Source organism: Myxocyprinus asiaticus, chromosome 42, assembly GCF_019703515.2.
Source record: "Myxocyprinus asiaticus isolate MX2 ecotype Aquarium Trade chromosome 42, UBuf_Myxa_2, whole genome shotgun sequence".
Taxonomy (NCBI): Eukaryota; Metazoa; Chordata; class Actinopteri; order Cypriniformes; family Catostomidae; genus Myxocyprinus; species Myxocyprinus asiaticus.
In genome coordinates, this window is record NC_059385.1 from 4,676,890 (window position 1) to 4,965,247 (window position 288,358).

The 288,358-nt window shown below is 37.4% G+C and overlaps 12 protein-coding genes and 1 pseudogene across 41 annotated transcripts in view; 5 read left to right on the forward strand and 8 right to left on the reverse strand.

The window, feature by feature from the left end:
- The first annotated feature begins 7,864 nt into the window (after positions 1-7,864).
- On the forward strand, positions 7,865-24,309 carry LOC127432583 (poly(ADP-ribose) glycohydrolase-like). Its single transcript, XM_051683860.1, has 16 exons — positions 7,865-7,952; positions 12,809-13,087; positions 13,207-13,293; positions 13,635-13,754; positions 13,843-13,914; positions 14,004-14,090; positions 16,000-16,160; positions 16,278-16,393; positions 16,536-16,608; positions 16,695-16,770; positions 17,297-17,444; positions 19,350-19,428; positions 19,849-19,957; positions 22,408-22,516; positions 22,636-22,764; positions 24,163-24,309. Exons 2-16 carry the CDS (start codon positions 12,809-12,811, stop codon positions 24,276-24,278), a joined length of 1,761 nt encoding a protein of 586 aa, XP_051539820.1. The 5' UTR covers positions 7,865-7,952; the 3' UTR covers positions 24,279-24,309.
- Positions 24,310-27,696: 3,387 nt separating this feature from the next.
- Positions 27,697-63,894, reverse strand: LOC127432257 (2-oxoglutarate dehydrogenase complex component E1-like; annotated as a pseudogene).
- A 754-nt stretch (positions 63,895-64,648) lies between these two features.
- Positions 64,649-148,667, reverse strand: LOC127432576 (calcium/calmodulin-dependent protein kinase type II subunit beta-like). Of its 15 annotated transcripts, XM_051683834.1 has the most exons (25): positions 148,439-148,667; positions 138,720-138,814; positions 129,439-129,498; positions 129,060-129,114; positions 128,043-128,108; positions 125,733-125,805; positions 115,219-115,321; positions 113,948-114,031; positions 111,993-112,087; positions 111,764-111,886; positions 111,229-111,312; positions 111,080-111,122; positions 106,968-107,057; positions 99,654-99,691; positions 89,924-89,956; positions 86,171-86,239; positions 83,792-83,836; positions 81,829-81,877; positions 79,913-79,993; positions 78,174-78,293; positions 74,984-75,133; positions 73,086-73,161; positions 71,423-71,517; positions 71,061-71,295; positions 64,649-70,409 (listed from the first exon to the last, which is right to left on the reverse strand). In XM_051683834.1, exons 1-24 carry the CDS (start codon positions 148,498-148,500, stop codon positions 71,063-71,065), a joined length of 2,022 nt encoding a protein of 673 aa, XP_051539794.1. In that variant the 5' UTR covers positions 148,501-148,667; the 3' UTR covers positions 64,649-70,409; positions 71,061-71,062. The 15 variants fall into 15 exon arrangements, with proteins under 15 accessions (XP_051539794.1, XP_051539797.1, XP_051539796.1 ...); XM_051683837.1 differs by lacking the exons at positions 74,984-75,133; positions 78,174-78,293; positions 79,913-79,993; positions 89,924-89,956; positions 125,733-125,805 and adding an exon at positions 117,546-117,618 and having other exon boundaries at positions 99,654-99,688; XM_051683836.1 differs by lacking the exons at positions 74,984-75,133; positions 78,174-78,293; positions 79,913-79,993; positions 89,924-89,956; positions 125,733-125,805 and adding an exon at positions 117,546-117,618.
- Positions 148,668-159,176: 10,509 nt separating this feature from the next.
- LOC127432602 (nudC domain-containing protein 3-like) lies at positions 159,177-166,376 on the reverse strand. 2 transcript variants are annotated; one of them, XM_051683896.1, is made up of 6 exons: positions 166,022-166,376; positions 163,221-163,525; positions 162,132-162,264; positions 161,890-162,033; positions 161,492-161,680; positions 159,177-159,934 (listed from the first exon to the last, which is right to left on the reverse strand). In XM_051683896.1, exons 1-6 carry the CDS (start codon positions 166,217-166,219, stop codon positions 159,824-159,826), a joined length of 1,080 nt encoding a protein of 359 aa, XP_051539856.1. In that variant the 5' UTR covers positions 166,220-166,376; the 3' UTR covers positions 159,177-159,823. The 2 variants fall into 2 exon arrangements, with proteins under 2 accessions (XP_051539856.1, XP_051539858.1); XM_051683898.1 differs by lacking the exon at positions 166,022-166,376 and adding an exon at positions 165,857-165,966.
- Positions 166,377-167,669: 1,293 nt separating this feature from the next.
- Positions 167,670-169,417, forward strand: mrps24 (mitochondrial ribosomal protein S24). Its single transcript, XM_051683943.1, has 4 exons — positions 167,670-167,767; positions 167,979-168,047; positions 168,130-168,241; positions 168,899-169,417. The coding sequence occupies exons 1-4, from the start codon at positions 167,729-167,731 to the stop codon at positions 169,180-169,182; spliced, it is 504 nt and encodes a 167-aa protein (XP_051539903.1). The 5' UTR covers positions 167,670-167,728; the 3' UTR covers positions 169,183-169,417.
- Positions 169,418-169,556: 139 nt separating this feature from the next.
- gnsb (glucosamine (N-acetyl)-6-sulfatase (Sanfilippo disease IIID), b) lies at positions 169,557-198,680 on the reverse strand. The gene is made up of 13 exons (XM_051683862.1): positions 198,409-198,680; positions 196,458-196,517; positions 190,317-190,520; positions 183,810-183,875; positions 183,358-183,456; positions 177,749-177,916; positions 173,811-173,893; positions 173,610-173,728; positions 173,415-173,518; positions 172,866-172,967; positions 170,735-170,845; positions 170,556-170,663; positions 169,557-170,415 (listed from the first exon to the last, which is right to left on the reverse strand). The coding sequence occupies exons 1-13, from the start codon at positions 198,571-198,573 to the stop codon at positions 170,266-170,268; spliced, it is 1,539 nt and encodes a 512-aa protein (XP_051539822.1). The 5' UTR covers positions 198,574-198,680; the 3' UTR covers positions 169,557-170,265.
- Positions 198,681-201,233: 2,553 nt separating this feature from the next.
- On the forward strand, positions 201,234-209,413 carry polm (polymerase (DNA directed), mu). Its single transcript, XM_051683865.1, has 11 exons — positions 201,234-201,827; positions 202,289-202,466; positions 203,399-203,497; positions 203,635-203,805; positions 203,886-203,957; positions 204,726-204,846; positions 205,747-205,879; positions 205,979-206,081; positions 206,270-206,533; positions 207,465-207,548; positions 207,827-209,413. The coding sequence occupies exons 1-11, from the start codon at positions 201,655-201,657 to the stop codon at positions 207,911-207,913; spliced, it is 1,485 nt and encodes a 494-aa protein (XP_051539825.1). The 5' UTR covers positions 201,234-201,654; the 3' UTR covers positions 207,914-209,413.
- Positions 209,414-221,870: 12,457 nt separating this feature from the next.
- ved (ventrally expressed dharma/bozozok antagonist) lies at positions 221,871-224,082 on the forward strand. The gene is made up of 3 exons (XM_051683169.1): positions 221,871-222,132; positions 222,600-222,850; positions 223,726-224,082. Exons 1-3 carry the CDS (start codon positions 221,871-221,873, stop codon positions 224,080-224,082), a joined length of 870 nt encoding a protein of 289 aa, XP_051539129.1.
- Positions 224,083-226,412: 2,330 nt separating this feature from the next.
- On the reverse strand, positions 226,413-228,480 carry LOC127432633 (histone H2A.V-like). The gene is made up of 5 exons (XM_051683949.1): positions 228,368-228,480; positions 227,766-227,843; positions 227,571-227,684; positions 227,153-227,282; positions 226,413-226,792 (listed from the first exon to the last, which is right to left on the reverse strand). The coding sequence occupies exons 1-5, from the start codon at positions 228,368-228,370 to the stop codon at positions 226,731-226,733; spliced, it is 387 nt and encodes a 128-aa protein (XP_051539909.1). The 5' UTR covers positions 228,371-228,480; the 3' UTR covers positions 226,413-226,730.
- Positions 228,481-231,259: 2,779 nt separating this feature from the next.
- Positions 231,260-237,062, forward strand: LOC127432613 (transcriptional activator protein Pur-beta-like). Its single transcript, XM_051683916.1, has one exon. The coding sequence runs from the start codon at positions 231,606-231,608 to the stop codon at positions 232,503-232,505; it is 900 nt and encodes a 299-aa protein (XP_051539876.1). The 5' UTR covers positions 231,260-231,605; the 3' UTR covers positions 232,506-237,062.
- A 4,858-nt stretch (positions 237,063-241,920) lies between these two features.
- il1b (interleukin 1, beta) lies at positions 241,921-246,831 on the reverse strand. Of its 4 annotated transcripts, none has more exons than XM_051683912.1 (7): positions 246,813-246,831; positions 244,947-244,991; positions 244,693-244,771; positions 244,396-244,576; positions 243,697-243,873; positions 242,633-242,775; positions 241,921-242,523 (listed from the first exon to the last, which is right to left on the reverse strand). In XM_051683912.1, the coding sequence occupies exons 2-7, from the start codon at positions 244,985-244,987 to the stop codon at positions 242,305-242,307; spliced, it is 840 nt and encodes a 279-aa protein (XP_051539872.1). In that variant the 5' UTR covers positions 244,988-244,991; positions 246,813-246,831; the 3' UTR covers positions 241,921-242,304. The 4 variants fall into 4 exon arrangements, with proteins under 4 accessions (XP_051539872.1, XP_051539869.1, XP_051539870.1 ...); XM_051683909.1 differs by lacking the exon at positions 246,813-246,831 and adding an exon at positions 246,428-246,522; XM_051683910.1 differs by lacking the exon at positions 246,813-246,831 and adding an exon at positions 246,432-246,478.
- A 4,390-nt stretch (positions 246,832-251,221) lies between these two features.
- Positions 251,222-269,173, reverse strand: LOC127432572 (metal transporter CNNM3-like). Of its 11 annotated transcripts, none has more exons than XR_007895769.1 (10): positions 267,320-269,173; positions 264,656-264,799; positions 264,403-264,561; positions 263,231-263,400; positions 260,192-260,288; positions 259,235-259,365; positions 256,518-256,644; positions 256,156-256,220; positions 255,099-255,329; positions 251,222-253,856 (listed from the first exon to the last, which is right to left on the reverse strand). XR_007895769.1 is itself a non-coding variant. In XM_051683826.1 (10 exons), exons 1-8 carry the CDS (start codon positions 268,701-268,703, stop codon positions 256,171-256,173), a joined length of 2,262 nt encoding a protein of 753 aa, XP_051539786.1. In that variant the 5' UTR covers positions 268,704-269,173; the 3' UTR covers positions 251,222-253,856; positions 255,922-255,940; positions 256,156-256,170. The 11 variants fall into 11 exon arrangements, 5 of the variants coding, with proteins under 5 accessions (XP_051539786.1, XP_051539787.1, XP_051539784.1 ...); XR_007895770.1 differs by lacking the exon at positions 255,099-255,329 and adding an exon at positions 255,922-255,940 and having other exon boundaries at positions 256,125-256,220; positions 267,320-269,172; XR_007895767.1 differs by having other exon boundaries at positions 255,099-255,326; positions 255,922-256,220; positions 267,320-269,171.
- A 2,523-nt stretch (positions 269,174-271,696) lies between these two features.
- The window catches only part of LOC127432638 (metal transporter CNNM4-like), a 29,563-nt gene continuing 12,901 nt past the window's right edge, over positions 271,697-288,358 (reverse strand). Inside the window, exons 7-10 of one of the 2 annotated variants that reach the window (XM_051683957.1) lie at positions 281,645-281,664; positions 279,964-279,982; positions 278,816-278,991; positions 271,697-276,738 (exon numbers count right to left, since the gene is read on the reverse strand). In XM_051683957.1, coding sequence (XP_051539917.1) covers positions 276,298-276,738; positions 278,816-278,991; positions 279,964-279,982; positions 281,645-281,664 — 656 coding nt within the window. In that variant the 3' untranslated portion in view covers positions 271,697-276,297. Of the gene's footprint in view, positions 276,739-278,815; positions 278,992-279,963; positions 279,983-281,644; positions 281,665-285,533; positions 285,606-288,358 lie in introns of both variants that reach the window. The other variant, XM_051683955.1, reaches the window with a different exon arrangement.

Sequence of the window (288,358 nt, forward strand, 5' to 3'; positions counted from 1 at the left end):
AAATAGTTCTTACACAACTTGTACATTATATTCCAAATCTTCTGAAGCCACACAATAGCTTTGCTTGAGGAACAGAATGGAATTTAGGGCGTTATTCACTGATAATCTTAGCTGCAGCTCTCAAATCTCATTCTCAATTCTGCATAATCAAAATGCCGCGTCATGTTTGGTTATGGCCCATACGGAAACAAAAATGTTTGAATCTCACATGACTGCGAATGTGACTTGAGAGTTCTGGTGAAGGGTAAATCCCAAAGCATCCATCCATTTATACATGCACACTAGCTAATGCGTGCAGAGCAGGAGACATACATTTCGGCATCAGCAGTGTATGCGAGCACTGTACTGTTTTGCAACCGTGCTATGTATGCATCGTCATAGTCTGAATTGTTTGAACTACTTAGTGGGTCCACAAGGTAGCAGAACTCACAGTTGGGCCATTGCTTTCACAAAGTTGTACAAGAAGATGACATAAATGCTCGTGAACAACAGGAAACAAAGGTGGAACCAACAACAGAGCATGTGTGAGGAGGTCAGGAGATACCTGTATTTGTATAACTTGAGTCTATAAAGACATCTTTATGGGTCTAAAGTCCTGAAGAGACATAGTCCAGTATGCCATAGCGGTCACAGCGCTCATGCGTCAACCGCCTATATACACGCGGACAGTAAAATGGAGTTTATATTGAAGGCTAGATTGTTTGACTGTATGCATATGCTACGCTAGCTAAGTATTTTCTGTCTGTTCCTCACACAAAGTTATCGTATGGTTTCAGAAGACTTGGAATATAGAGCATAAATTGCATGGAGTACTTTTATGATGCAGCTGTGGTCACTATGAACTGTTGCTGTATGGAAAAGAGCTGCATATATATTCTTCAAACATTCTCCTTTTGTGCAGCACAGAAAAATAACAGCAAACAGGTTTGGAAGGACATAAAGGCGAGTAAACAAGGCCAGAATTTTCATTTCTTGGTTAACTATTTCTTTAATAACACAGGTTCCTTTGACAGTTCTAATGTTAAAACACAAAGATCCTCATGAAAAGAGTCTTTATTAGTTTGTGTTTGCATGTCAGTTTGAAGTGCCTGTATCACTGCATGCGGCCAGTGCAGCAAGGAGGGGAGGATAAGTTAGACTTGCTCAGTGGCTCCCTGTTGCCCTGGAAACAGGTGCTGAGATTCTTTTGCCTTTTTTCATCTTTCTCTTCGCTATCGATGTCAATGCCACCTCCCACAGCTACCCCTCCCCCACAACCTGCAGCACCCCCTCCCTCCTCTCCTCATCTACTGCAGTCATTTAACAATGTCACAGGCTAGAAAAACCAACCCCCCATTTGTGCACGCACTCTCGAGCCACATTGCCCACTGTATCAGGGTCAAACAGCACAGCGTTATCGACCCTTATGAACGCTGTCAAAATGTGCATACTCTTTTTGGCGCCGCGTGGAGTTGCCGCGTCAATCTGACCGCTAGCTAACCTCCGCACAGCCGCCCTGGCAGATTGTGAGGTAGCATGCCACTGCCAGCTCTGCCCGTCTTTGTGTTCCTATTGGATGAGCAAAAAGGACACAGACAAAGAGTAATGTGACTGCTGAAAAAGATGTCCCCTCCCCATCCCAGATGCAATGTAGTTGACAAATCCGAAGCAATGTCCTGGTGTTTCACTCGCAATGCAGCTGTGCTGTTCTTAAGAAACCGTAAAATTAAAGCACATCTTATGTAATGTGCATGCTTCCAGGGATCGTTTGATTTCATTTTCTGGCCTTTTTAAGTCAACATTGTTGTTTAGCAGGGCGCTCGCTGCATTCCATTGCAGTGACTTCTGCCTGGCCTGAAGAGGAACATTCCTGGGAAGTGGCTGACCGACAATAACAGTCGGCAGCAAAAAGGGGGCAGGTTCCGTTCGAAAAAGAGCTGTTCTTTCCACCCCTTGTTCTCTCTGACACCACAGTACTGAAACACCAAAAACAAGAATGTGATGAGGAGCAGGGCGTGGCAGGGCCGTGAGGGTGCACGGCCAGCGCTGAATCTCGTAATCAGCAGGAGAGAGAGATTAAGGGGAGCCGGAGACGCAGGTTCGAGAGAGAGAGAGAGAGAGAGAGAGAGACACGCAGCTGTTGTGTGTGTTATTATATTATGTTGTTTGAAGTTCAGTTATGTCATTAAAGTTATGTTTACTGTTCTGCCAGTTCCCGCCTCCTCCTTGCTCATCCTTTACCTGTTACATTGGTGCCGAAACCCAGGAGGGAAGAGGGATGCGCTGTCATGGAGTCCTCGCTGCTGCCATCCACCAGGGGAGGAGCTGCGGCCGTCTGCAGGGGGACGGAGGAGTTGCTGCCGGCTGCCGACGGAGGAACCGCTTCCATCCGCCAGGAAGGGGAGGAGCCGTTCCATCCACCAGGGGTCGGAGGACTTGCTGCCGTCCACCCGGGGAGGAGCGGCTGTCGTCTGCCAGAGGGTGGAGAAGTGGCTGAAGATCAGGCTACGGTGTGTCCGGGGACCGGCGAGCAAGTTTTTCTCTCTCTCTCCTCTCTCTCTCCGTGTCCCTCCCGCTCACCCTTTTCCTCTCCCTCCCCTCTTTTACCAAGTAATTTGGGCAAATTAGCTTCAAACAAGGTGACTTTAGCCAAAAGCTGAGTAGTTTGATTCCCTGAAAACAAAAGGAAATGTTAGGATTGACAGCTCCTGTCACTGTTCACTTTCACTGTATAGTGAGAAAAACAAAATGAGAGTGAATGGTGACTGAGGCTAACATTTTGCCCAACATCTTGTGTTCCACAAAATAAAAAAGCAATGTTTGTTGAGTAAATGATGACATCTTTTTTTTCTTTTTTTGGTGAATGACAAATCTATGAAAAAGAAATTACGATTAAAAAAAAAGTGCTGTCAGTAGATTAAAACTACTTATTGATTAAAATGACAAATAATCATGATTAATCTCATGATTTTGATTTTTAATGTGTGCAAGATCTATAAATTTATTTGGATGACACAGAAGAATTTGTGCTACTTGATGAGTCGATTGTTCTTTATTTAAAAGTGACTTTGATAATAAAATTGTATCAATCATAATGAGTGTCAAGGAACGCATTTCTTGTTTGCCATTGATAAGGAGTTACTTAAGCCTTATTTATGGGACTGTATGTTACATAAGACCAAAAACATTAGAAAACACTGATTTAGAATAGTGATTCTTAACTGGTCGGTCACATCTGATGAGTCTCGGATAGAAGAGAAAAATCAATGCAACTAACTAACAATAAAATCAAGCATTGTTGGGAAAGCTAAATAAATAGGCTTATAAATGTTTAAAAGAGAGGAGAAAACACTTTGTATATATTTTGTTGTTTACGTCAAAGTGTGCCCAATCACACATAGCGTGTCATTGGTAATATTGCTAATTCTAATGCAATATTTGGCCGACTGTTTGTTCCAGGTCCTCACATAAAACCAGGTGTGATCCACTGATTTAGAACACTTCAAACAAAAAATATTCATGAAACTCAGGTTTTCCCTTTTTAAAAATAGAGTGTAAAACCAAACTACTGACATGCTTTGAGAGACTTCACACTTGTTGTTGAACCATACTGCACAATATTTATTGTTACAAGCCCATCCATCAAACAAACATCGTCACATTAGAAATGTAGAGTCACCCAAGGCACCGTGTGTTGTATAAAACTGGTGGATCATAAGCAGTTCCATAACTCAGACAGACATTAACAGCCACATCAGCGACAGCGGCAGCGATTGATGAGAACGTTCTGTCTGTCTTAATCACTCCACGGCCCTCTTAATTAGGATGAAAACAGAACTAGCTTGACGAAAGTGTGTCAATCAAGATACTATATACACTGAAAACTACATATTTTGTCCTTAAGTAAAATATATTTAATTAAATATATCAACCCAGAACCTTAGCGGTGCTAATGCTAGCACCCTGCTCTACCAGGTGAGCTACTGAAATTACATGATCACCTAATAATATCTATCTGAATGCAAATAAATCCTTTAGTGTAACTACTCTATAAATGTATATCTCATTATTTTAAAATATATTATAAAACATGGAGAAATAGTCATACTCAGGTTGGTGAATCAACCAAAGTTTGAAGTAATAGGGCCATTGATGGTGTAAGTAGATAATGGGATCTCAGCACAACCGGCCAATCATGTGATGGGTCAGACAGTGAACAGGAAAAGAAAAAGCCCTCAGGAAAGGACCAATCATCTGACTCAAACAGAGAGAGCTTTTCACATTCAAAGAGAGCTGTAGTGCCTCATTGCCTGAGGTGAATGTGTGTCTGTGGCGTCCTGCTGATGGGGTCGGCACCAGTAAGCACAGGTTTGCAGAAAAGATTATGCAGGCCGAACTATGACACAAACACTGGGCAGTGGTAACAAGTTGCAGTTTAGTGAAAACATCTAAAATGGCTTTTAAAAAACAACGTCAAGACAGTCGTAGCAGAAATATACCAACAGGAAGACAGTTTAATCAGATCTGTTTTATGGACGTTTAAATCAGATGAAGTCTATCATTTAAACATAATTACCCTTAAATGTATAGTTAATTTTAATAACAACTGAATTTAAATGTGAATAACTTAATTTAAAGGGATATTTCACCCAAAAATGAAAAATCTTACATCATTTACTCACCCTCATGTCACCCTCTGTTGGTCCATTCAGTGCTGGTGAATGGTAGCCAAAACTTTGATGCTCCAAAAAGGACATAAAGGCAGCATAATTGTAATCCATGAGACCCCACTGATTTAATCCATGCCTTCTGAAACAATATGATAGGTGTGGGTGAGAAAAAGATAAATATTCTTTTATCTAAAAAGTCCTAAAAAAAAGTACTTTTTTACTAAAAATTCTCCTCTCTGCCCAGTAGGTGGTGATATGCACGAAGAATGCGAATCACCAAAAACAGAAGTAGAAAAATGTGAAAGTGAAAGTGGAGATTTCTAGAAATAAAAGTACTTAAAAATTGATCTGTTTCTCACCTATACCTATCATATCACATATGAAGTCATGAATTTAACCACTGGAGTTGTATGGATTACTTTTATACTGCCTTTATAGGCTTTTTGGACTTTCAAAGACTTTCAAAGCCACCATTCACTTGCATTGAATAGACCTACAGAGTGGAGACATTCTTCATAAAAACCTTCATTTGTGTTCTGCAGAAGAGAGAAAGTCATACACATCTAGGATGGCATGAGTAAATGATGAGAGAATTAAAATTTTTGGGTGTACTATCTCTTTAAGTACCAAGCGTTTTTTTTTTTTTTTTTTTTTTTTTTAGAAACGTAAATGAATGAGAAGTGTGGAGTGTGGCGACATCTGCTGGTTAACTTAAAGAACGACAACAGTCACGAAAGGTGAGAGAAACCCATCTATTAACCAAATTAAGAAATAAGTTTTAATGTTTTCAAGGAGTCTACAAAAAATAACTAGATCATACTCTTTAATATAACTTAAATTATGGCAAGCCTTACATTTACATTTATGCATTTGGCAGACGCTTTTATCCAAAGCGACTTACTTATTACAGGGACAATACCCCCGGAGCAACCTGGAGTTAAGCGCCTTGCTCAAGGACACAATGGTGATGACTGTGGGGATCGAACCAGCAACCTTCTGATTACCAGTTATGTGCTTTATCCCACTATGCCATATAGAAATGCCATATATGTTTGGACTTTGAATTAAGTGAAGTGAGAACTATTTATTTTTTATGAATTTTGGACAATATTAGTTAATATTTTGGGGTTTTGCTGGGCTTCCATTTTTCAGGGGTTCTCAATCTGACTAGGCCTCTAACATACAGGCCAGCTGGGTCTGAACTGCAACACATCTATCAGGTACATCATGGTAAGACATTATGCCTCCTAAACATACTTAAACAATACCATCTGAGGATGATGCAGTGGTTACAATGAGTGTACTCTCTCAGTTATCGGAACAGCAAAGATCATTTTATAGAGAGATAATCCTGCAAAAACAAGAAAACTTCAAATGCTTTGTCCAGCTGATATTGGATGGAACCAACAATAGATTGGATGGAGTGATCAGAGATGTTCAAGATGTAAAGACCAGCTTGGAATTCACACAAGGGAAGGTGGAAGGATTGATGACTGGGCACATCATGCTTGAGTTAAAGATAAAGCAGTTTGAAAAGGACATTAATAAATCTAAGGAGGAACTGGATGGAATGTTTACCAAACTGGACTATACTGAAAACCAGACTTGGAGGACTAATGTTGTAGTGGATGGGATTGCTGATGAGAATGAGGAAAATTGGGTGGAATCAGAGATTAAAGTTCAGCAAATTCTTACAAGAAATTTAGGACTAGATGGCTCAGAAATTGAAATCGAACGTGCCCATAGGATCGGCAAGTATCAGGAGGGGGGTAAGCCCAGAAAAATTGTTGTTAAACTTTTGCGCTTCAAAAACAGACAAATTATCTTATCCTCAGCCAAGAAGCTGAAGGGTACAAACATTTATATCAATTAAGATTTTTCTGAAGCTTTGCTGTTGAAGAGGGAGCTGTTGCCAAAATTAAGAGCTGCCCAGGACAGGGGTGATAGAGCCATCTTAAAGTATGACAAATTAGTTATCATGCCCAGGAATGGAGATACTTAAACATCTACCTAGATAGAACATTATGAACTCTGGTTTAACTGTTTCTATTGCTTCAAATATCTTTTTTTGTCTTTTAAAGTTTTGCTTACTGTTTTTTATGAGCCAGATCAACACTATATCATCTCTTAGACAAGTTTACCAGGAAAAGGTTTAACTATTGCTCATTTAAACACATGTAGTCTTAGGAATAAAATTCATGGTTTAATGTTATATTTAATGTAGTTTAGTTAATGTTTACTGCATTATTTTAATTTCACATGTGTTTCCCTGATGGTGTTTAGTGTTTGTGTGAGTGACACTGAGCACTGTCTCTACATGTTTATTGATCATTGCTCCTGGAAGAACTACTATTGATGAACTTCATGTCATCATGTGCTCTTCTGTAATTTCTATGGTGATTAACAATCCCTTATAAAGTAAAAAGCAGATTTTTACAGTTTATGTTTTTATTTTATTTTTCTTGCTGTAAATTTAACAGGATTGTTTTTTTTTTACAGTGCCATCGTGGTCATGTAAATTACAACAGTTTTAAACAGTAAAATCTACAGGTTGTTCTGTACATAATTATTCTGGCAACCACAGCTGCGTTTTTCTTTTTCTGATTTTCTTTTTTTTTTTTTTTTACAGTGCATGTTATTTTTACTGTGTAATTTTTGCGTGGACCCCAGGAAGACTAGCAACCACTTCTGGAAGCTAATGAGGATCTGAATAAAGAATAAAAACTATGGCAATATGCACTGATTATGTATTCCATAAATGTCCATAGTCATTTCGACACATTGTATTCAAACTGTTCGAAAACCAAAATGTGTAATCATTACAAATGAAATGCATTTCATCTAAAACACTGTGGGATGTACAAACAATTGTTCGAAATGGAATTTGTTGTATTTAAATACTTCACAATATGCTTACTATGTTGACTATCAGTGAAGTGCCTCGAAAGCAAGCTTGTGTTTGTTGCCTTATTTACAGAAAATAAAACTAAAACATTAGATAAAACAGAGCCCACATGATTTACAAATCTGATGGTTACAGTGACAGAAGTTGACAGATGAACTACTATACACCTTTGTCATGGAGTTGACCTGGAAACTCAAAGCTAGTGACAAAACTGATGTAAATATATGCGGTAGAGATGCATCTGATTACCTGCATTTCCTCATAGTTCATAACCTGCAGTTGTTCTCGAGAACTGCCCACAAGCTGCAAGCTTCATTTGTGCATTATCACTTTTGTTCTCAGCTCAGATTAGTCACAGCCAAGGAACCTCAACATTGTAAACTACTGCAACTGAACAAGTGAGTACATTGTTTCTGTATATTCTCAGTGTTGGGCAAGCTACTCATAAAAAGTAGCAAGCTAAGCTACAAACTACTCAACAGAAAAATTAGTTAAGCTAAAACTACACTTCAGATAAAGTAGCAAGTTACACTACAAGCTACACACCTTCATATTTTTTTCAACTGCAGATGCATGGAGCATACCGTCATAGAGTATCTAAAAGACTTATTCACATGTTTATCAAAGCCTTGGTACAGTACAGTGGTGTAGCAATCATTTCAAAAGTGAGGGGGACATAATGTTTAGTGCAAGACAAATATATATATATATATTTAGGGCTGTCAATCGTTTACAAATTTTTATCTAATGAATTATGTGATTAACCAGTGAATTTTAACTTTTGCATTTACACATTTGCTGTATGAAAGACACAGCATAAACACATATGCCCCGTGAAAAAGTGGAAGGGCGAACTTCGTTTTCATTCACTATTTATACATTTTATTTTTAAGATTAAGACTACCACCTCTATAAACCGATAGCCATTTAAACATAATTTCCTTTGCACATTCCTGTATAAAAAAACTCTGCGTACATACAGTATACTATTCATCTATACACTTAAACTTGCAAGGCAAGTTTATTTATGTAGCATTTCATACACAATGGCAATTCAAAGTGCTTTACATCTCATGAAGAGTTAAAACTGCCCCATTGAACAATAATTAATGTGCAATACACAGCTTAGTCTATTTATATTTATCCAACATACCCTACCTCTTCTGCCAATATATTCCCTTGCTTCTGTATATAACAGATTTGTATTTGTATATTGTACATACATGTATATATATATATATATATATATATTGTCCTATTGTGTATTTCTATATATACTTTATTTTCTATTCACTTTTTAATTTTCTTCTATTTTTTTTATTTTATTGTTATCTCTGTCTTGTTGCAGTATTGACAAAAGCAAAATGATTCAGTGAAATCAATAAATGCAGCACAATGCTCAGTCAGAAAATGCACAGCTAAACAGAAGTGTTTTCAGTCTGGATTTAAATGTGGCTACTGCTGGAGAACACCTGACCTCTTCTGGAAGCTGGTTCCAGCTGCGGGTGGGATAATAACTAAACGCTGTCTCACCTTGTTTTGAGTGAACCATCTTTATGTCTAACTGACTTGATCCTAATGATCTGAGAGGTCTGTTAGGTTTATATTCAACAAGCATATCTGAAATGTATTTAGGTCCTAGGCTATTGAGTGATTTATAAACGAGTAATAGTACTTTAAAATCAATTCTAAATGAAACTGGAAGCCAGTGTAAAGACATGAGGACTGGAGTAATATGCTCAGATTTTTTGGTTTGGATAAGAATCCTGGCAGTGGCATTCTGAATGAGCTGCAGGCGTCTAATGGTCTTTTTGGGAAGGCCGGTTAGGAGTCCATTGCAGTAGTCTACCCTACTGGTGATGAATGCATGAACAAATTTCTCTAGGTCTTGACTGGACACAAAACATCTAATTCTGGCTATATTTTTTAGATGATAGTAGGCTGATTTAGTTATTGCTTTGATGTGACTACTGAAACTAAGGTCTGACTCCAAAATGTCACCAAGATTTGTTACTTACTTGATTTTTTTGTCTTTAGGCCCTTAGGAGCCCTTAGGAGTCGAGGTATGTGTTCACCTTGGGAATTTCACCTTTGTTGCCAAATACAATGACCTCTGTCTTGTCATTGTTTAACTGAAGGAAGTTTTGGCACATCCAACTTTTAATATCATCAATGCGCTGTCACAGAGAGTCTAAGGTGCTGTAGTCATTTGGCGATAGGGCTAGATAGATCTGGGTATCGTCTGCATAGCTATGGTATGCATTTTGGTTCTTTTTCATAATTTGGCCTAGTGGGAGCATATACAGGTTGAACAGGAGTGGTGCAAGAATTGAGCCTTGTGGGACTCCGCACGTCATGGATGTCCACTCAGATTCATAGTTGCCTATGTTTACATATGGCACTTTTCCTCTGCACGTTACGGTTCGACTCGACTCTGCTTGCTTTACTTTTCTGAGCTTGCTTTTCCACTTCAGTTTAGTGCCGCCTCAATGTGAGTGGGATTACAGGCTGATCGTCATAGTTGCGCCACCTCTACTGCCGTGACAACATCTTAAACGCGACACAAACATTACTGACCATAAACAATAACACGACCGCTAGCTGTTAGCTACTAGCTCATTGTGTGGCATAAAGCAGTTGTTGCATGGTGATTTTACACAAGAGTAACAGTTAAATTGGCCTGGTTGTTTTAGAAGCAAGCTTTTCAGTAGCTGGTCAACTAAATAAAGTGAAGCTTTCAAGCAGAATATAGAGTCAACTTAACAAAATGTACCATCCTCCATTGTGGATTCCAACAACGCCTAGTCCAGGGCACCCACCCTCCCATTGCTCGCCGGTCTATTGCCATAGATAGCATCCATTTGGTCAAACCACTTCCACTTCTGTTTGAACCTCTCCAGCTGTTGTGGTTCTGTAGTCACTTTTAAGTTTTTTTCACTTTTCCCTACACTGTTGGTAGGACCGTTGGTAGCCGTGTGCGGCCAACAGCTGAGACACTTCCTGAAAGACTTTCTCGTTTCGCGTCGTTTCATTCATCGCTAAAGAGAGGAATATCTGCACCTCGTTTATTGACCACGGCGTGGTTTTGCGCACAGCCATTTCTTTTTACAATTCGAAAGTCACGTGAACAAATGATATTGCTGTCGCTGTTGCTAACTTTAAAACTAGCGGGTTGATGTCCCGTGTCGCAAATCCAGTGATGCTGGTAGTGACGATTCTCTCTGACCAATCAGTGATCTGCAGGGTTTTGACGTCACATTTAGTATTGGCTCGGCTCGCTTGGAAATTCAACCGAGGTGGTACTAAAAAAAGTATCCGGTACCAGGTACTATCCACAGTGGAAAACCCCAAAAAAGCAAGCAGAGTCGAGTCGAGTCGAACTGTACCGTGCAGTGGAAAAGTCCTAATAGTAACCCCTACCTTCTAGATATGACCTGAACCAGATGACGACCGTCCCAGAGAGCCTACCCAGTTTTCCAATCTGTCTAGGAGAATATTGTGGTCAAAAGCAGCACTGAGATCTAATAATACCAGTGTAACCAGTCCTGCTCGACCCACTCCAAACGGGATTCGAACCGGCGTCTCCGGCATGGGAGGCAGGCAGGCACGCTAACGAGGAGACGTAAAGCTACAGTCTCTAGCATCAGTCGCTAGTGTGCCTCTTGAGGCCAGGGGAGTGAGGTTCACACAATGCACAGCTACCTACCAGCTGGCTACTATTACCCCAGCACTGATATTTTGCCTGAATCAATATTTAGCCGAATATCATTTAGGATCTTTATGAACGCTGTGAATCTCTGTGCTAGACACAGAATTACAAGATATATCATCAGAGGCCAAATTTCGTGTGTGTGTGTGTGTGTGTGTACACATGGTACTTTGATATACAATTACCATATTTATGTACCATTCTGTATTTGCATGGTGCTTCAAATTACTTCAAAGAATACCATGTTACTACCATGGAAAACTGATATATGATTACAATATTCATATACTATTGCATTTATAGCCTACCACTGTATTAACATAGTGTGTACAGGTAATGGTACATGTCCAAAAAACATGGTAATGCCATGGTACTTTTTATGTGTTTTCGTATAGGCTAATAAGTGTTTTGATACTCTTTTGGTTGGAAAATGTATTTACCTGCAGAAGTCGTTTACAAGCTGCAAACGTGCTGAACTTTATAAAGACCTTCTTCATCACTGGCAAACGATATGACGCATTCGCAGGTGTCGTTTCCATCTGCTGTGTTTTAAATACTCCGTGAGCTTATTGGCAATTGAGAGCGCGCACAAATGATTCAGCAGCGCGCGCGCAAGCTTTCTGAGTCATTTAGATTGAATCGCGAACCGATTCAGACTGCTTTCCTATTACGTGTGACCAATTCATTTGAAAGAACCGACTCAGATAAGCGATTCATTTGTGTATCGGACATCTTTAGTTTTTATTCAAAACTAGCGATAGTAAACACCGGGTATGTGATGTAGCGGTGTAGCTATTCTCAACGCTACGCCGCTTCCTAGTCAAAAGTATGCTTAGCTACTGAAAAGCTACTTGATTTAAAAAGTAGCGAAGCTACAACCTCGTTACTCAGAAATGTAGTTAAGCTAATAGCTTCGCTATTTGCAGTGAAGCTACTGCCCATCACTGCATATTCTGTTTTAAAAGTATCATTTGTGTGACTTTGGAAAAGTTAAATTCACGTCAGGTTTAAAACCAGCGCAATGTTAGTTTATGGATATAAAAAGAAAGTTCCTAAAACGTTAGGAATTGGTTATGAAAAAAGTACTAAATGCCAGACACTATTACCCGCTCAAAAAACAAACAAACAAACAAACAAATACCATGTTAATCAGTGCCTGTCAAAATACTAAGACAAAAATAAATAAAATCGTAACAAATTTAGAATGTTAGTTTAAGGTTATAAAAAGAACGCTCCTAAAATGTCAGGAATTGGTTGCCAAAAAAGAACTAAACGGGAGATATTAATTTTAGGGGAATGTATTTTTTGTAACAATGGAATTTTGGGAGGAATGGTTACCATGGTAAGATTTTGTAAGTGTATTTCATCTTAATGCTTGATGGCATTGCTTGTGGAAGGGGCCCACTTTCCTTATTCACTGGGGCCTGGACAGATTTTTGATATGTCATCGGTTCCTGTTAGTGATGCAATTCTGTAAATACCTGTTTTAAAATTGTGTCTGTAAATATACCTGTTTCTGATGTTTTCATTTTATTTTGACCTTAGATGTCTTGCAACAACAGCGATCAGATGAAGGAAATTCTCAACTCCCTGACAGATAACAGTGAAAAAGCTGAACAATCACCAAAAGAAGGGCCTTCAAAATGGTGGTTACAAAGTGAGTCTGGAGACGAATGGACCTCACATAGTGAGTCTGGAAGAGCAGAGCATGTAAGACACCAGAGGGACATGCATTGCCTGTGGTCACACAACAAAATGCCAGACTGCTTAAAGGGTCAGCCAACCCACCTATCAAACAGCCCAGGACAAACAATACTGATAGACGTAAGACTCATGTAACTAAGTTATTGTATTCCAAACCTTTCTTATAATTTGTGCAATGAATGAATGTTCATTTGGTGCGTCTTTGGGTTAAATTTCATGTTATTCACTTGTCCGAGCAGACAAGTTGTTTCCAAGCTGGTCTTATGGCCCCTTACCAAAGGCCTCACGTTTGGGATGCCTTCCATGTGAAGTTACCACATTTGTATGTAAGTATAACTGTCCAGAAACCACTTTTATGAATTCTCTTTTGCACTTCATGTTTTCATAAATGTCTTGGGCTGTGGCACTAGAAGAGCCATAGAAATGGTCGACTCCCAGGCCAGTGCACTGACTACTGAACTGTGGAGAAGACTGAGATGCACCCTTGGTCTTTGTTTTTTATTTGTAGTTCTATTAGTTGCACGAAGAGGTCATGAAAAGTTCTATGCAAAAAACAAACAAAACAATCATTCTTATTGCTGACATCACTTGTTTATTCCTTTCTGTCTGAGAGCTTTACTGAACATTTAGGTTGTAAATATAGAGTATTAATCATTATTTCCCATAGCAACCCCCTGCTGCCCACCATAGTTCTCGTAAGACTCACCATGCACAATCCTCTCGCTGGCAAGTTACTCAAACAGCGTTGAACAGTCTCAGAGGCAATTTCTCTGTTGGGGATATTCAGGTAATGTAACCAAAAAAGCAGTTACATTTACAACAATTGAGCTGGTCAATGATAGTCTGACCTGACATCTGTCTTTGTCTTTTTGTAGACCGCAATAATGGCATACAATTCCAGCTATAGTAGAACCTGGACTTTCGAAGCACTTCAGTATTACGGTCAGGTTAGTGAATCGTTTTACATACCACAAAACAGGACAATGGCGGTGTTAAAATCGTTGGTTAACAGATTTGTTTATCAATTACTCCACAGAAAGTGCACTCAGTGGACAGTTGTCTAAATACGGTGATCCCTAAAATGGCTAAACTAGCTCTAGATTTACCTGATCTCATTCAGCAGGTATGTTACATTTTGGTAGCCCAGACTTTGGCTCTGTTAATTAATCAGCCAAATTAATTAATTAAAAATATTAATTCTTTTAATTGGGCTTGTTGCAATACATTTTAGGAATCAGCATAATTTTACTGCCAAGCTTTACGAACAGCCTTGGCATCAAGATGTGCCTGTGATGCTTTAAAAATGTTGCCTAAGCAGGCAGCTTAGTAGGTTTTTGAAAAGAGCAATTATTATTGAAGTATTATTTGTTATGTTTCAAAGTTTATACAAATAATTATTGTATTAATATATGTATAAACTATATATTTATTTCAGCTTACCCCTGTACTTTGGAACTGCCCCAACTTTATCCAGTTTTTAACTCTCTCTGTCTTTTAGTCAAAAAGTTTTGATATTTGTGTTATTTATATTTATTCTGCTGTATCTCCTTTTCTGTTTTTTATTTATTTATTTATTTATTTTTGTCTTATTTATATTTTAAGACATGTTGGTCAACACTCTATTGTTTTTAATCGTGCTTTATAAATAAATTGACAAATCTATTTAAACGAATACAAATGTAAAATATACGAAACATTTTATTTAAATTTAGGTAACACTTGGGTATAAAACGGGTTTGAGCCATTGCCACAGTTGCTGACAGGTTATAAATTGCTAGCTGCAATTCCAGCATTACTGAGGTGATATTTGCAGTGAAATCGTGAAATGTATCTTCACATATTAAGTGTACATTGCCAGTATATCGAACCGTTTATATGTATTTTCATAAAACCCTGCAGATGCAGTCCAGACATTAGAAAATGTTTAGATCGGGAAATGAACTTGGGTTACGGATGTGATAAAAATGTTAGAAAAACGTGAGTTTTTGAGAGACCAGAAATAATACTAGCCACACGATAAAGAGGGGTCGGCACTCCAAAGAACATGTAGGCCTAATATTACTTTTTGTTCACATTAATGTGGAAAAATCAGCATGACAATTGTAAAAGCAGCACTTCCAGTAAGTAGATGTTGAGGGAAATCTCTTTAAAATCTGCAAACGTTGACCTCTGAGACATTGGTGTGATATCCATTAATGGAGCATTATGGATTGACAGCATCAATATGAGATGAGACATTGTTTGTCATATATCAATCCAAATCGCCAAGCTTGTCAAAATGATCCTTTCCCAAATGTTGACAATAGATTTTATAACTTCTGAGTTCTGTTTGGGTGGTTTTGTGCTGATCAACAATAGCTAAGTGTTTGTTAAAAATTATTGGTAACACTTTACAATCAGGTTCTATTTGTTAACATTAGTTAATGCATTGGGTATCATGAAATAAACGTTTTTTTTTTTTTTACAGCATGTATTAATCTTTGTTAATGTAGGTTAATAAATATAGACATTTTCATTGTTAGTTCAAGTTAGGTCCTAGTGCATTAACTAATGTTAACATATACAGCATTTGATTAAACTATATACTGTATATATATATATATATATATATATATATATATATATATATATATATATATATTAGTATGTATGTATGTATGTATGTATGTATGTTTAAATCAATATTAACCAAGATTAATAAATTCGCTGTCTCCTACTTGGCTCGGTAAATTTTCCTGCTTTTTTGTGCTTAGCTGATCACATGCCTTTAAATGCAAATGTTAACAAATGGAACTTTATTATAAAGTCTTACCGAAATTTATTAATAAGAAATATAAGAATGTCCCACTGAACCAATGGGTGTAATAAACACAGAGAACTACTATAGACAAACCAAATACATTTAGATTAAATTTATATATATTTATTACTTTTGCATTGCTGTTTTGAACTTTTCAGGCTCTTTCTTAAAAGTATACTCTATTTGTTGTAAATTGTATTTCTTAATCTGTTTGTTCACTCTCTGTGTCTAGCCCATCCCACTTCTGCGACAGCAACAGAACTGGGCCATAACTCTGTCTCAGCAACAGATATCCTGTCTGTTAGCCAATGCCTTCTTCTGCACTTTCCCTCACAGGAACAACACTAAGCACGGTTCAGAATACGCCAGTTTCCCGACCATTAATTTTAGCAGGTTAGACTGAAACCGCCGTATACATATTTTTCAATTTGAGCTGGAAATCTTGAAGGTACTGGTTGTATCTTTGTTAATTTTTATATCATTTTTTTTTTTTTTTTTTTTTTGCCATAGCCTGTTTTGTAACCAGACGAGAGACCTAGGGAAATCAGCCCAAAAGGCACAGAAACTGAGAGCCATATTCCATTACTTCAACATGGTGACAAGGGACAGCTCCGATGTACTCCCAGGTACTGAGAATCTATCTTAATGCATTGCATTACAACTAGGACAGACTTTAAAAAAGACAGAAGAACATATTATAATCACTGTTCCAGAGAAACCGGCCAGCATTCCAAACGTGTAACAATTCATTTTCAACTCCTTGAACAGAAACAAAACCAGATGGACTGGTTACGTTTGAAAGGATTAGCATTCCACCACCTCAGCTCCCTGACTGGAAGAAGTAAGTTGCATTAGTTGCATGGTACATAGACTAAAGCAAGCCAAATATTAGTAAACATGCTTCTTAATGATTGTGTTTGACTTTAGTCAGAAGAAGACCCTAAAGCACTTGCAAATCTCTTCAAAAGGGTTAATTGAGAAAGAGGGGACAGGCATGCTACAGGTCAGTTTCGTCCAAACATAAGGACGCTTTACTGTGGCCTTGTTTCGCACAGTCCTGTTATTTGAACGTGGCTCACTTGGTTAGTTTTGGATACGTTTCAGGGTGGCTTGGCATAAAACAAGACTTTCCGTTCTTTGAGGCCAGCTTAAAGTCAACAGGAAATCAAAATTGACCCCATTTACTTTTTAAAAACAACCAATGAAATCAAAATTGGAGTTTTGTGGCTTTTAGTCCATGTCTGTTTGCTTAAAGCTCATCTATATGCCAGTGTTCACTTAAAAGTTGACACAATTTACTTTTAGTAGATGTACACATTCGAAATGTACAGTCTTTCTTTTATGGGAAGATGGCCCAAAGCTTTTTTAACAGAGCAATATATCCAACTTCTCATCAACCTGCTAACTGGTTGGCAGTTTGATATCCAAGGTTTTTGACAAGCCAAACCAAATTTATCCAACAAGTAAGCCAGACTCGAAAGGGCAAGACCTAGATTCTTTAATAACCTACAACATCTTGTGCTGGACAGGTTGACTTTGCGTGTAAATTCATTGGTGGTGGAGTGCTGGGATCAGGACTGGTTCAGGAAGAGATCCTCTTCCTCATGAATCCTGAGCTTATTGTGGCCAGACTTTTCACAGAGCAACTGGCTGATAACGAATGCCTTAAGATCACAGGTACAGCCCAGGCAATTAGAAAACACAAGGTATAGTTCATCCAAAAATGAAAATTCTGTCCTCGTCTTCTTATCCTCATGTTGTATTCCACCCCAACATGGAACAAAGTGTCCAGGGGCCAGATTCACGAAAATCTTCTTAAGAAATAATAATAATAATAATAAACATCAGTAAAAAAAAAAAAAGGGCCAAATGAAACCCAAAATTAGAACAGACTAATGCTGTTAATTATTCATGAGACTTTCCAACAAGTGTTTAAACAGTACTGTCTCTTTAAGACTACAGGCAGTTTTGTTTGGTAGAGCATATATTAACAAGTATGGAGTTTTACAGGTTCTCTACTAGAATCCCTATTAGTTTCATTTTTGTTGTTTTTGATCAACAACTAACTGTAAAGTACAGAAAAGAAAATCGACCATTTTACACAGCCATAATGCCTCATACATTTATATTTATAGGTAAAAAAAAAAAAGCAAAATTCTATTATTTTTACATTACCCCTGCTGAGAATCACAGAATTAGAAAACGTTTGTAAGAATGTATATAGCTATAAACATTAACAGCAAAAGAAAGAAAAGAAAGGATAAGAACATTCTTAAGAAGTCTTTTCAGCAATACGAAATATTTTTTGAAGGTGAGAATATGGTTTTCCTTAAATCGAATGTGGATGGTGACTATGGTTTTCAAGGTCCAAAGAGGACAATGGTGTCATAAAAGTGGTCCATACGACTTATGAGCTATATTCCAAGTCATCCAAAGCAATAAAATATCTTTCTGTCAGGAATGGATTGAAGTACGTATTAACCTAAAATCTTGCAAGTACTGCTTCTACTGCTACTTTGATGTAACTATCAGAAATTATATACATATAGATACTGTATATTATAGATAACAGCCTAAAAAAAGCAATCGTATCATACTTTATGTATCTGCAAAGATTTTGTTTTCTTTAGACATTATATGCAGCGCATAAACTAGGGCATCAGTGAACTGAAGGCACATCTCAATGTGCTGCATCAGGTACCTGCTGTGTAGATAGCTGAATTATAATGAGACCAGTCTAGTTTGGACACATTGAAAAGCAATGTATCCAGTATCTACAGTGTATAATGCACATTCAAATGAGAACTTACATTTGTAACACAACAATGATTTGGTGTCCAAGACCCAGAATAGGTTTCCATCTATACAGGCTATGTACGTCCGGTACTGGAGCATGCAGTCCCTGTATGGCACAGTTCTTTGACTGTAGACATGGGCCAAAAGACTGGAAGGTGCGCAAAAACGGGCTTGTAAAATCATTCTTGGTCAGAGGTATTCAGGGTACCCAGAGGCTCTCTGCACCCTCAGACTGGCCACTCTGGTAGAGAGACGCACTCAACTGTGTCTTGGCTTTGCAAGAAAGCTGTTTAAGTCCAACTTCAGTGACTGGCTACCCCCCCTCAGGGAGGAGCTCACAGGTCACCAGACAAGGACTTCAAATAAAATGACCATCCACAGATGTCGAACTTAGAATTTAGTCTGTGATATGAGATACTAGATCTTAAATTAGCTAATTCAAATTTTACATTTTGGTTGATTTAAAATGATTTAGTCTATTTTAAATTTTAAGTCTACTTAGTATTAATGTCCCATTGTAACAGCATAATAATTCAGTGTTTTTAATGGCAACTGTCTTTATGAACCTGTAATAATGCTGAAAGGTCAAAACAATAGTGTTTTACGTGACATGAGGGTGAGTACATGATGAAAGAGTTTTTATTTTTGGGTGAACTATCACAGATGTGTCTTTATCTCAAACTTATGATGTTAATGGTTGTATATACAGTATGTTTGAACACTTTTATATGTTTTGAATATATGATATGAAACACTTTCATAGTTTCATCCTTAATATCTCATCAGGGTCCCAGGTGTACAGCATTTATTCCGGCTACAGCAAAACCTTTGAGTGGATGGGTCCATACCATGATAAAACCAAGCGGTAAATATCTATGACAAATTTATATATTAAAGGCTGACATTGTAGAATTGTTTCACTAGCATAATAGAACTTTGTGAGTGTACAGTAGATGTCATACTTAATTTGATGCAAATGAGAACTAGGCTGTGTGAGAAAAGTGCAACACATTTAAGATGACTTGGTGTCAATTAGTTTAGCCAGCGAAACATTTTTAAACAAATTAAGTATGGCTATTTCCCTGAATCATGTATTTGTGAAGAATTTCCAAAGAAAAACCTTTTTTGTAATTCAGTCGTTCTTTGCTGTTGGCTTTTTATCATCTTGTATTTTAAGGACCAGTAACTCAAAGCATCACTTGGTCTCATAAAAAGACATTAGAGTTTTACAGCTATAAGTAAATGAATGTAAAATATTGGAACATTCATTGTTCTTCATTCACAGAGATCAATGGAAAAGACGTTATCGGCAGATAGTTGCCATCGATGCTCTGCACTTCAGAAACCCAAAGGAGCAGTACACCAAACAGAACATACAACGAGAACTCAACAAGGTCTGAATGTTTTATTTTTGGCAGACCTTAAAGGGATAGTTCACTCAAACATGAAAATTCTGTCATCATTATCTCACCCTCATGTTGTTCCAAACTATATGACTTTCTTTCTTCCATGGAACACAAAAGGAGATGTCAGGCAGGATGTTAGCCTCAGTCACCATTCACTTTTATTGTACTGTATGGCAACTTGATGTATGCAGTGAAATTTAACGGAGACTGAGGCTAACAATACATCTCATTTTGTGTTCTGAATTAAAGTCATACAGGTTTGGAATACCAGAATATCAGTACTATATATTGAGATTATAAATACATATATACAGTATATATTATTTTTTTTTTTTTTGTGATTTCTCCCCAATCTGGAATGCCCAATTCTAATTCTATGTCCTCGTGGTGGCGTAGTGATTCGCCTCAATCTGGATGGCGGAGGATAAATCTCAGTTGCCTCTGTGTCCAAGACAGTCAATCTGCGCATTTTATCACGTGGTTTGTTGAGCACATTACCGCAGAGACATAGTGCATAGGCTTAACGCACAACTCACCACGTGCCCCACCGAGAGTGAACCACATTATAGCGACCACGAGGAGGTTATCCCATGTGACTCTACCCTCCCTAGCAACCAGGCCAATTTGGTTGCTTAGGAGACCTGGCTGGAGTCACTCAGCATGCCCTGGATTCGAACTCGTGACTCCAGGGGTGGTAGTCAGCATCTTTACTCGCTGAGCTACCCAGGCCCCCTATATTATTATTGAGATTAAACAGTGCATCTGGAAAGTATTCACAGCGCTTCACTTTTTCCACATTTTGTTATGTTACAGCCTTATTCCAAAATGGATTAAATTCATTATTTTCCTCAAAATTCTACAAACAATACCCCATAATGACAACATGAGAGAAGTTTGTTTGAAATCTTTGCAAATTTATTAAAAATATAAAATGAAAAACAAATAAAAAAAATAAATAAAAAAAAAAATCACATGTACATAAGTGTTCACAGCCTTTGCCATGACACTCAAAATTGAGCTCAGGTGCATTCTGTTTCCACTGATCATCCTTGAGATGTTTCTACAACTTGATTGGAGTCCACCTGTGGTAAATTCAGTTGATTGGACATGATTTGGAAAGGCACACACCCGTCTATATAAGGTCCCACAGTTAACAGTGCACAAACCAAGCCATGAAGTCCAAGGAATTGCCTGTAGACCTCAGAGACAGGATTGTATCGAGGTACAGATCTGGGGAACGGTACAGACAAATGTCTGCAGCATTGAAGGTCCCAATGAGCACAGTGGCCTCCATCATCCGTAAATGGAAGAAGTTTGGAACCACCAGGACTCTTCCTAGAGCTGGCCGTCCGGCCAAACTGAGCAATCGGGGGAGAAGGGCCTTAGTCAGGGAGGTGACCAAGAACCCGATGGTCACTCTGACAGAGCTCCAGCGTTTCTCTGTGGAGAGAGGAGAACCTTCCAGAAGAACAACCATCTCTGCAGCACTCCACCAATCAGGCCTGTATGGTAGAGTGGCCAGACGGAAGCCACTCCTCAGTAAAAGGCACATGACAGCCTGCCTGGAGTTTGCCAAAAGGCACCTGAAGGACTCGCAGACCTTGAGAAACAAAGATTGAACTCTTTGGCCTGAATGGCAAGCGTCATGTCTGGAGGAAACCAGGCACCGCTCATCACCTGGCCAATACCATCCCTACAGTGAAGCATGGTGGTGGCAGCATCATGCTGTGGGGATGTTTTTCAGCGGCAGGAACTGGGAGACTAGTCAGGATCGAAGGAAAGATGAATGCAGCAATGTACAGAGACATCCTTGATGAAAACCTGCTCCAGAGCGCTCTGGACCTCAGACTGGGTCGAAGGTTCATCTTCCAACAGGACAACGACCCTAAGCACACAGCCAAGATAACAAAGGAGTGGCTACGGGACAACTCTGTGAATGTCCTCGAGTGGCCCAGCCAGAGCCCAGACTTGAACCCGATTGAACATCTCTGGAGAGATCTGAAAATGTCTGTGCACCGACGCTCCCCATCCAACCTGATGGAGCTTGAGAGGTCCTGCAAAGAAGAACGGGAGAAACTGCCCAAAAATAGGTGTGCCAAGCTTGTAGCATCATACTCAAAAAGACTTGAGGCTGTAATTGGTGCCAAAGGTGCTTCAACAAAGTATTGAGCAAAGGCTGTGAATACTTATGTACATGTGTTTTTTTTTTTTTTCGTTTTTTATTTTTAATAAATTTGCAAAGATTTCAAACAAACTTCTTTCACGTTGTCATTATGGGGTATTGTTTGTAGAATTGAGGAAAATAATGAATTTAATCCATTTTGGAATAAGGCTGTAACATAAAATGTGGAAAAAGTGAAGCGCTGTGAATACTTTCCGGATGCACTGTAGACTGGAACAGGCTGCTCTATGTTGCTAATACTGTTTGTCTCTAAAAGGCTTATGTGGGATTCAAGGAAGACCCGAAAATCGATCCAGAAAACCTACCAGCCATCGCAACAGGAAACTGGGGCTGTGGCGCCTTCAATGGTGACCCCAAACTCAAAGGTAATCAACACAAACACACATCCTGTTTAATATGGAAGAACTGTTAGGGCTCTATGACCGCTAATAATAAATACATAAAACAGAATGTCTAATTATTAATTTGTCTTCATCTTTAACAGCTCTCATCCAGTTGATGGCTGCCGCTGTGGCTAAGAGAGACATGGCATACTTCACCTTTGGCAATGACAAGCTGGCCAGTGAAGTGCAAAAAATGCATCATCTACTGGTCAAGAGAAACGTAACCGTGGGTATGTACATTCACCAATTGCAAAAGGAACTGTCAGGCTTATACTTTGATGTCAATTTGTAAGCCAGCATGGAAGCCTTATCGCCATGGGTTCTCTGTGGAACTTCCTTTTATTTTATTTTTTTTATTGCATTTTGCTATTTATGAGTAAAGTAAGGTCTGTCATTAACAGTTAATTGTACTTTAATTTTGTTCTAAGGACTACAACAGTTGTTTGATTCATCAAGCACGTAAACTCACATCCTTATGGTAGTTTTTATAAGCTACGTTATCTTTGCACATTGTAGGTGCATGCGCTTGGCGTTAATTGTGCTAAAAGAGTATCATAAAGCAGTCGTAGTGTGCCGAATGCATCCTTATGAGCTTGCAGTCAATAAAGTATACTTTGTAAGGCCGAGCGCTTGATTCTGTGCGACACGAAACAGCACAAAAAAAAAAAAAAAAGATCAGTTACAACATTTAAACCGACTACCTAATATTGTGTAGGTCCCCTCGTGCCGCCAAAACAGCACCAACCCGCATCTCAGAATAGCATTCTGAGATGATATTCTTCTCACCACAATTGTACAGAGCGGGTTATCTGAGTTACCGTAGACTTTGTCAGTTCGAACCAGTCTGGCAATTCTCTGCTGACCTCTCTCATCAACAAGGCAAAAAAACAAAAAACATCCAGTGAGCAGCAGTTCTTTGGACGGAAATGCCTTGTTGATGAGAGAGGTCAACAGAGAATGGCCAGAATGGTTTGAACTGACAAAGTCTACGGTAACTCGGATAACCACTCTGTACAATTGTGGTGAGAAGAATATAATATCAGAATGTTATTCTGAGATGCGGGTTATTATATTCTTCTCACCACAATTGTACAGAGTGGTTATCCGAGTTACCGTAGACTTTGTCAGTTCAAACCATTCTGGCCATTCTCTGTTGACCTCTCTCATCAACAAGGCATTTCCGTCCAAAGAACTGCCGCTCACTGAATGTTTTTTGTTTTTTTGCCTTGTTGATGAGAGAGGTCAGCAGAGAATGGCCAGATTGGTTTGAACTGACAAAGTCTACGGTAACTCAGATAACCACTCTGTACAATTGTGGTGAGAAGAATACAATATCAGAATGTTATTCTGAGATGCGGGTTGGTGCTGTTTTGGCGGCACGAGGGGGACCTACACAATATTAGGCAGGTGGTTTTAATGTTGTGGCTGATCGGTATATGTATACCATAACCTTTAAAATCTCAGATTATTTTATTCTCAAGTCAAAAACTGCCATTAGGACTACAAACGGACAAAACAGCATGTCAATCCAAAGTACTAAGTTTAAAACAGTAACATTTTTACTGGTTACAGGAACACTACAGTTGTAGGTATAAAGCATTATCTTATTGTTTCCACTCTCTGAACAGATAAACTGTATCAGATACTTAAAGACTACTGTGGACACTACGCTCGAGAACATCACGCAAAAGACCTGTACAGATACATCAGCGAAAAGATTGGGTCCAAGCATAGCCTACTGTAAACCTGGTTACTAAAACCAATATGGACTGTCCATACAAAATCTTCTGCACCTTCAAATGAGAAGCTGCTTGGGATGATGTAAGAATGTATCAGATCTTTTACGGATTGTAATCATGAAGTGAAGTTACTTAATCTACTATATGAAATTGTTTTTTTGGGCCAAAGGTGTCATTTAAATTTTCTCACTTAAAATGTTTTATATCCATATGGAGGATTCATATTTTTCAAAGACCTGTGTAAGATTTGATAAAAGGACATATCACATGTTCTTGTTTATTTTCTTCCAGCAAAATGCATTCTTTTGATGTTCAAGGTGGAGTGTGTATTTTTTCACAGCAGAGAAAACTATGTAATTTCATTCAAGTTGATTTCACCAAAAAGGGTGGCTCTCTGGTGCTCTCAAACCATTATTCTGTTTGTTTGAGCAACTTGATCCGACTGACACAGCAATGTTGACTTAAAATATTTAGGGTTAGTTCACCCAAAAATTAAAATTCTCTCATTTACTCATCTTCATGCCATCCCAGATGTGTATGACTTTCTTTCTTCTGCTGAATACAGTCGAAGATTTTAAGTATTTCAGAGCTCTTTAGGTCCATACAATGTAAGTGAATGGGTGCCAAATTTTTGAAGCTCCAAAATCCACATACAGGCAAAATAAGTGTTCCAGATGATTCTGGTAGTGAAATACATATATTCTGTAGTGATTTGACAGGAGTGGGTGAGAAACAGATTGATATTTTTTTTTATTTTATTTTTTTATAAATTCTCCTCCCTGCTCAGTCAATTTCCACTTTACTTACACTTTCTCATTCTCCTTTTGTTTTGGGGGATTCACATCCTTCATGCATATCGCCCCCTAATGGGCAGGGCAGAGAATTTGACAAACTTAATATTGATCTGTTTCTCACCCACACCAATCATATGTCTGAACTCATGAATTTAACCACTGGAGTGATATGGATTACTTATATGCTCCCTTTGTGTGGATTTTTGGAGTTTCAAAATTTTGGCACCCATTCACTTGCATTGTGCGTACCCACAGAGCTGAAATATTCTTCTAAATATCTTAATTTGTGTTCTGCAGAAGACAGAAAGTCATACACATCTTGGATAGCATGGGGTGAATAAATGAGAATTTTTATTTTTGGGTGAACTATCCCTTTAACCAAGCGTGCGTTTAGGGCTGGACTGTCAGTTTATAAAGCGATGGAAGACGGGGGGCATGTTTGGAAACAATAACATTTGCAGTTCCTTTTGGTGATGATAGTGATGCAAAAATGACACACTTCAGCTTTAAAATTGTGGTGCATCAAGTATTCATATAAACAAGGATAAAGATTGAAACTCATGTTTTTGAATGAAGTTTAACAACAGATTGGAATAAACAATGCTAAGAAAATAAATCCTTTTAAGTCCTGGAGAGATTATTTTAGCTTGTGGTTAAATCTCCACATCTTTGTTTAAATATAAGACAGAATTGTTTCAGCATGCAGTCCTTGAAGTCATCTTCTGAAGTTCATGATAATTTGGTATGAAGTGTTGAGACAGCAGAAGAAGGGGTTGAAGAAAAAGAACAGGGAAGAGAGAATGGGGTGCTTCTAATTTTCTCTCGTTCACTTAAATGATTAGGAGGGGAACTGGTAGACTTGTATTTTTAAATTATTGCAAGAGGAACATATTGATCCATGCATGGTCCTCAAACATTCTCATGCTACGAAGTCTTTATGCCCCATTTCAGAGACATCTAAGTCCCCTCTGTTTAGGCATTGTGCAAGCGTTTGTTGCTTTTTTTGTTGGTGATTTTTGTGAGTACTTGGTGGTAGTATTGAGAATAGACCTCTAGTTCAGGCAGTGCGTCACTTTAACAATACAAGTTTACCCCAAAAAATTACAACTCTTATAATTAGTTCACCTTCATGATTTCACAAACATGTATGACTTTCACACCACCACCCAGTCACGGTTCACTTTCATTAAATGGAAGAAAGGTGACTGGAGGCTAACATTCTACCTAACGTCTCCTTTTGTGTTACAGTGCAAAGCAAACTTGTACTTTGGTCTTTGTCATATATTGTGGTGATACCTAGCTGTCGGCTTGCCCTCTAATGTTAACAGTGGAGTTGAGTTTTTCCTGAAAAACAAAAGGACGAGGGATGGAATTATGGTGAATGGGATGGATGGGGCAGGGGCAGTTAAGATGGGCCCCGAAAAGGCACCCAGGTTGATGGCTGTGTCCAGGAAGAGCTCCAGCTCTTGTTCCCTGTGGCGGGGGCAGCAGCAGGTTCTCGGCCGGCGTACCTGAGAACACCACACGTGTCAAGCACGAGTGATGATTCGGTACAACCCCTCACAAACCCCTGGGTGTCGTTCAGGGTGAATCTCACAAAAACGTTCAGATGTTTTACATCTGAGTTTTTGTAATTCCCCTAATCCTCGTGGCGATTATAATGGTGATTCTCATTGTTATAAGTCACTTTATGCTGTTTTAAAAACAAATCATTGTATCATTTTCACAGTGTGGTAGACATTTGCATCTGACCGCCTCCACAACACATCAACCCCTACTTTACCTTATCGCCTCCATAGCCCCGCCCAGTAGCGGTGAGCAGTTAGATAGCAAGGGAGCAGGTCAGTCAAGAGCAGAGAGCCAATCAGAACAGTGGGTGTTTACTGTCAAGTCTTAAAAGGAGAAGCAGCACCAAAACAGAGCGTTTCTTGACAGAGGGTCAGAATGAGGGTGAAATTTTTATTTTTAATTTTTGCAAAAAACGATTACTAACATCACAAGTGAACCTGAAGCAACATATTAAAATAATAATAAAAAGTAATGTCATGACTCTTTTTATCCCTTAAATGGTGTAAGGACAACAGTGTTTTCGTTTACATGACAACATGAAAGCTGTGATGGAAAATCAGGGTTATTCCACCAAATGATGATTTCTGAACTCTTCCCAAGTTAAAACATTAGTATTGTGTTGTTTAAAAATGAATATGAACTTGTTTTCTTTGCATTATTCGAGGTCTGAAAACACTGCATCTTTTGTTATTTTGACCAGTTGTCATTTTCTGTAAATAAATGCTCTAAAAACAATATTTTTATTGGGAGAATTGTCAGTACTTTCTAGAATAAAACTAAAATGTTCATTTTACTTAAACACATACCTATAAATAGTAAATCCAGAGAAATTGATCATTTTGCAGTGGTCTCTTAATTTTTCTAGAGCTGAATATATATATATATTGCATTACAGTAATGAGAATTGGGAGCAAAATGTTCTTAACTGCATGAAAATAATGTCACAATACAAAAACATTTAGTCGTAAAATAAGCTTTGAATTTGGAGTGAAATTTGACCTAGACATGTTCTTGACAGGTTTTGTGAAATGAACCCAACAAATGAATCCAAAGTAATGAGTTACCAAACGGGACGGCTGTTGTTGTGGGTTCTGCAGATGCATGGCTTGACGTAGTCATAGTAGCCTTAATTCTTATGTTCTTCCTGACACCACAGCAGATGAGCCTGTGGATACTTCTCTGTCTCTGCCTCTGCCTTCACCAGGTCAAATGGGAACGGAGAGAGCTGGACAATAATACACAGTCAAAAAAAAGCTTGTACTACAACAGTATGAACACAGTGTGAATAGTATGCAGAGGTTAGTAAATCATAACAGAGGTTATTCACAGAGAAGTCCTACAGGTACAGTAGTGAAAACAGACATTTAATTTTAAGGATCAGAGAGAGAGGTTGGAAAATATTATGAATGTTTGGGTGCAAGAAGCCTCAACTGACATAAGTGGAATCCAGGGGGACAAATGCTACAAAGATGTTGAATATGGTTCATATTGTAAACATACAGTAGTGAAAGTGACTGAGTGTGTGTGTGTGTGTGTGTGTGTGTGTGTGTGTGTATATACCGGCTCAATGCGGCTGATGGCCACTGTGTCTCCCATGCCCCTGGTCTTTCGCTCTTTGGTTAGGTCATAATAAACCTTCCCTGTGCAGAAGACGAGGTGCTTCACTCCCGCTGAATTCTGGGATGCACTTCCTTCCTCTGGGATCAAATGTCTGAAGTGTGCGCCTAATCAAACCCAAACACACAAGACCATTAATATTAACTTCACCTTTTGTTTGTTTTAGTCCCAATCCATGGCCTAATTATTTTAATGCATTGAAAGCCATCACCTGGTAACATTTCGTCAAAACTTGACTTGGCCTCAGGGTGCCGTAACAGCGATTTAGGCGTGAATATAATAAGCTAGAGCAAGTAGACAGAAAAACGATCAAGTTTTAGCTTAGAAAAGTTAGCTTACTATTGTTTCTTTAATAACTTTTTGACCAATAAATTTCCATAACCTCTCCAGCTGTTAGTGATTACTGAATAAGGATTTTTAAATATGGATTCAGACAGATGCGCTAATTACTCTGATTCGTTGAAAAAAGCAGCTCAAAACAATTAGCTCACAAATTGATCACTATGCCTTGCAAGTTTTACACACTCTACACAAGAGTAATATGTATATTCACTATAAAAATGTTCATGACTTTTCCATGACAGTTTCACAACTTTAAATTCCCTGATATTTAAATGTTCTTCCATGACCATGGGACCCCTGTACAGATTATGTTGTATGTTTAGTATAGTTCCTTACAGGCTTTCTGAAGGGTAGAAGGATCTGCCTTCTCAGAACATGGTAGTTTGCAGGAGTGGAGCAGTTCACCACAATCCAGTTGCAGTCATACAGCTGCCGAACGGCAAAGTCTTCTGTGATTTTCTGTGACAAACAAAACCGTATTAAGCGTTGTATTAGTGGCAGGAACAATATTGATAGTCATAACAGTGCTCGGTTCAAATGTACATTTCAAAAGGCAGCAGATATTACCGGGAAAACATCAGGGTCGTCGTTGCACATTTGCAAGAATCTCTCTGGATGGGCAGATGAGTGCTCTGGGCCCTTGAAACATCAGCAGGCAAGAGGTTAAAAAGGGAACTGATGGAACAATGGAAGCACAGAGGTGGATCAAGGAAGATATAACCTCACCATGCCCTCCATGCCGTGAGGCAGCAATAGCACAATGCCATTCTGTCTGACCCACTTGGCTTGGCCGGGGGAGATGAACTGGTCGATGATACACTGGGCTGTGTTATGGAAGTCTCCAAACTGAGCTTCCCACAGCACTAGAGCATTATGACTGGCCATGGCAAAGCCCAACTCAAAACCTGCATTCACAAAAAGAGACGCAGACATGAGGACGTGCTTGTTCTGTGTCCAGTAGTCCCATGTAGCCTGACTTTTGATTATTGGCATTAAGCCTGGTTCACTTTGCAGCTTTATTGTGGACAAGAACTGTCTACTTGCACAGGAAGGGTTTGCTTGACGACATGTAAAAACAAACTATGGTTGGTCACTTTACATGTCATTTAGGGCTGGGTGATATCAAACGTTCACGATATAAAATCGCAATGATTTTAATGTGCTTTTTTTTGGCTAATAAAGTTTCATAAAGCACATCAGTAGACTAATTTCATGATCCTTCAGGGCTGCACAATTAATCAAAATAACACCAATATGGCGACATGGTAATATGGGATTATTAAACTGCAAAATGCTGCAATTACAGACAGATAAACATGGTCATGTGCTCTTCAGAATAAACCTGTGACATGCTGTTCTCTAGGCTCATGGGCCCCATTTTTTTTTTTTTTTTTTTTTTTTTGTGCTTTTAGAGCAGTTGACATGCATCGTGAAAGAAAAGTACTGCATGTTCAAGCATTCGCACAATTCCACACATTAGTTACCTCTACATGATATTATACAAATCTACAAACAGGGCACAGTATTACAGAAAAGGAGATTACTGCGTTTCAACAGATGAGGAACATGTAAAATGTCACACACTGACACTGCACTTTCAGTGTCAAAATAAAAGCCCCAGGTGAAGTAGAAGTAAATAGGACAGAAAATCTATTAAATTGTATATAAAACAAATCTAATCCTCAAAACAAATATAATTCAGTATTATATAATAATAAACTTGTCTGGGCCCACAGTAATATTTTAGTATAGTGCAATGTTCAATTATGTTTCAAAACAATACATTTTTGCACACCTTGTTCATTCACAATTTTAGTAAAAATATGTTAAGGTAAATAATGTTTTTTTTATTAAGCTACTATGTATCATTATATATAAAATATCAATATAAATGTGCATATCAATAGCGGTGTTTACATGCACTCATTTACGTCAATTTGAATACATTCAATTAGATTGCAGATTCAGAATGTACCGTTTATATGTCCCCTAAACTTTGCAGTACAAATATTCGTTTACACGTGCATTACATACAAAGAGCGTCAGTCGTTGCATTCTGAAGAACTGGAGAAAAGGCTGAGAAAGCGAGAATGGCACCAAAGTCTGTAATTGGCGTTATTGCTTTGAGATATCTAATAAATATGCCAGAAAAGCTTTCTTCTTGTGTTACACACTCTACTTGGCAAACCAAGAATTAGAAGCAGTGTCTAATACCCTGTCTGGCTTAACCATATATTTGCCTCATGCCCATTCCTCCTCCTACAAATCCGCAGACATCTTTGCTCTGGATATGAGTACAAAGTAAAGACAGGTTTGTGTTGTCCCTTGTTGCCCTTAAAAAGGAGTTTACAGATGTGAAATAGAAACAAAATAATATGGACTTTAAGCAAAAGCTGGGGACAGGGCACTATGCAATAATGGCAGAACGGAGCATTTAATAATTAATCAAATAAAAATAGTATTTAAAACAGCAAGAGAAGAAATAGAAATAACTGTCAGAAGAAGAGTTTCTCTTGTACGATATAAATAGCCTATGTCTAAAACCTAGATATTATTATTAATAGGCTATCTATATTTTTGAGGTTTATTCAAAGCCTATAACCGAACGCGTGTAATAAATGTAACGAGTTTTGGGGAGGATGTTTAGGCAATTAACGGTGTTCCCTTTGCATAATATTTTGTAAAACGTATTCTAACATTTACTTTCCTAATCTGTCACGTACAATCGACAGTCACTATGGCAAAGAAATGCTTTCGAAATTATGGTTACGACTTCAGGAGTGAGGGAAGTCACGTACACGCAATGGAACACAGAACGCCGTATAGAACGCCACACCTGCTGCTTAAAGTCCCTATTATGAATGACACACGTTCTTTTTTGCTGTATGTGATGGCATTAAAGAACATGTGCTCTGCAGAATATTCAGTGCGATTGCTTTGTATAAATTAGGTTCCCATGATGAGTATCATTAATGAACATATACAAACGCACTACTGCTTTGCGCTTGAGCGCAAGGTACACTATTTTGGAATCCGATTGAGAAAGTAGTTGGATACAAACGTTTACATGGCTAATATTTTTCTTTTAAACAGATTTTAGATTTACACCACCCCTTTCAATCGGATGGAAATTTCATTCGGATCCAGCTCAATCAGATCATATTTGTGTTTACATTAAATCTTTTCAGTAGGATTGTGCTGTCAGTCACATGGATTATTTGGTTGCATGTAAATGTGGCTAATGAAAATTATTAAGTCACATTCTCCCTTGTTTTAGGCTGAAAAAAGTAGATATAATTTTTGTAGCCATATCGTCCAGCCCTAATGCAATTTAGGTTCCACAATAATAGACCGGCAGCTAAGTGCCTTTATACAACTCTTAAATTTAGTGTAAAGTTTGAGTGATAGATACTCAAACTCAGGGACGTGCAGACATTTTGGGGGGCAGGGGCTTAAGTGGAAAAAGCGCACTTCTCATAATACTATAACAGAATACTGAATTGCCACACACACGGTGACAAGGACTTAGTTTCACATTTGAGGGAGGGCTGTCTGTATCATGTAAAGATCTATCAGCATACAACAAACTAATAGAATGGATCGTTATTAGATGAGGAGCCTACGATCAAAATTATGAAGTTACTGTTTAAGGCAGGTGTAGTGGTTGATTTTTAGATTTTGGTCTATTTTGCTTCCATGTCTTTTATTCTAATGGAAAGAAAACTTCCAAAATACACATTTAGATGGTGTTTGTTTTAAGCCTACTACCCTCCGTCTGTTTGCATCTGTAGATTTCTTCTAAATTAACCAAAACAAGCTAATCTGCATATTTAAACATAACATTTCAGGGGAAAAGACTCTTGATGTAAGTCATTAACTGGGGAAGTTCTGTGGTGATATGCTTTAGTTATTTTGTTTATCCTATTCACCTGCAGTGCCTTGTCAAATGTATGCAAATTAGCGCATTTTAATTAGGTAACACCTAATTTGCATATCAATGTGGCGATTGTGATGACATTATTAGACACAAATTTTACTGTATTCACCTGTAGTGTCTCCATTAAGTACAGTACATTAGCCTGTATGGCCATGATATATTGCCTTGGCTAAACTTTAGCTAACTTATTACATTAGCTAGTAGCTCATGAGTCATGCATGTTAGCAAGACACAAGTTAACTATATTTGTCTTTTGCCAAATTAGCTGTAAAGTCGAGGCGCTGGTAGCTTAGTCTTTTGTTCATCACCACTCACCTCCACACAAGCCAAGAAAAACACAACTGGGATAGGAGCTGGGAGGGGCTGCTGCCTGCCTGTCTGATGTGCACTGCACTGCTGCGCGGAGGGAGGGTATCGGAACGCGACAAAGTCTCATCTCCCGACCTGATATTTTGATTTTATTCAATAAATATATTTGTTTGACAGGGAAGCTGTGCACAAACAGGAATATATACACATTTATAAAAATAAAAATAAAAACAACACCCCCCCCCAGAAAAAAGGGCACTCTCTCGAGAAAGAAAAAGGGTAGGTGCTCAAGCCCCCTTTGATGTCTGTGTGCACGTGCCTGCTCAAACTTGTGACTATTTCTTCAGAAGCACCCATAACATCAACTAACATGAACAACTTTGTGTAGACTGATTAAAACCTGACTCCTAGAGGTGGCCTGTGTAGCTCAGCAAGTATTTTTATTTTCCTCCCCAATTTGGAATGCCCAATTCCCAATGCGCTCTAAGTCCTCGTGGTGGTGTAGTGACTCGCCTCAATCCGGGTGGCGGAGGAAGAATCCCAGTTGCCTCTGCGTCTGAGACAGTCAATCCGCACATCTTATCACGTGGCTTGAGCACGTTACCGTGGAGACATAGCGCATGTGGAGGCTTCACGCCATTCTCCGCAGCATCCACGCACAACTCACCACGCGCCCCACCGAGCACTTTACTCGCTGATCTACCCAGGCCCCCCCCGGAGTATTGACGCCGACTACCACCCCGAGTTCTAATCCAGGGGGTGCTGAGTGACTCCAGCCAGGTCTACCAAGCAACCAAATTGGCCCAGTTGCTGGGGAGGGTAGAGTCATATGAGGTAACCTCCGGGTGGTCGCGATTATTGGTTCTCGCTCTCAGTGGGGCGCATGGTAAGTTGTGCGTGGACCACGGAGAGTAGCCTGAGCCTCCACATGCAGAGTCTCCGTGGTGTTATGCACAGCGAGCCACGTGATAAGATGCGGCAATTGACAGTCTCGGAAGCGGAGGCAACTGAGACTTGTCCTCAGCCACCCAGATTGAGGCGAGTAACCACGCCGCCACGAGGACCTACTAAGTAGTGGGAATTGGGCATTCCAAATTGGGACAAATTAAAAAAAAAAAAAAAAAAAAAAAAAAAAAACCCTAGAAGTAGCACCAGCCATTCAGAATGGAACTGTCAATTTCAGCCAGTTCTTAGTTGCACAATATGCATCAGACGGTCAGTGAACGCATGGTATGCAGTCCATGGTTGTGACCTCTGAGGTTGAGACTATGTGGCCAGTGAGAAAGTACAGAGAGCACTGCCTTATTTAAGCATTTTATTTTTACTCTTAGCACTCATGTACCACAGTTGCCCTTAGAGGATAAGCAATCTATCTACAGGAGTCTGCAGTTGCGTGTATGTTTATTTCATTGTTTTACTTTGTTGAAGAGTGGTATTCATTGCTAGACTTGTGCTGTTTGTTTACTGTCTTGAACTCGCTTCGCTTAAACATAGGTTGGTGTGTGCGCGCTATATTGTTGACTTGTCCCAGGTTATTCACTGCTAGATTGAGCGTTGGTTGTCCAGTGTGTGTAAAACTATCGTGGTTTTTAGTGTTTATAAACAGTGCTTCACTTGTTTTAGGGTATTATTGATTGCTAAAGTGCAGCATAATTTATTTGCGGTGCACAGAAGTCACCTCGCGCGATCCTTAGTTTCTGTTGACCACGTGACTAGCTTTGTTATGCTAAGTAGCATTAAGGCGTGTCCTACTTTTTTTCATTGAATGGCTTATCGCGAATATATTTGACTTGAATGCTGATCCGGAAGCGGCAGCGGAAGTGGTAGCCCTCGTGTAAAGCCCTCCTCGTGTGAAGATGTACTTGGGTAAAGACCAGTGAGTCGACATGTGCAAGTCCACCGAGCAAGGACACCGACAAGGCACCACTCACCATAGCACTTATGTATCTTGTTATCGTGTCTTTTCTTATTTTCCTTATATATATATATATACACACACACACACTAACATGTCTACTTCATGAATAATACATGCCTTCAAGCACATCCTTGTTATCGGTTACAGACCGTTTACACGATATCGATGCAAGACCAAATGCAACCCACACAACCAACGGCCACTTTGCACCTCACCACCTGCTCCGCTCTCTTTATCAGTGGGACTCTGGAACTGCCAGTCAGCGGTGAACAAAGCTGACTTCATTCCAGCCTTTGCCACGCAGTCCACCCTCAGCATCCTGGCACTGACAGAAACATGGATACGTCCAGAGGATACAGCAACACCTGCTGCTCTCTCCAACAACTTCTCCTCTCACACCCCTCGACACACCGGTAGGGGTGGGGGAACAGGTTTGCTCATTCATAACAACTGGACATTTTCACCACACTCTTCACTATGTAACAATACTAGTTTTGAATTCCATGCTATTACTACAATGCAACCCATAAAAATACATGTTGTCATCTATCGCCCTCCAGGTCAGCTGACAAACTTTGAGTTGGATGTCCTGCTATCCTCCTTGCCGGAGGATGGTAGGCCACTTGTAGTTCTTGGTGATTTCAACATACACCAAGACAAGCCCCAGGCCACTGTACTGAATACTCTCCTGGCCTCATTTGACTTGGAAAAACTACACACCACAGCAACTCACAGATCGGGCAACCAGCTGGACCTCATCTTTACACGTAACTGTACCAACTCAAATATTCTTGTTACTCCTTTACATGTCTCTGATCACTGCTTTGTTCAATTAAACATGACCCTCCCATCTACATTAAAACGGACTCCACCTTTGGTTTCCTTTCGCCGTAACCTACGTTCCCTCTCACCTTTCCACTGCTGTCTCTACCTCTCTTCCTACACAAAATGTATTTGCCACGCTTAAATGTAAACACTGCCACAGACACACTAAGCTCTACTTTAACAACCTGTCTAGACAACATCTGTCCTATCTCCTCTAGGCCAGCACGTGCTACTCCACCCAGCCCCTGGCTGTCTGACGTCCTTCGTGAACATCGGACTGACCTCAGGCAGCTGAGAGGAGATGGCGGAAATCTAAAGATCCAGCAGATCTAGACAAATCAGTCCCTGCTTGCAACTTTTTCAGATAACGTTAAATCTGCAAAAACCTCCTATTACCAGAACAAGATCAACAGCACCACAGACACTCGCAGCTTGTTTAGAACATTCAACACACTTCTCTGCCCTCCCCCTGCCTGACACAATCACTGACAGCAGATGTCTTCGCCGCATTTTTTACTAATAAGGTTACAACCATCCAGCAATACATTCTCAGCATCACACCCTGTCAAACACCTGTCTCCTGTATGCAACTCTTCTGTTGCCATGTTCTCTCCTCTGACTGACACCGAGGGCTCTAAACTCCTCCTCTCCAACCACCCCACCACCTGTTCCCTTGACCCCATTCCTTCTCACCTTCTCCACGCTATTTCTCCGTCCATCCTACCTGCACACACATGTAATTAACACATCTCTACTTACAGGCACTTTTCCCACTACATTTAAGCAGGCTCGAGTAACCCCGCTGCTGAAGAAACCCGCACTTAATCCCACACAAATAGAACACTACAGACCAGTCTCTCTCATCCCATTCATGGCAAAAACACTTGAAAGGGCAGTTTTCAATCAAATCTCTGCTTATCTCTCACAGAACAAGCTGCTGGATGACAATCAGTCAGGCTTCAAAAGCGGACACTCCACCGATACTGCCCTACTGTCTGTCACCGATTCACTGAGACGGGCGAAAGCTGAATCCAGATCATCAGTCCTGATTCTGCTGGACCTTTCTGCAGCCTTTGACACAGTCAACCATCAGATCTCAAATCAAATCACTTTGTCACACAGCCATATACACAAGTGCAATGGTGTGTGAAATTCTTGGGTGCAGTTCCAATCAACATAGCAGTCGTGACAGTGATGAGACATATACCAATTTACAATAACATCAAATTAACACAACACAATTTAAACATCTGTTATACACATAATTACACTCAACAGTATACAAATAATAACATACACTGTACAGTATACAATACGCACTATATAGATACACGTTATTCAATAAAAATAAAAATATATTAGATAGAATGTACAGTATTGTACTGTATTGACATTCAGGCCTTACTCTCTACCCTCTCCTCGCTGGGCATCACAGGAACTGTGCTTGACTGGTTTAATTCCCATCTCTCAGGTAGGTCCTTCAAGGTAGCCTGGAGAGGTGAGGTATCCAAGCCACATCAGCTACTTACTGGGGTACCTCAGGGATCAGTGCTTGGGCCACTTCTCTTCTCTGTTTACACAACATCACTGGGACCCATCATTCAGGCACATGGTTTCTCTTACCACTGCTACGCTGATGACATGCAAATCTACTTGTCTTTCCAGCCCAACGACACCACAGTGACTGCTCGAATTTCTGCCTGCCTGGTGGACATCTTGGCCTGGATGGAGCACCACCTGCAACTCAACCCAGCCAAGACTGAACTCCTTGTCTTTCCAGCCAACCCTGCGGTTGAACACAACATCACCGTGCAGCTGGGTGCAACTATAGTAACGCCTTCCAAATCGGTCAGAAATCTAGGGGTAACCATCGACAGACTAAATTTCACAGACCACATCTCAAAGACTGCAAGATCATGTAGATTTACACTCTACAATATCAGGAAGATAAGACCCTTCCCCTCTGAACATGCCACACAACTGCTTGTCCAGTCACTTGTCATAACTAGACTAGACTACTGATACGCTCTCATTGCAGGCCTCCCGGCATGTACAATTAGACCCCTGCAAATGATCCAGAATGCAGCAGCAAGTCTGGGTCTTTAATGAACCAAAGAGAGCACATGTTACACCACTCCTTGTCTCTCTCCACTGGCTGCAGGTTGATGCACGTATCAAATTCAAGGCTCTGATGCTGGCATACAGAACAGTCACTGGGTCTGATCCAGCATACCTAAAATCATTTATGCAGAGCTACGCGCCCACTAGAAGCCTGCGGTCGGCTAAGGAACGTCGCCTTGTTGTATCAACACAAAGAGGCACCAAAACACTTTCCCGGACTTTCAGCTTCATCGTACCACATTGGTGGAATGACCTTCCTAACTCCATCCGTGAAGCTGACTCACTCTGTCTTCAAAAAACGACTAAAAACACATCTTTTCCATGAGCACTTAACCAGTCATTTAAAAAAAAATAAAAAATTCCTGTTGCACTTTCTGTTTTGAATACTATTATGATGCTAGTGCTACTTTGTAATACAGCACTTTTCATACCACTGTCACTGTGTTAGTGTATGGGCGGGTGGTGTGGGTCAGGTCTTGCTTGAAACACACACACACACACACACACACACACACACACACACACACACACACACACACACACACACACACACACACACACACACGCGCGTTCCCATTGGCCTTCATTGTTTTTATATTGAGCTAATAATTGTTTGTACTTGTAATTACTGAGAAAACTTGTGTTCACGTTCGTGAGTGAGCATGTGTGGGTGGGGGTTGCTGTGCGAGCACATATGTGGGTGTGTGCGCGTGAGCAATGATGAGTAAGTGTACTTATGAATAACATTTTGAACTGTTCTACCATTTTACAGCTTTCTCAAATGTCTTCACATGAAGTGAGTCAAATTGACCCGTAAGTACTTCTTAGAATTTTTTTTTACAGCTTTATGAAATACATGAAATAAAAAAAAATAATTACATTTTCTGTCCATCTCCATGGAGGGTGTCATGAAGCTTCAGGCCGAATTAAGTTAATGTCAATCAGTGTTAAGTTAAAATGGGTCAAACTGACCCATAGGTGCATTCAAGGGTTAAAAAGACATGGATAAATGAATACCCACCTAGAACCCCACATTCAGATAGGGAGCTGTTGCACACAGTGTAAGGAGCCTGGTTTGGATCTATGTAGTTCATGGGAATGCAAGTCCTTTTGTCTGCATTCTGATCATGCAGCATGTGGTGGCGATGACTGAAGAGAACACAAGCCAGCAGAAATATGAATAACACAAACTTTAAAAAGACAATTAAAAAACAAAAAAAACAAAGACTTAAGTTGTTTCCAAATCAAGTTTAATCATGTTCCTGGTCTTACCTTAAGGTGCCTCTCTCCACGTCCTGACCACTGAGACGCACATGAATGCCTTCCTTTAGAAGAGAGCCAAAGGCCATGTATTCTCCCAGAGCCCAGTCCACTGAGCAGTTTTGCACCATCCCTGCCCTGCCCTTCAGAATATGAGTGAGACCTTAGAGGAAGAGTGGGACAGATTGAGTTGGTGCTTAAGGAAAGATGCTGATGTAAACCAGAGAGTTTAGGGAGGAAAACTGCCACACATTGGAAAAAAAAAATTCTAAGCAATGCTCAACTTAGTGGCTGTAGGAAAGGAATTCTCTATTCTACTCACTATTTGATAAAACAGCCAGACAACTCTAAGCCTTGACTTTATGGCTTATTTAACGGATTTGAAATGAGCAAACTTATATCACATTTTTGTTGATATTTATTCTGATTTCCCACATCATTCACAACTAGTAAGCTTGGCAAACAGTTTTGGAGATCTTATTCTAAACTGGTGGCTGTACTTGACTGGAAATAGTTGCCCAGAGCATTGCCAAGATGGTTGCAAGTGGACTGACTTGCTTAATGCCCGAGGACTTGTATGTTTTTGTGCAGACAGGTGAATAAAAAATGAACCTCCATGGATAGTGAAATCCTCCACAGGCAAAAGTTCTTACATTAAATAATAAAATGCGTTTAGCAAATGTTTTGCAGAGACAGGTGTTCAAAACACGTTTACACATTTTGATTATCATAACGATAGCATTGCAGCGTCATATATCAGTTTGGTTGCTACGAGACGTCTCTGACAACAATGTACCCCTCGAAATCACAACATAATCTCAATTAAAAATAAGCTCCCTCTTTGACACATTTGTGTTTAGTTGTCAGGTAATTGTCACTGAATTTCGAATTAAGTGAAAAGTCACATCATGCATGATCACAATCGATCATCGTTTTCATGATCGATCATTGCGGTCATGTCCGAGTACCCGAGTATTCGTGCCCATCTCTAAGATTTAAATGACCTGTTTAAAGTGTAAATACTCTGCAGATGGAAATGAGTGGGAGACACACTTGGTTGTTGACCACCACATGCACAGTGCCGCGAGTGCTGTAGGATGGCAGGTCACTCAAATGGAAGGTCTCATAGACGATGCCCTGACCTGCGAAGACTGCATCTCCATGCAACAGGATGGACATCACCTACAGAGACAAGGCCAGTCAGAACACTATCCCCATACTGACACCATGTCAATCATTTACTGTTTTCTGACCACAGAAGACAAATTGCAAATTATCAATCTTCCTTAAAAAAAAATAAATAAAAAAAATTAGTTAATTTTTGTCCAATGGTCTTGTGAATGAGGATGCCCCATCCCCTTCTCTCATCATTTACTCACCCTCATGCCATCCCAGATGTGTATAACTTTCTTCAGTAGAACACAAATGAAGATTTTTCGAAAATTAACTCGACTCTGTAGGTCCATACAATGCAAGTGAATGGTGATCAGACCTTTGTAGCTCCAAAAATCACATTAAGAGTGTTTAAATCCATGTCTTCGGACGTGATATAATAGGTGTGGGAGAAAAACAGATCAAAATTTAAGTCCTTTTTTCCCCCACTCTAAATCTCCACATTAACTTTCACTTCCAGATGTGAAAGTGAAACTAAACAGGCACTACATGTGATTTTCAGATGTAAAAGTGAAGACAGAGTTAAAAAAAAAAAAAAAATAATTACATTGATCAGTTTCTCACCCACACCTATTATAGTTTCTGAAGATATGGATTTAACCACTGGAGTCATATGGATTACTTCTATGTTTCCTTTATTTGATTTTTGGAGCTATAAAAAAGGTCTGATCACCATTCACTTGCATTGTGAGAACCTACAGAGTTGAGATCATTTTCTAAAAATCTTTGTGTTCTGCTGAAGAAAGTCAGTCATACACATCTGGGACGGCATGAGGGTGAGTAAATGATGAGAATTTAAATTTTTGGGTGAACCATCCCTTTAATCCAACTTGTCATTTACTAGCAATAGCAAGTAGCAAATCCTTTGTGATGTAAACCAAAGGCTGTTGGCTATTTGAAAAAGACAGACAAGCCTTCGATATGTCCCACCCCAACAGAATGTCAACACAAAAGAATATTGCGTGTGTAAAGCCATTTCATGGGGTCTTTAAGACTGTGAGGTCAGTACACACACCCTGTTGCCATCAGAGTCACCACAGTAGAACTGCTCGTCTTTGGTCTTGCCCTGCACTACAGGGTCCACTGCCTCCAGGTGTGAGGGGTTGGCCATCAGAGACAGGGTAATGTGGCGGCCGGTGACCTGGTTGACGCGTCGGTGGTACATACCCAAAATGATACTTCGCAATCACCGAAGCCCTAAGAGGAAAAAGAGAAAAATGAAACATGAATAGGACTGGAATGTCAGCATTCAAGATTCCAGAATGACTGTTGAGAGGGACATTACATAAGCTCGGGTGAAGTAAAGATGTTTTCATTTTCCCAGAAATGGGGGAGGACACAGGAAACATTTTTCTCTTTCGCAGAAAACAAGTTACCAGGGACTGTTTACAGAGCTAATTATGTAATCCGTAATTAAAAGTATGACACATTCCTTATATCACTGTACAAGTATTTACAGATTTGCCTCATGTAGTCAAATATTCCCACTTTAAAGAGAAATTGACTATGGTTTATAGGACAAGTATATGACTGCACTATGATTTTTTAACTATTTCTTGCGTTTCCGTAATAATGCTCATGTAATGACTGTCTGGAACTTATCTGCAACAAATTCTCAGACAATTATTTGCTTTAATATAAATGCACTTACAATTAGTGGTGCACCAATGTTTTTTTTTTTTTTTTAAATGGCCAATGCTAATACCGATATCTAGAGAGCAGGATGACAGACATAGCTGGTGTATTCATGGTACAATTTAATGACACTAAATAAGACTGTAGGGCTTTACTGGTTGTTTAGATCAGTGTTACTATCAGAAATAATTAATTATTTCTGTAGTTATTAATCAATATTTAAGTTAATTAATTGGATCTAACTCATTAAAACCTCATATGGGACTCCAGTAAATGTAGTGTTCTACGTTTAGGAGCAAGTTTGGTTATTAGCAATAATGAATAATTATCAAAGATAATTATTAATTATTAAAATCAATAGAACATTGAGAATCAATGTTAGCTTTTTTTTAATCCTTTAAAATCAACACCTATCAAAGATAATCGTTAATTGTTAACATGGATGAAACATTAAAATTAACACTAGCTCAAATTCAATCAAAGATAATTATCAAAAATCAATAGAATAAGGGTTAACATTGACGGGGCACCACCCTGAAATCAGGGACTAATAACCGAATATTAAAACAGTCTCAATATTAGATCGTTTTCTTAGGAAAATCGACATCCGAAGAATATCGATTTTCGGGAAAAAAAACAATGAATGAAGGTTTGAATCCGAGCACTGACATCCCGTCAGCATGACACAGGCGTATGCTAAACAAACCAAAACACTTCTCTTTGTAATATAAACGAAGTTTATTTATGCAGTAATATAAATTAATAATTAATACAATGCAGTCAATAAACTTCCGACTTACAACTACAAACTAAACAGTGATATGATTAGATATGGAAATAAAATAATCCTATAACACATAAGGTGTGTGTGACAGTGTGTGTGTGTCAGTGTGGTTAGTGAGAGAGAGAGAGATGATTAAGTGACGGCCCGAAAGCTGATTTCGCGATAGCTGGAGATAAAGCAGCCGTGTTTATCACTCAGAGACGCGGTTTTATGAGCGGGGCTCGTAAAAGTCCCTTGTTATTTGACTCTTTAATGGATGAACTCAGTTGCTGTCTCACCCGCGATGGCGAAAATGCACAACAGTCCAATTTGGTTGGACCACAATACAGCAAAACAATATTTATACTCCGTATTCGGTGAACTAAGTCGCTGGAAGCCACTTTGGAAGCATTTCAGAATTATTTGAAGTCCTGATGATGTCATGTTTGAGGGATGTTCTGTTGTGTGCCTCATCCAATAGGAGTTGAGAGCTCGATCCTTTAGAGGGCAAGGCTTCATGGATCTGTAGTCTGTTTTGGACTCCCTTTGTTTGATTTTGGCACGATTTTTATCAGTACAACATCTGACTTAAAAGGAGGGGGCTTGAGGAATGTTTTTTATGACTGTTAGGCCTGCCTTTGTCTTCTATCTGAATACATGAGGCCCAACAAGACTTACAAAATATTTGCTTAATTCACAAAATAAATATTTGAAAGTGCACATTTTTTGCTATCCAATGTCAGTTGCCAGGGTCAGCTGATAATGAATCTTAAAATGGTCAAGCATCGGCTGAATATTCAGCCTGGTCGATATATGTCACTAATAACAATCCAAAGATGTAACTTTGTTACAGACATGGCAGATGTAATTTCTAAGGACAGGCCACTTAAAAGTCCAGTTAGAAACTAAATGGAATTGCATCAGTCACACATCAACTCAAAAAAAAATGCAACTAATAATTCTTAATCTAATTCTTAGAAATATTGAGCTGAGGCCTTGGGCCTGAGTAGGCAGCAAGTCAGGTTTAAAGGGTGTGTGAAAAGCATATTTTGTGTGTAAACTCAGATCTTTGCTTTGGAATCAGTTTAGGAAGTTGAACTGGGAAACAGATGGATTTGTTGCTTGAGAGAACTTCACCTCATCAGCAGCTTCCAGCTTGGAATCGAACTGGCAGAAGATCTGCTCCAGCTCCTAACGGATGACATTAACAAGCACATTCAGACGACCTCTGTTGGAAAATTACAATTCAGACAAATAATTCAGTTCCAATCGCCCCATATGTAGCTTGACGTATTCACCTCAACTAAATACATCATTCAGCATAGCCACAATAGTCGCAACTTACAAACTGAGCAGTGCTGCAGTACCACTCTACCTGTGTGGCATGCCCATGATGACGCTCTCCACTCCAATCTCACTGGATTTGTCATTGATGGTTTTTAGTGCAGGAATGAGACTCGCACCCCTCCGGTTCAAAACGTTTCTCTGATGACCACTTCCTCTGGAGGAACTCCTCAAATCTGACGGAAAATATAACATTACAAGAAAACTGACAATGTTCCCAAACATTCCTATACATGCGCTGTATAAAGATACACCAAACTCTAACCTTAATACAAACGAAAACCTCAATGTAAATGCAAAAAAAAACAGTGCATCTCTATGATCACCTTCCCACCAAGTCCGAAATATTATACTGCAATTGTGTTGCTTTTGTGTTCAGAAGTTGTTCAGATTTTTTTTTTTAATCGTTTGAATGCCAAGCAGTCTGAACTTTTACAGCGCATGTTAATAATTCAGCATTAGACTCCGGCTGAATTGTTTTGGTGCAAAACATGCACTTTGTGTTGTTTAATCGCATCATTGGGAGTAGCTCTTAAGGGATAGACCTGGTTGCGCGAACCATAGGGGCCAGAAGCGTCATCTTCTCATCCAGTGTAAACTGCATCACTTCAGGCTTCTCAAACTTCTGCCTGATCCACTGGCACTGCTCCAGATCACTGATGAACATGAACTCTACACCGATGTGCTGACAGTATGCCATCTGTTTAGTGCAGCAAGAGAGACGTCATGCAAGACACACTACAAACCTTTTGAATTTAGATCTCATTTTAAATCAAAGTGAAAAACAAAAACGTGGTGTATTCAAGTAGCACTCAAGAGCTTGTGGGTAGGTACCTCTAAACACCGGATGATTTCCCTGAGTGGAAGGGCACTCTCACTGTCCCCAATATAGGTTGTCGTGGGAAGCCGGAACACTTTATCCAGATCCGTCTCTTCCAGGCCATAGAAGCCTGACAGCAGACATGCAAACACATGAATGGATGGGGGAGGGGGGGGGGGGGGGGGAAAGAGGAGAAAGGGCAGCCAGGACAGAACACCACCACAGATCCAACCAACACATGCACACACAAAAGAAAGACTTACATTAGAGGAAGTATGGATGAAGTGTAGTGTGGAACAAATTTCTTTGATTTAAAAAGGCTTAAGAACAAATAAAAGGAAATAACTACAGAGAACATAAGAAAGGGCTTGGACAACACCAGTGTTAGTGAAAGAAAATGGACGGGTTAAAAGGAGAAAAAAAGTCATAAGGGTAAAATCTTTTCCCAGCCCAGTTCGCCGTTACAGGGAGAATGCATGCAAGTAAGAGGATACAGATGGCATAAAATGTTTTAAAGAATTAATGTCCTAAAATGTTTTTTGAAAACTGATTTTATTTATTTATTTAATGTAAAATGCATTTTTTTTGCCAAATATCACAAATTAAAATCGCAAACAAAAAAACAACAACAAAAAAACATGATTTTATTTTTTGTCTATATTTGTAGTGTGGGCATAGTGTCCAGCTGTTCTTAGCTGAAGCTATGAACTATGACCTCAAACAGCGTTCGTACAGATGCTTCAAAGTTAAATTCAAGGACTTTAAGCACATTTTTATTTGTTTAAGGACTATGCTCGAGAGGTCATTAAAACAAATTCTTAATTCAAAATTTTAAATACAAATATTTTAACCATTCAGTTCATTTATTTTTATAACACACCACTTATAACAAGTACATCTCAATGTGCATCTTTAACTATACATTCTCACAGTAACAATTCTTGGTTCATTCATGATGAAATTGATGTGCAGTTGTAATGTGCTTCCTTAAAACGCACTTCGCTTTCCAACAAAAGTGAATAACTGGGTCCGTAAGCACGTAGTCCATATGGACTACGTGCTATGTTTCATGTTTTCAAAAGTCACACCAGATTTATGTGAGGAACTGACCAAAATTGCAAATGGGTTACTCAATTTTGACTTTGCAACTTACAAAATATTGAAATTTTCAATTTAGTTCTGTTTTTGCCTATAAACACTGAGGGTAAACCTTTTGTAACATGTTGACATTCATTTTTATTCATAAAAGGACAACTTGGCTGTTGTTCTTTACATTTTTCACGAACGAAGCATGTTAACACTAACAAGGGTTAAATGGGTTACAACACCAAATATTTGTGTGAAAATATTAATGTGAATTAATAACTTAACATGCTGGGAAAAATCACTATGCTTATTTAAGCAGCCTCTGAATAAGACCTTTGTTTGTACATCTAAAAACATAAAGAAAAAAGGTTTTAACATTGATAACACCAATGCCATGAAATCAAACACTTTTAAATTATTTATAATAGTTTTGCTTCTTGGCACACTTGTTCGACCTTGCACTAATGCTTTTATTAAGGAGTACAAAATACACAAATAACTTTACATGTCATAGAAGTGGTGCACCAGAAGAAGGGGACAAGGATTTCAGGCAATTAACAATTTCAAATATATAAAAAAAAAAAAAAAAAGAAATTTGCAAAACGAGTCAAGCCATTTCATATCATTAAAGGTTAAGTTATAAAATTATTACAAAAAAAAAATTGCTAAAGTCAAGGGACGTGACTGTCAACATATTTTGATATTGACCCAAATGTTGTCAGAAATAACCTATTTTGAGAGACACAAAGCTTTTACACAAAGGGGGAGCTAGACGGCTCACAAAACTGAATCCTCCATTGATCTGCGTTCAAATCATTCAAAACATTTTGGAGTAAATTGTAATTAAAACTGATAGTTGCAAGGTTTTATACTTTGCAAATTCACCACATCAGTATCTATAAATATTTAAATCCTCCAGTAACAATTGATTGTGATTGGCCGATTCTGAACAGCACTGCCAAAAGAAACAGGTGTCACGTGACAGCGCGGTCTATGCGCTGCCTGCTTCGTCATGTTTTTCAGAAAATACATAAATACCGTTTCATTTATTAAATGATCTAATCAGCGTATTTTAAGACTTTCTATAATTCAAGAATTTTAAGCACCTCTTGGTAAAAATTGCTTTTTAAGGGTTTTCCAGGACAAAATTTGAAAAAGCCAAAGTACTTCAAGCACCTTGTATGAACCTTGCTCAAAATGGGTGCGCTGTAACACTGTTTTTATTTACACTGTGTACATGGAGTTCTTCCAGTTGTGTACAGGCTACACCAGCATACATAAATATACCTAAACAATGCAAGAATGATAATACGTTCCTGCAACGCCAGTAAAACAAGTTTCTAAAGATAAATGGAATGGAAAAAAAAAAAAATAAAAATAAAAAAATAAAAACACACAACCCACCACCGGAAAGAAAACACTAGATCACCAAGAATGGTTACACTACAAAAGAAAAGAGCAAAAGTCATGAGTACTTTTAAAAGACTTTGTAAGTGCTGTATTTTGTTTATGTAGTAAAGCGGTGTATTAGTCTCTGATTTGGTGTATACACTCGGTGCCTAAATAAATCAATGCTTTCAATTAATGTTCAGTCACATGAAAAAGAAACAGCCCACCTCTCTTCAACAAGCTGCACAACTTGAGGGATCATTCTTATCCATAGCACAAAGTGCACAACGAGTTTAAGTGCATTAAGTTTAAAGGAATATTCAGGGTTCAATACAAGTTAAGCTCAAATCAACAGCATTTCTGGCATAATGTTGAGAACCACAAGAGTATTTAGACTTTTCTTTAAAAAAAGCAAAAATCTGGGTTACACCGAGGCACTTACAACGAAAGTAAATAGGGCTAATACTTAAAACATGAAAACACTCACTGTTTCAAATGTGTAGCCGCAAGACATAAACAATGTGCGATTTAACGTGATAGTGTCATAAAATCACTTTCTAACCTTTTCTGTGTAAGGTTACATGTAATTAAACATTGCCATGCCGATGTAACACCATAAACTCTAAACGACATTAGATCAATGATTTTACCCACTTTACAGCTCAAATAATACACAAGTTTTAACACTAGAATTAGAGTGAGTGTTCACATTTCTGCCTTTAAACCCTCCAAAATGGGCCAAATTCACTTCCATTGTAAATGCCTCTATTTTTTCTTTTTTTAAACAGGGAAAAGTTGCATATATTTTTGTGGTAATCAACATTATGCCACAAATGCTGCCGATTCAGTTTAACTTGCACTGAACCCAGATTATTCCTTTAATACTACGGGTTAGGATTTGCTGAAATCCCTAACCCCAAGTATGAGCAATAGTGATGTTTGCCTTAGTAGGCACCACAAACTATACCATTACCAACTGTAAACAGTTTGGAGAATCTGTCACCATGTCACAGCCTCAGAAAGCACGGAGGCTAAAAACTGCCATTCCAAGAGGATGAGGACTTAGTCCCATTACATAAGAAACAGACCCTGGGCAAGGTTAATGAGGGGAAACTGCCACACATATGCTAGCTGGGACTCCTCTAAGGAGCAGAACGGCACAGAGTTACATAAACACATTTCTAATAGAAGATGGAAGTATAACTTCAATAAATTACACTCAAATGTCTCTTATTCGAGACATGTGGTCTCGAATAAAAACAGTTCGGAAACACAGAATGTAACACTGCATGCTCAAGTGTTCAGTTACTGACAGCCATTGTTGTACTACATCTAGGGACAATCTTTTGATATGCAAATGTGGGGAAAAAAAAATTGTGTTTAACATTTTAACTATGCAGCACTCTACATTTGTTTAATCGCTGCTCCCAGATGGGATATATAATTATGTATATTTTTTAGATTATTTGACTAGTTTTTGTTCTAAGTTGCTGGAGCAGAACACTGTAATGGACTGTAATCAGATAAACCTCACAATGCTGGTTCAAGCCGTTCATGTGTCAAGAAATGTAATAAGCTAAATTATGTGCTTGTATGGGGCAAGCGGATGGTTAACATTACTCAAATAGTAGTCAAACCACAATTTCTCTCAGTATGCTAAATATGTGTGTGTGGCTCAAGTCTTGCTAAAGGTGTCTAATCATTGCTGTTGAATTCCATGAAAAGAAAACTCCACAAAGTCTATGCATAATACAATGAGAAATAAAGCAACTGCATTCAGAATGGCAAAGAGCGTACGCATTACTAGAGCAATGAAAGAGCAACTGTGAAAGGATCTGAAAGATCACAGGTGATCTGCAGAGAAGAGAAACTATAACGTGACACTACATGACAAATGAGCAACTGAACACTCCTGAAGTCTAATGTAGAATATACCACAGTATGAGGAAACATCATTTACAAAGTCAGAGGCCTTGATGTGTGCTGATAGGGTGCAAATTGTTCCAAAACTAAACATTTTTAGGTGTCACAGTAGTGTTCCTGATGTTCCAAATAGTAGGGAGCAAAATTATGCTTCCTTGAAGAGATCATTTTGGCAAAAAAAAAAAAAAATAATAATTCTAAAATATCTGTGTGCTAATTTGATATTCCATATCTTAACCTTACCTGGTAGGCACAGATGAGGGATAGAACAGCCAGATGGTCTTCCACTAGTTTTTCCACCCTCCAACCAGTGCCTGGGCATGAGGCAGTCCTGACAGACTCATCCCCAGTGGAGGGGGGCTCTGGTAGGTGGTACCAGGGGGAGCACCTGAGTTAGCATTATGGAAGATGTCCCAAGACTGTGAGGAGAGGAGCAAAAACGTAACTGTCAAGCACAAAAACATATTCGGTGTTCTAAAAATTAAATACATTAATTCACCTACTTAAGAGGCAACAATCCCTGTATTTGTTTGGAAATATAAAAACTTGCCTAGAAATACATAGTTTCTGTGATGAGACAGGAGAGGAATGAGGATCTAAATGCAGCCTTTTTAATAAAATAAAGGTAAACCAGGTAACTCAGAACATAATGAAACAAAACATAGGGAACAAAGCAGAGCAGAATACAGATGAAGACTGACAAGGAAACCAGGGGAAAACAGGGGCTTAAATACACAAGGGAACAAGGAACACCTGGGGAAACAATAAGGGGAAAACCAATCATGAAAAACTACAAAGGACTACAAAACTAACAGGAAACAGGGAACTAAACCAGAATTCCTAAAAAAAAAAAAAAAGAAGAAAAAAAAAAAAGGGGAATATGTGACAGAGCCCCTCTTTTAAGGAGCGGATTCCAGACGCTCCAAAAAACAAAAACAAATTGTCCATGGGGTGTGGTGGAAAACAGGTAGTTCAAGGGGGTACAAGGGGCAAGGGGAGCAGAGGAACAAGGCAAAGCATGGAGGCTTGAAACCAAGGCGGAGCCATAAGGATGTAGAGCCAGGGCGACGCTGCAGGCTCGGAGGACCAAGTAGACCAGAGCAGATCAGGCGGATGGCCAGGAGACCAAGGAGATGACCTCAAGGTGGGGACTGGGTCAGGAGGCCTGCGAGGCGGACGCAGAGCTGAGACAGGGTCAGGAGGCCTGCGAGGCGGATGCAGGGCCTAGACAGGGTCAGGAGGCCTGCGAGGCGGACGCAGGAGTCTCTGGGGGAGTGGGCAGAGCCGCAGGAGGAATAGTCTCAGGGCGGAGCCGTGGAAGACTCTGGGGCGGAGCCTTGGAAGACTCGAGACAAAGAGTCCTGCATAAATGGGAAATGACCTCCATGTTCGCGAACATGGGAAAAGACTCGGGAATGACCTCCGTGGGCGTGAGCGTAGGCGGAGACTCGGGAATGAACTCCGTGGTCGTGAGCGTGGGCGGAGACTCGGGAACGACCTCCATGGTCGTGAACATGGGAGGAGACTTGGGAACGGAAACTTTTCTTCTCTTCCTCCTCCTCTGGATGGCTGAAGTTGGCGACGCTGGCTCTGGGACGGACGAGGCTGGCAACTCGTTGGCCGTGGCAGGCGTGTGCGTTGGGTCGTTGACCGTGGCAGGCGTGGGTGCAGACAATTTTTGAGGTAGGGTCTTCATGGTCCTACACACCGACATCAGAGGCAGATCATTCAACTTGAAGACAGGGGCCGTGGACGCAGGTTTTGGCCCGGGGTTCCCACCATAATCCACTGTATAAGGGGAACCACTAAGTTCCAGAGCCTTCTCCACATAAATCGCTGAGCGTCCAGTGAGGATCAGCCAGTGGCATGAGTTCCCACAGTGCACTATTCAGACCGGCCCAGAAGAAAACCACCAGAGAGCGGTCTGAATAGTGCACTACATTTGCCAGCTCTAAAAACTCATGGGCGTGATCCTCAACTGGACAGTCCCCTTGCAGAAGGAGCAGAATCCTGACGGCCGCTAGATCCATTTCTTGGTCAGTCTTTCTGTGACGAGACAGGAGAAGAATGAGGATCTAAATGCAGCCTTTTTAATAAAATAAAGGTAAACCAGGTAACTCAGAACATAATGAAACAAAACACAGGGAACAAAGAAGAGCATAATACAGATGAAGACTGACAAAGAAACCAGGGGAAAACAAGGGAACGAGGAACACCTGGTGAAACAATCAGGGGAAAACCAATCATGAAAAGAAACTACAAAGGACTACAAAACTAACAGGAAACAGGAACAGGGAACTAAATCATAATTTCAACATAAAAGTCAAGACAAAAAACAGGGAATATGTGACAGTTTCAATGTGAGTTTTAGAGATTTTTCCAATATTTGCCTATGGGGGAATTATGGGGGAAAATCAGTTTGATTCTGTGGAATTCCACTCTTCCACTGGCAGCTCACTTTGTGAATGACAGCCATTGGAATTTTGTGTTTATTCTGATAAAATGAAACAGACATTCCGTGTGGGCCTAGGCCACATCTATACATATCTGTTTTTTTATTTTATTTTAAAAAGTCAGTTTTTTCAGTTTCCTAACGTCAACGTTTTCCAAAGTATGCAGTAATGGAGAGCATTTTCAAAAGTTTGGATGAGAGGCTTAAACGTAGCTAAATTTAAGGGAGAGTTCACCTAAAAAACAAAATGCTCTCATCATTTTCTCACCCTCATGTCATCCCAGATGTGTATGTCTTTCTTCTGCAGAACACAAATGAAAATTTTAAAATATTTCAGCTTTGTAGGTCCATACAATGCAGCATAAAAGGCAGCATAAAAGTAATTCATACAACTCCAGTGGTTTAAGCCATGTCGTCTGAAACACTCAAATTGGTTTTGGGTGATAACAGACCAAAATATAACTCCTTTTTCACTCTAAATCTTGACATCAGCTGTTTCTAGGTACTACCATGATTTCAAGATAGATTATACTTCCTAGTGCTATCTAGCGCTCTGCACTCAAGCGCTAGGGTGTGTAATCAAGCTTGAAATCAAGATCGTGCCTAGAAAATGCAATGGCATATTGCAGTTACATTTTGGTCTGGTCTCACCCAAAACCATTTAGAGCAATTCAGAAGACATTGCTTAAACCACTGGAGTCTTATGGATTACTTTTATGTGCTTTTTTGGAGCTTTAAAGCTTTGGTCACCATTCACTTCTATTGATATGAGACCTACAGAGCTGAGATATTCTTCTAAAAAATTTTGTTTGTGTTCAGCAGAAGAAAGTCATACACATCTGGGATGGCATGAGGGTGAGTAAATGATGAGAGACTTTTCATTTTTGGGTGAACTATCCCTTTAATGCATTTTCAGAAAAAAAAACGTATTCGTGTCAACGTGGCCCTGGTCAAGGGTAGGCCTTTTTGGCATTTTCTGTGCTGATTTCATTGGACAAAGTGCAGATGGGAACTGTGCAGGAGCCAAATTACAGTACTCTACTGATCCAAGTAGCAAAACTCCACTTCATAAGCTGTGATGTTCAATTGCATAACCGAAGAATGCAGATGTTGCGTTCGGTTCACACCAGAACATGACACAGGGATGAAGAGCAGGTTGGATCCTAGACTGTGTCTGACTGACCTTGTTCGGTGAGTTATGTAGGTAAGTAAGCGAGCTTACTTACCTACATACTGGGTTATTCTGATTCAATGACACGTCACCTCATGCTAGACTGATAATGTCTAATAGGCTTTCCTGCTTTGAGGAGCTAAAGAGCTCAGTGTGTTAAATTGAGAGAGCTAGTGCTATATCATCTCACAGCAGGGCACATGAGGGTAGGGCTGGGGGATATATCGAATATTCACAATATTATCTCGATGATTGTAGTGTGCTTTTTATTCAGCCACTAAGTTTCCTAAACATTGCGACATTAGACAATTTTAATGATCTTTCAGGGCATAAAAATCTCAGCATTGTCATATGCAGGTTTGAGGAGTAACGGAATATATGTAACGGGATTACGTATTTAAAATACAAAATATAAGTAACTGTATTCCACTACAGTTACAATTTAAATCATTGGTAATTAGAATACAGTTACATTCAAAAAGTATTTTGATTACTGAAGAGATTACTTTGCATTTTATTGTCATTTGTTTCATTTAATATTTAGTCCTTTCACATGGAAAACATTTATACATATAAATGATGTGATCAAAGTGCATTTGAACAGCGGTGAAACACTTTCTTATGATGTGTTACATTCATACGAGCCGACAGAGAAGTAAGTTTGAAGTAAGTTTGGAGCAGGAGAAATAGAAATAAACCTTTTGTAAATTGTCAGCTTTACGCTAAGCTAAAATGCTTTTTCTAGCCATTTTACATGCACATGTTACCAGACACGATCATATTTTTTTATCAAGAAAATTCACGTTGGATCATAATTTCATTTTTTCTAGTAAGACCTGATATTAGGGCAAAAATCATATTCCTGATAATAATTTTTGTATTGTTTTCCTGTAAAAATATCTAAAAATCCTTAAAACAAGATCAGTTTGATTAATCTTGTTTTAGAAACAACACTGCATAAGATATTTAGGTTTTTCAGAGAATGTATTTTTAACATGTGTATTTTGTCTTACTGTACTGACAGAGTTTTTATAGTCAAAACAAGTGAAAAAATCTACCAGTGCTGAAGAAGTAATCCAAAGTATTTAGATTACGTTACTGACCTTGAGTAATCTAACGAAATATGTTACAAATGACATTTTACAGCATGTATTCTGTAATCTGTAGTGGAATACATTTCAGAAGTAACCCTCCCAACCCTGTTCATATGTGATTATTAAACAGCAAAAGGCTGCGATTTAATTCAATGAATACATGGTCTATGTGAACAAGTGTTGCGCTATTCTTTTCAGATGGTCCCTTATCACACCTGCAACAGTATTAGGACATTTTAGCACAATGTGTGGACCTTTTAGACTTTTTACCTGCATTAGGCAACATTTACAAAGAATTTCAATGTTAAATTAACGATCTTGAATGATTTCGCCGTGACACCATCTGACCAGCTTAAAATACGGGACAAATCGTGTCCCATATCGAATCAATACTTTTCATCTGTAAAAACGAGATGATCCCGTATTTTACGGGACAGGTGGCAACCCTAATTCAGGGCTCGACATTAAGCATTGTCATGTGCTTGTCCTCCGGACAAGTAAATTGGTCATTCACTTGTCCGAGTAAAAAAGTTACTTGTCTGGAGAGAAAAAAGGACATTTATGTTACATGCTCAAGTAACATGTCAAAGTTTCTGTTGTATGTTTCCTAAAATTACGACCGATGCCCAACCTATGCAATCAACTCAATTCTCTGCCACAGAAATGTAAACTGCACTGGGTAGGGGAAGAGGCTATTGTCATATGGTAATTATTTTATGTCACGTATGGTAGTCAAATAAAGAAAAGCCTCCATCGCCACCATTAACCATTAAACCATCATGATTTGTGAATCAGAGCAACTGTTGATCCTGATCCTAAAGTTTTGATTCTGTCTGATAGAACACGGACTTCTGAGGAAGATATTAGATGCAGAAAACGCTGGATTTTCATGAGGTTCGTGAATTACATCTGTTTAAACGAGATATCTGCATATTTGCAAACAGTATATAATAGAAGTTTTATTGATATTTGCCTTTTATCATTAGAAAAGAAAGTTAAAGGTGACAGAGAACTGCTGAGGAGAGGCTTATAGAATATGTGCTTTAGAGGTAAATCAGTGAGCATTTCACAGGATGCTGAATCTGCTGAAGTTGTGTGAGGCTGGTTTATTACATCTGTTTAAACGAGATATGCGCATATTTGCAAATGGTATATATGATATTAGTTTTATTGATATTTGCATTTTTATCATTTGACAAGACAGTTAAAAGTTACAGGGGACTGTAGAGGAGAGAGAGGGAGAATGAAACAGGTGAGCACTTTAACATTATGAGCTCAAACGTGTCTGCTCTGATAGGCGGACCGTTTAAATGACAATGTGTTGCACACCCGTCTATTATTATAGTAACACGATGCACATAACAACAAAATGAACCGTGAATGGTCATTTACATGTCTCAGTTTACATGTCTCAATTTGGTGCATAACGGGGGACTTTCAACTTTAAACAAGCCTGAAATACACCAGGGACTCTTATTTTGAAATGACAGAGACTTGACTAACTTACAATGCTTTATATGAAAGCATTTACCAAATTACGCTTTTTATAGGAAATAGGAAAAGAAGAAACTATCGGCACAGATTTTTGCCGATAACCGATAGTTCCAAAATGCAACTATCGACACAGATTAATCGGTAAAACCGATATATTGGTCTACCTCTACTGTGAAATGTTTATTCTTGTCTTATTTTATTCAGTTGGTATGTAGGAGTTGATAACAGTTTGCTTAATAATATCATTCCATATCTGGATAATTGCAGCAATATCATAGAGGATACATTTCCTCCTCTGTGTTATTACATTATATTAGTTTTGTACAGTATGTTAACATAATAGCCAAAATACTTGGACATATGTGAATGAGAATAAACCTGAAATAGGAATGTGGTTCAGTCACAATGCACATTATGTAGTTTAGAGATGATTTAGAGACATTTAGAATGTTACAAATGGCTATTTCAATTTTTTTATCCCCCTTTTTCTCCCCAATTTGTAATGCCCAATTCCCAATGCCCTCTAAGTCCTCATGGTGGTGTAGTGACTCGCCTCAATCCAGGTGGCGGAGGAGGAATCTCAGTTGTCTCTGCGTCTGAGACTGTCAACCCGCACATTTTATCATGTGGCTTGTTGAGTGAATTACCGCGGAGACATAGCACGTGTGGAGGCTTCACGCCACCCACCGCGGCATCCACGAACAACTCACCAAACGTGCCACTGAGAGCAAGAACCACATTATAGCAACCACGAGGAGGTTACCCCGTGTGACCTTACCCTCCTTGGGGGGGGGATTTTTCCCCTTTTTCACCCAATTTGGAATGCCCAATTCCCAGTGCGCTTTTTTAAGTCCTCGTGGTCGCGTAGTGATTCGCCTCAATCCAGGTGGAGGAGGATGAATCCCAGTTGCCTCCGCATCTGAGACCATCAACCTGCGCATCTTATCATGTGGCTTGTTGAGCGCGTTGCCACGGAGACATAGCACGTGTGGAGGCTTCACGACATCCACCGCGGCATCCGCGCCCAACTCGCCACGCGCCCCACTGAGAACGAACCACAGTATAGCGACCACAAGGAGGTTACCCCATGTGACTCTACCCTCCCTAGCAACTGGGCCAATTTGGTTGCTTAGGAGACCTGGCTGGAGTCACTCAGCACACCCTGGGATTCGAACTAGCGAACTCCAGGGGTGGTAGCCAGCGTCTTTTACCACTGAGCTACCCAGGCCCCCAAATGTTGTATTCTTTAAATTTTCTGTTTGTCCAAGAATCCTCTTGCAGCAAAGCAGGTCTTTGGCATTTAGAAGCTGTTAGTTTAGGACCTGTGAGGAGTCTGTTTCTCAAACAAGAGACTGTGATTTACTTGTCTTTTTGTTGCGCATCTGACCATCCACTTCCCTGTCTATCCTGGTTAGAGATTCTTTTTCCAAAACAGTAACGCATGGAATAGCCTTCATCTCTCTAAAACAATAAACTTTAGGAGAAAATAGAATTTCAGGAGAAATGTGTTTCTTTTTGCCTATTTTTAAAACCAAAATCTGACTTGCAAGTGTAAAGTAACTTGTAAGAACTCAATACCTCAGCAATTGGGGAAAAAACCCACTGTACTGTGATTTCCACATGGTAATTTTCAATTGTTCTAATAATAAGAAAATTTTCTTGAGAACCAAATTAGCACTTTAGAATGCTTTTGTAAGGAATATGTGACGCAGTATATGTTTGCCTTCATGAGTAAAGAAAAAATTTAATAAATACCACTTAAAACAATTATTTCAAACCATAATAATCATTTGCAATTAATGCAGTATTTTTGATCAATTATCAATTATCCTTGGTGAAAGGAAGCATCAATTTCTTTCAAGAACAAAAATTTCTTTGTGTTCTAAAAACAGAAGCGTATATACTATAAATAATATAATTTTCATAAAGTAACTTGTACCACGAATGGGCGCCTCGGTGTGGAGCTCTCCAATTCTTTTGTTGTTTTTGTTTGTTTGTCCTGTGTTTAGTAATTTGTTTCCAATCAGTTTTACCAGGGACGAACTGCTGAACATTCGGCAGCACATACCAGACAATCTTTTCCCGGTTTTGGACTATTGAGACGTTTTGCTGGACATTTTAGTCAGAGGCGCAGCTCTGTTGTAAAAGCACACTATGAGACGCAAGCAAGGGAGACGAATTGGCACACTGATCAAGCTCCGACAGCATGGCTTTCGAACAGTGCTGCCGAGTATTCATCTAGTGAATCTCCGTTCTCTCCCTAACAAAATGGACAAACTACATCTCCTCACCTGTACAAACAAGGACTTTTCAAACTCTGCTGCCTTGTGCTTCACAGAAACCTGGCTGAGTGAAGCCATTCCGACAGCACATTACATGCCCCACCAGAGACAGAAATATACTGGATCACTGCTACACAACATTAAAGGATGCATATCGCTCTGTCCCTAGAGCAGTTTTGGGACTCTCTGATCACTGTCTGGTTCATCATCTTAAACCTACAGGCAGAAACTAAAATCAGCTAAGCCTGTAGTAAAGACTGTAAAATGATGGACCAATGAAGCAGAGCTGGAACTACAAGCCTGCTTTGACTGCACTGATTGGAGTGTTTTTGAAGCTGCAGACACCAATCTGGACGAGCTCACAGATACTGTAACATCATATATCAGTTTCTGGTAGGATATGTGCATTCTTACTAGGACTTATTTAATGTTCAACAATGACAAACCATGGTTAACAGCAATACTCAGACAGCTTTGTCATGCCAAAGAGGATGCTAACAGAAGCGGGAATACAATCTTGTATAATAAGGCCAAAAACACACTGGCTAAGGAAATTAAAGTGGCTAAAAGATGCTACTCTGAGAAGCTGAAAAACACGTTTTCAGCTAACGACCCTGCATCAGTGTGGAGAGGCCTGAAAGACATTACTAACCTCAAGACACCATCCCCCAACACTGTAGGGAATTAACAGCTGGCTGACGACCTGAATGTGTTTTACTATAAATTTAAAAAGTCCAGTCTCACACCCCACACCCACTCTGACCTGCACATCACACAAACACCAACACCTCCAGCAACCACCCTCCCATCAGTACTTCTACTAAGGGTGGTGGCGATATGACCAAAATCTTATATCATGATATGAGTAATTTTAGATTACGATAATGATATATATTGCGATATAGTAATTGTTTTTCTGGAAAACCAATAAAAATCGGTTAAGATAATAAATAACTATATTGTAATGCCTATAATATATAGTATATATATTTTATCTTTATTTAGAACTTGACAAACAATGTTAAAAATAAAATAAACATTCAGTTTTAAATCAACCTTACCATATACTCAATTTCACATTAGGCCACATTTCAGTCTATGTTGTTGATCAGATTTATTATAAACTTTCCTTAAGAAACTGAAGATTCAAAGCAAAAGTAACAAAGAAAATATTACATAATTTTAGTAAAAAACACAAAATTAAAAGAACACGTCTTGCAGAAAATAAATATAAAATCTATTTATAAACATTTCTTGCGAAATTTAAAAACAAAAAAAATGATTTAAAAAAGATGGAATTAATGCGGAGCGCATCTTTTGGCTTTCATAATAATCTTTAGTGTGCTTCATTTTAAGACTTTAAAACAGATTGTTTGTATTACCACAAGTGATTATCGTCGCGTGACAGTTTGCAGATTAATTTTTTCTAATCTGTGTCATCTTTTGTGACCCAGATGTTGTACCTGTTTTAGTAGCAAGCTCCCCTTCATTTTCGTCACTCTTCTTTTGATCACATCAGCAAAAATTCATCAAATGATGGAGACGTACAGATGTGATGTAAAGTGCACCTCGGCATGCTAAAGAGATGATTCAGTGATGCTGTCCCGGCAGTGTGTCAGTCAGATCACGATGGACTTCTGCCTCCTCCGTTCTAGAGCGCTCAGATCTGGCCCGCAAAATCAGAATTGCAAATAAGCAGCCACGAGTTTGTGGGCGCGTTTGTGCCGTTGCCTGATCTGCATAATTATTTTAGTGAATCTGGTGTTAAACCAGCGTGCGCAAATAATCGGCGAATTCATCCCCCCCCTCAAGCCTGGTTTCAGTTTCAGGTGAAGCATGCCCACTGATAGATATGGTCACACTGTGCACATGGATATTTACATATTGCGATATACACGATATAGCAAAATCTCTGTCAACTGACACTTTATATCGTCGCCATGACATATATCACCATATCGCCCAGCCCTAACTTCTACTTGTAGCCTACTCAAGTAAATTATTTCTTCAGTAAAAGAAATCTTTCCACCACTGGTAATAAGTGACACAGGCCTAGCCTATCACAAATGTAACCGCTTATTTATTCGCTATTTACGTTTTAATCAGTCTGCTTGTCTGGTCGGGTAAGGCTGCAACTAACGATCATTTTGATAATCGATTATTAGAACAATTATTCGACTATTCTGCGATTATTGCAACGATTAATCATTAGCTCTTAACCGATTATTCAGCTTGTGCCCTGACTTAAAAGGTTGTATTAAAGTTGCTTACTAACAATAAAGAGGACAAAATCATCTTTTAAAAATACCTCTAACTGACATTCACTGATTAAAGGGAAAAAAATACTTTTTATTAAGTTTAATTCAGTAAAGAATTTCACTTGTTATCAAGTGTTTTGTCTTGTTTTCCATTTAAAATTGTCTAAAAATCTGTAAAACAAGATACATTTACTTGAGAAGCAACATATAAGATATTTAGACTTGCTTTAAGAGAATGTATCTTAAATATAAGTGTATTTTGTATATGTGTATTTTTTCACTTGGTTATACTTCTGCGAGTGCAGTAAAGACAAAATATACTTATATTCAAGATCTATTCTCTAAAAGCAAGTCTAAATATCTTATATGCTGCTTCTCAAGTGAACGCATCTTTTTTTAAAGGATTTTTAGATATTTTAAAATATTTGTATTTTTAATATTATTTTCAACATTCTCAGATATTTTTTTTTTCTTCTGCAGTATAGCTGCTAAAGTAAATGTACGTTGTTTTAAAGGAGTTTTAGATATTTATATTGGAAAACAAGCCAAAAGAAAAACAAAATCAAAACGTATCTTTTTGCAGTGTATAATGGGGCGAAGACTACCCTCTCTCACCTTTCTGTTCACTTCAATCCATCTTTAACTCACAAAAAAACTAACTATCTCTTATTAATAAAACTGCGTATTGCCAATTTTCTTCACGATCAGAAATGGACAGTGACATACAGTATATTATGATTCAATAAGTCGCGAGCCATCACGTTATAATCTAGCTGTATTAAGCGTGCGTGCTTGAGGGATGAGCGTCCCGTGACAGAGTGTACATCAGCCGGGTGCAGTTTCAATCTCTCCCCCTTAGATTGGGACACTTCGTGCAACTCAGAGGCGCTGACCGTATAGAGAAATGCCAGTTTCGGAGTTTGTAATTATTTACATGATCTGCATCTGTATTATTTGAACTTTAATAAAGATATAACGCATTAAATATAACTGCATTAAAGATGTAATGCCAGGGTATTTCCTTTAAAGTCGCTCAACACGCAAGTTTTGCTTCAGTGGAGCAGCAGCTAAAGCTGCACTTATTCCACAACGAGTGTGCTCCTGTATTTACTTATTTTGTATTTTTTCATTATAATTCCCTCATACTTTGCGATCTACATCACCTGAAGCTGTGAAAGTTTAGAGTGCATCTGGACTGTGAGCTGTGTAATTCTTCCTCTCCTCAGTCACGCACGAGATGCAGTGCTGCTCTCGCACGCCATCATTAGAGTTTAATGTGATCTCATGTTATGTTAAATGAGATCAAACGACTATTTGACAATGGACATTTTTGTCGACAATTTTTTATTGTTGATGTTGTCGATAACGTCGACTAATCGTTTCAGCCCTACGGTCGGGCAAGTAAAATGCTCTTTCACTTGCCCTGGACAAGCGTTAAGGTCGAGCCCTGCCTAATTGTATCATAATAAAATTCAACTGGGCTCTGAAAAGTGAGTAAACTTGTAGTTTTTGCACACCCCGTTCATCCCAAAAAAAATTTGTTTTAAAAATTGTATTACTGTATTGCTGTAATGGTGCATCTAAATGAAAATGATTAAATATCATTCTTTCTTGTGTTCATTTATTGAAAAACTGTGGAAAACATGCCTTATTTTTAGATTTTTATTTCATGCATTACAAATTTTTAGTATACTTGGCTACAATGGCTGTTTGATTTTAATGATTGTTCCTCTGATTACAAAAACAAAACAAAAATGTTTTTTAATGCCATTTCAGAACAAATACATAATTATCGAGATATACTGTATATTGAATATTGACAATAAGCTGAAAAATAAAACTAGATATAATTTGGCAGACAAATCGACTCCCCTACATGAGGTGAGTCTGTATTGTAGTGTGTGTACTAGTAAAAACTGCTTGACACCTGCTAAAGTCACTGAAGACTTCATTTGCTCAAATAATACTCACAGGCAAAATCCTTTGAACTGTTTTAAAAACAAAGCCAAATGAAAATTTGATGTTGCTTTCTCCCTTTGCTATGTGCTTATTTTACAGTGTGCCATAACATTTTCACTGAACTTCTGTAATGTACTTCTGTCTACAATCCAAAACATTTGCAGAAGTGTGCATTTGGGTTTAGTGAGCCACTTGTGTAGTAGTACCAGCTGTGGCATGAATTCTTAGATTATAACTTTGTTTCACGTTAGGCTCACGTGAACCACTTCACTGAGTCACTTATTCTTAATGTCACATGAACAGTCACTTCCTCACTAGCTCATGGAAGGTCTGTCTAAAAGGTTTATAAGTTATCATTAAAAATCAGTTCCCCAATGGAAAAAATGAATGGGATTTTTACTTCCGGACCCAGACTGTTGCATTCTGCAGCAGGATTACTCCATAAAATCAGCAGGATTACTCCACAAAATCAGGGTCTCTTTCCTCTCGCAGAGAGCCAACATCTTACCTTGTGCACACTCTTGGGGTTCTCCAGCCATGCATAGTACATCTCCTCCACAACGTCCTTAGTGCCCCTGGGGCCGCTGCTGTCCTCTGCTGTGAGAAAATTTGAGCGTTCTGAGAGGCTGTGAGTGGCCGTAGTCGTGCAGCGCAAGTCCTTAAGCAATGCATCGCAGTTCGTAAAACAGCCCCACCGCCTCTCCAAAGCAGTCACGAGAAATCAAACTCCTCTGCAGCACTGAATCCAATAGGCCCCGGAGATATCCCTTAATTATAAGTGGTTGTGCTCCTACTCCTTCCTTCCAGGCCTGTTTGTTTTAAGTCCTGCCTGATCCAGGAAGCTCAAGGAACCACCAACATGTATGAAACAAATAAAGCATGTCATTAAATCAAAGAATAAAAAAGACATTGTGGCAACAGTAAATGTTAGAAATAAATAGCTTGAACACTAGGAATAGGTCTTTACAGCTGTCTTGTCAGTACTCACACAATAGAACCATCAGAAAGGTTGATACTCTTAAGAAATTGTCCTTTTGTAAGGACTTTAAGAAGCATGCATAAAGACTTTAAACCCTGCAGCCGTCAAAATTCTGTCCAAAGCTCAAAACAGCAGGCATATCTGCAATGGGGGCACAAAGCCCAGTGGTTACAGATTTGGTTGAAGGTTCAACCAGCAAGGGCTGATTCATGAACTGTCTTTCACCATTGTGTTCTTGAACAATATACTTAGCCCAGGATACTCCAGAAAGACTGAAACCACAGTAAGTGCACTGTAAGTCACTTTTAATAAAGTGTCAGATAAAGCTACAAAATAGTGCAATAGTCTAGGTTTTGGCTGCTCAACTAGGGTTGCCAATTTTGAAGTTTTAAAATAAGGGACACTTTAATTGGGGGTGGGGGACCTAACCACATCCTCCACAGTTTTAGCAATAAATGTGTTGAGTTAATATGCGTTAGTAATAAAAATGTTATATCCTTTCTTATATGCTAAAATGAGAACTTTCCTGACCCATGACTTACAAAAAATAAAAAATAAAAAAATAAAAAAATACATCATTTATATGTTAAAAATATATTTATTTTAAAATTAATTTGTCGTCTTTATCTTATTTATGAATATATTTTGGATGGTTTATACATTTTTATTTTTTAAATAATTTTTATTTATTTTATTTGTTTATTTTATTCCTTCACCTGTACTTGTCTTTATGATTGTATTCATGCATTGTTTGATCTTATTGAACATTTATATAGAAAAAACTCCACAGTTTTACCACCATTTGTGGACTTTTCAGACGGTCCCTTACCACACCCTCCACAGTATTAGCACGTTTTAGCACAATGTGTGGACTTTTTAGACTGTCCTTTACCCACCATAGGCAAATTTTCCAACTTATATAAATGTAAAAATAAAAAAAATAAAAATCCACATCATGGTAAACCCATTTCAGTGTCAGAATGCTTTAAGACGCGTGACATCAAAATGTATAAAAGCTGATGAAAATTTGTCTTAAAAAGAAATAATTACGCAAACATGTTCAAGAATGATGAATTGTTGACTGTTCTGGTGTAGCTGCTGCTATTGAAAACAAGATTCTACTTACCAAATGTACAAAAGTATTAGCTAAAATAAATAAATAAATAAATAAAATACATACAATTCACTGACGGAAACATAAAACTTTGAAAGCTTGCAAAACAAACATAAAAGCGATAAAAATGGATACAAATACTTACTCTCATGTCACATGGTTGTGTTCAGTGTAATTAAATGTTATAAAATTAAAAGTGATAGAGTGAGGTATTGAGGGCTGTCCCGCGGCGGCTCGTAATCTGATAAACGAGTCACTCGTTTCTAGGCAGCGCGAGCAGAAGTTTCGATTCCAAAAAGAATCGACTCCCCAATTCCGAGCCGTTGGGAATCGAGAATCAACTCGAAACGTTGGAATCGACTCCAAAGCTGAAGTCGATTCCTTTCGGGGAAACCGGTAGATATTTTGGACTGTGTTTCTGTTTATTTCCTCGACCACTGAACTACTACACATTTCAGAAGCCTAACAATCAATGGAAACATGTAAATGCTTCAAACTGTGGCAACCAATTATTTGTACTAAGTTTATACACCACAGGTACTGCTGAATACTGGCGGATCATTTTCACTGACTGTGACGACAACACTCAAAAGTATACAAGACTTTGGCACTGTTGAGAAATAAATTCACGTGCTGTTTTCTCTTATCAGCTTTCAGCACCAGTGCAGATAAGTCAGCAGAGGATTTCACTTTGTCGTAATGTTAGATGTTCATTTGGACAGAAATAAAATGAGCTATAGAATCACATTGGTTTTGACCTAGTCATTTTATTTATAACATCTTAGTACATTTCCTATAGAACACATATAGAGAAAAGAGGGATAGCACATTGGAAGAACAGATATGAATATTCATGAAGTGTAAAGAGAAACAAAATAATTATGATAATCAAATTTTTCCATATCTGAATAAAACCCACATAATCTCATTGCAGGATCTGAGATTATATACAAAAATAAAATAAAAACTCTACAAAGTTGGAAGGCTCATCTTCAGAGAAATGTAAAGTAGGCTAATCAAATTTAGGCAAAAGATACATTGGGAGAAAATGTGCATACTACAAATAATAGCTATTGGCTTGATGTTGTAATGTAGGGGCATCATGTGTCACTAATAGAGAAACAACACTGATTCACTTTCACAATTGTGTGCACACTCAAACACACTCAGACGCACACATAAGAATTCAATTATTGGCCTGATGTGATTTCATCACTCATTATTGTAACAGTTTTATCCTACAGGCCATTGCTCAGAGAATGATACAGTTAATATCAGGGGAGAACCACTGTTTTGTGGTAATTCAGAGTACAGTATAAACATAAGTATATGACTTGCTTAGGTTTAATTAATCAATCTATGAATGACAATTTGTTAGTGCATGTCTTTTAAGAAGATTGCATTTCCATTTAAGCAAAACAGTGAGCGGCAACACTCATTGCAAGCGCATCTTAACTTTTTACTTTGTTGAATTCTTGGAGATCTTGTGATATTATGCTTACTTGAACTGGAACAGTAACTTTTGTGTATGGTAAAGAGGGCCCTCTATTGGGACATTCCTCTGTTCAGTATTTGAGCAAAGCACAACATTGGCAATCGATCACATTGAGTTACTGCGCATATTAGCAAGAGGTATTTACATTGAAAACAGACATCATTTGAGGTCCCTTTTGTAGACTGGCAGCCAAAGCATCCATTCCGTAATAAAAAGGCATGCAGAATGTGATCTAGTGTGACTGCGATAGACTCTCGCTAATAAACACATTTTTCATTATTTCACATTTCATATGGGCACAACAAACACTGCTCAAACAACAACAAATGCTATTACAAAAGCATGCCAAACAATCATAATAATTATACTTTTTACCATGATAGTCATTATCATTAATAGTCATTGTCATCATCATCCTTTTTAGACAAAAATAGTTATATGCACGTACAAAGCTCAGAAAATAGATAGTCACCAGCATTCAGTAAAAAATAAACAGAATGAAACAAAAATGACCAAAGTGTATTATTGTAAAGTTGAAGTTCATGCAAAAAATTCGCCACCTATAATCAGTTAACACTATGTAGCAGTAGTTTTACAAGGTATCTGTGTTGATATGTTGTACTTTTCAGTTATTAATCGCAATACTAAACACACATATAAGAAAGAAACAACAACACCGGTTTTTCAACATGCAGTTTGGGGGGGTACCATTTACATCAAGTTTCTCCTGCGACAGAAACTCTGGGTTTATTAAAGCAAACTACAAAAATAAAGTCACATTTCAGAAAACGTGAACGGCAAAACAAAACACAAACCGCTGACCAATGAATAGCCTCCACAAAGGCCAAGTGACATGCAAGGCAGAGGTCCATATTCGTTAGGATGGTTTTCTGAGAAAAATCCTTTTTTTTTTTTTTCTTTTTTCTTTTTTCTTTTGTTGTCAAAAACAGTACCAGTTGTAAGGAAGCCCCCTAGTCAAGCCATTTACCCTTCTTCTGACTAAAGGGATAGTTCACTCCAAAAATTCAAATTATGTTATCATTCACTTTCCTTAGATGGATAGTTCACCCCAAAATAAAAAATACAAATCTCTCATCATTTACTCAACCTCATGCCATCCCAGATGTGCATGACTTTCTTTCTTCTGCATAACACAAAAAGATGTTTAGTAGAATATCGCAGCTCTGTAGGTTCATACAATGCAAGTGAATGGTGACCAACATTTTGAACCTCAAAAAAGCACATAAAACAGTATGAAAGTAAACCACACAACTCAAGTGTTTTAATCCATGCCTTCTAAATTGATCCCACTGGTTTTGGGTGAGAGCAGACCAAAATAAAACTCCTATTTCACTATAAATCGTAACATCAACAGTCTTCTTGGCGATCATAATTTCAAGCTTGATTACACTTCCAAGAGCCATTTAACGCTCTGTGCATGCGTCAAGCACTAGGAAGTGTAATCGAGCTTGAAATCATGATCGTGCTTAGATTGGATTGCTTCAGAAGACATGGATTAAACCACTGGAGTATTATGGATTACTTTTATGTTGCCTTTGGGTGCTTTTTGAAACTTCAAAGTTTTGGTCACCATTCATTTGCATTGTATGAACCTACAGAGCTGAGATATTCTTCAAAAAAATTTAGTTTGTGTTCTGAAGAAGACAGAAACGCACATCTGGGATGGCATGAGGGTGCGTAAATGATAAGAGAACTTTCATTTTTGGGTAAATTATTTCTTTAAGTTGTTGTTCCAAACCCGTATGAATTTTCTTTCTTCTGTGGAACACAAAATGAGATTAAAGCAGAATGACAGCCTTAGTTACTGTTACAACCCCCTCAGGTGGTCAGGCTCATATAGGGGGAGGAGGAGGTATAACCTATGCTGGTTGGTTATGAGACAGTCAAAGTAGTGGTGGAAGTTCTGATTTCCAGCCAGAAAGTGTGTGTGAATGTATGAAAGGGTCCAACTAAAATTCAGGAGTCTTTCAAAAACAAAATGGAAGACTCGTCAATACAGGGCTTGAGAAGAGCTAAGAGTGCCAATCACAAATTTTACTTAGCAAGAGATCAAACATCTCTCCTCCAATCACCAGCCCACTGAATTAACAACAGAAAATAAAGGAAACAAAACTTCCCAAAATAGCAAAGGCAGCAGCCTTCCATTCCTCTTTTTTTTTCTTAAATACAAATTATCCAGTCCCCAAGAAAACAAAAACATCTCTTTTTCTCTCTTTTCATTCTTTCTCTTTTTACACACACTCACTTATTTTCACAATCACTTTATAATCATAAGATTTCAGTCAAACTAATACATAACATTTTCTCCAACACTCAAACTCTCCTTCCTTTCCATTCCATGGAAAGCCACAAACTGAAGGTTCATATAGGCCTGCTAGTAACCTCCAACACCTTTGAGCACCAATTAACCCAATCCACTCTATTCAGCCCAACAGTTACTATCCACACCAGAAGAGGGAGCGAGAGAGATTTAAAATAAATAAAACAATTACACACTGCATACTACACAAGGATTTAACAGTTACCATTCACTTCCATTGTATGGAAAAAAATAGGCGATGAAAGGAAATGGTGACTGAGGCTAACATACTACTAAACATCTCATTTTGTGTTCCCTGAAAGAAAGAAAGTCTTTAGGGTTTGGAAAAACATGAGGGTGAGTAAATGATGACAGAATTTTCATTTTTAGTTGAACTGTCCCTTTAAGTGTAAAGTACACAAATACAAAACCGATAACAACAGCAACAACAAAAACATCTGCTGATCCTTTAAATCTGCTGTAAATACTTGCTAAAAGACGACTGTGCGTTATGGCTTTCAACACTTATATAGTGACTATGCTTTCACATTCAGGATTTCAGTGCCATTGTTTTGTAACACATACATGCATGCATGCATACACGCATACACACACACACACACACACTCGTGCTAAGAATGCATTAAAATTACACAAAGACAACTAACCCTCTTAAACCACATAAATAACATACAAAAAAGGTTAAAAACCCGCATATTCAGATAAACAAGAAAAACAATGAATGAGAGCTGTAGGCGCCTGAGTCAAGGTGAAATACAATATTCCTGTGACAAAATTAGAAACATGTTAAAATTCTCCCAAACTTCTGTACGAGTCTCAATTAAGATAATTCACAAGGTGCTGATCACCGTGGTAACCAGAATGGCTATTTAAATCTCACTGTTCCTTGCGAACACACTTGGCCAGCACACAGCAATACATTCCCTACTGCTTTTGAATAAGGGCTCTTATAAATCAACAAAACTTGCAATATTCTCTTTCATAACTCTCATATTCTCAGGCCTACAATATCCTGAATAAAAATACCATTTCACTGATTACAGAAAGTAACCTGATAATTATATTCCTAGGATGAATATAAACACATGGTTAAATTTCACAAACAAAAATTATGTCAAGGTCACATTTCACTTCAAAAATAAAACAGAAATTGATAAATAAAAAATTATTAATATTAAAAAAAAATGTGAATTATGTATTATTATAATTATTATTAATACTACTACTAACAATAATAAATTATTATTATTATTTTGCATAAGACATTTTTTTGCATAAAGAATTTAGGGCCATTAAATTTTTTTCTTCATAATTCATGCATTATTTTAATGACAAAATACCCCCCACAAAATTCCAAATGTTTTATTATTTTTTTAAATTCCCATATATTTTATTTCAACTCGAAGTTAAAATATTACCCAGACATATTCTTGACAGGTTTTGTGAGATTCACCCCCAAATCCCTACAATCCTTCTCACAGACCATTAATTCAGAAACTTTTGACGAAAAATCTTTGATGGACAAACAAGACCAGATCAGCAATGATCGTCAGTACAGACACATCCATTGCTGGTCACCACAGAGTCACTGAACTGGATTATTATAGCCTAATAAATTAGATTATGCTCTGGTTTAGAGAGAGAGAGAGCTCAGTTTCATGGAAGTTTAATTTGGCAACCTGCAGATTAAACAGAATGAGGCAAATCTCAGTGATTTGATGATATCAGCTGCCTCACAGAGCTCTCATAGGAAAACACATAATTAAAGTTAATGATGACCATGAAGTGATTTAAAGACAGCACCTTGATAATACAAACACTGATCATGGTAACAGAAAGTCTGGTCACCACATACAGTATTTGGTTTAGAGACATTAACTTTAAGATTGAATCTTAAAACCGTTGCGGCGGCCAAAGGTTAAGTCATGTGATTAGTGACCTAACTTTAACCTGTACAGTGCTGCCAAAATAAACGTACTCAACAACAACAAAAAAAGAAGAAAAAAATTAAATCAATAATACTCATAATTCATGCTTTAAAAAAAGAGAGAAACCAAACCAAACCAAAAATGTGTTTTGAACGAATGTTACCACCAACATCAGTAATTTTGACCATCAAATATACAATCTCAATAGAACAACAGCAATACTTAGAATCCTGACAGAAGTAATAACCATAATAATAGTAGTAACAATAAGAATAAATTCAATAATCATAATAATATTTTATTACAACATGATCTACTTTGGAGGCAGAGGGCCAGTGACGGGATTGTGGGAAAAAAGGCATTCGTGCAGGTTATAGAAGTGGTTATAACATAAGGTTATTACTCTGGACGGGAACCTGAAGTCTATGAATGCTCTCGATGATTGATGCAGTCTTGGCATAAAGGTGATCGGTTGTAAAAGGGTTTTGGATGTGTGTGTAGCATGCTCGGTTGTGTCGGAGTCAGAATGGAAGGGGTTGTCTGGATGCGTTATCGAGAGCAGCTCAGCAGGTAGAGTAATGACTGTTGGTTTGCATGCAAGGGAGGACAGCTGTGTCCAGAGTTGGAAGGCTGGAGATTTCAGAGCGCTCTTACGCTGGACCCCCGCTGCCATCCTATTAGTCCTCCCTGTCCTTTACCTCCGTAAGGTGCGCTCACATCTAAAATATACATTGCAGGGCCACTCTGAAATACAAAAAAACACAGTGATACTTTTTTTTGGGGGTTATAACATCTCGTCGTAAATACACTATATGGCCAAAAGTTTGTGGACACCCCCTTCTAATTAATGAATTTGGTTACTCCATTAAATCCAGTAAAGAATTATATTACTTTATGTAATGGTTTGGGCTTTGTGTGCTTCCAAATTTGTGGCAACTGTTTGGGGATAGCCTTTTTCTGTTCCAGCATGACAATGCCCCTGTGAACAAAGTGAGGTCCATACAGAAATGGTTTACTGTGTCTGGCGTGGAAGAAATTGACTGGCCTGCACAAAGCCCAGACCTGAACCCCACTGATCACTTTTGGGGTGAACTGGAACAGCAACTGTAAGTCAGGCCCCATCGACCAACATCAGTTCCTGACCTCACTGATAGCCTTGTGTCTGAATGAGAGCAAATCCCTGCAGCCATGTTACTACATACAGTATAGTGGAAAGCCTTCCCAGAAGAGTGGAAGCTGTTATTACAGCAAAGGGGGAAATCAAATGTTCATCAGGCACATATGGTGTCCACAAACTTTTGGCCATATAGTGTAAGTGCAACCCAGCAAGTTTAGCGCTTTAAAGGGATCCTTCACTGAAAAATGAAAACAAATGAAACAAATCCAGATCCACACCTTCACTGGAGAGGGGCGGCTGGCGCACCAGAGCAGTGAAAGTGAACGTTATGCCATTTGGTGTCACGGCGATGCCACACGCGGGTCTCCTCTGATTGGCTGCTGCGCGGCCGGCCCTGCGCATCCATGAACTGGGTGAGGCGTATGTATGCAATGCAGGCAGCATCTTCTCCGATAAGGTGCACGTGAGGGTTCAGGATGGTGGTGTGGATGGGTTTACTGTTCTTTGAAAGCACTGTAAAGAAGCATACATGTACAGAGAAAGCTGGCACTGGCATTTCGAGTGATGTCAAGCCCCTTGGATTAGACAGGAATGATTCGGTGTCTACTGATTATAGCCATTTCTGCTTGAACACACTTACAGTTTTCAAAGTAGAATCGATGGAAGTCCATTCCCTCAACCAAGTTCCCCAAAGCCTCGGGTTCAAAGGAGGTCAGTCCAGGGTCACAGATTTTCCTGTAACAACAAGCACGTTTGTTTGCTGTCGGTTGCCATGACTGAATGTAGGCAGTGCTCATTTTTTACAGTTTTTTATTTTAGACTTAATGTTTGTCTTTTGACAAAAAAGTCCTATAAATTTAGTCAGTAGTTCATCATGTCATATACATTAATTTAATAAATGGCATATAATTTTAGTCAACAAAATTAACATTTTAATTGAAAATAATGTGCAAAAAGCACAAACTTCATTTAAAAATATTTTGAAAAATGCATAAACTAAACTACAATTATTTAAACATGTATTAAACGTCTTAAATTTGAACATGTTTAAGGTTAAACAACATGAGAAAACAGTCCTGGAAACCTGAGCTCCTGAAGTAACAGCAAATAATGAATATACTAAAGTATTAGTTACTTTTTAGAAGTTACTCTCTTGTGAATTCATCACATTGAGACAATTTCCAATATAGCATTGTTTACAAAAACGGCGTATTCACAACGCAAATTACGCATTCTGACTAGCGCGTAACCTGTTCATCTGATCATTTGCTTCATTGTCTGTGCAGATATACTGTAAGTTGTTATATTAAGTTTATGCTGTGGATATAGCTGATTAATCTCATTCTCACATGTACAAAATATAGGATATGTTTGATTGATGTAATTAACCCATTAGTAATGTTCATTGTACAGGTGTTCAGCGTAGAAATCCCCAACATGATATGACCGGGTTATTAAAATCAATTCTTTCAGGATGTTTCTTTGTTAAAGGGATAGCTCTCTCATCATTTACTCACCCTAATGCCATCCCAGCTGTGTATGACTTTCTTTCTTCTGCTGAACACAAAGAATTTTAGAAGAATATTTCAGCTCTGTATGCCCATTGAATGCAAGTGAATGATGACCAAAACTTTAAAGCTGCAAAAATCACATAATGGCAGCATAAAAGTAATCCATACCACACTAGTGGTTAAATCCATATCTTCTGAAGTGATATAATAGGTGCGTGTGAAAACAGATCAATAATACTGAAGTCCTTTTTTTTTACTATAAATCGCCACTTTCACATTCTTCTTTTTTTTTGTTTTAGCGATTCACATTCTTTGTGCATATCGCCACCTACTAGGCAGGGAGGACAATTATCGTAAAAAGGACTTAAATATTGATCTGTTTCTTACCCACACCTATCATATCACTTGAATTGAATGGACCAACAGAGCTGAGATATTCTTCTAAAAATCTTCATTTGTGTTCAGCAGAAGAAAGAAAGTCATACACATCTGGGATGCCACGAGGGTGAGTAAATGATGAAAGAATTTTCATTTTTGGGTGAATTAACCCTTGGGTGAACTAATAAATATATAAGTAGTGTTTGTGCACTGTTAATATCTTGCAGTATTTGTTTCTTGTCATAATTTCAACAGTGTGTTTTAATTCAAACCGCTTGATAATCGTCACATCGTTTTATCATTGACAAAAAAAAAAAAAACAACTCCAACAATGAACATTTTCATCAGTAAATTTGTTGACGAATTTAACACCGAATGTAGGGCATATTTATAAGAAAGCAGACAGTGACTTACGCATAGGCCTCAAAGTCCCCATTGTTGATGGCTTCTATCAGCTGTTCTGTGATCTTGATGATTTCCTGCTTGCGTGCTGTATGGAAATACACCGACACACGCAAACACACACACAATTCAAGATAAATAATTCCACCTCGGTCTCACCATTTTTCTCAAACAAAAATGTAAAACCACTTTTAAGAAATAGTTCAAAAAGGTAAAATTCTCTAATCATTTACTCCTTGTTCCATGGAACACAAAATGGAATATTTTAAAAGGATTTTATGAACTCTTCCCTACAGACCTTCTTCACGCTAGCGCCATCTTTGATTTATAGACATACCATCTCTTCAATGGCACAAATGGCATAAAGCTGTATAAAGCTCCTAGATCACATCTGATTTACCACAACTCATGTTGTCTGGAGTTCTTTGTATACTGAATGTTCTTGGACAGATATTTAAGCAATGTTTTGTCCACAGAACGATCCAAAAACACTTTAAACTGCAATACAGCCCACTGAAGAGACTTTCCTTGTATGTCACCAAGACAAATTCCTTGTATGTGTAAGCATATTTGGCAATAAAGCTCACTCTGATTCTCTGTAAGTCTATCCCTCACAGCTTCATTGTCATTCCCATTAAAAAGATATAAGGTATATAAGTGAATAAGGTCTATTCAATGAAAAGAGCAGTGACTGGAACTGTCAAGTTCCAAAAAAAGTGTTAGTACAATTTTGTACATACAGTACAAAGTAGGCCGTACAAAATAGCGCATGCGCTATATTCCAAGTCAACAAATTCGCTTTATTCTGTTATAGTTCTTAGTGCAATTAATAATATAAAAAAATAATTCATTTAAAACCCTATTGTGTCGAGATATTGTTCTGAAACATAGGCAGAGGTCAGCGAGGGCACATGACCTAAGGTTTAGGACACTACCTCAGCTGTGGACTTACCTGGTTTCTCAGTCATGGTCTTCAGTCTAGACTTTCATCCATTCTTCCTAAAATCTCTGACTAAACTGAAGTTGTATCTCTCTCCTGATGAAGTTTGTACCTTCACCTGCCTACTTGTAAATGCACATATGCTCACAAAAACAATCGTTCTTTATCTAATCTCCGTGCAGCTGAAGTATGTGACATTTAACAATGCCTTAAGTCTGAATGAACTGCCCCTGCAATTTCTGCAACTTTCCTCCTCCTTGTCTTCTTCCGTCTTTTCCCTGTTAACTGCATGGACCTCGCTGGGTGGTTGGAGCTATTCCTGCCTCCTCAGATCAGGCTTACTCCCTGTTTCTTTCTCTCACTCTCGCTCTCCCTCCCTTCACAGCTTCCTGCTCCAGTTTAGAGGAGCTTAGTGGCCTAAACACGTCCTTCAGGTTCTCCTTGTCAATGTGACACCACAGGCCTGATCTAGTATCTCTGACTGTGGTATCAGCTGCGATGAACCTGACACACTTCCTACTGCAACTTCACTGTTAACCAACGGATATGTATAGAAGTACGACCAGTGAAGTATGCCAGTGCCAGTTCTATCAAAACATGGTTATGCTGTGTTCTTATCTGGAAAAACACAGTTTCTGCTGCTATTTTCGAGCATCATAACAGTTGGCTGACGAGAATATACCGAGATATTGCTTTGAGGGAAGTCTCAGCCTCAGATGGCACACCCACAGACTGTTAAAGCCAACATGAAATGCCATTCACAACCCATCTTACTTCCGTTTTATATGAAGTATCAGATTTACCCGCCCCTATACCTCAAGTAAAAAATGGTTACTTTACATGCCAGTCAAATGGCCCCTTACTATCAAAGTAGGCAGTTTTTGGCAAGATATGTTGTAATGTGGACCAGACTTTGTGTGGAAAGTTAAAATTCTCACACACACACACACACTCAACAGGCTGTACTCACTCTGCACAGACACAGAGGGGCCGGAGGGAGGTGGGGTTGGGGGGGAGGAGTGCTGGGGAGGGGGGGCAGAGGATCGAAAGGATGTCGACTCAGCCTGAGGTTGTGGGGCAGGTACTCGGCCCACACTGCTCACCAGATCTGTGAACCGGGCTGCGCGGATCAGGTAAGTGAGGATTATACCATCATGAATGAGACAAAGAAATGGAGAACATGTAAAGAGATGAACAGAAAACTGATGACAACAACATCAGACAAATGACTATGAAATAACAAGATGCAGGGGAAAGTTGTGTCTGACCGAAGGGGATTTGCATCAATAACAAGAGGACTTGATCAATGCTGGGCCAATAGTCAGTGCATGAGCAGGGTCCAAAATTAACACTCGCCAAATGCCAGTAAAAATGAGTAATTGGCTTTGGTAAGCAGTGTTGGGGAGTAACTAGCTAAAAGTAGTGATGCTACTAATTTAATTATATTTTTCAGTAGTGTGACAGTAGTTTGGCTATGTTGAAAATAGTGTAGTTTTTCCAGTAACGAGCTTTATTTTCCAACGAGTAGTGCTCTAGCGTCACAAAACACTACATTTGTCACATTGTGTTGCAAACATGGCAATGGAGCCAAAGGAGTAATCAAATGCGCTCGCCTAAGCCGTGCTCTCTCTCACTCATAAGGGTGGGAAAACCAAATCATTAAGTGAATCGGTTCCTTCGTACCATTCATGCTAATGAACTGGTTAAAATAAACGATTCACTTACATTTAGCATAAGGATCTCCAATTTATTTTAGTGAGTCAGTTTGTTCGGAAGGTTTATGTAAATAAACTAGTTCACATAAATGATTCACTGATTCACTTGAGCCCTGCACAGCCTTAAAGGTGCACTCAGTAATTTGTTTCCTCATTACAAAAGTTGTACTCCTAAAGAAATGAATTGTAATTTTGAAACATCCTGTATGCATAAAATCATGACCACTCACATGAGATGAAGACTCCAATCATAACATTAACCTTATACAAGCTGTTTTGTTCTAGATGGAAAGGATCCCCTAATGGGGGCTGCCATATTAGAATTACATGATCAGCCAAATACTACATGCGTAATTTAAGTAACTGCCCCGTTATTGGACACTTTCACTCTTGGATTAATTGAATCATGACTCACTGTGAAAATATAATTTTTACAATGGCCTCTTTAACTGAAAACATACATAATTCATACACAATTTTATGCAATTTCAATAAATGAAGCTGCATCAAAACAAACAAACAAACAAATAATAATAATGAACTTTCACTTGTTAGGTTTACAGAATTACTCAAAAAATGCATGTAACCAAGTGAACCTAATTTAACTGAGTTGTTTCAATGATTTTTTTTTTTACTTGAATCCATTTGTGTTTGGACAACATGAATATTTTTTGTTTGGTTAACTGAAATTGGGTAGGGGATTTCTAGTTCCCAGCATACTCGGTACGGGACTCAAAGTGTTATTTTGTGTTTTTGTGCAAGGTGAAGATAAAGGGGGATACTTGTTAGTGTATAATGTTTTGTTATGTTGAGATTTAGAAGAGTTTCTGTTATGCTGGAGTTTTTGGGGTTTACCATTACGGTGAAGAGTGAAGCTTGAGTTTAGGATGAGAACAGGTAAATGAGATACATGATATGTATTGCTCTCTTCATTGAGCGGTTGCTGTGCTAACCACAGCATAGCCACCAAGCTGCACTATTTAGTGCTTTACCCAAGCATTTAGCATGCTCACATTCAATGTCACTAGCTAGTACATAAAGGAATAAAAGAGATTAATTTGAGTTACTTTGACATGTCTAATTTTGTTGGGTTTACACAATTCAATTAGGTTCCCTCCAAAGTATTTGAGTTAAGTTTACATAGTAATTATAAGTAAAGGAAACTCATTTCAAACACATGGAATCACTCTAAACAACTGCAATCAAGTTCAGTTCATTTTTTTATTTTATTTTTTTTTGAGTGAAGGTGTCCAAGGTTACGCAATCGAAGAAGTCACTTTAAAGGTGCACTCAGTAACTTTATTTTAAGCAAAATATTTAGTTAACTGTTGCTGATTATCACTATATTGACTATTTAAAATAGTTTGTTTTCTAGTTTTATTAGTGTATATTAAGTATACATTTATGCTCACTTTAATGTTGTCACCCAATTTGTGTAACCCTTATGAAAATTAACCATGGTTTTACTAAAGTAATATTGAAGTGACCATGACTATAGTAACCATGGTTAATTTTGTGGTTACAATGGTTTCATTATGGTTAAACTATGGTCAATGTAGTAAAACCATGGTTAATTTTTGTTAGGGAATGTCACCCTAATTAATTACATAACACTTCTGAACGTCTGACTGAGGAATTTATAAATCATCCAACTGCCATATACAGTATCGGAAATATTATCTTTTTCAAATAGCTTCAATGTAGCAAGCTACCTTTTGTTAATAGCTTGTAGTGTAGCTAACTACTTTTTTAAAAGAGCAGCTTGACTGCAGTTCAACTACTTTAGTTATGAGTAGCTTCAAGCTTTTAGCCTGGATATCTGCAGTTTCAAATTAGCTCCCCCAATACTGATGTCAACCAGCGCAATTTCACAGCTGACTTCTGAATTCATACACACTCTAAATGATCATTTTAAATGTAGTTATTACTCACAAAATGTTGGAAAGAAATAAAAACAGTCTGCTAGAGAAAAACTCAGTGAGAGTTTTCCAACAACTTTGACCTCTTTGTACCTCTTTCCAATCAAAACCAAAAGTCTAGCAAGGAAGACAAACTATTTTAAATCGTAAGTACAGAACTCAATCGAACAAAAATTTGAGGAATAAAATCACAAGGAGTTTTAATGTTTTGAGAGACTGTTTAGTACACGCTGTGACTGTCGAGTTAAAAACAGCTAAATAATGAAATTTACATAAGGACAAAATAATGAAAACTGTAATTTGATTGATAGAGTTTAACCCTTCCAATGTCTTGCACAACTTTGCAGACCCTTTTAAAAAGGAGTCAAAATTACCAAAAAAAAAAAAAAGAAAAAGGAAAAGAAATAAAAAGGTTAAGATACAAAAGATTTATGGCTGGTACTTTTTCCACTAGCCATTGGTGAGTGAGGCAAAAAGTTACATTTAGACCCTGTGCACAAAAGTCTGCAGGGGGCGCTGTACTCACTTTGTATGACAGGGGTGTGTGGAGGAGAGGGGGTAGAGAGGGCAGCTGCTTCTCTTTCAGGCATGGCTGAAGGTCCCGAGCCCCTGCGTGCACAGCCCAGGATGTCGGTCAGCTTGGTGGCTGGATACACATGGGGGAAAGGGTAATGATGATCAATGGTAAGGGGGAACATGATGGTGAAGATTCCAATGAAACTCATGCGTTTCAAGTGGAGAGTTGATGGCTTTGCGTGCAGGTAAGTTGCCTGAATGCATGCCACTCCAATTCCTGCCATGGGGGGCAGCACATACAACAGCAGGGAGTGTATCACCATTAGACTACTAGAGCATGAAGGAAATATTAAGATTCCAAATAGATAGTCTATGCTCTTTGAATGGCATGGTGATGAAATCCCTTTACTGCTGCACTTAAAGGTGCAGTATGTAAGACTCAGAAACCCTTGTTATTAATGACACCTGTGGCCGTTAAGTAAACTGTTGCTCGTGCTCGTGCACACACTCCATAGGGACGCGAGCATCGGCCAAAACAATGACGTAATGTACAAAGAGACTGAATGTGATCCACCGGCATCATGCTGACAGATGAGGTAGCATAATTAAAATTACACAGTTATGATTGTTTTACTACAAACTTTGTGACTAAACTAAAACTACTTATCAGCTAACATTCATACTGATACACACATACAGCTACAGACTACTGAACTCTTCCAGTTTACTGCTGCACTGCACTGTTATGTTGCACTATTGTATGTTTTGTATGTCATATGTTGTACTACGAAGAAGAAACCAGCATATTTGCTTAAATTTATCCTGTATACCTGACTTTTAGTATAAAGACAAGATTGTTGAAATTATTTGAAAGTTACGAAGCAAGGTAGCTTGCAATTCGTCAGCGTTAGCAGGCAAGATCAAGTTAGCTAAAATTATACAGATCAATCCTTATGGCACTATATTTCCCATGCTTTGCAGTTCTGTAAGCTTACCTGTCCAATAAGAAGAACACCAATTCAGGGTCAGTTTGATCCCCAAAACCGGTTTTGATCCCCAAAACCGAACAAAGGTCCCTCCAGGAACCAAATACCCTGCCGATGTTCACTCTAGTTTTCGCTCGATCACGATCACGCTTAGCCAGACAGGATTCAGTAGATACATTTATTTATTTATTTATTTATTTTGGCTTACTCAGAGTTTGTGTTGTGCTGGGAACCGGATGTTTGCTGGATTCCATCTCTAAGATAACGTTACCTAGTGTTGCAGACTGTCTGTTGTCGCTGTTGAATAGCGGAAGAGAAGCTGTTACTGAGGAAAGGCTCTCGGGAGCGCGCATAAACGTCACATCCTTTGGATTTTCCCAGCAAAAGCGACCCACTCCCTTCACATGAAAATCAGTCTACGGGCTTTAATAGGCAACCTAGGAAATCCGGGAAGGTCTCATTTTTTAAGTTGCGTTACAAGCCGTTCACACATTGGCAAAAAAACAGTTACCAATTGTGAGCTTTAACAACTACACCACGCCATTAATTAAGTATAGAGAATCAAACAGCACCTGAGGGAGTGGCATTTGACCTTAAGCTGTCTTAAACATCTCTGTGTTTTCATATCTATGAGCTGCTAGAGGAGGATAAATGTTGCAAGAAGCTGCGTTCACAGGGGTTTGTTGAAGTTAATATGGGCTGATAGATGCTGTGCAAACCAGACAGGCCAAACCAAACAAGTGCAGATAATTCTTAGACTTACAGAAGATGGCGGGTGCGGAGCCCGGAGGTGATTGGCTGACTTCAGAGGGGGCTTTAATTGAACCACTATCTAGGCTTTTACCTATTGAATGGGAAGGAGAAGGTGGGGAGAAATTGAAAAGATAAAACTGAGAAACGAGGGCAGAGAACAGATATCAGAAGTGGGCGTTGGGGAGAGGAAAGATAGAACAGTCATGCTATTTAATGATATGACTGCAACCTATTATAAAGGTCAAGCAATTTACAGGAAGTGCAACAAATAGCCCCGGCCACTTTTGGTACACCACCAATCAGAATATAACATAACTACACAATGAACAAAATCGTGCAAGGTGAACTTACATTTACTCATGTGGATTAAACACACTCACGCGCACACACGCACACAACCCTAGCCCACATATCTCACGTTTCTCGTTCCAAGAGATAAAAATAAATTCAAGGTGGCCTCGCAGCGTTCCCAAATGTGTCTCCCAGAAGAGCTGCATCTCAGAGAGTAGGATTAAGAGAACACTTCTTCTGGAACTTACGAACTCAAAGGGACTCTTGAGATCTTTAAGTCTTTTCTTTCAGTTTGAACCTCAGGGTTATGTCGTAACAATTATAGAGGACGCAACACTATCAAAGAAATCTAAAATGAAACATGTTTGACTTGTTTTGTTTTCCATTTGAACAATGAAATAAAAATTATTTAGAATAATATGGAAAATAATTTGCATCATCTGCCTTCAATAGAGTGCAACAGTCTGGTTCCAGAAGTAAAAAAAATCCCATTCATTTTCTCCACAGGGGAATTGATCTTATAAACATTTAAAGACAGACATACCATAAGCTCCAAGGTTGTTCATCGATGGTACATGCTTCTGTTAAAGCCATCAGTCTGCGTTACTTCAACTTCATTTTAAAAAATCGTGTTTAGTAGGGGAATTTGTGCTGAATAACTACACTACTCATGATCCTGTTGAGAAAGATCCACCAATCAGAGTATCTGGCAAGCAACGTGTGTCAAAAGAGCTCTGCAGCGACCACCCACTCACAAACTACCTCCATATACTGTTTGAATGTTTTGCAATAAACGTTTTAATATAATTATAATCAACAGCTTTAAATCATTAGTTTTACATTATCCAGTCACGTCATTCACATTGCTTTATGGGATTGTAGTTCATTCCCTCATGAAAGATGTTAATACACAGCCTTGTACATTCGTCGTTTTGTCCAGTTTTCAAACACTTTATTGATTCAAATTAAAGTCTGTAATATTGTGATTCACCTCGGAGCTGGTTGATTTGGATTTTAATAAATCTCTATTGGAAAAAAATAGGAAATAGGAAAAATACTTCCAGAACAAAGATGGCTGAAAAAGTGGGCGCTCTATCGTGTGGCCGTAAAGGCAGCGTTCGAATTCCAATGCGCGATTTTCTACACTTTACTTTTTTAACATACTGTATAGATAGATATTAGTTAGACCCATATGTGTGGGTTTTATTGTGGGCATAAATACTAAGGCCACGTTAACACTTATCCATTTTCAGTTTTCTAATATCATCATTTTCGAAAGTGTGCGGTAACGGAGAGTGTTTTCAAAATGCTCCATTTTCGTTGGAGGAAAACACTGTTCTACTGTGGATGAAAGGCATAAACTTGGCTAAATAAATGCGCTTTCAATTGAAAACGTGTTAGTTTGGACGTGGCCCAAGACACCTGCTTATCAGTGTATCAGTACAGATATTTCGATATTTCCAATAACGAATTTCGCCCACTGATAGCGTTGTGTGCCCACATTGTGTGTGTTGTTTTAGCACCCGATTCAGGAACTAAGCATTATCCGGTGCTTCTGGCAGACAGAAAATTTTGCAACAAATTAACCACAATTAACTTTGCAGCAAATAAACAGTTATTCAGAATGCCACTCACCTTTGACATCTTCATCCTCAATTGTGGTGTTGCTGCTGTCCGAAGATTCCTGTGGAACAGACAAATACAATCACTCACTGATCTCAAATCTATGTTCACACATATACACCAAACAACAAAACATGTGTGACAGTCACAGACTAACTGCGATAAAGCACAACCAATATCAACGCTGAAATGAATGGGATAATCATCACCTCTAATGAAGTACATAATTCACTTCTAGTAAAAGACAACATCAATAGCAGTGTACAAAAGTGGTTCTCAACTGGTGGGATCAGATGTAGATCAAAAATGGATCACAGATCTGTTCTGATAGGGTCGAGGACTGCAAAGAAAATACGATGCTGAATGCAAATAATAAAATGCAACTAACAATATGATCTTGCTTAGTTGGTATATCAAAATGAATAGGCTTATAAACTTTTAAGAAGGAGGAGAAAAGACTTCCAAATTCTTTTGTTGGTGACGACAATGTCTGTGCATCCAACCAAACGCTAAACCATGGTATTTTGCCGCAAATTCATCTGTTACTTAGTAATATGCATCATACTGACACAATGTTTGGTGCAGAGTTTGTTCTATGTGTTAGCCAACTAAAGAACACTTGTGCTGTTGTTTACGGGTTTTCAAAATGGTCAATTTTCCTATTCAACCTATTTTGGTTAATCATTTTTCAGACTGTTGGGCCTATGCAATTCATGGTAATATTAATATATTTTCATTTTTTCAATTTTGGTACTGTGTTGAGTCACCACCTGTGGTCCAATGTAAAATCTGGGTCCTGAAGCAAAACCAGTTGAGAACCACAGATATAAATGGTTTGATATATTTGGATCCTTCCTAGCCATACTGTATATGTAGGTTTAATCTCAGGCTGGTTCTCCCATCAGCCTCCCAGCTACATTTAATATTGCTCCACTATGCTCTGTTGTGCATCTCCACTTGAGTTTCCCAGATAGCAGCATTGAGTACACAGCTGCAGCCACTGTGAACCCTCCCGTCTGCATATGCATGTAACCACCCACACACAGTAAACACATTTAATAGCTTGCATTTAACTTCTGACATATAATAAATGCAGAAGCTTTAGGAGTGAGACCCTCTAGTGTTATGGGTCCCAAAGGAGGGGGAATCCATCGAATCCAGTCCGTGTAGTGTCCCAAACCAACTCCTCTCGCAAAATAGTACAGTGTCTCTTATCAATAAAAAGTGGCAAAAAAACAAACAAAAAAAACTAAAAAACATTATAAATAAGCAAATGAATCAACTGCATCCTTAACCCTATAACGCCATGTGTATCAAATATGATTTTGGCTCCTTTTTCACTCTCTGTTCAAGCTGAAAACCAATAAACATATGGTATGTTTCACTTGTTTATGGCTACATCTAGTGGTTATTTATGAAAAAATGTAATTTCAATGTTTATATCGATCTATTTAAAATGGCGGCGGACTTGCGCGAAAAGTTAATCTTATGTTGGGATAAATGACAGCTAATTTTAATAAAGTAAAAGTAATAGTAATGATTATATTGTTACTGATATTTTAAATGAGTATTTTCTGAATATAAGCAACTTGTGCTTGGATAATTTTTTTTATATTATTTTATTGAAAAAGCCAGTTGAAATGATCAAATATGATACAACAGGCTTTTGAGGTATCTCTCAATCACCATTACATTACATTAATGCCCACCAAAAAAAAAAAAAAAAAAAAAAAAGTCACAGAGCTTTGAAAATTCTGACATATACTTTTTATAAGATATATTTAAAGCGTGAACATCCCGATTCACCCAACTTGGGTAACAAGCTCTTTTCTCATACACAAGCAGTCACAAAACCAAAACAATCTCGTCTACATCACACAACACAGGAACTGGCAACAGAAGCAGAGAACAGAAGAGAGGTGGAGGATGAAAGAAAGGATGGGGAGGAGGGAAGAGGGGGTGGGGAAGGATGTACCTTGATCCCATCCACTGGATTATGGATAACAGTGGTCTGAGGCTCCTAAAGAGAGAGAGAGAAAGAAGAAGAGAAGGAGAAAGCGAGAGAAAAGAGGAGCAAAATGAGATGGAGGTGAGATATGGTATGAATAAAACAAGATTGTGTTAGCAGAACAAGAAAAGAGAGAGAGATGGAGTTAAAGAGGAAGTTGATGGAGGTTATTAGTTGGAGGTGGCGCTCTGGTTAAAGGCAGAGGACATCCGAAGCTCAAAGCCAAAGATCTGAAGCCAGTCCAGAGATGTGATTGCATCTAATTCCAGTGCAAAACACTGTAGAACTGATGAGGAGTTTGTGAAATTAACAACTTTGAACGTTTTTGAATATTCAGTTCAGCCAAAAAAATTTTTTTTTTTTATCTGTCATCATTTACTCACCCTCTTGTTGTTCCAAACCCATTCTTTTATTTCATGGAACACAACAGGACAATGTCAGTTTCAGTCACCATTCACTTTCATTGTATGGAAAAAAGATGCAATGAAAGTGAATGGTGACTGAGACTAACATTCTGCTTAGCTACTTTTGAGTTCCACAAAGGAAAGAAAGACATACAGGTTTGGAACAACATGACGGAAACATGACAATTATGACAGAATTTCATTTTTGGCAGAACTAACACTTTAATACTAAGTGTATAAATCTCAATAGAAAGTAAAACACTGTTTTCTGTTGTAATTCGGTGTAAAACAAACTTGAGAATTTGCAGAGTAATTTGTCTCAAAAAAGAAGTATAAACTATATCTCATGAGAAGGGCTGGTATTTCTTGAATTTAAAGTGATAGTTCACCCGAAAATGAAAACTCTCTGATCATTTACTCACCCTCATGCCATCCCAGATGTGTGACTTTCTTTTTTCTGCTGAACACAAACAAAGATTTTTAAAAGAGTATCTCAGCTCTGTAGGTCCATACAATGAACGTGAATGGTGACCAGAACACAGAATTTCCAGAAAGGACATAAAGGCAGCATAAAAGTAATCCATATGACTCCAGTGGTTAAATCCATGTCTTCAGAAGAGATATGATAAATGTGGGTGAGAAACAGATCTATATTTAAGTCCTTTTTTATTATAAATCTCCACCTTTGACCAGCCCTAACCAGTAGATGGCTGAATGTGAAAGTAAAAGTCACTTCCACACCGGAATGTGGAAACGATTTATAGTAAAAAAGGACTTAAATATTGATCTGTTTCTCACCCACACCTATCATATCACTTCTGAAGATATGGATTAATACACTGGAGTCGTATGGATTTCTTTTATGCTGCCTTTATGTGCTTTTTGGAACTTCTGAGTTCTGGTCACCATTCACTTGCATTGTATGGACCAACAGAGCTGAGATATTCTTCTAAAAATCTTCATTTGTGTTCTACAGAAGAAAGGAAGTCAAAGTCATACACATCTGGGATGGCATGGGGGTGAGTAAATGATGAAAGAATTTTCATTTTGGGGTGAACTGTCCCTTTAAAGCCTATGCGTGTGAAGATCTTTTAACAGTCAAACAGATTATGCTTTTGTTAGATTGATGCTTAGATTAATGGACATGTACAGCCTTTTCACATTACAACACTTTCAAACTAAAGAGTTTTGCTTTTTAAACACAATAAACTATTCAATGTTGAAAGCCTATCATTACAGCAATTTATTTGGTTAAAAAAATATTGAAATTGTGACAATAGAGGCTCACAATATATCAAACAAAAACAGAATTTTAACAAACAATATGAGTACATTTGTCTAGGTAATATTATTTTTCTATATATTAAATATGATTCAATACTGTCTAACTGAAACAGAATAAACAAACAACAGAAGCACATCATTACTTCAGACTTCAAAGCTTTAGGTTAATTGAAAAGAGTGTCAGTTAACAAGCAAAAATGAACAAACACTTACAGACAAGTATATTTAACGAACAGTCAAATGATTGCTACATAATGAGAGTTGTTCAAAATGTAAACAAACCCTTAAAGTTTGTTTAATCTGCTGTTGATCAAAAGAGAACCATGAAAAACGCAAACATCCAAACATCATTCATGCACAAATGCACAAAAATGGTAACATTTATGAAAACATGAAGCTTACAACAAGCGACTAAAATTAATGATAACTGAATAATAAGATAATTCTTTTTTTTTGGATATGTTAAAATGACAATGATGAAGATAGCGTGTGCGAGCGTCGTTCACAAACACACAACGTCAACAGCAGGTGGTCTTAGACGGGCCAGACGCTTACACAGACAGACATATGTGAGACAGCTGATGGAAGCCAAAGCGACAGACAAGTCGGATGAAAAGATGGATCGAGAGAGGACAGAGAGGAATAAGGAGGTAAATACCAGCGCAGGAGAAGGGACGGTGCCTTTGGGACTGGTTACTATGCTGTTTTTCGTACTGTTTGACTGTGGCTGTGCAGAACACAAAACAGGGTGTTAAAGGGAATCAGTGGATGTTTTAGGGGTGAGAAGATGACAAAAAGAGAGCAATAAATGGGGGTAATAATGTGTTCACAGTGAGAGAGAAAAAGTTGTTTGAGGTTAACAAGGGTTACAATGAGCTGATACATCAATTGTCAAAGAATTTGAACATTTTCAGAAATGCCCCAGGTTCAATTCAAGTTAAGCTCAATCGACAGCATTTGTGGAATAATATTATTAGCAATAAATAATATTTTAAACTTTTCCCTTTATTTTAAAAAAAAAGAAGAATCAAAAATCACTGTTACAATAAGGCACTTACAATGGAAGTGAATGGGGCCAGTCCATAAACATTGAAATACGCACTGGTACAAAATTATAGCCACAAGAAGTAAACGTTATGCATGTTAACATGTTTTTAGTGTGACAAAATTAGGGATTTACCAGCATTTACCAGATTACAGGGTTTGTCTGCATTACGTCATCATGACAACGAAGTTGCAATATTGGATATAACTTAACACAAATAAGGTTAGTAAGCAATTTATCACACTAAAATCATGTTAACATGTATAATGTTTAAGTCAAGTGGCTATACTTTTGTAACAATGTATTTTAATGTTTATCGATTGGCCCAATTCACTTCCATTGTACGTGCCTCAATGTAACCCAGAGTTTTTTTTAAATTATTATTATTTTTTTATGAGGGATGTCTCAAAAGTATTTTTTGTGGTAATCAACATTATGCCACAAATGCTGTTGATTGAGCTTAAAGGGAGAGTTCACCCAAAAACTTTAAATCAGTCATTGTTTACTCACCCCTGTGTTGTTATAACCCAATATGACTTGCTTACTTTTTCTTAACACAAAAGAGAAATTATGAAAAAAATGTTGTGCTCAGTGATGTCATACAATGGCAGTTTATGGCGACCATCTCTTCAAGCTTCAAAAGGACTCAAAAGTATAATTCAGAAGTCTAATAAATTATTCTATGAGACTCATGATTGTAATGAAAGCATACGATAAGTAGTTCAAGCGAAAGCGCATTTATATCTAAAAACAGGTCTGCCACAGTGATACTAAAGAACAGAGCACAGCTGCAAACAAACCAGAGAACCGAACTAACAAAACATGTCTGAAGAGTTTGAAGTCCGGGAATATATGCATTTCTATGCCCAGCCTTATTTTTTTTTAACCAGAACATTCAATCAAACAGAGATGGAGTAGACGGGAATGTTTGTCACCTGTTCTCCATTCTGAATCTCCGCCTGAAGAGAGCGATACCTCAGCGAAACATTAGTTAGGTGTGACATTCTTGGCCAAAATCTAGTTGTTTTTAACCAGCTCATGAGATGCTGGCTTCAATATACTGTTATGAGAAAGTTTTTGGACCGGTGCAATCACAGCGGGCGGGGTTACCCAGCGCGATGATGCCGAAAATAGAAACTAAGTGAATGACAGAATGTACCGTCGCTCGTCACGGATAGTTAGGATAAAAATTCTGATGATTAAAACATACCTTTCATCACGTGTCGTTTGCCGTCATGTTAGGAAACAGTGTGACTGTGGCTGCCTTCTGCCTCCTCTGTCTATGGCTGCGTCCGAAAACTGGAAAATGCTGCCTTCGAAGGCTGTATACAGAGGTAGGATGAAAACAAGGTGCTCTTCAAACTGTCCTGAGACCAGCTGCCTTAAGAGTTCCATTCATTCATAAACGCTGTCAGTTAAGCTGTTAACTGATTAAGTTTTCAGATGCAGCCTATCTCTCTCAGTTTGATTGAGTACTCCAGCTAAAATAAATAAATAAATAAGGCTGGGCATAGAAATGCATCTATTCTTGGACTACAAACTCTTCAGACATGTTTTCTAAGTTCAGTTCTCTGGAGTGTGTGCAGCTGTGTTCTGTTCTGTTCTTAAGGATCGCTGTCATGGACTGTTTTTAGATAAACGAAACGCGTTTTCGCCTGAACGCCCCATTTTGCCAGCAGGCTGCGTGAACTATTGGTCTCGTGCAGTCTCATGAATGTGCAGAGGAGAGCAACGGTCCATCAACAGTTTCACTAGTACATTAGATTTCGGTTTGTTTCTCACCAAACATTATTGTATGCTTTCATTACAATCACAAGTCTCATGGAATAATTTATTAGACTTCTGACTTATACTTTTGTGTCCTTTTGAAGCTTGAAAATCTGGTCGCCATAAACTGCCATTGTATGACATCACTGAGCACAAATTTGTTTCACAATTTCTCCCTTTGTGTTAAGAAAAAGAAAGAAAGTCAAATGGGGTTATAACAACACAGAGGTGAGTAAACAAAGACTGAATTGTAATTTTTGGGTGAACTAACCCTTTAACTTGTATTGAACTGGAACATTCCTTTAATAAAGTACAGGACATTTTAAAAGAAAATTAAAATCATCATTACATATCAACCTTGCTGTAACATTACCATGATCGAAAAGCCAGCAAAACCAGAATCTGATCCTAGCAGCTGGTTTTGCATGGCTTTAGCTGGTCCAAGCTGGTCATTTATGATCATTATTACACAACAGGCCCTGGAATACTTGATTCTGATTGGTCAATCATTGCATTCTGCAGCCAAATATTTTTGTATCATGACTGCTAAACCGTATAATTGACTGATGTCTTGGGCAACATTTTCTAGTTTTATGTCTTTCGTATCACCCCAAGGTCTCGTTCTTCTAACATAATCAAATAATTTAAACTCAAATCAGTATTTCATGTCCATCCACTGTATTTAATTGGCAAGTAGCTGTGTAATACACAGTATAATGTACAATCAGCTGATCATTATCGCAAAATAAACCATACATAAAAATAAGTCAAATCATCCTGTCTGGGTTTATTTTGCGATAATGACCAGCTGAATATTCGATTACTTACTTAGCTTGTCCAAGCTGGTCTAGATGATTGATCAGTAGGATTTCTAGTTGGTGGTGGAGAGGTCAACCTGACAGACCATTGATGTCAAGCCAATTAGAACAATTAGACCACCGTGGACCAACAAAAAAACACCTTAAGCTACTATAATGTTTTTTTCCAGCATGGTGAAAGAACAAAATGTCAATTAAAAAAGCAAACAGTCAAGAAAATCTATGCTTGGTCCGTTGTTTTCTAAGAGAAAAATGTCAAAGGAAAGCAAAACTGGAATCTATTTCCATGGTATCCACTAAATCCATTTGAAGCTACAGGAAACACAGTTACAGACAAGAGTAGACAAACACACAGACGCAAAAGAAGCAACATTGAATGCCAAGGACAAGAAGCACAAAAGACATTTAACTTTAGATTGCATCCACCACAATCTTTGCTGAAACCAACAATCAAACAAACAAACACAACAACGGTCCAAATTTACTACAACCCTACACAATACCAATAAATTTGACCCAAATGCACTAGGGCAGTCCCACAATCCCGGAAAGTTCCTACATGTGCACAGTCATTTAATGACCTTTTAAATCAAACGCTTGACATATGAGCATGAGAACAATCAATATAGATCATTAAAAAAGGAAAAGTAGATTTTTTTGGCATTGTGCTTTCAATGACATAAAAGCCCAACAGGATGAGCAAATGAATGAATGGATAAACAAGAGTGAAATGAGAAAGGGATGGAGGGATAAAGAGATTAAGATTAAACATCATTCTCACCATGTACTGAACGGTGGAGCTCGATTTCCGTTTCTGGGTGTGGGGGAGTGATGGAAGGATGCAAGATTAAATGAAAGCGTTAAAACATGTTATGGATGAATCTGGATATGAGATGAGCATTAATCACACAGAAACTGACAGACATATGAAAGGTGGAAAAAACAAGGAAGTTTGAGAAAATGTGGGCATGGGTTTTGGCATGAGAGTGATGTGCAGGTTTTAATGTGTCAAGAAAGTTACAAATGATAGCATACAGCTGAAAAGGCAAACGTATTTAAATTCAGTTTTTTATGTAGTTATTTGCTGTTATTAAATTACACTACATATATTGGGATTATTTCGGCAATTCTGCTCTTTAGAAATTGGCATCAGCCATTAAAAAACCTGTATTGGTCAACTAGTCATGGCTCTGTTTTCTAAGAGTATATTACATTATTTTTCATGTACAGTGTTAGGCAGCAGCATCACAACAAGTTGAAAGCTATTAGCAAAATCTTTCAATAGCAAGGTGGCAGTGCCGCTATTGTTTAAATCGTGTCCGCTGCAAAAATCTATTTTCTTTCGGAGTATTTTGCCTTATTTTTCAGTAAAAATATCTAAACATTTTAAAACAAGAAAAAAAAAATAACTTAAAAAGCACAATAACATAAGATAATAAGGGCCCGATTTTTTGCTTTAAGTTATACACGGAAAGTCAGTTGGCATGGCCATGAAGTTCTGATATTTTTGTGCAAGCATGTGCTAAGTCTAGTCGCAAGTGGGTTTGGTGAAATTGCGCCTGCAAAGCGCTAATGGGCTGGGTCAAGTGCAATTTAATTCTGAGGTTCTTCTCCGGTTAGTGAACCGTCTGCGTCCTATAGAGTCCATTCCCTCAAACACCAGTGATATAAACAAAGACAGCACATTAATAAAAAACTGGTTGTGTAAATGGACAGTATGCAATGAATTTGAAAAACAGAAATATGGACTTATGTTCTTTTGTGTATTAACTGCGTCCTTGTTAAATGTCAGGCATATTTCTATGACAGTGACATTTTATACGTATGGAAAATGTGGTTCAGGATTTGGATGTAGGCTCCATTAAAATTACAGAGAATGTAAGTATTATTAATCATATTGATCAAGTGACACAAATCATGGCTAGTATTAAAAGTGATTGAATCGGAGTTCCAGGTTAGGCTTTGGATCGAGGGATTTTTTAAATTTTTTTATGGCTCCAACATTGATTGTCAGGGACATTATTTGATGTTCCACTATATTTTCAGAATTTGGACATGGACTTTATTACCACCTGCTGGTGGAATCTCTAAACTGCAAATGTAGGAATTTAATTTAGACTTTGCGCTGAAACAGACATGCTTCTCAAACGTTTTAGCGCAATGACCAATTTCTCATAAAAATAGCAAATTGCGCTTTGCGCAAATTCATTGACATACAATACAGCCACAGTTTGCGTGCATACACCCACAGATAGTGCAGACACTTCAACCCACTTGTGCTTTGCGCTGGCACGAAAATTACACTTAGAATTAGCACTCTCATGAAAATTGGATAAGACTTAGCGCACGGTCATAGCGCACAGAGCTGCACTTAGCATGGTCTCAAAAGTAGAGCCCAATGTCTTGTTTTCAGAGAAACCTAATTTTGTGGGATTTATGCTTAAAGCAAATAATGATAATAATAATAATAATTTGCCAATGGGGTAAAAAAAAAAAAAAAAAAAAAAATGATTTTTTATTTTTTATTTTTTTTACCCTATTGGTAAATAGTTATTTATTTTCATTAACATTAACGTTACTACATTTTTTGTAGATTTCTCTGAAAACAAGATGAAATGTCTTGTCATTTTGCTTCTGGAGTAAACTGATCTTGTTTTAAGAATGTATAGATATTTTTTACTGGAAAACAATACAAAAACTTTTTTTTTTTTGTTGCAGTGTTCCAAGTGAAGCTGTTTTAGTTGTGTAGCTTTATAAAACTCAATTTCAGAGGTCAGTGGACATTCGGGGCTTAGCCCAGACCTCTGTGGATATGGGCCATACTTTGATGAATTATCGGAATATAATACACTTTATAATAAACATTTTAATACATCTATAAGGTGTAATTTATATAGTAAACTAAAAAAGTCTCACTAACTTTTGTCTCAGCCTTAGATATGCTAAGGGTTGCCACTTTTGATCATGGATCACCGATCACGGCCCTTAACCACATCCTCCACAGTTTTAGCAATAAATGCCTTGAGTTAATACACGTTATTAATAAACAATTGTATATCCTTTCTTATATGCTGAAATTAGAACTTTCCTGACCCATGACTTATAAAAGTCATTTTTTTAAAAATATATTTACTTTTATCTTTTCGATTATTTGTCTCCTTTATCTTATTTATGTATACATTTTGGTTGGTTTATACGTATTTTTTTTTTCTTCCTTCACCTGTACTTGTATTTATGACTCAGTGATTGTATTCATACATTGTTTGATCTTACTGAAGATTTATATAGAAAAAAGATCCACAGTTTTAGCACCATTTGTGGACTTTTCGGACGGTCCTTTACCCACCATAGTCACATTTTCCAACTTATATCAATGTTAAATTAGCGATATGGAACGATTTCACAGTAACGGCATCTGGCCAGCTTAAATACGGGACAAATCGCATCCTGTATTGATTCAATACGGGATGCATAATTTTATCTTTAAATACGGGATGATCCCGTATTTTACGGGATGGGTGGCAACCCTAAACGCTCGAAGGTCAGAAATTGCATGCTTTTAACACCTATACTTCAAAACGCGATTTAAAGAAAACACTATGTTGTCCCTTTCGGCTTTCTGTAGTTTGACAAATATTGTATATGGCTGTATACAGTTTTCATTGATTCGTCGGGTGCTTAAGTTAATTTACAAGAAAGCAGGTTGTAAATACACTAAATACGTAGATACCAGAGATTAAAAATTATAGCAAGATCTGCAAAAGTTTACTAGTGTCACAGTGTGTCTCTGTTATGTTCAAAGGAGTCTTATTTTGATATAGTTTGCCATGTTGCACTGCCCTCATCATCTGTTCCGCATCTTCATCACCTGTTCTCCATTCCCTCATCATCACCTGTTTGTATAAATACCCTCTAGTTTTTTCCTTCTTGGTCAGTTCTTGTTTGTTGTTACATGTGTTCATGTTTATTTTGTATCACTATCATCATCTTCATTAAAAGCCTGCGATTAGATCCATCGCCTCCCGTCTCATCTCAGCTACAAAATGTGACAGAAGAACTGACCAAATATGAATCTAGTGGCTGTCAGAATTCTTCTCCTTACGCAAGGGGACCGTCCAGTTGAGGATCACGTCCGTGAGTTTCTTGAACTGGCTAATTTGTGCACTATGATGACCATGCCCTGGTGATTTTCTTCAGAGCCGGTCTAAATAGTGCACTAAAGGTTCTCCCAAGTCACCGTCTCGACCATCGCCCCCGGTGACTTCCCAGGCAAGGGGATCTGTCGACCCTCCAACTCCGCCTTGGCCCTCCAATCCCTCATCTTCACCTCGGCTCTACGTCCCCAATGGTCTCAACCATGGTCCTCCAGCCTATCGGCGTCACTGGGGTCCCTCCTACCCCCAACTCCGCCTTGGTCCATCGGTCACCTGGCTCCGCCATGGCTTTCCAATCCTCCGGCTATGCCTCGGCTCTACGATCCTTCATCTCCCCAGCTCCACCATGGTCCTTCGAGCCTTTGACTGCTCTTTGGGCACTAAGACCTCCAGTTCCACCCCTCAAGCCTCTCACGGCTCTGCCTTCCATGGCTCTGCCCCTCGAGCCTCTCACGGCTCCATCTTCCTCGGCTCCGCCTGCCTTCATTGAGCCTCCCTTGGCTCCGCCTGCATTCGTCGAGCCTCCCTCGGCTCTGCCTGCCTTCGTCAAGCCTCCCTTGGCTCCGCCTGCCTTCACGTTTATTTTGTATCACTATCATCATATTCATTAAAAGCCTGCGATTAGATCCATCGCCTCCCGTCTCATCTCAGCTACAAAATGTGACAACTAGGTTTATTGCATTGTGTGTTAAAAGTTTAGCTAAAAACGCAAATGTCCTGGCGTGTGACTTTAAAGTTAGCAAATTCCTCGAGTACATCTGTATATATTACTCCTTTTTTTCAGGGATATATATCTAAATATTTGGTCCTTACTGCATCTGGATGGACCAACTCAACACAGTTTCCAAGACACACAGCCGCAATCGCAGCCGCAAGCTCTCTTGCATGCGCACACAAAGGCTACATGAGAGCTGGAAAGCAGCTGCCGACAAGACAGCGTGAGGGTACTGAACTGAGTCTGTATTTGGTGTTATCAATACCGTAGAAAGACAGGAATCATCAATTTTTATATATTACCCTAACATTAAAATGTAATGTTAAATTTCATATCAACTTGATACCTAAGCACTGGTACTTCTGACATCACTACAAAAAGATGATCAAAACATTCGGGGCTTACGGAAAACATTCGTGCCCTGGTAGCCCAGCCCTGGAGCTGCCCATGGTGTCAAATATTCTCCAGTACCTCATTAGAATAAGAACTAGCGATGTCCAATTCTCAAATCGCTTATTTGAGTTGGTTGGTTTTGTTGAACTGGATGAATTTACTTCATGCCTGCAAGTGCATGGGGGGTATCGGTTATCGGTCCAAAGAGAATATGGCAATCACAATTTTGAGAAACTATGCAAGTAGCACCCCCTATACAACAGATGATAGCTTAGCTTGCTAAATATTTGATTACATTTTGATCTTCGATATTTGGCTTTTAAGTTCAAAAATCCTCGACCACTAAGACCCACTGCTCTGAAATGTCAACATAATCTATATTAATGACCTATTTTCATTTATTAATTTTCCTTTTCTCTTTACTGTCCCTTTATTTCACCCATTATTTGTTTTCAACCGATAAGTTGACCGTTAACTACTGCCTTATGTTTGTGAGTGTCCCTCAGGCTTAAACCATGGTTGTTCGTTAGTTTTCTCACAACTCATTTTTCCATGAAGAACTGCTTGATACAGCACTATGAAAGGCAAGACTGTGAGAAAATGAGAGCATGGAAAAAAAGAGAGAAATGTCAGAATGAAGGAGTGTGAGAGCCAGTTGCTAAGCAATGAGTGAGGTGCTGTGGAAGTGTCTATTTTGGTCTCCTCGTTCCCTGGGCTCCGACCGCCAGCTATTCCTGGATCGAGAGCTTCATTCCCCACTGAGATGGCCCATCCTCCTCTGGATCGGGATGGAGAGATATCATGGAGGGAGATCGAGGGGTAGGAGGAGAGAATGTGGAATGATTGGCCATGAGAGCGGGAAAAGTGGCTCATTACCGCAGCTGACAATCAAAGGGCCGATGAAAGCTCGCACCTGCCTGAGCAGCTGATGAGAGCTCCAGAAACAGAACGTTCCTTTTGCAGGTGCCCTGGGGGCAGCTTTTCAGCAAATCTGTGCAGGAGACGCACTCTGTAGTAGGAAGAGCACACAGCTGAATACTGCAATAAGAACACATGGCATTTTCCAAACAGCATTTTTTCACCCTTGAAGGGCACTTTGAGAAGGGGATGCCACTCGAAGGGTTGTTCCAAACAAAAGTAAGAAAGTAAATTTTTTTACAAAGGGCCCTGTCACAAGACTTTTAGTGATGGCTATATTCCAACTGTAATGTCATGCTCCCTTCATAGTGCCCACATCAAGAGCTCTGTCTTTCGTAGTGAGTAGGGCATAGGGATGATCACTTTCGATTGGAATTCGCTCACAGTCTGACCAAAGTGCTGACGGTGGACAGCACGCAATGCTGATTCAGACACAACCATAGACAGACACGGAGAGGCCAGAGAGAAACTGAGTGAGGGAGACTGAATATATGGATGCACGATATGTGGTGACCGAATCAGTATTAGACAATACAAGTGCCTTTTTAGTATCATATCCGAATAGGCCAATATTGGAAGCCGACAATATCCAATAATAGGGGTATTGTTTCACAAATCTATGCCAGGTTTCAAAAGTACTAAACCTTCCATCTTTTTTACTGTACATTATAATGTTTTGATGGCCGATTTCAAACATAAGCATGTAAAATTTTAGCTTGGAGCTTTAGTTAGTGGCCATAATAATAACAGTTTGTTATTAGTATCGGGCAAAATTACTATTCTTGTGCATCCTTAATGAAAATAAGCAATATAGAATATTAATTGCCCATCATAACGGTTAATGGCCATAGCATAAATATTGATTATCGTATCGGCCAAAATTCCTATATTGGTGCATCCTTTATAAAACATGTACAGCCACAACATAAAAACTGGTTATCAGTATTGGCCAGAATTCCTATATCTGTGAATTCTTAATAGAAAATAAGAGATACGTACAATTTTTGCAGCCATTACAGTATATCAATTAACAGCCATAACATAAAAATTGATTATCGGTAAAATGACCAAAATTCCCATATTAATACACCACTCATCGAAAATAAAAGATATAGAATATTTATCAACTATCATAATGCTTAACAGCCATGATATAAAAATCGATTGTTGTATCGGCCAAAATTCCAATAATGGTGCATCCTTAATAAATAAAAAAGACATAGAATATTTTTTGGCTTGCATATCTTTTAACAGCCACGTCATTAAAATTGGTTACATGTATTGGTCAAAATTCCCATATTGGTATATCATTAATGGAAAATAAGATATAAAGAATATTTATCGGCCATCATAACTGTTCCCTGCAAAAACATACAGTAAAAATTGTTTATCTGTACTGACCAAAATTCCCATTTTGGTACATCATTAGCAGAAAATAGGAGCTATAGAGTATTTATTGGCCATCATAGCAGTTAACGGTCAAAACGTAAAAATAAATGATCATATCGGCCAAAATTCCCATATTGGTGCATCCCTAATAGAATAAAAAGAAATATAGATGAACAAAAGCAAGAAAGAAGAAAAGAAGTTTAAGAGTGCCTGGGTAGCTAAAGTTTAAGTAAGATTACCAAACTATGACCCATAACGCATTGTTAAAAATGAAACGTAATCTTTGAGATACTTCAGCCGAAATGTCCTCAATTATTCAGGGCTAAACATTACAGAAACACAGCAATGGTAGAGAAAGCACTGGCAGGAATTCCTCGGAATGCTTTTTCACAACAGCCTCATAAAAACTGCACGCTAAAAAACTACATAAGGTATGATTAATGATCCGAACGAGGCCGGGCCGACTGGAGAGGATTATTCTCTAGATTATACTCCTCATCCAATCCCTTACAGAGGGCAGTCTGTGTTTCATTTCTAATTCAGCGGTGCGATGGAGGTGAAAGCCGATCTTTATACTCTGTCTGAGAAGATTATACGTTATCAAACAAACCTTCAAGTGCACTCTCTCTAACAGCTCATTACAGATCGGAGATCAACATCTGTGCGCATTCTCTCCATGAAAGACCTGCAGATCTGTGATCAACCATCTTGTGACTTATAGGCCAAGTATAGGAATGCTTGGAATTGAAATGGAAATGGAGGCGCCACCCTAGCATGAGTACTACGATTGGGGCATGTCAGACGGTGACTGAAGCATAATGGTTAGATGATAAAGGTTTAATGACATTTAGAAAGATCAGGGTCGAATGCACAAGCTCACACTGGTTTTAGCTGCCACCCCAAAAGCCCTAATATATTATCATACAGATGACACATACACTCACTGTCTAAATGAGGACTTAACATAGAATTATATTGTTTTTTTATAAGATTATTTATAATAACTAACCCAAACCCAAGCCCTACCCCTTTTTTTTTTGCATTTTTAGATACTGTATATGGTTTATGAATATTTGTCCAAATGAGGACTACCAATATATCCCAAAAGGGAGGTTTTGTCACATTTAGTTCACTCCACTGTGGCCAATTTTGGCCCCAAAGTATAGCTGAGTAAACCAAAACACACAGAGACTGCCAAATGGACAGAACATAGAGACAGAGGCTGCAAACGCAAACACACAGATCTGCTCCAACATCAGCTTTACAGATCACGGACATATAGCGTGTGCCAAATAAAAATTTACACTAAAAAAAGAAAAGTAACTTTCAGGAATGCCTGCTCTGCAGGAAACTGAGCTAGGCAAGCATTGCAAACATAATTTTCCTAATAAGTATTTTTGTCTTGTTCTCCAGTAAACATCCTGAACATATCCAAACACACTGGCAGCCAAAAGTTTGGAATAATGTACAGATTTTGCTCATTTGGAAAGAAATTTGTACTTTTTTCACCAAAGTAGCATTCAACTGATCACAATGTATAGTCAGGACATTAATAATAACGTGAAAAATTACTAATACAATCTGAATTTTTTTTTTTTTACAGAACTTCTTAAACTACTTCAAAGAGTTCTCATCAAAAAATCCTCCATGTGCAGCAATGACAGCTTTGCAGATCCTTGTTATTCTAGCTGTCAGTTTGTCCAGATACTCAGGTGACATTTCACCCCACACTTCCTGTAGCACTTGCCATAGATGTGGCTGTCTTGTCGGGCACTTCTCACACACCTTACAGTCTAGCTGATCCCACAAAAGCTCAATGGGGTTAAGATCCATAACACTCTTTTCCAATTATCTGTTGTCCAATGTCTGTGTTTCTTTGCCCACTCGAACCTTTTCTTTTTGTTTTTCTGTTTCAAAAGTGGCTTTTTCTGTGCAATTCTTCCCATAAGGCCTGCACCCCTGAGTCTTCTCTTTACTGTTGTACATTAAACTGGTGTTGAGCGGGTAGAATTCAATGAAGCTGTCAGCTGAGGACATGTGAGGTGTCTATTTCTCAAACTAGAGACTCTGATGTACTTATCCTCTTGTTTAGTTGTACATCTGGTCTTCCACATCTCTTTCTGTCCTTGTTAGAGTCAGTTGTCCTTTGTCTTTGAAGACTGCAGTGTACACCTTTGTATGAAATCTTCAGTTTTTTGGCAATTTCAAGCATTGTATAGCCTTCATTCCTCAAAACAATGATTGACTGATGAGTTTCTAGAGAACGCTGTTTCTTTTTTGCCATTTTTGACCTAATATTGACCTTAAGACATGCCAGTCTATTGCATACTGTGGCAACTCAAAAACAAACACAAAGACAATGTTAAGCTTCATTTAATGAACCAAATAGCTTTCAGCTGTGTTTGATATAATGGCAAGTGATTTTCTAGTACCAAATGATCAATTTATCATGATTACTCAAGGATAAGGTGTTGGAGTGATGGCTGCTGTCTAGATTTGATCAAAAATGACATTTTTCAAATAGTGATGGTGCTGTTTTTTACATCAGTAATGTTCTGACTATACTTTGTGATCAGTTGAATGCCACTTTGGTGAATTAAAGTATTAACTTCCTTCCGAAACAGCAAAATCTGTACATTCTTCCAAACTTTTGGCCGCCAGTGTACATAAAACAAGATAAATGTACTTAAGAAGCAAAATTGCTTTAGATATTAAGACTTCAGAGAACATATCTTGAACAATATGACAGTGGTGATAAGAAAAATAAACTTAATTCAAGATCTATTCTCTGTAATTTTTCTCAAGTAAGTTTATCTCATTTTAAGGATGTTTAGATATTTTTACTGGAAAACCAGACAAAAAATACTGTTTACAAAAGTCAAACAAGGATAGAAAAAGGAATAAAAAAGAAGGAAGGAGAGGTATGGAGGAGGAGGTCTTACCTTGACATCGGCTTTCTTGTTGAGCAGACTCTTGGCTGCTGTAGACAAGGAGAGAGGAAGGGTAAACATCAGCATACTCGGACCAGAGCACCAGTCAATATTACCGTGCGCTTATGGTGCTCTCCAAACATGTCCCATAGCCAGGCAAATCCCCCCGTCCCACATTTAGAGGATTAAAGCCGTTTAAAACACTACATGTGGAATGCACGCACTGTACACACACACATCACACACAAAAGTGTGTTGTGTGTATAAGGATGCATACAATGCGGCTGAGCAGAATTCTTTAGAATCCCATACAGGAGTGAGGGGTTAGGGACAGCCTTAGTGCATGCAGATGTGTCTATATGCATAGATGCACATAGACTCTTGTTTTTTAATCACAGTGGGGACTTTCCATTGACTTCTATTGTTTTATACAAAGCTAATGATATTTTCTACAGCCAAAATAAACCTAACCATCATGTAAATCTTTTTGCATTCTTTGATTTTCATAAAAACATTCTTTGGGATGTTTATTATGCCGTTTTCCACCCAAATAAAGAACCATTGGCTGGCGCTCACCATGTACACTGCAAAAAAATAATTTCCTAACAAGTATTTTTGTCTTGTTTTCCTGGGGAAATCTGGGAAAATGTAAACTTTCTTAAAACAATATAATTGTACTTGAGAAGCAAAATGACATAAGATATTTTGTCTTGTTTTCAGAGAAACCTAACAAAATGTACTAATGTTTATGCTTATACAATGAAAAAATACTTTTGCAAATGGGGTAAGAACATTTTTTAAATTAAAGGGAAAACAAGTTTATTTTTCTTACCCCATTGGCAAATATTTGTTTTTCTTTTTTCTTGTTTTAAGCATAAACCACACTAAATGTTATTAGATTTCTCTGAAAACAAGTTTTAATTTCTTATGCCATTCTTCTTCTCAAGCAGTTTTAAGGATAGAAAATAAGACAAAAATACTCAGTAAGAAAATGCTTTTTTGCAGTGTAGGTGATTTCAAGTTTCACTATCTTTGTGCAGTGCAAAAAATAACTTTCTTACTCAGTATTTTTGACTTGTTTTCCAGTAATAATATCAAAAAAATCCTTAAAACAGGACAAATGAGAAGCAAAATATAAAGTCTTGTTTTCATATAAATCTATTTGCCAGTGGAGTAAGAAAAATTTAAGCCATGAGATTGACCATGGAAGTCTTGCTGGTTAAAGGGATAGTTCACCCAAAAATGAAAATTCTGCCATCATTTATTTGGCCTAATGTCATTCCAAACCTGCATCTTTTTCCCCATATAATAAAACTGAATAGCGACTGAGGCTGACATTCTGCCTAACATCCATTTTTGTGTTCTACAGAAGAAAGGAATCCATATGAAAGGGTTAAGAATGACATGAGGGTGAACTGTCCATTTAACTATTGAAGAAGATAGGTGGAGACACCAGCATCCAAAACACAACATCTGATGCTGGTGTCTTTTTCAGTATGAACTTCTTTTTATCTTTGAGGACATCCCCAGATGTCCCCAAAGTACAGTGAAGTAAATCCACAAACAAACACTGCAGTAAAAGTGTGATATGCTGAGATGCTCAGTTCATGAGGAAGCAAGCACCTGTTACTGTGAAACGCTACATTGTCCTCACAAGTGAGCATGTTGAAGCATTGTCAAAGTGAATAAAGAGCTTTAAAGATGCCAGCTGCAGATTCCTACTATACTTAAATTAAATCAAATGAAACTGAGCCATCTGCAAATCCGATTTGATCTTTGAATTGTTCACATCTGCACTGCCATGACAACATAAGAGATATTCTACATTTCTACAGCACTTAAACCTTTTGACTTATAATCCGTGCAGATATAGAGAAGGTGTTGCGTGAAGGGGGCTAGAAAGAGAGAAGAGAGAGAATCTTACCTTGACACAAATTTTAGAGGCAGAGAGGAATGGAGAGAGGGAGAGATCAAGAAAGAACAGATTCAGAGAGAGAGAGAGATAACCGGAGGTTCATCTGGAGGACAAGGGTAGGGGGTTCAAATGTGTGCAAGTTTTGTGATTTCAAACTTAACTTGCATATAAGACAAAAGACTTTGGTTTTATCTTCTGGTTTTTGTCTATGGCATGTCACATTAATGTTTCAATTCCATTTCTCCATGGCATCATTGTAGAGACACCTAGGGGGTGTAACAAACTTGATTCACCAAAAACAACAAACACAAAGACAAAATGCTGTAAAGAGGTTTTCACTGAGGTGGGTATCTGTGGGAGAAGAGATTAAAAAAAAAAAAAGATACAAATGAAACAATTTACACTGGGAAGTACTTTAAAATTGGGAAGAGTTGCACTATTGACCATTTCAAGGACTGTTTGTTGGTGACGTCAAGCGACATCACAGTTCCGTGAATATTTCCTGCTTGTCAAAACAGAGACTATTTAGCAGAGACTGGCCACTTCTATTAAAACGAATGGGAGAACGGTCAACATAAAAAAATACAGCCTCATCACTGCTGCCTTTAAACGCCGAGCGGACCTCTCCTCGGGAGACCGATCTATACCTGCTGGCGTCTTTGCGGGTCCAGGAACGGAGCAGAGAGGGTCCGGTGTGAGTTAGATGTGTCGCCGGACCCGTACCCCGGAACCCCTGCGCGAGTTAGATGCGACACCATTGATTGGAGCACGCATTGCGGCCGGGCCGCTCGAGTGAAGCCAGTGTCCCATGCGCCTCGGACCAATAACATTTTATGGCTTATTTGATATTTGCTCTTTTATCATAATCTTGACCAACCATTTTGTAGATTTCGGTCTTTCCCAATTCAAGCAGACAGGAGCTGCACTGTCATGATGCTTGTTTACATAGAAAAATACTTGCCCACACTGCCCAAGAGCATTTCAAAAATGGCAACCGGGTGGACTGACTTACCTTGAAAAAGAGACTTTGTTAAAAGGATCTGGAAATACGTTTGGACCGTTCTAATTCAACAGGGTTTTTTTTACATTCTTGAAATGGTCTATAGGTAAAAACCATGCAGTTCAACCAAACTAAATTCAAAACATGCAACTGTGTTAAAATGATTACCACCAAACAAATCTTTTCAAATTACACACACATTAATGACACAATTCTTCTGAACAAAGTACTATATTTTGCTTCTAACAGACAATTTATACACAATTAAGCACAATTTATACATTTATGGCGTGTTCACACTAGATGAATGACCCTAGAATTAGGTGCTTAATAATTAAAGGACATTAAACCCCCTTTCCTGAACACTTTAAGACACATGCAGTCAGATCAGATCAGGCCACGTTCTCCTGCATCACATGACATGTGTGTGCTCTCATGCAACATTCAGTCACCGGTAAGCAGGCAAGACAGAGAGAGAGAAGAATGACCTAAAATCAGAAAGCCAAGGGAAGAAAGACAGAGAAGGAGAGACAGAACACAACCGATGAATGATATACTGTATCTGTGGATGGATGGAGCAAACAGATGAGTAGAGGAGAGAGAGAGTGAGTGGGTAATGTGTGATGAACGCAGAAATGAATATAAGGAGAGGATGAAGAAGAAAAGAGAGGAAGAGGTAGATAGAAAGAGAAAGAGAGGTAGAGATAGAGGGACACTGCTGGAAAATCCAGCTTAAACCAGCGTATGATGGTAGCTGGTTTTACATCCTCAGCCTCTGGGATGTCTTTAAAATGGTGCATATTCCACAACATATTGTCAAATCGGTTGAAATCGCCCATTTCAATCTGACTGGCTGCCTTTATGCAATTTTCGGGAATCAGGGTGCCCTGGTTTTTATCAGCCCACCAGAAAAGTTAGAAAAAGAAATAGTGACTGGATTTGCCAAAGTTGCAGGGTTAGTGGCATAAAATCTTTGACAGATATTTAGAGTTTTCTTTGAGGCACTTAGTAGCAAGTAAACAATATGTTATTGTGCTATCATTGGTTTCTGATATACTCGCACCTAAACGTCATTGAAAACAAAGCGAACTGTGGATGTTCGCTTTACAGTCTTATTCTATCTAATTAGATGCTTATGTAACCGTGCTAGGTGCAGCGACCATGCGTCTAATTCTAAATACAATTTTCGTGCCAGCGCAAAGCAAAATTGGCCATGGGTGGGAGTGCATTTGCGCTATCTGTGGGTGTATGCGTGCAAACTGTGGGTGTATTTTATGTCAATGAAGTGCCGCAAAGTGCTACTTGCTCATTTCCTGATAAATAGGTCATTGTGCCAAGACATTTCAGGAGCATGTCTGTTTTCAGTGCAAAGTCTACTTAAACTCAGTTCCTGCATTTCAATTTGGATTCCACCAGCAGGCGGTAATAAAGTTATTTGTCTTTGTTTATATCGCTGGTATTTGACAAGGAATGGACTATGGGTGTAACGGTGTATCGTGGCACAATACATTATGGTTCAAAAATATACATATTTGATTCTTTTACAAGTGTCTATATCCAATTAGCGCGATGTCCTACGCATACGTAATGTGGTCATTCACATGGAAATCACTTCATGCACACAATGAGCTTTAAAATGCTATTACTAGCTGAATCTGTGAGAAATGAAAGTGAAATCATGTAAGCAAATGTAATACAGAGAGCGGGAGAGAAGCGCCTTTTTAGGCAGGAGGGATCTGATGTCCGTCTGATGCGCGAGAGTGATCTGCTCTGACTGCACAAGAGAAAATTAAAGTTTACAGAGGTTTAATGATAGTGCCATATTAATCTACTATATATAATGCTGAATATGTATAAAACGCTATGCTATGTCAAATGTCATGTCTGATTTGATTTCATTAGTACATTTCAGTAGGGTTTTAAGAATGGACATTATTTAACTGGATAAGCATGAACTTCCATTAAATATATATTTTTGAAAAGGATATTTAGATGTAATCAGAGACAACATTATTTTTTTTTTAAATATAGCTTTAATTTAAAATATTTAAATGTATGTAATCAGTGACAGTGTGTTAGCAGCATATGTATCTAACTTAATTCTATATTTTCAGTAAGCAGAATTATTAGCTAATATTTCCATTTGGTGTCACTGTCACCATTGCTCTGTTCTGGTCTGATTTTTAATCCCAGTACATCTCTAATGGAGCATATAGCACTTTTAATAACAGTGCTTTCAACTTTCAATCTTAACTTTTCTTGATTCAGGCTTAGTTTAAAGAATCGTAAACTGAACTGTGAGTTCAGTATCGTGAACCGAACCGAATCGTGAGATAAGTGAACCATTACACCCATAGAATGGACTAATAGGACACAGATGGTTCAACAACTGAAGAAGAACCTCAGAATGAAATTGCACTTGACCCAGCCCATTAGCGCTTTGTGCACGCAATTTTACCAAACCCACTTGCGCCTAGACTTAGCGCATGCTTGCACGAAAATAGCTTCATGGCCATGCACACTGACTTTGCGTGTATGACATATCGCTTAGCGTTAGCGCTCTTAAAATAGGGCCCAAAGAGTGGACCAGGCTTCATGCTGACAGTCAAAGGCCCCGTTTACATCTGGTATTAAGATCCGTATTGGGCGATCCGTTTGAAACGGGATGACGCTAAAGACAGGTGTAAATGGGTTCAGAAACGTTTTGAGATTTTGTCCATATCAACCACCTTTGGAGGTGATCGAAAGTGGTTGAAAACGCTTGTGACCACATTGGGCTCGTTGTACCACCTACTCACCCGTCAATCAACCACTGCGCTAAAACATTTCCATTCAGTTTTGAAAGGAAATTACTGTCTGATTGGAAAATAAAAAAATAAGAAAGCAAATACATATACATGCACAAGAACTTAACAGAAATTCAGTGTGCCTGATATCAACATGCATCAACACAGATGAGAAGCACGCACATCTGAAGCTTAGTTAATACAGGTACTATTCTAAAATTACAGAATTCTGTAGAGAATAGCAGAGAATAGAAAAAAAAATTCTGCGCTTTCTTTTTCTTCTTTTACACTTTATTATCATGCAGTAATACACTAACGTAGTGACTGATGTATGTCGCCATGAAATCAGAGACCCTCCCCTCGAACACAAGTGGTCACAGGAGATGCATTTAAGCGACCAGGTGTAAACAGCGATGTGTCTCACCTGACCACTTGTGATCAGATTGCCCATAACGCATCTTAATCCCAGGTGTAATCTGGGCCAAAGCTTTTCATTTAGGGTCATTAGCTGGTCCAAGCTAATGGCCGGTGAGGGCAAGACTGTCCTGGTAGACCCTCTTGGTCAAGGTGGTAAGAACAGGTAGACCACCTAGGACCAGCAAGCAACCAGCTACCGTGTTCCAAAAATCAGCTTGACCACCTTAAACTGGTATGACCAATTTTTTCCAGCAGGGGAGAGAAAGGCTACGTTTACACCTGGTATTAAGATGCGTTTTGATGATTTGATCACAAGTGGTCAGCATTAAATACAGGTGTAAACGGGGTGGAAAATCTTTTTTTGGATCGGATGAGAAAAACCACATACGAAGGTGGTCAAAAAAGCATTTGACCACATCACATTTGAGGTGGACAGCAGTGAAGCATCACCCCTCGCCTGTCAATCAACCGCTGCGTTAAAACAAGAGTTTAAAAAAGCACATAACCATCTGGTCGGAAAATTGGAAAAATCAAATACATAAAACAGCATGAGACCTTCAGCGATCCTCTTCAGTGTGTCTGATTTCAACATGCAGGGACACAGATGAGAAACACGAACACCTGAAGTATAACTGAATAATAATGAATAATAAATAATAGAGAATTCTGCTTGAAATGTTGCGTTTGTGCTTAGATTAAATTTCAACTGCATTTGGGAGAAACAGCACACCGGTTTTATTAGCGCTTTCTTTGTCTTTTATGACTTTTTTGCTGTTTATTATCATGCAGTAACACTGATATAATGACTGATGTATGTCATCATGAAATCGATCACAAGTGTTCACAGGAGATGCATTTAAGCAACCAGGTGTAAACAGCGATGTGTCTTGCTTGACCACATGTGATCGGATTGGCCGAGATGCATCTTAACACCAGGTGTATATGGGGTCAAAAGGAGAGAAGTTTTGTGACTTATGGTGACTGCAAAAGAGGTTTAGATGGGAAGGAAGAGAAATGGAAAATGAAGAAAGAGATAGCTTAAAATTAGCCAACGCCGTCCACAATGCAGAGATTGAGAGTGCTGTAACCGTGGCATGCTCCAAGCTCCATGCTGAACATGAATCATGACGTATGGGAGAGAGATAAGTGGAGAAGATGTACGGATGATGGGATGCGAGCTCCAATGTGAAGTGAAGGGGCGGGGCTACCTTGTTCCACCAGACTGGTGGTGGTACCGGCCGCGGCGGCTGCGGCGATGGCTGCGGAGACGGTGGCGGGTGCTGTTGTCTGCCTGCCCACTGTCATACACACACAGACACACACATATGCCAATCATGTCATAGACATTGAGGGGGGAATTCACTAAGAATGAAATGTGAGTATTTCCATTTCTGGCTGAATTTTCCCTAATAGTTACTGGTTAAGATGTAAGTTTTGTGCTGAAATGAAGTGCGTAAAAGTGGTGCAACCATTTAGTGGATTCGTCACTGAGAGAGAGAAATGAGAAGGCAGAGAGGAAGAAGAAAAGTGTGTTAGCAAGGAGAGAGTTTGCCGGAACACACACTTTTGTCTGCAACCAGAGACGGGTTCTGAGGGCGCCCTTCGATAATAAGGCTTCCCCTGTCACACTAAAATAAAGGAAAAGCACATTTTCTTGTCAAGCTCTCCTCTGGGAGCCTCTCTTCTCTATCAGCAGGGAATACACCAGCACAGCGAAACCTTTATTTAGGGCTAGAATCAAGAAACAATCAGAGACAGACAGAAGGGGGTTGAACTTCAATAGAATAGAACAAAAAATCTAAAAGAATCTGACTTGATGTTAAAGGGCTAGTTCACCTAAAAGTTAAAATTCTGTCATAATTAACTCACCCTCATGTTGTTCCAAATCCGTATGGAAAATGACTCACATTTCGGGTTGTTTTTCACCAAAATGTCAAATCCTAGGCCTTCGGAAGCCTTGGAATATGACGCATGAGTCTTAATGAACTATTTTTATGATAATTTAGGGTCCCTTAAATGAATCACTATCCACTGCCATTGTATTGAAAAGACAGACCGCGGAGTCTTTTTGTCTTTTTGTGTTCCAAACGATATGAGGTTGAGTAAATGATGACAGAATTTTCATTTTTGGGTGAACCATTGTTCAACTATGGTATTTGTACTAAAACTGTAAACACAAAATTTACCATTGTGTCACTACAGTAACCATATTTTAGCCATATTTGTCATAAACCCATAGTAATAAAAAGGAGAACCAGAACTATTGGAAATTAAAATTATAATCATTCTGCCAAAAATCATGGTTACTACAGTTTTTCTACAGTACCACCATGGCTAATTTGTGGTACAAGTACCATGATTTTTAAAACTGTGGTTCCTACCAAAAAAAAAAACTCAAAAATATAAAAAAACATGCCCTTACCAAAACTAACCATGGTTTCACTATAGTACACTTGCAGTAACCATGACTGTTGTAACATTGTTTTTTGGCAGAATTATTCAAATTTCTATTAACATAGCTTTACTTTTCCTTTATCATTTTTATGGTTTTAGTACAAATAGCATGATTAAAATAAGGTTACTATCGTAAAACCATGGTAAATGTTATGGTTAGTGTGATTTAACAACAAATACCATAGCTGAACTAAGGTTACTGTAGTAAAACCATGGTTAACTTTCATAATAAATCTACTGTGAGGGAACTCAAAATAATTGTGAGGGAACGCAAACTACTTTCAGAAAATAAATTCCCTCCCTGTCCCTTAAGGGGCTCGATGCAACACTCAATGGATTACAACAGAGTTTAATGATAGCATGTCGCTAAGATAACAAGATACTCTGTTAAGCATAAAAATACATCAAACACAAATTCACGGTAAAATACTCTTAATTAGATTGAACTGCTTTTGAAATAGAAAACAAAGCTCCCTCCACAGTCCACTCATGCTGTTTATAAAAACTAAGATGCAAAAAAAAAAAACAATTTAATTCTGAAAACCTCATGGTATGGTCTCATGGTTTTAGCATGCTTCCCATTAATATATAACAGCTCAAGTTTCCATACCAGCAGCTATTCATTATTGAGCAACCAAGCTAGGGCATTACTTATAAGTGCAAAGAGGTTAGCCAATCGTAACAGAGGATGTTTTTACACGTAAAAGTTTTAAATGTAAAGTAGCAAAAACAGCCTGTTTAACGCTAAGAGTCAGAGAGAGGGTGGAAAATGGCCATGAAATACTAAATTATGACCTAAAACCTTGACTAGCATTAAAAGTGGAATTCAATGGGAAATGCTAAAAACGGATAGAATATACAGAATCTCCTTTAAAGGAATAGTTTAGCCAAACAGGAAAATTCTGTCATAATTTACTTACCTTCATGTTGTTCCAAACTCGTAGGACTTTATTTCTTATTTGAAACACAAATGTACATGTTCTAATGAATATCATGGTGCGTGGTACATGGTTTTCAATACAATGGCAGTTGATAGCACTTTAAAGCTGAAAAAAGGACCCACAAGTAGCATAAAGGTAGACCATGCGACTTGTGCATCATATTCCAAGACTTCTGAAGGAATATGATAGGTTTTAGTAGTATTTCAGTGAAAATCTAAGACATCTGTTGCGTGTGTATGAGAGAAACTTGTTCACAGTGGCATGAGTGTTGAAGAGAGAACTGGCATTGTTTGGTGCTAAAAACAATGCAAGTTTTTGTATGAACACACAAGCCATTGTGAGCAAGAGTAAATGATGACAGAATTTTCATCTTGGGTGAGCAATTCCTTTAAAAAAAGACTGAATAAAGAATACAGGAATGATACATGAGGGCAAACACGTGGAGTGACGTTCGGACACTCCCATGCCTCCTTTACCACTGAGGCACCCTGCAGGATGAGGTAATTACAGTAATGAGAGCAGACAGAGATGACAGCTAATGAGAGAGAAAGAGAGAGAGAGCATCTAAAATGCTCCTTCACAAGAACACTGTTGCATCTGCCCACCAGTCTGCTGTTGAAGTGCGAGTGTGTGAATGTGTGTGTGAGTGCGCTTGGGTATGAGAGAGCAGATGCTTCAGTACAGCAGAAATAAATAACATGTTATCATAAATGGAAGTTATCACACGCTGTTTGCCGCAGCCACACACATCTACAATTCTCCTTCCCTCCAAGAACAGATCTGCTCATCTTTGAATCAGTCTGTCATGATACGACCTCATCTTATGTGTCCAGTCGACTCAAATTCTACAGTCGACGAGGAACCAATGTACTGTTTGCGTGTCTTTGAAATTACTTAATTGGAAGTGTCCATAGCTTCAAAGCACAAGCCAGGAGATTGAGATTAACATTTAAAGGGATAGTTCACCCAAAAATGGAAATTCTCTCATCATTTACTCACATCCCAGATGTGTATGACTTTCTTCTGCTGAACACAAATTAAGATTTTTAGAAGAATATCTCAGCTCTGTAGGTCCATACAATGCAAGTGAATGGTGACCAAAACTTTGAAGCTCCAAAAAGCTCCAGTGGTTTAATCCATGTCTTCAGAAGTGATACAATTGGTTTTGGGTGAGTACAGACCAAAATATAACTCCTTTTTCACTGTACATTTAGCCATTGAAGTCGCTAGGCACGATCATGATTTTAAGCTCGATTACACTTCCTAGTGTTTGACGCATGCGCAGAGCGCTAGATGATGATGGGAAGTGTAATCAAGCTTGAAATCATGATGGCCAAGGAGACTGCTGATGTCAAGATTTATAGTGGAAAAAGGAGTTACATTTTGGTCTGTTCTCACACAAAACCAATTACATCACTTCTGATGACATGGATTAAACCACTGGAGTTGTATTGATTACGTTTATGCTGCCTTTATGTCACCATTCACTTGCATTAAATGGACATACAGAGCTGAGATATTCTTCTAAAAATCTTCGTTTGTGTTCTGCAGCAGAAATCTGGGATGGCATGGGATGGCATGAGGGTGAGTAAATGATGAGAGATGAAGTAAATGAAGACTTAAGTCTTTAAGTCAAGTGCAAGAGTCCTATGGACTACTTTAATGGTGCTTTTTGTCCTTTTTGAAGCTTGATAGATGTGGAGACCATGAGCTGTTGTAGTATGGAAAAGAGCTGCGTGAACATTCTCCAAAAATTATTTTTTGTGTTCCACAGGACAAAATAGCAGTATACAGGTTTGGAATGACATAAAGGTTCCTTTTGGGTGAACTATTCTTTCAGTATTTCAGTAATGAAGTGTACTCTTTTTGTTGTATGTATAAGAGCACTGGGTGTGTGGAACGCAGCAGACTTAAAATGAACTTACCAGAGAAATTTCGTGACACCAGCATGGTGGTCAAAATTGCACCCTATATATGAAAAAGAGACAAAGAGATAAAGAGAAAAAAAACGGATGGGTTTCAGACACATAACAAGAAAATGCATTGTAAAGAGACATTAAATAACCAATAAAACCTTGAGTTTCCTCCTCGCGTTAAACTTCTTCAGGCACTCGACTGTTTCCTGTCTGTGCATCATGGAGGCCACAGTGGATCGTTGCTGCGGGAAAAAGGACATCAAAATATTCAAAGTCAGAGTATTTACTGCATGCATCTAACATATAAACATACTAGAAGATCTGCTGAATGTTGTTTAGGGTCTTGAAGTCAACATGAAATCAAAACTGACTATAGAAAATGCATGTCTTTGTAATCTTTCATCGAAAATAGCAACTTGCTCGATCTCTGAAATGACTTTCCACATAAAAATTCACCTTGAAACCAGATGATTAAAAGTCATTGAGTAAAAATGGCTCAGAAAAATTAAGTTCGTTCTGAGAAAAGTTCTAGCAGCATTTGTTTGCAAATGCCACTCGCTTTGATATTTTGTTATCTTATACAATGACATTCAGACACTGTTAAATGTAGCTTAAGAGTCCAAATATGTTTTAAACCCACTGTATGTATATATTCTGTATAGTAGGTATTGTGCAGTGTTTAGGGATACTCACGCAGACCCACGGGTGTTTCAGGGCCTCTTGGGCCGTGATTCTCTTGGTTGGATTGATGGTGAGCATCTGATTAATGAGGTTTTTGGCTTCAGGTGTCACCGTGTCCCATTCTGGGGAGGGAAACTACAGGAAACGTGAATAGATATTTTTTATATATATATATATTTTTACATAATACAAGGCTGAGACGAGATCCAGAGAACAAGTCCGAAAACTAGTGAGGACTCACGTCGTAAGCCCCGGCTTTGATCTGTTGGTAGAGTTTGTGCTGGTCTTCATCCCAAAATGGAGGATACCCCACCAGAAGAATATATAGGATGACTCCTGCAAAGAAATTATAATTATTTCACTTCTACTAGGGCTAGGTAAAAAAAATTGATTTTCCAATTCATCGCGATCTTCATTTTAACAATCCTGATATCGATTCTTGAAATCATAAATCGGCCTTTTACTTTAAAGTTTAGTTCAGTTTTGGTTGTGTTGATTATAATATCTGTTAAATAAATAGCAGTTGCATAGTTTGGGCCCTGTTTTTTTGTTTTGTTTTTTTATTTATTAATATTAAATTTATTTACCAAGTTAGAATTTAATTAATTTTAGAATTTCTATCATATGTAAGCAAGTGATTTGGGACACTGATGATGACGTAAATCCAAAAAAGAAAAATCTTGCACACAATGTCCATAGAAACAATCTTCCAGGATATCAATTAAGAGGCCAAAAATTGCAAAAAGTAAAAACGTACACAAAAGGACACTAAAACTGAAATATAACTAAATGAATCAGAATCAAATCGTATCAAATTCGGAATCGAATTGAGAGCTTGTGAATCAGAGTCGAGTCAAATTGGTAAATCTGTATCAAAGCCCAGCCCTACTAGATTTTATGCTACACTCAAAAAAATATTCAACCTATTTTATTTATTATTTTATTTATTTTAATTTTTATCCCCTTTTCTCCCCAGTTTGGAATACCCAATTCCCACTACTTAGTAGATCCTCGTGGTGGTGCGGTTACTCACCTCAATCCGGGTGGTGGAGGACAGGTCTCGGTTGCCTCCACTTCTGTGACAGTCAATCCACGCACCTTATCACGTGACTCGTTGTGCATGACACCGCGGAGACTCACAGCATGTGGAGACTCATGCTACTCTCCGCGATCCACACGCATCTTACCACGCGCCCCATTGAGAGTGAGAACCACTAATCGTGACCATGAGGAGGTTACCCCATGTGACTCTACCCTCCCTAGCAACCAGGCCAATTTGGTTGCTTAGGAGACCTGGCTGGAGTCACTCGGCACACCCTGGGTTTGAACTCGTGACTCCAGGGGTGATAGTCAGCGTCAATACTCGCTGAGCTACCCATTTTTAAGATTTATGAATTTCAATTTCATAACAAATTTCCATCAAATTGAAACTTAAAATATTTCATTTTTCAATTTTATTTTATTAAAGATATCTTAAATAAATTTGATGAAAGTTTGTTATGAAATTGAAAATAATTGTTTTAGTGTATTCTATATAAAGCTTCAATGTTCAAGCCATTATTACTGATGTCCTGAACTGAATTGTTTAGTGAAACCGATTCACAAAGCTTTTGTTAATCACTTGACTTTAAGAAAGAATTTGTTTGGGAGTCAAACAAAGTTAGGTGGCATTTTCAAACCATAAACAACAAAACATTTGACACAATCTTTACAACCTAATGAAAAACATGGTAATAAACAGTATTTTAAAATACCTATTCCATTTATTCCTCCACAAAGCTATGATTTCCTCAGATTGGGAATATAGCACATATAGACTACTATTTTTGGTGCTTTTATGTTGTTTATTGGTCCTTTTGAAGCTTGACAGCCATGGTCACTATGAACAGATTTTTTTGATTGGTTCTGACTGTGCAAACAAAATGATCCACTAAAATAAATCAGACTTCTCAAGGCTACCAGCCTTCGGACCTGCTAATTTGCAAAGTAATAAAATCACTCAACACTGCAGACGAGGAACACGGCAGTGGTGGCTGAGCTGGTGAAAGCAGCACTTGGCAACGGCCTCTTGACAACACCTGCAGTAGAAGAGCTCTCCACATCTGAGAGCTGATGTGTCTGAATATGTGTGGGGTGTTGAAGAGCGAGAAGATTGAAATAGATGCGAAGAATCGGGGAGAGGAGAGATTGACTCACCACATGCCCAAATGTCCACAGGTTTCCCATAAGCCTCCTTTCTTAACACTTCTGGAGAAAGGTAACCTGGTGTACCAGCAAACCCTGTAGAAGAAAATAAAACTTCACCTCTGAAAATGCCTCTTCCAGTATCTTTCCAACTCAACGATGTCTGTATACTGGTGAAAACTATCTGGGCTTTCAAACCCGTTTGACTTTCTTTCATACGTGGAAGACAAAAGGAGATTTTCGGCAGAATGTTAGCTTTAGTCACCATTAACCTTTATTGTATCTTTTCATTCGATGAAAATGTAACATTCTGCCAAGTATCTCCTTTTTTGTTAGAAAGTCATATGGGTTTGCGACCAAAGGTGTGTGACGGAATGCTAACAGAATTTAGATTTTAAGGTGAAATATCCCTTTAAATAAGCAACACAGATTTTTTTTTTATTTTTATTAAATACAATAAAAAATCCCAATCAGTATTTTGTTGTCATTAACCAATAAAATGATTTTAAATACAAAATCTATTTATATATATATATTTACCTGAGAAGCAATATATATATATATATATATATATATATATATATATATATATATATATATATGTGTGTGTGTGTATGTACAGTAATATATATGTGTGTGTGTGTGTGTATGTACAGTAATATATATATATATGTGTGTGTGTGTGTATGTACAGTAATATATATATATGTGTGTGTGTGTATGTACAGTAATATATATATGTGTGTGTGTGTGTTTATGTACAGTAATATATATATATATATATATATATGTGTGTGTGTGTATGTACAGTAATATATATATATGTGTGTGTTTATGTACAGTAATATATATATATATATGTGTGTGTGTGTGTGTATGTATATCATACATATAATATATGTATATAATTTTATTTAAAAAAATTATCTAATACATTCTACAATTATTATAATTAACACACACACACACACACACACACACATATTCCTTAAAAACAAGATACATTTATTTGAGCAAAATTGCATAAAATCTTAAGACTGTTTTTTCTTGTTTTAAGCATAGATTTAAATCTAACTAACTTAAATTAATCTAACTTAAACTTAAATTAAGATATATTCTATCTAGACTATCTTTCACAATTTTGCTTCTAAGGTAAATGTTTCTTGTTCTAAGGATGTTCAGATGTTTTTCATGAAAAACAAGAAAAAAGACAAGTTTAAGAAAATATTTTATTTATATTAAACATTGAGTTTTTTGATAGAGAGCTTAAAGAGACCACGTACCAAACCAGGCCTGCTGGTCTCCTTGCACTTCAATGGCCAGTCCAAAGTCGGCCAGCTTGACGGCAGCATTCTTACATTTACTGGCCAGGAGCAGGTTCTCTGGCTGGGGGGGAGATCAGGGGCGCAACTCGTATTACCAAAATCTGATACATGTCACCTTTTAACACTTAACACATAACATACAACCACAGCTGCTTGCGAAATCCAGCATACAAACAGGATCATCTCCCAAAATATATGCTGTGCCGTCCCCTGTAATTTGCCCAACATTATAGCAATTTCAGATTTGAGAGTGTGTCATATTGTATATTGGAAATCTGTATTTGAACCGACGTTCATGAGAGCTTTACTTCCTGTTCATGTCTACTCAACAGCATCTTTACCGCTACTCTGTCACTCTACCCCATAATGCTCTTGACGACACCTTCCTCAGAGGCCCGACTGGATTATCTGTAGTTTAACAAAGTCGATTTGATTGACAGGTTGTGTCTCAGCAATCCCACATGTGTTAAGAGATTTCAGGGAAATTAGCTTAGTTTTATCTTAAATACAAGATTTACGCACACATACAGTATTAAAGGAATAGTTCAGCAAAAAATGAAAATTCTCTCATCATTTACTCACCCTCATGCCATCCCAGATGTGTATGACTTTCTTTCTTCTGCTGAACACAAATTAAGATTTTTAGAAGAATATTTCAGCTCTGTAAGTCCATACAATACAATTTAATGGGTGCAAAAAAATTTTATGCTCCAAAAATCACATAAAGTGGTTAAATCCATGTCTTCTGAAGTAATATGATAGGTGTGGGTGAGAAACAGATCTTAAGTCAATATTTAAGTCCTTTTTTGCTAGAAATTCTTCTCCCTGCCCAGTAGGGGACGTATGCATGAAGAATGTGAATCACCAAAAACACAAGAAGAAGAATGTGAAAGTGAAAGTTAAAATGGAGCCTGACTGAGCAGGGAGGAGAATTTACAGTAAAAAAAAATACTTAAATATGAATCTGTTTCTCATCCACACCTATCATATCACTTCTGAAGACATGGATTAAACCACTGGAGTCTTATGGATTACTTTTATGCTGCTTTGTGTGATTTTTGGAGCTTCAAAATTTTGGTACCCATTCACTTGCATTGTTTAGACCAAAAGAGCTCAGAAATTCTTCTAAAAATCCTAATTTGTGTTCAGCAGAAGAAAGTAAGTCACACACATTTGGGAAGGAATAAGGGTGAGTAAATGATGAGAGAATTTCCTTTTTGGGTGAACTATCCTTTTAAGAGTGAACTTTTTTGTAAGAAAAGCTCTATGGCAGCATTTGTTTGCAGATGCCACTTGCTTTCATATACTGTAGGGTAATGCAATGACATTTAAAAAAATGTAAGTGCTCACTTTGTTTTTAAGAAAAACATTAATGTCTCATAACCTACTCTCATTTAAGTGTAACAATTAATAACAACGTTCAGAAAGTGTAAGTGGCACTTTGAGCTGTTCTTAAGTAGGTTATGTTCCCGCTTCTCTAGTGGAAGTCAGGTGGGAAATTGAGTCCAGAGGAGCAAAGAGCATCATGGGTATTTGAGACTAAATCAATCTCAGATCTACAGCTGCCGAACTCCAAAGAGACGAAAACTCTCAGTCTTCTTTGGTTCAACCACCGCTGCCATCTGCTCGAACTATTTGTGGAGCTCAGATGGCGCCGCGGCGTTCCTGGCCCATGATTCGGGCTGCGTTCTGATTGAGAATTCGTAGGATGGTGCGAAATGTTCAATGACCCGGAGATGTATCCGGGGAGATTTTCATAACCTGATTCTTGGAAATATCACAAACGACTCATAAACGAAACATGGAATCATAATTTATCCTAGGTACTTTCGCAAAACACGTTTTGAGCACAATTCATCAGTTCCTCAGTCTCTGAAACGACTTTCCTTTTCAGATGATGTCACATATAAGGCAGATTTTATAAGACAGCATATTAAAGATGCTCTTCTTGTAGCTTTGCATCTAGTTCCGAACCTACTTGTGTGTAATCTTGATTGTGGGCATTATAAACATAAAATCCACATATAATCAACAACAACAGTGTAATCTGAAGTGATTTTATGGCAGACATAAACATCCATGCACCCATGCCAAACAAGTTCAACTACAAAAATAAACTCCACCCCATCCTGAATAATAAGCCACGCCCCTTTTGAATATCAATCATAATAAAGCATATGTGACATGTTTGGGTATCAACACGTACACACAAACAGGAATATGCAAGCAGGCAGAAGACACACCCACAGAAAAATGGACGAATCAGAACAACACCTGTCACTCACCTTGAGATCTCGGTGCACAACGCCCAATTGATGGCAATGAAGCACCGCCTCCAGGATCTGCTGGATGCAGTGACTGCATGCAAACACCAGGGGGCGATTGTTAGTCTGAGAAATGCATCATTCTCTCATGCACAGGCGGGAAATGCAGGGCAATTACAAAGAGCTACTAGTTTAACAGTTGCGATTATTTTTCTCAGGGATTAATCTCAAAATGTGACACCAAACATTACTGAAATAGATTCCTCTTGTAAATTGTCATAAAAGTGTGAAAAGGGGATTTATCCATAGAGTTTTTTTGAGTGAATCTCACAAAAACATGTCCAGCTGCACATTTCACCCCAAAATCAAAAGAAAAAAATAAAATTAAAATATTTTGTATTATGACAAAGAGGACCTGTTTTAAGAACCATTATGACTTTTTGCATTATGATATTGTTTTCATGGCAATGAACAAACACACACACACACACAACACAATGTTGCATTACCATATTGTATCCAGAATGAATATGATTATGAATTATCTTATTAGATTCTCATTACTGTAATTCTGTCATTTGTACTGTTTTACAGTACAAAACGTACTGTAATGCAACGATTTTATGTCTTTCAAATTAGCATGAATTAAAGGCAGTACAACATATACTACAACCCCAATTCCGTAAAAGTTGGGACAGTATGAAAAATACTACTAAAACAAAAAGGAGTGATTTGTAAATTATATTCACCCTTTGCTATATTGAAAGCACTACAACAACACATTATATGATGTTTTACCTTGTGAATTTTTTTTTAAATGTACAGTAATTTCAAATCAGATGATTGCAACACACTCCAAAAAAGTTGAGACAGGCAATTTAAGACTAATAACAATTTGACGAGTTAAAATAACAAGGCAATGTAAAACAAGAGACGTTAAACAGGTAAGGCAATCGTGTCATAGTATATAAGGAGCCTCCAAAAACAGCCTAGTCTTTCAAGAGCAAGGATCATTCGAGACTTGTCAGTTTGCCATCAGATGCTTCAGCAAATAATCCAGCACTTTGACAACAATGTTCCCCAAAGACAAATTGGAAGGATTTTGGGCATTTCACCCTCGACAGTGCACAAAATAGTTAAAAGATTCAAGGAATCTGGTCAAATCTCGGTGCATAAAGGGCAAGACGAAAACCATTTCTGAATGTGCGTGATCTCTGATCCCTCAGACGTCACTGTCTTAAAAAACGTCATTCATTTGTAATGGATATCATGAACATGAGCTTGGGATAATTTTAGTAAGCCTTTGTTAGTCAACACCACTCACTGCTGCATCCACAGATGCAAGTTAAGACTTTACTATGCAAAGCAGAAGCCCTACATCAACACTGTCCAGAAGTGCCGCCAACTTCTCTGGGCTCGGTCTCATCTTAGATGGAAAGTAGAACGGTGGAACAGTGTTTTTTGTTCCACATTTCAAATAGTTTTTGAAAAACACAGCCGTCATGTTCTCCAGGCCAAAGAGGAAAAGGACCATCCAAGCTGTTAACAGCGTCAGGTCCAAAAGCCAGTGTCTATATGGGCCAGGGGTGTGTCAGTGCCCTTGGCATGGGTAACTTGCACATCTCTGAGAGCACCATTAATGCAGACAGATATGTACAAATTTTGGAGCAGCATGTACTGCCATCCAGCACCGTCTTTTCCAGGGACATCCCGGAATTTTCAGCAGGACAACAGAGTGCGGGTGCTAGATTGGCCTGCCTGCAGTCCTGACCATCTCCATTTTGTTTAAATTAGCATTTTTCATACTGTCCCAACTTTTTCAGAATTGGGGTTGTACCATGATGAATAAATACAGAACTTTGTTTCCATTACAGTATAATGAGAATGAGGATTGTTTTTTTTGTTTTTTTTGCATTACAGTAATACGAATTTAGGAGTACAATTGTTTTATTCCATTCAAATTGGCATAAATGAAAGGCAGTACAACAAATACTACCATGATGTATAAATACGTTACAATTTAAATAATATATCAGAACCTTTCCACATTACAGTAATGAGAATATGCTTTTTTTTTTTTTTTTTTGCATTACGGTAATGAGTATTTAGGGGTAAAATGTGCTTAATTGCCATGAAAATAACGTCACAATGCAAAAAAATCTTAACAGACCTAAAAATGTGCCATAAAAAGTGCAAAAGGATTTATCTACAAAGTTTTAGGTGAATTTCATGATAACATGTCCAGGTCACATTTCACCCCATAAAATAAATAAATTAATTATGTTTTGCATTATAAACAAGAGGGCCAATTCTTAGCACCACTGTGTGATTAACACACACAATTAACACACACAATATTGCATTACCATAATGCATCCAGAATGAAGGATCTTATAAGATTCATTACTGTAATACTGTAATTTTTACTGTTTTACAGAATAAACAGTAAAATTAAATTAAAAACAGTACAACACAATCCAAAAAAAAAAACTCTTAATTGTCCTTAAAACAGGCTTAATTTCCTTGAAGCAAAAAATAAATTCTAAATTCTTTAATTGATTTTAAGGTGAATTATGACGTGGACATATTCTTGAGGTTTCATGACATTTATTTGTATTGTACGAAGTCTAACTGTTGGGTGCTATTCTTCAGAGACACTCCAAATGGTACTGTAGACCCGATATGAAAGAACCGATAAGTAGAAAAGTGTAAAAATCAGTAAAAACATATCGGTCAAACTGATTATAAATCTTTTGAAACATCAGACATGAAGCTTTCCTGTGTAATGAGACTTGTTTCGCTTGTTTCTAACGCTACAGCACTTAAAAAACAGCTCTCGCGGGTGAGATGATCTCACCACCAACTACGAGAGCGACAGGGCTGTCAGGAGAGATAGAGAGAGGTGAAAGAGAGAGACTTGAGCTTAAGACAGGAAAAAGATTTGCAAAAGGGAAGTAAGACTGGCAGATCGCCTGGAGCTGCTCAGACGCTGCAGTGGTGTTGTGTGGTGTGTTTTTGGCAGCGGTAAGATTTGTGTGGCGAGATGAGGGAGGTGGACGTGTGAATCAGCCTGTGTAGGCGTTTGCTGCTGATTTAGTGAGAGTGAATGTGTGTGTGTGTGTGTGTGTGTGTGTGTACATGTTGCAAAACTGGAACATACAGAGCCATATTCCAGTTCTCTTAGAAGCAGAGGCTGTTTTATTTGGCCAGCACTGTTTGATTCACTAATATAATAACATTAAAAGATTCCCTAGGAAAGGAAGATCACAAATGAGATCTCTTTAAATGGGTCAGATTATGAGGAACCAAATTTCCACTGATCTTTTGAGATAAGAGAGATCACTATAATATAAAATCATACTGTAAGCTTCAGAGCTCCAAACTTACTGGGCCAAAATTATTTATTTGAACTGAGCTGCAGAACCAACTCATTCTGAATCCTGAATTATTAACATATGAAAACCCACATTTACATACTAATATAAAACCGATAAAACCAAAGTATGACTGGTGTTGGCACAAAGAAATAACATGCATTTTTACTTACACGTGGACCTTAGAGCGAAAAAATAAATGAAGAGACACCTTTAAAGGAATATTCTTGGTTCAGTATGAGTTAAGCTCATTCAGCAACATTTGTGGCATAATGATGATTTCCACAAACTAGATTTTCGACTCACCCCCCCCCCCCCACCCCAAAAAAAAGCAAACATTGAGGTTACAGTAAGGCACTCACAATGGAAGTGAATGGGGCCAAATCCAAAATCATAAAAATACATGTTTCAAAAGTATAGCCACAAGATGTAAACATTATAACATAATTTTAGTATTATGAAATCACTTATTAACCTCATCTGTGTAAAGTTACATCCAATACCAGGATTACAGGGTTTCATTGGCATGACAACAAAGTTGTAAATTTGGATATAACTTTACACAGGAAAGGTTAATAAGCGATTTTTTTAACACTAAAATTATGTTAACATGTATAATGTTGACGACTTGTGGCTGTACTTTTGAAATTGTGTGTATTTTAGTGTTTATGGACTGGCCCCATTCACTTCCATTGTATGTGCTTTACTGTAACAACAATTTATGCTTTTTTTTAATTAAGGAGGTTTAAGTTGAATATTTTTTTTTTTTTTTTTGTGGAAATCAACATTATGCCTCAAATCCTGTTAACTGAGCTGAACTTAGACTGAATTAGGAACACTATTTTAATATCTCAATAATTTCTCCTAGACAGCAATGAGATTAAATGGAGAACAAATTGAGACTTTTGTTTATGTCTCCTGTCTCTCAGATTTCTCCTGAGTAAAAGACCCCAAAAATGCGTCTTCTCTAGTGTTTCAAAACAGAACTCAACAACTCGAACTGTGCTCAGATTTGCCAAGATACTTTTTTTTTTTTGCAATAAAAAGTCACAGATGTCAATACGAACACAAATGCTGCTAATCGAATTCTTCCAAGACAGAATCACCTGAGCTATGCTATCTATTTGAGTCTATTTTTATTTATCCTACGGAATTTAAGGAGAAACATCTCCTTAGGCAGACAAAGGAGTGACAAAGTTGATACTTAAATTAAACATAAATAAGAACTCAAATAAATAGTTCAAAAAATCATTTACTCACCCTTATGCCATCCCAGGTGTGTATGACTTTCTTCTGCTGAACACAAAAATTTTTAGAAGAATTTTTCAATTCTGTTGGTCCATACAATGCAAGTGAATGGTGACCAGGACTTTGATGGTCCAAAAAGCACATAAAGGCAGCATAAAAGTAAACCATACGACTCCAGTGGTTTAATCCATGTCTTTAGAGGTGATAATAAGTGTGGGTGTGAAACAGATCAAGTCCTTTTTTTTACTATAAATCTCCACTTTCTAAGCACTCTCTTCTCTCCTAAGAGTTCTTCTTCTTTTGTTTTTGCCAATTGGCATTCTTTGTGCACATCGTCACCTGCTGGAGGAGGACAATTTACAGTAAAAAAAGGACTATTGATCTGTTTTTCACCCACACCTATCATATTGCTTCTGAAAACATGTATTTAACCACTGGAGTCATACAGATTACTTTTATGCTGCCTTTATGTGCTTTTTTGAGCTTCAAAGCTCTGGACCCTTTTGACTTGCATCGTATGACCTACAAAGCTGAAATATTCTTCTAAAAATCTTCATTTGTGTTCAGCAGAAGAAAGAAAGTCATACACATATGGTATGGCATGAGGGTGAGTAAATGATGAGAGAATTTTCATTTTTGAGTGAACTATCCCTTTAAGTCTCCTAAACTAAGAAAGAGCAACCGCTGAGCAATAATTCCAGGGCAATTAGTCAAAAACACTATTCACCGCTATCAGCAAAGTGTCTGATCAAATGCAGAGAAAGGGGGTTGTACTGTGCGAGTAACCCTCTGTTTTACCATGTTTTCTCTCGCAGGGGTGGTGGACGTGCAGCCAAACACAGCAGATACAGTCAGCAGTTTTATCTGAGCATCTGAACAATGTCTGCAATATGCTGCGAGCCTCAGAAAGAGCCCTTCACTCAAGTGACTGTTAAACAAAACAACGCGTCTGCTCTCCACCAGCACACAGTCGTAAATGTGAGGGCTGACAGAAACAACATATTACACGCAGCAGAGAATTACCAATGACAAATATACTGTAAATTACACTGTTTTAAAACAAAACAACAGTGAGGAAGAAAGTGACAGATATAGATTAAAAGATAGAGAGAGAGAGAGAGCACAAAACAGAAAAGTTGAGGATATGAGAAGACGTTTTCAGTGCATCATAAGCAGTTAAGGCCATTTTCACACAAGAACTTTTGGTGCAAATCCAAGTTGCTTTGGCATAAGAATTCACTTTATTCAGTGAGAAAACTCTGGTGCATCCCAAGGAAGTCCTCCTGCAAACAGGGGTCTGATGGCAGTAGGTTTCGCAATTGGTATGAAAGCCTTCCAGCCTAATTTGTGAGTGAATTTGCCATTGAACGTAATTTTTGTTTGTTCAGGTTTAATGAATTTCTCATAGCAGCTTGTCTCCATAAAAACCGCCATTGGTAAAAAGCTCACATTTTTCAGTAGCAAAAGGGTTTAGAGTTAAATATTACAATGTGAAAAGAAACATGTAGGGGTGACAGGTGGAATCGATCTTGGGTTCGGACCGAGCAATGTGAAAACAGCGTTAGGGGTGTTCACACTGACAGCGATATATCCTTTGGATGTCGTTGTACTGTTGGTTTCTAGTTGGCTTTCCAACTCAACTAGTAATTGTTATCTACAAATACCATGGTTAAACAACGGTTCATGTAGGAAATTTAACTTGTTTAATTTTCATAAAGGAAGGTCACCCTAATTAAATATATTAAACAATTAAACTATCAGGTGATAACGTTTCCATCCAAGTCGTGAATTTAACAAATGCAAAAATTGGAATATCACGAAAACAACTTAAGAATAAAACAGCGTTTCCATCCCATGTGTTTAAGAGAACAAAATCGTCACTTTGAGGGAAATTGGCACAAAACAGAAATGGAAATGGAAGTTGTAGCCACTGGAAAAACCAATTTGGCTCTTTTATTAAATGTAATAAATTACTTGAGTACAAATTGCATTGAGGAACTTCTTGTTTGCAAGCGATCAGCGGCAGATGCCTTATGTGTGGGAGAAAAAGCGTGTCAGACAGTTCTGGGATGTAGTATTAGCAAATCATTTTGATGTAAGGTTTGATTTCGGGATTTCAGAATATCCAGAGCAACATTTCAGATGCTTTGCGATGATATTGTTCTGTTTTTAGTGTAGTTATGAGCGAGTTATTCGGTCGCACTTTTTTGATACACATCTAGGAATTTATCCAGTAAAAATGTGTTTCTATCATAGTTTATGCGGATGTCTTCTTCTCGAACAAAAAAATGTATCCAGCTGAAAAAACATGCATGTAAGGGTATTTCTTTAACTTCGGGCACTTTTAGCACTGTGGATTTCTAGAAAGTAAAGTCTCTTTAAAACAATTTTTATTATTATTATTTGTCTACTAACAATATCCAAAAAATATCCTACATGCATCACAGGAGATTCATGTGATATTTGGCATTTTTTGTCATGAAAATTCCCACTTCAGTGTCATTTCCAGCACATCTCAAACGATGTGACGGAAATGACATTTTTAACGTTTTTAAAATAAAATGGCCGATTCTTTTGTCTTGCTAAGGCTAATTTCATAGCTAACATTTTATGTATTTTAAATCCACACAATCAAATAATATTTTCACACTTTTTGCATAATTTGGAAAAATTACAGCTTGATTGGAAATGAAGTCCAACAAAAATATTCTTCTCACAAATGATCATTACCTTGATTATTTTCTCTGTTTTCTTCAAACAACACTCGTGCCATATTTTATTTCAAGCATGCTCTTCACTGATACTTTAGTTTAATTGGTTAACAAGAAAACTAATAAAAAATGAATAAATAAAAAACATTTTTTGCTGTGGTGTAAATGACGCCACAAATGTAGGACAGTCGTAACTTTTTGGGGTAAAAAATCATTTTCACAAAATAAATGTTGAAATTATTTATGTTTAGATTATCATGGTTTTTAACATGTAATTATCTGTCTTTTTAAAATTAATTTTCTTAGTTTAATATTGAAAGCGTGGCTCTGGAAAAAAGCTAAAACAAATAAATCTTTACATAAAAGGCATTGAAAAGCACCAAAGATATATGCTGAAGGCCTGGTACAAAGTTCCCAAGTTTTAATGTGACCTTCATATAACAAAAAGAAAAAAGTTGAAAACTGTTTAATAAACTAAAATCATAAAAATTAATGAAAATTTAATGAAATGATAAATTCAAACATACAAATAATTATGAAATTGAAATAAGTATTAACTCCTGGGACATGAAATTCACTTAACAACGATTTTGAAAATTTTATTGAATTTAGTTTTTTTTTCCATCCAGCATTTTTTATGCGATATCCCAAATTTTGCATAAAACTACATGGATGGAAACCCAGCTACTGAAAATAAATGACTTCCAACCACTTTCAATGTGAACGCCCCTTTAGAGTGCAGTAAACAGGCCCAAATTTCCAGCATAAACACAGGTCAGTCAGACAGTCGGTCACACGGTCAAACAGATGGGCGGCTTGGAACAGGCAGGAGTCACATGACACATGCAGTGGCCCAGTGCACCTCCCATACTGACCTTCAGGTCCCTGTGAACTATATCATGATGGTGTATGTGACTGACACTCTCTAGAATCTGATGTATACAATGACTGCAAAGACAAGAGGAGAGGGGAGGACAGAGAAAAGAAAGGATGAGGGACAAGTGCAGAGACGGAGGAGGTGAATTAGTCGCAGGAAAATGAGTGCGGGTAAGGACCGCCAATCGAGGGCGTATTTATGGTGAAATGAGACGAGTGATAACAGTGCGTGTGGAAACTAAATACCCTAATGTTAAAATGACACAGAACAATAGTAACGCAGTCAGGCAGGGACGCGTCATTCCCTCTGTGGGCTATGACGCAGGGGAGATGGGCGGATGGATGCTTTAAACTGAGGGATGGGTGGATAAATAAAGTCCAGTACAAACACTATATAATGTAAAAATCTAGTTTTAATTCTGTTTTTCTCAATGGTATTTCCCTGGAAACTCAAATAAAGCGAGTGTAGTTCTGCAGAGGTGTGAGTGGGTATGTGTGCAGTGCTGTTCTGAATATGAGCTGACACCATAATTACTGTATGTGTGTGTATTAGAGCCCTACTTTCAGTCGTGTGTGTGTGTGTGTGTGTGTGTGTGTGTACAGGCGGGTGGATAGGCTACGGTCCTCAGGGATGGCTACATTTCACTGTCCTGACAGATGAATGGGGGCTTCGCAACAAGTTTCTACCCACAAATACTGCCGATGAGCTCATGGATTCCGACTGCACTATCTCTCATCACTCACAAGCTCTTGTATTTCCTCCCTTGGTAACTGTCTCTCTTTCTATTTCTCGTTGTGTGTCTCACTCCCGCATGCATACCCACACAGTCAAATTGATTAAAGCTTTCAGTGTGTCGGTGTTTGCGTGTCATCGTGTGGATCTGTCAGAAGATCTGAAGCAAAGAGGGAAAAGATATAATAAAAAAGGAGAGAAGAGACACCTGCAGAAGTAAATGGCAAATGTAGATAGAGAGAATGAGAAAGAGCACTGCCGCCCATGCTTAACTGCCTCAGTGAGACATTGCCTCAGTTTAAACAATCACTCACATAATGAGCATAAAAACATCATACTGCACAAAATTTTTTATTAAAGGGATAGCTCACCCAAAAATTTAAATTCTCTCATGATTTACTCACCCTCCTGGCATCCCATATGTGTATGACTTTCTTTCTTCTGCAGAACAGAAATTAAGAATTTTAGAAGAATATTTCAGCTCTGTAGGTCCTCACAATGGAAGTGAATGGGTGCCAAAATGTTTAAGCTCCAAAATCCACATAAAGGGAGCATAAAAGTAATCCATAAGACTTGAGTGTTTAAATCCATGTGCTAAGACACGATATGATAGGTGTGGGGGAGAAAGACATTTATATCATAAATTCTGCTCTCTGCCCAGTAGGGGGCGATATGCATTAAGACTGTGAATCACCAAAAACAGAAGAAGAAGAATGAGAAAGTGGAGATTGTCTGAGCAGGGAGGAGACTAAAATATTGATCTGTTTCTCACCCACACCTATCATATCACTTCAGAAGACATTGATTTAACAATTTAAGTCGTCTGGAGTACTTTTATATTGAACATATGTGGATATTTTGGAGCTTTAAAATGTTGGCACCCATTCACTTGCGTTGTATGGACCTAAAGAGCTGAGATATGCTTCTAAAAATCTTCATTTGTGTTCAGCAGATGAAAGAAAGTCATACACATCTGGGATGGCATGAGGGTGAGTAAATGATAAGAGAATTTACATTTTTGGATGAACTATCTCTTTAATACTTTTTTTCCCAGCAAAAATGTCTAAGCTTTCTTTAAACAAGAGGAAAAACATATATTTTAAAATGTTTAAGTAATGCTACACAAGAAAGTTGTATTGAATATAATGGCTGTTACCTTACTAAGATTTAGTTACATTTTTGCATTAAAATATATATATATATATATATATATATATATATATATATATATATATATATATATATATATATAATATATATATATATATATTTGCAATTGGGTAAGGAACATAAATTCAATTCATCATATATTTTGCCTCTTAAGTAAATTTCTATTGTTTTAAGTGTTTAGAAAATGTACTGGAATACTAGATAGAAATACTAACTAAGAAAAACATTTAATGTAGTGCACATATCATTTTATGACATACTTAGATCTAACCGGTTAAGATGGGAATAAAAAGGAAGGGGATGAGGAAATGGAATGTAGCTGGGAGGATTGGAGAGGAAATGGCCACAGTGAACGTATGACAAGACAACAGGATACTGAGTGGAGAAAACAGAGACAGTGTTTTACCTGGCGTCAGCTTCACTGTAATATTCTCTGGCTACAATATCCTCAAACAGCTCTCCACCCGTCACACTGCAGGACACAGAAAGATGTAATTTAATCTGCAATATTTACATTTCAATTTAATGTGCTTTATTGGCATAGCAAAAAATGTGCATTTTGCCATAGTACCAAAGTGAAATGGTGCAAAATAAGTAACATAAAAAGAATAAAAAAATCTAAATGTAATATCTTGTATTTTAATTAGATTTCTTTTTGTATTTCATTTTAATGATTTTTCATAAATTCTAAATAAAAAATATATGTAAAAATAAGTCATAAATAAATCAATATAAGATTTTTTTTAATAATTAAAATAAAGATAATGCAAAATATTTTAACTGAATTTTTCATTGTATTTCATTTAAATAATTTTCCATAATTAAATTATAAATTAAATAAGAAAACATTAGGAAAATAAATAGAATCATTGTATTTGAGATCATTGTATTTTTCTATCAAAAAAATATATTAATATATATTTTACATAATATTAATGTAACAATTTAAATGAAGACAAATAAATTAACAATACGACCTTTGAAGAAGCAGCAAACTATGAATGTTATAAATGAAGGAAGTAACATTAATTAAACACAATAGTTAAGATGGATAAACTGAAGGTGTCATTAATCATTACCTACAGACATGCATGCATGTGTGTGCTTGTGGATGACAGAAAAAGCATTGCAAAGCACGTGAGAGAGAGCAGAAGAGAGAGCGAGCAGTAATGGAAGGGGGAATCCTCTAGAAGAGAGATCACCGAGGCTTCGGGGGGGAAACCCCTGCTGCAGGATTTCTCTTTGGCTGGGCAGCCCAGCTCTGTTGCCATAGAAACTGGCTCTTGAGCGAGCGGGAGAACGAGAGGGAGAGAGAAAGAAAGATGCTCGGGGAAGGTAGAGCGGGTGGGTGTCTATTGAAGCACATAGAGGAAAAACATAGCAGAATGAGATATTATGCCCCATATTATATAGAAGCACTTACAGGTCAAATAAGAGGTAATGGAAACCCTCCTCTGATATACTGTCATGGAGCCGAACTGCATAAAAGACAAAGAAAGTAATAATATTATCACACACTTTCAATTCCCATTCATTTAAAATGTTGCCTCAATGGAAAGGAAACTGCTTTATGGACTAAAACGAAATTAAATGGAAGCATTTTCTATATCAATGTCCCTTGAGACCTCTTTAGCTCATTTGCATCTGGGTTTTCCACACCTATGTCCTAAATGAGAGATCTCATACCAATTTTGACATTAATGGAAAAGTTCTGGCAGATTTGAGATGCTGACTTTAATACTCATATAATATTATGTCCTACAGCAATTGAGTTCAATGTCTAAATGAGCACAGAGACTCACCGATATTGGGATGCTTGAGCAGACGGCAGATACGGGCTTCTCGCTCGAGCTTCTGGTGATCTGGAAAAGGCAGGATTTATTCCATGTTAAGTTACTGTACATATAATGGTGAAACTGAAGATAGAGAGATTAAAGGCATGTTTTTATATATTAAAATACATTCTCCCTTCTGGAATTCTTTTTGGTCATGCTAATGGCACAGAAATAACATAGGCCTTATAGTAATAGCTTGTTGCTTTCCCCTTGCGGGAATCAAACCAGTAACCCTCTGGTTCCCAAGTATGAGTTTTGTTTTAACCACTATGCCACACCACCACCATTCATTAGACCCCGGACCACCTGACAACCCATTACAGCACACTCCGACTGTGAATCTGTCTGAGATGGAGAGATGGGTGGATAGATGGATTTAAAAAGTGAATTCAAAATTCAGATGTTATAATACCTGAAAAGTGTTTTTGTGTTCAAGTAAAATCCTTTATACTTACTTAACATTCTCCATTCTAGATACTCCATACTAGGTTTTTTGAATAGAGTTTTGTCTGGGTGTGACAGTTCTTTTCCTGCTCAGCTGCACTCATTGTCCTGCTCCATGAACACTGATCTCAGATCAGCTCATCCTCGTTAAACTCTCACTTCAATCCATTTATTGCACATTTAAAGCAGTCTCAGATCTGTTCATAGATGTCACTTCAAACGGCAAAGTAAAGGTCACACTCAGCATCACCCCGACCGCAGTCACTACTGTTAACCACACAGTACGTGTGCAATGGCCAGCCCACGGCTGAAGACTTTACAACCGCTATAGCTGACTTCAGCCCAAATCTAGTCTGACAGTGTCACAAGTTTGAGAGTAGCACATGACAAAACACAGAGGAACTAACCCCAAAATGAAAAAATAAACTAATAAAAATATTATAAGTCAAAATAATTTGCATGGAGAAAATATGGCTTATGTTAGGACCATTAAGATTTTACACTCAAATTCTCATTACCATAATGCACTTGGACGTTTTACATTTAAGAATTATTTTTTATTTCTATTATTCTCAATGGTGATTTGATTCTCATTGCTGTAATAAAGCAATTTTAATGTCACAGTAAAAAATACAATATTTTTTTTCTATCTAAATCTGCATAAATTAAAGGCAACACAAAAAATACTACCATGATGAATAAATACTTCAAAAGTGAAGTGTGAATTTTCTGTGGTTCTAGCATCATCAGACGGAATTGCAAAAATAATCACTGTTTTCAAACAGCTTTCAAGTACACTAATCCTGTCTTCTATTGGTTGGACTAACACTAACCCTATTCCTTAAATATTCAATAAATATTTTGGGTTAAATATAAGTTAAACTCAATCGACAGCATTTTGTGGCCTGTTGATTACCACAAAATTAATTTTGGCTTGTCCCTCCTTTTCTTTGAAAAATGCCAAAATCTGGGTTATAGTGAGGCACTTACAATGGAAGTAAATGGGGGCCAATTTTTGAACTTTAAAATACTCACTGTTTCAAAAGCATAGCCACAAGACATAAACAATATATGTGTTAACATGATTTTAGTGTGATAAATCGCTTACTAACTTTTTCTGTGTAGGTATATCTGATTTTACAACTTTGTTACCATGACAACGCAATAATGTAAACCCTGTAATCCTGTTAAATGACGATTTAAACAATTTTACAGCTCAAATAATACACAAGTTTTAACAGAGGAATTAATGTAGGTGCTTTTATAAAATTACTAGCCTCACATTTCTGCCTTTAAACCCTCAAAAAATTGGCCCCATTCACTTCCTTTTAGAGATAGAGCCTTAAAGGGATAGTTCACCCAAAAATGAAAATTATCTCATGATTTATTCACCCTCCTGGCATCTCAGATGTGTTTGACTTTCTTTCTTCAGCAGAACACAAATGGAGATTTTTAGAAGAATATCTCCGCTCTGTAGGTCCTCACAATGCAAGTGAATGGGTGCCAAAATTTTGAAGCTCCAAAATCCACAGAAAGGGAGAATAAAAGTAAACCATAAGACTCCAGTGGTTAAATCCATGTGTTGAGACGATATGATAGGTGTGGGTGAGAAAAAGATCAATATTTAAGTCCTTTTTTTATCATAAATTCTCCTCCCTGCTCAGTAGGGCTGGGCGATTTGGCTTCAGAAATTATATTTCAATATTTTTCAGCAAATTGACGATATTCTATATATATCATGATAATGATGTTTTTGCTCTGAAATAGCATAAAAGTGTTTTTTTTTTTTTTTTTTATTAGAGGAACCATCATTTAATCTAAACAGCCACTGTAGCCATGTAGAATTCATATTTCAAAGGCATTAAATAAAAATCTATTTATAAATGATGAAGGCATGTTTCCCACAGTTTTTCACTAAATTCACACAAGGGAGAGTAAAATGTAATCATTTTCATTGATTTGCATGTTTATGCTTATATTTAACATACAATCATATATAGAAGCTGAATACATTTTTTATTTCCCTTCATATATTTTTACTAAAACATTTTTCTTTGTGAATGTACAAGGTGTGCAAAAACTACTTCACTTATTTTTTAGAAACCAGAAGGATATTGCATAGTACTAAATTATTACTGCGGAACCCAGTCAAGTTTATTATTATAATATAATACTGAATTATTATTATTTTCAGGATAAGATTTGTTAAAGATAAATGTATATATTTCTGTCCTGTTTACCCTTACCTGTTTTTTTTTATTTTGACACTACGTGTGCAGACTTGTTTATTTCACCTTCATTAGGAGCTTTTATTATGAAACAGAAAGTGCAACGTTTGTTTGACAGTTATGAGTTTTACATCTTGTGGACCGCTATCAAACTCCTTTACTGTACCACGTTTGTAGAGGTCTATAATAACTTTATAGCGGTTATTAATGTTTGGAATTGCACGAATGCTTGAACCTGCAGTACTTCACAATGCAGGTGAACTGCGCTACAGACACTAGCCCATGAGCCCCGCCGCCCCCACACATGCACATAGATCAGTGCATCGCCGGTTCATTCTGAAGTGCACACAGACCATGTTTATCTGTCTTTAATCGCAGCCTCTGGCAGTTAAATAATCACATATGATCATATCTCCATTTTGATGTTATTTTGATTAATTATACAGCCCTGTAGGATCATGAAATTAGTCTACTGATGCACTCTATAAAACTTAATGACCAAATAAATGCCTCATTAAAATCATCGCAATATTCACAATATTGTTGAATTTTATATCGTCAGCAAAATTTCTGTGATTATATTGTGGATATACGATGTATCACCCAGCCCTACTAACCCTTTAAGGCATCTGCACACTTCCTATGAAATTTAAGAACGAACGGGTGTGACGTCAGACAAAATCTGGCCAAAAAGAAGGGGTTTTTGAGTTTGTTTCGGTGGTTCGTAACAGCTCGCCAGGGTAAACATTCAGGAAAACTTTTTACCAGCTGCTAAACACCTTCTTACTGTCATTGGTCCACGTCATCGGTAGATGTGACCTGGAGCTCCACCTACTTTGAGGCCGACAGCTAATTCCCGTTCAGTCAGTTAAGATCAGACACATGAACACACCGGCGTGCAGAGTTATTAGCGAGCCGGTGCAAATTTACCTGCATCTGCACAATCTTTTGCGTAGAGACATTTTCCAAGAACATGTCATGCGATTTTATTTTATTTTTTGCTTAATTAGTCTACAAAAGGAATTGTAAGTGGAATATGAGCCTGACATGTTCTTGGAAGCTTTCGAGGGATTCACTCAGACATACGTGCACAACCGAGAGGCCTGGACCACCCCAGCACACCCTACAGAGGAAGACTGCTGTCTGCCATGCATGATTTATATGGGAAAGAGAACAGCTGGGAAACCAGGAGCAGATCATCTCCACCATTCCAGAAGACTTCTGAGCTGTTCTCTCATTGGTTGATGGACAAACAAGGCTGTCTATCATCTGAGCATCATTTTATCATCTAAAACGGCCAAAAATGCAATGCAGCCATCGTTAAAATGTCTTCTTTGAATGTTGTAATGCTTATCATGAGAAATTATTTTTTTCTTTAGCTACTGTAACCACAGCCAGTTTACAAAACATTACTGTGGCCTCAGTGTAACCCATCCACAAGATATACACACACACACACACACACACACACACTCACAGCAGCTTGTGAACTTGACACATCAAGCAGTGTGACTGCTGTGAAACTGTGAGAATGCTGACACCCAAACAGCACAAGAGAAATTGCATCTGCAGCAAAGAGCATCAGACCCTCTGGAGTCTGATCCAACATTAAAGAGGCCATATTCTACATTTATGCAGCATTGCAAAGATTAATAATATGCAATTATTTCCCTGAAATCAACTTATAGCGTTAGTCAAGTTTTCTTGCACAAAAACATACTGCCTTTTACATACTGCAATTTTTGCAATTTTTATTTTTAAATAAATGAGGGGCTAGTCAAAATTGTTTTTTGTGGGAATCAACGTTATGCCACAAATAGTATCGATTGAACTTAACTTGTATTGAACCCGGAACATTACTTTAAGACATACAGAACTTTCAAAAGTCTGTAGTCTGTATTAGAATGTAACACAATGGAATGCCAGATACCACTAAAAACTGACAAATTCCTATGCGTGTTGATGCAAACAGATTTATCAGGATGTCAGTAAACCAGTGATGCAATTAAATGTAACTGTGCTCATAGTTGCATCCACAGAAGAATGGTGAGATAATAAGTCTGTCAGAAACAGTTACAGCTTAAATCATCGATTTTATCAGTAATTATCCCAGCAGTAAGCCTTTATAATTGGAAACGATCATGGAGCAAATTGCTCTGAGCAATCTAGTGGCTTCAGTCCTGCTAAACAGAGCGGAGTGTGTGTGAGTGTGTGTGTGCGGCACTTCGGGTAAATCCAGGTCATCTACAAGCTGCATTGCAGGTGCTGCGATTATGCACATAAACTATTCACACCAATCACAACTTCCCAGCCCCTCTCATTGTGTACTGATAGAATCCTTCTTGAAAGACTGTGCTTCTCGATATCACCCCGTTGGAGGGGCTATGCAATGATTGGCTGGATCTTGTGTCAATCACCCCATCCGGGTCCCGCCCCTAACATTTGCTCCACTTTCCACTCGCTACATTCTGCATGAACTCTTTCAGCAATGGCACAGCTTTCACATGAAATCTTAAAGATTCCATGAAATCAAAACTGGAGTTTTGTTGTTTTTAGTCCATGTCTGTTAGCTTTGATGTCATCTATATGCAACATGGGGCTGTATGTATAAAGCCGCTTAGAGTAAAATTTTAGTCTTAAGTGTGTCAAAATTCTAAGAATGACGTAATTTTACTCTTATTCCTAGACTTAAGAATACGTGTGATTCATAAAGGTTCATAAGTGTTAAGACTTGGTCTCAGCTCCTAAATTGTTTAAGAGTGCTGGAGAGGTATCCTAACCTAGTTAGGAGTAGCACAATGACTGCGTTCCGCAGAGACAACACACTCTACAACAAAGAAAGAATGTGTTGGACTTATGATGATGGAATTTGGGCAAATGTGTTTCGTAGTTAAGTGAAATGAAATCCATCAATATATATTTTTAATTGCAGCACTTTCATTTAATGAATATATTAAAACTCGTTGTGAATTAAGCATTTGAAAAATGTGATGGGTTACATGCCTAAGCTTTCAGAGGGCTGCAACAACTAATTAATACAATCTAAATATCACTAAAATTATAAAAATCAATGATGAAAATAATCAACAATTAATTTAATTATGAATACTTGAATATCTTTGCACTAGCACTGCAACCTCTGTCAGTGACACCACTTTACAGTAGTAAAAATGTGTTTCGATGGGAAAAAAGACATTTGAAAAATGGTACAGAGCTGCATCTGAAAAGAGCCCAACCCGAGCACTATGTAAAACATTTAATAAGCTCATAGTTTTGAGTGGGGTGTCCAGTGCTTTAACAGATTCCTTTTGCAGTTTAATGTGCTTGAAAGATGTTTAACCCCAGCTCATAATTTACATTTTACTGATTTATTCTTATCTGTAAATATTACAAACTCAAAGTCATACAAGTTTCAATTCCCATTTTGCAAAACAACTTGTGAAAAACAGCAAACAAGTCATTATTTCTTCAAATAGGCCAAAAATTTTATAAAAATACATAAATAAATAAATACAATTTAAAAATTTAAATATTCATAGAGTGGAGTAACCAAACGGAGCAGGCTCCTGTTACACTCACCTCCCTAAACCTCACTCCCATCCGGGTCACGGCACCACTATAACCAGTCCTGTTGATATGTTGAATGTCAAATTTATCACAAAATTTAATCGTGTTTAACTGAAATCTTATTTGTAACTGTAATTGGATTATAACAGTTTGGTTTATTATCATTACAATTTGTGATTTAAATTGTCCTTCTATTTATATTTCTTCTATTTATATTTATAATTGCAAGATTTAGCATTTTTATTTTTTGTAGCCTTCAATTTGCACATTGTTTGAGGACAACATTCGCCAAGATGTGGAATAATGTTTTAAGGGTGTGTTCACACTTTTAGTTTGGTTCTCTTGGTTCTCTTGGTCTGGACCAAAAAAGAAAATGATACATTACTCCTGGTTCGCTTAGCGTTCACATTGGCATTTTTAACACTGAACCTAAAGCTACAAAACAAAAGGCATAAGGATAAGATCACAACCTGATTGGACAGCTTTCATGATGTATATTTTGCAACGGAACTTGCCGAACATCCAAAACAATGCTGGCTGCTGGGCTAAATGCACTCGCTGGATTTATGTATATATATATATGGTGGTATTTTTACCAGCTGAACGAAGAGCTAATAAAATGTGTAAAGGAGTCAAAACAGTGCCAGGAATTCCTCCATTGCACACACAAACGAAGATATGCTGCAAGGATGGTTGACGGCGGTTCCGACGCCTGTACCAAACTGTAATGGGTAACATAGCTCCTATAATGAGAAGAACCAGGTATGCTTGTGGTCAGCATATTACTTCCTGTTTTTGGTCCGTTTGGACATCTTTGGTCCATGCTGCGTTCATATCTCAGTCGAATCGCACCAGAGTTAGTTTGGAAGCGGACTGAGACCCACTATTCAGGGGGTCTCGGTCCGCTTGTTTGGTGCACCCAAGGTTCGGATGGCAGTGTTCACACTTGTTCAAATGAACCGCACTAACAGAGCAATTGCACCAGAGTTCGTTTTAATCGAACCAAACTTGCCAAGTGTGAACACACCCTAAAATACAGGAAATTAACACACTTTGACACTTAAGACATAGTTTAAGACTATTAGGAGCATTTCTGAGAAGATTTCTAACGTATTTTTATGTGGCTCATTGTACAATGGCAGTTTTGTGGTGAAATGAACACTAGAGGCGGGACAACAACAATGACTTTTGCTCCCTTTCACACAAATCACGATTAAAACGGCAGATTATCAGTTCATAAACACTTACCTTTAGCCCTGTTCCTCATGCAATGCTATCTTATGGCATCTAAACACTTTTACTATAGTGCATCACTTGCAAAGTGATATATTTTAACGTTTGCATTACATAACCAACTACATTTACAAGCTTGTTCGTGTGTGATCAAATTGCGCCGTAGCTCAACTGATAGAGTGTTGCACTTGTGATTCAAAAGACCAGGATACGAGTCCTGAAGAGCACGCAAGTCGACACGTGTAATTAAAGCACCACAGAATGATGCGGTTGCTTCAGCAACAGCGTTTTCATCTCACATTTGCTTTTAATGACATTATCAATAGGTTTAGGTTTCAGGTTTGGCGTAAGGAGGTTGGTTTTGTTGATTTAAAACTCGACAGAGCTTTAATCGTAAAGCCTTATCTGTTAGGGAGAACATTTAAATCGCTTTTAGCGCCACACAGTGGACATTTCACCTCGGAACTGCCGCAATATGTGTAAGATCATTTTGAAAAAATGTTGCCACAGTCATGCAATTTTCAAGAGATCAGGCTGTCAATACGCTAGTGTACTGCTAAAAGTGGATACAATTATCTTTTAGAAGATGTAAGAATTTCAAACGTACAATCTTTCTTTTCCTGGAAAAAGACCCAGAATTACTGATGACTCATCTTGCACTCAGGGGCGTATACAAATTTTTGTCCAATCAAATGTTCTCTTAAATGATAATGCCCCTCCTTCTAATACCACCTGCATCAGACTAGCAATTACTGGCAATAAATCATAACTGTACATAGTACATAGCTGTGATATAAACTACAAAGGGTAAAGGGTATTGTCTATTTTTTTTTTTTTTAATGGGACGAGCCCCATGATATGTAATACGTCAACACAGACTGATTTCACAGTAAAATCGGAAACAGTAGGTTGACTTTTCTTTAGCTAAAATAGGTATGTGCTTACTGAAATGCAAAACACTGCCCCCAGTGGCCAAAGCGGTAAGTGTTGTTGGCTTTATAGGCACATGTGAGCTCCATTTTCCTGGGCGAAATATCCACAGAGGTGTGCCAAAAGTGAGTTGTGAATTGAGATGCTTTCAGCTGTACAGGCTGTAATACAATGAAGAGGAATGCTTATTTTATAAACTGTATCCCCCAACCCAAACCTAATCCTAACCATCAGTGGAGTAAAAATGGAATGTTAGAAGGAAAATGCAACCTCCGGATCGCACTCGTCACTGATTATGTGATTACTTCCTGGTTTCAACACAGAATCTGAACACGGGTTTCCGATGCTGCTGTTGCAACGCACTTCCGCTCGTGCCACAGGAGAAGGTAAACACGCAGGAGCCGATGCAAAAATGTCTGATAGGAGATGCTGATTGTCGGTTAGTCTGCATAATGTGGCTGATCCTAGGGTACTTGAACTTTCGGATATAACATGCCGACATCCCATGTGATCATAAAAGCACTTGCCAAGCGATTTCGCTGAAAAAACTGTGAGATGCGCTGCAATGGTCAAAGATCTCCGTCTAGCATACATTTACACAGAAAACTATTGAAAAACAGCGTGGATAGACACAAAAACACAATCTGTGCAAACAGCCCCTCACAATTTTTGAAGGATTTTCCATTTTAATTAATTATGGCTTTAGAGAAGTAACAATACCTGTAGTGACTATGCTATTTTGGACGAAATTATGGTTACTAGGGTAAATTTTTGTAAGGGCTATTCAGAACACTTGATACACTGTCGCAACCAACCCCCTTTCACCCACCCCAAAAATCGGCCTACCTCTTGCTGAGAGCTTTTTGGTGTTGATGATTTTGGCAGCATACTCTTGGCCTGTGCACAGCTTGACACAACGGCGCACAACTGAGAAAGCCCCCCTAAAGAAAGAGATGAGAGAACAACACAGCAGCTTAAAATCTCTGCAGATACACTGTTGAACTTCACATAAAATCCTTAAAATAAAATCCTAACTTAAAGGGTTAGTTCACATAAAAATACAAATTCTGTTATCATTTACTCATTCTCATTCCAAACCAGTACGATGTTCATTCTTCCACGGAACACACAAAGAGAAATTTAAAGAAAGTCTGGTTTGATTTCAGTGACACCAAAAGCCATTGGTTCTTTTGTGTCTTGTAAGCTCACACAAGGCAAAAATCGGAATATGCGGAAATCTAATTTGAATATTCTGCCAATCTCATTCGAACCTGCATATTTAACTTAATGCCTGTCTATTAAATGACTTAGGGTAGACATCTCCTGAGGGTTGGTTACTTTTTGATCAATGTAAGGATTTTAGGATTTTTATAGGGAATGAATAAGATTTACCCTTGTTAAGGGTCTAAATATATGATCATTTGTTTTATTTTGGTAAATACAGTATATGATATGACTATTTAAGTATTGTAAATTGTAATTTTTTATTTCCCTATACTTTTTATATAAATAAAAAGTTCATTAAAAAAGAAATATATAAATAAATGAATGCCTGTCAAGACGCATCACACCAGGTGTGACGTCAATGAAATGGGAAACAATAAACCTTAAGTCAACGTGCAAGTTGACTGAACAGCTCATTAGCTCGCAGCTCAATGGGTCGATCTTTCCGACAGTAAATCAGCTCAGCATTTCCTGTGAGACAGGTCAGGCTGCTTCGGGCAATAATGAAAACACATGTTTACGAATACAGTGCACAATATGTGGAATTGCAAAAAAAGATTAGCACTGAATATTTACCCAAATTTTTGCCTGTTCTTAACACAAAGCTGTTGTACTGCTTCAGAAGACTTGGAATATTGTGCATAAATTGTATGGGCTGTTTTAATGGTGCATTTATGGTGCTTTTTGTCCTTTTGACAGCCCCAGTATGCATTTGCTTTAACTGTATGGAAAGAACTGCTAGGACATTCTGCGAAAAGATCTCCTTTTGTGTTTCACTCAAGAAAATAAATCATACAGGTTTAGAACAACACAAGGGTGAGTTAATAAAGATGGAATTTTCATTTTTGTGTCAACTATTACTTTAAGAAAAAAAAAATCCCAATTAATCATGACCTTCATTTGAACAATCCTGATATCGGGTTTGGGTCGTGTTTTAAACTTTTAAAATTAATATTTTTATAATGTACCAAGTTAGAAGTTTCCCTGGATAATTTACAGCATTGGCTGAGAGAGAATTCCTTTCATATGGAAGCAAAATGGTCATTATAACTGAAACGCAAATTAATTGAAATCGGTATCAAATCATAGCAGAATCAGAATAGAATCAAATCGAGAGCATGTGTATCGAAATCTAATCAAATCTGGAAACCTGTTTCAATACCCAGCCCTACTTATGAGATATCAAAAGCATCAAAATACCAACCAGTTTTGAAATTTAAATATTCATTGTACCTGCCATGACAGTACCATTCTGAAGACCCAATAACCAGCTGTTTGATGCACCAATAATCATTTTATAAATTGCACACAAATTTATGACATGTACTGTAACTTGCATTTGACCAACCACAAGCAGCGAAACTACAGCCAGGGAAAAAAGCACATGCTCTCTCTCCAGAGCTTGCCTCTTTAGGTCTATTTTCAGAAAGACCTGTGTTATAAAATCACCGGAGACAGCCATGATAATGGTCTGATGTCATTCCTTACTGGCTAATTTTAGCACACCTTGTTACAGTTACACAATAAACTTGGCATGTCTTGAGCAACGACTCTGAAAAGATGAGGCTGATTCGTTACCCACAAGACTGTGACGGTGGGCACTGCCAGAGCTTGACCTACAGGGCTCGAATGCCCTTAGAAACATGTGATATATACAGAGCATATGCCCCTCTGTGACCGCAGGCCAATCACCTGCATGTGATTTGCTTGACTGGCTACAAGAAAAGACGCCTGGGAGATGTTGGGAATCATTAGATGCAGGTAATTTCTTGACATTATTGTACAAAACATCATGCAAGAGTTAGTCTTCTAAGGGCTAAAGGCTGATCAAACACTTGCCATGATTTGTTGGACATGGTCCGATGGTAATACCGTGGTATTTTTTAAAGTATTTTAAAGTGCCAAAGTAAATACTTTGGCATATGAATTTAGTAATCATTCAGTACCACAGTTTTCATCGAAGAACCACGGTATTACCACCTGATACCATCAATTTACCATGATACTGCCACAGTACTTTTTTGTATAAGGATCATTATGAAGTATTCATAAGGTCAACATAACTTACTGGATTGACATTATTAGATTTTTACATTTTCTAAAGAAAAAGTGAATGGTGATTGTCCATGCAAAAGTTCCTGCCACAGTGCTATGGTGTTGGCGGGGGTTCCCAGGGTGTTGCTATGCAGTTGCAATGGTGTTCTGGGTGGTTACTAGGTGGTTGCTTACTGGCCCAAGTCAGAAGTGCTCATCCCCAAGTCTGTGATAAGATGTGGGTTTCTACTTCAATGTAAGTCTATGGGATTTTTTCATTCATTTCATTTTCCCCCATGCAAAAAAAAAAAAAAAAAAAAAAAAAAATGCAAGTATGATTGCTTAGTAAAGTAATAGCACACCTCTGCTCACCAAGCGGATTTAAGGTATCATTCGTCTGTAGCATAAACAGTGCGGGAAAAGTTACGTTTTTAAAGGGGTCATGACGTGAGGAATCAAATTTTCTTTGATCTTTTGAAATGACTGTTTTTTTGCGCAAAAAAACTTTACTAATATTATAAGTGAATCTCAAGGAACATATTAAAATAAAAAAGGCATGTCATAACACCTTTAATGTTCAACACTTAGGGGTTTGTTCAAAAATATGAGCGATAGTAATAGTGATGTTTGCCTTAGGAAGTTCCACTAAGTATATTTATTACACGACTTTCTGGAATCTTCAATTCGGATTGGTCAATGGTGCCATCTAGTGGTCTAATATTGCTCAGTAACAACTGCACATCCACGTGTCAGACCGCTCATCCGGGTATTGCGAACCATCGTTCCTGCTTCTCGGATCACTGTGCAATCACTACAAATAAACTAATAAAATAATTTAAACTCAAATCAATGTTTCATATGTATTTTTTATTAATAAGATATATAATGAGGAGTCAGACGGTCATTATTTACAAAATAAACACAGAAAGAACTCTGATGCAAACCGAAGGTGGATTTCAGCTGTTCAGCGAATTGTTTCTTCTCACTTAAGCCTAATTCGTAATTTCAAAGCAAATCAATATTTTATGTTCATGTATTTATTTATTTTGTTAGTAGCCTTGTAATAAGCTAGTAGACCTAGCTTAAGAACTGGCTGACATTATCCCTTACATATTATAATCAGGGTAAATTCCAAAAGATTTACTGGGTAAATTACTAATTACTTGTCTAAAATTGTAACCAGATTACGTTACCAGGATTTACTGAGATTTAATCAAAAATGTATTGCATTACTAATTACTTTTTTTAATTTCTAAAATACTTCCCAAAAGCTTCTGATTTTCTGCTCAATGAATTCAAAATAATCTCTATATTTCCTTCTTGTTCATTGACTTGTTAGGGGGTGCACACCCTTCAGCTGTCACAGAAACACAAACAGAAGCACAAATGAACATATTTCATGTTTTAAATGTGTTCTACATTAGTAAATATGTGTAACCCAAGTAATATACTTAAAAGTAGCCTTTTTAACTTCATTAAAAGTCAGTAGCCTAACTGTAATCTAATTTCAATAATTTGAAACGTAATGTGCTATCCTACATTTTGTATCAAAAATAGATTACACCTAACACTGATTATAATTCATTAGTATTACACATTAACATGAATGCTTTAGCATACTGTATATTACATATTCTAATCAATTATACAGTATGTACACTATATTGCCAAAAGTATTCGCTCACCCATCCAAATAATTGAATTCAGGTGTTCCAATCACTTCCATGGCCACAGGTGTATAAAATGAAGCACCTAGGCATGCAGACTGCTTCTACAAACATTTGTGAAAGAATGGGCCGCTCTCAGGAGCTCAGTGAATTCCAGCGTGGTACTGTGATAGGATGCCACCTGTGCAACAAGTCCAGTCGTGAAATTTCCTCACTACTAAATATTCCACAGTCAACTGTCAGTGGTATTATAACAAAGTGGAAGCGATTGGGAATGACAGCAACTCAGCCACGAAGTGGTAGGCCACGTAAAATGACAGAGCGGGGTCAGTGGATGCTGAGGCGCACAGTGCGCAGAGGTCGCCAACTTTCTGCAGAGTCAATCGCTACAGACCTCCAAAGTTCATGTGGCCTTCAGATTAGCTCAAGAACAGTGCGTAGAGAGCTTCATGGAATGGGTTTCCATGGCCGAGCAGCTGCATCCAAGCCATACATCACCAAGTGCAATGCAAAGCGTCGGATGCAGTGGTGTAAAGCACGCCGCCACTGGACTCTAGAGCAGTGGAGACGCGTTCTCTGGAGTGACGAATCACGCTTCTCCATCTGGCAATCTGATGGACGAGTCTGGGTTTGGCGGTTGCCAGGAGAACGGTACTTGTCTGACTGCATTGTGCCAACTGTGAAGTTTGGTGGAGGGGGATTATGGTGTGGGGTTGTTTTTCAGGAGCTGGGCTTGGCCCCTTAGTTCCAGTGAAAGGAACTCTGAATGCTTCAGCATACCAAGAGATTTTGGACAATTCCATGCTCCCAACTTTGTGGGAACAGTTTGGGGATGGCCCCTTCCTGTTCCAACATGACTGCGCACCAGTGCACAAAGCAAGGTCCATAAAGACATGGATGAGTGAGTTTGGTGTGGAAGAACTTGACTGGCCTGCACAGAGTCCTGACCTCAACCCGATAGAGCACCTTTGGGATGAATTAGAGCGAAGACTGCGAGCCAGGCCTTCTCGTCCAACATCAGTGTATGATCTCACAAATGCGCTTCTGGAAGAATGGTCAAAAATTCCCATAAACACATTCCTAAACCTTGTGGAAAGCCTTCCCAGAAGAGTTGAAGCTGTTATAGCTGCAAAGGGTGGGCCGACGTCATATTAAACCCTATGGATTAAGAATGGGATGTCACTTAAGTTCATATGCGTCTAAAGGCAGATGAGCGAATACTTTTGGCAATATAGTGTATGTAATATTGCAGACTCGTCAGTGTGAGAGAAACATCACATTTGATACTCAATGTAGTAGAAGAGAAATTTCTCAGAAGGTCAGGTAGTGTCACAACATTGAGCTGTCCACCCTTGACCGGGTCAGTTCTTGGAGCCAGAGACTGGAGACGTGTTCGTCTGCAGATCGTGCACTGTATTCGTAAACGTGTATTTTCATTATTGCCCGAAGCAGCCTGACCCATCTCACAGGAAACGCTGAGCTGATTTACTGTCAGAAAGATCGACCTGTTGAGCTGCGAGCTAATGAGCTGTTCAGGTAGACTGGCACACAGCGGCAGAAAGCTTATGTGGCATTCTGTGCAGAGACATGAACTTCATAACAAACAAAGCAGCTTTTGGTCTGACATGTCATGCAATGCAGCTATATAGCTGGTGCTCAGTTTGTAATGGAGAATACTTCCAGACTCTAGGACCTTGGTTTCCAAATGAAATACAAAACTTGCTCTCATCTGAAAAGAGGACTTTGGACCACTGGGCAACAGTCCAGTTCTTCTTCTCCTTAGCCCAGGTAAGATGCCTCTGACGTTGTCTGTGGTTCAGGAGTGGCTTAACAAGAGGAATACGACAACTGCAGCCAAATTCCTTGACATGTCTGTGTGTGGTGGCTCTTGATCCCTTGACCCCAGCCTCAGTCCATTCCTTGTGAAGTTCACCCAAATTCTTGAATTGATTTTGCTTGACAATCCTCATAAGGCTGCGGTTCTCTCGGTTGGTTGTGCATCTTTTTCTTCCACACTTTTTCCTTCCACTCAACTTTCTGTTAACATGCTTGGATACAGCACTCTGTGAACAGCCAGCTTCTTTGGCAATGAATGTTTGTGGCTTACCCTCCTTGTGAAGGGTGTCAATGATTGTCTTCTGGACAACTGTCAGATCAGCAGTCTTCCCCATGATTGTGTAGCTTTGTGAACCAAACTGAGAGACCATTTTGAAGGCTCAGGAAACCTTTGCAGGTGTTTTGAGTTGAATAGCTGATTGGCATGTCACCATATTCTAATTTGTTGAGATAGTGAATTGGTGGGTTTTTGTTAAATGTGAGCCAAAATCATCACAATTAAAAGAACCAAAGACTTAAACTACTTCAGTCTGTGTGCATTGAATTTATTTAATACACGAGTTTCACAATTTGAGTTGAATTACTGAAATAAATGAACTTTTCCATGACATTCTAATTTATTGAGATGCACCTGTATGTACCTCAGCACTAAATGATTTCCGTATGCATTCAGTGGTAGTGGCGTAGTGGGCTAAAGCACATAACTTGTAATCAGAAGGTTGCTGGTTCAATCCCCACAGCACCACCATTGTGTCCTTGAGCAAGGCACTTAACTCAGGTTGCTCCGGGGGGATTGTCCCTGTAATAAGTGCACTGTAAGTCGCTTTGGATAAAAGCGTCTGCCAAATTCATAAATGTAAAATGTAAATGTATTCGGGGGCCTGGGTAGCTCAGCGAGTAAAGATGCTGACTACCACCCCTGGTGTCATGAGATCGAATCCAGGGCGTGCTGAGTGACTCCAGCCAAGTCTCCTAAGCAATCAAATTGGCCCGGTTGCTAGGGAGGGTAGAGTCACATGGGGTAACCTCCTCGTGGTCGCTATAATGTGGTTCGCTCTTGGTGGGGCGCGTGGTGAATTGTGTGTGGATGCCGCGGAGAATAGCGTGAAGCCTCCACATGCGCTATGTCTCCACGGTAACGCACTCAACAAGCCACCCGGATTGAGGCGAGTCATTACGCAACCACGAGGACTTAGAGCACATTGGGAATTGGGCATTCCAAATTGAAAAAAAAAAGAAAAAAAAAAGAATGATTACCGTATTCATGTACTATGGTAATTAAATGGTAGGCCTACTGTAAGGTACTTTAAAGAAAACCATGGTATTACAATCATGGGAGTTTCCAATAGGTTTTCCTTGGTATTTTCTGGTAATACCATGGCACTTTTTTGTAAGGGACACAATCCATCACAAATCAAAAGAGAAAAATACAAATAAAGAAAGTAACAAATTGACAAACAAATCCATAAATGGCCTAAAGATTAATAGTAAAAAATAATAATAAAAAAAAAAACAAAATCCAAAACATGTCAAATTCAGTGTTCAGCTGCAAAAGGAAATATAAGAAAAGGCTAACTCAAATTTAAAATAAATAAATAAATAAATAAAAACTGAGTGCCTGCCACACAGCGCGGATATTTGCACTCCAATAGTCTGGTGGAAGAAACCAGAAATTGTAGACAAACTGCATCCCCTAGTGTCGCTGCAGTGGCGTGGGAAGTAACGCCGGTGTGGATGTGTGTGGATTAATATAAAGGTTGATTTCCTCGCAGTGATTTGGTCGGGGAGTTAAGAGAGGTTTGATCCCGGTCAAATTAATCATGGTTTCACTATAGTAACCATGTTTTTTGGCATTGACATTCAAGCCATAGTTTTAAAGCAATTAACCATGGTGTTGCTATAGTAATGCGGTGTAATTATAGTAACCATGTTTAATTTTGTGGTACTATGATTTTACTCAAATATCATGGTGATACTATGATTTTTTTTTTTTTTTTTTTTTTTGTAAGGGAAGGTTAAGTGGGACTCTAAATAAACACAATAAACATGTTTTATTAGTATTTAATTAGGGGTGCAAATACGATATGCCACTATTTGCACTTAGTGTAAAGAAGATGCTTTTGGTTGCTATAGTTACACCTCGTGATTTCTTTTTTTTTTTTTTTTTTTTTTGCTTGTCTCCACCACAAACAGAGGATGTGGTAAACCGTGCAGTATGGTAAAGATCTGAAAGGGTGAAATCTCACACGTTTAAAAATAAATAAAAAATAAGTTACACATTTCTGTTTTTCCCCTCACAGTCACTGATATAGAGATTAAAACGAGCTGAAACCGAAAAACAGAGCGTTTATAAAAAAGGACAACTTTAAACAAAAAGACACGACGAAACGTGTAATTTCTGAGAGGAATATGCTATTATTTTTTTAGAGAAATTTGAGCTTACTTATTTTCTGAGAGAAATATGTGCGGTACTATTAACGTGGCTTTACACACGTTTAATAACGTGGGGTAAATAGTAACGGAGGGAGTAAAATAATTTCCTAACGTCAGGCTGCAGGCATGCCCGACACACACACACACACACACACACACACGCACACACACACACACACACACGCACAGGGTGTCAGATAGACAGACAGCAAACAGCCGCCTGAGCAGCTCTGGCAGCTTCAAATGTCACCGGACACACACAGATACAATGTAGCGACCCTTCACTCAGTTAATGATACATCGTTGCGAACTCACGTTCATTGTAGAACACGTGATACATTCATAATAAAGATTCTTCATCAGGAGATACACTGTAGCGACCAATTGGCCCGTTTAAACTCTGGTGCTTGTATCCCAAACAACAGTGATGAGCCGCTACAATGTATCGCCCTACTCATACCCGCCAAATCGCTGATATTTACGCATACTCGTAACTCCCTCTGTTTCCTAAAAGCTACTCAGTGCATTCTGCATGAAATGAGTTCAAAGCAGCCAAAAAAACTTGTACCGTTATATCCTGCAAATTATCCCTCGATAGCTCATGCTATGATCAGACACTCTTTATAGTTAAATATTTGTGTAAACAAGCACAGTAAGGAGTCATTTAAATGCAACTCCCTCCAAACAGTTCCTCTGTGCAGTCTGCATTAAATGCACCAGAATTTGAAGGGTGGCAAAAATAAATAAATGCAAAAGCCTCAGAATAATCACCAAATCACTTTATATTTAAATACTCACTGTAACATGCATATTATTTTAATACAACTCCCTCCTATGTTTTCGAACCCCCCCTCCAAAACATGCAATATTGCAAAAGTATCACCCAATAGCTCATGTTTATGACCACAGACTGTACACAGTTAAATACTCACTGTAACATGCACAGTATATTGGGAGTATGTCAATGCATCTCCCTCTAATCTTGCTTGACAGCTCCTCTTGTGCATTCTGCATTAAATGCACGAGAGTTCAAAGGGCCCAGAACACATGCCATATCTTCACAATTAACCCACGACTGCTCATGATTATGATTATCAGAGAAATTCTCATTAAATGCAACAGTCTCTTGAATGTTTCCTCAATGCAACATCCTCGCAATGATGACCCAATACCCAATATATACCAAGACCCAAACACGCCTGATGATAACATGTAGTGTTTAGGCATTTTTAAATGCAACACGCACTGTTTCCTTCCTATTCTGTGTGCATTTTCATTTGAATCTTCAACATTTAAGCATTATGTTATATTAATATATGACATCCGGCTTATGCAATTACCCCAGCAGAGTGATATGAAACAAAATCTTACTTTCCAAGTTCTTCATAAAGCTGGTACTCGTCGGTAAAGCGCGTACAGGTTGTCGTTGCCATTTCTCGCCCCTCTGTGTTTGCCCTAGTTTGTGGCAATATCCAAGTACGCTTCAGCACCACAATTTTGCTTCTGTGCCTTTAGAAGGTCAAAAACTTAAATGTGCATGTGGATTTGAGTGCGGGAGAGGTTCGCTGACGAGAAGGCTCGACTGCCGTTCCAACCTCTCACTGATTGCGCCGTTCTGCTGCAGTCCACTTGTTTTCCGCTGCACTGAAAGTGCTGACAGAAAGATGCGCTCTGTCACCGGTAGAGGGCGCATCGGAGTAGTGATATTATACCTGCAGCATCTTTCCATTGACAGCTGGTAGGTGTATAAGTGCACAGATCTCATTTCAACCTATATATAGGCTACTACTGCTATAAAAGTTGAACATAAAGATGTATAAACAAATACAGTACTGTGCAAAAGTTTTAGGCACTTGTGAAAAATGTTGCATGTGAGGATGTCCTCAAAAATAATGACATAAATAGTTTTCATTTATCACTTAATGTCATACAAAGTCCAGTAAACATAAAAAAGCTAAATCAATATTCGGTGTGACCACCTTTGCCTTTAAAACAGCCCCAATTCTCCTAGGTACACCTGGACGCAGTTTTTCTTGGTTGTTGGCAGATAGGATGTTCCAAGCTCCTTGGAGAATTCACCACAGTTCTTCTATCTATTTAGGCTGTCTCAATTACTTCTGTCTTTTTGTGTAATCTCAGACAGACACGATGTTCAGTGGGGGGCTTTGTGGGGGCCATGACATCTGTTGCAGGGCTCCCTGTTCTTCTGTTCTAATCTTTTCTATTTGCAAAAGTAATGTTTGGGAGTCTAATATTTATATTTCCTATTGACACACTAAAGCTGAAGATATAAATAACCATCTTAAGACAAATGCTTTTGTGAAACATCTTATGTGCCTAAGACTTTTGCACAGTACTGTGTGTACAGAACATATACAGTTCTGTGCAAAATTCTTAGGCGCATTATATTTTTCACAAAAACATTTGTCTTAAAACAGTTATTTTATATATTCTGCTTTCAGTGTATCAGTAGGAAATATACATTTTAGAATTCAACATTCCCTTTGCAAATAAGAATTGAATAGAAGAAGAACAAGGAGCCCTATAGCAGATGGTATGGCCCCCACAGAGCCCGGATCTCAACATCACTGAGTCAGTCTGGGATTACATGAAGAGACAGAAGCATCAGAGACAGCCTAAATTGAAAGAAGAACTGTGGCAAGTTCTCCAAGAAGTGTGGAACACCTTATCTGCCAAAAACTGGGAAAAACTGTGTCTAGGTGCACCTAGGAGAATTGGTGCTGTTTTGAAAGCAAACGTTGACGCACCAAATATTGATTTAGCTTTTGTATGTTTATTGTATGTTTTATTTATTCTGAGATGCGGGTTGGCGCTGTTTTGGTGGCACGAGGGGGACCTCTGTGGTTTTAGTGTTATAATATATATAGAGAGAGAGAGAGAGAATATATACAGTATATATTATTTTTATTCTTATGTATGTCCTCCACAATTTTCTGCAATTAATTCAGCTCCAACTGACTAACTAAGACTAAGGCCAGTAAGCAGATATACCTGAAACTTCTTAGAGTTCTTCAGCCTCACTGCAGCTCCAGCACTGGTTATGCTCAACACTGTATTTCCTGCCTAAAACACCTTTATAATGATCAGATCGGCAGTTTTTCCTCATCAGTTCTGTCTTAATGTATGTATGCGTACTGTTAGTGTTGTGTAGTCAGGGCCATACGCACGTATACGGCGTACGCTTACTTTTTTCCCAGGGCTGTTTGAGTATAATGATTCTAAGGATCAATATTTGTGTATACCACTTGTTTTGCTTCTTCAGAAGTCCATAATCTACAGTCGTGTTAGTTTCCCTTTAACTGTATTGAATGGTTTTTTGTGAAACTGGAGATTCTTTGTTGTAATTGGTGCATTATCACTTGAATTCTGCCATTCTCCGCCCCTGACAACCATTTTCACTGCCATCATCGACTGAGGGAATGCATGACAGTGAGTGGAGAGAGAGTTAGAGAGAGTCACCCTCACGCTGAAGCAGTATCAGGTAAAATATGCCAAACGTCCTGTAAAATAAAGAATCATCCCGTAATTAAAGGTGCACTCAGTAATTCTAATCCAATACACTTTTTGTCAAATTCTGCAAATATCGCCTCACAATCTGTTAGCTGTCCAATCTGTGGGTGGGCTGAAAAAAATCTAGTATTTGTACAAAGCCCTGGCTCTGTAAATGGGACAAAAACAAAGTGGATCAGACCAATCCACACAACACTACTGCAACCAGTCATCAACAGGGGGTGGTTCTTGCATGTGCACAGGATGGGGGGTGGGGGAAGAGGGAGAGGGAAATTAATTAGAAGGGCGACGGCAAATCTGGCTGATGCAAACTTTCTAAATTCCAATGAGGACAAATGGCTGAGAAACAGACCAAGAGAAAAAGGTCAGACAAATAAAACTAAAAAAGAAGGTTTATGATAAGTTGAGGGCTAGGAGCCGCGTCAACATCGGCGAGGCTTTTCAGCAGTGGAGAGACCTCAGAGAGGTAAAAGGCTTGAAGACAGATGCAGAAGTTGCTCTTTATCTTCTCGATAGGTGGGTAACATAAATTATGCTATGTTTCACAGAACCCATATATGCTGTTGTTGTGATGTTAGATTTAGTAGCAGGAGAGATGTAAGTGTCTGGAGCTGGTGTGCGTAAAACCGTCTCGCGTGCATGAATTTGTGGGGCGGAGCTTCCAAAGAAGCACTGAAGGGAGGGCTGTATTTGTTTTGGCAGTTGAGTTGGAATCGCTGAGTGCACCTTTAAGGGAAAAAATTGTGTTCTGTATGAAATCCATACGCGATGCCGTATGTCACATATTTTAGCGTCACACACACAAACTGCTGAGAATGTTTCACAAATTGAGAGAAATGGACCTGAAACACACACACCTTTCGAGTGAGATGTGTGAGATATCGGCTGTTTCTTTACACGGATGCTACACTTCACACAGAAACGGCTGGGGGAAATATCAGTGACAATAAGTGGACGTCTGCTGTTGTGTTTTCTGTCAGAAGCAAGATCATTTTGTCAAAATCATATAGCATTCGAGTGCGTGTTAATTAATTCCCACCACTGGGATTTTAAAACACCAGTAAACGCACCTATTCTTGACATGCCATTACATTTTATAGCATATGTCAGAGCTCGTTCTGGAAGAAAGAGAGGTAAGAAAAAGTGCATTACTGCATTAATTCAAAATAAAAGTACAGAATTACAGGTTTATTTACAACACAACATGATTTTCTTACATTTCCCTTATGATAAACATTATTTACTGCCAAAACAACAACACTAATCCAAGGAGAAATACACTATTTTCATGTTAAGCCTTTTCTCTCCCTTTCTCTCTTCTTCCTGGTCATTGTATTAAAGCGTTTTTCATTTTAAGTTTAGTAGGGGACGTTCACACTGAACGCGTTTTGTGTCCATCCGTGCTGTTTTTCAATGTAAAGCAGAGTCTCGCACAGGAACGCCTGTAAATATAGGTAATTCCTACAATTCTGTGTCATTTAAGTCCCCATTACAAGTGTGTGTGGTATTTCTATTGTTTAATTTCACCCGATTACAATTTTGATAGGCTTGTTAAAAAGACTATTAAAAAAGACTTTTTATAATGTTACACACTTCTGTGGGCTTAAAAGTACAAATTTAATTTCTATTGCACTGTGTCACATCCTCATGTCCCAAAAACTGCACGTCAAACATCTTTGACAAAAATAAATGCTATTTCTATTTTTTCCCCACATACAGTTACGAGTTTAGTGTTACATTCTCTCAGACCTATTTACTATACAGTATATTCCATACAGCTCAATATAATTTATCACTTCTTTTATTTAACTTCTTATCATTAATTAATTCTGCAGTTAGTTTTTAATAATTTAGAATGTTTAACTATAGGTAAAGTGTTTAAACTTAAATTAAATTATTTTTGTGTAGCAAACTTAATATCAAGACATTAAAAGTCATGTAAATTACATGTAAATTAAAAAGAATATTATTTCAAATTAACAATTAGAACAAAGAGATAGTTCACCCAAAAATGAAAATTCTCTCATCATTTACTCACCCTCATGCCATCCCAGATGTGTATGACTTCTGCTGCACACAAATGAAGATTTTTAGAAGAATATCTCAGCTCTGTAGGTCCATACAATGCAAGCAAATGGTGACTAAAACTCAGTAAGACTACAGTGGTTTAATCCATGTCTTCAGAAGTAATATGATAGATGTGGGTGAGAAACAGATCAATATTTAAATCCTTTTTTTCACTAAAGTGAAAGTGAACATGTAGATTTATGGTAGAAAAAAGGACTAAAATATTTCTCTGTTTCTAGGAATATGGTAAGAAATAATCAAAGTTTTTATATTTCTTAGCTTTCAAAAAAAAAAAAAAAAAGTAAGAAAAACACTGTCAACTGTGAATTAAAATGTTGTTTTCCAACCTTGCTCTCTTAAAATTATAATAATGCATCTGTCTCCATATATTATTTAATCAGTTCTAGTTCTGCTTTAAATTTAATAAATTACCGTGAAATATTTTCAGTTCCAAGGTGGCTATGTGCTTACCATCTGTTCACTGTACTTGGCAATACTGCAGTCAGGACTTTGACAAAAAAATAAATAAAAATAAAATAAAATAAAACATATCTACATCACTGCTGCCTGGCTTGAAATTTAAGCTTCCTCCCCTATGGAAATTAACAACTGTTTAATTTCACTTTTTCCAGATAAATGGGTGATTCTGTAACTATAGGCACTTGACTTGATTTATTTTTTTTATTTTTTATTTTTATTTTTATAAAAATATTAATTCCCATACGGTCTTCTTTCAATCTAAAACTGAATTTCTTCACATTCCATCTCTACGTAATAATGTATTTCTTTTCCACAGCATTCTCAGAAATGTCTGAAATAGTTAATTAGTGGTGGTTACCTTCATATTTTATATTGTTATATTTGTCATACAATGAAACCATAAGTGTGGGAGCCAGGCAAAAAATAAAAAATAATAATAATTATTATATTCATATTACTCATCAGTACAGGACAAAGTTATATGTCACATATAACTAACTATTTTCTTTCCAGTACATTTATTCAGCCATTTAATTTTAATAAAAAGAAAAACACAAATCGTTTTTCTACTGTCGGTACGACAAAGTGTCAGAAACTATAGAATGGATAACCATCCAATCAGAAGCTGGTGACGTATACACAACTTTCATCCAATCATTTGACGTCGGAATACACAAGTAACGCCTGCAGAACAGGAGGGCGAGTGTCCTTCCTCAGCAAAGAGATGAATGCCAACAAGAGCGCCATCTGGAGGCCTTGGTGGCAGAATTGCCAACTATTTCTCATGGGAAGTTGCCAAAGGCTGCTGAAATGTCGCTAAAAGCAGCTAAATCACGCGATGACGTCATACGTCAAATTTACATATGTAAATGAATTGGCGTAAAGAACCATACGTTTTTTTTTATTTTTATTGAACTAATGATTTAACAATTAGTATTTAACTACTAATAATTTAGCCATCACTAACTGAACTTGTCACTTGAACTTGAATTTATTTTGCTTTGCAATTACACTGCATTTGGTTTGTTTTTTATTATTTATTTATTTATTTATTTATTTTCTCCCCAATTTGGAATGCCCAATTCCCAATGCGCTCTAAGTCTTCGTGGTGGCGTAGTGACTCGCCTCAATCCTGGTGGCGGAGGACGAATCTCAGTTGCCTTCGCATCTGAGACGTCAATCTACGCATCTTATAACGTGGTTTGTTGAGCGCGTTACCGCGGAGACGTAGCGCGTGTGGAGGCCCACGCTATTCTTCGCGGCATCCACACAAAATTCACCACGTGCCCCACCGAGAGCGAGAACCACATTATAGTGACCATGAGGAGGTTACCCCATGTGACTCTACCCTCCCTAGAAACCGGGCCAATTTGGTTGCTTAGGAGACCTGGCTGGAGTCACTCAGCACACCAGGGGTGGTAGTCAGTGTCAATACTCGCTACCAAGGCCCTTGGAATAAAATGTTGTACAAAATATATACATCCTTCATATCCTGCTCCCCAATGCTATTACATTTCCATGTTTTTGAAGATTTTATTGTAGTTTGTCAGCATGTGTTTGTTGCTGACAAAGAGGTTGTTTTTCATGCATTGATCTGTTGTGCTCGTTACGTTCCACACATATTTTTGGGATTATTTAGCTGTAATAAGGCACAGATGTCTTTTATAAAGACATTATGCAATCATTATCTGCATGTTCAGTTATGTGACTTGGAGAATGCTTCAAACAAAATATCAGTTTATCACTGAATAGATGTCTACATCAGACATGAAAATAAAATGAAAATTTCACAACATTTACCAATTTTGAATCGGAACTTGAAGTTTAGCCTAATTAGGTATCAATATTTATTTGATTTTTTTTTTTTACATTTCAAGTAAAAGTGACATGTGAACTCATCTTAAAATTAAATTGAAAATGTTCTGAATAAATGAGAAAAAAACACAATGTTTGAAAAAACAATACATTATCAGTTTATCACTGATTAAATGTTGAAATAAAAACAATTTTGAAAATAAAATGAACGCTTCACTAAGTGTTAAAGATGTTGACAGCACACATAAAGGCTCCTCTCATCTTGTACATCTCATCCTAGTTGTGAATCAACTTTCTGTTCGTGAATCTCTGTGAATTTCTTTGTTAATGTGAAATGTTTTAAACCCCATAAAGAAGCCTACATTTTTGTGTTATCTTTTAGTTTCAGTGGCTCTAAAGTTACGGAAGAGGAAGCATCTTTTTTCTTATTCTTTTTACTCTTAATGCATTCATAGAATTTTTTCATTTTTTTTTTATCTTTCGATTTTCTGCTTTAGAAAAATATATAAACCTATTGCGCTAAATAGATTTCAATTTGATTGCAATAAATATTGCAATGGTTTCATTACTTAAATTTTGTTTAGATTACAAGAGTTTTAAAACTGTAATAATATATTTATGACACATTTTCATGTTCTAAGATTGAAAGTCTGTTTCTGGGACAAGGGTAAAATAATACCATTTACACAAGTCATTTCAAAAGTGGCAAAATTAGATTACATCCTGAAGGCATGGTTAAAAATAAAGTTACTGTGACAGTTTGAATGTGTTTCATAAGAAAAAGACAACCGCTGAAACCTGCTGGTTTTAATAAAAATCATCAACCCCTGGGACATAAAAGTGCCTGTAGTTGAAGAAACGCAATGTACGCATAAAATTAGTTGCAATGAATTTGAATCAGCCCTCATGAACTTGCAATTTAAATATGTTCCAAATTAAACTTGATGTTTCACTGTAAACCTGAACAAGTTAGCAGAACTAAAAAAAAAATGAGGTAATCTAATTTTTTAAGTTAATAAATCACAAGTTTAAGTAATCAGAACTATCAGATTTTGTACTACTCATGCATATTGATTTCTTTCTTAACTTGAAATATTGTGTAAGCTAACTCATAAATTTTAATGCTACTTAACTTTAAATGTATCTCTTTGGCTGAATTTAAATAATTATGTAGGCTCAACTTAAATATGTCAAGTACAGGGAATCTAGCTAGCTAGTACTAGCTAGAAAAAACTAATACAATGAATGTTAGCATGCTGAATGGATGCTAACTGGATAAGCCATGCTTTGATTAGTATAGCATAAGCTTAACAAGTATATCAATATACTGTAGAATGATCTAATATTGTACCTGTCCTCAAGCTAATCTCAAGCTCCACTATTCACCGTAATGGTAACCCCCCAAAAACTTTAACATGACAGAAACTCTTCTAAACAACACAACAAAACATTAAACACTAATAAGTATCTCCTTTTACATTCATTTTGCACAAAGACACACTATATAACTATATTTTAACATTTACACTCCCCATCGAGTGCCATGTAAAGCATGCTGGGAAATAAAAATCCCCTTCCCAGTTCCAGTTAAATTTAAGTTCATGTAAATTTAAAGAGACAAGTTAATTAAACTCAAAACATTAAACTATTCAGGTTACTTAAAAGGTGTAAGTTTTGTGAACTCAAAATAAAGAAAAGGTTTTAAATACTCATCAAGGTTTATTTCTATTTGACTTTCTGCATGGAATCAATAAAAACTGTTAATAACAAAAAAATTAAAATTAAAATACTCATCAAGATTCATTTATTTGAACTAATTTGTATTATCTAAATTTTCTCTATTCAAAACAATTAATTATCTTGAGCATTAGGGTTTTTACTGTTTAAGTAAAGTGACCCGTTTAAGTAAAATGTTTAATTTGCATTTTAAAAATAAATTTAACATGTTCTGAGTAAATGAGCAAAAACCGTAAGTGTTACAATTATGCCTACTCTCCTATGACTGAGAAGCCAATAAAAATCATTTTTAGTAATTGTGAATGTCTGAATACGTTCAGATGATTTGCGGATGTAGATTGTGATCAGTAATGCATAAGTTTTTTTCTTTCTTCAACATTTTATCATTACAACGACCGACCTTTGTAATTTGGCTTTTGAGGCAGATCGATGACAATGGTATGTATAGTATGTCTTATTTAATGCACGTTGTGTGTTAATATAATGTGCTATAGAAATAAACTTATACTGTATAAGCCAAATTTACCTCCCCGGGTGTGGTAAAAACGAACATTTACAGTAACAGAAAACACCTCACTAGCATTTTCACGTAGGAAAGGGGTGTAGACTCACTCTTGAAAAATAGTTTCTGTGCTCCCACACGTAATTAATTTTAATCAACACTTCTCAGTAGCTTCAATACAAACAGGAAGTTAGATGACAAAATTCAGAAGAGCAGAGCGCTGAAAAGGGGCAACGGTGTAACATCTCATCCGAAAGACGGTGCCTTTTTACAGTATAGTGTCCCTGTCACTATACCTGAATAAGGCGTTTTCCAGCGCACATCCACAAATCATTGTTGACTATTGAACAGTTCAGACAGATGATTTATTCCATGTATGATGAAGCCTTCTTTGATCAGCTGTCAGACAAATGGGGAGTGAAGAGCCTGGGAGCAACAGGTGATAAAGCTGGGTAATAATAATAATTCCTTACATTTATATAGTGCTTTCCTAGGCACTCAAAGCACTGTACATAGTAAAAGGGGAATCTCCTCAACCACCACCAGTGTGCAGCATCCACCTGGATGATGCGACGACAGCCATAGTGCGCCAGTACGCTCACCACACACCAGCTATTGGTGGAGAGGAAAGAGTAGAGTTATAGAGCCAATTAATGGATGGGGATTATTAGGAGGCCATGATTGAGAAGGGCCAATAGGGGGAACTTGGCCAGGACACCGGGGTTACACCCCTACTCTTTAAGAGAAGTGTCCTGGGATTTTTAATGACCACAGAGAGTCAGGACCTCAGTGTAACGTCTCATCCTAAAGACGGTGCCTTTTTACAGTATAGTGTTCCTGTCACTATTCTGGGGCATTAGGACCCTCACAGACCGCAGGGTGAGCACCCCCTGCTGGCCTCACTAATACCTCTTCCAGCAGCAACCTTGGTTTTTCCCAGGAGGTCTCCCATCCAGGTACTGGCCAGGCTCAACCCTGCTTAGCTATAGTGGGCAACCTGGCAAGAGCTGCAGGGTGATATTGCTACTTCTTTAGTGAGAAAATCCAGCTTGAGGAAGCCCTGAAGACAGGGAAAACAACTGTCCAGCAGTTCCAAGAACATATATATGAAAGGGACTTGTGGTTACGTGACAGGGACTTAAGAGATCTTGGCTTTGACTGGCCGTGTGAGGCAGCTGCTTGATCTTGTAAGGGCAAGCCAACACTCCACAAAAGATGGAAAACAGATCCAAAGCTGAGAAAAATCTTGACGAAAAAAAAAGAGTTGAGGCCCAGCAAAAGGCTGAGGAGAAGAGAGAAAAAGCCCAGCAAATGGTAGATGAACAGACAGCGAAAGCAAAGATAAAGGTAACCATAGCTGAGCTAAGAGTGCAAAAGCAAGACATAAGATCGAGGAACAGAACGCCAATGTCCAGCAAAAGGTAGAGGAAAAGAGAGCCTTAGCTCAGCTGAAGTTAGATCAAAGGCAAGCCATAGCCACGCAAAAATGTACGAGGAGAGAGCCAAGAACCAGGTCAAGTTAAAGAAACAGAGAGTGAAAGACCATCTAAAGGCACAAAAGGAAGCCAGAGCTGAAAGGCCGAAAAGAAGAGCGACAAGGCTGCGAAGAAGGCAGCGTGAAAGGCCGAGATAAAGGCAGAAGAGGAAAGCGGGCCACAGCCAAGACGAGACAAGACAAGATCTCCCTGGAGATGGCTCAAATTAGGACGAAAGTGGTTCTTTTCAAGTCTGGTCACAATTTACCAGTGATTTCTACTCACTGCATTTCAGAAACACAGCCATTCACAAGTCAAACACTAATTCAACAAACTCCATGTTTGCAAAACATTTTAATATATTCAGGCACAGATGTTGAACAAAAAAGATTACTTTTATGCTAATGGTGGGGGGGGGGGGTGTTTATTAACATTTACCAACCATTACACTCTGAACATGCAAAAATGTCTCATCATATCTGATTAAAAAGCTGCTGAAATATTTATTATTGTGTTGTTCACTTGCAGATCATAACTAAAATCATAAATGGATAGTTCAACATACAATTAAAACTCTGTCTGTTCATTTACTCATCCTCATGTCGTTCTTTTTTTGTGGAACACAAAAGGAGATGCTAGGCAGCATGTTATCCTCAGTCACCATCCATTTTGTTGCATATTTTTTTCCATACAAATAAAGCGAATATTGACTTGAGATTGTCACTGTGACTAATTTCTTCTTTTGTGTTTGATGGAAGGAAGAAAGTCATAAAAAACAATGGTGAGTAAATAATGACAGAATTCAAAATTTTGGGTGAACTGTCCCATTACAAACAACAGACAAATAAGAAGCTCTGAACCTCTTATCAGAAACCGGACAAATGTAATTATCACTGAACACAGCCAATGAAATCTCATTTGAAAACTGATTTCATAAAAATCATGAAGGATCAATGGCTCAAATTCCAAAATAATTGATTCAATGATCAAAGTGTCAGCTAATCAGTTTGGCATGAGGGTGTCAGACACACTGTTGATGTTGTTCGTTTTGAAGCACCGCAAGAAACTGCCACCAGCACTGTGTATTTCAGTGTGTATTTGCATGAGTGAGTTACAGTAAGTGCTTGCATCTGACATTGTGGTTTAATCTCAAAACTGGACAGCGCTGGGAGGGATGTTAAACATGGAGGGGTCAAACTCTTGTCCTTTAAATGGAGATCCTTCTGCATCCCAGCCTTTCTTCAACATCTCATGGACTTTCTGAAATACAAAGTAAAAGGCTTAAGTTTACATCACAGACCATGACTTGGTCAGTTTTTCAGGAAAAGTAGCACTTTATATTTTAAATGTTAATTCCATACATTAAATGCGTATATTAACGTTTTGGCGTACACTAGCATAGAGATGACCACAAAGTTAACAGCCTATTCACACCAAGACAGAATATTTGGTTTGAATATTCGTTCGGAACGAGCTTTTGAATAGGAACAATGGATTCCCTTGGCACTATTCACACCTGGTGTGGCAAATTGTCCGCTGACAATCCGAAGGTTTTTTTTTCCTTCGGACTGCAATGAAAACTGACGGAACAATACTCCTAAAAATGCATCAAAAACATGAAAAGAACATAATGAAAACAGGTAAAAAAATGCCTTGATGGCATTAAATATATTCATCTCATGCACTGACAGCTGAATGCTTAAAGATCCATGCAGTAAACAAGAATAAATATGTTTGTAGAACAGCGCCGCCTACTGTACAGAGGTGAAATTTTTTCAAATGTATTTGTTTTGGTCTCGGTTTGAATAGACCTTTCTTTGGCAGTTTGTCTTTCAAAACCATCACGCATTTGGTGTGAATAGTAGGGCTGGGTGACAGGACGATGTAATTGGATATCGACGATGTCTTACAAAGATCCCGATGCCGAATGCTGACAGACGATGATCGACAATATCGGTAAATGGCAAAACCATGGATCTGGGAAGTCGCCAAATATATTAAACAGAGGCCAATGGCCAGGGTGTGAAACTAGCACCCGCCACCCGCAAAATGCGACGAGGCTTAATCCAGTTCACAAGCTCCTCGTCCAAATGTTTTTCATGCAAGGTAATTTTGCTCATCTACCTGCAACAGGCGGACGACCTGTAAGACGTCTCAGAGTGACACATGACAAGAAATGCTGTTAGTCACAAAGACACGCACTTTAAGAAACACACTGTCATATTTTTAAGAACAGACAAAAGAATAGCCATCAATGCTTGTGTCTGATTCAGAGTTTGTTCTGAGACGTGCAGCACGAGCCATGTAAAGAGTTTTCACTCTTTTTTCTCCGTTTCATTCATCTGAAAACTGTTTGCAAGAATAATGTCGTCTGTGAGAATGCTGCAAATTATCTCCGATCATACCGGGAGGTGCTGCAAGTTTAATTCGATTTATTTCCTCATGGTTGCATGCATTGTTGTTGGAGACGGTAAATGTTTGGATTTGGGGAGGTGGTTAAATACGATTTTTTGATCACTTCGTTATTTTATTGCTTATTTTGTTTAGTTTAAAGAGCAGTTTGAATTTAGAAATGTCTTTTATGTTTTTCGTGTTTCAGTAAATTAATACATTTTTTTTAAGCAAAATCAATAAAGCAAAAAAATTCACTGACCCTCGGCAGGGCAGTTGACGATGTAATTGGATATCACAATATTTTTTAAGGCTATTATCGCAAAAATATTTGTTACATATCGCCCAGCCCTAGTGAATAGGCCTTAAAAGCCACAAAAGATACTATTCTGATTGTATGGGGTCTATAAGAAATTGTGTGCTCACCATTTCGTGGCTCTGTGGCTTCCCCTGGAGTTTTTGGTGGTAATCGAAGCTCAGACGGTCCAGGACGGCATGCTCTTCCTCATCCACAGTTGCCATAGTGCGTTCCCGGTTGATCTGGTTTATGTCAATCTCAGTCTCACCTTTCAAAACAGCGCTCCACCAGACTTCCCCGGTTTTACTGAGGGAGAGCTGTGGGGAAAAAGTCCTAACTATTATAAAGACTGTCTATAACAAACAAAATACATTACATCTGTATGCAGCTTACATTACTGCAAATACTTCAAATTATAACGATTCAATATACAAAATGTATAGTGTATAAAAGGAATATCCATAATGAAACTCACTACCACTATTTAAAATACAGATTCTATATCTGATTAAAAAATATCGTGTACCACAACACAGCGGCCTGGCTCCAAACTCCACAAGGAATTCTCAGTGTTAATTTTGTGTGTGAATTCGCCTTCCATCAGGACTCGCTGCATCCCTCCCTCGTTCGCAGCCACGCGAACTCTCCCCGGCTGCAGATCCACGGACACCTGTAATCGAATTATGTTCGTGGTAATGGGAGCCATGAGATAAGTCTCTAAATGTGAATTTTGCCAGATGTAAATAGATTCCAGCAGCTAAAACACACCTGTCTCCCTTTAACGATGTTCGGCTGGACATGTACTCGAACTTCCACATCCGTGTAATCCTGCGACCAAGTGTAATTGTCCCTGATGGCACCATTGTAACTGTCTGGGTTGGACTGAAAGGATTCCTGCCCCCTGGAGAGTACATACGAAAATGAACCGGTTAATAGAAATGAACAGTATTTCAGTACTGTTCATGTACTACAAAAATTTTTTAACTCAATCCCAAATCAATTTGATGATTTTTGTATGATTCTTAATTATTTTCAAAAATAGGCTGAGAGCATAAATGTTATTAAATAAACATTTCAATAAATCCTCAAAAACCATTAAAGTCGCGATTTTTCACACCGTGACGCAACGAGAGATTTCTTGTTAACTTTTGCAGATTAATCGCCAACCAAAACATTGAAAATGGCTTAATTTTAATCCATATAGAAAATGAAAGTGACATGTTGGCCGAAATAAATGCTGAAATAACAATAAAAAAATTAAACAAAAACAAGTTCTCTAAAATGAATATGGATGCAGAGAGCTACTGTTTAAATTAAATTGGATTCAAAGCTAATGTTGAAATGAAATACATGGGAGATTTTATGCACAAATTAGATGATACATTTAATTAATTCTTACATAATTAATTACTTATTTAAATATTATTTAATGATTTAATTTTGAGTAATTTGGCCCTCCATAAAATGTAACTAAAACAAACTTGTAAAAGCAAAACTCTGTTGTTCTAAATTCTATTTTAGATAAGAAATGTATGTGCAATACATTTGCATTACTTTAGTAACTACATTTAATAGTTTATTAAATTACATTTTCACTGTCTGAATGATGCATTGATATATTTTCAATGCATCATATGAACAGATTTCTGTATACATTTACATAAGAATGGCATTCTGAACAATTTACACTGAAACTTGTTCTGTTCGAGTTCCATAAATGAAGCCCATCATGTTTAAAAGCTGTGGTGTCATGTTGAGTCCTTATAGCAAGTTATCTATGTGCATGTAGGGTTGTGCATCAAGGACATGTTCTTTTACATGATACTTTTGTGCTAATGTATTGAAAGTCACACATACGCTTCAGCTGTGCTCGAGTCGGTGTTTGATGATGCTGTGGCTGCCGCTGTCTGTCTCTCTCCTGCAGGTTCAGCTGTACTGCTGTGTGGAGTCTCTCTACCAGCCTCTGTGCTCGGCTCTGATGGGGCTGTGACGGGTGTGGGCTCCTCTGTGCTCCTAATCTCCTCCACAGGAGCTTCAGCTTCCTGCTCAGACTGAACCTCCAGCTCCTCTACTGCAGGAGGGGCTGATTTTGTCTCATCTGTCCTCTGGGGCACTGCTCTCTCTCTGTCCTGCTCTGACAGCTTTTCAAATAATTTAAACGTCTGGAAAAAGAACACCACTAATAACTTGAACTGGTTCAGGAGGAAGTCATCAAACATGATATTTTGAGGGCAATGTGTACTAGATATACAGCTTGCCCACTATTGTAAGTATTTATATTTATACTTTATAATAATATGCACAGAAGGGTCCAAAAGTCTGAAACCATATTAAAAAAATCTGGGATTATTATTATTTAAACCTGGATATAAAGAAAGCTTCAAGATTTTGGAAAATTCTAAAATGTATATTCATATACAGTATATCTATACACACACACTGGTGGCCAAAAGTTTGGAATAATGTACTGATTTTGTTCTTATGGAAAGAAATTGGCACTTTTATTCACCAAAGTTGCATTTAACTGATCACAATGTATAGTCAGGACATTAATAACATGAAAAATTACTATTTCGATCTGAAAAAAATGTTCAGAACTTCTTAAACTACTTCAAAGAGTTCTCATCAAAAAATTCTTCACGTGCAGCAATGACAGCTTTGCAGATCCTTGACATTCTAGCTGTCAGTTTGTCCAGATACTCAGATGACATTTCACCCCACACTTCCTGTAGCACTTGTCATAGATGTGGCTGTCTTGTCGGGCACTTCTCACGCACCTTACAGTCTAGCTGATCCCACAAAAGCTCAATGGGGTTAAGATCCATAACACTCTTTTCCAATTATCTGTTGTCCAACGTCTGTGTTTCTTTGCCCACTCAAACCTTTTCTTTTTGTTTTTCTGTTTCAAAAGTGGCTTTTTCTTTGCAATTCTTCCCATAAGGCCTGCACCCCTGAGTCTTCTCTTTACTGTTGTACATGAAACTGGTGTTGAGCGGGTAGAATTCAATGAAGCTGTCAGCGGAGGACATGTGATGCGTCTATTTCTCAAACTAGAGACTCTGATGTACTTATCCTCTTGTTTAGTTGTACATCTGGCCTTCCACATCTCTTTCTGTCCTTGTTAGAGACAGTTGTCCTTTGAAGACTGTAGTGTACACCTTTGTATGAAATCTTCAGTTTTTTGGCAATTTCAAGCATTGTATAGACTTCATTCCTCAAAACAATGATTGACTGAAGAGTTTCTATAGAAAGCTGTTTCTTTTTTGCCATTTTTGGCCTAATATTGACCTTAAGACATGCCAGTCTATTGCATACTGTGGCAACTCAAAAACAAACACAAAGACAATGTTAAGCTTCATTTAACAAACCAAATATCTTTCAACTGTGTTTGATATAATGGCAAATGATTTTCTAGTACCAAATGATCAATTTATCATGATTACTCAAGGATATGGTGTTGGAGTGATGGCTGCTGTCTAGATTTGATCAAAAATGACTTTTTTCAAATAGTGATGGTGCTGTTTTTTTTACATCAGTAATGTCCTGACTATACTTTGTGATCAGCTGAATGCCACTTTGGTGAATTAAAGTACCAATTTCCTTCCGAGACAGCAAAATATGTACATTATTCCAAACTTTTGGCCACCACTGTATATATATATATATAAATTGTACACTCACCTACCATTTTATTAGGAACACCTGTACACCTACATATTCATGTGATTATCTAATCAGCCAATAATGTGGCAGCAGTGCAATGCATAAAATCATGCATATACAGGTCAGGAGCTTCAGTTAATGTTCACATCAACCATCAGAATGGAGTAAACAATGTGATCGAAATCACTGAGATAAAATTTTTCCTCCATGCACTGCTGCCACATGATTGGCTGATTAGATAATCGCATTGGATGATTGTTGGTGCCAGACGGGCTGGTTTGAGTATTTCTGTAACTGCTGATCTCCTGGGATTTTCACAAACAACAGTCTCTAGAATTTACTCCGAATGGTACCAAAAACAAAAAACATCCAGTGAGTGGCAGTTCTGTGGACGGAAACGCCTTGTTGATGAGAGAGGTCAACAGAGAATGGTCCGACTGGTTTGAGCTGACAGAAAGTCTACAGTAACTCAGATAACCACTCTGTACAATTGTGGTGAGAAGAATATCATCTCAGAATGCACATGTCTAACATTGAGGCAGATGGGCTACAACAGCAGGTGACATCGGGTTCCACTTCTGTCAGCCAAGAACAGAAAGCTGAGGCTGTAGTGGGCCTTCCATCTGTGTACCTCAGCAGAAATCGAGATTTAATCAGACCAGGCTATGTTTTTCCAGTCTTTGACTATACAGTTTTGGTGAGCCTGTGCCCACTGCAGCATCAGTTTTCTGTTCTTGGCTGAAAGAAGCGGAACCCAACGTGGTCTTCTGCTGTTGTAGCCCAATTCGCTTCAAGTTTTGACATGTTACCTTGGAGAAGCATGTACATACCATGAATGTGGTCATCATTCAGGATTACGTTATGTATCAAAGTACTATGGTACCGCCATCAGTGTACCAGGTTCTGCCGCCAGAATAATTTTGTAAGGCAACCAGCTAGTTTAGTGGATCAAAACAAACAGTCAGTCACACGCAGTTAGCTGTCTGTTTCTCTACCTTGAACACCATTTTTTCCGCTACGCCCGGTGGGAAACCCATGCGGTCGTGTGGGCCGCTGAGAAGCCGGTAGAAGTCCGTCTTTCTGTAGAGAAACCCGAAATAAACCTGCAGGAAATTTTGAATGTTTCCAACATGTTGCAGGATCCCGAGCAGCGCATTATCATACAACTCTGTCATTTCCACCGGCGAAGACATGACTGAGGGCCTCAGCGAGATCAAATCTGCTATAAAGCTGCTATAATTAGATGCACTTTATTGGGAAAGGAACGCAAAGCAACAGAAGATCCGCAGAAAACTTGTGCAACTGCACTGCAACAACAGACCTTCCAGAAGAGACGAAAAGCTGAGTAACTTCCGGTTCTGCGTAAAACAGAATAAAAGTCCCTCCAAAATAAAAGACTTCAAATGATTTATTTATTCAAGCTTTGTGCGACCCTCGGGACATTTTTCTCTTTTTCATATTTGTTTTTTCGATCATTTTGGCTGTGTTAATGCCAACGGCATAATTTTCCACCAGATGGTGCCATTTTCCCTCATGTTTAGCCTAAGGAGCAAATACATGCTTTTTCCCTATTTTCTGTTTGCTGTATTAAAGAGCACTGCAGGCAATTGAACTAATGATGCAGCTAAAATTGTGTGGGTGTGTTGGTATGATTGTCAGAGTGTGTTTTGTATGTGTGTATTGAGAAATGTGTGTAAAAAAACAACAGTGGCATTATGTAAACAACCTGGCATTTAAAGGGTTACAATCCTGAAAATGAATGAATATTTGGTAGTTATGATCAGGTTTGATGTTAGTTAAGAAAATTAACTAATTGAAAGTAGAAAATAATATTAATATATAATATTATTATAGCAGTTTTTTGACATGGACAAAGGGCCTCTGAGTAACTTTTTTTATTGACGCACAAGGGTTAAATTATACATACAACGTATATATATATATATATATATATATATATACATTTATTTTGTAAAAAAAATAGATTCATTTATTTAAATTAGGTATTTTTTGTTAAACTATATTATTATTATTAATAACAATAATGTGACATTAATATTGATCTAATATTGAAATGGTTGTATTTATAGGTTCAATACAAGTTAAGTTCAACTGACAACATCTGTGGCATAATGTTGATTACTACAAAAAAACAAAAACAAAAAAATTCGACTCGTCCCTCCTTTTCTTTTAAACACAAGCAAGAATCGCGAAGAAATGTGACGCTTATGATTTTAATAAAATCATCTGCATTAATTCTTCTGTTAAAACTTCGTCGTTTTTACAGTCGTATTATTGTTTACAGTGTTACGTCATCATGGCAACAAAGTTGTAATTTGCATATAACTTTACACAGAGAAGGTTAGTAAGTGATTTTATCACACAAAAATCGTGTTAAAACACACATATTGTTTACGTCTGGTGACCATACCTTTGAAACAGTGAGTATTTTAACGTTAACCGATTGGCCCCATTCACTTCCATTGTCTTACTCTACCACAGATTTGAGCCTTTGCAAATGTATTTGTATGCTACAAAACTTATCGATTAAGCTTAACTTGTATTAAACCCAGAACATTCCTTTAAGGTTAAATTATGTTACATACAGTGGGCCTGTAAAATAGTCCTCCAGTACGGCAGGTGGCAGTAACGCGTTCTTCACCGCTGATTCCCTTGTGCAGTTTTTAGGGAAAAGAAAAATAATGGCTGCGCTCTTGATCAGACGGACTAAATTGTTGTCGGTAAGATTGCATGTATTAATTTTCTTAGTTTTGTGAGCATCTTCCATACCTTACATTCCTGAAGAAAATGACAAGTGTTGCGATTGAAATAGTGACACTGGCACTGAATGTAATGGGAAATGGGAAAAAGCATGTTGATGGTGTGTAGATTTAGGTCACATACATAATTAACTGCACACTTAATTGATCTAACAATCTGTATTTTTTGCAGATGGTGAGCAGCCAGTTCAATTCTCCTGCATGTGTGAAGAACATTCACTGTACTGCAGCATGTTTAAAGGTATGTGATTAAACTTCAGAGGTTAAAATGTACAAGAAATGAGCTAGAGAACTTTTCATTTCATTTAACCTCTCTCTAACAGAACCGTGCAGCCCGTATTCGAGTGGGTAAAGGAGACAGGCCATTGACTTATGAGCAGTCATATCACCCCCATCACATCGGACACAGGAAGGGCTGGCTCTCCCAACACACCAGTAATCGTCCTACATCATTTAATTAATTAATAATAATAATTATATTTATCACACATTATACATTTGCACATATACAGTGAAATTCTTTTTTTTTCACATATCCCAGCTAAGCTGGGGTCAGAGTGCAGGGTCAGCCATGATATGGCACCCCTGGAGCAGAAAGGTTCAAGGGCCCAACAGTGGCATCTTGGCGGTGCTGGGGCTTGGACCCCCGACCTTCTGATCAGTAACCCAGAGCCTTAACCGTTGAAACAGACCTGTAATCTTCAACCTGTTAGATTCCCAGCATTTTTTTGCAATTCTCATCACAATGGTTTGACCCAGATTCCCACAACTGTGGGAAACCTGCAAATATCATGGTATTTTTTAAAACTCCAAGCCTGGAAAAGTGATGGAAATCATTGGTCTTGGCAACTGAGACATATGTGTACACTTATAAGTATAATCTAGCATAATTGGTAGCTATCGCATAAATGGAAATATGCACCAGTAATTTCTGCTAAATGATTTAAAACACACAAAAAAAGCTCATCCCATAGTCACAAACTACCGGAAGTGCCATTGGAATGTAACAGGAATTCATTGTGCCTGTAGTAAGTGTACTGATTGGAAAGTGTCCTAATGCATAATTTTCCTGTCCCCCTTCTCATCCCATAGGCAATCTTCAAGGTGAAGATGGAGCGGCAGAGCGGATAGTGGAGGACGTCTTCATCAGGCGCTTCATGTACGGCACATTTCATGGCTGTTTAGCTGATGAACTGGTGATCAAACGCAGAGGAAACATCCTTGTCATTTGTGCTGTGATGATACAGAAACTCTTACCAACGAAACTGTATTTTCTTATCGGGTACACTGAGGAACTGCTGTCTCATTTCTACAAGTGTCCGGTTAAAATGGAGGTCCAGACGGTGGAAGAAAAAGTAGTCTACAAATATCTCTAAATGGACAATGCTTGCGAAGCACAAGAAAATGTTGTCTTTATCCATGTTTAAAACTGTCCAGAGAATAAACAATGAATACCTTTAACATATTTGAATAGAAGCATCCTACATTGTGTATTTCTGTAAAGACTAAAATGGGGAGTATCACGTTTTGTTGTAAATTACAATATAAAATTATTCAAAATGCATGAAAAACCTTTTTATTTATATATAATAAAAATTGACCTAATAAGGATTTAAATCCCCATGATGAATGATCAGATCAGTAACTATGGCTATTACACATCTTCCATGTCACTTTTAGCTGATGAAGTTTACCAGATTTAATTTCTTTTAATTTAAACATTAATATTAAATGACAGCAATGTAAACCATATGTTTATAAATTTATTGATTATTCAAAATTAGACATCTGTATCATACAAAGGCACAAACACTGCTTTAGTGCAAAAAAAGGCACAATCACATTTGAGATAAAATCATAGTTGGCAAAATCTTTCCCTTTATGAAGCAAAATTCATTTTAAAACAATATCAGAAAGTGATTTCCACTGGATTCTTTGGATTAGCAGTTATGCATACTTATATGGTTTTATTCACAGTATGAAGAAAATGTAATAAAACACCCTGCGGAAGAAAAAAACAAGAATGATTCTTAAAACACATGGTAAATGTTTTTCGATGATTGTATATTTCTAGCACAGTTTATACTCAACAACATTTGGTTTAAACTTCATTTACCATAAAAGTGCTCAAAAGAGGCAAAACAACAAATGCATGATGACCGTTTGAAGTAAAACAAGACTGACGACATGTAAACTTCCGGTTAAACTGGTTCAAGCCCTCAGAAAGAATTTCCTTGTAGCTGTATGACAGCACAGGGAATTATCAAGGTGCATATGAAAATCGTGCTTTAGATACATTCACATTTGAAGGAGAGATGTGAGTATGATTCAGGCGATCAGAATTAAACGTTTCGGGAAAGATGTGCAAGTGAACAACCTGATACATCTTCAGATTATCGAATCTTGGTGCTGAGATATCAGAACTGGTGGGATCCGGCCCACTCTTGGTATTTAAAGTTTTATTTGATGTTTCGACAGCTGTCTCCCATACAGGACTGCAGTTTGATCAACCTTTGGTTCATGGTCTGCAGGAGAGAAGGGTCAACCTTCTTCACGATGTTCTCCAACTGATGGGGATCGGCCGTAAGATTGTACACCTCTACAAACGACTGCAAAGATCACATGAGAATTAAGTGAATTCTTTTCATTTACAAACTGTGTATATACAACTACAACCAAACTATATGACTTATTCTAGTGCTCTTGTGAGTAAATCTGATTAATCTGATTGGTGCTATGAAGCACTCACCTCATTGTCAGCAAACTCGCAGTACTGCAGGTTACCATCTTTTAGAGTTCTGACACAGGCATATGTGTTATTAAAAGCATCCTCACATACACAGTCTGGGAAACATTCCTATAGAGGAAAGAATGATTAAACTTTGCTCAGTATGGGAAAATGCTTCATAATAATTCATAAACACTTACAGCAAGTCCAGGGCCAAGTTTGGGGCAGCTGGGGTCTTCAGAGGAATATCCCTCACCAGTGTACTCCACAAGAAAGAAGGGCCGTTCTGTGCCATTACGCAATGATGGTGCCTTCATCGAGAACATTAGAACAGAAAAGACACTGTGTATACACTCACGCAAACTGACATAACTGATACCATAATGAAAGTCTAAAGAATCATCACTTTACAAATCAAAATAGTGAGGGGACTATTAAAACAGAAGTTGCAATTAGGATTAAAGGAATAGTTCACCCAAAAAGAAAAATTCTTTCATCATTTACTCATCCTCATGCCATCCCAGATGTGTATGACTTTCTTCTGCAGAACACAAATGAAGATTTTTAAAAGAATATTTCAGCTCTGCAGGTCCATACAATGCAAGTGAATAGTGACCAAAACTTTGAAGCTCCAAAAGCAGATAAAGGCAGCATAAAAGTAATTCATACAACTCCAGTGGTTAAATCCATGTCTTCTGAAGCGATATGATAGGTGTGGGTGAGAAACAGATAAATATTTAAGTCCTTTAACTATCAATTCTCCTCGCTGCCCAGTAGGTGGTGATATGGACGAAGAATGTGAATAACCAAAAACAAAATAATGTGAAAGTGGAGATTTATAGTAAAAAAAAAAAAAAAGAAAAAAAAAAGGACTTAAATATTGATCTGTTTCTCACCCACACCTATCATATCACTTCTGAAGACATGGATTAAACCACTTGAGTCATGTGGATTACTTTTATGCTGCCTTTATATGCTATTTGAGCTTCAAAGTTTTGGACCCTGTTGACTTGCATTGTGAGGACCTACAGAGCTGATATATTCTAAAAATCTTCATTAGTGTTCAGCAGAAGAAAGAAAGTCATACACATCTGGGATGGCATGAGGGTGAGTAAATGATGAGAGATTGGGGGGGCGGGGGTTGATGTTCTTAACTGTCATGAAAATAATGTCACAAATGTAATGTAAAATAGAATTTTCTACTTTTTTCTTTGGATTTTGGGGTGAAAATACTCTCACTTGAGGTGAGATTCAACCACAATAAAGACCAATATGATTTGTATATACAGATGAGTGATGTACTGTAATATTGTTATATACAGTATAGCAAAAAATTGCAAAAAAAAAAAAGCAGCATAAAACAAGTGATATGGCATAATTATGTTTACAATAGAGGTAGACCATTATATCAGTTTTACCGATTAATCAGTGGCAATAGCTGCTTTTTGGAACTTCTGGTTATCGGCAAAAAAAAAATCTTTGCTGATAGTTTTTTTTTTTCTTTCTCCTTTTTCTCCTATGACTGGCCCTGGAGGATTCTACAGTTAGAACGGCTTGGTTCTACACTATAACAGTGGCCTCTAGAGGTGAAATAAAGACAATCACTGAAACCTTGAGGGGATTTACTGTTTTCTACATTTTTCATCAGTAACAATAGTCATCCATATTTTTTCTCTCACTTCAATGCATATTTTGTTATTTTGATTAGATAATCAAGTGTTATAAATTGAAGCAAGATCATGCAAAGAAAAATGCGACTATGGAAACATGCTCTGTCAGCACATACACCGTGTCTCCAACTTCATATCTTGTGAATAATAAGAAACTTGGTGAAATATACATATTCAACATCTTTATCTGGTGAATACATAGGCTATAAAAATCTTAATTTGGTAAATACTTAAATATAGAGCATTGTAACGGGGCTTTCAGGCTTGTTTATAGTTAAAATTCCTGTTATGCACCAAATCGTATTTTTGTCCTGGTTATTATTGGGGGTTTTGGTTACACAATAAACTGCATCTAGGATTTTATTCATTTTGGACTCTTGTAGCCGCAATGTCTGTGCCCATCATAGTAATGAAACAGTAAGACAATTTTTTAGCATTCTAAAAACATCGATTTGATTAACTATTGGCCGATTTATCGTTTATCTGTTTGGTCCACCACCTTAGTTATCGGTTTCGGCAAAATCCACTATCGGTCGACCTCCAGTTTACGAGAGTATAGTGAATAGCCCAAGAACAGTGCAATAAGCAAACAATACAAGAATTATGCCAAAATAAAATACACATGTAAGAAAACAGGAAGTAAACAACATGCCACACTCACCATCTGTGGCAAGAACGACTGTCCATCCATGTTGACAGTGGAGAGATTGACTCCAGCGATGTCCAGAATAGTCATGGAAAGATCTATATTCATCACTGGAGACTGACGGACATTCAGACAGATGTTACTGAATGCATCAGAACTGTATATGGCAGAGTCTATTTACACTAATTGCTAAAAGGAAACTTTGTTGGCAAAAGGCTCTTTTTAGTACATACATTCACTACTGCTCTGACAATTTACACCTAGCAAAAATGGCATATTACTTCAATCACTACTTGCACTTTTAGTGTGCTCATAACTGTGTTTTTTGCCATTTACTCTTGGTGCAAACAGTATTTATCACTATTTCCACTCAGGTTTACATCTTTTACACATTGTAAATAGCCACTGTATGATATCTATTTTGTTTGCGTCACTGAAGACATGTAGTAGGTGGTAATTCATGTACCAAATGCAGAAGAGCCGAGTATTTCTAGTACCCAAATATATATAGAATGCACTATATAGAAGTATATAATACATTTATATAATACACCCTGTGCTAACCTGCAGTGTTTGTTTTGCTTTGATTCCTGGTCCACGAACCAAGAGAGGGATGCGAATATCAAACTCGTACAGCTGTCTCTTATCAATGGGCAGAGAGAACTGGCCTGTGAATCAGATATCAAATCAAATTGTGTTATAAAGCCAGACGACAACAGGTTAATAAAACCAGGAGGCACAAGGTCATAAAAGTCACACCAGTGTGATAGCCATGGTCAGAAGTGTAGAAGATGTACGTGTTGTCCAACTCCTTCAACGAGCGCAGTTTCTCCACTAGTTGTTCCACCATGTCATCCACAGAGAGAAGCGTCTGCCACCTATAGCAAATATTAAATGTGGAGGTTATGATGTAATTTATTTGCTAATATTTCTTACAAGATGTATGTATGCTCTGCATACCTCCTGCGATAAGCGTTATCCAGGTATTCAATGGAGCTGTTCGGCATCGGGTTCGCAGGTTGCCGTAGTAACCAATGTTTGTCCTAAGAATAGAGAAAAAGTATCTTTGCTGTTAAGGGTCATGTCGTGGCCACACACATCTGGCATTTACAGCAGTTAAGGGGATGTACAGTATTACAGGGGAACAGACAAAAAATATTTTGTTGTGACGGAAATAAAGCGTTCTATGATGATACACAAACCAAGAATTTATTGTTATCGTGACTTAAGACCGCAATGTCAAAAATGTTTTTCAAGAATGCAAAATTAAATGTGACCTTATTAAATCAGTGAAAATTCAACAAACATCTTGTTAAAAAATTATACTTTGTTGTACTCATTGGCAAATAAACAGAGTATTTAATACAAATAAATTGCTAGCTATTATTTTCATTTTTCTGACAGTTTGGTGCAAATTCAAAATCATCATTTACGAAGGACATTAACTGCAGCAGGGTTTAAGGTAATTAATATTTAAGACATTTTAAGACTTCTTAATGGCAATTTTAAAAAGATTTTAAAGGAATAGTTCACCCAAAAAGTTACATTCTCTCATTTACGTACCCTCATTCCATCCTACAGTTGAAGTCAGAAGTTTACATACACCTTAGCCAAATACATTTAAACTCAGCGTTTCACAATTCCTGACATTTAATCTTAGAAAACATTTCCTGTCTTAGGTCAGTTAGGATCACTATTTTAAGAATGTGAAATGTCAGAATAATAGTAGAGAGAATGAATTATTTCAGCTTTTATTTCTTTCATCACATTACCAGCGGGTCAGAAGTTTACGTACACTTTGTTAGTATTTGGTAGCATTGCCTTTAAATTGTTTAATTGGGTGAAACATTTTGGGTAGCCTTCCACAAGCACAATAAGTTGCTGGAATTTTGGCCCATTCCTCCAGACAGAACTGGTGTAACTGAGTCAGGTTTGTAGGCCTCCTTGCTCGCACACGCTTTTTCAGTTCTGCCCACAAATTTTCTATCAGATTGAGGTCAGGGCTTTGTGATGGCCACTCCAATACCTTGACTTTGTTGTCCTTAAGCCATTTTGCCACAACTCTGCAGGTATGCTTGGGGTCATTGTCCATTTGGAAGACCCATTTGCGACCGAGCTTTAACTTCCTGGCTGATGTCTTGAGATGTTGCTTCAATATATCCACATCATTTTCCTTCCTCATGATTCCATCTATTTTGTGAAGTGCACCAGTCCCTCCTGCAGCAAAGCACTGCCACAACATGATGCTGCCACTCCCATGCTTCATGGATGGGATGGTGTTCTTCGGCTTCCAAGACTCACCTTTTTCCTCCAAACATAATGACTGTCAATATGGCCAAACAGTTACATTTTTGTTTCATCAGACCAGAGGACATTTCTCCAAAAAGTAAGATCTTTGTCCCCATGTGCACTTGCAAACTGTAGTCTAGATTTTTTTATGGTGGTTTTGGAGCAGTGGCTTCTTCCTTGCTGAGCAGCCTTTCAGGTTATGTCGATATAGGACTCGTTTTACTGTGGATATAGATACTTGTCTACCTGTTTCCTCCAGCATCTTCACAAGACCTTTGCTGTTGTTCTGGGATTGGTTTGCACTTATCGCACCAAACTACGTTCATCTCTAGGAGACAGAATGCATCTCCTTCCACAGGTAGGCATCCAATTAGCCAACTAGCTTATCAGAAACTAATTGGCTAATTGCCTAAAGGCTTGACATCATTTTCTGGAATTTTACAAGCTGCTTAAAGGCACAGTTAACTTAGTGCTTAGTGTATATACATCTGACCCACTGAAATTGTAATATAGTCAATTAAAAGTGAAACAATCTGTCTGTAAACAATTGTTGGAAAAATTACTCGTGTCATGCACAAAGTAGATGTCCTAAACTTGCCAAAAGTATCGTTTGCTAATATGAAATCTGTGGAGGGGTTTTAAAAAAATGAGATTTAATGACTTATATGTATGTACTTCTGACTTCTACTGTAGATGGCGAAATTTTTTTTTTTTTTTAGAAGAATATCTCAGCTCTGGAGGTCCATTCAATGCAAGTGAATGGTGACCAAAACTGTGAAGCTCCAAAAAGCACATAAAGGCAGCATAAAAGTAATCCATACGACTCCACGTCTTCTGAAGCGAAACAATCGGTTTTGAGTGAGAACAGACCAAAATATAACTCCTTTTTCACAATAAACCTTGACATCAGAAGTCTCTAGGCATGCTCATGAAGGTTGATTACACTTCCTATAGCATCATCTAGCGCTCTGTGTATGCATCAAGCACTAGGAAGTATAATCAAGCTTGAAATTCTGATCATGCCTAGAGATTGCAATAGCAAGCTGTACAGTGAAGGAGGAGTTACGTTTTGGTCTGTTCTCACTCAAAATCGATTAGATCACATCAGAAGATATGGTTTTAAACACTAGAGTCACATGAATTACTTTATGCTGCCTTTGTGTGCTTTCTGGAACTTCACAGTTTTGGTCACAATTCACTTGCATTGTGAGGACCTACAGAGCTGAGATATTCTTCTAAAAATGTTAATTTGTATTCTGCAGAAGAAAGAAAGTCATACACATCTAAGATGGCATGAGAGTGATTAAATAATGGGAGAATTTTCATTTTTCAGTGAACTATTCCATCAAGACCATATATGTAAAAAAACAACAACAAAACACTTATATACATTTTTTAGTCATTAAATAGCAAAAAGAATAACCAAAAGAATCATAAATTGAACCAAATAGCAATTGTTGCCAGGTAAAATAATTTAGTAAAATAGCCCCACTATTTCACTAAATGAATAGAAGAATAAGTTTAAATTGCATTGATGTATATGCAACAGTATATTAATACATCTTAATAAACAGCAATATATGAATAATCGTTTATTGAATATGTTCATTTCCATCAGTGGTGGGGAACGTCAGGCCTCAGAGACCATTTTACCCGGCCCACAAAGCCATTCGAGAAATAAATTGAAAAGCAAAAATGACATTGACTCCATTAACTCTAAATTTATTTTTTATTAAAAAATGTAAAATAATATCACGAAATATTGTGTAATCCAAAGACTTATTTTTTTCTTTTTTCTTGGTGCGTGAGCATGTAACGGAATGTGTACATTGATTTCAACCCACTATCAGAAATTGCAATTGTATGGGCCATGAATAATTTAGTAAAAACTCAAATGGCCCACAGATTTACTCGTATTTTTAATAGGAAAAATTTTCCCCACCCCTTATATGAACCGTCTGAACGAACCGATTCACTAGAATGATTCGGACATTCTACAGCTACATTCAGAAAGAGAACAGTATAGAAAGAATCGATTCCCTAGAATGAATCAGATGTTCCAACACAACATATAAGACAGAGGACAAATTAGGAAATTACATTTGATTATTCCCTCAAGTCGCCCAGTTGTAAACTATGTGCGCAAACATTAAAAACAGCGATTTAGTGTTTGGTAGCAATATATCGCAATTTGCTGAACACTAAACATCATCTGTTGGCATCTTTACAATGCAAAGGCATTGCAATGTGTGCAATTATTGTTATTTTTTTAATACAGCACAGTGTGTCGCATGCTCGAAAGCAGATTATTGATTCTCATGCACAAAAAACGAGCATGATTGCCAATGATTCAGTTAAAGGTAATTGCTGGCATTTCATTTCCGTAATTGCTGCACTGCATGTTTAACCCAAAGCCCCTTATCTCGGCAGCAGCGTCTCTTGTCTTTCCGTCTACAAATTTAAAACTCCCTTGAATGATATTTAAGACCTTTTCTATGCTTTTCATTTTGAAAATTGAATTTAAGACTTTGAAATACTTTTTAAGGATCAGGGGACACCCCGTGTAGCACCTCCCCATTATCCGTTAAATGTAATTAAGAGCAAATGACCTTTCCAGGTTTGTCAAAGCTGCCGTCGCGTGGAGCTTTAACATCACTGAAGGACTGTTGATAATGAGGGGCGGCAGTCCACGGTGAATGAGGGGATGGCGGACACAACATCATGAAGAATGGATGATTAGGGCTTCGTTCCTCCAAGAAATGCAGAGACCGATTCAACTGGAAAACAGAAAACAGACGCTAAATAAACTTTCATGATAAGACTATGCAGACATTAGCCTAATTGTCTGGTGTGTCTTTTGCTCGGACACTGGATCATATTTTAAAGGAATAGTTGACCCACAAATATAAATTCTCTCATCATTATCTCACTCTCATGCCATCCCAGATGTGTATGACTTTCTTTCTTCTGCAGAACACAAATGAAGATTTTTATAAGAATATCTCAGCTCTGTAGGTCCATACAATGTAACTGAATGGTGACATGAACTTTGAAGCTCCAAAAAGCACATAAAGGCAGCATGAAAGTAATTCATAAGACTCCAGTGATTTAATCAATGTCTTCTGAAGCGATCCAGTTGGTTTTAGGTGAAAACAGACCAAAATATAACTCCTTTTTCACTGTACATCTTGCCATTGCAGTCTCTAGGCATGATGAGGATTTCAAGCACGATTACAAGCTCGAGCTTGGAATCATGATTGTCAAGGAGACTGCTGATGTCATGATTTATAGTGAAAATGAGTTATATTCTGGTCTGTTCTCACCCAAAACCAATTGGATCGCTTCAGAAGATATGGTGTCGTATGGATTAATTTTATGTAGGGCTGCAACTAACGATTATTTTGATAATCGACTAATCTAATGATTATTAGAACGATTATTCGACTATTCGACGATTATTACAATGATTAATCATTAGCTCTTAACCGATTATTCAGCTTGACTTAAAAGGTTGTATTAAACGTGCTTATTAACAATAAAGAGGCCAAAATCATCTTTTAAAAATACCTCTAAATGACATTCACTGAATTAAAAGATTTTTTTTAATTAATTTAATTCAATAAAAAATTCACTGCTATTCAAATCCTATTGTTATCAAGTGTTTTGTCTTGTTTTGCATTTAAAAATATCTAAAAATCCTTAAAACAAGATACATTTACTTGAGAAGCAACATATAAGATATTTAGACTTGCTTTAAGAGAATGTATCTTAAAAATAAGTGTATTTTGTATATGTGTATTTTTTCACTTTGTTATACTTCTGTGACTGGAGTAAAGACAAAATATACTTATATTCAAGATCTATTCTCTAAAAGCAAGTCTAAATATCTTATATTTTGCTTCTCAGATAAATGTATCTTGTTTTAAGGATTTTTTACTTCTTTTATTAATTAACAATAAACTAGCCAGAATGTGAACATGAATACACGTGATAATTCAATAACCCGACCCTCTCTCCCTCCCTCTCCCACCCTACTCAACCCTGCGGTCTCTTTAGAATGGAATACATACTAGGTAGATAATATCACAGAAAATACAAGGTCACAGGAATTATGAAACATAAAATACAGGAATAAAAAAAAAAAAAGGTGGTAGGGTATTCTCATTGTTATGTGCAATATACTTGGAAATCTTCTCAGCAGCTACAGTCTAGATCTTTAATGTAGAAAGAATTTTTAGATATTTTTAAATATTAAAAAATTTAATATTATATTCAACATTCTCAGAGAACACATTTTACTTCTTCAGTATAGCTCCAAAAGTAAATGTATTTTTAGAGTGAGTTTTAGATGTTTATTTTGGAAAACAAGCCAAAATAAAAAAAAAATCAAAAACTTATTTTCTTGCAGTGTATAATGGGGCGAAGACTACCCTCTCTCACCTTTCTGTACACTTCGATCCATCTTTAACTCACAAAAAACTGTTTTTTGTTTTTGGCACCATTCAGAGTAAATTCTAGAGACTGTTGTGTGTGAAAATCCCAGGAGATCAGCAGTTACAGAAATACTCAAACCAGCCCATCTGGCACCAACAATCATGCCACGGTCCAAATCACTGATCACATTTTTTCCCCATTCTGATGGTTGATGTGAACATTAACTGAAGCTCCTGACCCGTATCTGCATGATTTTATGCACTGCACTGCTGCCACATGATTGGCTGATTAGATAATCACATGGATGATTGTTGGTGCCAGATGGGCTGGTTTGAGTATTTCTGTAACTGCTGATCTCCTGGGATTTTCACACACAACAGTCTCTGTAATTTACTCCGAATGGTGCCAAAAACAAAAAACATCCAGTGAGCGGCAGTTCTGTGGACGGAAATGCCTTATTGATGAGAGAGGTCAACAGAGAATGGCCAGACTGGTTGGAACTGACAAAGACTACGGTAACTCAGATAACCACTCTGTACAATTGTGGTGAGAAGAATATCATCTCAGAATGCTGTTCTGAGATGCGGGTTGGCGCTGTTTAGGCGGCATGAGGGGGAACTACACAATATTAGGCAGGTTGTTTTAATGTTGTGGCTGATCAGTATTTGTATTATGATTCAATACGTTGCGCTCCTTCACGTAATAATCTAGCTGCAGCAGTCGCGCATGTGAGGGACAAGCAATCCCGCGACAGAGCGTGCTTCAGCCAGGTGCAGTTTCAATCTCTCCCCCTTTAGATTGGGACGCTTCACGCAATTCATAGAAGAGGTGCTGACAGCACAGAGAAATGCCAGTTTCATTACATGACCTGCTTCCTTATTATCTGAACTTTAATAAAAGATGCATTAAAGATATAATGATGTTATATCTTTAAAGGTGTTTCCTTTAAAGACGCTCAGCAGGCAAGTTTTGCTTTAGCGGGCAACTCCGGCTCCGCATTATTACACAACGAGAGTGCTTCTGTATTTACTTATTTTGTATTTTTGTATAATTTCCTCACACTTTGCGATCTACATCACCTGAAGCTGTTTGGAAAGTCTGGAGTGCGTCTGGACTGCGAGTAGTATTTTCTTCCTCTCCTCATTCAGGTGTGAGCTGAAGTGCTCCTCTTGTGTGCCATTATTAGTTTCATCTCATGTTACGTTAAAATTAGATCAAATGACTATTCGACAACAACATTTTTTGTCTGCAATTTTTTATTGTCGACGTTGTCGGTAACGTCGACTAATCGTTTGAGCCCTACTTTTATGCTGCCTGTGCTTTTTGGAGATTCACATTTCTAGTCACCATTCACTTGCATTGGCTGGACCTACAGAGCTGAGATATTCTTTTAAAAATCTTCATTTGTGTTCAGCAGAAGAAAGTAAGTCACACACATCTGGAATTGCATGAGGGTGAGTAAATGATGAGAGAATTTTCATTTTTGGGTGAACTTTCCCTTTAAAACCAGATTGTAAGAACAGTTTATAGTGCTAGTTTTCCTAATTATATTTTGCATTAAGGTTAAAGGAAGACAATAAAGTATATTTTAGGAGCATTAAGTTTTCTGCATTATGGCATTATTCAATTATGACAAGCTATGGCTCATATTACAAATAGTCCTAGACTGAGAGGGATTATCCAAGGAAAATGACTATTGTCAGTGGAGTTTAACATAGGACTAGTCTTAATCTGTTTCCGGGACACTTGGCCTTAGTTAAATAATACCAGAACAGAGGAAGCATTTTCACCTCTGGCTAGGTTAGGGTATTTGACAGCTATAACACAATGTTTCAAGTATCAAAAGGTCTGGTCATGCATGCCAAAGAAAGTTGCATGACACATACTGCGGTGTAGACTGACACGTGGAGGCACATTATGTCTAGCACACAAAGTCATGTGGGGTGCAACAAGGGACTTATTATTCACATAATCAGAGAACCACACTGTGTTAAAAAAAACGAATTTGCCAAGTAAAACATGTTTGGCTTGCAATTAGTCAAATTTATTGGCCTCAACATTTACCAGGAAGTAAATATTCCGACTTCAGTTCATACAACTCATAATTGCTGACTTCTAAAAAACATATGTTTGATTTGATGTGGCATGACAGTTTGGCTTTAAGACACGTTCTCTCCTAAAGTTGATATGAAATGACCCCATTAACTTTTTTAAACATTTTCCTGGTCTTTTAACTTGCTTCGTCACCACAGAGGCCACTTCTTTCTTAACCCCTCAACTCCAATTACCTGGCTCCATTCTGGTATGGAACACACACCTTCCACAATCCAATCAAATCCTGATTGATAAAATTAAAGGAATATTCTGGATTTAATACAAGTTAAGCTCAATCGACAGCATTTGTGGCATAATATTGATTACCACAAAAATGTATTTTGACTTGACAAAAATATGGGTTGCACCGTGTCCTAACCAGACGTGACGCCGCGACACGTGATAAAAGGAATCTTTTCCATATTAATCAGAGTTTTTGTCCTAACCAGCCATGACACACGATGAGCGACAGTGGCAGTGTTTTCTATTTTTGGAATGGTTTCTATTTCTGCAACATCACGCTGGCCAGCGCAGTCAACAAATGGGTCTAAAATTATTCTTATTGCAGTATACTGTATAGCTGGCATCTCACTAGCCGGTTGACAACAGCTATCGAATGTTGTGCTTGAGGTCTCGCTCTCTTCAGCCGGAGCTCTGTCCCACACACACACACACACACACACACACAGGTTCAGAATGGCAGTGGGGAGACATGCCTGCTCATTCTGACTTTTTCTCCACTTCCCTGTCACGTGGAGGTTGGCAAAATAAATACAGGATTACCGCGTGAACATAAACAATCGCACTGACTAAATTAAGGATGCGATTCATAATGTAACTTTGCCCTGTGTATGCGTGTGTTTGTGTATTTAACCTCTCAGAGCTTGTTGTAGAAAGCTTAACAGATCTTCTGTAAGAAAATGAGTTGTGTTCAATAAACAGACTGTTCCTTCTGTAATTGCTCTGTTTTCTACATTATCCTTATTTTTGTGTATCGATATCTCTGTTGCGTCACGCCTGGTGTGGACAGACAGATTGCTTATTGCTGGAATCTTATCGCGTTGCGTCTGGTTAGGGCAAGGTGTTACAGTGAGGCACTTACACTGGATGTGAATGGGGCAAATCCCCCCCCCCCCCCCCCCCAATGTTTTTTGAAAATACTCACTTCAAAATTATAGCCACAAGACGTAAACAATATGCATGTAAACATGATTTTAGTGTGACAAAATTGTTTACTAACCTTTTCTATGTGAAGTTATAGCCAATTTTACAACTTCATTGCCATGATGTAATGTCAACACAACCTAAAACGACTGTAAAAATGACCATTTAAACAACTTTACAGCTCAAATAATCCACTAGTTTTAACAGAAGAATTAATGTAAGTGCTTTTATAAAATTATAAGTCTCAAATGTCTGCATTTAAACCCTCCAAAAATTGGCCCCATTCACTTCCATTGTAAGTGCCTCACTGTAACCTCGTTTTTTTGCTTCGAAAAAAAGGAGGGACGAGTCAAATTTATTTTCTTTTTTTGTGATGATTAACATTATGCCACAAATGCTGTCGACTGAGCTTATCTTGTATTGAACCCGGAATATTCCTTCAAGTCTTGCATGTCACATAATGGTTAAAATGGGTTGTAAAAGCTGTTGCGTAGTGCCTTGAAACTTTAAAGCATTAGAAACTTACAACCAGGTCTGTGAGGTAGTCCTTTTCATAGCTGTCACCATGTTTTTCCTCTTTTCCATTCACGGAAAGTGTATAATTATAATATCGAGAATTCCCCACCTGTGGACACAATCAAAAAGCAATGCTTTTTAAATCTTTAACATTTCTTACATTTTAACATTCACTAAATGAAACATCCGTCTACATTTAAACCATCACTAAACAAGAAATTAGACGGTTTAAAACTGGATCTGCTTTTGCTTTGCAACATGTAATGAGATCACACGATCAAGCCAAACAGGATGTTCTGCATGAATGCTTGTCTATAGGTTACTGACACTGCAAGATAAGGGAAGTATCAGACATAATGCAGCACCTATAGCTTTTCTGTGCTGGTTTGAACATAGAGGGAAAAGGGAGTGAAAAGGGAAGTGTTTGAGTGAGCTCTGATGATGGTTTGGTTGGTGACTCACCAGTGCGTGCCACTGGTCCCAGCCGGGGGGCACATGAGCCACACCGCCTGCATCTTTAGTCCCGTACTGAGAGCAAAGAGAGAGTTTTATGTAAACTACCAGACAAAAGCTCTGATACAGCTATTCATTCTTAATTATTCATTCTTTCCATATTTTAGAATAATAGTGAAGTCATTAAAACTATGAAATAACACAAATGGATGTATGGGAATTTTAAAATGACCAAAAAATGCGAAACAAATCAAAACAGTATTATATTCATAAGTATACACCCTTTGTTTAGATATCAGCTCTGCACACTCTTTTCATTCTCTCAAGCAACTGAGATGCTTTCTAAACAGTATTAGAGGAGTTTTCACATATGCTGGACACATTCGGGCTGTCAAATAAAAATGTGAAATTCGAATATATTCGTCAAATGTAAGAAAAATACGCATATTCGAATGCTAAAACTGCACATTCGAATTTTGGATGTGTGCCAAGCACTGCCGATGACTTCAGACCGATCGCATTTTTACGTTAAAGGCTAGATGAAGCGCAACAAAATACAGTTTAACAGAAACCAGGTGTCTCGAGACGCGTTTTTAAGTTATTTTTAACTTGATATGGCATCTAAAAACAGTGCTCCTGCACGAGACGCTGAATAAACAAAAACAAATTGGAACAAAGACGTTCGTCTAGTGCGTTTACATAGAAAAACAAATGGTAAACTGGATGGTTGCAAAAGCGTTCGGTGTGAACAGCCCCTTAGAGTAGGTGGAGGACTTTGGCCGTTGCTTCTTGCTCTTTTCAGCATTTCTCAAATTAAGCAATGGGTTTGTCTGTAAAGGAGTTCAAGTTGGAAACGTGTGTGTCGAGATACTCGCATTTATTCATGTCCATTCCCCTTGTTTTCAATGACGGTTCTCATTACCGCAACATATTTTTACTGTAGAGTAAATAATATGCTGTTTTACAATGATATGTTTAATTAAAATCAGCAGAAATAAAAGGCAGTACCAAGGGAGTACTAAAATGATGTATAAATACCTTACATATAATTTTCTTTTCACATTGCGGTAATGAGATTTAAAGGGCAAAATGTGCATTACTGTCATACAAATAATAACAGCCCTAAAAATGCTTTTTGTCTGTGCACAAAATATCATTTTGGTAACATTTACAATAAGGTTTCATTAGTTAACTTTAGTGAAACTACATTAGTTAACATGAACTATCAATGAACAATACTTTTACAGCATTTATTAATGATGGTTAATGTTAATTTCAACATATACTAATAAATTTTTTAAATTAAAAGTAGTATACTTTAACACTAGTTAATGCATTATGAACTAACATGAACTGACAATGAACAAATTACTTTTATAAACTAACATTAACTAAGATTAATAAATGCTATACAAACATATTGTTCACTGTTAGTTCACGATACCTAATGCATTAAATAATGTTAAAGAGTGGAACCTTATTGTTAAGTGTTGCCATTATTTCTTATTTGATTTGAAAGGTTTCTTGAGAATAATCCTGAAATTCGTAAATGGGCATAATAATTAACTTTTTGTCCACAAAACTAATTTCAAGCATTTAAGCATAAACCATTAGACTTAAATGTTTGTAAGATCATGAGAAACATTTCCGTTAAAGGGATAGTTCACCCAAAAATGAAAATTCTCTCATCATTTACTCACCCTCATGCCATCCAAGATGTGTATGAATTTCTTTCTTATGATGAATACAAACGAAGATTTTTAGAAGAATATCTCAGCTCTGTTGGTTCATATAAAGCAAGTGAATGGTGACCAGAATCTCCAAAAAGCACAAGGCTGCATAAAAGTAATCCATAAAACTTCCGTGGTTTAATCAATGTCTTCAGAAGGGATATGATAGTTGTGGGTGAGAAACTGATAAATATTTAAGTCCTTTTAATCAATAAATCTCCATCTTTGACCAGCCCCGACCAGTAGGTGGCGATATGCATGAAGAATGCAAATCGCCAAAATACAAAGAAGAATGTGAAATTGAAAGTGGAGATTTATAGTAAAAAAGGACTTAAATATTTATGTGTTTCACTCACACTTATTTCACTTCTGAAGACATGGATTAGACCACTGGAGTCATATGAATTACTTTCATGCTGCATATTTATGCTTTTTGGAGCTTCACAGTTCTGGTCCCCATTCACTTGCATTGTATGGACCTACAGAGCTGTAATATTCATATTAACCATCCATCTGCAAGCTGCTTTGAGACGTCAAACAGGTCACATAAACTACAACACCGAGACTGTATCACCTAGATATCATATAGAGACTGTGTCTGTTCCCCAAATTACCAAACACAAACCCCTCACTAAATCATTTAGAAAAAATTTTATTAAGATCAAACTTGAAAAAAAAAACAAAAAAACAATTGAAGATAAACTTCATATAAAGGTAGGGCAACTAAACATTAGATCTCTTTCAACCAAAGCACTAAATGTAAATGAAATTATTACAGATCATAGTTTGGATGCGCTCTGCTTGACTGACACCTGGCTTAGACCTGATGAATATATTAGTTTAAATGAGTCTACTCCCCCAGGCTATGTCATAAACATGAGCCTCGTCTGAAGGGTCGAGGAGGAGGTGTTGCAAAAATTACAGTGAAGTTTTTGGTGTTACTCAGAGGACTGGATATAAGTTTAAGTCTTTTGAAACATTTTGAAACTAATAATGCTTAATGTGACACTGTCAGATATAAATAAATAATCTGTTGTCTTTTGCCCTTGCTACAGTATATAGATCACCCAGGCCATATTCTGATTTCCTTGGTGAATTTGCAAATTTTCTATCAGATCTAGTAATTACTGTGGATAGAGCTTTAATTGTTGGTGACTTCAACATTCACATAGATAATGAAAATGTCACATTGGGATTAGCATTTATTGATATTCTCAACTCTCTTGGAGTCAGACAAAACGTGACAGGACCAACTCATTGCCATAATCATACACTAGATTTAATTCTGCTATATGGAGTTGATGTTGATACTATAGAAATTCTACCGCAGAGCGATGACATCTCAGATCATTACCTCGTCTCTTGTATGCTGCGATCAGCTAATGTTACTCAATCTAAATGTTACAAGCTATCATTCAGGTAGAACTATTCTTTTGACCACTAAAGATAGCTTCACTAATAATCTACCAGATTTGTCTCATATACTCAGTAAACCAAAACGGCTAGAAGAACTTGATGTAATAACAAAAAATATAAATACAGTCTTCTCTAGCACTCTTGATAATGTCTCCCCACTTCGATTAAAGAAAATTAAAGAAAAAAGCCCCACACCATTGTACAATGATCACACTCATGCTCTGAAGAGAGCAGCTCGGAAAATGGAGTGCAAATGGAAGAATACAAAATTAGAGGTATTTTGCTGTGCATGGAAGGATAGTGTCTGTAGCTACAGACAGGCACTAAAAGCTGCCAGGTCAGCATATTTTAGCAAACTCATAGAAAATAATCACAACAATCCTACATGTTTATTCAGTACTGTGGATAAATTGGTTAGGAATAAAGCCTCGACTGAACCAGATATTCTGTCGCAGCACAATTGTAATGACTTCATGAATTTATTTGCTGATAAAATAGAAATCATCAGAAATAAAATTGGAATTACGCAATCATCTGTCACAGCACCTCAGAAAACAGTGTCTCATAACTTTCCTTACGAGCAACTTCAATCCTTCACTGTCATGGGACATGAAGAGCTAACAAAACTTAGCGAAACATCAAAAGCTACAACATGTATGTTAGATCCAATACCAACTAAGCTCTTAAAAGAGGTATTCCCTGTAATCTCAGAACCTCTTCTTAATATTAGTAACTCCTCGCTATCCTTAGGACATGTTCCAAGAAACTTTAAAATGGCAGTTATCAAACCGCTTAAAAGCCACAGCTTTGTCCTGGAGAACTGGCTAATTATAGACCAATTTTAAACCTCCCATTTATGTCGAAAATACTAAAAAAGGTAGTGTCCTCCCAACTATGTTCATTTCTACAGAGAAATGGTATATATGAACAATTTCAGTCAGGCTTTAGGCCCCATCACAGTACAGAGACTGCACTTATCAGAGTTACAAATGACTTGCTCTTATCATCTGATCACGGCTGCATTTCTCTTCTAGTGCTTTTAGATCTTAATGCTGCATTCAACATGATAGATCACAACATTCTCTTGAAAAGGCTGGAGAATTATTTTTGGACATGCATTTGCATGGTTTAGGTCCTGTTTAGCAGACCGCTACCGTTTTGTCTGTGTAAAAGAGGAATTGTCAAATCAAACAAAATTTAAGTATGGAGTGCCACAGGGATCAGTTTTAGGGCCTCTGCTTTTCTCCTTATATATGCTCCCCCTGGGAGATATTATCAATATAGTTTTTGGTCCAATAATTAGTTCCTCTGTTTTGTCAGAGTTGAGTAGATGGAAATTTCTGGCCATCCACTCTTTAATATAATTTATACACTCTGCTAATTTTGAGAATTGTGGAATTTCGTCGGGTTTCGAAGAAATATGATCATATTAGCCCCATTTTTTTGTCCTTACACTGGCTACCGTTAAATTTCGTATTAATTGTAAAATTCTGTTAACTATGTACAAAACTTTGAATGGTCTAGCTTTGCAGTACTTAAGTGACCTTCTACGATGCTATATTCCATCACGTTGATTACAATCACAAACATCTGGCCTGTTAATAGTTCCAAGAATATCAAAATCCACAAAAGGAGGTAGATCCTTTTCCTATTTGGCTCTTAAGCTATGGAATAGTCTCCCTGTGGTGATGGGGCTGTGGCCGAGCGACGAGTGAGTGCGGTTATGGGTTGGCACCTGTAGGAAATCACCTCTAACAGCTGTTGTGTGTTTGCAGTTAGAGCGGAGAGTGATTTAAAGGGTGATCCAGACCACCAGAGGTGAGAGAGAGACAAAGAACCTTGTCACACTCCCTAACACTGTTCGGAACTCAGACACACTCTCTCAGCTTAAGTCTAAACCAGTGGTTCCCAACCCTGTTCCTGGAGGCCCCCAACACTACACATTCTGGATATCTCCCTAATCAAAACACACATGATTCAACTCATCAGCTCATTAGTAGAGACTCCAAGACCTGAATTGGGTGTGTCAGAAAAGGGAGATATACAAAATGTGCAGTGTAGTTGGGCCTCGAGGAACAGGGTTGTGAACCACTGGTCTAGACTAAAGCCTCATCTATTCAGCCAGGCATACACCTAATTTATCAATCAACTCACAAGTAGGCTGTTTTAGTTAGGTCTCCCGGAACCAAGAAACATTTCTCATAACCTACAAGTCTGCAATAAACTGAATGGCATCTACGCTAATATTATTCTATTTGTTTCCCTGTCTCGACCTCGGGATTCATATCCTGAGGTTACCAGAGCCAGCCAGATCCAGCTCCCTTGGTGTCGGACTCCACTGCAATGTGTCTCTGAGTAATAAAGACTAAATGCAGCCGGTGCCAGCCAGACATCATTTCAGTCTATTACGATGGACTTCAGAGGATGAACTGATGCCAACTCCAACTGTAAGACATGGGATACTTCATATGCCACTGCCTGAACCTTGGACTTAGGATGGACCTCATTGAAATGACCTGCCGGTTGAATTGCAGTGCACCTCACTGATCTCTGCCTGTGTCACCTTGGTCTAATGATGGACTACACTCTTGAAATGGAATACATAGACTATCAATTAATTGCCAACAAAACCCTTCATCAGCCAACTAACAAAGGACAAAATCTTACAAAATCTTTGTTTAAACACTGGCCTTTAACACTTACTTAGTTTACTCATTTTAAACCATGACTTGCACTACACATAAATAACTAATATTGGCATTATATTTATGCTGTTTAGCCAGAGGGGAACTGGCCCCCCACAGTGAGTCTGGTTTTTCCCAAGGTTATTTTCCTCCATTAACCAACATCTTATGGAGTTTTGTGTTCCTTCTGCATGCTCACTGGGGTTCTAAATACAATTATTATTTAATTATTTATTTTATACACAATTTACAATCATATTTAATTACACAATGATGACTCTAAGACTTTATAGATAATACGGTTTCAATTTCTGTTAATGCATGATTTTCTGTAAAGCTGCTTTAAAACAATGTGTGTTGTGAAAAGCGCTATACAAATAAAAATGACTTGACTTGAAAGTCATACACATCTGGGATGGCATGAGGGTGATTAAATGATGAGAGAATTTTCCTTTATGGATGAACTAGTCCTTTAAGTTTCAAAACTTTTGAAACTAGTGATGCAAGTTAGTCAGTGAAAATATCAACTGGGACAGCCATTGAAAATAATGTTAGCATTTCGGTATGTATTTCAATCAAACTCCTGGCTAAGAACTTTTTAAATATTTGAAATTTCCAAGGATGAACACCATGCAAATAGACCAGTACGGAGTGTTGAATACAACATGAGTGAAAAAAACCCAAACCTGATTCAGGTATTTCCCTCCATAGAAAGTCTGGTAGCGCATCTTACTGAGGTAGACAGGAAACGTAGAAGTCTCAGCCTCCTTCTGCCATGCCACGCTGCTGCAATTTCCAGAAATTGAGTTATTTCGGACCAAATGATTGTGTGGATATTTGCCGGAGAGGATGCTGCTACGACTGGGACAGCAAAGGGGTGTGGCTGTGAACTAAACACACCATGAAAAGAGAAACTTGTGATATTTCAGAATCAGAATCAGAATGAGCTTTATTGTCAAGTATGCTTACACATACAAGGAATTTGTCTTGGTGACAGAAGCTTCCAGTGCACAAACAATACAACTACAAGACAGAGATAATACAAAAATAGAATAAAAATAAAAAGCTAATAGAAAATATAAGTATATAGTAGGGCTGAAACGATTAGTCGACGTTATCGACAACGTTGACAATAAATATTGTCGATAAAAGCTTTCGTTGTAGAACAGTCGTTTGACTTAATTTAACTTAACATGAGATCACATTAAACTCTAATGATGATGCACGAGAGCAGCACTGCAGTTCGCGCCTGACTGAGGAGAGGAAGAATTACACAGCTCACACTCCAGATGCACTCTAAACTTTACAAACAGCTTCAGGTGATGTAGATAAGTATGAGGGAATTATACAAAAACACAAATTAAGTAAATACAGAAGAATTCTTGTTGTGGAATAAATGGAGCTGGAGCAGCCGCTCCGCTGAAGCAAAACTTGCGTGTTGAGTGTCTTTAAAGGAAACATCTTAAATGCATTTATATTTAATGCATTATATCTTTATTAAAGTTCAAATAATAAGGAAGTAGGTCATGTAAATAACTACAAACTCCGAAACTGGCATTTCTCTGTGCTGTCAGTGCCTCTTCTATGAGTTGCGCAAATATCCCGATCTAAGGGGAGAGACTGAAACTGCACCCAGCTGAGGCACACTCTGTCACAGGGATGCTCATCCCTCGAGCGCTTGCTGCAGCTAGATTATAACGTGATGGCTCCTGACTTATTGAATCATAACACAGTATATGAGTCACTGTGCATTTATTATCGTGAAGTAAATTGGCAATATGCAGCTTTATTAATAAGAGAATTTGTTGGGGGCTTGGGTAGCTCAGCGAGTATTGACGCTGACTATCACCCCTGGAGTAGCGAGTTCAAATCCAGGGCGTGCTGAGTGATTCCAGCCAGGTCTCCTAAGCAACCAAACCAGGCCCGGTTGTTAGGGAGGATAGAGTCACATGAGGTAACCTCCTCGTGGTCACTATAATGTGTGGTTCTCGCTCTCGGTAAGGCGCGTGATGAGTTGTGCGTGGATGACACGGAGAATAGTGTGGGCCTCCACACGCGCTACGTCTCCGCGGTAACGCGCTCAACAAGCCACCTGATAAGATGCGCGGATTAATGGTCTCAGATGCAGAGGCAACTGAGGGTACTTTACACGACAACGATGTACTAAAAACAGAAACATTTTTCCTTTGCGTTTTTTGAAAAGTTTCACGTACAGACGACAACGTTGTCAAAACGATCCCCGTTCGCACCGATCTGCGAAAACAACTAAAAGCGCTGTATTATGCATGCTAGGCCAGTAGTTGGCAATGTCACTTTGTAAAGAAACACTACGTGCCTGCGCACATAAGCATTCCTCCACAGAGCGGTGAATACAAACAATGAAGTTGGTGATCGCTGGTCGTAGTAGTGATGCAGTAAATCTACACTTTGCTGGAGAAGTGTCAATAAACTCAAAATCTTGAGCAGCACAAACACAGTCCTGTAGTCCGCCATTGTAGTTTTGAATGTCTCGCGTGTTGTTTTGAAGTACTTGCACGCATGCCTATAGACTGAACACGTAATACGCGTGCGCATGACGTCATCGTTTTCACAAATTCGCATTTTTTGTATGTTTACACAGACGATAACAGCATTGTTTTCAGAAACTTGCACTTTGAAACCCGTTTTCAAAAGTTTGCGTTTTCAGGCCCAAAAACGCCGTTGTCATGTAAACGAACAGCCAAAACGCATAAGTTTTCCATTTTTAGTTGAAAACGTTGTCGTGTAAACGGCCCGAGATTCGTCCTCCGCCACCCGGATTGAGGCGAGTCACGAGGACTTAGAACGCATTGGTAATTGGGCATTCCAAATTGGAGAGAGAAAAAGCAAATTTGTTTTTTGTGAGTTAAAGATGGACTGAAGTCAACAGAAAGGTGAGGTAGTCTTCGCCCCATTATACACTGCAACAAAATACGTTTTTGATTTATTTTTGTTTTGGTTTGTTTTCCAAAAATAATATCTAACACTCATTTAACTGCAGAAGAAAAATGTGTTATCTAGCAATGTTGAATTTAATATTAAAAATAAAAATATTTTAAAATATCTAAAAATCCTTTAAAAAAAAAAAAAAAAGATGCATTCACCTGAGAAGCAGCATATAAGATATTTATACTTGCTTTTAGAGAACAGATCTTGAATATAAGTATATTTTGTCTTTACTGCACTCGCAGAAGTATAATAAAGTGAAAAATGCACTTATATTTAAGATACATTCTCTTAAAGCAAGTCTAAACATCTCATATGTTGCTTCTCAAGTAAATGTATATTGTTTTAAGGATTTTTAGACTATTTTAAATGGAAAACAAGAAAAAAAACACTTGATAACAATAGGATTTTTGCAGTGATTTTTTTTTTACAGAATTGAACTTAATAAATATATTTTTGTTTAATTCAGTAAATGTCATTTAGAGGTACTTTTAAAAGATGAATCTGTCCTCTTTATTGTTGGCAAGCACGTTTAATACAACCTTTTAAGCCGGGCACAAGCTGAATAGTCGGTTAAAAAGTGGGCCACAGATGGCTGCTTTGGTGTGGAGCTCTCTAGCATTTTTGTTACTTTTGTTTGTTTGTCATGTTTTTTGTCACTCTTTCCAGATCAGTTTCACCAGGGATGAACTGCTGAATATTCGGCAGAGCATCCCTGATTTTTTTTTTTTGCCTGTGTTTGATTATTTGGACGTTTTATTATTATTATTATTTTATCTTAGTTGGAGGCGCAGTGGTGCTCTACAAGCAATCCAAAAGACGCACACAACGGAAGCGAGCCGGCACGCTTGTGAAGCTTTGTCAACGCGGCTTTAGGACTCCGCTGCCGAGTACTCATCTGGCGAATGTCCGCTACCTCGCAAACAAAATGGATGAACTGCTTCTGCTCACTCAAACAAATAAGGACTTTTCTAACTCCACTGCTCTGTGTTTCAAGGAAACCTGGCTGAATGAAGCCATCCCGGACAGCGCGTTACATCTGACGGGCTTTCAGCTGTTCAGAGCAGATCGCATTGCGGAGTTATCGTGGAAAACGAGAGGCGGTGGAACATGCTTTTACATCAACGAAAGTTGCAACAACGTTAAAGAATATGTGCTGTCCTAATTTAGAGGCACTCTTCATCAACTGTAAGCTTTTCTACTCTCCGCGGGAATTTTCTTTGTTTATTCTGGTGAGTGTGTACATCCCGCCACAAGCGTGCGTTAACGCAGCACTGCAACAGCTGGCTGATCAGATCACACAAAAAGTTTATAAAAGATTTAATAAAAGTAAACCTCATCTGTGATCTGCCAAAATACAAACACCACATCACTTGCTCCACCAGAGAAAGAAATATATTGGGCCACTGCTTCAGCACTGTAAAGGATGCATATCTCTCTGTCCCACGTGCAGCTTTAGGACTCTCTGATCACTGTCTGGTTCATCTTCTCCCGACCTACAAGCAGAAACTAAAACAGCTAAGCCTGCAGTAAGGACTGTAAAGACATGGACCAATGAAGCAGAGCTGGAACTACAAGCCTGCTTTGACTTACTGATTGGAGTGTTTTTTAGGCTGCAGCCACAGACCTGGACGAGATCATATATCAATTTCTGTGAGGATATATGCATCCCAACTAGGACATTTTTATCATTCAATAACGATAAACCATGGTTTACAGGAAAACTCAGACAGCTTCGTCATGTCAAAGAGGATGTTTACAGAAGTGGGGATAAAATATTGTACAACCAGGCCAGGAACACACTTATTAAGGAAATCAGAGTGGCTAAAAGTAGCTACTCTGAAAAGCTGAAAAAACAGTTTTCAGCCAACGATCCTGCATCTGTCTGGAAAGGCCTAAAGATCATCACCAAGTACAAGACACCTCCCCCTCACTCTGTAGAGAGTCAACAAATGGCTGATGAACTGAATGTTTTTTACTGCAGGTTTGAAAAGCCCAGTCTCACACCCTTCCCCCACTCTGATCTTCATTTCACACACACACCAACACCTCCTAGAACCACCCTCCTGCAACTCAAACTGCACTTATGATCTGTGAGAAGGATGTGTGAGGTCTTTCAGAAACAAAGGACTAGGAAAGCTTCAGGCCCAGACGGTGTTTCACCTGCCTGTCTGAAAGTCTGCGCTGACCAACTGGTCCATCTTCACACAGAACTTCAACAGATCACTGGAGCAGTATGAAGTTCCCTGCTGCTTCAAATGCTCCACAATCATTCCAGTCCCCCCAAAAAAACAAAATCACAGGACTTAATGAATACAGACCTGTTGCTCTCACATCTGTGGTATTGAAGTTGTTTGAGAGACTGGTTTTGGCCTACCTGAAGGACATCACTGGACCCCTGCTTGACCCCCTTCAGTTTGCTTACTGAGCAAACAGGTCTGTGGATGATGCTATCAATATGGGACTGCATTATATCCTGCAACACCTCGACAGACCTGGGACTTATGCAAGGATCCTATTTGTGGACTTCAGTTCAGCCTTCAATACCATCATGCCTGATCTTCTCTCTAGGCAGCAGCTAGTGAGACTGGGGAAACTCACATCCGGGACCCTCACTATTAGCACTGGTGCTCCTCAGGGATGCGTTCTCTCTCCACTGCTATTCTCCCTGTACATGAATGACTGCACTGCAAAAGACCCCACTGTCAAGCTCCTGAAGTTTGCAGATGATGCCACTGTCATCGGCCTCATCCGTGATGGTGATGAGTCTGCATACAAATGGGAGGTTGATCAGCTGGCTGTCTAGTGCAGTCACAACAACCTTGAGCTGAACACGCACAAAACAGTGGAGATGATAGTGGACTTCAGGAGAAATCTCCCCCCCACCATCCTAAACAGCACTGTGGCAGCAGTGGAGTCATTCAGGTTCCTGGGTTCTACCATCTCTCAGGACCTGAAGTGGGACACCACCATAGACTCCAATGTGAAGAAGGATCAGCAGAGGTGGTACTTCCTTCGCCAGCTGAGGAAGTTCAACCTGCCTCAGGAACTGCTGACACAGTTCTACTTGGCCGTCATTGGGTCTGTCCTGTGTACATCTATAAATGTCTGGTTTAGTTCAGCTACCAAATCAGACAGAAGGAAACTACAACGCACAGTCAGGACTGCTGAGAGGATTATTGGTGCCCCCCTGCCCACCCTTTCAAGACCTGTACGTCTCCACAGTGAGGAAATGTGCAGGTAGAATCACTCTGGACCCCAAACACCCTGCCCACTCCCTCTTTGAACTGTTGCCCTCTGGCCAGCGCTACAGAGCACTGAGCGCCAGGACATCCAGTCACAAGAATAGTTTTTAACCTCAGGCATTTTCCTCATGAACAATTAAACTGCCTCAGGACTCACCCATAGTGCAATAATGTAAATACATATCTCATGTACATATGTAAATTCACATATTTAATTCAATAATTGTACATACCCCTACCTTGCACATGTACATACGTCATTCTGTTATATATCCTACTATTTGTATGTCTATTTATACTCTTACCTTGTTTTATATTCTGTATCTCACTGTAATGCTCTGTGTGCACTTGTTTCTCCTATCACCAAAAAAAAAAAATCCTTGTGTATGTGAGAACACTTGGCAATAAGCTCATTGCCAATAATCGCCGAATCGTTCTAATAATCATTAGATTAGTCGATTATCAAAATAATTGTTAGCTGCAGCCCTAGTATATAGAAATACATAACCAAACGTATGACAAAACAATGGCAGGCTCTTAAAGGAAAAACATTTCTAGCAGATATTTTAGTGTCTCCTGATTAAGATGTATAAAAGTACTTTGCAGTTGTCCACTCACAGCATTGGAGAAGGTCACACCAGCGTCACCAATCAGAGTTTGGGTTTTCTTCATGGGTGTCTGTGGATACAAAGACTTACTGAAGCTTTAATAGTATTAATAATATCATGTATTTTTTCCAACATCTAACATCTTCACAGGATGTAAGACTTCACACATTTATATTAGCATAGTGACATGTTGTCGGAAAAACTTGACCCTACTACACACAAGACAATGACAGCGGTTTCATTATGATTTTAACATGGGGGAGGTGTAGGCTTGTGGCTACAAATTCCGGCTAGCAACTGAAAGGTTGCAGGTCCAAACCAATAACACTTGATTTTTAAATGCTTGATTTGACGCAAAACACTAAACATTAGGTTACTCAAGGGGAACTGTCCCTTTAATAATTGTTCTATTTGTCACTAAGGATAAAAACATCAGCTAAATACACTTAAACATATTCTGTGGCAGTAACATGGTACTATGATGGTACCAGATCTTTTATATATACGATGGTACATTCATGTACTATGGCATTAACAAGGTACTCTAATGTACATCAAAGAATACTAGGGCTGGGTATCGATACAGATCTGTGATGACGCTTTCCGCCTTATTTAGCAGCGTAAATCTAGTAAATTTAAAAATGATCAATATTTGTATTATTTAATGTAAATTTATAACATTATACTTGTATTATATTACCCTGGAATTTATTTATTTTTTTAAGTAACCACAGCTGTTGAGAGAGTGACAATAAATTTGCCATCTTCTCTCTTCAGAATATTGCAATCCATCGCTCTCTATTTTATTCTTCATTTTGAAAGTTGTGCAAATGTAATAGTGCCATTTTTATTTTGCTGTTGGAGCAAATGGCAAAGCAAAAATTATATTTGCTGTGGTCTCCCATTCACCGCTATCCAAGTTTACCCTGCAATTGCTTACTTCCACGATCCAAAATCCGAAAGTATGAAAAGGGTCCATTTGATTCGATTCCATTTCACAAGCTCTAGATTCATTTAGATTCAATTGAATTCAATTGAATATTCAATTCTGATTAATTTGGGTATATTTTAGTTATAATGTCCATTTTCATTACCTATGAATAGTGTTGTGTGTAATCTGATATAGTAACTAGTTACTGTAACACGTTACACTTTAAATTCTAGTAATCAGATTACAGTTACTGACTTTCAATTAAGTTAATTACTTTTAAGTGGATTACTTGGGATAGGCATTTCAAAAATAGTATTCAGATGTAGAATTTAAAATATGAATTATGTACAATATGTTCTGTGAAAGGTGTTTTAGAAAGTAACTTAAAAGTAATTAGTCATGTGATTAATATTTCAATGACGTAATCAGTGAACTAACCTTTACAATGACAGTTTTATAGAAGTAATTAATCGTGATTACAATATCAAGGGAAATAATCGACCATTAGGATTTTGTCATAATCGTGCACCCCTAGCCTAAACTATGCATTTCAATTGCTATTTATTTAACAGATATAATAATCAAAACAAACAAGTACATTTTAAAGTAAAGGTAACAGATCGATCTTGGGATTTTAATATTCTATACGGGGATCGTTCAAATGAAGATCGTTGTTTTTTTTTATTAATTTTTTTACAAAGCCATCAAGAATACCAGAGTAGCACCATCGCACATGCCCAAATAAAACATGGTATTGCCATAGTGCAAATCCAAAAAACATGGTAGTACCATGGTTGCATTACAAAAAATATCATGGTAATAACACAGTGCATGCCCAAAACATGGTATTATCATAGTACATGTCGGAAAAAACTAAAGTAGTACTTTGTGAATGACCACCATATACGTGTTCCATGGTGTTTACAAGGAACATTCAAAGAATGCCATGGTACATGTACAAAAAACATGATATTACCATAGTACTTTTTGTTAATGTGTACTAAATTATAAATAAAATCTAAAACACTACCATTCCACCCATCTCCACATCCTGGTCGTCGGTGAGAATGAGGATGATGTTGCTCAGTTTGACGCATTCTGAACACCTGAGCGTACAGGTGAGCAGCGTGAAGAACAGACAGATTGCCACGACACGCGCGCCGGACCTCCAGTGACCGACCCACAAGCTCGCCATGATACCAAAACTACTGAAACCCCCGCTATCTGAACTGATCTATAGTGTTCAGCTGAATGGTTCAGAGCGGCGGACAGCAGGAGCACGCGAGGGTGGGATGGGCTGAGAAAGTTTGAGGAAGTGAGACGAGAAAGAGTCATATGACTGCGGCCTGATTCAACAGCAGGCATGCTTTCTAGCAAGTCAGTCCACTGTCGGTCATATTTGGAACGCTCTCGGGAGGCTATTTCCAGTCATGCAAGTGCAGCTCCTATCTACTTGAATGGGGGAACACCAAAATCTCAAAAACAGTTGGTCAAGATTATGATTAAATAACATATTTCAAATCAGCAATAAAATTTGATAATATCGGAATCATAAATTGTGCTTCTTTACCTCATATTACGCTAAAACAAGCAATTTTCCCGGCTTGTATCACGCGCATTAGCGAGTTGATTGACAGGCGATGTCTGTATCAAAAAGGTGATTGGCTCTTTAACCTGTAAGGCGGGACTTCTTTTCTACATCCATTGATCGTTGGGCGCTACAATTTCTTGGTGAGCGTTCCAATTTCTCCCATTCATTTAAATAAGAGTGGCTCGTCTCTGCTAAATATTATCTGTGGTGACAGCCGAAGGAACCGTTCATGCAGTGTAAACACAATTTTTTTCAATCAATTGAAATTATATATATATATATACATATATATATATATATATATATATATATATATATATATATATATATATAATTACTTTTATTTAATTTAATAAAGTTTTATTCTTTAATATTTTTGTTAAATTATAAATAATGTATCTATTTTTTATACTATATATTGTTTTACCTTTTCCTGTATTTCTTTATTGCAGTCCTCACTGCTCTTTATTTATGTAATGTGCAATAAAATTTAACAATTAATATACAGTTAATAACATTATAAAATTATTAACACTTTTTCTGGAAAATTGCCCTTACACGAAGCTAGGTTTATTCCCTTATTAATTTAATTAAATCATTAAATCATAATCAATATTTAATTTGATCATATATCACATATCATATACTTTTTCATATATTGTATTTGCTCATTATACATGTTTTTGTTTTAAGGGGGGGTATTTGACTTGTTTATTACTCTGACCAGTAACAAAAATATGCCAAAACATCTCTCCTTTAAGGGGAATATATTTCTTTCATTTAAATCTATATAACAGAAGGTTGTTTCAATTAAAATTCAGTAAAAAAAAAAAAAAAGTTTACCCTTGGGGGTAAAAGGCCCCTAGGGGGTTTATAGTGATATCATGTAGATACCGGGGCAATAGTTATAGGGCATAATTTGTCAACTAATGCAAATCATTTTGAGACAGTAAAATGCTTTTTTGAGTGACAAATTAAGATGATGTTTACTCAAAATAACCACTTCAGAAAAAAGTCAACAATTTCTGTTAATTTCAAACACATCTGGCATTTTATTACATCTCAAGTATTTTATAAACACATAATAATCTCTATTATGATTGGATGAGTCAATGAGAGCCCACTTTGAACATTTTCCATAACAAATCTATAACAAAAAACAAAAAAAAAATCTGTTTTTAATAAGGGTCTTTAGCCCCTGCAACAGGGGGCTTTTTACCCCAAATATTATCCTTTCACTTATTGGACAGGTATTGAAAAACGTTTGATTTACTGACCTTATAACAGAAAATGATATATACTGTCTCAAAAGAAATGTGTTAATTTCAGGGATTTTCATTAGCTACATACATTTGCGACATTTTAAAAAAAATATTAAATATTACATCACATTGTCTCAAAATAAACCAATAGACATTACAAGCAAAGATCTCATGGATCAGGAACATTTTGCAGTGCATAGTAACAAACAGGTGTTTATGTTGTAGTTTTTGTTGCTATTTTGTATTTTGGGAGAAAATAAAATCAATAGAGCCTTTAGCCCCGTTGTACCACATGTCCCTTTCAAGAAGAGAAAGAGACCTTTCTTTTATATTTATTATAGTTTCAACAAAAAAGTTTAACAAACATGAGCACATGTGTAGTTTATGTTTTATGGCAAGGCCACTCGTCTCTCTTTTCACGTGATTATGTATTATTGATAATCATTTTATAATCGCATATGGCGCGGTCTTGTAATTGCATCTAAATAACCTCTTGCATTTAAAGTCTTGTTCATTTAAACAAGCATCAACTTTGGCAGCACTGTACAATACCTGTATTTAAATTTTGTTCTTGTATCGCCATGTTCATAAAAATGATGCGTCAGAGAAATCTGAGCAGTCTCCTTTATTTTATTTTTTTATTGCATTGTTTGTTGTATTTTATATAACAACTAATATGGCGTTTAGACGGACCACATGCGATGTGTGTATGTATCTAGCCGAAACCCTTTTTGAGTGCATCAAAATAGTGCACCACTCAATATACAGCCGACTTAGTACCATTGGGGAAAGCCCCTCTATTTCTTCCTGGTTTTGTTCATTTAATCATTATTTTATTTATTTTCATTTTTTGTATTACTTGAGCACAAACTGACAAACAAATCAAAATCCGCCTATGCAGTCTCTTTAAAATGTTTTTTAAAATTACCTTAGCTAGTAATAATGAACGACTGCGATTGGTCCATCCTTATTAGCGCTGAGAAAAGTAACAGGTACCATGTGACCACTCACTCAGTCCACGTACTGTTTCAGCAACGGTCTGGACGATAATTTACACCGGAATAATGACACTTAGAAACTTTAATGGCTAATACAATTAAAATACACAGTAAAAACTAAGGGGAAATATTATTTGAATACATCGTACTTCCAGGTTACCACGCCCCGCCCTTTTTTATGACTTGTTTCATGTTAACCGGCATGCTTCCCATTTAGTCTGTTTCTAAAATTGTTCTACAGACATTCAATGCGGTGCAGGTGCAGGTGCAGGTGCAGGTGCAGGTGCAGAGATCCACTCGGGCTAGATGCTGTCTAATCTGCTGTGTTGTAGTAGATGGGATGATCAATGGATTCTACATGATTTAAGCCACTAGAGGTGATTCAAAGAGACTATAGATAGACAGACGGATAGATAGACAGAATAATGATCCCATTAAAGCGCAGGAAAATATCTCATACTGAAAGCCATCAGAATGAAAGCTGCAAGTTCCCCCATGTCCCTATTTTCATCCTGGAGAGGAAGATGGGGGCATCTAGAAGATCATTCCTTACACGACTAGCACGAAGCAAAGGATTTCTTATTAAGGAAGCATACAGGTATATTTACTTTAAGAATATACTTAGTACTATGTCACTACCATGATTTCTTGGATATGTATCAGGGTAGTACTATGGTGCATGAATATGGTAAGCATTCCACTTACAAAAAAGTACTAAAAGTAATTTAATTTTTTGACTTGGAACCATGGTATTTTCTTGGAATTACCTTGGAGTACCGTGCAAATACCATGGTGCATGAATTTCAGTACCATGGTTTATCAAGAAGTACTATGGTATCTGATACCATCACTGTACTGTAGTACCACCACAACACTTGTAATAGTAATTTGACTGAGCACCTATGAAAGTGTAACATTACAGTATTAAAAATACCATGCTATTACCATGGTACATGTCCAAAAAACATGGTACTATTTTGTACCATGAAGGTACTTTGTAAGGGAGTGGCTTAAAAGGCTTGAAGAACCTTTTCCAGTTTACTGTTTTTTGTCGTACAGTTCTGCTGTCACACATGTTGTATCAGAAAACAACAGTGGAGATGAAGTCCAGTCGTGGCTGGAAAACCAAACAGGAGTAGACACGTCCACTTCAGTCCATCTGTTGGACGTAAGCTGGTTTACAGAGAGCATGGCGGCAGGACGTCCTGTTACAGTTCAGGACAAACACAGATTGAAAGTAAAACACAGATCACACTTGCATAAGCTTCTTTCATTGGCACATTACTTAACCCTCCTATTGCTTTCGGGTCATTTTTGACCCGGTAGACGTAGATCATCATTTTTAAATACCACATAGTTTTTAGTACAGTAACCAAACTTTGTGAATTTGTCAAGACTATCAAAATACACATTATGATTTTTATTTTTTTATTTTTTCAGATTTTTGAATAAAATGTTAAGAGATATAAAAAGAGAGATAACCATTTAAAACAAATTGTTACATCGATTGCATTCGGGGGGCAATTTTTACCTCTGCAGCAATTGTGGCTTTACACATGATATTATGATTTTTATTTTTATTTTTTTTATATCTATGAATTAGATTTTGAAATACTTGACTAACATTTTGCCTCTTTCCCATACTCTCTCACACACTTTTGTTTTTGTCTCCCATTGGGACTGCGTCTTGTTTACAAACATACACAATAATTCTCACATTATATGTTTATATAAATTTTATATATTGCTATATTCAAATAAAATTGCATAAATATATGCTGATAAAAAAAATATGTGTTCACATGTATCACACTGGTGTGGCTGTAGTTAATGTATATTTTGAAATGTTCAATTTCCTAAAAAAAAAAATGGTATAAAAATATTAGCTTTATACTGTAGTTGTCAGTTAACATACCAAAAATATCAATCTTTTTACATGTATGAACAGTTAAGAAGTTATTAATGACTTACAATATGGTTTTAGATAAAAACATCAGGTTAAGAATGATTTATAAGCTTAAATTACAGGGGGTCAAAATTGACCCGCTAATGGAAAAGGTACAGTATATGCAGATTCTGTACACAATAGGAGGGTTAAAAAGGGCAATTGCACAAGAAGAGGAATGAAATAATTCCATTATCAGCCCCTGATGTGTAAATATGTTGCAGGTTAACCCAAAATGTAATGGGGATGATAATGTCATTCTGATGAAAAGTTATGCTTGCCAAAGAAGAACACCCTTGAAGCACCACAATTTATTCCTGACAGTAAGTTCTTTATGTCTTTAAACTGCTTTATTCACTTAGCATGTCTTTCCATCGAGATAAATACAGTTATTTTAAAACAATGCATTTTAGCTCATTTCATTGCTGTTGTTTCCCACACTGTTCAAACTGTCTTGTAGGAAGCTCTCGAGCTCCTGGCTGAGAATGCAGAATTTAGTGAGAATGAAGGACGGAGTGTGGCGTTCAGACGGGCAGCGTCGGTGCTAAAGGCACTTCCGCATCGGGTGCATAGCATGGATGAGTTAAAGAGTTTGCCTTGCCTGGGTGAGCACTCACAGAGGGTTATAAAGGTGAGATTGCACTCTTTAAAAAGAAGCAATATTAGCTATTAAACAGGTAAATAAGTATCACTCCATATTGACTCTTTTAGGAAATTTTAGAAGATGGAACATCAAGGGAAGTGGAGTCAACAAGACAGTCTGAGCAATTTCAGGCCATGAAGGTAATAAGTGGACATGTACAGAATGGTATGCACCATGCCACTCATACTATTTTTGCAGTATGTGTACTGTGCACAGTATGCAGATTTTTGTGTGCATAGTATGTTACACCCGAATGACCTACTGCATTTGCTAAAAATGTGCAGTGTTCAGTGCACACATGAGACAACGTATCCCATGAGGGAATATATATATATATATATATATATAGCCACAAGATGTTAACATTATACATGTTAATAAGATTTTATTGTGATAAAGTAGCTCACTAACCTTGTCAATTTAAAGTTATATCCAATTTTACAACTGTGTTGCCATGATGATGCAATGCCAGTAAACCCAAGCGATTTGTAGCACACTAAAAGCATGTAGAAAAGAGATTTTATCATACCAAAATAATGTTTACATGTAGAATGTTTACGTCTTGTGGCTATAGGTGTGAAATATTGTGTAATTTTAACTTTTACAGATTGGCCCCATTCACTTCCATTGTAAGTGGCTTATGTTTACTGCGATTTTTGGTTTGTTTGATTTATTTTTTTATTTTTTTAAAACAAGGGATGAGTCGAACATAATTTTTGTGGTAATCAACATTATGCCACAAATGCTGTCAATTAAGCTTAACTTGTATTGAACCTGGAATATTCCTTTAAAAACAGTTTGCAGTATATAGTATGCACTGTGTGCAGTATGCTTGCGTTTCATTGCAAACATGGCCAATATAAATGTTTTTTCTGTAAATTATGAACTCGCATCTTTCCTGCCGATAGGCATTAACAGGTATTTTTGGGGTGGGTGTGAGAACGGCAGATCGCTGGTTTAGGAAGGGTCTGCGATCTCCAACTGACTTGATCCGGATGGGACAACCGCTGAACCGTGCACAGCAAGCAGGTATTATGTGCCATTATTCTCAATTTCTAACAATCCAACATCAAACATTTTCTTTAGTTGGAATAATGTGCAGCATTGAATCATGTGCTAAAAGTCCAATGTATTATAAAAGTAAATTAGGTCATTTTTGATTTAATGTTTACTTGATCAAATTAATTAAAGGGAAAGTTCACACAAAAATGAAAATTCTCTCATCGTTTACTCACTCTCATGCTATCCCAGATGTGTGTGACTTTCTTCTGCTGAACACAAAGAAGATGTTTAGAACAATATTTCAGTTCTGTAGGTCCTTTAAATGCAAGTGAATTGTGATCAAAAATTTGAAGCTCCAAAAAGCCTATAAGGGCAGCATAAAAGTAACCCATAAGACTCCAGTGATTTAATCCATGTCTTCAGAAGAGATATGATAAGTGTAGATGGAAAACAGATCCATATTTAAGTCCTTTTTTTACTATAAATCTCCACTTTCACTTTCACATTCTTTTTCTTTGTTTTTGGCGATTCACATTCTTTGTGCATATTGCCACCTACTCAGCAGGGAGTAAAAAAGGACAAAAATATTGATCTGTTTCTCACCCACATCTATCATATCTCTTCTGAAGACATGGATTAAACCACTGGAGTCTTATGGATTAATTTTATGCTGCCTTTATGTGCTTTATGGAGCTTCAAAGTTCTGGTCACCATTCACTTGCATTGTATGGACCTACAGAGCTGAAATATTCTTCTAAAAATCTTTGTGTTCTGGTGAAGAAATAAAGTCATACACATCTGGAATGGCATGAGAGTTAGTAAATGATGCGAGAATTTTCATTTTTGGCTGAACTATCCCGTTAAGTCCGAAATGACCTCCGAAATCATCTAGAGTTTCAAACTGACCTCTGACATCATTACTTTTAGGAGTACAGTATTACGATGATCTCCAGAAACCTGTCACTAAAGCAGAGGCAGATGTCATCAGTGATATTGTACAGCAAGCAGTGTGTGCTGTGCTGCCCGGAGCAGAGATCCAGCTGATGGGGGGATTCAGGAGGTGTGTTTGCTTTTGGGAACACTGTGTGTTAAAGACATGCAGAACTTCCCATAATACTGTTTCTATAAAACTCATGTTGAGTGTTCTCGTGCATTTCAGGGGGAAAGAATTCGGTCATGATGTGGACTTTCTCATAACACATCCAGAAGAGGGCAAAGAGGAAGGACTGATGGCCAAAATTATAAAGTGGCTTGAGGAGAGGGTACTTGTGAATTTCTTTTAGTAGTAGCATTATGAATTGCATGAAAACCAGTTGCATTTTATTCAAGCATTATAGGATGTTGAGTCATAACAAAGCGATCGTTTAAAGATATGACATGTGTAACCCTAGATTATTTCAATAGAGCCTCTTGCTTTGGATGGAAAAGTAACTTGTGTATTTGTCATCAGGGTTTACTGCTATATCAGAAGACGACCAGAAACTCTTATTTGGAGAAAATGGACGGTCCAGCTCGGCCACCTAATAATATGGATCGCTTTGAGAGGTGCTTCTCCATATTTAAGCTTCAGATATCTGATAGAAGCACAGGAAGTCATGCTGAAAGATCTGTCAGCCAATCAGAGACCTTGAGCTGGCGAGCTGTACGCATAGATCTTGTGGTCAGTCCCTACTGTCAGTTTGCCTTTGCTACTCTTGGCTGGACGGGGTCAAAGGTCTGTAACTTCAAACTCTCATGTCACTTGTTTTTACACGGGAAAAAAAAAATAATTTCTTAATTCGTATTTTTGTTTTCACATATCACATATTATAGCGACCACAAGGAGGTTACCCCATGTGACTCTACCCTCCCTAGCAACCGGGCCAATTTGGTTGCTTAGGAGACCTGGCTGGAGTCACTTAGCAAACCCTGGATTCGAACTCGCGACCCAGGCCCCCAAAAAGCGCTACTTTTAGTCATTTTCGTAGTTGTCAAAAGTCTGGCTTGGGATGTTAATGAAAGCCAGACCTCCCAACACAATGTGCATTTTCATGGCTAGCAGAAATCAGCTTATTCCAAAAAATCTGACAACACCAGAAAACCACGCTTACATGAGATTTGAAATAATTGGGTTATACTGTGCTTTTGACGTCAAAACGTTAACAGTCATGTGCATAATACTTGCGCACTTTGGAAAGGCTAGAAAAAATGCAGGGAAAAGTTATTACATGCAACAAGAAATCGGGGTAATGGGCAAACATCTACATGTGCTGATCGTTTAATGCTTAAACCGTTTACGACCTTACCCTGATAACGGAAAGGTGTTTAAGGCATTAACACGTTGTCGGCTTATTAAGCATAATAGGTGTAAGATCGCGTATGTTTTTTCTGGATTTCTATTATTTATTTATTTTCATTGGTATTATAGTTTATAGACTATTTAGTTTTCATTCTTTTAAAAATAATGTTTTTTTTTTTTTTTTTTGTTAATTAAAATATTTTGAAATGGTAAATCGTTTGATTAATGAAAATACAAACGCTAAGTTTGAATTTTCATTTATTGTGTGCTGTTAAAGTCTTACTTTAACTCTGCATTCTAGTCTACGTATCCTCATCCTCTTTTAGTTTTTTGAAGTCAGCTCTCATATGTTGTGTTTGTTCTGCAGCTGTTTGAGCGGGAGTTGAGAAGGTGGGCGGGGCAAGAAAAGCACATGTCCTTGAGTAGCCACGCCCTGTATGACAACAATCAGGTGACTAATTGCATACTGAACATATGCATAGATATGTTGTCAAGTGTATATGTAATCAGATATATAAAATACTTTTGTACTCTTTGTAGGTCTGCTGTCTAATAATGCTTAATAATAGGAGTATATGTTTAATTGTAACCTTAATGATAAGCTCATGGATCTTTAAACCTTGCAAGATTATCTACATGTAAACAAAACCTGTAAATTTCATATTATACTGGCTACTTTTTTTTACTATCATTCTCTCTGTTTCTCTCTCTGTGTGTAAAATTGTACAGAAGCATTATCTCAGAGCTCAGACAGAGGAGGAGATTTTTGCCTACCTGGGACTGGAGTTTATTCCTCCGTCTGAGCGGAATGCCTGAATCTGTCCATCTCTGATTCTCACTACAGATGTGCTTGTGTGTGCTTTGACCACAGAGCCTTACATTTCCATTGGACCGCAATATATTATTTATTAGCTCTCGAACCACTTGTGATCACATAGAAAGGAATGGACTGCAAATGTTTTGCAAAGATCAGATATCCAGACACTGTTTTAATCAGTACACAACTGAATCAGTTTCAGCGCTCTACACCAGATCCATACGTTGTACTGTACTAATGACAGGAGCACACTATTAGGTTTTAACATTTGTTTCTTTGTAAATACGTTGGTTTTTTTTCTTCATAAAAGACATTATTTGTCTCTTTGAAACTGAATGAATTATTCATCATATTTTATACTTTATAAAGTTAATTTTAATTGAAACTCAAATGTGTCTTAATTTTTTTCATATAGGCACTGTTGTAATTTGACAATTCTTTTCTTTGGATATATGGCCTGTTTTGGGCGCTTAATGCAGAGATCATGTAGGTCAGATTCAAGCCCATGTGTCGTGAGCACATGCACCATCCATTGTGCTACTGTTCTTATACAGTATGTAAAATATACTGTATATCATATTCTACCAATTGTTTTCGCACTTTCTTGGCTGTGCAATACACTTAAATCTGACATACACACATATGTACCAATGTCTTGGAGGGCTTACAGGTTTGTCAGAGAGAGAGTATTTCCTGCATGTTTATGTGCCTTAATGATGTTTATGTGATGTTAAGAAGTCTGCAGGATGCATTTGTGGTGACATGATGTGTCCTGTATTTGCACCTGGATCATTATGACCCGATTTTCCCAACTGCAATGCGTCTTTACATACTGATTGTATATTTTTTGAGACACCCCCATCCTCTTTACTGTAAACAGACGTCTCTGTCACTGCGGGGGTTCTTTGAAGTATGAATTCACCTCTGCTTGCCTCCTTTCTTTCAGTGTTAATGGCAGCACTGTTTATTTAGTCTTTACAATAACAACAACTGTGTCTTGATAGAATGAAACCATGTGTCAGACCACATTGTACAAGGTAACGGAAAATACACTTAATAAGAAACAGGGTTCCCACGCATCCTGGAAAACCTGGAATTTTGTAATGCAGATTTTCAGTCACGGAAAAGTCATAAAAAATTTGATATAAATAATTATTTTCCAGAATACCTAAATGTTCTGGAAAATAATTATTTGTCCTGGAAAATATTTCAGTGAACGAATCCCTGTCACACACTTTCTTTGCTCATCTGCTGTCATCTCTGCTTTGCTCCGACAAAATTAAGTAATGATATAGTACAAAATATTAAAAAAAAAATTTTTCATTCCAACATTGCTGTTAACCAAAAAAAACTTTTTTGAGTTATAAACTTCAGACAACGATGATGGTTGGACTACTGATTTTTTTTTTAAAACTCATTCACACCCTGGGTTGGTAGCATGGTGATTCAGCCTTAATAATACCTCGGGATGTGAATTAATTTTCAATAATTCAACGATCAGAGTCAGCTTACACTGTAAATGATTTTTGTTGTTTTGACAGTATTGTTACTGTATTTCAAACTGCAACTTACTGTAGATACTGTTTACAGTATGTTGTTGTCAGTTTTGTTGTTTTGACAGTATTGTTACTGTATTTCAAACTGCAACTTACTGTAGTTACTGTTTACAGTATGTTGTTGCCAGTTTTGTTGTTTTGACAGTATTGTTACTGTATTTCAAACTGCAACTCACTGTAGATACTGTTTACAGTATGTTGTTGTCAGTGTTGTTGTTTTGACAGTATTGTTACTGTATTTCAAACTGCAACTTACTGTAGATACTGTTTACAGTATGTTGTTGCCAGTTTTGTTGTTTTTACAGTATTATTACTATTTCAAACTGCAACTTACTGTAGATACTGTTTACAGAATGTTGTTGTCAGTTTTGTTGTTTTGACAGTATTGTTACTGTATTTCAAACTGCAACTTACTGTAGATACTGTTTACAGTATGTTGTTGTCAGTTTTGTTGTTTTGACAGTATTGTTACTGTATTTCAAACTGCAACTTACTGTAGATACTGTTTACAGTATGTTGTTATCAGTTTTGCTGTTTTTACAGTATTATTACTATTTCAAACTGCAACTTACTGTAGATACTGTTTACAGTATGTTGTTGTCAGTGTTGTTGTTTTGACAGTATTGTTACTGTATTTCAAACTGCAACTTACTGTAGATACTGTTTACAGTATGTTGTTGCCAGTTTTGTTGTTTTTACAGTATTATTACTATTTCAAACTGCAACTTACTGTAGATACTGTTTACAGTATGTTGTTGTCAGTTTTGTTGTTTTGACAGTATTGTTACTATTTCAAACTGCAACTTACTGTAGATACTGTTTACAGTATGTTGTTGCCAGTTTTGTTGTTTTGACAGTATTGTTACTGTATTTCAAACTGCAACTTACTGTAGTTACTGTTTACAGTATGTTGTTGTCAGTTTTGTTGTTTTGACAGTATTGTTACTGTATTTCAAACTGCAACTTACTGTAGATACTGTTTACAGTATGTTGTCAGTTTTGTCAGTATTGTTACTGTATTTCAAACTGCAACTTACTGTAGATACTGTTTACAGTATGTTGTTGTCAGTTTTGTTGTTTTGACAGTATTGTTACTGTATTTCAAACTGCAACTTACTGTAGAAACTGTTTACAGTATGTTGTTGTCAGTTTTGTTGTTTTTACAGTATTATTACTTTATTTCAAACTGCAACTTATTGTAGAAACTGTTTACAGTATGTTACTGTCATACTGAGCTGTATTCATTAGGAAACAATGAGCAGGAAAATAATTACAGTAATTTTCTGTTAAATTGCAAGAGAACTGGCCCAATCTCAAACCTGTCAATACACAATATACAGGGGGAATTTTTGGTATTATTCAGTGATCTATTATCAAAAAGACGAAACCCAGGAGATGTCTTCTCTGCATTGGATTTACTCATACAGTCGCATAAAAAGTAGAACTGTATGGGAATGCACCTGGAACCTATGAACGTTGAGCCTGCCCTCGAATCGTCATCACTTCAGCCTTGAGAGGAGCAGAAGCAAAATCATCTCTTTTCATGTGAGCACCAAAAATAGCACAAAGCATCTTTTAGCAGTTTACTGTATAATCAGTTTTTCAAACATTCATCATTTGACAATGAAGATCTGCATGCAATGTTTGACAAGTAGCTTTGTAACAAAGTTCACATTCTCAAAAAGATACTAGCATTAGTTATAATGACCATTCTGTTTAGTATAGAAGCACTTACAAGTTTTGAAGTTCTAGAAGTAACCAAATTACCTTGTCTGTGAACAAATGTTGTTTTTACACCGGTTGGATGCCCCGTTTTTTTTATTTCTAAAAGTTAAATAAAGTTATACCGGCCACTTTATATATAACATGTAATAAATGTTTTGCTCTGAATTTATTTCATATGTAAGTAACTTCTGTCTCAATCCTTTCTGAATGATGCACAACCTTGGTTGTTGAGAGTGTATTCTCTCCCGCGTAGCTTAAATCCATGTTGATATAAAAACAAGACTGAAGTTACATGATATGAATTTATTTTTGTATTTTGTTCTCTAGGTCTGGACAGGCAGAGAACTGGAGTGTTCTTTCAGTCATTTGGACATCTGGTGAACTTAATATTATTTATGTGTGTTGTCATAATTTACCTTTATGAGAAACATTTATGTGATATTTGAGTTGTCATTGTGTAATGTTTGATATACAATTGTGTTATATGTGTTATACAATTTAATATACAACATACAAACAATTACCTAATTATTTTTACTGTACAGCTAATAAACTGTATTTTAAGAGCACTCATTCACTGAAAATGTCATCATGATCATCACGCGCACTTTTGTGTGTGTGTAGTAGATGACAGAGAGCACTCTGAAGTACACAGCACATACAGACTATGTATTTATTAAATTAAATCACAGCTTTACAGGGATTCATAATCACACTGGGCCATGTAGCAAACTACTTAACTGGAGTTGAGAAACTACCATCAAAAATACACAGAAATGCCATAATAAAAGCTAGATTTAAATGGATGCATGTGTTTTCCTTAAGTATTTCACTTGTAGGGCACATAAAATGTCCTGAAAAATTGTGCTTTGAAAAGAGTGGGAAACCTGAAGATAGTTTCTTGCAGGATTTATAAACAAATCAATGATCTTTAAATAAAAAACAGCAACAATTTCTTTGTAGAAATTACGACAGGGGGAGTCACTTTACGCCATGCGAGGTTTGGACGTGTGAACGGTGAGCTCTACGCACTTTGCTAGTTTTAATACGTTTTATGTCATAAACCGGTGAGATTCAATACACCCTGATCCATAACTGTTCTAGGAAGACAATATGTCAAAGAATTCAAAATCCTCAGGCTCTGGTGACATTAAAAGACACTTATGTGCTCAAGCTGACGCCCCTGAGCAGCAGGCCGCAAGCCCGGGAGCTGATTTGGCCGGAGAAGTGAGGGAAATTCGGCGAGAATTGCTGAATGTGCCGGCAATGCTGACAAAGGTCATTGCTGTAATACGTCGATCGATCACTGCCATGGAGACTAAATTCACTGAGGTGGTTACAAGAGTGGGGGACGTCGAGAAACAGATCAATTATCTGGAGTCATCAGAGAGGAAATTAGCCGCTAATCTTTTAGTGACCAAGGTGGATTTGGAGTGCGTCTGGGAGAAGTTGGAGGACTTGGAGAACTTGGAGAACTGTAACCAGCGTAATAATGTCCGGATTGTTAGAATTCCTGAGGACGAAGAAGGTCGGGACATGGTGAAATTCCTGGACGGGCTCTTCCCAAGTCTGCTCGACATAACAGGCCATAAGCTGGAAATCAAGCGAGCTCACAGGGTTCCGTCTCGGCGATCCGCTGAGGGAGACAGGCCCCGATCAATTCTGGCCAAATTTCTGAGATCATCCGATAAAGATCTCGTGTTACGCGAGGAGTAAAGGAAGGCTTTCTTGGAAGAACCACAGCATTTTCTTGTTCCCAGACTTTGCGAATTCGACCTGAGAGAGCCCAGATCTGATTCTTAAAAAGGACAAAAATCCAAGCAAATGTAAGAGTTACCGTCCAATTTCCCTGATCCAGCTAGACATAAAAATATTGTTAAAAATTCTGGCTAACCGATTAAGTAAAGGTTTTTAAATAAAAAAAAACGATTTGACGGGAAATGGGACAGTTATTTGGCGTTTTATTATATGATTATTATATATTTTTGTGTGTATGTGTGTGTGTGTGTGTGTGTACCTATGTGTGACCATGGGGATGTTCATTGGGGGTTGGGGTGGGGTTGGTGATTGGGGAGGGGTAGCAGTGGGAGTTAAATGTTGATTCAGTGTATATATGTTTTGTTTTTATTTGTCATCTATATGAATCAATAAAAAATGTTAATCAAAAATTACCACAAGGTGGAAGTCTACAGCAACAAAATCTACACCATGCAATTACACTGTTATATTTACCATTTATTGCCATTCATATTTATATAGTAATATATGGAGCTTATTTTCTGCCAATTAAAAATATAAATAAAATGCAATGGAGAAAAAAAGAAAATGAAAACCCCATAACCATTGAATTTTCCCAAAGTAAATAAACTGGATTTTTAAAAATACAAATTTAATAAAATGATTTAATTTTTTATTTACATTTTCACAGTGACAATGCATCGTCCCAGTTCAATTAAAAACAAAAAGGCAGTTGGTGATTTTCACTGCGATCTTGTATGGAGGGCCAAATTACTCAACATGAAATCATTAAATACACAATGAATAAATACATAATGAAATCACTGTTGTTGAGTGACATGCCTGTAACAATAACCACAAAAATAAAAAAAGCACAAAGCTTGTGCTTATGTGAAAAATCAACCCAAAGGCATGGCTAAAATGAAAATAGATGTAAACTAGTGCTAAAATGAAATAAAAGGGGCATTTATTGATTTATTAAGTGATTTAATGATTCATTATTTTATAGTTTTTTAACAAATACATTATGTATATATTGGTTTTAAAAATATAAAATACAACCTGAAATTTCTCATGAAATCACAAAGTTTTTTTTTTTTTTTTTGTTTTTTACTGAAATCTGATTTATTTATTTTTTTATACATTCTGTTGCACTTCATTAAAGTACACTTCTTTCTAATGTCTCTAATAGATACTTTGAAACATTACATTGTTTTATACCTGATGCTTATTGGTTTGCAGCCTCTGTAAATGCCACGTCTACAGCACTTTCAGGTTTGACAGGACATAAACCGGTGCGTCTCATTTTATCTACCTTTAAGTTGTATTTTATGGTGGTTTCAAACCAGCGGACACCTTCTGCTAACAACATAATTGACCTCTAAATGTCATTTTAACTTCAAAGAACATTTCTATGTTCACACTTAACATCAGCCTTTACATTACTCTCTTAACAGGAAAAGGAAAGACCCAAATTTATTTTTCCCTCCTCCCTTGTCCCTCTCCACAAGGACGCTGCTTTTCAGACAAGTGTCCATGATCTAAGAGCATTCACAAACATGGCGAGCGGGCCCCTGCTCCTAAAAGATGGCCATGAAGGGTGGGTGGGGTTTTAACAGTTATGCTCAATTGAGCTTAATGCCTCCTTCACACCTCCCCACTCTTCCATGTGTGAAACAAAAGTGTTTTGAATGGGGCTGTGGAGAGGATGGGACACCTCTGGCCTCCATGAGGCACAGACATGGGTTGACCCACTGGAGACAGGGCTCCTGGTTCTGGGCTCTGACAGTTTGAGTTCATTTTAGTCATTGTTTACCCTGCCTGTTTAAATTCAGACCTGCTTTTCCAACCAATTCAGTTTCTCTGGTCATTCTTTGAGGTTGATTTCTCTGATGGGAGTCAATTGGGGTATTACTTAATGTGTTGCAGTCAAATTGATGGGATTAACCAGATTAGTTACTTTCATGGACATTCTTTGCATAACAAAATGCAAGAAAAGGAAAAGAACACACTAAAATAGGGGTTGTAAAACTCAGTGATTGCCCAGTTGAGGACTAAACAGATCATTTCGGGTATCATTTTGGGGTTAAATCATATTTTTAGTTCTGATGCGACATATGACGCACAACCTGCACAATCACAAATATGGAAATGAACCCAGTTTTGAATAAGGATTGCAAAAAAGGATTGCAAAGTGCTTGGAAGTAACATGCTCTCAAAATCATTTTAAAAAAGGGTATTAATTTGACACTTTATTGTATTAACTAAAGAATCTTAATGTATCTGATTAAGATTTGGGAAAACTCTCCAGCCGTCTTATTTTTGTAAAATTCATGTTACACTGTTACTTTATTATATTATAAATAAAGTATCATCATATTGAGGCTAAATAGATGTGATAGATGATGACCAACATGCAAAATCATAAACATGGCAATAAACATTTTGAATATTTGGGGTAAAAGGAGATTGCAAAGTACTTGTAACTTTACCTGTAACTAAAATATTTCCATATATATATATATATATATATATATATATATATATATATATATATATATTTCCTTTTTTATGTTGATTCTATTATGGTTGCTTTCTTACATTATGTATACCATATTTATTTATTTATGTTAATACCACTATTACCTCATTATATTTTAAATGAATGGTTTTCAACTGGAAAATCACACCCCAAAAATGGTCACAATTTGCATATAGCTAGAATTGAAATTCAAGAGTCATACAGAAACCAAAATTGTAAATTTTCCTATTCCATCTATGTCATTATAGGGCCTACTGATTTTGCATATTGTTGGGCCTATGTAGTTTATGGTAAAATACTTTTCAATATGTGATTTTAAAGAGATTGTTTTTTGTTTACTCTGCTATGATAAACAATTTTTGTATCATGTTAAGTTTCCACTCGATATCCAGTTATATCGGTCCTGAAGCAAAACCAGTTTATGACACCAGCAGCGTAATCCTTGTATTTTAGTGAATAAAGTTTCTAAAGTTTCTAAATTTGGGTCTGTGCATAAATTGGCACACATAAGGTTAATGACATATGCAAATGTTGATGTCCTGCTTATTTTCTGGTCATGTGATGCATATCTTGGAGCTGATGTGGATTTTGCACAGCTGGTTGTGTCCACCACTCCGGCCCCTGCAGCACTGGAGAAGGACAATGCATCTGCAGTCAAAACAGTGCAGCAAACAGCCCAATTAGAGATGAAAGGGGCTCAATGAGGACAATCAAAGGGCCTCACTGCTGGGGGCCATTACAATGAGAGACTGTCGTCTGTAGCAGCACTTCAGACTGAACTGTGAGGGAGGAGAACTCACTGACTGACACTTCCAATGATCGCTTCAAACTCAAGACACTGAGGGACCATATTCTACTAACAGCTGAAATAATGGATGCAAAGTAGACTCTTAATCACAAATTCAGAGACAAAAATGTTAAATTAGTCATTGAATTGTTACTTCAAATTAGTCATTGAATTCTAGTGCATTTCTTACGGGGCATAAGAAATGCACTGGAATTCAGTGACTAATTTGATAAACAAGCAAATAGCTGCGACGACAGCTGTTAGTTATTTTGTATGTTATTGGTTAATCAATTGTTGTTAATAAAAATGTTCTCAACAAAAACTGAGGAATATCGGAAATTAGGGGTGTGCCAACACAGACATTTTGACAGATACAGATCAATATCGGTTATTTTTGCTATGGTCGAAAACTGATATGATGACTAATATTACAAATCTATACTGCTTTATTTTAAACAGCATACACACTGAAGCTCTGATCTAGATTTTTATATGCAATAAAGCTTCAAGTCAATAAAAGCACCATGTACAGTAGGAAAGATGGATAACTGTTTAGTACTTTTGAAACCTGGCACAGAAAAATAGTTTGAATTGGGAAAATAAGCCCTGATATTATCTGCTTCACATATCAAACTAAACATATTTTATTAATGAATCATTTCCATCAATAAATGACGAAGATCAAAAATAAGAGGTATTTGTGATATTCCTCATTTATTGATGGAAATGATTTATCATCAAATGCCCCGATATAGACACTTTGACATACCGATAACAGATAGATTTAGCTATATGGCCGATGACTGATATAATGGCCAATATTAAAAATCTACACTGCTTTGACTTTTCTGTTTGAATTGGAAAAATAAGCCCTGATATTCTCTGCTTCACACATCGGCCAAACCAGACCTAAACCAACAAATTTAAAAATCTGCCGATACGATACGATCACCGATATATTGTGCATCCATAACAAAAATTTATATTTCTCTCAGCTTCAACTGAAAAGTTACATAATTAAATTCTATCAATACTGCTTTATATTACAAAATTTTAAATCTGCCGAAACTGATACAATCAGTTTCCCTATCCAAATTTATATTTCTCTCAGCTTCAATGAACAATTTACATAATTAGAGTCTATCAAAACTGCTTTATACAACAAAAACATATATCTGCTGATACAGTCAGCAATATATTGTGCATCCCTATCAAAAATAATATTTCTCTCATCTCAACGAACAAGTTACATAATTACAGTCTGTCAAAACTGCTTTATATTACAAAATTATAAATATGCCGATACCGATACGGTCACCGATATATTGTGCATCCTTATCAAAAATTATATTTCTGTCAGTTTCAACAAACGAGTTACATCATTACAGTCTATTTAAACTGCTTTATATTACAAAATTATAAATATGCCGATTACAAAAATATATATCTGCCGATACCAATACGATCACCGATATTTTGTGCATCCCTATCAAAAATTATATTTCTGTAAGCTTCCACTGAAAAGTTACATAATCACAGTCTATCAAAACTGCTTTATATTACAAAATTATGAATCTGCTGATACCGATACAGTCACCGATCAATTATATTTCTCTCAGCTTCAACTAACAAGCCACAATTGCAGTCTATAAGAACTCCATATATATCTGAGGCCTCTAGAGGGCAACTGCACTAGGGGCAGGGCTATGCGCAATGAATGTGCACTGTGTCTTACACAGTTTTCGTAAGAGCGTTAATTCAAAGCGCAATTTTCATGCCAGAGCAATGCACAAGCTGGGATGGGCGGGAGCGCTTGCGGTATCTGTGGGCATATGTGTGCAAACTGTGGCGTCTTTTACAGTATGTTAATAAAGTGTTACAAATTGCAATCTGACCAAACCAATTCACGCTTTGTGTGCACTATTTCGCCGACCTACATATTGCATGCTGCGCTAGCAGTCTTAAAATAGGGCCCTGGATCTTTAATTGATGCATGGTTTTAAAGACATGGTAGAATTTATTAAAGAATTGACATTGCTAACTTTTTAAGCAATAAAAGTTAAAATATGATAAAAAATTAAAAATCTTTGTCATGAAAGCAACCTTCTCAGTTTCAAAAATTTAAACTCTCCAATTGTACATATTCCCTCCCTATCTGACACACAACCTTAATGTATAGAAAAACAGGGCGTTCAAAGTGAAGCAACCTACTTACATAACTAATTTACTACATGTTTTACTGCAATACATCCTATTCCTGAATTCTGATACTTCATATCACTGTTTGCTCCTGTCAGCTCAGAAACATTATAACATGACGATGCTGACTCTCACACTGTAATCACTGTTTTAATGACTGTGTTAGTGAGATGAGAAGTGGACCTGCCGTCTCCAACCCCTCCCGTCTGTCATCCATAAAAACAGGCTCCTGTCTGTACTGTAGCCTGAGTCCTCTCTGCTGACACGCACATCAAAGTCAAACCATCCTTTATCACATATCAGGGCCCGGGGAAATTGGAAACGAGACAGGGACTGTCTCCTAATGCAGAACCTTACTGGAATATAGAAACCCTAAATGAGAGATCATTGACAGATAAGGCAAGAATGAGATTGGGGTGTTTGTTTGGCCTTTTAGTGACAGAGAGAGAGAGAAAGAGATAGAAATGAAGATATGATGAGAGTGCAAACATTATCTGCCCTTTGAACATTTAAATGGGCTGAAGTGGGTGGAATATATTTAGATTCAACTACAAATCAAAGCTATATGATTTTATTCTGATTAGTTTATACAATGAGCAGATTACGTATATTATTTCAAAACCAAAATCATTTTAATAACTTATATCGTTGACTCCTTGAGGGTCATTTAAAGGAGTAATACTGAAGTCATACTCAAATTTTTGTGAAATGAATTAAGAAAAATCTTATTGAACATCAAACTGACCTGACATGATCATTTCTATTCTAAAGAGACTCTGAAAATGGACTATGACATGTATGCACCTCGTTTTTTATGCTGGAATCAATAAAACGATTCTAAACAAACAAACTCAATCAAACTGGATGTCTTTTATTTTTGAAGTTGTTGTTGACAACTTCTACTATGGAAAAGGCTATGAAACATTTGCCCATTATTTTGTTTTTGTTATTTTCTTTTCTTTTGTGATAATTAATTGGTATAGATTATATATATATATATATATATATATATATATATAAAATCTATATATACAAACACATAATGTACTATAGAAAAATATATACTATTTTAGATATATGAGTAAATAAGTAAATGAGTTATAAGTTACAATTCCTTACAGTTACTATATATTATAATATTCATCTAATTTGTTCTTTGTTTTATGTCTTTGATATACAGTATGCATCATCTGTTCACCATGAAGATACCTTATCAATTGTGCTTTTAAAGATGTGTAAACAAAAGAAAACATGCTTAATTTTGTGATTTTCCAAATAAATAGCAAACAAACAACCACTGAACCCAACAACAACAAAAAACACAAATAAGGAAACACTGAACCATCTAATGAAACAAACAAACAAATAAGTAAATAAATGAAATTATATAGGACTATGAATCATTTGCCAGGATGAAGCAGATAGGTGATAATGCATTGAGTGATGTTTAGTGGACCTTTGTATGCATAAAATCTCCACCCTTGGCACCTTCTTTCTGTTTCTTCTCTTCAATGTACCCAGAAGGGATCAAGCCTGTCAGATCTTTGAGAAACAACAACAGAACAATCTGAGGCTGTTTTATTTGCTCATTGGATAACCAGACGTGTCTGGCAAGCTTTGAAATCATGGATTCTTCAGTGGTGGGACTGATCAAGTTAATCTCCAACAAACAGCTGATAAACCAGATCAACTATGCGTATTGATCCTGTTTGAGGGGTGAATAGATCCAAGGGCTGGCAGTTATCTCCATCAGTAGTTGAGCCTCTGCAGACTACTGTCTCTGTACTCGTGTAGTGTTTCTAAAACAGCCCATTAACCTCTACCTGCCACTTCAAAAGAACCGTGTGCTTTGAAACCAATACTTACCAAAAAGGGCATGAACAAGGGCTAAATTACCCACATTTGCAGCTACTCACAGGAACATTAAGTGTGTATGAGACAGAGAGAGAACGTTTGTATGTGAGTTTGTGTGATATTTTCTCAGAGCAACAGAATTGCATGATTTTTTTTTTTTTGTTTCCATTTGAATCAATAAACAAGATTTGATTCATTTAATAAATAATGAAATAAATATAGATCTTAATGAGCATCAGACTGCTCTGACGTGACCATTTTTATTCTAAAGAGATTCAGAAAATAGACTTTGAAATATTTGTGCCTCGTTTTGTTATGCTGGGATCAGATTAACAAACAAACAAACAAACAAAACAAACATCATACTGGATGTTTTGTTTTTTTTTAAGTAGTTGTTTGACCAGTAAAGTAAAAAGGGCAATGAAACAACTGCGCTTTATTTTGGTATGCTGGAATCAGTAACTGTGACTCTAAACAAACAAATAAACAAACTAACAAAAACAACCATCAAAATGGATGTCGTTTTATGAAATAGATGTTTGACCATTATTTTTCTAATATGTAAACAGGCTATGACACAATTGTGCTTTATTTTGTTATGCTGGCATTATTCAAAGTGATCCTAAACAAACAAACAAACAAGCTGGATGTCTTTTTTGAAGTACATGTTTGACCATTTCTATTCTACGTAAAAGGGCTATGAAACAGTTATTCTTTGTTTTGTTATGCAGGAATGAGTAAACATTATTCTGAACAAACAAACAAATAAACTCAAGTCCTTTTTTGAAGTTATCTGACGTGACCATTTCTATTCTAAGAGGGTGCGAAAAGGATTGTAAAACATTTGTGCTCCATGTTGTTATTCTGGAATCAGTACTAAAAATTAATAAAGTACTTCTTTTCCAAAGCTGCATTTAGCCCTGTTCAGATCATAAAATGATGCTTTACCATGTCACATCAGTTTGAGTAGCTTACCTCAGATTTTCTTGCAGTAATACTTAAATGAGGAATAGCTAAAAACCAAAATATTGCCATTGATTATAATTTCCATGATTTCATCAGGTTAACACTGTTTTAACCTTGAACTTCACCTACCAGATTCTTCTAACGTGGACATATGAAATCACATACTCACGCATGCACACACACCTTGGATAGGAGACAGGATCAGAGATGGTTTTAGGGAGGGATTACATCTCCAGACTTACTGGTGCCAGAAGTTAATGGGTTCACTCAAGGCCGATTGAGACGTCTTCATTACCACACTTGTGAAAACTGAAGGGGTGGAGATCAGGGCAGGGGAGGATGTCTCCTTTGATCCTGGGCAAAGTGAATTGTAAATGAGCTGGGATTACCCCTATAAATACTCGAGACCAATACTGATCAGTGAACCCGATGCCACGCTTATCAGAACACAAACAGCATTCTGAGTCACTCAATCACAGGACCTCATTCTGTTCAGAAGAGTCTGGGAACTCACCTTAAAGAAGAATTGCTGATTTACCTTGTTCTTGCTGGATATTTGTCACTATTTCCTGGATTTGGACACATCTGAGATGATGAAGGGCCTTTTTTCCATTGAGTGGTTGTCCCAAAGCAGCCAGGCCTCATGTAGCCCGGCATCGGCAACATATCCTTCAAACTCTTGGGTCTCCTCTGGCCAGGACGGGCCCAGCACATCTGGCACGGCTTCTGAGAGCCTCCCTGGCTTCTACAGCAGATGGAGACCAGAAAACAGGGAAAATCAGGAAAAACATATGGAGCCAGTGCAGCAAGGTAACAGTCCTTTGAGTACATCTAAGCAAGACACAATCAACAGCAATATCATCCAGCAATACATTCATGGTAAAAAACTATTCTAATAATCTCATTTTAACATTGTAAATTAATTTGCTTTAAATTTGTATAAGCCAATATTCAATATTATTCTAAAAATGCTATTAAAATACTATTTAATGGTAAAAATTGTCTAAATAATGGTTAAATTGCACCATACCACTTTTTTTTTTTTTTACTTCAAAAATAGTAATAAAAGTCATATGTAAAATACTGTAATATTAAAATACTATTCATGAAACTAATATACTTTTTAAACAATCTATTACATTTAAATTACATTTATTTAGAATTTAGAAAAATATAATAAATATTTTCACAACCTTATCTGAAGTTTTTTTTTCAAATGTACAGATTGCATATCTGCTCCTCCATTTTTATGTTATTTTTTTTTTTGTTACTTAGCCCTATATTTACATTCATACATGTCTTTTCACTTATAGCATCAGAGCAAGGTTTCAGTAGCAGCGCAGAGGAGGAAGAGACCTCAGGGTACGAGAGTGAAGGGGGGCGCTCTCTCTCACCTTGGGCCCCCAAGGACCCAGCTCCTTGTGTATCGCCCTCTACTGGGCGCAGGCCCCGAACAGCATTCACCGCCGAGCAGATCAGCAGTCTGGAGAAGGCCTTCAAAAGAAATGCTTATCTTGGAGCCCAAGACAAGGCAGAGCTCTGCAAAACACTAAATCTGTCTGATAAACAGGTATGTGGCTTGTCTCATAAAATTATTTATCATAACTACAGTATAAGAGTCATGTATACAATGTTAGTCTGATATTTTAGGGAGGTAATACAGATTGTAGGTCATGCATGCAATTTTGACTTTCTGCAACATGTGTAAATTAAAATCTCAATGATCTGATCACCTTCGCCAAGTAAACAAAACTAAAGTTAGCATATTTTAATGGCCAATTTATTTTAGTTACATTTTGCAGACATTTTTTTAAATGCATATTTAACAAGATGATGGCTGATTTGCACAACATTTTAAATGGGTAAAGAAAAAAAAGAAAAAAACATACCTCAACACACACCTTTAACCCTAAAAGTTCCATTTTACTAAAAGGAAAGCAATGCCATATTTAGCAGCACAGAAGCTGCATTTAAACTGGCATTTATATGCATTTACACAGACTGTTTAGTGCAGCTCAGAGCAGGCATGAATGCATTTACACAGAAATTACAGTACAATTGCTTACATAATTTGAGATAAATGTTTTAAATATAAAATTTTGAATATTGAAACATGAAATTAATGAAAATATGAAATTATACCTTAAACGTGAAATGAAATTATGAAATATAAGCTCTATAATGACAAAAACAAAGTTTAAGGCTGCTCTGAGGTGGGTTAGAGCAGGCTTAATTTAGACTGGCTTTTATTCTGCATTGCGTCTTTACACAGAATTTTAAGCAGGCACAGAGCAGGATTAACTAGACTGTGTAAAGGTGCCTTTAGACTACTCACCTGTAGTACCTCCTATTACTAGAACTTATGGACAAAGAAAACGTTCATGAGACTGAACTTGTGTTTACACACAACAAAGTGCCAACCTTCGCCATGTTTCTCACTTCCAGATCAGAAACTGGTTCCAGAACCGCCGCATGAAGCTGAAAAGAACCGTTCAGGACAGCTTGGCTCACGCTTGCCAGGCGAAGGTCGCATCCCATATGATGCATTACTCTGACCTGCACAGTTACCGACCCGCTCTGTATCCCAGCTACTACTCAGGAATGCAGGAGAGCACGGCACCTTATGCCCAGTGCCCCCCAGCATTCCACTACAGTCCGGCAGCAGCAGGAAGCATCCCGACGCTGCCCATGGAGGCCTTGTACCCGTACAGCACCCAACAGAACCTGCCAGTGCACCCTAGCAACACTTCCATGATGGCACCGTACCAGCCTTACCACTCTCAGTATTACAACACACAGTGAGAAGACAGAATGCCAACAAAACTTTCCCCAGATAGCACACGTACATCTCCAAGATGTCTGTTTTAGATCTTTTCATCTGGAAAGCGTCACCATCCAACATCCTAAATCATAAACGTCTCTAAGGCATCTGCTGAATGTCTTATTGACATTTGAGAGGAAATGTCTTATAGACGTATTGCAGATGAGCAAACTACATAAAAAATACGTCTTCCAAATGTAAACACATCAAATAGACGTCTGGGTGATGTACGTGTGCTATCAGGGTAATTTCATTGCTTTTTCTTTGGCATTGTTTACATTTGTGAATACAGGGGGAAGTGCAATCGAATGTGATCCCTTTAGTTTAATGCTGTTTTTATATTGTTTGACAAATTATTTAAATGTTTGTAAATCTTGAAAATTCTATTTCATTCATGCCTATGTGTACAAGAGGAGTGTATAAATAAATCGTTTTCTATTTGACTACACTGTAAATTAGTTATTTCCATTAGTGCAAAGAACTTCTTTACTGTAAAAATAAAAAATTCCACACACTGAAAAAAAAAAAAAAAAACTCAATTATATTGTTTGCGATATACACAACAAAATAGTTTCTCTTCTAAACTTGTTTTCTTTGCTTTTGATTAATGTAATTCTCAAAAATGTGCACTCTACTAGATTACATTATATTGGGTGAATGTGAACCAATCAAAAACCAGTTCTTCATAATTAAATCATGTAAATTCAAAGCATTTTTTTTTCTTTAGTTCAGGTCATCATAACAAATCTAAAAACATAACCTGGCAGAAATTGTGAAATTTTGGCATTGATTTTGAAAATATGACTGATCATGCAAAAAAATGTCTTTTATTTAAGGATAGTGATCATATGAAGCCATTTATTATCACATAGTTGTTTATCTCCTTTTTAAATCATAATGATAACAGAAATCACCCAAATGGCCCTGGTCAAAAGTTTACATACCCTTGAATGTTTGGCCTTGTTACAGACACACAAGGTGACACACACAGGTTTAAATGGCAATTAAAGGTTAATTTCCCACACCTGTGGCTTTTTAAATTGCAATTAGTGTCTGTGTATAAATAGTCAATGAGTTTGTTAGCTCTCACATGGATGCACTGAGCAGGCTAGATACTGAGCCATGGGGAGCAGAAAAGAACTGTCAAAAGACCTGCGTAACAAGGTAATTTAACTTTATAAAGATGGAAAAGGATATAAAAGATATCCAAAGCCTTGAAAATGCCAGTCAGTACTGTTCAATCACTTATTAAGAAGTGGAAAATTCGGAGATCTCTTGATACCAAGCCAAGGTCAGGTAGACCAAGAAAGATTTCAGCCACAACTGCCAGAAGAATTGTTTGGAATACAAAGAAAAACTCACAGGTAACCTCAGGAGAAATACAGGCTGCTCTGGAAAAAGACGGTGTGGTTGTTTCAAGGAGCACAATACAACGATAGTTGAACAAAAATGAGCTGCATGGTCAAGTTGCCAGAAAGAAGCCTTTACTGCACCAATGCCACAAAAAAGCCCGATTACAATATCCCCGACAACACCTTGACACGCCTCTCAGCTTCTGGCACACTGTATTTTGGAGTGACGTGACCAAAATAGAGCTTTATGGTCACAACCATAAGCGCTATGTTTGGAGAAGGGTCAACAAGGCCTATAGTGAAAAGAATACCATCCCCACTGTGAAGCATGGTGGTGGCTCACTGATGTTTTGGGGGTGTGTGAGCTCTAAAGGCACGGGGAATCTTGTGAAAATTGATGGCAAGATGAATGCAGCATGTTATCAGAAAATACTGGCAGACAATTTGCATTCTTCTGCACGACAGCTGCGCATGGGACGCTCTTGGACTTTCCAGCACGACAATGACCCTAAGCACAAGGCCAAGTTGACCCTTCAGTGGTTACAGCAGAAAAAGGTGAAGGTTCTGGAGTGACCATCAGAGTCTCCTGAACTTAATATCATCAAGCCACTCTGGGGAGATCTCAAACGTGCAGTTCATGCAAGACGACCAAAGATTTGCATGACTTGGAGGCATTTTGCCAAGACGAATGGGCAGCTATACCACCTGCAAGAATTTGGGGCCTCATAGACAACTATTACAAAAGACTGCACGGTGTCATTGATGCTAAAGGGGGCAATACACAGTATTAAGAACTAAGGGTATGAAGACTTCTGAAAGGGTCATTTCATTTTTTTTCTTTGTTGCCATGTTTTGTTTTATGATTGTGCCATTCAATTATAACCTACAGTTGAATATGAATCCCATAAGAAAAAAGTGTCAGTGCTCATCAACAAATGAAATAAATCACAGGAAAGGCATAAAATATAGGAAAAATTTAATGTATAAAACAGATTTTCAAAAGCTAATAACGAAACCCACACCTTAGGAAAAACCCAAAACCTATTCCTTAACCCACCTAATTACAACAATAATAAAAATAAAAAAAGAAGACAATTTGTTTTTCTTACCCCAGACCACTAATTGCCCTCCCATCATGGAAACAGTATGTTAAACTCTAACAAATGTTAAGTCAAACTACGTTTAAAAACTTAACCAAACAAAGAGGGAATGTAACGAAACAACTGCTTTCTCCATACTGATTGCCGTTTACTATAAAGACAAAGTCCAGATGCATCTTATACAGTTTTCTGCTGGCCCTTCTTTCCAATCAGAGACTTGTGAATGTGTGGAATCACCCCTGAAAGAAAAAGACAGCATTAAAATACACTAAAAACAATAGCAGAAGCCAAAGTCTAAAGCTGTCATTCTGTGATGTTGCATTGAATTATACTGTTGTAAGACCATTGCATCATAAGGTAAACATTTTACAATGAAAATAATGTATGTAAAAGCATTTTTGAGTTTTGAACTCAATTAACTTGGATATTTCACAGAGCAACAACTCATATGCCAGAAATAGATCAAATCTGGCAACATAAATGTTAGGTCAGACTTATGTAACTGGGCAGGACTCTAAATAAAGCCATAAAACATCAAGATCCCTAGGTCCAAACAATAACATAATGTCATGCATGCATTCTATGTACACAAAACTCACCTCCGCCAGCAATGGTGGCTTTGATGAGCGAGTCCAACTCCTCATCTCCACGGATGGCCAACTGTAAATGCCTTGGAGTGATACGTTTCACCTTCAAGTCCTTAGAGGCATTACCAGCCAACTCCAACACCTGCAAATTTGACAAGCACTGGCTCTAAGTGAGGTTGCATTTATCTTATAGCTGCTATAAAAACATGCGATTCATATGCCAGCCAAAAACCAGCCTAACAGTTTTTTAACTGTTTAAAAGCAACTTCAAGCTGACTGAATATATTGGAGTTGAGCACAACAACAACATATACTTCCAACAGAAATTTTCATTACTTTTCCGAGTTTGTAATCTTTAACAATTTTAAAATTCCCTGATATTTCCAGGCTTTCCATGTCTGTGGGAACCCTCTCCTAAAAAAAACATTACCTCAGCGGTCAGATACTCCAAGATAGCCGCGCTGTACACCGCTGCTGTAGCACCAACACGCCCATGGCTGGTGGTTCGAGTTTTCAGGTGCCTATGGATACGCCCTACAGGAAACTGCAGAAAAAGCCTCATATAAAGCCAACATCATTCATTTAAATCTGATATCTACATTTTCTTTGGAAGAAGAATATGCACCTGGAGACCAGCTCTTTGAGATCTGGAAATTGCTTTTGCCTTCGCTTTGCCACTGTCTTTTCCAGCTTTTCCTCCTGCCTAGAGTAACACAAAAACAAAGTTATATGAGTAGCACAAAAACAAAGTTATATATATATATATATATATATATATATATATATATATATATGGAGAAGAAAATAATAATAATAATAATAATAAAAATAATCCACAGGAAAATCAATGTAAGCAATACAATTCAGAGACAACCAAACAGGCCATAAAAAAATCCCCACCACCAAAATATTCCACTATACTGGGTTATAATGTGTAAACAGAGCAGACTTATTCGTTTAAAGCGAGAAAACTTCGCTTTTACTTATTAAATACACACGATAAATCAAATTTAATCCTGGGTCTTTAACTCCTTTTGCAAAATAAAGATGCACTAAATTCACTTTATTCCCATGGTCGGCGCTCTTTCACCAAAACACAAACACCGCACGCTTTTTAAAGCCACTACATGCATCGAACTAAAATAGTGCAACATTACAGTTTACACTTGACATCACGATCCGACTTATGTCGTTTTGACTATTAAGAAAATACCAAACTAAATTTACCATGTCGCCGGATGAGCTTCGTCTCTTTTCTCTAGAAACGGAGGGAAAACACAAAGATCCCTACTTCAGTGATAGCGCGGCATGGCTCGGCGTGGTAACCAATCAATGAGCTCCGTCTTGATTTGAATCATTGCTTTCAGCCAATCACGGGGCTGTTTATACGTGTGGCGTTTTGCGTTTTTTTTCTCCCGGACCACCGGCGCACAGGTCTTGTGCGCATGCGTGTATTCATTATTTATTACAGTAGAGCCGATTAAAGAAATTAAAGTGTTTATCAAGTCTGAAGTGCATCACTTCAAAATAGAATTATTACTTTAATATGTTAACAGGAGTAAAAAAAACAGTAAAGCGTTAAAGAGTATTAACTTTTATAAAGACTTGAATATCCCCTTTTGAATCTTGCATTGTATATTGTATAATTTATAGCCTTTTGTAAGTATTATTTTTGTTGTTGTTGTTTTAGTTTATTTATTATGTTGGTTTGACTGCCATGTTATATTGATTAAAGCAATAAAAAATAAAATAAAAATTTAAAAAAAAATTTAAAAAAAAGTTTGAAGTGCTTGGATGGGTTTCAGGGACAATAATATATTTTATAAATTTTTTTTAATTTTTTTTAATATTTTAAAAAAGTGTTTATAAATAAAAGCCTAATAACGTGTTTGATAAAAGCTGTGCATTGCATTTTGCTGTTAAAGCTGTAGAGACAGATAAAGGGCGTCATTGCTTATGAGGTCACTGAGGGCGATATTAAATATAATTATTTAAGTTAGCGATATTGATAGATATGTGGCACATTTCCCCAGTTTTTTAAAAAACCCATTTATTGTTTGCATCATTTAAACTTGGTCACCAACTGTTAAGACGTGTTGTTCGTTCGGAATTGGAACAATACTTAAAAACAATTGATAGTTAAACAGTAGTACTAGCAGACAAATGATTCATTTTATTAAATCAATTGTGTCATTTGATGTAACAATTGTACACCGATCAGCCACAACATTAAAACCACCTGCCTAATATTGTGTAGGTCCCCCTCGTGCCGCCAGCCGCATCTCAGAATAGCATTCAGAGATGATATTCTTCTCACCACAATTGTACAGAGCGGTTATTTGAGTTACCGCAGACTTTGTTCGAACCAGTCTGGCCATTCTCTGTTGACCTCTCTCATCAACAAGGCATTTCCGTCCACAGAACTGCCGCTCGCTGGATGTTTTTTGTTTTTGGCACCAATCTGAGTAAATTCTAGAGACTGTTGTGTGTGAAAATCCCAGGAGATCAGCAGTTACAGAAATACTCAAACCAGCCCATCTGGCACCAACAATCATGCCACAGTCCAAATCACTGAGATCACATTTTTTCCCCCATTCTGATGGTTGATGTGAACATTAACTGAAGTTCCTGACCTGTATCTGCGTGATTTTATGCACTGCACTGCTGCCACACGATTGGCTGATTAGATAATCGCATGCATAACTATTGGTGCCAGATGGGCGGTGATGTCTGTAAGGTTATTGGCTCTTTTAACTATAAGGCAGGACTTCCTTTCTACATCCGTTGGGCGCTTAGAGCTCCTTGGTTGACGTTCCAATTTCTCCCATTAATTTCAATAGAAATGTGCTGTCTCTGCTAAATATTCTCTGGCTTTGCCTCAAATCCAAATAAAGGCGGAAGTTCAGCAGACTGAAATCAGCTTTTACGTCATGTCATAGGGGTGGGAAAATGGCTGATCCTGGATCAGTTTTTAAGGGCAATACAGAAATCTGTATGTGCATTTATGTACATGTGCTCTCTATAAAGCACTATATAAACATTATTTTTGAAAGGCAGCACTTTGGGGTTGGGGTTGGGGTTTTGGCCATGATTTCATGAAAAAGGCCGACATAACAATAAAAATGATAGAAAGAGGAACAGTAGATTGCTTTGATATTATTTTATTATTATCAATTATGTTTGTTTTCTAAAGCACAGTTTCTAAAAAGCACATTATGATTGAGTTTTTAAAGCACAGTATGATTTTTCTCTACATGAGGATTAAAAAAATATGTCCGTTTTATTTATTTATTTTTAAGTCTTATGTTTCTTATGCTCCAAATGTAGAAAAATAAATTATAAAATCTTTTTTCTAGGTCTATGCCACATACAAAATTCAATTTATTATTATTATTATTATTATTATTATTATTATATTTATTAGTACCTATTATTTCTTCTTCAAAGCTTCCAATCTCTATAATGACAAGGGAAAATTAATTCCTAACACTTTTATCTTGGCAAGCAAAGAGGTTATTATTTGCTAAATATATAATAATTCTGTATAAAAAAAATTATTATTATTATTGTATTTATCAGTATTATTTTACCTTCAAAGCTTCCAAACTTTACAATGACGTGGAAAAATACATATAAAACCCTTTTTTTTTGGGTCCAAGGATGTTATTATATGCTACATAAAAAAAATCTGTTTATTATTATTACTATCATTATTAATATTATTATTATGTTTTATTATATTTATTAGTACCTATTATTTCTTATTCTAAGCTTCTAAACTCTATAATGACATGGAAAAATGAATTCCAAACTCTTTTATCTGGGTCCAAAAAGGTTATTATATGCTAAAAAAAAAAAAAAAATAATAATAATTCTGTTTTTAAAAATTATCATTATTATTATTATATTGATCAGTATTATTTCTTCTTCAAAGCTTCCAAACTCTATAATGACGTGGAAAAATAAATCCCAATAAATTCCAATCACTTTTTTCTAAGTCCAAAGAGGTTCTTATATGCTATATAAAATAATTCATTTGTCTTAAAGAATATAATCATCATCATCATCATCATTTTATTATTATTATGTTTATTAGTACCTATTATTTCTACAATAACCTGGAAACATAAATCTACAAGGAGGATTTTATATGATATATAAATTAATTCATTTGTTTTAAAGTCTTATTATTAATATTATTATTAATTCTCCTTCAAAGCATCATGTGAGCCCCAGAAGGACAGGAAATACATGCACAGGAGGAGGAAATGTCTCTGTCCAATGGAGACTGACATCACCTCCTTTGTGCTCCGAATGACAAGCGCTCAAACCTATGAGTGACCCTCCGCGTGCGCAGTCCCTGTTATTGGCAGACGTGAGGCCAATGCTGTGGTGCTGAGACCAGAGTGTGCTGGAGCAGAGAGGAGCGTTTTTCTGTGGGAGAAGTTAGCTGGAGGTGGTGAAGATGGCGGATGGAGACAGTGGGAGCGAGCGCGGTGGTAGTAGCGGCGGTGGCGGCGGCGGCTTCCAGCACTTCCAGCGGGAGCAGGAGACCCAGGAGCTGGCGTCCAAGCGCCTGGACATCCAGAACAAGCGCTTCTACCTGGACGTCAAGCAGAACTCTAAGGGTCGCTTCATTAAGATAGCGGAGGTGGGCGCCGGGGGCTCCAAGAGCCGCCTGACTTTGTCCATGTCCGTAGCGGCGGAGTTCCGCGACTACCTCGGGGATTTCATTGAGCACTACGCCCAGCTGGGGCCCAGCAGCCCGGAGCAGATCGCACAGTCCTCCGGCGGCGAGGACGGCGGCCCAAGGCGGGCGCTCAAAAGCGAGTTCTTGGTGCGCGAGAACCGCAAATACTACCTCGACCTGAAGGAGAACCAGCGCGGGAGGTTCCTGCGAATCCGGCAGACCGTCAATCGAGGGCCTGGCTTCGGAGTCGGCGGCGGCCCCGGCGGTGCCGTGCAGGCCGGCCAGACTATCGCGCTCCCGGCTCAGGGCCTGATCGAGTTCCGTGACGCCCTGGCCAAACTCATCGACGACTACGGCGGCGAGGACGAGGAGCTGAGCGGGGGGCCCGGCGCCCCGGGGGTATACGGAGAGCTGCCCGAGGGCACCTCCATCATCGTGGACTCCAAGAGGTTCTTTTTCGACGTCGGCTCCAACAAGTACGGGGTGTTCCTGCGGGTTAGCGAGGTCAAACCCAGCTACAGGAACTCCATCACCATTCCCTTCAAAGCCTGGGGTAAGTTTGGAGGAGCCTTCTGTCGTTATGCCGAGGAGATGAAGGAGATCCAGGAGAGACACCGGGATAAGATGTACGAGAGGAGAGAAGAGTCGGAAGGGGAAGATGTGGACGATGACTGACATGTAGAGTTCAATAGGTGTATGAGAAACGAGAAGTGCATGAATTGAACTGAAATAACCTACAAAGATATTGTGGCATACTATTCATTTGACAGAAAAATAGATCTGTGAAGTTTAAAGGTGGGGGGTGGGGGTCATTTATAAGAAGCCATGGGCAAAGGATGTTTCATATGTGGGGCTGTCATCAGGGGTCTCCTTGTCCTGTGCCCCATGAAGTAGGGGCCCTCAATGATAATTAGATTTTGTTAATCAGATTAATTTATTTCTGAAAAATTTATGCTGCCCTGTCCTGTTAAACCAGCAAGTTTAATTGTCTTAGTTAACAATTAAACCTTTAGTACACCCAACACTAAGACTTCTGAATTTGAAACACAGTCGACACGTGAATATCAGGCTATTTGGGTGCATACTGTCCAACAGATTTCATGGGGAAAAATGTAATATAGATATTCAGTGTCACTGGTCTTCATAGTGCGTTTCTAACAAAGGCAGCATGGGACTTCACAACTGTTATCAAAATGTGCAATTTGAAGAATGTCATCATTACATTGTGACGTGACTACAGAAAGTTGTGTTCTCAGATTATAATTTTTTTTCTTTTACAGACCGATGTTCCCAAGGGTCTCCTGAGTTATTGTTTTAGGATGTTTGTTTTCTTTAGGCTTCATTTGAAAAGCCACGTATCCATCTAAATTTATGCAAGAGTTTTATGACTTGCTGATTTTAGAATTAAATGTTTTACATTTAGATTTGGAGGGAAATATCTTTTAAAGAGAGAGTTCAACAAAAAAATTAATAACTCTGTCATTGTTCCAAACCTGTGTGACTTTCTACTATACACAGTACCTAATCACCATTCACTTCCATTGTATATTTTGTCCATACAGTGAAAGTGGATGGTGACTGTCTGAAGCTAACATTCTGTCTCATTTTTTATTTCACGGAAGAAAGAAAGTCATACAGGCTTGGAACAATGCGAGGAAAATGTCAGTGATGACAAAATAGAAATTTTTGGGTGAACTATCCCTTTAAACATGAACGTTTCAACCCCTGTTTTGTGTTCAGAGGGTCTCAAAGAATTTAAATCGGAAGTCAGAATCTGTCTAGCAGTGACTTCATTCTACCGGAAGTTTTTACTCTTCCAGTGTTATAAACTGAAACTATGGCTGCAGCCTGCAGGGAACCTATGGGATATTTAGGGTTAGGGTCAACATACAAAGAGCTTTTTTCTTGACTTGGGTCCAAATCTTTCTGACTATGTTGGACATAAGGTCCCCTCTGAATATTTAAAGACAGATTGCATAAGTCAGTAGAATTATAGCGTGATAACACACAACATCAAGCTACATGAATTTGTGTATTTTTACCCCTCTCCCTTTTTTGTGGTGTTGTTGTTTTGTTTTTTAAGATCATTCTATATGAGAGAATATGTAAACAAACCAGCATATTTTTGAATACACAAAGTAAAAGTTATATATAAAGTAAAGAATTATTAAAGCTCAAGAAGCTAATTAAAAAAAAAAAAAAAACATAAGCTGGGATTGAAAAATTGTCCAGTGTAGTATTATAATTATTATTATTTTTTTTTTTTGTGGAAGAGTATATTATCATAATTCAAGGACGTCAATAGGAATGCATCTATTACTGCACATGACAGATTTTTAGTTCAATGAAATGTCATCCCCCTAGCCCCTCCCATAATCCTCTTGAGTTTACAGTGTGCACATCATTATGTTTTTTGTTTATTGATATCAAAAGTCTTCAGTGGTCTTTTAGTATGTCCATTTCTGTGCGTGCCCGTCCCGCATTTGCCTTTTATTTAATTTATTGCTTTTCTTGCATAGTAACTGCAACTATATTAATGCAACATGTTTTTTTTGTAATTATTATTCATTAAAAGAGAAGCATATACTGGGCTAAAAATTGTCCAAGTGTCTCACCAAAAATATGCTTAAAAATAACCAAGTAGACCAGTGGGTTATGATGAAGAAAGATTGTTACATTGAAAATATTTCATCTGTGCACTTCTGTTTTCATTCTGTGACATTCTTGATGTCCACTGCAAAGAATTGAACAATTTTTATTTGGGAGCAACAGTGTTTTTTGTTAATGTGCATAGCTTACTTTGACCATCCGTACTGTTTCATGTTAAATGGCAGCTGTTTGAGTCGTGTACACTGCTGTGATATATCAAGATCCTACCGAAATTATTTGTTAAAAGTCGAAATTGCATCAAGCCAAGTATGAAATCAATTGATTGATTTTCTAAAGGGATAGTTAATTTCTGAATGGTGCATTTCAGAATTTTCATTTTTGAGTGAACAATCCCTTTAACATAGCGAGTTTTTACACACTATCTGTAAACTGCAACTAAAATTGTTAGCGGGGGCCATTATGCCTGATTCATCCAGATTCATTTTCTGTACATCCACAATTGCGGCAGCTGTTCCTTCGCAAGCTGACTTAGCAGGCTGGCTATTTTAATGCGAGAAGCATGAGGAGGGTATGCATTCCTGCTCTGGTGGCCGTGGATTCAGCTGTGGTGTTGGCTCTGAAGTGTTGAGAGGGACAAGGGCCCGATTGTTGAGCCATCCACTCGCTACTGCAAATGCTATTACGTCAACAGACTGCATTTACTGCATGTGACAAGGCTGCAGCAGCCATGTAGTGGGAAATCCAGAAAACATGTCATTGAGTTTTGCTTGATATGCGGCATGCAGGGTTTTTAGTGATCCAATGAACTTTGGCTCAAGTGATTCGGCTTGTTAATAATAAATAGCTGGCACTCTTATGGTAAAGTGTGTAGACTAACTATACAAAACAGTGCCTGATTTGGCAGCCTGAACGCCAAGTGTGACACAGCAGCTTTTGGCAGGACATTCTTGCGTCCCACCCCGACCCTCCCTCCTCAACTGCTGTTCCGATTGCTCCACTAAACCGAGCATTTGTAAATGGGAGGCACCCTTTAGGAGTCAAGGGGGTTCGAGATAGCTTTACATCACGACTCGCTGCTTTTTTGCAAACTCTCTGTAGGAAGGAGTTTTGGAATAGTTTTGTGGCTCTTCAGCACTTTGTGGTTACAGTGGCGTGTCAAAATCAACAATAGCACCATTTATAGATCATAATATGCATTTGTTTTGATTGTATAACTTATTAATGCTGTATGCTAAATTCAGAGAGTTTAAGAAGGCCATGACGTATATAGTGAATGTGACATTCTGAGGAACCAAGATTGTTGATTAATTTTGCTTCTATGGTTTCTTTACAGTTCGTAAATCACTGACAATAAGCCATTTTGAGTCTTTTTCTTTACTTTGAGGGCGTATAACTGCGAAGATTAAAGGCAAGGGTATACTTCGTTTTTCTGCATGCCGTTCCTTCTCGCACACTTTCGAGCGCTCAGCCTTTCAAAGTAGATGCGTTTGACGCATGCGCACTTTGATGATGCGGACAGTCCACGCAAACTGTGCTGATGATGAAATCTGCTCCACTCGCACTGTGCAGAAGACGAAGTATACTTTGGCCTTTATGCAAACACTAGGCAACTAAATGTCAAAAGTGGAGTAGAATATTGCAGCACTTTTTGGATGACCAGTCCATTTGAAATTGATTTGGGCACAAATCGTAAAGCAAGAGTGAAAACCAGAAATGGACTTTCTTTTGACTAAAACTTAGCTGTGTTTGTTTCAGATGTATTATGTGAGTTATGTATATATATATATATATATATATATATATATATGTATGTGTGTGTGTGTGTGTGAGAATATGTGCTGTAAAGCTTTGTGTTTTGTTAGCGCCTTAACGCTAAGAAATCAGGGGCAGGAAGCGATACTCATCCAGAGGGATGGGGTAATGTGTTCATTTCCTGTCAGGGTCTTCACCGACTCTCACAATTGGCCGATTTGTCTTCCTGTTTCCTAAAGTTAGGATATGTGCAAAAGTCCAGTGGGGCATCGCCTTGTGTCTGAATGCTTTTGAGTGAACAATACCTCTGTTCGAAATATCAGAACTTTTCGAAGAATATTACGTTATTCCAGGTGATTCACCCGAGCTCTTAACAGCATCCGTGTGTCAACCACTGTCTTTTCGAACACTGTTTTCCTGGTCGTACGCACAAGCTTCACTATTCATAGAACAGTCTTTTTCAAAAAGGTAGCTATTTTTCCAATATATCTCATGTTTTCAGCAGAGATTTTAACATCGGAATGCCCTTGTCTGGTTTAAACTCAGGTTCTTGGCATTCTCAATATATGTGTATATGTATGCGTATGTATATATATATATATATATATATATATATATATAATCACAATCTGTTACATAATATTGAAGGAGAGAGTTCACAGGCTACAGCTCAGGTCTCAGATACTCAAAGTATCTCCGCCCATCAAGCCCTGCACCCACACCAGACTGCCTCCATCAGAACTGGCAGTCTTCCATTTTTCCCATGGCTACACCATTTGTTTTATTTATTTTTTGTTTTTTTAGATTTACAAGTCTATATTTAGAAAATGCTATGTATGTTTGTAACAGAATAAAGGAAATTATAAATGATTTCACTTTCTGGCCTGGTGTCTTTCTTTTTGATTTTGTACACTGGTCATGTTTTCTAGGTTTAAAGTCAACATGAAATAAAAATTGACCCTATTTATTTTGTCCACAATTTATCTGTGTACGTTATTCCACAGTTTAAAAAAAAAAAAAAAAAATTCTTTGTAATCTTTCATCAAAATGGTATTACTTGATCAGCCTCTGAAAACACTTTATTTTCCAGCTGACATTATATAGGCCGTTCAGACTATTGGTGTTAACTAATAGCCAAACAGCTATTTAGGCACTGTTTAGGCCAGGGGTTTTCAAACTGGTGTCCCAAGGGGGTGTCAGGGAGTCTGCAAAAAAATATAGTTGAAATCGATTTAGTTTTTTCAATTACATAAAAAACAAATACAAAAAAAATAAATAAAGAGTAAAATAGGTGACGTTTACTGAATTTGACATTATTAGGGTTTCATTCTGCTTCTAAAAACTGGTCGGAAAAAGATCAATTGCAATTATTCTATTGACAGCCCTAATTTTAACACCAAGATATAAAAACAAATCTTTTTATAGTTTTGTGAAATTTCTCTCCTTCCTTGAAGGTTACATACTTTGTACTTGTACAAGAAAACAAGAATAATTTGTATTTGTATTTTTGTGTTTGTTTTGTTTGTCCGTTCTCAGTAAATTTGCTCTGTAAAATATTAATTGTCAAAAGTGCTATATAATTCAATTGAACTGAAATAGTCTTAAAATGTATACATCTAACAATAGTCTAATGGTTGCAGAAAATACATATGATGCCAACTTAATACAAAGTCAATATTTTCCAGATAATATTTTAACATTTTCTTTTGGCTTTAGTACAATGACAATATAAAGCCACTTATTTAATTTTGCATTTGGCACATTATTTAATTTTACAGCATATTGTATTTATAATACTATGCTTACTATTTTTCTCACACAATATAAATGGGTATCTATACATGAAAATATGTAGTTGCCTTTGTATTTCAGAAAGCGGGTCCCTCACAAGTTGATCTTATTTGGGGGTCCTTTGCAACAAAAAGTAAAAATAAAAATAAAAACTTAGGCTACTGTTGTGGGAAATTAAGCATTTTCTTTTATGCAGTAATTTGATGCTGCGTTACCATTGATGTACATCGAGATGCTCTTATGGGTGAACTTGACCTCCAGCCTCCATGTTGCCATTCAATCACGCCCACAAAAGTGGATGCTGGCTGTGTTTTGGCACTGGTAATCTACACTCATTACACAAATGGATTGGTAATTAATTCCATGTCATATTGCATTCAAATGCATGACTTGCAAAAACTTAAAAAGTGACTTGTGCATGGTAAGACGTGTTGCTGTGATGCAAAAATTTGCAGCGCTAGAGTGCAACTTTCTAATATGTGTAATTTACCAACATTACAGCATCTCTTGTCACACAGATGTCTGTTGTTTCGTCTGCCGCCTTTTTGTTGATCATCATTTGGTTGACATGTCATTTTAACAGAAACCAATGGGGAAGTTAGACACATTCTTCATGGAGTCGAAGGGTTGCTAGGTGTTAATATGGTCTGTGTCCTGGTTGACCCCCCTCCCAACCAAGGAATTAGACAGGGTGGCACTTCAGATAGGAGTGGCATACAGGGACATAATGCCACGCTGAGGCCTCTGCCAAATCAGGCCGGGATTATTTCAAATGCAGCGAGTTCCCTGCTGTGACCTCATGAACATTCAATTGGTTACAAAGAGTCTGTAAGTATTAAACGTAGACCAATTTAGACTCAAAAGAGCAACTGGCAGGTCAGTCCTTATTCTGATTGAGGTCATCATTTCTTAGAAATGATTATTGCTACAGAGAAAATGCAAGTCATTTATAATTTTTTATTTTGTGTTCAACAAGTACAGATATAAAAAAGACATGTTCCTGTAGCTCAGTTGGTAGAGAGCATGCAACACCAATGTCATGGATTTGACAGTCTGATAAATGTTAACCTTGAGTGAACTGCAAGTCGCTTAATGCGTGACAATGCACTTGATATTTTCTGATGTATCACAGTGTGTTTTTAGTGAATAGATTGTTATTTAGCCATCATGCATCACAGTTTGGGGCATCCAAGTCCCCGGGGAACCAGAACAGTGACAGTGTGCACAGGACGCTTGACTCTGTAAACAAAGTGCTGCCTTTGGCAACCATATCGAGTTCCCTGGTGCATGTGTGAGGGAGAGTAACACATGAGCAGAGAAGAGTAAAGAGGAGGGGAGGGGAGTTACATGATGGGGATTCTGTGTTCACAGGAAGAAACCCTGATCCCAGCGTGCTGCTCAGCTGGCAGGCTATATTTAGCTGGTGTTGCCATGTGCCCAGAATGTGAGACATACATTTTGCTGCATGCGCATGTGAACCTGTTAAGAAACCTAGTCTTTGTTTTTATTCACAAACGTGTGAAAAAAAACAATCCAATTTGTACAGATATTTGAACAATTCCATCATCTAGGTATCATCATCTAGGTTGGTTACTGTTTTGTTTAGCCTTAGTTGAAAATATAGGTGTTTAAAACTCGAAAGTCATAGAAATTTTAGTCTTAACACCAAGCTTTGCTGCCATATGAAAAGTAAAAACTACCGATAGCACACGCACACTACGTAGACATCTATTTGATGTGTGTTTACATCAGGAAGATGTTAGGTTGTTTACTCATCTGCAATACATCTATAAGATGTTTCCTCTCAGATGTCAAGAAGACATTCAGCAGATGTCTATGAGACGTTTATGATTTAGAATGTTTGCAAATCTAATCTTTTAAAGATGTTTAGCAGATATTAACCCAGATAGCACACACATGTCTCCGAGATGTCTGTTTTAGATCTTTTGATCTGGAAAACATCACAATCTAATAAACATCTGCTAAACATCTTTACAAAATCAGATTTATGAACATTACAAATCATAAATGTCTCAAAGACATCTGCTGAATGTTTAACAGACATCTGAGAGGAAACGGATTCAATACGTCCTATAGACATATTGCAGATGAGCAAACAACGTAAAATAGATGTCTTCCAGATCTAAACACACACATCCAATAGACGTCATGGGAGATGTACACAAGCTATCTGGGATTTCAATTGTGAAGCTTTCCAGATGAAACTCTCTTAAACAGACATCTCGGAGATGTAAACTTTGTTTGTCAAAAGTTTGGGATAATGTACAGATTTTGCTCTTATGGAAAGAAATTGGTACTTTTATTCACCAAAGTGGCATTCAACTGATCACAATGTATAGTCAGGACATTAATAACGTGAAAAATTACTATTACAATTAAAAAATGTTCAGAACTTCTTAAACTACTTCAAAGAGTTCTCATCAAAAAATCCTCCATGTGCAGCAATGACAGCTTTGCAGATCCTTGACATTCTAGCTGTCAGTTTGTCCAGATACTCAGATGACATTTCACCCCACACTTCCTGTAGCACTTGCCATAGATGTGGCTGTCTTGTCGGGCACTTCTCACGCACCTTACAGTCTAACTGATCCCACAAAAGCTCAATGGGGTTAAGATCCATAACACTCTTTTCCAATTATCTGTTGTCCAATGTCTGTGTTTCTTTGACCACTCGAACCTTTTCTTTTTGTTTTTCTGTTTCTAAAGTGGCTTTTTCTTTGCAATTCTTCCCATAAGGCCTGCACCCCTGAGTCTTCTCTTTACTGTTGTACATGAAACTGGTGTTGAGCGGGTAGAATTCAATGAAGCTGTCAGCTGAGGACATGTGAGGCGTCTATTTCTCAAACTAGAGACTCTGATGTACTTATCCTCTTGTTTAGTTGTACATCTTCCACATCTCTTTCTGTCCTTGTTAGAGCCAGTTGTCCTTTGTCTTTGAAGACTGTAGTATACACCTTTGTATGAAATCTTCATTTTTTGGCAATTTCAAGCATTGTATAGCCTTCATTCCTCAAAACAATGATTGACTGATGAGTTTCTAGAGAAAGCTGTTTCTTTTTTGCCATTTTTGACCTAATATTGACCTTAAGACATGCCAGTCTATTGCATACTGTGGCAACTCAAAAACAAACACAAAGACAATGTTAAGCTTCATTTAACGAACCAAATATCTTTCAACTGTGTTTGATATAATGGCAAGTGATTTTCTAGTACCAAATTATCAATTTATCATGATTACTCAAGGATAAGGTGTTGGAGTGATGGCTGCTGTCTAGATTTGATCAAAAATTATTTTTTCAAATAATGATGGTGCTGTTTTATACATCAGTAATGTCCTGACTATACTCTGTGATCAGTTGAATGCCACTTTGGTGAATTAAAGTACCAATTTCCTTCCAAAACAGCAAAATATGCACATTATTCCAAACTTTTAGCCGCCAGTGTATGTAACATTTGCTCTCTGGAACTAACTTTTAATCTGAATTTTGCAGTTATTTAAACATTTGAAAATGCAATTAACCAGTTTATTTTATAATATATAGAATTTAAAGTATTTAGCAAGCCTATATGTGCTTTTTAAGACTGAGACCTAAGTTGAGAAATAACGGTGTTGAAAACAGACAGAAGTCTTTTCAAATTCTATGAATTGTTGTGATTGTAGATACTTAAGGCCCTTTAAATGATAAATGAGGCCCTTTCCCACTTTTTGGGTGCTGTGACTCTCATCTGCCACATGGAGGCATTCTAAGATGTTTTCTGATCTGGCAGAAGACAATCCCAAGCAATCACAGTGCTAATATCCGTGATACTTAAATGTCTGTGCAAAGGAACCACATCACATTCCAAACAAGAACAATCCTCCAAACTAGTCCAGATGATGTGGGTCTATTTATTATAAATTCAGTGTGACACTATGTAACGTCCATGTTTTAAGTTTATTTCAAAATTGAGTACAAAATCAAATACAAAGATCAAGTGTAAAATAATTTATATTATTTGTATTTATACTTTAAATAATTCAAAATAAATAATATGAATAGATAGTTAAATAATACATGTAACATAGAAAAACGTATTCATACCTGACAAAGCATTCAATGTGAATTTACCATTTACCATTCCAACATCGTATTCTTCACATTTATAGAGCAAAAAATAAGCAATTCAAAACTGATCTTCCGATCTTAAAATCAAGATCTTCATTGAGAGAAATGTCTATATGTAACACTCCAGATTATTCACTGTACTTGGTACATACTCTCTGGAAACAGGTCTACTGAATCAAATATGATTCTCAACTCTAGATTAGCACTTGATCATTCAGCTTGAAGCTGATGATGCGGTCAGCTGGTTGCTGGCATACGTTCACTTGCTCATTATCATCAAAGGCTGTGCTTATGAACCATCCGGGATATTTAACAGATTCAAAAGTGTTGACCGACACACCGGTCTCTTTCCTAAAGAAGAGGAGTCCATTTGGATCATCAGATGTGATGGTGTTCAGGGTATCAGTGACCTCCTAAAATAAAATAAAATAAAATAAAGGGGCTTAATTCCTCACTTTATATTTTATACATACACATTGTGGGCTAAAGTGTTGAAAAAGGATGTAATCATGGTGAACTAACCTTTAAGACCAGGGTAGGATTGTCAGTTGGGTTTTGCTTGGTACAAGCAAGATAGAGGTTGCTCTTGGAAATTTCCAGGCACACAGGCTGGGAGTCAGCCACACTAGGACTTGTTGATACATATGTTGATAGATTGAACCGAACTGTTGGGAAAGAAAGAGATAATGTGACATGTCCCCCCAATGGTGGTTACAGCCCTGATTGGTAGTAGTATTGGCAACATTATGCAATAGAGCGCAACAGTGTGGTTCAGGAAGTCAAAATCTCATTCATTTTTTCCATAGACGGATTGAGTTTTAACAATAACTTAAAAAACCTTAAAGACAGACCTACCCTGAGCTCTGAGGTTGTTCATCGGTGATACTTCTGTTGAGGCCATCAGTCCGTGTTATTTCAACTTCATTATCTAAAAATCGTGTTTAATAGCGGAGTTCCTGGTGAACAACTACACTACCTTTAGTCCAGCAGAGATTCAGAGAAAGATCCACAAATCAGAGAACTGCGGCCAAGAAAGCCCACCAAACAAGCCCGGAAGTGACTGCCCACCCCCCTGACATACTGTGATGCAAACGAATCAGTCTCCCTTCACCGTCAACCTACTTACAGTATATATTTGTATATATCGGAATATTTCACAATCAACTTAAACTATTTAGTTTCTATACTTTAAATCAACAACCTAAAATCAATAGTTTTACATAACTCCTTTGTTTTACGTTCGATTATGTCATTAGCAATGCTTCATGGGATTGTAGTTAGCGTCCTCATGAAAGACGGTAGGTACACTGTCTTGTACCTTTGTCTTTTTGTCCAATTTTCAAATACTTTTTTGCTTCAAAACAAAGTTTGTAATGTTGTGATTCACCTCGGAGCTGGTTGGTTTGGTTCATGACTTTGAAATTTTGAAGGATTTTATGAAAAGTCAAATGGAAATAATGATTGGGAAAAATACTTCCAGAACCCAGAAGGCTGAAAAAGTGGGTGGGCACTGTTGAACTCCATTCATATCCGCAAACAACTTTTAATCAATAGTGGTCTAAATGGAAAAATCCAAAGAGATTTACCTTTGTGCTGAGCGTTGCCTCCTTTCAATGTCACAGCTTTCAAATGAAGCGCTCCACCACTCCGCACCAGACTTTTATGGAACTGATCGCACACAGTGCACTGCAAGATCCGTTTGCTCTTATTGTAGGATCCCTTTCCGGCATGTGCCATTTTCTGAACCCAATTCACACACCGCTCTGTGGAAGTATAACGATATTAATGAGACTTGCACAATACAGATTCACCACTGTGTCAACAACCAAACAAGGGCAAATAACTCATCACAACATCTTGGTTTTGGTTATCGAATTATTCATTCTTGTTTATTAGCAAATTATTGTGAGAATTGTAATTATAAATTATATTGTGTCTTTAAGTAAGCATTAAAAACTGATTACCTAAAAATAACATTAGTTAACAACTTTAGCATTTAATAAATGCTGTAAAAATATAGTTTTAATTGTTTGTTCATGATACCTAATGCATTAACAACTAATGTTATCGAATGGAACGTTAAAGTGTTGCCAAAAATGGTTTGTAGAACATGGTAGCTGGTTTGTTGCTGGTCTACCAACCCCAACCAGCTTGACCAAAATGGTCTACCAGTTCAAAACCAAGTCCACCCGCTGATCAATCATCTAGACCAGAAATCATGTAAAACCAGCTGGTTTTATGTGGATTTTCCAACAATATTTTACATAAATGCTTGATAATGGTACCTTCAATCACATTATCCATGAATATACTGAGCAGTTCATCATCCCCAAAGTCAGATGACTGTTGTTTGAAGCGTTTCATCCTCTTCAGAGCAACAATGAGGTTCACCACCTGCCTCATACTATTGTGAGGATGCGTCCACATCTCCACTTTGATGCCTTCATGCATGTCACATTGCCCACTCTGGAGAGACAAGATCAATTTTTAAGAAACTTGTTTTTCAAAACCATGTTTCAAATGACTATTATTATTAATCAGACCATGCTAACATAATGTAAACATATTCAAAAGTAACCCACCATAGCTAGTGGATCTGAGCAGTCCATTTCATCATATTCAGTACTGTCAGAGTCAAATGCAGTGTAAACTTTGGATGCACTGTTTAGGAACAAAATATATCATCAGAGAAGGCAAACTAAACCAAATAAAACGAAATTTAGACAAATTAGCTAAGTAATCTGTATCATGCATCAAACATTCAAGAATGATCTGATACTGCAACTGAAATGAATGAATGAAAATAGTATTATGCATTTGATCTGGGAATACTTACTAGTCTAAAGCCAGTGTCACTTCAAATCCCTCGCAGGCCATCGTTCTAAAATAAAGCATAAAACTGTTTAGACATTGAGAAAAGATTCATCTTCATCTATAAATAGCATAGTGATTGAGGATTAATGCAAGCCGTAGTAAATTCTGCACCACATACCAGTCGGATAGTAAATTCTTTTTCTTGAATGAGTTTGTTAGATTATCTCTCTCGTCAAAATCTGTGGTTTATTGTGTGACAGTGGAAGTTTGTGCCTTATATCCTTCACACGCAGGAATTCCCAAAAAAAGCGGAAGTGGTTTACGACCATACAAGCGGAAGTTTCGACATACTCGTTCGTCAGAAAGGTGAGGCATTATAGAATGTCCCTTTGACATGTAAATAAAGTCATAAATATTCCTTTGTTGGCTGAATGTCGAGATATAGAGCAATTAAACAAAATTTTGTTGATTTCCTCACTAGAAATCGTTTCAAAGCGCGATATTGCTCAAGCTCACGCGCATTCGCGCCGTTTTTTCGCACATTGAAGAGATCGATCCTCACTGCTATCATAAAAATGTGGGGCCATTGTTTTTATTAGGCTACTAAAAACATTATATCCAGATAACCAAATTAAGGAACCCAGCACAAGGTACTTGTTTCATAAAAAACGACAGTGAAATGAAGTTGTTTCTTTTTATTATATGTTAGGGTCGACCTTATTAAGCAGCGCCATATTTAATTTTTGGCGGGAACGAAAACGATGGGTTCCTTCAATGGGTTGTTTTCACTGTTGTTTAAATTGGTGTTGATGGCTCAGCTAAACTTTGAAAAAACATCTTCCAAAAAAACAAAAAAAAAAATTCTCAGAAGACTACAATTTCCAGAAAACTCCTGAGTTGAGAAAATTCGATGTGATCAAGGACAATAAAGCTTTATACTATCTAGAGTCTGTAATTCTATCCACAACACCCTCGTTTTCATTCCCTACCTCGTCAAAAATGAATTAATCTCTAATTTGAACAAGCTATGCTGATGTCTACTCGTTTGCTGATATGGCTACATATTTTAATTTAACGATAGCAAATTAAATGCTCAAAAATGCTAACATTAAATGCACTCTTAATTTACAGAATGCTTTCTCAAAATGATATAAAAAATATTACAAAAACAATTTAATATATTATATTCATAAAAAAATATATTCATAGACAAATCTGTCTTACTACCACTACTTATAATCTACAAAGTTGGCATAGTTATCAAAGACCTATAAAGTGCCAAATATTGTCATTATTTAACCTGAACAAAATATCAGTCTATCACTATTTAAGTGTAATTTTTAAAGGTATGCAATAATATGTATTACAAAATAAAAAATTTTAATGTATGATTTTTTATTTTTTATTTTTTTTAAACTTGTGTTTTGCCTCCAGAAATTCATGTTGGCAATTTGCATTGGCTGCCAGTAGCTTTCTGAATCAAATTCAAGATAAGTATCTTACCTACAGACAGTGTTGCTTTCCAAGCAGCAATACCATTTGTGCAATGAGGCAGTGAAACCAGCAATGCGATGCAGGTGCATATGGTTTAAACAAGACTGATCTCAAAATATCACATTGACTGCAAGGGGCCAGTGACAAACTTAGGCCCCTCTGCAGCAATAAGATAACATCCCATAATAACACACGAAGAGGTCAGAGGCAGTGTCTGTTTGAGATCGTGAAAGACCTTCAGACTACTAAAAATAACAAGTCTTTAGAGAGTTTCTGATGCTTTGATTGTTCTCATTTCTTTATGGTTAGGGCAACAGTGAGGGTCGGAATGTTTGTGGTTCAGTATATCTAGCATCAGTTCTGTGAATTCAGAATTATTAAGATTGAATCCTACCACCCCTGGAGTCGTGAGTTTGAATCCAGGGCATGCTGAGTGACTCCAGCCAGGTCTCCTAAGCAACCAAATTGGCCCAGTTGCTAGGGAGGGTAAAGTCACATGGGGTAACCTCCTCGTTGTCGCTGTGTGGTTTTTCTCTCAGTGGGGCATGTGGTGAGTTGTGCGTGGATGCCGCGGAGAAGAGCGTGGGCCTCCACACGCACTACGTCTCCGCGGTAACGTGCTAAACAAGCCACGTGATAAAATGCGTGGATTGGCGGTCTCAGACATGGAGGCAACTGAGATTCGTCCTCCGCCACCCAGATTGAGGTGAGTCACTACGCCACCACGAGGACTTAGAGCGCCTTGGGAATTGGGCATTCCAAACTGGGGAGGAAAAAAAATAAAAAAAAATAATTGAATTTAACGGTTAAGTGTTTAATTCTTTCAATGTTAAAATACTTTTTCCTGTCTCAGCTTAATATTTAGAGACAACTAAGTAACTGATTTTTAAGTTGGTTCCCCTGAAAAGTGTAAAGACTGTGGTTCTGTGGCACTAACAAAACATCGCTTTGTTTGAGCATTTCGAACTAACCGAACACAGCAATGTTGACCCGACCAATGTTGTGAGTATGGGGCGGGAATGCTCTGGAAACCTGTTTGAAACAGCCTGATTTCTTAAAAAAAAAATTTGATGTAACTGTGGCAGAATTTTTGCAAAATGACACGTAGTTCATTATACGTATCGCGACAGTTCTGAGGTGAAATGTCCACTGTGTGGCGCTCAAAGCGACAATGTTCTCTGGTTTTTAAGGTTAATGCTCAACAAAACTGACATCCCTACCCTATAACTGACAGTGTCTAAAAGCATATGTGAGATTATAAAAACACAATTGCTGAAGCAACCACATAATTTTATCTCACATTTAGGCTCACTTGTCGACTCGCATACTTCTCTGGACTCGTACCCCCGGTCTTTCAGTTGAGCTACCATGCAACTTCATCGAATGTTTGAATAAACTTAGAAAACATAGTTGGTTATGTAATGCAAATGTTAAAATATATCACCTTAAGTCATGTGCAATAGTAAAAGTGTTTTGAAGTCATAAGATAGTATTGTGTGAGGAACAGGGTGAAAAGTAAGCATTTATGAACTGATAATCTGCCATTTTACTCTTAATTTTTGTGAAAGTAAATAATACAATGTCCTTGTAGCATTTCTATTTTTTTTTTCATGGGGAAACTGCTGCGTTACGAACAACGAGCCACATAAAATTATTTTAGTTAAAATGTACTTATAGTAACGTGATTCTTGGTTTGAAAACAATCCTTTATTTTTGCATTTTCATTTGGTGTCAGAAGTGGCGCAGAAATTAGTCTTAAAGCGACAAAGCACATTTTTAGTTTTCAACTTAATATAAGTAACTGTATGTGGCAATGAAATGTGATTATGACAGAATTGCTTTCAATATTATTTTTATATTGATAAAATAGTAAAAAAATAAAAGTTTAGTATTATTGCAAGTGAAATCTAAAATGACAATATAACTGTAACATTTCAGATAAAACCATAAACTCTATTAGCTACAGTCAAAACCTTTTTCACAGAGGAAGTTCAGGGGTGAATTAGCTACACAAATGACAGAACATCCAAAATTGGGTTATAAGGAAAATAAGTTGTAAATTCTTCATCAGCAAGGATTTTCAGAGTTTTGTCTGTAGTTAAGCAATCATCATTCATTTGTTTAAAGTAGATATTTGCTCTGGATTGTCCAGCAAAATTTTTGTGCTTATGTAACACTTCCTCATTTAGAGACTTAACAACGCTGGTCAAAATCGTTGAACTCTGCAGCTTGTAGTGCATTGCCGTTTTTTATGACCTCAAAGAGACCACATAAAAACTAGTCATGAAAGTGCATTTGACACTGATAATAAACCAATATACTATAGTTAACTGTAACTCCGTAAAATTGCCAGTTGACTCGACAAGAGTGATGCAACAAGTTAAAATTTGTAATCAAATGATGCACAGGAAATAGGGAGGGTATAGAGAATAAACATGGCATTCCCATTATTCCATCCCTGCAAATACAGCAAATGAGACTAAAGAGCTTGGACGGCATGATACTGTGACTTAAGTGTTTAAATTGGTGTGTTAAAGGATGTGCTTTGGAAATAGCCATGTTGCATCATCAGATATCACTTAACAAGAACATATACTGAATTTCTTGTAAGCAGCTCCCTTGGGTGAATGTGAATGTGGCAATATGATACTTGAGAAAAAGAGGACTAAAATATAATGTTACTATAGAATTTAACATAAATAATAAAGTTTTCCCATTGAGCTATTAAAACTCCTGATATTGAAAAGTCCTGATTTCAGTAAGATAAATATACAGTGGCTCCAAAAAGATTTTGGATACTAAAGGCACACTTTAAAATGCAGTAACGCCAGAGGCATTGTTTTCAAAGATAGCACAGGCACACTTTTCAAGCAATACATTTCACAAAAAGAACTTAGTTAGGTTTCAAATGTGTAATTACACTGTTCAAAATTAAGGCCAGGTATTTGAACACTTTCTCGTGAAACGTTAATTAGGGTTAGGCTTCGTTAGGGTTAGCTCCACCTGTGGTTACTCTGTGAATACACCTGTGTAAACATGAGGGGAACTGACTTCATACATCCACTAAAACGAGTTAGCTCTGAAAAACGGTCTAGTGTCATTAGTTTGCCTATATGCCATGATATTTAGATATTTTGTATCTAGTGTGACTCAAGTGCCCAAAAACATTTTAGGAACACCATTCAATTTGATTGCACATTGTGTGATGCTGTGTCTCAGAATAAGTGTGTGCTATATTATTAGTGTTTCCACTTCCAAATATGGTCATCCTTCAAGTTGCGTGCATGCAAGCAGAAGGAAGTGGCTCAGGCCAAAGGGATGATGAGATCAGCCACACCACAACAACTTGTACCCATAAGGCTTACAGATGAAAAATCATTGCATTTATATATGAAAGCAGAAGTTTTCATCTTTATGCCAAGGGCACCTCTTACTATAATTTTCAGAAGTGGCCACACATATAGTGGTATGCAAGGTTGATGAAACATTGCGTAAAACTAACATGACAGATTCTTCTCTTTTAACACAGTTATTCTACTTTTATATTTACAGTTTGTCTTTGAATATTACACTTATAAGCATACTGAAGTACTGTGACAAAAAATATTCCTTACACTTTAGAAATTTGTGCTTTATGCTACAGTCGTTCTTTCTATTCACAGAAGAATGAACAGCAGATGAACATAAACTACAGAAATGTGCTCCGGGGTTATTGGATTAAGTTTGGCTATTTGGAAGCATTACTATTTTAGATCTACAATAGTCATATTTTTACCAATCAAAGTAGAAATTGCCAGGACAAGGTACCAAGATTTAATCGAGTGAGACTAAAGAAGTCTTTTGTGAATCAAGCCGTCCTTGAACTGAGTAAGGCACACACAAAAACATTTTTTGTATATTTTTTTGTTGTGTAATGTGTATTTATTTTATTTTTTTACAGAGAGAAAGTTTTTTATGTGCTTGTAAAGGTCTAGTGATTTATGTAGTAATAACTGTATGAACATACTGTCACGCAAAAAACATTTCAGACCTTGTCTGACAAAAGTCAATATCAGTATCAATATCAATAGAAATGGTTATTTTACACATGCTACTTTGCATGCGTCATACAGCTCAGATCAACACAGAAGCTTCAAATCCAAACTGGGAAAGAGGTCTGATAAAAAAAAAAAAAAAAACACACATTCGAAAGAACCATTTCCACAATAACCACATTTAGTTGGGGAAATAAACACCAATTGAGCGAAGATTTTTTTAGCAACCCATTATGTCAAATTCATACCAATAAATACCAATTTATTAAGTAATAAGATAGTATTGTGGTATTTTACTAAGCAAATGACATATCCTCAATTTAGGCAACATCAGTGGCTCTAATAATGTAAATGTCATTGCACTATATAACAAAAAATATCAAATGATGCTAGAGCTTTTCTCACAACCAACTTCACTTTTCTGAGGCATTTTTGCAATGACTTGTAATCGACTGGTGTTAGTACAACAAGCAGTATTATTAAAATAAATGAAACAATTTTTGTACTAGTTTGTCTTTATTTCCTATGAAACAGTTGATATCAAGAGCATTCAATGGCTTGTGAACAATACAGAGAAGATTTTAATATCTTACCTACCAAAACATGGCTGATCAGAAGTCTATATGAATCCCTGGTCACATCTACGTTTGTACCTGAAGAACTGATATCTGCCAGCAACTGTTCTGAGTTTACAACATCTATGATTTAGAAATCGTATATTAATTTACAGTCTCTAACCTATCCAAAAATGATACAGTAAAATAAGGAATGGATTGTTTTTTTTTTATTTTTTTTTTTATAATATACATTCATTAATTTATTTCCATAGAAAATTACTTTTACAACAGAACAAACAGTACAACTTATTTCAACAGCAGAAAAAATATTTACTTGGGTTCACATACTGTTCTTGCAGTAAATGGTAATTTTTAGATTATCGTTAACGTTAGCTGATGGGTTATAAGCACAATTGTATGTAACTGCTTTAAGGAATATTCTGGGTTCAATACATATTAAGCCCACTCGACAGCATTTGTGGCATAATGTTGATTTATCATGAAAAATAATTTCGACATCCCTCCTTTTCTTTAAAAAAAAAAAAAAAAAAAAGTTGGCACTTACAATGGAAGTGAATGGGGCCAATGTTTGGAGGGTTTAAAGGCAGAAATGTGAAGCTTAAAATGTTATAAAAGCACATTTTATTTTTTCTGTTTAAACTCGGGTAATATTTGAGCTGTAAATCTGTTTAAATCATCGTTTTAGTCTTTTTAGGGTTTACGCAGTTATGTCGTAATGGCAACGACGATGTAAAATTAAATAAGAATTTACACAGAAAAGGTTAGTAAGCGATTTTATCACACTAAAATCATGTTAGCATGCATGTTGTTTATGTCTTGTGGCTATACTTTTGAAACAGTGAGTGTTTTAACGTTTATGGATTGGCCCCATTCACTACAATTGTAAGTGCTTCACTGTGACCCAGATCGTTACTTTTTTAATGGAAAGGAGGGAAAAGTCAAGAAATTCAGTTAATTTTATGGAAATCAATATTATGCCACAAATGCTGTCAGTTGAGCTAAACTTGTATTGAATCCGAAATATTCTAAAAAAAACAACGTTACAGGACTCTCTGAATCAGGCATCAATATAACAGAAAAAAGGAAGGCTTTAATTTCTTGTTTGTTTAGAAACAAAGTAGGCTGGAATGTAATTTTAAAAACTCAAAGCTACTAAGAATGTTTAAACTCAGAATTTCCAAATGTTCTTGCAAAAGCCAATGGAACGGTTAGAGGATTGGCAATAACAAAACACCCTGTAATGGCAAAATAAGAGCTGTAGAGTAGCTTCTAGGCTTAATTACCCATATATGCCATCTTAAAAATATGATACAACCTTGAATACTGGGATTTTCAGTATTGCTAAGATGTATTTTCCAGACTATATCAAGGGGATGGGCTGTCTGTGTTGGTATGGAAAAGGTTTGCGATATTTTACGCTGATATGGTTAGCTAGATAGCTACAGTCATGCAAGGAATTTAGGCACCAAATATTGAAATGTTTCTCAAATAGAGAATCAAAATGCAGGCATGCTGTGAATATTCTAACAAGGAGGCATGGTTGTTTCGGACGTACCGCATGACATAGTGAATAACAAGATCATAGACTTAATCGTAGTGTACATATCAATGTGCAAACGTCAGTGCCCTCGCATCTGTCTCGCAAAACTGGACGGGTTTTGGATTGCACTCGGAAATCCAAATTGTGCAACTGTGGCGGCTTTTTTGCAAAATTACGTTATGTGGTTCATAACACGTATCGTGGCATTTCTAAACGCGATATGTCCACTGTGTGGCACTAAAAGTTCGTTAAATGTTAAGTTTAATGCTCTGTGGAGTTTTAAGTCAACAAAACTGAGCTCCCTACCCTAAACCTGAAACCTAAACCTTACTGATAGTGTCATAAAAGCAAAGGTGAGATGAAAAACAATTTCTGAAGCAACCGAGTCATTTTGTGGTGCTTCTATGACACTTTCAGCTCATGTGCCGACTCGCGTGCTCTTCCGGACTTGTATCCCAATCCTTTGCATTACAAGTGCAATGCGATATAAGCTAAGCTACATGCTATTTTATTCCTGATTTGTGTGAAAGTGAACAAAAGCCACTGTTTAAGTGCCTCTAGCGTTCATTTTACAAGAAAAAATCCACAGTATGTACAATGAGCCACGTAAAAATACATTTTACAAGATATAGGTATAGTAACGTGATTTTATGAGACCAGGTTGCAGCAGTAAGCATGGTTACTTTTTTATGTCGCCTTCAAAATTATGCTTTTGGAAGTTTTGAAACTTTCCCAAGGGGGCGTAGGTACAAAACATTAAGGCATGGGTCTTTAAAAAAGCATGATTATTTATGGGACCAATGTAGACATTTTTTTAAACATGAGGGGAGCATGTCCCCTCCCAGTAAATGCTTGCTATGCCCCTGCATCTAAACCATATGTAATAACACTGCGAGACAAAGTCTGTTAAGTGAAAAACTCCAACTTTCCACATCAAAATCAGTTTCCTGCAAATAAGTGGAACACAAAGGGAGATGTTAGGCAGAATGTTAGTCTCAGTCACCATTCACTTTCATTGTAACTTTTTACCATACAGTGAAGTAAATTGCCTAAAATGTCCTTTTTTGTGTGTGTTCCATGCAAGATTTGGAACAACATGAAGGTGAGTAAATGACAATTTTTTTTTTATTTTTGGTTGAACTATCCCTTTAAGATGACAAAAAACAAGTTAGTTGTCATAATAAAATCCTCATGAGTTCTGGAGAAAGGTTAGCTCGAAGGTCAAAAAGCTCCTCTCTGGCTGTGAGGCTCCTCCTCTGACCTAGATTCCTGGCTCTTGCTCGCACCTGCAGATGCCAAGAATGAAATGATCCATAAGAAATACTGGTTCATTTTCTGTGTTAACATATTCTGATCATTCAGTGGACTGTGTCCAAAATGAGCAGACAGTTTACAGTCTGTAGTACTTCAAAGAAATGTCAGTAAATAGTTTGAAAAATGTCTTCCATTTTATTCTATAAATGTTCACAAATTGTAATAATTCACTGGAACAAAAATAATTAGTATAAAAATTAAGTATAAAGATAAGCAGGGAGCTTCATATGATGATTTTATGTGACAAGCAAAAGTCTGAGAAAACTGGGAGTGCACTATTTATTTACGGCTTATGATAATTATTTATTTCTAGATCATGTCCGATCATGTGTGTACAATATTTCAACAAGAATGTCCCAGATTCAATACAAGTTAAGCTTAATCAGCAGCATTTGTGAATGTTGATTTACTAGAATTATTATTATTATTTTTTTATAAAAGCAAAATAGTGGTTACAGTTAGGCGCTTACAATGGAAGTCAATGGGGCCAGACCGTAAACGTTAAAATATTGACTGTTTCAAAAGTATAGCCTCAAGACGTAAACATTATAAGTGTTAAAAAAAATATTTTAGTGTGATGAAATCAGGAATTTACTGGCATTATCATATTAGAAGGTTTACAGCCGTTACGTCGTCATGACAGTGAAGTTGTAACATTGGATATATCTTTACAGAGAAAAGGTTAGTAAGCGATTTTATCACAGTAAAATCATGTTCATATGTATAATGTGGCTATACTTTTGTAACAGTGCGTAACGTTTACAGACTGGCCCCATTCACTTCCATTGTAAGTATCTTACTGTAACTGTGTTTTTTTTAATAAACGAGGGACAGGTTGACTTTTTTTTTTTTTTTGTGGTAATCAACATTATGCCACAAATGCTATTAATTGAGCTTAACTTGTATTGAACCCAGAACATTAACAGTGTTTTTTTGTTTATGCAAAATATAATAATTTGTTTTTTTTATTTTGAGGTGAAATCTGAGATGTACATGTTCTTGGAAGGTTTCAAAAGATTTACCCATGTACAGTTTGAATTGTGCTGAATTTGATATGATTGGCTAAATAAAAAAAAAATTAAAAAAAAGAGGATTTTTGTTTTCAAATACCAATACCATCCCTGATATATCATGCATCTCTGAGGAAAATTGGTCTTTATTAAAATTTAAAGGGATAGTTCACTCAAAAATGAAAATTCTCTCAATTTACTCACCCTCATGCCATCCCAGATGTATATGACTTTCTTTCTCCTGCTGAACATTTACATCTCTGTAGGTCCAAACAATGCAAGTGAACTGTGACCAAAACTGTGAAGCTCCAAAAAGCACATAAAGGCAGCACAAAAGTAATCCATACGACTCCAGTGGTTAAATCCATATCTTCTGAAGTGATACGACTTTTGGCGATTCTTCGATTTCAAATTCTTCACGCATATCGCCACCTACTGGGCAGGGAGAAGAAAGAAAAAAGATGGGAGGGATAAAGGAAAGAATAAATAAATCATATTTGCACGACAGCCCAATAGGTGGCGATATGCACAAAGAATGCAAATCGCCAAATAAAACAGAAGCAGAACTCGGTCCTCTTGTGAACACGCTTAGGGGGGCTGGTCGAAAGTGGAGATTTATTGTAAAAAAAATACTTAAATATTGATCTGTTTCTCACCCACACCTATCATATAACTAATGAAGACATGGATTAAACCACTGGAGTCATATGAATTACTTTTATGCTGCCTTTGTGCTTTTTGGAGCTTCAAAGTTTTGGTTACCATTAACCATTTACTTGCATTGTATGGACCTACAGCTGAAATATTTTTTGAAAAATCTTCTTTCTTCTGCTGAACACAAATGTAAGTCATAAACATCTGGGATGGCATGATGGTGAGTAAATACTGAGAGAATTTTCATTTTTGGGTGAACTATTCATTTAAGGACATCCTACAAAGTGTCTTTAGATTTACTGTTTATATATTGTGCTTTTTATTTCCAATTTTCTACCAGTTTGGTACAGCGAAGTGACAGAAAATGACTTACCTGGACATTTAAATCCTGTCTGAGAGTTTAATGTGGAGGTGCCAACAGATAGCATTAATACAGAAAAGGGTTACTTTGCAAAAGGGTGGCAGTAAAAAGCAAAAAAAGATGCTCTTGACAGTAATGCATTTGAAACTGTTTTTCCGCTCTGTGATGTATCAACATGCTGCTGATGGGGTTATTGTGCATGTTTCATACTTAACTTTTCATGCAAAAGATTGCTCTTGCATTTACCTCATGCAAAGAACACTAACAGTAGTTGTCAATTGCGTCAAAGAATGAAAAGTGAAGCTGAAACTCTAATGGAGATAAAAAGAGGGGGGGAAATTAAGGGAGGGAGAGAAAAGACAAAGAGAAAACAGTCTTAGTTCAGCGTAAGAGAGGGATGAACACAGAAGCCAGAAACATTCTCATTTACAGTACACATAGTTTTACAGACGTTCCCAGTCGACCTGTTCTTGCATGTTTGGATATCACAACAATCCATAGCAAGCCCATTAAATGAAAACATGGAAAGAAGAAGATATGGAAAATCTCAAGAGAGTCACACAAAAAGATCCCTTACGTACTCGGTTACATGCGTGTTTACTTTGTACCTTGCATAGTGTTTTTTTCGTTCAGGAGTTTTGTTTGACTGTTGGGCAGGATCTTTATTTCAGGGGGCTCAGGACTCTGTGCCACCCGGGAGGCCATCAAAGCATTGAGGTACTGCAAACGGGTCACCTGTAGAAAACGGTTAAAGAAATTTTAACAGAAAAGCAAAGACAACATTTAATAAATGTTACAAACTTACAGTGTGTCCTGGCTTAGGTCAAGTATTTTTTCAGCCTTTACTGAAAGCGAAATGTTGCAAAAGTGAGATAAATCACAGCCAATCAGAACATATTTGATGTTTAATATCCTACGTGGAGCGGGATTTTAGATCAATGAGATTTGACTGCCAGCACTGCCAGTGGCTGTTTACAACTAGGTCTGCAAAAACTAATCAATACAAAATCAATATTGAAAATGTCACCACTAAATTTCATCGTCTAATAGCTGGGTCTTCACAGAAAAATAAAACATTTCTATATATAAAAAAAATTAAAACAATATTTTTTTTTTGTTAAAAAAAATTAAAAGCAATATGCAATTTATATTGCAACATTGAACCTAATGTATAGTATACAACCCTACATGTACATTTGTTGTTATGGCTTTAAATTTGCACACTGGAGGAGAACATAGAGGCAAGATGTGGAATAATTTTTATGTTAAAATATATATATATATATATATATATATATATATATATATATATATATAATAGTAAAAAAGGAAATAAAATTTGCCTTTTGTATCCAATTAATCGATTAATAATAAATAAATAAATAAATAAATAAATAAATAAATAAATAAATAAATAATGGAACAGCCCTAGTAAAGGACAAAAATATTATCACGTAATAGACGGGGGACACAGTTAATGCAGATATGTTTTGTTCTTTCACAATTTCTTTCTATGAAAAATCACCACTGGGTATGTTAATATAGGCGATTAGCAATTAGTCAATGACATGACACTTATTATTTATTTATTTATTTTGTCTGGATCTATTACGTTATTCAAAAATACATTAAATGCAATTTACAGAAAATTATTACTTGCATCCACCTCTACTATGATAAACGTGTTTTTATTTTCTGTGTTCCAAGTTATTTTGATATTTCTTCTGTGTGATTTAACTGTTATGAGACAGTAAAAAATAAGTCTCATTAAAAGCTAAAATTCCAGAAAACAGAAATGCTGGCTTAAGTCGTTTATTATTATTATAATTTTTATTATTATTAAATAAAATAAGCTGTGAAACCATTTAAAAAATAATAATATTTGAAAAACTTTTATCCACCAAATCTAAGTCAGGTGTTGTAACCAATATGCAGGTAGTCATTCTGTTGTCATGTGACAAAAAACACAAAACAGAGAGGACCCCTTTAGCCCCTTATTAATTTGTGTGAAGTTTTAAATAATATCAGATACTTTGACATTTTTATTAATTTTTTTGTTTAGGTCTAACGAAGAAACCCTAAGAACACTTTTTGATATCCGGTACTTAAAAGGATAGTTCACCCAAAAATGTGCAGAGCACGAATCATAATTTTTAGAAGAATATTTCAGCTCTGTAAGTCCTCACAATGCAAGTGAATGGGTGCTAAAATATTTACGCTCTCAAAAGCAGATAAAGGCAGCATAAAAGTAATCCATAAGACTCCAGTGGTTAAATCCATGTCTTCAGAAGTGATAGGATAGGTGTGGGTGTGAAACAGATCAATATTGAAGTCCTTTTTTGCTAGAAATTCTTCTCCCTGCCCAGTAGGGGACGTATGCATGAACAATGTGAATCACCAAAAACACAAGAAGAAGAATGTGAAAGTGGAGATTGACTGAGCAGAGAGGAGAATTTATAGTAAAAAAAAGGAGTACGGATTACTTTAATGCTGACTTGTGTGATTTTTTTGGAGCTTCAAAATTTTGTATGGACCAAAAGAAATGCTGAGAAATTCTTCTAAAAATCTTGATCTGTGTTCTGTAGAAGAAAATCTGGGATGGTATAAGGGTGAGTAAATGATGAGAGAACTTTCATTTTTGGGTGAACTTATTGCAAGACCGATTAATCGGCCGATATTTGGCCATTTTGCGATTATCGCATTGGCAGATAACCGCGTTTGCTTGGCCGATTAATACAAGTTTTTAACTTTTCCCTTGTTGCAGTTCCAAAATCTACTGGTACTCAACACTTTGTTTTCAAGCTTTTTCTTTTCAAGTTTATGCAAATTTGAGTAAATGTTGCATAAAAGTTTTTTTTTTTTACTTTACAAATTTTGTTTATCGGCACTGGCCTGACCGATATATCGGTCTAGCACTAATTTTGATTCTTTTAAGTCCCTTTTTAAGTCCTGATGTGCTGTTGTTAAACTGTATTATGTTTATCAGCATTTATGTTGGCCATCAGCCATCCTGCTCTCTAGATATCGGTATCGGCCATTGAAAAACCCATATCGGTCGATATCTTTAAAACCTTTTAATTGATGGTTACATCACATTTTAAGTCATCAAATCACTTTTTTGTAGAAAATGCTAGAAATGTTTCTCAAAAATGCATGAAACTAACATGGACACAAAGATTACATTTCTACACAAAGCGTTTTAAACTAGATTTTAAAAATATTTCTCATTTTTATGACCGCAGACAAGCTTATTTGTCATTGACCCAAATCTGAAGTGTGGATAAAACCCAGAATATCCAAACTAACAATGTGTGAATAAGCTCACCTTTATGAACTGTAGGTCCGTGAGGGCTCGAACTGTGTAGTCGGGACAGTAGCTAGACGGGCTGGTGGCGTCAGCCAGCTCAAAGGGGTCTCTGGGGGACTGACGCTGTGTTGAGACCGGAGACTGGTGGACTGATCATTCAAATAAAACATTACAGTCAATATAAAAGGACATAAACACAAAGCGTAATTGCAGCAGTGACACCTGTGCTTTAATCATGCATGACGCAATAAAACATCAAACAATAAATCTTATCTCTTGTACAGATATTTATCTACGTTTTTGTCCTAACCAGCTGCTACCATGCCAAGCGATGCACAGCAAGACATTTTGTCAGTTGCTTGGTGTCTACCACTGCCTGTATCCCTCCAGTCGTGTTAGGATGGACTTCAAAGACTATAAATGAATCATTAATGTGACAATTTAATATTTAATATTGCAAAGATAATATCGTTAAAATCCACTGTGAAATCTCATTGGTCTAGAATCCTGCTCAGTTCCGGATTCAATTGCCAGGGCACACACATACTTGAGCATGGAATAATTAAAGTGTCTGCCAAGCATACATGTAAATGTACGTAGCTGTATATTATTCATCAAATATGTTCTGATTGGTTTCACACAGTATTGTACTTTCAGTGAGGACACCAAAATTTCTTGACACTTAAAAGTTGTCCAGTCATGCCTAGTTCAGACATTGTGTAACACAAGACTTTAAACTGCAACGATAGACCCATATAATCTTTGTGCTTTCAAAACACAACAGGGATGCATATTCAGCAGTTTCAAATGGTTGCCCAACAGCTTCACAACCAAATCGACCCTGTTCAGGACTGCAGTCTTCAACACATGATGTTCTGAGTCAACATGAGTGAGCTCTCATTGTTTTTGGCTTTGTTTGTGATGATGATTATTTGATCTGGGATTATCATAAAGTCACGTATTGTCACGACAAACCTGAGGAGGGGGCTGTGAGCGCCGAGACGCCGTAGTAGGTGAAAGCGCCATTATCAAATTTTAAACCCTCTTTCCCAATCTCCACCTCCACACGACCCTATACACACACACACACACACACACACAGAGAGAGAGAGAGGAACAATCTGTGTATAAATCATATAAATCAAATACTTTCTAGAAATGCCTGGGTCATGTTTCATCCCAAAAGAAAAGAAATTGATTTTAATTATAATTAAATAATTGTAATATTAATTCTTTTTTTTAATTAAAACTATATATTTATGTTCGAATCCCAGGGCGTGCCGAGTGACTCCAGCCAGGTTGCTAGGGAGGGTAGAATCACACGGGGTAACCTCCTCGTGGTCGCTATAATGTGTTTCTCACTCTCAGTGGGGCGCGTGGCAAGTTGTGCATGGATGCCGCGGTGGATGGCGTGTATCGCAAGCCAAAAGGCTCACAATACGCAGACCAGACAAGTTCATCGCTACCAAACAAATGTGCCTGTGTGAAGTAACTTGTCTGGTCTGACTCAGTTCTTTGTTGACTGGGTGACAACAATTCAAACTTACTGGCTGTGGAAATCAGCGGGCGGGACTTATTATCATATAAGCAAAATACCGCAAATAATGTGCGTATTTGTGCAACCAAAACGCCGTTTTAGTCTATAGCGTATTGTGATCCTTTTGGCTTGCCATAGGCGTGAAGCCTCCACACGCGCTATGTCTCCGTGGTAACGCGCTCAAGATGTGATAAGATGCGCGGGCTGACGTTCTCAGACGCAGAGGCAACTGAGATTCGTCCTCCGCCACCAGATTGAGGCGAGTCTCTACACCACCATGAGGATTTACAGCGCATTGGGGATTGGGCATTCCAAATTGGGAGAAAAAGGGGAAAAAAAACCCCACAAAAAAAATAAAAATTAAAAATAATAATTCCACAAAAGAAAAATTACAAAAAAAATTACATATGTATATAATGTGTATATATATATATATATCTTTTATATATTCATGCAAAATATACATTTCTAAATTTATAAATAATATATATATTATAATTTAAGCACATTATGAAAATTGTATTTGATATACACTATATTGCCAAAAGTATTCGCTCATCTGCCTTTAGACACATATGAACTTAAGCGACATCCCATTCTTAATCCATAGGGTTTAATATGACGTCGGCCCACCCTTTGCAGCTATAACAGCTTCAACTCTTCTGGGAAGGCTTTCCACAAGGTTTAGGAGTGTGTTTATGGGAATTTTTGACCATTCTTCCAGAAGCGCATTTGTGAGGTCAGACACTGATGTTGGACGAGAAGGCCTGGCTCGCAGTCTTCGCTCTAATTCATCCCAAAGGTGCTCTATCGGGTTGAGGTCAGGACTCTGTGCAGGCCAGTCAAGTTCTTCCACACCAAACTCGCTCATCCATGTCTTTATGGACCTTGCTTTGGGCACTGGTGCGCAGTCATGTTGGAACAGGAAGGGGCCATCCCCAAGCTGTTCCCACAAAGTTGGGAGCATGGAATTGTCCAAAATCTCTTGGTATGCTGAAGTATTCAGAGTTCCTTTCACTGGAACTAAGGGGCCAAGCCCAGCTCCTGAAAAACAACCCCACACCATAATCCCCCCTACACCAAACTTCACAGTTGGCACAATGCAATCAGACAAGTACCGTTCTCCTGGCAACCGCCAAACCCAGACTCGTCCATCAGATTGCCAGATGGAGAAGCGTGATTTGTCACTCCAGAGAACGCGTCTCCACTGCTCTAGAGTCCAGTGGCAGCGTGCTTTACACCACTGCATCCGACGCTTTGCATTGCACTTGGTGATGTATGGCTTGGATGCAGCTGCTCGGCCATGGAAACCCATTCCATGAAGCTCTCTACGCACTGTTCTTGAGCTAATCTGAAGGCCACATGAACTTTGGAGGTCTGTAGCGATTGACTCTGCAGAAAGTTGGCAACCTCTGCGCACTATGCGCCTCAGCATCCGCTGACCCCGCTCTGTCATTTTACGTGGCCTACCACTTCGTGGCTGAGTTGCTGTCATTCCCAATCGCTTCCACTTTGTTATAATACCACTGACAGTTGACTGTGGAATATTTAGTAGCGAGGAAATGTCACGACTGGACTTGTTGCACAGGTGGCATCCTATCACAGTACCACGCTGGAATTCACTGAGCTCCTGAGAGCGGCCCATTCTTTCACAAATGTTTGTAGAAGCAGTCTACATGCCTAGGTGCTTCATTTTATACACCTGTGGCCATGGAAGTGATTGGAACACCTGAATTCAATTATTTGGATGGGTGAGCGAATACTTTTGGCAATATAGTGTATATCAATTATATTTTGTACATCATAATATTACACTGTGTTTTTCATATATTTTGAATATAAAAAAATATGTATATTTTACTATTCACTGTTTAGATGTATATTAATATACTCATGCAAAATATTGACAATATTTTTATATTATATAAGCATACATACCTTTATATAAAATAACATTTTCATAATATGTATACATTATAATACATATCTATCATATCTATTTTAATATTATAACATTTATTGTTATTATATATACTATTATTCTATTGTACACTTATACTTTATTATAGTTTGTGTATCTCATATATTCAAGCAAAGAATTAATAATATATTTATATTATATAAATATAATTTATATATAAAATAACATTTCTATAATATGAATACAATTTTGCAGTATAATAATATCAGAATAAAAATATGATAATATAATAATAACAGATATTATATTTTATGAGTTATATATTTTGCCCCAAATGAATATTATTTTACATTTTTATTATATTATGTAAATTTTTTTCTCTTTTCATCTTGGGGTGAAAAATGACCGGCACATTTTTTTCATGACATTCACCCTTGTACAAAACAAAATGCTTATGGTCAAAGGTGTGAAAATATGACAAGCTCCAGTTAACTTTCCAGTTACATTTTTTTTTTAAATGTTAAGAAGTTATTTACATGAACATATGTTCTTCTACCTGCAGCAGCAGAATGAAATAGTCCACAGGGTGGTTCCGTGTGTAGAGGTAATGATCTGGACTAAGTCGGTTTCCTGGGTCAAACTTCACTTCTTGGTTGACACTCGGGTGCCGCAGCAGATGAAATAAAACTCTCTCCGACACACGCTGTGGGCAGAAATGTTCCACCTCTGAAATAAAGAGAAGGAGGGTGTGGTAGTTAACGGTGTATGAAATCACCTCAATTAAGCAGCACGTAACAGACACAAATCAATCCTGAAATGTTCTTTATGAGTTGATGCTTGTTGCTGAGAAAAGTTTTCCTTTACGGCTTGCTTTCTTTGCACAAACGTAAAAGTAAATGCAAAAATTGGATTAGAAAATGGAATGGTTCTGATAGAATGAGCCACGTTTGAAACAGAAGATTGACATTATAAATAGAATTCCCATTAGTTTAAAATCTGTATAAATTCTATATTAATGTGACAAGTTGCTTGGCAATCGTAAACAGCATACAGTTAAGCTTATGAACTGTAGGCTATTACTTAGCAGGAAGAACTGTTTTTTGATATTATAATTATGTATTACAGTGCTTTTCATCATGGTTAAAGGATTATTAGCACCCAAAAACACCCCTCAGGGTTCACACACATTTTGACCAATGAATTTCCATGACTCTTCCAGTCATTCATGGTAACTAGATTTATAAAAATCATTTTATACAGATTGCACTCTTTTTACACCCTAACATTTTAGAGATGAGCATAACTAGAACAAATTATATCACAAATAATAATATACAGTTTTCTTGACATTTTAAGATTTTATATTTCTATTAGAGCTGTGCAATATGGACAAAAACGCAATTAAAAAAAATGACTGCCATAATGTTGTTAAAGATATTACAATTGCGATTTTAACTGATTTTGTCAATTGTTTTACCTTACTCATACATTTTACGTTCCAAAATTTCAGTGTTCAAAAACACATTTCAGGGGGGAAAAATGTGTCTTTTTATAAGTAAAAAACATTTAAATATACATGCTCATATCGTGATTTAATCGTGATTGCGATTAATTGACTTTTTGAGTCCTAGAAATGTACCATGACCGTGGAAACCCTGACCCCTTAACCATGCTATAATCACTGCAACACATGCCTCTCGTAGATTATTGCTTTATTTTGTAGCAGACCTCTGGACAGGAAGCGGTGGGTGGCCAGCAGCAGTTGAGGAGAGGTGCGTATCTTCGGCTCGCCCTCTGGCGGTTTAAATATAGAGAACTCCTCATGCACGCTGCGGGGCTCCAGGGGAATCTCCAGCGTTGCTGCTGGACGTTTCACCTTCATGTCCACTGTGGAATTAGACAAAAACACATTTCATGTCAGTTAAAATAAAATAATGCAAAGTCTCATTTCAAAAGCACATCATTTACAGTAACTACTCACTGTAACCATCAGACTCGTCCAGGATCTCAGATTTGATGATCTCCTCAATAACGTCCTCTAGCGTGACCAGTCCGAGAACCTCATAGAATGGATCTCCTTCTCCTTCATTATTCACCTTCTGAACGATTGCCAGGTGGGAGTTTCCTAAGGAGGAACACAGAGAGAACACATGATCTTAACATCATGTAACATGTACAGACATGTAATTAGAGAACTTTAGAATATGGATTTGAGTTTAAGAAGAGGCCATACGAGATACGAGAGCCATGAAACTAACATGGCTCTGTGGGAAGTGGGTTGCCAAGGACAACGGTCCATTATATAGTTTGATTTGTAAAATAATGTTTTTTTTATTTTAATAAATAAACCACTTGTTAATTATAAAAACAATAAGTATAATATATAATTACTATAAATAATTAATTATCCAGCATTCATTATACAAAAATATTTGACCAAAGAATGCTGATATTAACCAATCACAACCAAGTATTACAGAGAGCCATGTAATAATAAACTGAAATAAGTACTGTTTTGTATATAATGAAAATTAAATATCAAAAAATGGGAAAATGTCGAGAAAAAAAGAAAGAAAAGGAATACTGAAAATATAAGACCAGATATCTGCTTCCATTAGACCGATATGATAACTACCAATAATTGGCAAAATAATGGCTTATACGGATATGGTCATCGATATACAATGCCTGACTTTGTACAATTCAATAATTAACCAATTATTAATTATAAAAACAATAAGTATAATAAATAATCATTTTATAAGTAACACAAAAATATAAACAAAAGAATGCAGATATCAACCAATCAGATACAAGTATTACAGAGAGCCATGTAATAAACACTGTTAAATGTACTGTTTTATATTAAGGAAAAAAAAAAAAAAATTTATATAAAAAAATCCTGAAAATAATTCTAATATAAGCCCTGATATTATCAGCAACCATTACGCCGATACCGATAACTGCCGATAATTGGTAAAATATTGGCTGATATAGATATATATGTATTAGTAAACATTTTTATAGTAAGAATGTTGGTGTTAGTTAATGGGATAGTTCACCTAAAAATTAAAATCCATAATTTACTCACCTTCATGCCGTCCCAGATGTGTATGACTGACTTTCTTCTGCTGAAGACAAATGAAGATTATTTAGAAAAAAATATCTCAGCTCAGTGGATGAGAGAGATATATTTTTAAGTCATTGGCTTTTTTACTATAAATATCCAACTGCCAGTGAAAGTGGAGATTTATAGTTAAAAATGACTTAAACATTGATCTGTTTCTCACCCACACCTATCATATCACTACAGAAGACATGGATTTAACCACTGGAGTCGTATGAATTACTTTTATGCTGATTTATAAGCTTTTTGGAGCTTCGAAGTTCTGATCACCATTCACTTACATTGTATGGGCCTACAGAGCTGAGATGTTCTTCTAAAAATCTTCATTTGTGTTCTGCAGAAGAAAGTAAGTCATACACATCTGCGATGGCATGAGGGTCAGGAAATATATATAAAAAAATATTTTTTGGGTGAACAATCCATTTTAGTAATTATTTTAAACAGTTCTGTTGTCACTAACACACAGATGAATGCTCAACATCACATACACCAGAGATGTGTTCAAAAACGATATATCCAAAATTATCACCAAAAGTCCTAAAGACAAGTCATAAAGATTTGTTCACCCCCCTTAGTGTTTTGCGCCGGAGTAGATCACTAAAAAGCTTTTGCGTGAAGGCGTCTAAACGCCGTCACTGCAGGAAAAACTGCTATCTTTTCACATGTACAACGTACGAACGTGCACACAGACCGACCGCCACTCTCATAACATCAGCCATGCTCCAATATAATTTGTTTTTTAAATTTGTTTATTTTTCATATCCTCTTGCAGTTGAATTCCCTCTCTAACGCAGTGGCGGTTCTAGCTTGTATGGCGCCCTGTGCGAAACCCGCTTCAACACATCCTCAAAGTTGTTGACCGGTGTCTCGTGCCGCCCCTCGCAAGATGCCGCCCTGGGCCACTGCACGTCGCCCATGCCTAAATCCGCTACTGCTCTAACGTGATTCAGCAAGGTAGAGAACTAGTGTAAATCCTCATGAAAATGGACACTTTACAATTCATACAGATTTGATAGGCTGCTGATAAATATATTTCTGATGATGATATCATAACACAGGCTGCAAAAGATCGCTCGAGGGCCGCATGCCATGTGTTGAGTAGCGCTGCTTTAGACCGATACCTGCCGATAACGTGCAAAATATTGACTGATATAATGCAATAATTAAACCAATTATTAAAGTATGATATATAATATTTATTAGAAGCATTCATTATAAAAAATATTTGACCAAAGAATGCTGATATTAACCAATCAGAATCAAGTATTACTGAGAGACATATAATAATAAAAAACACTGATTTACAAACTGTTTTGTATATAAAACAATACATAAATAGGGAGGGAAAAAAAGGAAAATGTTGAAAAAGAATAAAAAACCCTGAAAATACTAAAAATATAAGCCCTGATATTATCTGCTCCCATTACGCCGATACCGATAACTACCAATGATACTGATATGTTCAACGATATATCATGCATCACTAGTTTCCAGGCATCTTTTTAGGCCTTTACATGCCTTTTTTGAATTCCTCCAGCATTGCATCCAGCTTGGTGTCATTAAAAACAAAATGCAATGGATGATTGTAAAACTTTGTGATGGTGGTCATGGGGGTGCGATCTTCTGGATCAACCAATGCCAGGTCTTTCACATACAGGATCTCTACAATATTGGACCTTTCCTCTTCATACACAGGGACCCGAGTATATCCGCTCTGCATGATCTCTGACATAGTGCTAAAGTCCAGCACGGCCGTGGAGGGCAGCATAAAACAATCTTTCAAGGGTGTCAAGATATCCTCCACAGTTTTGGTCCTGAGAGCACCCTTGCTGAACTCCACCTTGACGAATTCGTTATACGGATCGTTCACACTAGTCCGAATCATTTCCATGGTTTTTTCACGGATGCCACAGGTGCTCACATCACGGCGTAGGACCAGGTCCAAAATGAGCCCAAGAGGACAAGAGAGCGGACACGTCAAAATGAGACAGATCTGGGCCAGCCATATCAAACCTGGTGCCATTTGGAAACCATAGCCAGAACATATTATATGGGGTACCAACTCTGCAAGAACAAATATTAGGAAGCCACTAGTGAACACCGCAGGTAAGATGGACCCATATAGGCGGTACAACAGCACACCAAGCACCGAATGACCCAATGCACAAATGAACAACAGCGAGCAAACCAGAACATTTCCTCGCCTCCTAATGGGCTTGAGGTGCTTGGCTGCCCGCTTTTCGTCTTCGGAACCACAGCTGAGCAGAACATACAGCTCCAATGGATCCATCCACAGCAAACTCAGATTCAGGCATCTGACCACACTGCAAATCAAAACCAGCACCACAACAACCAAAATCAGCCCCCAGAGTGGAATGTAATCGGATGGTGCATCCGGGTCCTTTATAAGCAACTTGTCCGATCCAAACGTCACCCATGCCTGGCCCTTTAAGACACACACATAATGGAATACAGGCTCTGCTTTCTTATTCTCCGATTTGGATGATGCATTCTCGGTTTGGACCTCTATGAGCCCGCTATTCTCCTCGTCCGGTCCGAACTCTCCAAGCACCCTGAACGCAGCGGACTTGCGGAGGTCCTCCTGCGTGCACGGGTCATCCGAACCGCCTCCAGCGGCGGCGAACGCGACCCACGGCCAGCTCTCCTTGGCCAGGTAGGACCCAAACAATCTGAGCTTGAAAGTGGACCCGTGCGGAGCTACGACGACCCGCTCACGCATGTACACCCGCTCGCTGGCGTCCTCCAGGCGCAGCCCGAAAACCTGCGGTTCTTCCTTGCTGCAGGTTCCGAACCCGCATAGAAGTGATATGATCAACGGGAGACGCAGCTCCGCCAAGCTGACCACCATATTGGAACAGGGCAGCCTGGCTTTACGAATCATGTGACGCTGATGTTGTGCTGCTGCTACCCTCCTACTTTTTCACTTGTTTTCATAGAAAACAGCGAGGAAAACTGGCTTGGTCCGGCCGCCATGTTGGTGTAACGGGAGCCATTGGCTCCGAGATTCTTAAGCACGGACCTGCAGATCCGTAATGAAAGCAGTTTCGTTTTTATACGTGCGCGACGTCCTCTCAAGTATGGACCAATAGCAGAACAGCAGGCTTTTGTTTGACCAATCGGAGAACGGGCTGCTTTGGAAGCCACGCCCACAACAGCACAAAGGAGCGATTAGCATCTTCTCAAAGCCGTTTGGAAAACAAACACCTTTTTCATGGATACAACACTGACCTGCATTTAAAAAAAATAAAAATAAATAAAAAATAAAAAACATTTATAGATTTTAAACGAATCTGGAGGATGTATTTTACAGTGTACAGACATAAAGAGAGCGAGTTTATGTGTTAAACTTGGCTAATGCTGTAGACTTGGTAAAAGTTTTACCATTGTGAATAGTTTGTGACTAGCTTATAGTTCCCATTGAAATAAAAGCAACATTACAACACAGATTGAGCAAAAGAGGCGTTTTAATAGAGAAATCTGTCTCTTAGAGTTGCCATTCATTTACCATCCTCGTCAGAACTCAAACAGTATCATTATAAAATACTATGTACACATTGCTTTAAATAGGACCGGAGGCAGGGCCGTAGCTAGTGGGGTGAAAGGTGGTAATGATTCTAGGGGCCCACTGTTCCGGGGGGGAACAGTGGGTATTTTTTTTAATAGGAAAGGGGCCAAGAGCAATATACAGTCAAGGGGCCCAGAATACCATGCTACGGCCCTGATGGGAGGTACAGTACATTTGCTTTTTGCATTTTCCCTTATAACAGGAGTGGCCTAAAAAATGATAAATTAAAAAAAAAAAAAAATCAATATTATACATAAAAAATCCAACAGAGATGTTTTTAAAAGTAAAAAGAATCATCATATCTCACCCATTCACAAAACAAATCATTTTCAATTTTCAGAGGAAGAAATTGCCAGAGCATTCAAAAGTACACTGAAAACAAATGATTCGTTGGCTCAACAACCATAACGTATAAATTGCTCGTACATATTTATACATTTTTTTTTTGCTTTACTTAATTTGCATTAATGTGTACATCACAAAATATCAATTATAAGGTGAACTTAGAGTAATACATATAGTAAATGAATAATTGTGAGTTCCCTTAACTTCTTTGGCTTAAAAATTGATAAAATTAAGATTTTAAGTACTACAAACTGAAACGATCAAGTACTTAGGTTGTGGGGAATACCCATAAGTCCTTGCGCTTGAATAATTTAAGCATGTTTGTTTGGTCAAAATGAATGTATTGGGTCATTTAGTTAGTAAAAGCTGAATGAACTGATACATTTGTGTATATCTAACAAAGGTTTTCTAGTTATGCTGACATAAAAGGACCATAAGTTGATTTTACTTAAAAAGCATGATGCAAAAATGCTACATATACTGTATATTTTAAGTAAATCCAACACAGTTTTTTTCCAGTGTACCATATCAATCATGTGCACTAGCAAACATCACTTTTTAATGGAAGACGAGTGCATTCCCATTCATTCTGTAGTGTGAAGCAAACCATTCAAATGGCTTAGTACACTATGCAAGACACTGAATGTTCGAAAGGTCAATCTAAAACTCATGACACCAAAAAGTTAATTATGCACAGTGGAAAATGCAACCATTTCCTGAACACACATTCAGAATCTTTAACCTTCACCGTCATCTAATTATCAAACAAGAGACACGCCTCTTGTTGAAAAAGCCACAGACACTCAAGTCAAAACTTCTCACTAATAGAGGTGCTTTGAAGAAACAACTATGAACATTAAAAGTAGATTACTGTGCTGAATTCAAAAGCACAGAATCAGACCCAAAGGAATTTCATTAGTTACAAGTGGCAAAAGCATCTCCCACCATATAAACCAAACACACAAACAGAATCCCAGTACAAGAATGTGTCAGAGGAATTAATGGACAAATCAAAGTGCAAAATGCTTTGGCTGATGTGTTGACTGATAAATTTAATATCATGTAGTGTCGCAACTTTGGTCATGATATATCTTAAACTGCGGTATGTAGTTTTGGTTTCAGTTTAACTAAATACTAGTTAAATTTATTATACTGTACAAGAAGACAATTGAGGTAAAATCCAACTCTCTCTCTCTCTCTCTCTGTGCAATAATACATTAAACATGTAAAAAAGAAACAACACCTCTGACTACTTATTGCTTTAGATAAAATCTCTCAAAGGCAACAAAACATTTATAAATAACTCATAAATCATAATACAAACTTCCAACAAAGTCCATTTCATTCTTTTCAAGAAGAAAAACATTTATAAATAACAATAACAAAAACAATCCAGTGATGTTCTTTCAACCTTCCATTGAGTAATCTATTTAAATATGTTATACTCTGTAACTTGGATATCTCATTGAGATTTTAAAGGGATAGTTCACCCAAAAATTAAAATTCTTTCATCATTTACTCACTCTCATGCCATTCTGTGCATTACTTTTTCTTCTGCTGAACAAAAATTAAGATTTTTAGAAGAATATCTCAGCTCTGTAGGTCCATTCAATGCAAGCAAATGGCGACCAAAACTTTGAAGCTCCAAAAAGCACATTAAGACTTCATAAAAACAGTCCATAAGACTCCAGTGGTTTAATCCATGTCTTCAGAAGTGATATGATAGGTGTGAGTGAGAAACAGGTCAATATGTAAGTTCTTTTTTACTATAAATCTCCATTTTCACATTCTTTTGTTTTTGGTGATTCGCATTCTTCGTGCATATCGCCACCTACTGGGCAGGTAGGAGAATTTATAGTAAAAAAGGACTTAAATATTGATCTGTTTCTCACCCACACTTATCATATCACTTCTAAAGACATGGATTTAACCACTGGAGTCGTATGGATTACTTTTATGCTGCCTTTATGCTCTTGCTGGAGCTTTAAAGTTGTGGTCACCATTCACTTGCATAAATGGACCAACAGAGCTGAAATATTCTTCTAAAAATCTTTTCATCTTCTGCAGAAGAAAGTCATACACATCTGGGATGCCATGAGGGTGTGTGTGTGTGATGAGAGAATATCAATTTTTGGGTGAACTATCCCTTTAATACAACTTCTGAAATAAAGGAACACTTTTAACACAGAACCTTCAATGCATGCACTTACAGTGTGAATACATCAGACTAAGATTTCAATACCTTCTCTAATATCAGGTCATCATGAGGAACACAATGGAAAACAAAAATGTCATAGGAAGTCGATATAGAAAATCTATCACACCGAGTTGCAGCACAGTCTTAATACTAGTGCAAGGAATGAGGCTTTAGTTTAATTAACTTATGATCTGTTCATTTTTAAAGGGATGTTCACTAAAATGGAAATTCAGTCATTATTTATTTACACACCCTTGTGTTGACTTAACCCATCTGACTTTCTTTTTTGGTATACAAAGGGAGAAATTTGGAAAAAAAATTCTGCTCGCTGATGTCATACAACAGCAGTGGATGGTGACCACCTCTTCAAGCTTCAAAAGGATGCAAAAGTATAATTCAGAAGTTTAAAAAATTATTCCTTGTGACTCATGCCTTGTTCTGAAGGCATATAATAAGAAAAAATTATATTATATTTTATATATAAAAAAAAAAAATTAAATCTAATTTATTATTTAGTGAAAATATTCACCGATTGTTGCTCTCCTGTGAGTGTTCATGAGTGCGCAGAAGAGCAGCAATTCACGTTCGTGAGACGGGTCGTTCAAACGAATCGTCGGGAGCACCAGAGATATTCACAACACAGCTGCACACAAACCAGAGAACCAAGCTTGCAAAACATGTCTGACCCATCTTACCCTTTGAGATGAACAAAGAAAAAGTGGGTGAATCTCACAAAACCTGTCAAAAACAAGTCCGAGTCGTATTTTCCCCCAAAATCAAAAGTAAGAATTAAATCATAATAAAATATAATAAAAATATAAAATATATTTTTACATAATTTTAGAATAGTAATATTAAATTAAGCTTTTTTGTAGGACCATAAAAAATATAAATATATATATATATATTGCATTGTGAATTTATTTTCATGACAATCACATTTCCTCCTAATTCTTAGTTCTTTTTTTTTTTTTGTGCATTACTGTAATATTTAAATTGTAAAGTATTTATTCACCATGGTAATATTTGTTGCACTGCCTTATAAAAATGTTAAAATTTAAATTGGCATAAATTATTTTATTACAGTATTTTTTTTAACTGCAATGCACTCAAAATTATTATTAATATAACAGGAATCATCACTGACAATGAGAATTACAAACAATTTCAAAAGTAAATGTCCAAACAAATTACCATAATGAGAATATGTTCGAAATGTGCTTAATTGTCATGAAATATGACCAGGACATTTCATTTATGTGATTTACTTGGGGAAAAAATTCTAAATATTGTCAAAAGAGAATAAATATAATCTAAGCATGCAAAATGTTGACTGTAGATGTAGATCAAATACATATACATATTTAGACAAAAATAAACATTAAATCTTTCGAATATATATATTTAAATAATTTATATTATATACTGTATTTCATATAAAATGTCTGTGGTTTGGTATTTTGCGGTGGTCATTGCTCAATCCTTTTTTGCTTCATTCTTTTTTTTATTTTTTATTTTTTTATTTTTTTTGTATATACTGACCTCAAAATTTCTCCAAACCATTTCTGCATCAGCAAATTTCCTGTCTCCAAACTATATTTACAAACAGTTCCCCTTCATGGTTGTCACGTAGAGCTACTATTTCAACACATGAAGCTATGTCACGTAGTAAAATTCACCAAAATAACCTTGGCTTGATGTTTTCATTTTCAAAAGAAAGCCTTCATACAATCATATAGAACTACAACATACAGCAGGCAATCTAGATCAGAACTCTCTCTTTGAAAGGAATATAGTTTGTGCTAAAAGGTTAGTTCCACACAAACGTTACCGAATCCATGGAGTTCCCATGGCAATAATAGCTTATGAATTGAGCCTCAAAGTGCTCTTAATGTCCCAAAGATCCCGTAAACTAAAGACAATGGCATACAAACGTAGTCTTCATGGTCAGAGACATTATAAAAGGTACATATCTTACAATAATTGTGTTTTATACTGATGAAATGTTGTATAATGCCATTACCCCCCCTGGTTTTGCAAAGGGCACTGCTATTTGTCGCATGCAAAGTACACATTTTACAAAAAGCTTTGAGAGATGAGTGTCTACATGAATACCTGTCTAAGTGGCTACCATGCAATAGCAGACAAACAAGTCTGAATGAAAACACAGTCAACATAACTTGACCACCGGCTGAACCCGCAGCTCCTAAAATCACAGTGAGATCTCGTCCAGCACCAAAAATAATTGAACACTTAAACAAATCTGTCATTATTTACTCACTGTCAAGTCGTTCCAAATTACATTTTTCTTCCATGGAACAGAAAAGGTACATTTCTTAACCCTTATGCACTGTTCATCACTGAATCACATTACAGTTGTTCCCGGTCAAAAGTGACCAGAAACAATAAACGTGTAATTTTTTTAATTGCTATGAAAGAAATGTAACAACTCTAAATTAAATCATGTAAAAGCACTAATGTTGTGCATTTTGGGTGGGGTTTTGGGTATTTAGACCTTATTATTATTTTTTATTTACTAATTTAAATACCTCAAAAACCAGTCCTCTTAAATTATATACCGTTTGAAAGCTTAAAGTCTCAAGAACCAAACTGTGCTGTCCATTAAAAAGAAAAAAAGAAAAAGATGAAATTACAAGTATAAACACTAGATGGCTGCAGAGAGCTACTTATTCATCCCTGGATGAAGAGAAGATGATTTCTAGATTTTGTTACAAGTTCTGCATTTAGATATATATATTTAAACATTATCAAAGACTACTTTTGTCAAAGTTTAGCATTTTGTTTGAGGCTATAATTTTCTCCAGTTTTTGCATACCTGAAATTAGTAGAATAACAAGTAATAACCTAATTTATCCCTTTCTGAAACGAGATGAATGTGTGTGTGTGTGTTCAGCATTGCAGATGTGTTATGGTCTCACAATTCATTTTGGTGTGTTCTGCATTGTGGCTGATTTAAAGATTTTTTTTTTACAAATTTCAAAAAAATAATTCTGTTTTATAGTCTGACCAGTTCAGTTTTGTGTGTGTGTGTGTATGTATTTTGCACTCTTGATGTTTGGTAGTCTCACCCCTTCATGTCTGTGTGTGTTTTTTTTTCTGCATTGTGGCTGTTTTTTAGATTTTATATATAAATAATGAAAAATAACTCTCTGATTTATAGTATTTCCCATTCATTTCCTATGGCGGTCACTTTTGACCGGGAACAGTCCAAGTGTAACTTTTCTACCACTTAGTCTGATTGAATCAACTCCAATTTCTTTGTGTGTGTTCAGATATCAAATGGACAAAATTTCACCAAGTCTCGTACCTGATGTGATAAATCAAGCAAGTTGTATTAAAAAAACAAAATTGATTTCAGTAAAAAATGACTAAACAGTGCATGAGGGTTAAGAGTATTATGGCCGTTCCCCCACCCCCCCCATATAATAAAAGTGCATTGGGTCTAGGGTTGTCAAGCTCCCAAATCACAAAAAAAACCAATGACCAAAAAGTAGCCCATCTGTCTTGTGCACAATATTCAAGTCTTTTGAAGCCTTAAAATAGCTTTGGATGATAAAAAGTCATTATTCACTCAAAATCTTGCCCTCTGGCACTCAAATAAAATTTTGCTTCATCGAGTCAAGTTTGACATCAATGTTTCATCACGAGACATGCAAAAAACAATGACTTTTGATGTCAAACCTGATGTGATGCAGCTAATAGCAGAATTCTGGTTTGAGAGCTACAGCGGAGGGCAAGATTTCACCTCAATTTTTGAATGTTCGACACAAAGCTATTGTATGGCTTTAGAATAATTTGAATATAGCGGGCAAGTCATATGAACTACTTTTATGCTATTTTTATAGTGCTTTTGGAGCTTGACTGCCCCAGTTCTCATTAATTTTCAATAAATGGAAAAGAGTGTCCGTGATATTCCTCAAAAATTTACCTTTTGTGTTCCACAGAAGAAAGAAAGTCATACGGAATGACATGAGGGTGAGTAGATGATGACAGAATTGTCATTTTTGTCTGAACTGGTGCTTTAAAACACGCATATTCATTTTGCAAAACGATTACGAGAGGAACCGGAAGGACAGTACACATCCTGTTGAGTGTTTTGGAGTTCTTTAACGCAAACCTTCGCCCTCTCGAATCAAGATGTCAGGCGATCTTTATTTTTATTTACCATATTAACTGTAGTTTCTAGCTGGAACTGACATTTTTGAAAAAAAGGACTGAGAAAGGGTCAGCCAGCACATGAACGTGTTAAACTTCATACGTGTTTGTGCGTTGATGTGCGTGTGTGTACGCGCAATTGCATTTGGTCAACTCTGGAGCTCCGAGCGACAGGGCCCCAGATTAGTTTCGTCAAATGGTGCTCTCAGTGTGAGCGTGAGTGTGCGAGATTGTATGGACGTGAGCGTTTGGATACGGTGGATGCATATGGGGGTTGGGGAGTGACGTCGGACTGCTGTTACCGTGGGGATGATGAGGTTTTGGGTGATTGTTAGGGTTAGGGCTAGAGTTAGAGTTGACGTTGGTGTTCAGGTGCGACTGATTCTGAGGGTGGTTGTGGCTGGGGCGGCGTGTGGGGAGGCTGTTTTTGTCGTTGAGCAGTGAGGTGGTCTCATCGGGTCCATTCTCTTTTAAGGCTGCTGGTGCTGTGGTGTGGTTTCCAATGGAGGTGATGGGTGGAGTGGAAGGTGGCAGGGGAGCGGGATCCAGTCGCGTATGGCTGCTCTCAGGGGACTGCGGGGTGCTGTCAAGCTTAGATGCCAGAAGTCCATTTTGGTACTGTGAGCGAGTGACCTGAAAAAAAAAAAAAAAGAGAATACATAAAAACAGACAACACATGGACACCAGGACAAGCTGAAGGCACACACCAAATTTAATCAAATTTTGCCATAAAAGCTTAGGTATACTTAGTTTATCCACATGCTGTTCTGTCCACAGTCCACAGTCGAGAGTTTCAGCTTTTCAAAGTATACTCTTTTGACCGCAAGCCCATTCGGACACATTTGACGCAGGCACGCTACGATACTTTTTAAGTAGAGTGAACAGCAAGCACGTGAAGACGACCAGTGCTGGGTAGTAATGGATTACATGTAATCTGGATTATGTAAACAGATTACAAAAATCAAGTACTTTTATTTACCTTAATTACATTTTTAAATATTTATGGATTACACGATTACATATTAATCAGGCAAAGGCAGTAAATTGTTCATAATTTATTGATTCCTCCAATTCTTTTTTTAAATATTACATTTTTCAAATTCTAAATCAGACTACAGCAGATATAAATTCAGTTAAATGTCGAGTAAAACACACACACACATCGTATCAGTTCTCATATTTTGATCCATTAAGTATGTTTTCTTTAATGCATTTAAGCAACATTGTCAAAATCGTAAAAGCTTATCCTACTCAAATGCATGTGACATCAAATAAACAAAGTCAGAAGTAATCCAAAAGTATTCCAAAAGCAATCAGATTATATTGTTACTGACTACAATTTTAGTCATGTAATTTGTAATCAGTACCAGATTACAATTCAGAAGTAATCTGCCTAATACTGTAGACGACTTTCCGCGTGTCTAGGACATACTGTGGCGACGAAATATGCACCACGCGCATTGTGTAGCCGCACGCGGAGAAAACAGCTTTTTAACCTTTTGCGTAAAGAATTTACCAATTTTACAAATTCTTTGCAATCCTAAACCCTGAAATTTGACAATCCTAAAACGACTGTAAAAATTATGATTTGAACAGCTTTACAGCTCAAATAATACACAAGTTTTAACAGAAGACTTAATGTACGTACTATTATAAAATGATATGCTTCACATTTCTGCCTTTAAACTCTCCAAAAATTGGCCCCATTTACTCCACTGTAAGTGCCTCACTGTAACCTTGATTTTTGCTTTTTTTTTCTCCCCTTTTTCTCCCCAATTTGGAATGCCCAATTCCCAATGCGCTCCAAGTCCTCGTGGTGGTGTAGTGACTCGCCTCAATCCGGGTGGTGGAGGACGAATCTCAGTTGCCTCCGCGTCTGAGACCGTCAATCTGTGCATCTTATCATGTGGCTTGATGAGTACATTACCGTGGAGACATAGCGCGTGTGGAGGCTTCACGCTATTCTCCGTGGCATCCAAGCACAACTCACCATGCGCCCCACCGAGAGCGAGAACCACATTATAGCGACCAAGAGGAGGTTACCCCATGTGACTCTACCCTCCCTAGCAACCGGGCCAATTTGGTTGCTTAGGAGACCCGGCTGGAGTCACTCAGCACACCCTGGATTCGATTCGCGACTCCAGGGGTGGTAGTCAGCGTCTTTACTCGCTGAGCTACCCAGGCCCCTGATTTTTGCTTTTTTTTAAAGAAAAGGAGGGATGAGTCTAAATAATTTTTTTTGGTAATCAACATTATGCCCTAAATGCTGTCAATTGAGCTTAATGTGTATTGAAACCAGAATATTTCTTTAAAGGTAGAGATCTATAAACATAAAAAAGCAGTAGTGGTTAACAATAGGCTTATCTCTTTTTTTTAGTGCTTAATGGCGGATACAGTGCATAAATAAATATATTATATAATTCAATTTAATGATGGCATATTATTTTTATTTATAACTAAATGAGAAATGCAGACAATATTTATTCAAAAATATTTGAAAAAACAAAATGTGCATTATCCATAGACAAGGCTGTGGGTATATTTTGAACTGACCCAAAGGGGAGTTACTACATCATTTTGGCCATGCAGTCCCATTTATATGCCAATAATTCTACAATGGCAAATATCGTCCAATTAATGGGTCTGTCTGAGATATTAGACTATTAGTAAAGTTGAGATGGAGATTTATTGAACTGTAATGTTAACTTACCTTCACATACTGTAGGTCAGTGAGGGCCCGCACATTAAAATCAGGGATGTACTGTGAAGACGGGCTGTTATTGAGCTGACTGTTACTGCCGCTGATAGACATGGACTCAACTCTCTCTGTGCAGCTCAGAGACGCCGAGCGATTCAAACCGCTCATATGTGACGGTGAGCGAAACTCTGCAATGTACAGTAAAACGATGTCAGTTCATGCCGCGACACACCTGCTTACATACACCAGCCCACACACACGGTTACTATGCTATCTAAATGGGGACATACTATAGACTTATATAGTTTCTATATAAAGCTAATTATAATTACTATAGACTAACACAGGGGTTTTCAAACCTTTCAAAGCCAAGGACCGCCAAATATGATGATCCCCTTGACCCTTTCCCTTGCGAGGACCCCCAGTGATTTATTCTTAATATATAAAGTCACATTTATACTGTGTGACAAAAATAGTAGGCTACATGTGCTATTATAAAGACAACACGATGTTTGCAAAATTGAATAATTGGCTATTATATTGTTATTGCATTTAAGACAAAATAAATGATGAAATATTATCTAGAAAATATTTACTAGCTGTTTTAAGTTGAGAGCATATATTTTTAATACACAATATTAGTATTAGATATTTAAACCTGAAGCGAAACATTTTCGATTAAAATATATTTGTACCACACTTTATACCGTAAAGTACAATCACAACTCTTTTACAATCTTTTCTTGCATGTACATGGGTCAATGACGTGAAGATAATTATTTTGTCCAGATCTATTAAATTATTAAAAAATACATAAAAATGTGATTCACACAAAAAATTACTTGAATACACCTCTTCTGTGATGAATTTATGAGTTTAAAGTCATTTTTATATTTTATCTGGGATTACAGTAAAAAATGTCATTTGGTGTAACCGTTCAGAAACAGTAAAAAAAATTCATTAAAAGCTGAAATTCTGAAAAAAAATAAAATAAATGTTGGTATGAGTAGTGCAGAATATATTTGTATTATTATTTAATAAAAAAATAAACAATTGTGTTTTAAAATATAAATAATATTTAAAAACACTTTTATCCACAAAATCAAAGTCATGTGGTGTAACTAACATGTAGCCATTTTGATGTTTATGTTGACAAAAACCATAAAACAGAGAAGACCCCTTTAGACCCTCAAGATGGAGCGTGAAGTTAAAACATTAGACATTTTTATGAAAAGGCACATTTTGTTCTGGTCATGTGGTGTCTCCCTGAGAAAACGTCTTGATATTTTTTATTCAAAGATTCAAGATATTTATAAAAATAAAAAAAAATACCTTGAAAATTGTTTTGAAATGAATGATTAAGTTGTTTATGCTCTTATGTATTAAAGGTGGAGGTAAAGTATTTTAATACTTTTTATTTGATGGTTACACGACAATACATTTTTATTGTAGAATTTTTTTTGTAGAACATTTTTAGAATTTTATCTACAAAAAAAATTCTACAATAAAAATGTATTGTGGTGTAACCATCAAATAAAAAGTATTAAAATACTTTCCCTCCACCTTTAATACATAAGAGTTTTTTCAAAAGGTCTTTCAAATTGCAATTTTAACACCTCGGACAACATTATTTGTCAGTGATCCACACTGCAAGGAAAGCAATATAAAGACGTTTTATAAGTTTTTTTTCTTCACAAAACTATTTGTAGATTTGTTTTAATTTATGACTGTAAAAATATATGGCTGTCAATAGAATAACAAAAATCAACCTCAAGATTTTCAACCAGTATTTAGAAAGCAGAATGAAACCATCAAATGTTAACCTTTTTACATTTTTTTTTTTTTTTTGCACTTTTTTTTCTCTGAAATTTTTCACGGACCCCTAGCTCCCCATTCTGGCCCACTCGGGATCCCCAGGCCCCAGTTTGAAAAACCCTGGACTAACCCAAACATAACAGAATTTTTTAATTTTATTTTTTTTAATTTGTAAAAACAGCATTTGCTTTATTTATTTATTTTTCTTATGTATTTGCTTTATTATTTTATGAATTTAAAAAAGGACGTCCCCATATTTAGCTAATTTATTTTTAATTATAGCTACATTTGTACACATGCACACGTGCACGCACACACACACACACACACACACGTTGGTGCAGCTATCCTTATGAGGACTCTCCATAGACATAATGATTTTATACTGTACGTACTATAGATTCTATCCCCTAACCCTAACCCTACCCCTAAACCTAACCCTCACAAAAAACTTTCTGCATTTTTACATTTTTAATAAAACATCGTTTAGTATGTTTAAGCGATTTGTATTATGGGGTCACTAGAAATGTCCTCATAAACCACATTTATAGCATAATACCCTTGTAATTACCAGTTTGTAACCTAAAAAATTTCCTCGTAAACCACTTAAACCTGCCCACACACACACACACACACACACACACACAGCAGAGATACTGAATGAAACATCAATGAAAGGCATTCACACACACACTCATATTTTAAGCCTACTTGTAAGATTTAAGCATTTCAATTTCAATTTATTTATTTTTTTATCCCCAATTTTGGAATGCCCAATTCCCATTACTTACTAGGTCCTCGTGGTGGCGCAGTTACTCACCTCAATCCAGGTGGCGAAGGACAAGTCTCAGTTGCCTCCGCTTCTGAGACCGTCAATCCACGCATCTTATCATGTGGCTCATTGTGCATGACACCGCGGAGACTCACAGCATGTGGAGGCTCATGCTAATCTCCGCGATCCACGCAAAACTTACCACACGCCCCACTGAGAGCGAGAACTACTAATCGCGACCACGAGGAGGTTACCCCAAGTGACTCTACCCTCCCTAGCAACCGGGCCAATTTGGTTGCTTAGGAGACCTGGCTGGAGTCACTCAGCACACCCTGGATTCGAACTCGCGACTCCAGGGTTGGTAGTCAGCGTCAATACTCGCTGAGCTACTCAGGCTCCCAGCATTTCAATTTCATAAAAAAATTCCATAACATTGGATTGCGTAATCTTCAACAAAATTAAATTAATACAACTTGAGTTTATTCAAGTTTTATTTAATTTTGATTAAGATTAAACGATTCAATTTGAAGGAATTTAGTTTTGAAATTGAAATGCATAAATCTTATAATTAGGTTAAAAATATTTGCATGTACAAATGTTGAAATTAAAATCAAACAAATCCAATACACTCATCTGGCAAAAGAATTAAATCACACCATTCGTGGCTTAAACCAACAACACTGAAATAAAACCAATGAGATGGGGAAAGAGACAACAATTAACAAAACAATTGCATATGAATGGAAAGATTATTGCAAATGATTGGATGGTCTTTGTGGACTTCAAAAGCATGCATTTGAGTATGATTTTAGATTAGTAGCAGAGACAGATAACAGTATAGTATCCTACAGAGCATTATTGTATTAGTATGTAACAAAAACTTATGTACATGTGCCAATGGACATGAAATCTCTAAAACATAATATTGCCACCCAACTCATGGGATTCTGACTGTAATTTTAATACACTAGTGCCATCTAGAGGTGTAGTTACAATCTATCTGCTGCACTCTCAGGGACTTCCAACAAATTTTACTGCAACAACAACAGATTAAAAATTAACGCTGACAGAAACAGAAACAGACAAATAAATGGAGCACAAAAAAGTCCCATTGATTTGGATTACATGGCCACTGATACAAAAACGCCCGATTTCTCTTAACTTCTATATTTGCCAGTAGAGGTAAGGTAGTCCTGCCTTAAGTTAAATGTTCATGGGAAACAGCATTCTTTAAAGCAAGCCTACAATAATAAACAGGTTTTCTATACGGCAAACAGCTTTGCTGCTTACAAAATTTGTTCTAGGATTGTAACATCGCTTCGTTCACTCTCAGTGAAGATGGAATGAAACCCTCTTAAAATGTCCCTGCGACTGTCAGTTCTGAAAGAATTTAGGAGAGGTCTTGCTGACTAAACCAATCATCATAGCGATATCAGAGGATTTTGATGATATCATAAGATTGCCTTAATATCCAACTCTATTAGTCTACATTCCACTCCTACCAAGAGAGTCAGACTGCATACATTTAAAGAGCTGTATGCTATTTTTTATTTTTTTTGGGAAAATGACACAAAATGTCCTCACCTGACAGAAATCACTGAAATAGGTGTTGTGAAAAAAATCACACCTGTCTCTGTATAGCCTGGGTTTGTTAGCCAATCAGAAAACGTATGATTTAAATGAGACTGTGGTCAAATTTGTTGACAGATCTAATACAGAGCTAGATTTCAAACTGCATATTTGAAGAACCATCTGGAATCCACACATATTGGGTTTTGGATTTCAAACATTAAAACATTCAAACTCTGATTGGTTCAATATGGCATTCAGTTATCCGATCAACAGCACTTCAGCACGACTCATCATTATGACATCACAGCAGACAGATACTCAGGGCAGAAGCAGAGCACATTGGCTGGTACAGTCTGATACTAAGGCAACTCAGAAGATTTCAGGGTCGTGTGAATGTTGTGTTCAGTTGCATGAGGTCAGGCGTGATGGAAAGGTTGTGATGCGGGCAGCAAGGTGAATGTGTTAGGGGTTAAAGAGGAGGAGCTCTCTGAAGAAGTCAATGCTAGCACCAACTAGTCCAGGAAGCTTCCATTTAACTACATTACATCATTATCAGCTAACTAACATGTCGCCAGCTGTGTACATGCTGGTTATAAGGGTAAAGCAGTATGTTTTACTCAAATACAGTTATCAAAATGCACATTTAAATGTACAATCATGTGGACAATATATTTGCAAAAAGTTAAATTAGCAGTGGCGTATGGCAGATATGCAGATATAAGCACACCTTCTAGCTAGAATTAACACTTGAACGCAGCCTGTGTAAATGGCCCCTAAGGCAGCATAATTTTCATGTCGGAACAGTGCATATGACGCCTAAAATATGCTGTCTATAGTAGGGCTAGGTATCGATACAGATTTCCTGATTTCATTCGATTAATGTCCATTTGCTTACATATAAAAGAAATTCTCTCAAGACCAATGCTGTTAATTATACAGGGAACCTTCTGAAAGTTCTGTTAAAACGACAAAATAATTAACAACAGGGCCCAAACTATGCTGAAGATCACGATTAAAGGAATATTCCGGGTTTAATACAAGTTAAGCTCAATCGACAGCATTTGTGGCATAATGTTGATTACCACAAAAAAATGTATTCAACTCGTCCCTCCTTTTCTTTAAAAAAAGAAAAGCTAAAACTGTGGTTACATTGATGGGGCTGATTTTTGAAGGGGTTAAAGTCAGAATTATGAAGCTTATAATTTGATAAACATTTACATTAATTCTTCTGTTAAAACTTTAGTTTTTTAATTGTAAAGTTGTTTCAGTCACAGTTTTTATTATCATTTTAGGGTTTACGGCATCATGGTAATGAAACTCTAATATTGGATTTACACCGATCAGCCACAACATTAAAACCACCTGCCTAATATTGTTTAGGTCCCCCTCGTTCTGCCAAAACAGCGCCAACCCCCATCTGAGAATAGTATTCTGAGATTATATTCTTCACACCACTATTGTACAGAGCGGTTATCTGAGTTACCGTAGACTTTGTCAGTTCAAACCAGTCTGGCCATTCTCTGTTGACCTCTCTCATCAATGAGGCATTTCAGTACGCAGAACTGCTGCTCACTGGATGTTTTTTTGTTTTTGGCACCATTCGGAGTAAATTCTAGAGACTGTTGTGTGAAAATCCCAGGAGATCAGTAGTTACAGATATACTCAAACCAGCCCATCTGGCACCAACAATCATCCATGCGATTATCTAGTCAGCCAATCGTGTGGCAGCAGTGCAGTGCATAAAATCATGCAGATATGGGTCAGGAGCTTCAGTTAATGTTCACATCAACCATCAGAATTGTGATTTGGACCGTGGCATGATTGTTGGTGCCAGAAGGGCGGGTTTGAGTATTTCTGCTGATCTCCTGGGATTTTCACACAGAGGGATTTTCCTGGGATCACGAGGAGGTTACCCCATGTGACTCTACCCTCCCTAGCAACAGCAACCAATTTGGTTGCTTAGGAGACCTGGCTGGAGTCACTCAACACACCCGGGGATTCGAACTAGCGAACTCCAGGGGTGGTAGAGGCAGGTGGTTTTAATGTTGTGGCTGATTGGTTTAACTTTACACAGAAAAGGATAGCAGGTGATTTAAATCACACAAATCATGCTAACACACATATTATTTTTGTCTTGTGGCTAAACTTTTGAAACAGTGAGTATTTTAACGTTCAAAAATTGGCCCCATTCACTTCCATTGTAAGTGCCTCACTATAACACAGATTTTTGCTTTTTTTTTTAAAGAAAAGGAGGCACAAGATGAAATAAATTTTTGTGCTAATCAACATTATGCCACAAATGCTGTTGATTGAGCTTAACTTGTATTCAATCGGGAATATTCCTTTAAATCAGAAAATCTATATTTTCTACTCAGCCCTAATACGCAGCTCACTAGGGTTTAAAAAAGCAAAGAACGCTTCTCACTAATCACTAAATGAACACAAAAATGTGCTTATTCAAAATGTGAACTTGCTGGACCGTGGTTAATGGCAGGTTAAAAGGTAATTTTTTTTGTTAAACTTGCTCCCCCTATGGCCCCCGTGTTAGCACCCAACATGCAGGGACTTTACCTGGAAAACGAGTGAACAGAGAAAACCTCTTAAGCGAAAGGCGCCGCGGACGAGGCGACACCACGGTAGGAGAGAGAGGGGGGGTAACAGCTGGTGGGGGGGGGGGGTTGCAAAAGCAGAAAGACAGAGAATCTCTTTAAAAACGTCACACATCATTATCCTGCAGAGACAGTAAAAATTCTTCGTTTATCAGACACTACAGTAAAATAACTTTTCTTAAAAGGGAAGAGTTTCATTTCTTGTAGGGCTCCCAAAGTTGACATCAATTAAAGCAGTAGTTCACTCAAGAGAAAATTCTGTCATTATTTGCTCACCCTCATGTTGTTCCAAACCCGTACACTGTTTTGTTTTCCGTGAAACACAAAAGGAGAATTTTTAAGAGCTCTTGTTCATGCAATGACAGTTAATATCTGTCAAGCTCCAAAATAGATATATATATATATATATATAAAAAACAAACACTTTAAACGCAGTTCAAACAACTCATGCATTTATTTTAAAGGAAGGAATATTCCAGGTTCATTACAAGTTCAGCTCAATTGACAGCATTTGTGGCATAATGTTGATTACCACAAAAAATAATTTCACTCGTTCATCCTTTTCTTTTTTTCTTTTTTTTTATCCCCTTTTATCTCCCAATTTGGAATGCCCAATTCCCATTACTTAGTAGGTCCTCGTCTTGACGCAGTTACTCACCTCAATCCGGGTGGCGGAGGACAGGTCTCAGTTGCCTCCGCTTCTGAGACCGTCAATCCGCACATCTTATCACGTGGCTCGTTGTGCATGACACCGCGGAGACTGACAGCAAGGGAGGCTCATGATACTCTCCGCGATCCACGCACAACTTACCACACGCCCCACTGAGAGCGAGACCCACTAATCGCGACCACAAGAAGGTTACCCCATGAGACTCTACCCTCCCTAGCAACTGGGCCAATTTGGTTGCTTAGGAGACCTGACTGGAGTCACTCAGCACACCCTGGATTCGAACTCACCACTCCAGGGGTGGTAGTCAGCGTCAATACTCGCTGAGCTACCCAGGCCCCCATTTCATCCTTTTCTTTAAAAAAAGCAAAAATACAGTGAGGCATTTACAGTGGAAGTGAATGGGGCCAATTTTTGAAGGGTTTAAAAGGCAGAAATGTTAAGCTTCTCATTTTATTTGAGCTTTAAAGTTGTTTAAATTGACATTTTTACAGTCATTTTAGGGTTTGTTGACATTACATCATCAAGGCCATGGAGTTGTAAAATTAGATATAACTTTACTCAGAAAAGGTTAGTAAGTGACACAAAGCTATCGTATGACTTCAGACTATATTTTGCGCTTTTTATTGGTTTTATTACCTTCTTGGAGCTTGACAGATGTGATCACCATGAACTGTCGTAAGTAATAGAGCGGTGTTAAGATTCTTAAAAAATTATAATGTGTTTCATAAAAGAAAGAAAATCATATGGGTTTGGAACGACATGAGGGCGAATAAACGATGACAGAGTTTAAATGTTTTGGGTGAACTATCCCTTTAAAAACAATGCCAATGGATCACATGACCTTTAAAGTGACATTTGTCTTGTATGCAGTGTTTCTCAAAGCACACAAAGGAACACATTCAGACACAAGCTAAGCACATGAAGGTGACATCTGACACACTGACAGACTGCGGCACAGCTGGAGGTGAAGGAACACAATCAGAAAACATCATGACGCAACTCGGCCAGCAGATGTCCCTGCAGTCAAATGTGTCCCATACATTCCCCTATTACATAACAGCACAGACTAAACTTACAATGACAGATCATGACAAAGAGCTTGAGTCTGTGCAATTCTAAAAGAAAAAACATTGCTGACAGGTTCCATCACTTAAACTATGGCTGTGCAGGTATACATCAACAAATATATGCATAATATTCACCATAAATCAACCTAAAACAGCATTCATTACAGAAACTGAAGTATTTATTCATTATTAATGAATGGTCCCATTTATAGAGTGACATTTACACTGCAAAAATCCTTTTCATAATAATATCTTATCTAGAGGTAGACCGATATATCGGTTTTACCGATTAATCGGTGCCAATAGTTGCTTTTTGGAACTATCGTTATCAGCAAAAATCTATGGCGATAGTTGACGATAGTTTTTTTTGTAATTTTGTAAAATCAAAATAAGAGTCCCGGTCTATTTCAGGCTTGTTTATACTTAAAAGTCCCGCGTTATGCACCAAATCTTTTTTTTGGGGGGGGGGGGGGGTTTCCCTTTTTCTCCCAATTTGGAATGCCCAATTCCCGATGCGCTCTAAGTCCTCGTGGTCGCATAGTGATTCGGCTCAGTCCGGGTGGCGGAGGACGAATCCCAGTTGCCTCTGCATCTGAGACAGTCAACCCGCGCATCTTATCACATGGCTTGTTGAGTGCGTTGCCATGGAGACATAGCGCGTGTGGAGGCTTCACGCCATCCACCGCGGCAACCACGCCCAATTCACCATGCGCCCCACCGAGAACAAACCACATTTTAGCGACCACGAGGAGGTTACCCCATGTGACTCTACCCTCCCTAGCAACTGGGCCAAATTGGTTGCTTAGGAGACCTGGCTGGAGTCACTCAGCACACCCTGGGATTCGAACTAGCGAACTCCAGGGGTGGTAGCCAGCGTATTTTACCATTGAGCTACCCAGGCCCCTTATGCACCAAATCTTAATTTTTTTCTAGTTATTAGTAGGATTTTGATTGATCAATACACTGAATTGGGGATTTTACAAATTTTTGACTCTTTGCCTGTGCCTGTCATAGTAAAGAAAGAATAAGAAAAAGTTTTGACATTGTGTA

Excerpts from the sequence above, each read along its gene's own strand:
- LOC127432583 (XM_051683860.1), top strand. The coding sequence starts at position 12,809 with ATGTCTTGCAACAACAGCGATCAGATGAAGGAAATTCTCAACTCCCTG. Across the intron at positions 16,161-16,277 it reads CCGACCATTAATTTTAGCAG|CCTGTTTTGTAACCAGACGA; the intron begins GTTAGACTGAAA and ends TTTTTGCCATAG. Across the intron at positions 16,771-17,296 it reads AGGGGACAGGCATGCTACAG|GTTGACTTTGCGTGTAAATT; the intron begins GTCAGTTTCGTC and ends TGTGCTGGACAG.
- LOC127432576 (XM_051683834.1), bottom strand. The coding sequence starts at position 148,500 with ATGGCAACGACAACCTGTACGCGCTTTACCGACGAGTACCAGCTTTAT. Across the intron at positions 128,109-129,059 it reads CATTACCTCTTATTTGACCT|TGTGACGGGTGGAGAGCTGT; the intron begins GTAAGTGCTTCT and ends TGTGTCCTGCAG. Across the intron at positions 83,837-86,170 it reads CCGTCCCTTCTCCTGCGCTG|GAGCCTCAGACCACTGTTAT; the intron begins GTATTTACCTCC and ends CTCTCTCTTTAG.
- LOC127432602 (XM_051683896.1), bottom strand. The coding sequence starts at position 166,219 with ATGTCTTCGCCGGTGGAAATGACAGAGTTGTATGATAATGCGCTGCTC. Across the intron at positions 162,265-163,220 it reads GACTCGAGCACAGCTGAAGC|GGGGCAGGAATCCTTTCAGT; the intron begins GTATGTGTGACT and ends TGTACTCTCCAG. Across the intron at positions 161,681-161,889 it reads AGCCAGGCCGCTGTGTTGTG|CTCTCCCTCAGTAAAACCGG; the intron begins GTACACGATATT and ends TTTTCCCCACAG.
- mrps24 (XM_051683943.1), top strand. The coding sequence starts at position 167,729 with ATGGCTGCGCTCTTGATCAGACGGACTAAATTGTTGTCG. Across the intron at positions 167,768-167,978 it reads GACGGACTAAATTGTTGTCG|ATGGTGAGCAGCCAGTTCAA; the intron begins GTAAGATTGCAT and ends TATTTTTTGCAG. Across the intron at positions 168,242-168,898 it reads CTGGCTCTCCCAACACACCA|GCAATCTTCAAGGTGAAGAT; the intron begins GTAATCGTCCTA and ends CTCATCCCATAG.
- gnsb (XM_051683862.1), bottom strand. The coding sequence starts at position 198,573 with ATGGCGAGCTTGTGGGTCGGTCACTGGAGGTCCGGCGCGCGTGTCGTG. Across the intron at positions 196,518-198,408 it reads ATGTGGAGATGGGTGGAATG|ACACCCATGAAGAAAACCCA; the intron begins GTAGTGTTTTAG and ends TTGTATCCACAG. Across the intron at positions 183,876-190,316 it reads GAGGGAAATACCTGAATCAG|TACGGGACTAAAGATGCAGG; the intron begins GTTTGGGTTTTT and ends CTTTGCTCTCAG.
- polm (XM_051683865.1), top strand. The coding sequence starts at position 201,655 with ATGATCCCATTAAAGCGCAGGAAAATATCTCATACTGAAAGCCATCAG. Across the intron at positions 202,467-203,398 it reads AGGACAAACACAGATTGAAA|GTTAACCCAAAATGTAATGG; the intron begins GTAAAACACAGA and ends AATATGTTGCAG. Across the intron at positions 207,549-207,826 it reads CCCTGTATGACAACAATCAG|AAGCATTATCTCAGAGCTCA; the intron begins GTGACTAATTGC and ends AAAATTGTACAG.
- ved (XM_051683169.1), top strand. The coding sequence starts at position 221,871 with ATGATGAAGGGCCTTTTTTCCATTGAGTGGTTGTCCCAAAGCAGCCAG. Across the intron at positions 222,133-222,599 it reads TAAGCAAGACACAATCAACA|AGCAAGGTTTCAGTAGCAGC; the intron begins GCAATATCATCC and ends TTATAGCATCAG. Across the intron at positions 222,851-223,725 it reads TAAATCTGTCTGATAAACAG|ATCAGAAACTGGTTCCAGAA; the intron begins GTATGTGGCTTG and ends TCTCACTTCCAG.
- LOC127432633 (XM_051683949.1), bottom strand. Across the intron at positions 227,283-227,570 it reads TGGAGTATCTGACCGCTGAG|GTGTTGGAGTTGGCTGGTAA; the intron begins GTAATGTTTTTT and ends TCAAATTTGCAG. Across the intron at positions 226,793-227,152 it reads AGCCACCATTGCTGGCGGAG|GGGTGATTCCACACATTCAC; the intron begins GTGAGTTTTGTG and ends TTTTTCTTTCAG.
- LOC127432613 (XM_051683916.1), top strand. The coding sequence starts at position 231,606 with ATGGCGGATGGAGACAGTGGGAGCGAGCGCGGTGGTAGTAGCGGCGGT.
- il1b (XM_051683909.1), bottom strand. The coding sequence starts at position 246,507 with ATGCACCTGCATCGCATTGCTGGTTTCACTGCCTCATTGCACAAATGG. Across the intron at positions 244,772-244,946 it reads GTGACACTGGCTTTAGACTA|TGCATCCAAAGTTTACACTG; the intron begins GTAAGTATTCCC and ends GTTCCTAAACAG. Across the intron at positions 242,524-242,632 it reads ATCCTACCCTGGTCTTAAAG|GAGGTCACTGATACCCTGAA; the intron begins GTTAGTTCACCA and ends ATTTTATTTTAG.
- LOC127432572 (XM_051683823.1), bottom strand. The coding sequence starts at position 268,703 with ATGATTCGTAAAGCCAGGCTGCCCTGTTCCAATATGGTGGTCAGCTTG. Across the intron at positions 260,289-263,230 it reads ATTTCATTCTGCTGCTGCAG|GGTCGTGTGGAGGTGGAGAT; the intron begins GTAGAAGAACAT and ends GTGTGTGTATAG. Across the intron at positions 259,366-260,191 it reads GCTCACAGCCCCCTCCTCAG|TCCACCAGTCTCCGGTCTCA; the intron begins GTTTGTCGTGAC and ends TTGAATGATCAG.